This window comes from Phascolarctos cinereus, unplaced genomic scaffold (assembly GCF_003287225.1).
Source record: "Phascolarctos cinereus isolate Bilbo 61053 unplaced genomic scaffold, phaCin_HiC Scaffold_2;HRSCAF=192, whole genome shotgun sequence".
In the NCBI taxonomy this organism is placed as follows: domain Eukaryota; kingdom Metazoa; phylum Chordata; class Mammalia; order Diprotodontia; family Phascolarctidae; genus Phascolarctos; species Phascolarctos cinereus.
The window spans coordinates 83,340,809-83,629,166 of record NW_027555625.1 but is presented as its reverse complement, the minus strand read 5'-3'; the positions used below and the strand labels follow the sequence as shown (position 1 = coordinate 83,629,166).

At 36.9% G+C, this 288,358-nt stretch overlaps 1 protein-coding gene and 1 pseudogene across 5 annotated transcripts; both read left to right on the top strand.

Annotated features, from left to right (window-relative positions):
* The first annotated feature begins 67,210 nt into the window (after positions 1-67,210).
* LOC110201375 (WD repeat-containing protein 5 pseudogene) lies at positions 67,211-90,831 on the top strand (annotated as a pseudogene).
* A 374-nt stretch (positions 90,832-91,205) lies between these two features.
* MAP4K3 (mitogen-activated protein kinase kinase kinase kinase 3) lies at positions 91,206-287,197 on the top strand. 5 transcript variants are annotated; one of them, XM_020976959.2, is made up of 36 exons: positions 91,503-91,584; positions 111,805-111,900; positions 145,081-145,138; positions 175,233-175,323; positions 182,094-182,158; positions 184,830-184,885; positions 185,476-185,523; positions 186,943-186,985; positions 189,121-189,193; positions 192,574-192,705; positions 192,939-193,001; positions 193,083-193,164; positions 193,258-193,368; positions 202,122-202,200; positions 212,792-212,850; positions 214,307-214,369; positions 219,822-219,880; positions 222,269-222,301; positions 226,062-226,100; positions 226,342-226,395; positions 228,081-228,123; positions 232,203-232,362; positions 233,028-233,140; positions 235,758-235,799; positions 238,568-238,652; positions 251,213-251,292; positions 256,188-256,248; positions 256,357-256,474; positions 262,429-262,487; positions 268,605-268,708; positions 270,586-270,757; positions 277,234-277,302; positions 277,409-277,501; positions 281,536-281,606; positions 285,444-285,499; positions 285,780-287,197. In XM_020976959.2, exons 4-36 carry the CDS (start codon positions 175,268-175,270, stop codon positions 285,865-285,867), a joined length of 2,529 nt encoding a protein of 842 aa, XP_020832618.1. In that variant the 5' UTR covers positions 91,503-91,584; positions 111,805-111,900; positions 145,081-145,138; positions 175,233-175,267; the 3' UTR covers positions 285,868-287,197. The 5 variants fall into 5 exon arrangements, with proteins under 5 accessions (XP_020832614.1, XP_020832616.1, XP_020832615.1 ...); XM_020976955.2 differs by lacking the exon at positions 111,805-111,900 and having other exon boundaries at positions 91,206-91,584; XM_020976957.2 differs by lacking the exons at positions 111,805-111,900; positions 214,307-214,369 and having other exon boundaries at positions 91,208-91,584.
* The last annotated feature ends 1,161 nt before the right edge of the window (positions 287,198-288,358 follow it).

The following is a 288,358-nucleotide window of genomic DNA, read 5'->3' as shown; positions in this document are numbered from 1 at the left end:
GTTCATTCATTTCCATGAAAACTATCAATGTAATAAACTGTGTTAATAATATGAGCAACAGAAATTACATAATTTTATCAATAGATGCAGAAAAGTCTTTTGAAAAAAAAGATAACACCTATTTCTGCCTTAAAAAACAACAACACTAGATACAGGAATATATGAGCCTTTCCTTAACATAGTAAGTGGCACATAAATAAAACCCAGAGACAGCTTTATATATGATGAGGATAAACCAGAAGTCTTTCCAGTAAGGTCAGGAGTAAAGTAAAGATGTCCTTTATTACCCCTACTATTTGATATAGTGCTAGAAATCCTAAATATAGAAATGACCAAATAAATAAATTTAAGAAATACACATAAACAAAGAGGAAACAAAATTATCACTTTTTGTAGATTATGTCATGGTTTATTGAGAGAAGCCTAAGAAGTTAGCTAAAAATTTAAGTAAACATTAATTACATCAGCAAAGTAACAAGATATAAAATAAATCCACATAAACCATCAACACTTCTGTATATTACTAACACCTACCAGTAAGAGATAAAAGAAAAATTCCATTTAACATAATTATAGAATGTATAAAATATTTGAAAATTTACCTGCCAACACACTGAGAATCTACATGAATACAACTACAATATGCCATTTATAGAAATATAGATCTAAATAATTGGAGAAATATTCATTGCTTATGGGAAATCCAAGCCAATAAAATAAAAATGACCATGCTACTTAAATTTCTTTATTTATTCATTGTCATACCAATCAAATTACCAAAAGATTTCCTTATAAAGCCAGAAAAAAACAACAACAAAATTCATTTAGAGGGGGGGAAATGTTGAAAATATCAAGAGAAATAATGCAAAAAGTGGGAGAAGAAGGGGGCCTACCAATACCAGATCTCAACTGTACTAAAAAATAATTATCAAAAAAACAATTTGTTATTATTGTTTAGTTGTTTAGTCATGTCTGACTCTTTGTGACCCTGTATGGGGTTTTCTTGGCAAAGATCACATTTCCTTCTCCAGCCATTGTTCATCCTTTATTCTCAGAAAAGACCAATGACATCAGGAGGGTGATGTCTTGACAATGGCTGAATTGGATTTAAGTGAGGCTCAGCTATACAAAGTCAGAAGCCTCAATCTGTCCTCCAGAGTCATGGAGGTCCAGTGGCAAGGCAAAGTCAAGATGACTGGTGATGACCCAGGATGCAGTGGGTGACCTTGACCTTTCTAAATTAAAGTCTTTCTGAGGTTTCAGTTTGTCTAAGACAAGGCTCATTCAATATCTAAGGGGTAGGCAAGAATTGAGGCAAAAGATGGTCTAATTTACCATCACAAAAGTATCAGTTTGGCAGGGGAAGGCAATCAGGGTTTCTGGCCAATATAGAAAACAATTGCTATTTACACTTATAAGCCATCAAAACCTAAGGCTTGGGCTAGACTATTACTGGCCATTCAATGGAAGCCAGAAACTTTCTCCAGTGGATTAAAGCAAACAGGTCAAGTGACTTACCCAAGGTCACATAGCCTGTGTCTGAAGTCAGATTTGAACTCAGGTCATCTTGATCCCAGGCCCAGTACTCTAACACTGAGCCATTTAGCTGCCTCCTATAAAGCAATAATCATAAAAATAATTTGTTACTGGTAAAGAAATAGTATGGTTGATCGGTAGAGCAGATTAGGCACATAACATATAGAATAATAAAAATAACTATCATTTTATAGCCCATTAGAAGTGTTAAAAGTGGTTCACAAATATCTCATTTTATCCTTACAACAATCCTGGGAAATAGGTGTTATTATTCTCTGCATTTTACAGGTGAAGAAAAGGAAGGTAAACAGAGGTTAGGTGACTTGCTCAAAGTTACAGAGCTAGTTAAATGTCTGAGTCAAAACTGGAATCTATGTCTTCCTGATTTTAGATCTAGCTCTCTATCCACTGTACCACCTGGCTGTCAATGAAGAAACAAACACATTAATGTTTGATAAACTCAAAGAGCCCATCTAGTGGGTCAGAACTCACTATTTGACAAGAATTGTTAGAGAAAATGGAAAGCAGTCTGGAAGAAACTAGGTATAGATTAATATCTTATACCATATACAAAAATAAACTCTGGATATATGACTTAGACATAGAGTGACATCATAAGGAAATTAGTACAGCAAGAAATAAATTACCTTTCAGAGATATGAATAGAGGAAAAGTTCATGACCAAACATAAAATAAAAAGGATCACAAGATAAAATGGGCAATTTTGATTGCAAATAATTAAAAAGTTTTTGCACAAATTCAATGTAGCTAAAATTAGAAGGGAAATGGGTAACTGAGAAAAAATTTCTGCACCAAGTTTCTTTGAATAAAGGTCTCCTTTCCAACATATACCAAGAACTGAATAAGAACCATTCCTAATTGATATGAACCAGCAGTTTTCAAAAAAATAAATCAAAGCTATCAATAGTCATGTGGGAAAAAATTCCAAATTACTAGTAGAGAAATATAAAATAAAGCAATTCTGAGGTCCTACCTTATACCGAACAAATTGGCAAGGTTGTCAAAAGTGATAAATGATAAATGTGGGAAGGGCTGTAGGAAAAACAGGTACATTAATGCAGTATTGGTGAAGCTGTAAATTGGTCCACCCATTTTGAAAAGCAATTTGGAATTGTGCTCCCCAAAGTTTCAAAACTCTATAAAACATTTGATCTTCCAGCTATACCACTACTAGGCTTATACCCAAAGAGATTAAGAAAAGAAGGAAATCACTCATAAGTACAAGCGTGTATGTGTATACATCTGACATATGTATTTACATATACATATAAACATAATAAATATGTACATACACTTTCATGTAGCACAATCTCCATTCCCTAATATTTAGTTATATAAAATATTTTTTGCAATGGCAAAGAATTCAGAACTAAGGAGATATCCATCAATTAGGGAATAGAAATTATTCTACATGAATATAATGGAATCATATTATGCTGTGAGAAATAATGAAAGAGATGGTTTCAGAGAAACTTTGGAAGATTTGTTTGAACTGATGCAAAATCCAGGTGAACCATTTATGCTGTAACAATATTATAAAGACATGGAACTTTGAAAGACTTAAGAACTTTGTTAAGCACAATGACCACTTACAACTCCAGAAAAGTAATTATAAAGTATGCTACCTACCCACTGACAGAGAAGTAATGGATTCAGGGTACAAACTAAGACATATTTTGGTGTGGAGGCAAGAGTTGGGGGGAAGCACATGACTAAGGGAAAGGGATTTGTTTTCCTGGACTATGGCTATTTATTGTAAGGATTAGATTTTCCCCCCAGTGGGATGGGGTGGGGAGTTGGAGGGAGAAAAAAATTTTGTTCGTTAAAAAAAAAATACAAGGACATTTTTAAAGACACTGGGAAGCTAGGCATCACTGAAGCTAAAAGCACACTGAACCAGTCATGTTTATTGTGACTCACTGGTCACAAATAGCCCAGCTCTGTCTGAGTTGTCTTTTGTACATCTGGTCCCCACTCCCAGGTGTAATGGTCATGCCCAGTTAGGTTCCTAACTGATTTTTTAATGGATTTGTTTACAGTGTTTCCTGCACTGTCCTGGCACATCAGCAGATAAGGTCACAATGCAGATAATTTTTCATTTGAAGCCAATTCATTCTTCTGGATCCTGCTGAGTCACTGGAAATTTCTGTCTGCAGCTGGACACAATGGCCAGCAATCAACTGCTGTGGTTATTTTTGTTTTCATTCAAGGAGCAACTTGCTCTGTTGTCTCCCTAAATTGTTGGTAAATGATCACTTATCAAGGATGTTAAATTCATTCTTCAGGAAATCTAAGATTTTATAATTCTCAGTAACTAGTTTCAGGTTTTGATATAGAAACATAGAGCATTATTAAATGATAACAGGATCTCTCAATATTTCTTTAATGCCAATATTTAAGCCTCACTCATTCCTGTAACTTTGCAGAATAAAGTGACTGACCTTCCCTGGCCAACAGTTTCATAAGTTTGCTATCTCCCTATTAGAAAGGAAATTCCTTACTATGTCCTAAGGGCTATAATACTGTGCATACCCTTTGATCCAGTAATACCACTGCTAGGTCTGTATCCCAAAGGATATGAAGAAGAAGAAGAAGAAGAAGAAGAAGAAGAAGAAGAAGAAGAAGAAGAAGAAGAAGAAGAAGAAGAAGAAGAAGAAGAAGAAGAACTTATTTGTACAAAAATCTTTATAGTAGCTTTTTTTATGGTGGCCAAGAACTGGAAATTGAAGGGATGTCCATCATTTGGGGAATGGCTAAACAAATTGCGGTGTATGATTGTGATAGAATATTATTGTGCTATAAGAAATGATGAACAGGATGCTTTCAGAAAAACATGGAAAGATTTACATGAATTGATGCAAAGTGAAGTGAGAAGAACCAGGAAACCATTGTACACAGTAACAGCAACATTGTGTAATGATCAATTTTGATAGACTTGGCTATTCTCACCAATACAATGATCCAAGACAATTCCAAAGAATTCATGATGAAAAATGCTATCTGCCTCTAGAAAAAGAATTGATGTTGTCTGAATACAGACAGAAACATACCATTTTTCACATTTTTTCTTTCTTTTTGTGTTTAAGTTTTCTTGCTCAAAATGACTAATAAGGAAATGTTTTACATGATTGCACATGTATAACCTATGTCAGATTGCTTACTGTCTCAGCGAAGGGAGAAGGAAGGGAAGAAGGGATAGAATTTAGAACTCAAAACTTTTTTAAAAAAAGGTATTAAAATTGTTTTACGTATAAATAAGGAAAAGATAAAATATTATTAAAAAAAAAAAGAAAGTAAATTCCTTAAGGGTAAGGACTGTCTTTGCTTTTGTGTTTGTATCTAAAGCAAAATGCTTGGCTTTAAACACTTAATAAGTGCTATTCTTTTCAAGAAAAACTATAACCCTTGTATTTTGCCTGTCCCAACTATCTCTCCCCCCAAAGAATAAGTTGTATTCCTCTCTCCACATGCCCTGGTCCAGAAATTCAGATTTTTCCTTGCATTTTCCTGCAAAGTCCTCATTGTGAAGGAGGGAACAACAAAAGAATATAGTTAGGCAAAGTTATTTTAAAATAAAATTTATTTTATTTATCCAAATAATTTATTAAATAGGATATTTGTGCTTCAGGGATGGGCTGGACTAGATGGTTTGCAAGATAATCTCCCAACTCTAAGAATGCATTTATCTGTGATGTGATTTATGTAGATATAAGTGTAAAGTACATCTCCAGTACATTTAGATCTGGCATAGAAGTGATACTGTCTTCTCAAAACCCTTGCCAAAGGAGTTCATGGCCACGTCAGGGAAGTTCACCTCTGGGAAGCCCAGTCAATGCATGGGTACTCCTTCCAAGCCCTGGAGGCTTACCTAGGTCTTTAGTTTGTTCTGCAGTCTAAACCATCTAAAGGCACACAAGCTGGTTACCCTTGTTAAATCTACAGGGTACTAGTTAACAGCCCTTCATCTTCCTTAAATATTCTGAATAATTCCACTTCCCCACCCCAACACTGCTACAAAGGGTGACAGATTTAGAGCTGAAAGGGATCTCTTAGGTCAGGTACACCAACCTCATTTTTTCAGACACAGAACCTAAGGCTCAGAGGAGTTAAAAGCTTGCCTAAAGTCACATTGGTACTAAGGAGCTGAACCAGGTTTCAGACCCAGATCTTCTGACCCCACATCTATCCTCTTCTCCACTGAACCATACTGCCTGCTATGCCAGCTCTAGTCAGATTGCCCAATGCCCTGGGGCACCAGCTGCTCCCTTGGGCAATCTCCTTCTAAAATGGAAACCAGGAGAGAACTCAGATGGTCACATTTCAGATACAATGGAGTCACATTTTGTCCTATGTAAGGATTAGGTTCTAAAATCAAGATATAGGTTGGAAATTCTGTATAGTCAAAATTAACATGGAAAAATCTCCTAAATCACCCATCAAGCAAAATAGTTTTAGACAATTTTAGCTGGAAAGAGGCTAGGATCTCTCTCTCTCTTTTTTTAAAAGGGTAATTGTTTTAGAGAACAGATGGACCCGATATGGTTGCTATGGAAACAATTGTATATAAATTTCATTTTTCACACCATCTAGCTAAGCTATATAGAGGAGAGACGGGAAGCAGTATTTCTCCTCAAAAAGAAATGGGGAAAGGAATAGGTAAACAATTAGCTATCAGGAAAACCGATGATTGAGAAGAAAATACTCCTGAAAGGGCTTCACACATGGGTGCATATATTTGAGGGTAATCATACCATCACATTACAATTTTTTTTCTTCCTGGTACCTCAGGATTCAAGAGGGCATGGTAAATCAAAGGAAATACAGTAGGTGCTTTCTAACTGTCCAGAATTCTAGGAAACCTAACAAAATAATTTCATTTACCAACCTAAGCAGAGTGGATAGACACTATGGGTATTGTATGATGAAGAAGGGATTCTAAAATCACCCTCATCCCAATAAGATGCTCACACTGAGGGACTTGGGAACCAAGCCCTCTTGGGAGAGCAACAGATTCATGTCTCCCATTTCACACTCACTGCCATTCTGTGGCATGTGCTCACTGAGTTTGTACAATGGCCCTTACTATATACTCACAATTGGCTGCACTTCTCAAATGGTTATTTCATTCTCTCTCTAGTATGGTTGATTCTGCAGAAGTTAACTGTATGTATGACTTGATTCTATTGTACCCTCTACAATCCAGAATCACCATCACTTAGTAATGGTCTATGCTTGAGTGGGAAAAGGAGGAGGAAGAGAAGGGGGAGGGATTGCCCACCAGCCAACAGATCACAGCCCCAGGCACATACAATACACAGTATTTATTCTCATTTCACTCTCTCAGGCATTTCTCCAATGCTGAGGGCTCCAGCCTCCCTCCAACTATCCCAACATTGGCCCTTTCCCAGGACATTCTCAAGTATTCATTCACTCTGAACAACTTTCTTACTAATACATCAAAACAAACTCTTCACAACCACAGAGCTACTAGACCTAAAGAAGACATGTGATCCACTCCATTTACAGAGGAGTAAACTGAAGCCCAAGGAGATGAAGTAATTTGCCCAAAGTCACCTTTGGTCATAAACATTAGAAAAATGGAAATTTAGAAGGGAGATTTGAACCCAAGTCCTCTGACTTCAGTGGTAGTGTTCTTTCCATGGCACTTCTAAGCTTCCATTATCACAACACTCAAATTTCAAATTCATCATTGCCAGGATATACAGGCAGAATAATGATGGAATTTCTTCTGCCTCACCTGCATCCTCCAAATTTCAATACAGATGGGCCCTTGTCTCCTTACTGGGGACCACTTGGGACCACCATTAGGAAATATCCCAGCCATGCTTCATCTCACCCAAACCTGGACTCTCCAAACTGTTGCCTTCAGGAGCAAATATTAATTCTTCTATTTGACTTTTTTAAGCACTCCAAAACCCAGCCCTAATTTCTCTTTCTAATTCCCCTTCCCCACAGTTGGCTATCCAACTAGAGTGGCCTTCTATCCTCATATTATACTCCACTTCCCATGGCCATTCCTTTACTCTGGTTATCATTCATGCCTAAACTTCAATCTTTTCCCACCATTGAATCTCTTGTTTCCTTTGAAATTCAGTTCAAGAACCACCTTTTATGTGAGGCCTTTCCTCTGTCCCTCATCTGGTTGTACCTTCCCCTCCTGTCTCTCCCTTCCCAGTTACTTTGTATTAATTTTATATAAAGAATGCACATTTCTCAAGGACAAAGATTATTTCATTTTCACCTTTGTAACACCAGCACCAATAAAAGGAGATTTTCAATAAGTTCTTATTGATTAATTGTTATCTTAATGGACTGAAAGGCCTAATGTAATTCTAAATGGAACTAATTTTCCATTAGAAAGTAGCATACTTCCTTAAGGACAACCAGGTGATACAGTGGATAGAACACCAGGCTTGGAGTGCAGAAGACTCATCTTCCTGAGTTCAAATACAACCTCAGACACTTACTAGCTGTGTGACCTTGGGCAAGTCACTTAACTCTGTTTGCCTTAGTTCCTCATCTCTAAAATGAACTACAGAAGAAAATGGCAAATCACTACATTATTTTTGTCAAGAAAACCCCAAATGGCATCATGAAGAGTCTGACATGACTGAAATGACAACAACCACAAATAATCCCTTAAAGAATATGACTTCTTAGATTGGCTCAATGAAATTTTGATTCCTTGAATTGGGAATTAGAAAGTTTCAGAATAAGCTTCCACAACTGCCTCAAATCAGCAGCACATCAGTAAACATGCAGATCCCAGTAGGACCTTTCATATGACTTTGACAAACATAGAGAGCAAACATACAATGAAGCCTGAGCAATATTAGTCACATTGTTATGTATAAACCCTGACTGATATCATGACTCAAAATATAAGCATATTTTGTTTATCACATATCTCACTAGTTCACACTTTGCAAACCACAGCCTTCTCAAATTTACAATCAAAAATGCATTTAGTGACAAAGAGCTAAATTCTAGCTTGTGGCATGCTTGTGATTTACAAGCAAACATAAAGAATATGTCATAGAAAGAGAGTTTATTCTTAAGACATTTAAATCAATCTCCTCATCCAGGAAAAATACTATGCCACAAGACTTTTTTAGCCATCATCAGATCTCATAAACTGTTGGAGTTGAAGGGAATTGAAGAGAGCAAGTTCTACCCTTTCACGTCAAGTCAAGTCAACAAGCATTTAATTGTATGCTATGCATCAGGGATTGTTCTAAGCATTGGGAATATAAAGAAAGGCACACCGAAAAAATAGTCCGTCCATGCAAGGAGCTTGCAGCCTAATGAGGGAAACAACATGAAAATGGCTACATACAAACAAGACGTAAACAGGATAAATTAGAGATAATCAACAGAGGGAAGGCACTAGCATTAATGAAAACTGGGAAAGACAGGATACAGAAGGTGAGATTTTAGCTGGCATATGAAGGAAGACAGGAGAACCAGGAGATGGAGATAGGAAGAACATTCCAGGAATGGGAGACAGCCACTGAAAATGCCTAGAGTGGAGAGATGGAATATCTTATACAAGGGTTAGCAAGAAGAGCAGTGCCACTAAAACAGAGAGCATATGGGAGGTGGGAAGGGGTGGTGGTAATAAAACTGGACAAGTACGAAAGGACTAGGCTATAAAGGGCTTTAAAACCAAACCAAGGATTTTGTCCTTGCTCCTGGAAGTATTAGAGAGCCACTGGGGTTGACTAAATGGGAAGAGGGAGTCATAAGGTCAGATTTGCATCTTAGGAATATTAATTTGACAGCTGAGTGGAGGATGGATCAGAGAAGAGAGAGACCTAGAGGCAGAAAGACCAACCAGAAGGCATTCCAATAGTCCAACAACGAGGTGATTGTGTACCAAGTCCTGTACCAGGGTAATGGCAGTGTTGAAAGAGAAAAGAATGCATATACAAGACATGTAAAGAAGGTAGTTATCAATTTTTATTGTTCAGTCATGTCTTACTCTCCCAGAGCCCATTTGGGGTTTTCTTGGCAAAGATACTGAAGTGGTTTGCTATTTCCTTCTCTAGTTCATTTTACAGATGAGGAAACTGAGGCAAACTGGGTTAAATGACTTGTCCGGGTCACACAGCTAGTGAGTGTCTGAGGTTGGATTTGAACTCAGGTCTTCCTGATTCCAGGCTGAGCACTCTATCCACTGTGTCACCTAACTGCCCAGCATCAACAGAACTTGGAAATAAATTGGATGTGGGAGTGGGGGGAAGTGTCAAGAATGACATTTGGGTGTCCGGGAAGATATTGATGCCCTCAAAATTAATTGAGAAATTCTGAAGATGGAAGGGTTTGGTAATATGTGAAGGGGGAGGTAATAAGTTTGGTTTTGGACATGTTGAATTTAAGATTATAGTTAATAAACATTTATTAAGCACCCACAAAGCATCATGCTAATTGCCAGGGATACAAAAAGAAAGGCAAAAGACAGTTCCTGTCCTTGAGGAAATTAGATGTCAGTGAGATATCCAGCTCAACATGTATAATAAATAGGCAGTTGGAGCTAAGAGACTAGAGATCAGGAGAGAGGATAGGGCTGAATAAATAGGTTTGCGAGTCATATGCATAGAGATGATATCTGAATCCAGAGAAACTGAGATGACCAACTGAAATTTAACCAGTTAGTGCTAAGAAAAAAGCAGAACAAAACAAAACAAAAAACAAGTACAGCTCAGGTCTTCTGACATCAAATTCAGGGTGTTTCTTCTCCTATATCACACTTCTTCCAATCAATCAACAAATAAATATTGAGTGCCTACTTTGTTCTTAAGGCCCTAAATGACAGCTTCTTAAATTTTCCAAAAGATGTCTTAATAATGATGATGATAAGTACAGATGTTGCCTACAAATAAATATTGACTAGATGTCTGTTATAATCAGATGCTAAATGATTCCTCCATTACTGTATTGATTAACATTTTCTCTTCTTTTCAATTTGTGTGCCTCTTTGACATCCATCCTTCATTTCATAAGCCAAATAGAAGCAGCTTAGTGGACTTGGCATCAGAAAGATCCAGGTCCATATCTGACATCTGACACTTACTAGCTGCTTCATACTGGACTTGCCTCTTTAGCCATAGTCAGATTGTAAGTTGGTTGTCTTTTTTCTAAACAAAAATGAGTTTTCATCTTCTCTGAGATGAAGGTAGAACCTACTTTTCTACAATTTAAATCAATTTTAATCAAATTATTCCATCATCAGAAAGCATGTTACTCCTATTGTAAAAAAAAATTTGCTGATGAACTTTATATCGTTTGAAAAATAAGCAACCAAAATTTGACCTTTTTGATGTCTAAGGATCTCAAAGAAAACTGCACACGCTCTTTGTTTTAGTCTTAATTTATATTGTATCAGAAAACAAATTAGCTTCCAAAAATGCATATCATGGAGGTCAGAGAAAGAGAACATATATTATTAGTATACACATATTTCCAGTGCCCCTGAAAGATTTCCCTATTCAAATTTGCCCAAAGCAATTCAGTTCTCTACAATGCTATTTCTAATGTAACAGGTTAAGTTGCTTAATTGTCATTTTCCAATTGGTTTGGAAGCCAAGTCAGTCTTTATAATCATTGGTCTACAATGATACTGTCAAGATTTGTTAGTTCAGTGTAGATTTGCAAATTGTTTTGAAAAATCTAGCAGCCCACATACATTTTTTAACCAAATTTAGCCCCAGACAAACTGATTTTGTGTCTAGGAAAAATATTATTTACCATGAAATTTCCCCCATCACCAACCCCCCCCCAAAGTCCCAATATAGCACACACTCAAGAAACATGAATTGATTTACATATTGGTATTTCCATGATACAGGTAGTTGTATTCTAGTAGTGAAAGAGGTGCCCTCAAAATCAGCAAGCTATAAGATCAAGTCCCATCTCTGAAACATATTTAGCCTTATTACCTCGAGCAACTCATGGAACCACTCAGTGTTCTAGACAGCTCTCTCAAACTGTAAGTTGTAGAGAGGATGTTGGCCTGTGTCGGCGAAGGGAGTTTCCTTACCCAAGAGTTTCCTAGGACAATGAAATCACAAGACCAGTCCCTATCCCTTTTCCCACGATATAATCTTATACCTCCTAAATACTCTATGACAGAATCAGTTTGTACCTCCTATAAAGTAGGTTTTAAAAAAAACAAAAGATGAAAGATTGGCTACTGTGAGATTTTAAAGTATAGTTTATGGGTTGTTTTTTTTTTTAAGTGTAGTTAGCTAAAAAGTAAGAAAGTGATAATATAGCTATCCTAGGCACCCAAATTAAGAGGCGAATGTCAATACTAGGATAATAAACAGGAGATTTAACGGCAGGAAAATAACTTAAGAAGAGAAGTAGTAAGGACCGGCCACCATATTTGGTTTCAGACAGTGGCAGGAGTATGATTGTCTATAATGGTGGCAACATATAATAAAATTCTGTGTTCCCCAAACCAAACTATAATGCAGACTGGATAGCTAAATTCTCTACCTGCAAACTACCAGCATATTCTGTTGCCCTGGTAGATGGTGAATCTGAAAGTCAAACCAGGCTAAAGGGGCCTACCTGACATGTCTCTGATTTAGTTCTCAGGCCATTTGTAGGTGATCCAGGTCCCAGTGGTCAGACCTTATAACTGAAAGGGGAAGAGGGAGATTTGTTACCTTCCCCCTACCAGTTCAGTTAAAATAGTCTCAGGACCTAATATAGAATAAATAATGAGGTGATAAACTAACTGTTAATATGCTGACAAGGAGGTGATTCCTTTAGGGAAGAAGTCCCTTGAATAAGTTAGAAATGGAGCGATCTATAAGACACACAATAACTAAACATGTCCAGTTGACGTTTATAGTTCCTTGTTCTGTACAGTTAAAGCCCACTCTCCTATGGGTCTATATGTTCTTATAAGACAGTATACCTCTTACTTTTTGAGGGAGGAGGGGGAAAGTGGTATCATATACAATCCTCTGAAGTATTTTTTAAGTGTCTACCATGTGCCAGTCAATGAACCAAGGACTGAAAATACAGATACTAAAGTGAGACGATCCCTGCCCAAGAGGAGAATCCATTTCTTCCATTCTTTACATTCCATGAGACTATGGAACAAAAAGAGCAACACCCATCACAAGAATATCTGCCAACAGTGGACCAACCCCTAGATGAGACTACAGCAAACATGAATAGTAACCATGAGGCCATTGGTCAATGGTCCTTTTAGTATCAGAAGCAAGATCTGCCCTTCCTCATAGGCGCTCTGACCACACATTTACACTTGTCCCAGTTCATGATCCCGGTGCATTCTCCACACTGATTGCATGTATTGTGAGACTGAACTCTAGGTTTATGGGGAAGAAATGAACGTTCCAAAAACATGACTTTCTTATCAGGCTATTTCATTAAATATCTTTCGTATTAACTAATTGTGCTTTCTAGTCGCTTGGTGGTATAGCAGATAAAGTGCTAGACCTGAATTGAAATCCACTCTCAAACACTTACTAGCTGAGTGACCCTGAACACATCACTTAATCTCTATTGAGCTCAGTTTCCTCATCTATAAAAATAGAGATGATGTTAATAGCACCTGCCTCTCAGATTTCCAAGGGTAGTATTTCCTAGCAACTATCATTAGTGTTACACTACCATTGCTGCTTCATTTGTCCATTCATCCCAGTATGCTTATTGCTGAGCAATTAGGATTAGATTGGTCAGGTAAACTGAAGATGGAAAAAGGGGGAGAGAAAGAGACTAAGGCTACCATGTATGAGCTGTGTCTCAGCCTGCCAAGATGTAATAATTATGGAGAAAACTTGCTATTTATTGATCAGGATACCAGCAGTCCACTTGGAAGAAGAAAGCCAAGGATTTTCTAGGACCAACAAATGAAAGGAAGACAAAATTCTGCCCAGCAAGAGAAGATTGTGTGTATGGCCCCATAGAATTGGGGGTAGGGGAAGAAGGACTTGCTGCTTTCTAATGGCTCGTGGACATAGTTGTTAATAAGAAATACCTGGAGCTGTTGGCATATATGAATGAAATTATAATTTGTGGAAAGATATTGTAAAAGCTTGGAAAAACCTAATGAAAGTAAACAAAGAACTAGTAGAAGTGGGTATGAAGCTGTCGACTGACAAATGCCAGTTCTTCAGAGCCTTCATCATGAAGTATTTCCCCAGTGAGTACTGATTCCATGAAAATAGAGGTGCTTATTAGTCGAATACCTCCAAAGAACCTTTGAGAATGACTTTTCTAACATTCTGGTAGCAACTCTCAGAAATTTTTACAGAATTGTCTCTAAATCTCTCAGTGATCTCACTCATGAGTATGTGGTTGAGAAGAACCACAAACAGAAGAACAAAAAGGAGCAACCCAGAGTGAACCTCCCAACACCCTCGGATGATCTTTGGAACAAGAAAAATAAACAAGCCTTTAAGGACTTAGTGAACTGGTCCACTTGTGAATCATGGCTGACCAATTTACAAAGCCCTTTATGTTAGATACTGACACTGGCCTTTGGAATAGTCTTAAGTGGCACCAAAAATCTATTGCATTTGCCACTAGCGTACTTATTTATAGTGAGTCTTCAATCCCATTCATAAACTGGAGTTCTTGACTTTAAAGTGAGGTTCAGTGAGATAAATTATAATGCTTGTGGGTGTGGAGCTCAGTTTTTTAAAAGTTTATTTTGTTTTAATTTATGGAATAAAACAAACATTTCCATAACACAGTATAAGATAATTGCACATGAAACTGTAAATCTATTATATATAACTCATTAATTCTTTTAAATATGTAATAGTTACCATGTACATTTCTTTTTTTGTTTGTTTCTTTTTTTCCATACCACAACCCATGGCACTAATCAACTAAAAGTTCAGAGCACACTACCAGCCAATGAACACTAATGTAGAGACATGATGTTAGGCCGTGACGATCCAAAACCAAGGTAACATCCAGACGATAGAGGGGTGAAGGTAATCTGTGACATTAAGGGGAACACAACTCTCTTTCACATGAAAGTGCAGCTTCCACTACAACCATGCGAATGTTAGGAATAACAATCACAAAACAACTGAAACTGAATGTTGTGAAATTATAAAGAACATGCTTTCCCCCAAAGAAAAGTTATAAGAAGATTCCCACATGCAAGTTCTCCTTTTTTCAAATGTGGGAGGTCCACAATTGTGGAATACTGCATAAAATGTCATGTTGTTCAATGTATTGATCAAAATTGTTAATTTTTTTCCTTCTTCTTACTGTTCTTATTTTCTTTTAAAAAACATCCTTTCTTATAAGAGACAGTTCTCTGGTAGGGGAGAAAAAGGGGAAATATAGGCAATGTAAAAACAAATTATATTTAAAAAAATACATTTTTAAAAAGAAAGTATAGCCGTGGAGGCTATAATTTCTGCCAGACATTGTGTCATTGGTGAACATTGTACTGAAACCAAGCTTCTTGCTTCATTTGTCCTTGGATGACTCGTAGCAGAAGTCACTGCATGATGAAGCTCTAGGGGAAGTGATACAGACTGAGAATTGATCTTCAGGGTTTTAAGCTTTGTTCTTTGGAGGTCACTCTCCTCATCAAGAGAATGGCAGAAATTGGAGTTATGCAATGATGTACTACTAGACTTAAACTTATCGCATAGAACATACCTGGAAGCAGCCATGCTTCCAAAATCGTTTTGTTCTATGGCCATGAAAACATTATTTGATAAAGTTGTGCAGTTGTGTCAATGGAGAGCCCTAGAGCTAATAAGAAGTAGATGCTACTGTTCCAAATGGTAACCAATATCTGTGTAACAAGAAAACCATTTATAGGCCCAAGGTACTAGAAATGCCTTCAATCGCCAAAGGTCCTCATGTCTGGGCTTACTCTTTAAGTCCTGAGTTTAGTCCCAGTAGACTCCAGTCTCCAAAGCAAGGGGTCAATCTTTCTCTTTGGATCTAGCACTTTATATCCCCTTCCACCTTGGAGCCTCAGGGAAAGTATCACTTAAAGCTCCAATTTGACTCATGGATAAGGTCTACCTCCAGACAAGGAAGTAGGAAAGTGCTCAATGCTCAATATAGATCTGGTATAGGACAGCTATTTATTTCCCCTACACAAATAAAATGAATAAAACAAAAAAGATTAATAAATACACATTGACAATGATTTAAAATATGATTTAGCAACCCATTGCTTTTATTATCATTTCCCAGTATGTTGATGTTAAACCAGTAAAATTAATAGCATAAGTGGGACTGTGGTAATGGGCATTTCACCCTCATCTTAGCTTTGCACTTTCTGAACAATTAGTTCAAGATCAAAGTCTTCTGGCAAGACAGACCAGGAATTGAGCTCATCATGCCTTTGTGTCTGCTTCTCCAAGAAGGGTGTCATTGCAGGAACTTTCTCCTGATGCCAACCAATTCCTGCTGAGGGACTCAGGAACCCCTAACTTCTCTAACTTACAAGATTGTCTTCATGGTTGGAAAGATTCATCTCAGCATCACTATCCAGTCATCTATCCTCAGAAAAGAAAATACAAGCAGAAAGGGAGGAAGGAAGGAAGGAAGGAAGGAAGGAAGGAAGGAAGGAAGGAAGGAAAGGAAAAGAAGGAACGAAGGAAGGAAGGAAGGAAGGAAGGAAGGAAGGAAGGAAGGAAGGAAGAAAAGAAGGAAAGAAGGAAAAAGGAAGAAAAGAAATAAGGAAAGAGGAAGGAAGGAAGGAAGGAAGGAAGGAAGGAAGGAAGGAAGGAAGGAAGGAAGGAAGGAAGAAGAAGGAAAAAGGAAAAAGGAAGAAAAGAAATAAGGAAAGAAGAAGGAAGGAAGGAAGGAAGGAAGGAAGGAAGGAAGGAAGGAAGGAAGGAAGGAAGGAAGGAAGGAAAAGAATGCCTGCTTTTACAGAGCTGAGATTCTCTAGCTTGAGTATTCTTAATCATTTTTATGTCATGGAATCATTTGTCAATCTGGTGAAGCTTATGGACTACTCAGAATAATGTATCTAAATGCACAAAATAAAATGCATAGGATTACAAAGGAAACCAATTATGCTGAAGTAATTATTTTTTTTTTAAAAAGTCAAGTTAACAGTTCTTAGCTCAAGAATCCCTGCTAGATGCTTCAGAGGTGCTTTGGTTGGATACGGTTGTGTAGTGGATAAAGTATTGGACCTGAGTTCAAAACCTGCCTCAGGCATTTACTAGCTGTGTGACCCAGAGGAAACCACTTAACCTCTTTCAGCCTCAGTTTCATCATCTATGAAATGGGGATCATTGTAGCATCCCCTTTGTAGGTCAGTTGTGAGAAACAAATTAGTATAACCAACATAAAGTGTCTTGCAAATTAAAGCACTGAAAAAAATCATAGAACACCACAATCTCCGAAGAATCACATTTGCAAGGGCTGAAACACAGATAGTGGGTGTGAGTAGACTGTAGCATAGTAACAACAATAACTTGAGTTCAAGAATTAGTTCAAAAGGATGTGTAGGAGTAGAAAGGTAAGTGGACTGGTCAGGTAGTAAGGATGAAAAAAGCAGATGGAGAGCCAGAGGGCTATTATTCAAAACCTGACTTCCTCTTAAAGGCACCATATCCTTTCCATTCATTTGTATTCATTTGCGAAAAAGAATGTTGGAGTTGAGAATCTTGGAGAGAGGGTTTAGACCCAGATAGCAGTTGGCAGTTTATTGAAGGGGAAGTCTCCTGAAGCAATTCTGAGGGATTGGCCATGAGAAATTAAGCAAGAATTATAAAGACTTTCTAATCCTGAGCCATATAGAGACATGGGACACAGACCTCCCTCCTAATTACAAAGGATAAATGAGTTAAAATACAAACTTAATCCTTATAGGTGCTACTTAATTAGCTGGCTTTTTGTGCCCCAGAAAAGCTTTGCCCCTGGATGGAAGACTATTCTTCTAAAGAAAAAAATGTCTATTATAATTTAAGTTTTAAGAATGGGTAAACCCTCCCTATTCAGAAAAAAGCAAAAAGTTTTTTTTCTAATTTATTACAAGGTGTGTAATGGGCCTGCCTCCCCTAAAAGTCAGTCAATAGACATTTATTAAGTGTCTACTACAAGCCAGGCAGTGTGCTAAGTGCTGGGGATACAAAAAGGGGTAATCCTGCTGTCAAGGAGCTCACAACCTAATAGGAGAAATAACATGCAATTAACTACATACAAACAAGCTATTTACAGGCTAAATGGGGAATAATTAATAGAGGGAAGGCACTATCATTAAGGGGTATCAGGAAAGGCTTCCTGCAGAAGGTAGGATTTTAGCTGGTCCTTAAAGGAAGCCAGTGAAGTGAGAAGGTAGAGATGAGGAGGAGAGCATTACAGACATTGAGAAAAGCCAGTGAAAACAGCCATAATAGCAAGATGAAGTGTCTTGTTTTAGGAATAGCAAGGGAAGATTACATGAAGGTGTGTAAGGTTTGAGAAGACTGGAAAGGTGGCAGGTGGTGAAGGGCTTTGAATGACAAGGATTCTGTATCTGATCCTGAAGGTGATAGGCAGCTACCAGAGTTTTTTGAGGGGGTGGAGGAGATCCTGTCAGACCTATGCTTAAGGAAGATCACTTCAACAGCTGAGTGGAGGACAGACTTTCTAAGAACAAGACTTGTGGCAGGCAGACCCACTAGTAGGCTACTATTATAATAGTCCAGGCATGAAGTGATAAGAGCCTTCAGAAGACTGGTAGTAGTGTCAAAGGAGAACAGGGGTAGTATTCAAGAAATGTCACGAAAGGTAAAATCCACAGGTCTTGGAGACAGATTGGACATGGAGAATGAGAATGAGAAACAAAGCTTAAGCTTCTGGGTCCTAAGATAAAAGACAAGTGGCAGAGCCCACTCTTATGGGGAAACCAGAGAAAAATCCCACAAATATGAATGTTGAGGGAAAGTAGGAGTGTAATTTGGGTAAAAATTTTATTCTAGAAAATGTAAACATCAAAAAATGGCCTGAGGTAAAGGAAAGAAGAGGAAAAAAGGGCAGTAAAATATTTTGGTGATAAAGCAGGGAAATTTAGGCAGATTAAATATCTAAAAGCTCTGTGTCTTTTTTTTTTTGCAGGCACTAATGTAGACACCTATTTCTCCTCACCTGCTACCTCTGAGTCATTGCTTAGGATCCAGCCTTAGAGAAGGAGGATCAGCCTGATTTGCTGTAATTCTATGGGTGCCACAGAGTTGGACAAGTTTCACAATATTTATTAAAGTCTCTCTGTCTTGAGCAGTGGAGATTTGTTTCATCCAGAACATTCTTGTACAGGGAGGGACCAGAAGTATCCTGAAAATGAACTAAGGTAAGTAATTAGTGAATAAATAAGGTAAGTAATTAGGATATGAATTAGGGAGGAAAAGATCCAGAGGTGAATGACATTAGGAATAGAAGAAGTTTCAACCAGCCCAAGAGAGTTAGGAAGAGGTGAGATACAGGGTCAGGCTGCAGGAGCTAATACAGAAATAGACAACAGGAGTCAGAAGAAAGATGTCTTACTTTGCTGAGCTTGTATCCTACAGGCATATGCATGTTTTTATGCCCAAACACGTGCACCAGGCCAAGACTTCCAATTTCCTCAGAACTCACTTCAGTTAGATACTTGGTGACGGCGTGCCAAAAGATGCCAGGATTTGAAATCAGAAGATATGGGTTTGAGCCTTAAGTTTGCCAAAGTTATCAGCTGTATGTCCTTGAGGAAGTCACTGAAACTCTTAGACCTGCAAAGGGATTAGACTTGGTGATGTCTAAGGTCCTCTGCAGCTTTAACAATCTGTGGTTGTGATTCTGAGTCATCCACTAAGGCCATCACCCTCATTCTCCTTGGCAATTATCATCTCTAAACTTCAATGACAATAGTCTATGTATAGTTCTGGTCTTTGTGCTGGAAAGAGTAGAAGAGACTCCATTTCTTCCAAGTTTCCAATAGCTATACTGAAAGTATCATGTCACTGAAGCAACAAATGACTTGCTTTGGTTGTTAAGGTTTCTGTTACTTATGTTTGTCCAAACTGGGTATGATAGAACAAGAATCTGATAAAAATTTCTGGAAAATGGGAAAATTATCAGAGCTTGATGATGGTGAGTCAGAAAATGAGGTGTTAATGGGCAGCAACTATAGCTGGAGCAATGTCTGGGTTGGGGTTCTTGTGGAAATCTACTGTGTGATATATCTTCAACATTTCTGCGAAATTAAACAGAATAAACAGGGAGTCAGGGAGGGAGGCAGAAACACAAAATCTGGGGAGTAAGTTCAGAACAAGAATTAAACATAAGCCAGATAGAATGAGGAAGGCTATTAAGAGGAGACAAAAAATGTACTAAATAAGTGGATGGTAAAATTGGTGTAGCACATGAAGCAATTTCCTTCTCACACACGGAGCCCCCAAAACACTACCCCTGGATTAAGGTGTTCTGTAGGTTTACAACTACTCAATATCATAGTTCACATTTACCCACTGACATGTACTTTTTTCTAATCATCTAGAGGACACAATTAATTCAAATCAAAGATGTTTAATGAAATTGCATAGCAACAAAAGCAGCAATGAAACACTGTCCTCCCTAAATCTAATGTAACTCTCCCATGGAGACACACACCAATGGGAAGAGTAAAAGTAGATAGATCATATATGGCAGCACACTTGTGGCTAAGGCACATACCGAAAGGACAAATATAGAAAAGATACATGGCCTTCCTTCTTTTAATTTCTTCTTATTTATCCTGGATATAACTTTTTTGTACATATTTGCTTATTGTCTTGCCCATTAGATGAGGAGCTCCTTGGGGACCAGGCCTGTCATTTGCTTCTTTTTGTATCCCCAACATTTAGCATACTGCCTGGCACATAGTAGGTGTTTAATAAATGCTTACTGACTGACTGACTAAAGTACTTAAGGTCGCTTGATGCTTCTGAAGCTTCAGGGCCACTGATGTATTCTGGTGATGTGATTATATTATTCTCCCTGGTCCTGCTCCCCACTAGGCTTTGCTGTCCGCTAGGCCTGCATGTGGGTATCTTATTGTGTGTATGTCTCTCTCTTCCCATTGAATATCACATCTCTGCCTTTCCTATGCCTCTCACTTTTTGGGGGGGAAGGCGTTCTGCTTTTTTTCTGGGTGTGTCACTGGTCTTGTGTTCTCTTCTGGGCAATATTACCTTCTATCAGCTGCTGGGTTTTATGTCTTCAGGGACACCTGCCAGACGTCTCAACTCTAGCCTGATAGGATGTGGTGACTAGGAAGCATCTCCCCGGTAAGGCAAATTGACAGTTCTTAACTCATAGCCAGATCACATCAAGCTAACAATAACCAGGCAGAATGTTCTTTAGCACTCAAAAGGTCTATAATTGCTACTATGGATAATCTACATAATCAAATCAGAGTTCATTTATATTTCAGGTAGGCAGTTAAAGCAAAACATCCTTGGTTCATCATTGAAGTCCTAGATCTTTCAAGTTATTCAAAACCTCAAGATCATACATTGCATATTCATATAGATGTAAAATGTATTCCTCTGCTGACATCTTCCTCCATAGCTTCACCCAGGAGGGTGTGATCCTGAGCTCTCAAAAGGTATGCCAGTGATATATAACCCAGACAGACAGAAAGGCTTCAAGTGACAGGACCAGGTACAGACTATTGTGTGAGAATCAGCTTTGACAAGTCTAGATAGGTCCATTACCAGAAAGTTAGGCATCAGATGATTTGGGTTTTGTTTTTTGTTTTGTTTTGTTTTGTTTTTATCACAACTCATGAAGCCATCTAAGCTATGGACATGTGAACCATGTCTGGAAAGGAAATATCTATACCAAGGAAAGATTACTCCAAAACAAAACAATCAAAGTTTTCCCAACCTTTTGAAAGTTTTTGTTATTATAATCCCAAATTTCCTTACTCTTCAATGCCACTAATATCAATGATAAAATTAGTGAGCTATACCTTATCAACACTTCTATACTTATCCTAATGTTTGTCCATTTAAAGTGATTTTTATTCACTTGTGCTTCTGTTTACTTTTTAAATTCAAAGTTAATTATTCAGTTCTTTAATACTCTACCTTTTAAGATGAAGACAAGAAGTTAGATGAACAAATATTTAGCCCTTTTTAAAAAACTAACTTGGTAATTCCAGTACTGGAAACGTTTTTAACATGGTAGAGCCTGCCAGAACATGCCCTCCACTTCTCTGGCTGTCCCTCATTCCCAGAATGTTCTCCAACCTCATCTCTGCCTAGTGACTTTCCTGGCTTCCTTTAAATCCCAGTTAAAAATCTCATCTTCTACAGGAAGCCTTTCCCCATCCCTCTTAGCTCTAGTGCCTTCCATCTCTGAATCATTTCCTATTTGTTCTTGGCCATAGTTTGTTTGAATATATCTTTTTGCTTGTTATCATCCCCTTAAATTGTGATCTCCTTGAGGGCAGCAGCTATCTTTTGCTTCTTTTTATATCCCCAGCACTTAGTATAGTACCTGGCAAATAGAAACCACTTAGTAAATGCTTACTGACAGACTGACTTTGGCCTATAGGAAAGCAGAATCACCTCCATGACATGATGAGGCATCAAAGTAAAATGTCATGGTGTACAGTCCCAATTACAGACTACCTGCTTTCTAAGTTCAGCCTCAGTAATTACAGAGAAGATCATGACCAGCAGGTTGTCTGGCCACTTAATGATAAATTCTTTGTCCAGAGTGATCTATAAAACCCAGAAAAAAATCCAAGTGGCCTTTCGTCCTATGTGGTCCCCTTCCAAGTCATTTGTGATAATGGCAGAATCGTGGGGAAAGGAGCAGTGGTTACTAAGAGTCATGTGGATTTTAGGTTGTATATGGGCATTAATTAAGCTAGCCTTATTGTAAATGTAAGGTTCTTGTCCAGTGAGTAGCAAGTGGACATATGACTAGAGGAACTGAATCATACTAAATTATATTCTTGTCATAAATGAAACCAGAAGGAAAAAGAAGTAGCAACTCACTTGAAGGATAGTTTGTGGGTTCTGCTTTGGAGAGAATGAAAAGAGGAAGTTACAGCGTTGGTTTTATCACATATCCAAAGAAATTAATAAATGTCATTTCATTGGAAATTTAGTCATCTTATATTGACAAATATTTGTTCATGATATGTATTTGCAAAAAGATTGCCATCAAAATGATTGCAGCTTATAAATCAATGGCAGTTGCAAAGGATAAAGAGGTAAAACATTCTAGAAAGAACCTTCCAAATTATATCAATGTATACTTTGATATAAGGAAGTATGGGATAATTCAGAGTCCCTCTTAGAGTCAGGAAGACCTGGGCACAAGTCCTACTTCTGATATACACTGCCTATTTAACATAAGACAAGTTGGATAACCTCTCAGTGTTCCCAGGCAACACACTAAAACTAAAAATTGAACAAAATTTGCTGATCTGCTTTGGAAAAGGGAGTTTCCTTACCTGAGAATTCCCTATGCTGATAAAATTGCATATCTGGACAATAAAATAAAATACTTGAATATACAATTACTTCAATACAAATGAGAAAATAAGCAAGAATAGTGAAAAAATGTCAATATGATTTAGGAATAAGAAAGGATAGTTCAAGCTTCATATCTATATGTCATGAATCTTTTCCTTGAATAAAGAATCATAAGATCATAGATAGAGGTGGATGGAATCAGAGAGGTCATCAAGTCCAACTCTTATTTTCTAGAGAAGGAATCAGAGACTCTGAATGGCTTGCCAAAGGTCACACATTTTGTAAGCATCTGAGGCAGGATTTTCAGCCAGGGCTTCCTACCTCCTAACCCAAAGATCTATCTATTATACTAAAGCTGCTTTCCAGTGATGAGACTGAGTAACACCACTTAAGAAAAAATTTAATTAGATCTTGAAAAAGAGGAAACACCTCATTAGTGATATAGAGGTCACTCCTGTATCAATCATTTGCATGCAGACCTACAACTCATTTGCTAGTATAAAAATCAAAATAAGTGCAAAATTAGAAGGAATAAAGTTAATAAAAAGACATGGAATACGATTTAAATAACTTCAACCTGATCTATTCTTAAAAAGTTACTGATATCAAAAAATGGGACCTATATGCAGGAAACAATGAGACATCATTTTTAACCATTCATATAGAAGTTTAATAGATCAAAATCAATAACTATAATGAGGAGCATAATAATTGCCTTAGCATACTTGCCAAGAGGAGAGAGGTGGCAGCCAAAGACTACACCATTTCTTTTTTTTTATTTTTTAAAAATTGTTCATTCATTTCAAACTTAAATACAAAATGAAAAAGAAAAAAAACATTTCCATGTAGATAGCAGAACATAAGAAAGGATTCAATATAAAACAATAGATTTCCATTTCTCAAAAACTTACGTAATAAATCCTACCCATTATTTTCAAAGCAACCTAGCTTTTCTATGCTTCTTTCTAGGTTTTCTCTTGTTCTCTGCTGTGCTGTTTTTTTCCCCTCTTTTTCTCTCCCTTCCCCCAACCCAAGACTATACCATTTCAAAATTCAATTCATCATCTCATAGTGAAGGGTGATAAAGATTGTGCATAGTATTGCCTCATAAAATCCATTTGAACAAAGTTTTTTGAGAAAGCCAAGTAAATAAAGTCATCCTGAAGACATTTAACTGAAAGGAATAAAACATAGATGAAAGACAGAGGGGGAAAATCTATAAAGATTTTTTTAATTAAAAAAAAACCTCTTTTCACAAAAAAGAACAGTGAATTCACCACATTTGGACTATAATGTTACATTCCTTGATATGTTGTTAGGAAGTGGATGTGTCACTGAAGAAAACAAAGATGAAGAAAGCAGTTGGATCATCTATCCCAAACACACAAAAGAGGTCCATGGTGGGGATGACACTATTTTGAGGGGATTAAGAGCTAAATCCTCAAGTCAGCCAAAGGAGAGGAAGATATCAAAGACATAAAAGAAAAAGCTCACACTATTCTGTCACAAAACGTGAACAAGAAAATATTAATAACTACTGCTCTATATTCCTACTTTCCCACATACATACAATTTTTGTAAGAATAATCTTAATACATGTTGAGGTCATCCTTCATGTGGGCATTAGAAAGGAATAAGCAGGCTTTTACAAGAGACATTCCATGTTAGATAACATCTTTAGTATCACACAATTTCCTGAAAGAAGTAGAGAACATAAGATTCTACTGTGCCTATTATTCATTGACTGTTAAAATTCATTTGATTTGATACTGCAAAACAATTCCATAAAGGCTCTCTTCCAACAAGATGACTTCCAACAAACCAGATTCCTTGAAAGATGGAATGAACCCTGTTTGCCAGCTCTTCATTCATTAATGTCAGGTGAGTCACAAAAAAGGGAAGCATTTTCACTAAAAGTGTTGACCATTATCATAAAAGAGATCCAAATTGAGGAGGGATTTTCTGTCAAAGGTGAGTTCCTCCACATGCTCCTCTTTGCAGGTGACATTTTGCTGGCTGCCTCAAACCCTAGAACACTGAAGATCCTGCTGCATGAAATCCAACCACTCAAAATCATTTGGCAGAATTATTTACAGAGAAAGAATCAAAAGAATAAAGAACAACTGTTGTCCAAATGAAGTTATGCAGTTGAATGGACAATCTATAGAGCTCATCCATTTGTCTGCAGACAGACTGATAAAAGCAAATGAATTGGATCCAGAATTGAAACGGAGGAGGATAGAGAGCTGGATTGCCTTTGGGAAATTACAAAGTTCTTTTAATGACACCAGTCTTTTCCCTGTAACAAAGACCCATCTTTACAAGAAATATGAACAGAAAAAGAAGTGGTCACATGATTAGAGTAAGGAAGAGACAACCTACCTGTTCTATCTTTATCCTACTGACAAAAAGGGAAGCTGAGGAAGGCCCCCAGAAAAATAGGTGGACACCCGTATCACTGACATTGAAAGACAAAGTCACAGAAGGTGGGTTATAGATAGGTTGTGATTTAAAACATTTCTGTGAAAATACAAATTGAGAGGGAGAAGGAGAGGAGAATATTGAATATTAGGAACTTATCATGCTCTTAAACCTTAGCTTAGTCTGGTGAGAGAAGTGTAGAAGGATTGATCATATAACAGGAATTTTTGCAAATTTGCTAACAAATAAGTATTACACTGAGTTAAACTTGATTTCCCTCAGAACTCCCTTAGTACTTTCCTTTCATTTCTTTTATGCATTTATTAAGTGTTATCTTGTGTCATAATTATTTATGTAATCATCACATCCCTCACTGGACTGTAATAATAACAACAGTGACAACAGGAAATCAACAACAAGCATTTCCCCCCATAGATGTGCCTACTTTATTTTTTTTACATTTAATTTTTATTTTATTTTTTCTCAATTACATGTAAACAAAAATTTTTTAATTCTTTTTTTAAGAATTTGAGTTCCATATTCTCTTTCCCTCTATCTTTCCCTCTCTTCTTGAGAAGGCAAGCGATTTGATACTGATTATATATGTGCAGTCGTGCAAAACATTTCCATATTAACCATGAACAAGAAGTATTTATCAAGCACTCACTATATGCCAGGTACTGTACTAAGCACTGAGAATACAGATACATACAAAAATAAACAGTCCCCATCCTCAAGAATTAATTCTAACACATAAAAGGGAGAGGAAAAGTAGAGGAGCTGGAAGAAGTATCTCTGGAAAGGAGTATAGTGGCAGTATTTGGAGACTCATAAGGGGAGTGAAAGATGTCTGGCCCTCCTCTTTTGAGGAAGGTCCTTTTGAGAAGCACTACCCTGCCCTTAAGAAGCTTATAGTCTAATCCAAACAACTATGTCCATATTATACACACACACACACACACACACACACACACACACATAATTATATAAGACATAACATTATATATTATACATGCATATATTATGTTAATGGCAGATAATCTCAGAGGAGAGGCAGTAGCAGGGGAGAGAGAGAACAGGAAAGACCTCTTGTAGAAGGTAAGATTTGGATTGTGTTCAAGTGAGAAAGTAAGGACTAAGCCTTAGTGGGAAGAGGGTCCTTGGACCTTTGTCTTCCAAACAGGAATACCTAGCCTATGAGTACATGGTCTTGTTGTTGCTTCCAGCCCTATTGTGTCTATTCTTTCTTGCTTTTAGGGGAAGGAGATTAGATGATCTCAATCTTGCATTCATCCAAAGGTCATGAGAGTAAGCCACCAGGAGCCCAGGAACTAGAGTCCGTGTCAGGATGGCTGGAAGCCAGACAATGTGGAACCAAGTTCTGAGTGAGCTGCCTGGCCCACCCTAGCACAGCAGAGATGCAGGCTCATCTATCTACCAACCATGCCACATTTAAAAGTGAATCTAGTGGGGTGAATGCTATATAGAAACTATATTAAGTCTGTATCCACTCTCTTTAGAGATGGTTGGGGGCATAAGGGAGAATATGTCCCCACCCCCAAAGGTCGGGGGTAGGGGAGGATATGTTTATACTTTTGTTCTTGCTATATATTCAAAGAAATATGCCTTTGTAAACATTTTTGTTTTTGTTATTGTTAATTGGTTGAAAGGAAATGGGACAATAATTACCAGAGGTTAACATCGAGGAGAAAACACTGGAATGAGATGTCAAGCTAATGGCATTAAAGGAGGATTACCCCACTCCCTCTGGGGCACCTCAAGAACCAGGAGGGGTAGATGTAGCTGGCCTCACTCTGCGGTAGCAAATCTAGAGTCTTGCTAGAATGCAAAGTTGGCAAAATGTCTCACAATTTGTGAAACTCAGTCTATGACCAGGTCTACCACCTTTTTAAGAGGGGGTCATGGAATTATAAATTTAGAGCCAGAAAGGGATCTTAAATCTACTCCTACTCCAATACTGCCTTTTTTTAGAAGGGAAAACTGAGGCACAAAGTATTAAAATGATTAGTTCGTGGTCACAGAGTAATGATTAGTGTTCCTAGGATCCAAACACATGCTCTCTGATTCCAAATCTGCTCTCTAGTATTAACTATCACTTCCTGTCTTATAGATATGTCTCAGCCATGGATGCTATTTTCATTCATATAATTGTTACAAAGGGACCAGCCAATAAGGGCTGGTACTAAAAAAAATGCTCAGATTTACTCTTACTGGTAGCTTATACAGAGCTTGCACCAATTTTCTCTGCCTGCTATCAATCCAACGCACAGAACTTCAGTGACCAGTTTCAACCATGACAAGCCAGGGTTGTTGTTGTTCAGTCATTTTTGTTGTGTCCAATTCTCCAGGGCCCCATTTGGGGTTTTCTTGGCAAAAATACAGGAGTGGTTTGCCACTTCCTTCTCCAGCTCATTTTACAGATAAGGAAACTGAGGCAAATAGGGTTAAGTGACTTGTCCAGGGTCACATAGCTAGTAAAAGATGAGTCTACCTGACTCCAGTCTGGTGCTCTATCCACCACTTTATAATTGGTTTTAGACCTGGGAGAACAAATGACTGAAGAGAAGCTGAGCTGGAACTGAGTGTGCATTCCAGTGACCAATCTTTCTCTCTTCCTTGGGGCTTTTGAGTGAGATTTGCTTTGAGATGCCAGGTTAAGTAAGAGGGGGGCAGGTTAAGGGGACAGGGCAGAAATCCATGTCCTAGCATCCTGCTGATGGTCCCCATGTCTCTTTGTTAGACAAACAAATGCTCTGAAAGGAGAATGCCCAGGTGACCAGAGTTCAGGAGAGCCTTCTCAGCCATCAAATATCACACCAGCAAGCAGACACAATAACAGAATACAACATTCACTTTTTTCAGTCACTTTTCAGGCATCTCTGACTCTTCATGACCCCATTGGTGTTTTCTTGGCAAAGATACCGGAGTGATTGGCCACTTCCTTCTCCAGCTCATTTTCCAGATGAGGAAACTGAGGCAAATAGGGTTAAGCGACTTGCTCAAGTCTTACTACATAGGTAGTAAATGTCTGAGGCCAGATTTGAACACAGGAAGATGAGTCTTCCTGACTCCAGGACTAGTATTCTATCTACTGCACGGTGAAGCTGCCCACATCAGAGTCATAGTGGCTAGCAATAATGAAATACTTGCATTTTAGGGGCGGGCTTGATGCTGATACCTTGTTCAGGTTTGATATTGGAACAAAATATGACACTTAAAAGTCATGGAAGAGCCCTAATATAGCAAGGATATACAACAGGGACAGGGTGGCACTTAGCGTCTTTAGATGAAGCCCTCTTCATCTCCATACGGAAATGTTCAACAGGATCTTGTTCAACAGGATATAGTGACCTGTGTTGTCTTCAAACAGCCACCAAATCAAAGAAGTATGACTGACTGCACATGGTAGGAAACATTTATGCCCCTAGGTGACCAGGAAGCTATGCCAACACAACCAGAGCCCACCAGGAAGCTGCATCAAACAGTAGGATAATATGAGCCTTGCCTTGTCCCACCCCCAAGCCAATCAAGTCCTGGCTTAATTGCCTTTTCCTAATCCAACTGTCCTGGTAGATATTGATCTTATCACACAGGAGATGGAGGTGAAAAGTTATTCCTCCATGCACGGCAACAGCTTCAAGAATTGTGACCCCCGGAGCAGGTAGGTGGCACAATGGATAGAGCTCCAGCCTTGAAGTCAGGAGGACCTGAGTTCAAATCTGACCTCAGACACTTGACATTTACTAGCTGTGTGACCCTGGGCGAGTTACTTAACCCCAATTGCCTCACCAAAAAACAAAAAAAGAAAGACTTTTGGCAGCTAGGTGGTGCAGTGGATAGAGCACTGGTCCTGAAGTCAGTAGGACCTGAGTCCAAATCTGGCCTCAGACACATAACACTTAACTAGCTGTGTGACCCTAGGCAAGTCACTTAACCCCAATTGCCTAAAAATTTTTTTTAAAAATGAAAAAAAATAATTGTGACCCCCTCATGATGGAGAGAAATGTTGGCTATGAACTTTAGAAAGGCACTAAATCCTTGGAGAGCAACAGAGAGCTATATTGAGTCAGTCAGTCAATAGACACTTATTAAGTACCTACTATATGCCAGGCACTGTGCTAAGTGCTAGAGATACAAATAGAGGCAAAAGATAGTTCTGCAAAAGGAGTTCACAGTCTAATGATGGAGACAGCAAGCAAACAATATTCACCAACAAGCTATGTAGAAGCTAAAAGGGAAATAATAAAGAAGGGAGGCACTAGAATTAAGAGGGATTTGGGGAAGGCTTTCTGTAGAAGCTGGGATTTTAGTTTGGACTTGAAGGAAACAAGGAAACAAAGAGAAGGAGGGATAGCATTCAAGGCATTAGAGACTTCCAGAGAAATTACCTGGACCTGAGAGATGGAGGGTATTGTTCATGGAACAGCAAAGAAGCCAGTTTCACTTGATTGAAGAACACATGGTATGAGAAGATTGGAAGAAAACCTTCTGAGGAATCCACAGTTGGAGAAAAGGACTTTTAGGTCCAGGAGGTGTTCCTTTTACAAGTGTTTCACTCTTATTGTACTTTGAGTTTGACTCACTCCCCCCAGGGACCTTGTGTGTGAGAACAGAGAATATGCCCATGGGAATGGAGGCAATGTTTTGTAACTAATATTCTTTCTATACCTTCTCAGTAAATACATTTTTCTAGAATCTACTGGTTAAACTGGTTGATTGACGTTGGTAGGGAAGGCACAACAGGGGATCCAGGAATCAGTCTATTAAAAACCACAACCTTTCAGGATTATCCCCAAGAAGTTTGAAGTGTGACATAGTCATTACTATGTCAATTACTATACCAGTACCTCCATAGAATTGGGTAGATTATTTAAAAATAGTTTCTTAGGTCAATGATTTTGCTTATGGGGGTAGATGGCGATTATTGTAAGAATGATCAGGGACGGCTAGGTGGCGTAGTGGATAGAGCACCGGCCCTGGACTCAGGAGAACCTGAGTTCAAATACAGCTTCAGACACATAACACTTACTAGCTGTGTGACCCTGGGCAAGTCACTTAACCCCACTGCCTAGCAAAAAAAAAAAAAGAAGGAAAGAATGATTGGCACCTAATGTACCTACATTTATATGTAGTGTGAGGCAGCTAGGGGGCAGAGTGGATAGAATGCTGGGCTTGGAATCAGGAAGACTCATCTGAGTTCAAATCCGGCCTTACACACTTGCTAGCTAGGCAATACTAGGCAAGTCACTTCACCCTGTTTGCCTCAGTTTCCTCATCTATAAAATGAGCTGGAGAAGGAAATGGCAAACCACTCCAAGAAAACCTCAAAATTGGGTAAGGGAGAGTCAGACATTACTGAAATGACTAAACAATAAAGTATGTAGTATGCCTCTTTGGTAAACCAATAATTGTACGTGAATTAAAGCATTCTAAACATGGCATGGCATTGGTCCCATTGAAATATAAATACATTTAAATAACATGGCCTTATGTGGATATCTGATGAAGCTGTTGCCCAGGAATGAATATGGATCTATCCCATATGCTGAAATTGGCCATTATATAGAAAGACATAACAGAGGAGGGGGAGGAGGTTTCTACGTGTGAGCCATAACATATGTACTTCAAAAAATACAACTTGATACATTTTTCAGCTGTTTTTAATGGGTTTTTGGAATACTCTTAAAGAGCATTCTAAGAGAATTATTTAGTATCTGTTGGCAAATTAGAATATGGATCATTAAGCTGTTCTGATGATTAGGATTGTCTCTGAACTTGGCATTTTAATAAGGTAGGAAGGAAGATGATAAGTCTCATTTGTTATACTGGTAACAGAATCTATCACATTGCTTTATAGTGAATCACTACAAGGAAGATGAGAAGTAACAAAAAGTCAAGAAACACTAATTCTTTTTTAATGTAACATTTTCTTTCTATTGAATAAAAGTGAGTAAATTAATAGTGATACTTACATAGCACTTCAAGATTTGGTTGTCACATCAGACGCCTTATCTCATTGGACTCTTAAAACAATCCTATAACTCATAGGAAGGTATTGTAGTTATTATTATCCCTATTTTCTGAAAATCATAGAATAATAAATCTAGAACTTAAAAGGACCTCAGAGGCCATCTAGCAAAACCCTTTGTTTTATAGTTGAAGAAACTGAGGCCAAGTGAAGTTAAGTTTTGCTTCAGGATCAAAGGGAGGATTTGAACTTAGGTCTTCTGCCTTGAGAGCCAATTCTCTCATACCACTACACTACAGTGACTCAAGAGGAAACTGCAGGATAGGTGAAGAATTTATGGCTGAGAGATTTCATGATTTGGCTATCGTCACAGTGTTAACAAGGTATTCCCTGTGCCCTACTTCCTTCTGAAGCCTGGGTGTGACCATAGGCCCTGCCCACAAGGCAGTGTAGCCTGTGGCATGGTGCCCAGTATGGATATGTATCCCTCACCTCCTTATCTCACTGGTGTGACTCACTCTCTCAATCTGCCCTCATATTGTCTAGACTGTGGTTTTTTGGGCCTTTCCTCCCAAATTGAGGGGGAGGGGTCAGCAACAGCCTTAAGTACATAGTTAAGATTCAACCTTTTTCTTTTTCAGAATCCTAGAATCCTAGCATGTTGGGGAAAGTGGCACATTCCTACTATTTATCACTATAGTTCCTGAGCCCACACTGGTGTGTTTCCTATATATAGAATCAATCACTATGACATCATTAACTCAAATATAAAACATTTGCTAAATGAAAAGACAAAAGCAATAGTAATGTTGACATGTACTCAGTAGAAGGTCAGACTAGAAATAGTAATAATCTAAGATTCTATTCATAAACCAGGATCATACTCTCTCATTAATACATGTAGTATCTGTAGCGCAGCTACATGCTGGAGTCAGGAAGACCTGAGTTCAAATCTGGCCTCAGACACTTACTAGCTGTGTGATTCTAGACAAATCACTTAACCCTGTTTATCTGAGTTTCCTCACCTGGGAAATTAGCTGGAAAAAGAAATGGCAAACTATGCCAGTAACTTTGCCAAGATCACAAAGAGTTGAACGCTACTGAAAAGACTAAACAACAACATCTATGGGGCAGAGTGGACATACACGTACAAAAACCTAGAAAGAAATTTTTTTTAATTAAAAAAATACAATTTTTAAAAAAACTAGCAAGGGGCAAATGAATGGGGAAACTTCCATGCCTAGAATACCTCACAACTCTGGTCAACAGGTCAGTCAACGAGCATTTATTAAACACTTACCGTATGCCAGGTACTGAACTAAGGACCGAGAATATACATATAAACAAAAAGAAAGCTCCTATCCTTGATAATTAATAATTGTTATAATAGGTAACATTTACATAGCACTTAACCATGTGACAGGCACTATTCTAAGTGCTTTACAATTATTGTCTTATTTGACCTCACAACAACCCTGGGAGGAAAGTATTATTATTATCCCCATTTTATAGTTGAAGAAACTGAGGCAGACAGAGGTTAAGTGACTTGCCCAGGGTCACATATCTAGTAAGTTTCTGAGGCTGTATTTAAACTCAGGTCTTTCTGACTCCAGGCCTGATGCTCTATCCACTATACCAAGAAGGTTCATCCTAATAGGAGAAGACAACCCAAAAAAGGGAGATGAAAAGCAGGAAGAAGAGGCGAGCAAGGGAATGTATCCACACAGGGGCATGATAGAGAAAGTCTGGGAGGAGAGCCTAAAGAGAAAGAAATACATGGCCAGCCTAGTCATTTTCCTTAAAAGGAGGTTCTGTGAGGAACTTGTCAATCAGAAGGAGGGTCTACAAGGCAGGAAGTTCAGAGATGTGAATTTCCAGGTTAAGGAGGCTTCTGTAGCATGGTAGAAAAAGTCCAGAGAGTCAGGAGTACAGCCTGGAAAAGAATGAAGTGAACTTGTACCCTTCAGGAACAACACTCTCTCATTAATGCATTCGTTGTCTATGGGGAGAGTGGGCACACACTTTAAAAAAAAACTGAGCAGGAAATAGATTTTTGTTCACTGAAAATGAAGCCATTTCTCTGCTCCTTTTGGTTCTCACCATTCTTCTGCTGAACATGCATCTCAAGCAGATGAAGTAGTAACAAGCACTTTTCACTCACAGACCACCTTAACAGGATGCTGAGGCAAAGTGTTACACTTTGAGAGACAAGGAGTTTAGGATGTTGTATTTCAGTACTTGATAAACTTCCTTTATTTAAAAATAACATTTTATTTTTATTTCCAATTACATGCAAAAACTATTTTTAACATTTTTTTAAAATTTTGAGTTCCAAATTCTCATCCTCCTTCCTTCCTTCCCTCCTCTTGCCCCTCCGCAAGTCAGTAAGTAATTTGATGTAGGTCATACATGTGCAATCATGCAAAACATGTTTCCATACTAGTCATGTTCTGAAAGAAAGCACAGGCCAAGAAAAAAAAACATAAAATAATACAGAAAGTGAAAATTGGTATGGTTCAATCTGCATTCAAACTCCATCAGTTCCTTCTCTAGAGATGGATAGAATTTTTCATCATGAGTTCTTTGAAGTTGTCTTGGATCATTGTGTTTTTTTTTTAGAATACTTGCTCAACTTTCTGAGTAAATATCCTTTTGTAAAAGCTTTTTTTAAAAAGAACCACCACGTGGAACTGATCCAACCATTCTGGAGAGCAGTTTGGAAATATGCCCAAAAGGCTATAAAACTATGCATACCCTTTAACCCAGCAATGCCACTACTAGGTCCATATCCCAAAGAAATTTTTTTTAAAAAGGGAAAAAGACCTATATGTACAAAAACATTTATAATAGTTCTTTTTCTGGTGGCAAAGAATTGGAAATTGAGGGGATGTCCATCAATTTGGGAACAAGTTGTAGTATATGATTATAATGGAATACTATTTTGCTATAATGATGAGCGGGATGATTTCAGAAAAAATCTAGAAAGATGTATGTGAACTGATGCAAAGTGAAGTGAGCAGAACCAGGACAACAGTGTACACAGTAACAACAATATTATAAGATGATCAATTGTAAATGACCTAGCTATTCTCAGCAATACAATGATCTAACACAGTTCCAAAGAACTCATGATGAAAATGCTATCTACCTCCAGAGAAAGAACCAATAGAATCTGAATGCAGATTGAAGCAGACTATTTTTCACTTTTTTGTAGGTCTGGGGTTTTTTTGGTTTATGTTTTCTTTTACAACAGGACTAATATGGAAAACTATTTTGCATGACTGGACATGTATAACATATCAAATTGCTTACCATCTCAGGGAGCAGGTAGGAAAGGGAGGAAGGGAAAGAATTTGGAAATTAAAATTTTTAAACAAATGTTAAAAATTGTTTTTACATGTAATTGGAAAAAATAAAATATTACTTTTTAGGAAGAGTCACATGGGGACAGGGAGCTAGGTGGCACAGTGGATAGAGCATGGGCTCTGGAGTCAGGAGGACTTGAGTTCAAATCCGGCATCACCCTTGACACTAACTAGCTTTGTGACCCTGGGCAAGTTACTTAATCCCAATTGCCTTGAAAAAAAAAAAGAAAAAGAAAAAGAATCACATGAAAGTTGGTAGTACCTTATGCTACCACAAGTATGGTAATATCATTGTTCATTATAAGTTATACCTTGTATCTGTGTCCTCAGCTCCTCCACACTTGTAATATAGTTAGTATATGTGATGATTCACAACAATCCACCTCCTGGAAAGAATGTTACAGGGTTGCTCAGCTCCCTATTTGTCTGGGTGTTATCATATTTAACATAGTTATGAAACCTTCTAGCAATTTGAATGAGGATGAGAGCAGTAGAAGAAACCACCCCTCCCCCACATAGCTCCTCCCAATGGAACTGTTGGAATGGGAAGGATGTGGTAAAATAGCATGCCCCTGATCCCCATAGCTCCTGCCATTATAAGAATATCCTCAATGACTCCTGGAAATAAGGGGATAGCTATCTATTAAACGAAGAACAGGAGCCAATCGATTCACTAGACCTTCCTAAGGAGGGAGATGGATCTCTGTTCAATTAATGAGTGTGGGACTCCCTTACTGGCAAACTGACTTTGGTTGACAGAGCTTACAGAGCAGATAGACAGTGAGATCCTCAAGGACGAAGATGAGAAGTCAGTATAACTAGCAACATGTCACGTAGCTTGATCAGAGGTTGTAGGCAAGGCTTTTTTGGTTTAAACCTTGATCATTCCTCACTCTCTACTTTGCCTGCTCCACAGGAAGTGCTAGCTCTGTCTCTCTTTTGGCTATGGTTGAGATTTGCAGCCTCTGGTCTGGGCCTGGGGTTGTTTTTCCCCACCTTCCTTGGCCATGAGGGAATAAAGAATACTAGCCTTGCAAGCTGGATTGTCAGCTCTCTCTCTTCTCTCCTCTCCCCTCTTGAGAAGACCATGTGACCTCATGTCCAGGCAGGCCCCCATTAGTTTGAGGACAAGTAAAGATTGTAATCCACATCAATCCACTTAATAAGAATAACTGTGTGACTTATATTACTGGAATTATTGTTAATGATTTTATTTTTTTACGTATAGATATTATTATTCATAGATATATAATTTGTTGATCCCATAATTACCCCTGTTGGGCCACATGCTTGGTAGTTCAATTTGTACTAATTGTGTTCATTACTGAACTAAAAAAAAAAGTATATAGTAAGTGTTTAATAAATGTTGGTTATTGGCGGTAATCTATATTCTGATGATTTCTTGAAAAGGCTCTCTCGTGATAGAAAAGAAAAATAATATTCTAGAGGGAATGTGGGAAAATAAGTATACTAATGCATTGTTGGTGAAGTTGTGAACTGGCCCAACCATTCTGGGAAAATAATTTGAAACTCTGCCCAAGAGCTATAAAACTGCACGTATTCTTTACCCCCACAATACCACTACTAGGTCTGTATTGCAAACAGATCAAAGGAAAAGGAAAAGAATCTATATGTACAAAAGTATTTAAAGCAGCTCTTTTTTGTGGCAAAGAATTGGAAATGGATGGGGTACCCATCAATTGGAGAATGGCTGAAAAAGTTGTGGTATATGATTGTGATAGGGTACTATTGTGCTATAAGAAAAAGACGAGCTGAATAGTTTCAGAAAAACTTGGGAAGACTTACATGAAGTGATGCAAAGGGAAGTGAACACAACCAGGACAATATTATATACAAGTAATAGCAATAGTGTAATGGTGACCAACTATGAAATATTTAGTGACTGATCAAGACAACAATCTAAGACAATTCCAAAGGACTCATGAAGAAAAAAAGCTATCTACATCTAGAGAAAGAACTCATGAACTCTAAGTGTACATTGAAGCATACTTTTTTCACTTAAATTTTCATGCTTTTTTTTGTAACATGGTTAATATAGAAGTATGTTTTGCATGACTTTACATTATATGATTGATATCATATTGCTTGCCTTCCCAATGACAAGGGGAGGTGTTGAAAGGAGGGAGAGAATTAAGAACTCAAAATTTTTTTAAATCAATGTTAAAATAAAGTATAATCATTAAGTTAAAAAAACTGATTTCTTTCCCTCTGTCTTTCTCTCTCTCTCTCTCTCTCTCTCTCTCTCTCTCTCTCTCTCTCTCTCTCTCTCTCTCTTTCTCTTCACACACACACACACACACACACACACACACACACACACACACACACACCCCTGTGCTGTTATTTTTGCTGGTAGACCTAAAACCAAGAACAAGATTTTTCAAATTTTGGAGTGTATCAGACTGAATTTCTGGTAGGCATTGGAGAGTTCTTGTTCTCTCCCAGTGGTCATGCTAACAATAAGCAAGTGGTAAAGGTAAAAATCAAGCCCAAGTTTCTTCTGACTATAAGTCTAGTGTATGTCTATCACATTAACTCTGAAAAAGTATTTTAAAATAATAATGTTAAAAACATTAACTTTCATAAGATATTTTGCATGCATTTTCATTTGAGAACTGATATATATGCACATTTGTGTACATATTTATACATATAAATATTCATTTGTAATTTACTTCTTTAGAGATAAAACTGCATGTGTGCCCAAATACATTTTGTATGTGTATCTGTACACATAGAAATCTAGATGCAAATTAGAACCTTACCAAGGTGCATTTCAGGACACCAAACTATAATACATTGGGTTACTGTTTCCTGCTTGACCATAGATAAAGATCAGAAGCTAAAAAGCAGACTTGATCACCCAGGATGGAAAGGTTACCTCTCCAAACACCACTACCACCACCCTCCCACCAAGGTAGCTACTTAGTCATTAAGATGGCTGCAGCCTGAAGCATCAGTGAAGAATGCTTGGACCAAACCTGGAGATGAGGAACAATCCCATTGCCCAGCGCTAAAGCAGCAGCAAGGGATGTAGCCACCATCTAGAGAAGCAAATCTGGACTTTGCCCTTCTCTAATAAAGAAAGAAAGGAAAAAGTATTTATTAAGCACTTACTATACTATCTCATTCGATCCTTACAACAACCCTGGGAGACAGGTGCTGATATTATCTCCATTTTACAGTTGAGGAAACTGAGGCAGACAGAGATTAAGTAACTTGCATGGTCACACAGGTTGTAAGTGTCTGAGGCTGGATTTGAATTCATGTCTGCTTCCTGGGCCAGCACTCTATCCACTGCACCACCTAGCAGTCATTATAAATGGCTTTCCAAGGACTTTGATTCGATTTACCATTTAGTAAACAAAAGTATTGGCACAGGCTAGTGTCTTTGCCTGGAATACACTCATTCCCTTTTCACTTCTGTCTAATAGAATCCCTAGCTTCCTTCAAGGCTCAGCTCACAGGTCATCTCCTCCAGGAGGGATAGTAAACTCCAATAGAAATAGAAAATCATGAATTAACATTATCTACATTGGATTGTATTTTTATTTATTTTGCTAAACATTTCCCAATGATATTTTAATCTAATTTAGCCCCATTTGGGAATTTTGGAAGTCTGATACCTCTGTCCTACAAGAGGCCTTTCTTGATCCTTCCTCAATTGTTAGTATTTTCTTCCTCTTGACATTACTTTGCATTTGCTTCTCTGTGTGTATGTTGTATTTATAACCTAATCTTCTCAAAGGTAAATGTAATGAAGGCTCTGGTGCAAGTACACAGTACCTGGAATAGTGTCTTTCCACATGAAGAGGATGGAGAAGCTTGCTTCCAAGATAATCATGATGATCAATCAAGTAATCAATCAATTAACATTTATTAAGCACCTATTATGTGCCAGGCACTGGTGATAAAAATACAGAAAAAAGAAAGTACCTCCCTTTAAGGAGCTTACAACCTAATGGGAAAGACAAGACACAAAAGGACACTGAAAATGGGGGGAGGAAGGAGAAGGTCCCCGACATGGGGTATGGTGGAGAAGTCAGTCAGAGAAGATCCAAAGTAGGGCAGTCAGATGAGAAATGAGATATTCTGAGATGAGCTCTCTCTTTAAATGAAGGTTTGGGGCTCATGGTCCCTCCCTCCAGTCAAAGAGGCAGAGGTTGTAGTGATGAAGTGGAGTCCCAAGAATGATGGGATCTTACGGGACGATGCGGTTATCCCAATAATGAGCTGCCTGGAGCATGGTGGAGAAGTCAGTCAGAGAGGAGTACAGCCTAGCAAGAAATGAGAAATGACATGTACAGGAAGTACATTAGAGAAAAACCATGGAGCTTGTGTAGCAGACATTCTGTAACCAGTTCCAGTCAACTAACTATGTGGTGGATAGGAGAGGCTTTGACTGGCCTGTCAACCTCAGCTACTTCCTCTGTAACTTTTCAGCTAGGCTTCATCCAGTGACTCCTCCCCTCATGGGATCCAGGAGACCAATCTCGCTGTAAGGGGAGCACCTTAGGGCTTTCTCCTCTCTCAAACCATGTAGACCCAAGAAACAGGCCTCATTTTGTTCTTTTTCTTTCTAGGAGAAGGAAGTAGAATCTTTGGTCTTGGGTGGTTAAAAAGATCACGAGAGCGAATATAGGAACAAGGGAATCAAGAGTCTAGGCTGGGTATAGGAATAACACTTGATAGAGACCTTAGGCTGGCAAATCAGTGGAAGCTGAGACAAGGACCTTTTTATCAGTCATGCTTCCTCTGGATGTGAACAGGTAGGGACCAATGCTATGAAGAAATTGTGCTAAGCTGAGCCTACTCCACCATCCCACCCCAAGCCTGGGGTAGTATAGGGCAGAATGTGCTCCCTGAGGTGTGTGTGCCCAAGGGATGGTGCCCAAGCATGAGGGATGATGCTTGTGTGCTCATTCTTGATATATCTTTGGAATAATTATACCTTTGTAAAAAGCTAACTAGGGCAGCTAGGTATCACAGTAGATAGAATGCTAGGCCTGGAGTTAGGAAGATTCATTTTCCTGGGTTTGAATCTGATCTCAGACACTAGCTAAGTGAGCCTGTTTGCCTCAGTTTCCTCATCTGTAAAATAAGCTGGGGAAGGAAATGGTAAACCATTACAAATATCTTTGCCAAGAAAACTCTAAATGGGGGTCACAAAGAGTCAGACATGATGGAAATGACTGGATAACAACAAAAGCTAATTGGTGTTGTCTAAGTAGAACTGAGGAATAGTAGGAGGAAGTCACACAATGGAGATGTGAGCAAATGGCTATAGAGTAGAGACAACTCAACTCCTAACTGTTATCCCTTGAAACCCCAAAAGGAGATGTGGCATGACTAGCGTAGGAAGAGAGCGAGTCAGAGTTTACCATGCTACATAAAGATTTTTTTTTTCATTTCTGTCCTTATCTCCTCAGTGCCTATAATAGTACCTTGCATGTGATAGGTACTAAACTATAGAATGATGGTTTAGGAATGATCATTTAGGTCATCTAGTCCAACCCTACATTTTGCAGATGAAGAACTGAGGCCAAGACAGGTCGCATGACTTGTCCAAGATCACATAGCTAGTAAGTATCTGAGGCTAAATTTGAACCTGGGTCTCCCTGATTCCATCTACCAGACAAGGGATTCTTAAGTAGGAATATGTGAACTTTTAAAACTTAATATTTTAATAACTATATTTCAGTATAATTGGCTTTGTAATCTTTTGTGCTTTTCTTCATTTAAAATATTATTCTGAGGACTTCTACACTACGTAGTGCTACCTCTCATAAATGTTTTTGTTGAAATTATATTGCAGACGACTAACCCAGCTAAATTCTTTACTATGGATCTCTCTATCCTCCAGGGCAGGCATGTGGCACAGTGTATAGAGCCTGGAGTCAAGCCTGAATTTAAATCTGGCCTCAGACACCTGGACAGGTCACCTCACCCTGTTTGCCTCAGTTTCCTCATCTGGAAAATGAGCTAGAGAAGGAAAATGGCAAACCACTATGGTATCTCTGCCAAGAGAACCCCAAATGGGCTAACAAAGAGTCGGATGCAAATGAAAACAACAACAAATTCTACCCTCCAATGTTCAATCACTCTCATAAGATCAAGGGACAGGAACCACAAACCAAGGAAAGGGAGGGAGCTATGAGACAGAAAAAGCAATATGCAAAGAAGAGGGGGAAAAGATTCATGCGAGTTTTTAAGAAATAATGATCTTTGTATACAGTGACAGCAATATTGTAATGATAAACAACTGTGGAAGACTTAGCTGCTTTGATCAACACAATGATCCAAGACAATCCTAAAAGACTCATAATGCAAAATGCCTCCAGATAGAGAACTGATGAATTGAGTGCAGATTGAAATATAGTCTTCTTATTTTTATTTTTCTTGCCTTTTTTGTGAAATAGCATGATTTCACATGTATGATTGATATTATACTGCTTGCCTTCTCAGTGGATGGAGAATGGGTGGGAGGAAGGGAGAAAATTTGAAACTCAAAACTTTTTTAAAAGAATGTTAAGAGGGCAGCCAGGTGGCATAGTGGATAGAGCACTGGCCTTGGATTTAGGAGGACCTGAGTTCAAATCTGGCCTCAGACAAATAAGACTTACTAGCTGTATGACCCTGGACAAGTCACTTAACCCCATTGCCTCGGCCCCCCCCCCAAAAAAGAATGTTAAAAATAAATGTAAACAAATTTTAAAAAGAAGTAATGGTCTTCAGTAACAAACTTCTGAGGCCTGGTGAAAATTTGCAAAAGAATAATGCTAGTTCATGACCAAAGGGCTGTAAAACCGGACATACCCTTTGACCTAGCAATATCACTACTAGGTCTGTATCCCAAAGAGATTTTAAAAAATAAAAGGAAAAGGGAAATAGTTTATATGTACAAAAATATTTATAGCAACTCTTTAAGTGGTGGCAGAGAATTGGAAATTAAAGGCACACCCATCAATTGGGGAACAGCTGAACAAGTTGTGGTATATGATTGTGAAGAAATACTATTATGCTATAAGAAATCATGAGCAGAATAATTTCAGGAAACCCAGAAAGACCTACACAAACTGATGCAAAGTGAAGTGAGCAGAACCAGGAGAACAGTATACATAGTAACAGCAATATTGTAGGATGATCAACTGTGAATGACTTAACTCTTCTTAGCCAAACATTGATCCAAAACAATTCCAAAGCACTTACTATGAAAAATGCTATCTCCAGAGAAAGAACTGATGGAGTCTGAATGTAGATTGAATGTACTTTTTTGGTTTATTTTTCTTAAGTTTTTTTTTTCTTGGTCTATGTTTTCTTTCACAACATGACTAATATGGAAATGCATTTTGCATGACTGCACATGTATAACCTATATCAAATTGCTTGCCTCCTCAATGAGGGAGGAGGATCAGGAAGAAAAGGGATTGTGGGGGGAGAGAGATTTTGAAATTCAAAAAAATTTAATGAATATTAAAAATTGTTTTATGTCCAATTGTAAAAAAATGTTTTAAAAAGAATAATGCTAGTTTAAAATAGCAAGTGTGAAACACTACACTAGATAGTAAATGAGATCTAGTTGATGAGAGAGTTAACATATTAGTCAACAAACATTTATTAAATATTTATTATGTCCAAAGAACTGTACTAGGTGCTGTGGATAAAAAGATAGATATGACAGACCCTGATTCCAAAGAATTTACAGTTTAATGGAAGAGAAAAGCATGTAGATAAGTAACTGTGATATATGGAATAAGATAAGTACAAAGGAAAAGTTTTAGGATAATCTGAGGAAAAATTTGATTGGGAAAGTAATTTTGACCTGAGAGGTGGCACTTGAGTTGGGCTGTAGGAGAAAGATGGGACTTCAACAGGTGAAGATAGTTTAGGTAAGGGAAAGTCCATTTAAGGGAGGGAGGGAGAAAGGTGAAAAGCTGGGTTAAGTTAGGTTGAGAATGGAATAGAAAGTAGTACAAAATTTGTTCCCATGTGGCCTTTTTACCTAAGAGAGTATCCTTTGGCATTGCAACCTATTTGCATGTATGTTTGGGTGGTGGTGAGGGTTGTGGTTCATTAAGGTCGATATTCCTAAGCTGGTTCACTTTTAAATTCACAAATTGATAGCTTCAACCTGCCCAAGAAAACCTTGATTTAGAACTTATAAAAATTAATTTTCAAAAATATTCCTATCAAATTGAAAAATAAGTCAGGCAGTTCAAAAAATAAAAACAATATCACTAGTGTTTAAGATCAGCTAAAGTTTTAGAAATCTATTTCACTTCATCAATTAATCCACAAGCATTTATTAAGTGCTTACTATTGGCCAGGTATTATAGATACAGATCTTTAAAAAGGAAACAATTTCTATGTTCAAGGAGATTAATAGAAAAATGTATACAGAATACATATGAAAGAAATACAAGGGAGTAAAAGAGGGGAGGAAATAAGCACTTATATGGCACCTACTAGATGTCAGGTACTGTGCTAAGTGCTCTTTATAGAGATTGTCTCATTTGACGCTGGGCAGTTAGGGAGGTAGGCAGGGCACTAGCAGTTGGTGGGGAGGGAATCGGAAGAGGCTTCATATAGGTGATGCATCTTAAATGATGAGAGGAATTTTAAAAGGCAAAGGAAGAAGTGCGTTCTAGGCCTGGGTATCTGTGCCAGTGCTAGGCAGAAAGACCGTTTGTGAAGAACAGAGAGAAGACCACTTTGGATGTACAGTAGAATGAGTAATGTAAGCTGCAAAAATAGGGTGGGGTCAGGTGGTAAAGGGTTTCCAAAAGGTATCCTAGAGGCAATAGGGAGCCAATGTGGTTTATTGAGTATATGAGTGGCATGACAAGATTTGCACTTAAGAAATAACAGAGGCAGCTATGTAGCTCTGGGGATAGACTGTTGGGTCTGGAGTCAGGAAGGTCTGAGTTCAAATCTAGCCTCAGACATTTAGCTGTGTGACCCTGGGCAAGTCATTTAACCTCTGTTTGCCTTAATCCACTAGAGAAGGAAATGGAAAACCACTCCAGTATCTTTGCCAAGAAAACCCCATGGGCAGTATTGGCATTCTGTGGTCCACAGGGTCACAAAGAGTTGGACATTACCAAACAGCTAAGCAATATCACTTTGTTCAGGAATCAGGATAGACTGGAGTGGCTTAAGACAGGGAGAGCAATTAAGAGGCCATTAAAATAGTTTGGGAGTGAAGCAAGAGGCCCTTAACTAAGGGAGCAGGTGTATCAATAAAGATTTAGATGTAAGAAATGTTTTGAGGTAGAAACAGAAAGACTGAGCGACTCACTGGGGGTGATGAGGGAGAGAGAAAGGGATCAACTAAGCAAACAAACCTTGGAGCTTGGAAGAATGACAGTGCTTTCAACAGAAAGAGGGAAGTTGGGAAAAGGGATAGGTTTGAGGAAAGGGGGAAAGATAATGAATTCTGTTTTGAACATGCTGTGTTTGCTATTTCCTTGATTTAAGCTCAGCTTTCTTAATTACTCACAATGTTTTCTCTTCTCTTTTGGTCTTTTAAGGTCTAAAGCTTTTCTTTGAATTTGAGCAGGCCTCATATATCAAGTTTTTGATAAACTGGTCCACCTTTAAACTGGCCACTTTCTTCAAACAAGCCTTAACAAATATAAAAGCATAATCTTATAGAAATCTAGTTAATCAAAACCTGCATGACTAAATTCTTACATCACATAAGAAAATAGCAAATGGAAGAGGGTGATCCTTAAGCATTTCATGAGGGTCATAAACTTTGTCTTGCCTGAAGGATTAGGAACTCCCATAACTATATAGAAAGAAAAGGAAGGCTATTTCTCGTGTCCAACTCTTTCTTGAATTTTAATGTCACTATTCCAATTGAGGCCCTGATGATCTCTCACCTGGACAACGGCCTTTTGCCATATCTACTCCTAGTATCTCCTCACTCTCATCCATTCTGCCAGCTGGATTTTATTCATATACAATTTTGAACACATCAAGGCTCTGTGTGGCCAGATCTTTCAATTTCTCTGAGCCACAGTTCCTTCATCGGTAAAATAAAAATAATATCATCTACAGATAACTAACTGAGGGTGATGGGGGCGGGGCCCAAGCCAAGATCTTCGCCCTTTGCCCCAAAAGGGAATCTGACTCACAGGCCCCAGACCCTCATCTCCCTTTGAAAGCCTTAGGCTCCCTTTTGTCTACAGGCTACAGAAAGGCCTTCTCTGGTCTCAAACTGTTCCTTATCGACTTCCTTTATCTCCTTTTGAAAGTCCTAGCCCCACCTTGATTTTGTGCAGATGCCTTTCAAACTTCTGCCTTCCTGTTCCCTCCATAATCTATTCCCATTGTCTATTCAATCTCTCTGACCTCCCCAATTAGAATTCTTACCTAGACCCTTTTCCCAACCCCCTTCTCTGGCCACCCAAAGTTTACTTTAGTATTTAAGATCCACCTCGGCCCTCATTCAGATGCTGAGAATCTCATGCTCAAAAGGCTGAGAACCTCTCATGCCCACTCGTCTTTACGGGCGTCACCTAGCTGAGAATCTCTCGTGCCCCAAAGGCTGAGCCTTTCTCATGCCCGCCTGTCCTTATGGGCGTCACCTGGCCTCTGTGATTTATCACTAATAAACTTTTCCTCTGGCTGAAGAAGATTTGAGTTGAATTCATTCAGCAGGGCCCGGTACCGCGATCTTGGGGTCCCAGCACCCCAAAACCCCTAGACCTCTTCAAGGGTAGATGTTCTTAGATACTCCTAAGGTTCTCTCTCCAGAAATGAATTAGAGCTAGAACAAAAGGCAAGGTTGGGAGGCAGGGTCTCCTCCTCCCTGCCCACATTCCAGTATTTATTATGCATATCTGTCACTTTGGTGCGGTACTTTGGCCAAACAAAAAACAAAAACTCAGTCAGTCATAATGCCTACATTACAAACTTATTTTGAAGATCAGAAGAGACAATAATAATAATAATAATAATAATAATAATAATAATTAGCATTCATACAACACTTACTATGGGCCAGACACCATGCTAAATGCCTTACAATTATTTATTTGATCTTCACGACAACACCTGACAGGTGGGTGCTGTTGTTGCTGTTATTGTTCAGTCATTTCAGTCGTGTCTGAACTTCATGACTCCATTTGAAGTTTTCTCAGCAAAGACACTGAAGTGGTTTGCATTTCCTTCTCCAGTTCATTTTACAGAGGAGGAAACTGAGGCAAAGTTGAGTGACTTGTCCAAGGTCACACAGTCATTACATATCTGATGCTGGATTTGAACTCAGGTCTTCCTGACTCCAGACCTATTGCTCTGTGCTGCTTAATTGCCCTAGTTGCTATTATTACACCCATTTTATAGATAAGGCAACTGAGGCAAATAGCAGTTATGTGACTTGCCCAGGGTCATACAGCTAGTAAGTGATATAAGATGATATAAATTGTGAGATGATACAAGGGATATGAGATGATAAAAGTAAAGCACTTTGTAAAATTTAGAACCTTATGTAAATTTTAGTAACAGCCTTCACATTTTGGCTATAATCTATTTTTACAGCCTTGTCCCACAAACAATCTATTCAAAACAAATGACTACTTGGCATCCCCAGACATGTTTTATAGTTGACCATTTCCATATCTTTGTGCTATTCCTGTTTCTAGAGTGCCTTACCATATCTCTCTCTCTGCTTCTTAGCATCCCTACCATTAAGGCCAAGTTCAAATACCAAGTTCTTCCAAGAAGCCTTTCCTGAGACCCTCAGCTGGAAGTGAGCTCTCTATTGTCCTTATAAACAATGAGATATATGGTATTGTGAATAGAACAATGGATGAAAAGTCCATTCAAATGGGTTCAAATCCTGCCTCAGACACTTAGCTGAGTCACTGTATTTTCCTTATCTGTTAATTAGGGGTTGGATTCAATGACCCCTAAGGTCACTTTCAACTTGATCTATGATCTGATCTCATTGCAATTTGTGTTTCTCTCTTGCACTTACAATACTCAGAACCCTGAAAGCTGCCATGTCTATTTCTAACCAACCCCCATTTGTTGGGTCAGTGCCGAAGGATTCAGGTGCTCTGGAATGATGAAGCAATACTCTTATTGAGCCCTTAGTCGCATGATAGCAGTCAAGGAAGGGCTTCATCGGTTTTAAAAAGAGAGACAGCTTCTGCTTGCAATCTTTGCTTCTACTTCTACAATATGTAGCAAGTAGTTCTTTTTCCTTGGATTTCCTGTGAAACTCAAATATGACACCAAGTTGGCCAATCTAGGTGACTGGAAGGGTGGTAATGCCCTTGATAGAAAAAGGTATATTTGGAAGAGGGGAGAATTTGCGGGGAAAGAGAAATAATTCTGTTTCAATTGCATTGAATGTGAAATGTCACTAGGACAAGCATCTACAAAATATCCAATAGGCAGTTGGTGATTTAGGACTGGAGCTTGGGAGTGAGTCTAGGGCTGGATTTATAGAGTTGACAGTCATCCACATGGAGATGATAAGTAAAGCCATGAGCACTGAAGAGAGCATCAAAATGTGAGAGTATAACCTAGGACAGAGCCTTAGGGTATGAAATGTTTGTTGCAATTGCTGAAGAATGAGTAATATCTTAATTATTACATGGGTCCCAAATTGGAGATTTGTACCTGACATATATTCATGTGAACACTCATCTGGCAATTGGGAAACTTGGATTCTAATCCTGATTCTGCCACAAACTTACTGTGCTATGTTGAGTAAATCAACTCAAGTCAATAAGCATTTATTTGGCACTTATTATATGTCAGACACTGTACTAGAGAGCTAGGGATACAAAGAAAAGCAAAAACCAGCAGCTGATCTCAAGGAGTTCCAGTATAAATCACCTCCCCTCTCTATGCCTCCGTTTTTTCACCTGCAAAAAGATGTGATTGGGCCAGATCACCTCATTCCAGCTTTAACATTCTTTGAATCTGCATGCCAGCTAGACAAAGGTGATATCTTAATTTTTCAGACAGGGCACATACTATTAAATTAGTGACATTCATCTTCTTGATATAAAATTAATAATAAGACTTTATTCTTTAGAGACAAAGGCAACAGAGTATGATCAGCAAGAATTAAATTGGAAGCCAAAGCTACCAGCCAAGAATGATGTCAGATTCCAGAGGGCTGTCGTTCACGAAGAATAGGACTTTGCAGGTGACGTAAATTAAGCCAGTTTTTCAAATAAGAAAACAAGACTAATTCTGTAATTTAAAATGTATATATGCCTTTTTAAAAGTGGCATGCCGTGTCTAAGAAGAATTTCACATAAATTTTTCCAACTAAGAAGTCAAATAATTTGATAAAACATATTTCTAGCATATGACATGAGTACACTACTATTATAGAAAGCATTGAATTCCAAAAGAAATGCCAGGCATTTCACGGCATGATTCAGACTTCCCTGCAAAGAAGACTCCTTTGTAAAAGGCAAAAAAAAAATTGGCATTTTGTCCCCAAATAATACAGCTTTTGAAATTCCAAGTATAATTCTGACATAATTCCTTTAATTTACAATTCAAAGCTTCTCTTTCCAGTCCCACCCCCAAAAAGTATGAGACATATTTTAATGGCCCGAAATGAAGAGCACTGTACTACATTATTAGATTGGGCCTTGTTTTCATCTTTAAATAAAGGCACAAAGAGTGAAATAAGCAAGAACAAGGAGAATGATATATTCAATGATAACAAAAACATAAATAAGAAAGGCATACTCTGATTAAAGTAATGACCAAAAAAAACCCATAGGAAAGATAATGAAACATACCTCCTTCCTTTCAGTTGAGAGGTGGGGGACCATGAGTACAAAATATTGCATATGCTGTCAGATATAGTCACAAAGTTGGTTGGTTTTGCTTCTTTTTTTTTTTTTGGTTATGGGGAAGGTTCAATGTATTTGTGAGGAGAATGATTATCACATAAAAAAGGCATCAATAAAAAATTAAAATGTTGAACATAAAATATATTTTCATGGATCATTTAATCTATTTTTAGAATGAGGAGCAATGTTGAAATGTCTAGATTATTTGACCCCACTGGTTCATGGTCAGTAAATTTTGCAGGATGTATTCTCTATTAAGAGTAGATACCTTCAGATATATCCAGCACCGAGCCTGGAGTCAAGAAGACCTGAGTTCAAATTCAGCTTCAGACACTTAATAGATGTGTGATGCTGGGCAAGTTACTTAATTTCTGTTTGCCTCAGTTTCTTTATCTATAAAATGAGGATAATAATAGTACCTAGCTCCCAGGGGTTTTTTGAGGATCAAATGAGATAATAATTATAAAGTGTTTAGCACAAAATATATTATAAAGTGCTTAGCCCCGTGCCAGGCTCATAGTAAGCACTATACAAATATTAGTTATTATTATTATTATTAGCATTATCTCCCCTTAAAATTAGTTGACAGGGAAAAACAGGACTGACTCAAGGCAAAATTTATATAGGTGGGGCTTAGTATATAGTAACTCTCACCTCTCATGTCTGTGCCCTGTCTCCCCAGATGTGAACGGTTCCCACCTCTGCATTGCTGCAGTCCTGATGATGGATGCTAAACCAAGCCATTGCAAAATGTTAGTGACAATATGTGACCCTTCCTATGGATGTCTGTCCTTTGAAAGAAAAAAAGGAATGAATCTCTACTGATGACATTTCAAGCATTACCACTTGGATGGGGGAAATGTTTTTGAGTAAGAAAGCCTCTCAGACTTTCCAAGCATACTACAGAGATGACTGCCTATTCCGTTCTACATAAATAAGACTGACTGACACTTGGAGGAAGTACAAAAGAACAGATGTGTTTGAGTATCAAAATTGTAAGGGGTGGAGGGGCTGAATGAGCAGTACTATTGTCATTATCGCAGAATCTCAGAATCCATCCAAACTGCACCTGTACAAGAATCTCAATGTACCCGTTGAGTGGCCATCTAATCTGTGCCTGAAAACCTTGAGTGCAAGGGAACCCATTGACACTCAAAGCAGCCAATCATCATTAATTGATCATCATCAATTCTAATCTGCCTCTTTGCAAGTTCAGCCCATTTGCTTCTATTTCTGTCTTCTGGGTCCAAGTAGAACATGTGTTATCCCTTTTCCAAATAAAAGTCTTTCAAGTATTCAAAATCATCTATCATGCTCCACCAACTCTTTCTTTCTCTAAATTAACCATGCCCAGATCCTTCAACAAACCTCATATGGTGCATCCTAGTTGCTCTCCTCTGGCCATTCTCCAATGTGCCAATAACCTTTGCAAAGTGTAGAACCCAGAAATAAACCGAATTCTCTAAATACGATTTAGTGACAATACCATATCATACATCTGAAAGTGACATAAATAGTAAGTATCAGCAGCAGGAATTAAACCAAGATCCTCTGATTCCAGAACTAGATTGCCATTCTACCATGTGACCTCTCACCTCCCTTATTTGTGACACTGTGTCTCTCAATGCTGCCGAGGAAAGCATAGTCCTTTCAGTTGTTATACCACATTGTTAGCTTATTTTAGCCTTGCGGTCCACTAAAATATCACGAGTGTCTCTTTTTGTAGCAGTCATGGAGATATTATAGAAAAGATAGAGTACTATGTTATTAGGTTAGAAGTGGCAAAAAAAAAATGACAGATGGTTTGTGCCTTTGTTTCTTATTTCCAGGCTGAGAATCCAATCCACCCTCCATCATGTTATTCTAATCCATAAATACTATCTTTCTTTCTTCCCTAAGTCCCTTTTTTCTTTCCTTTCTTTCTCCTTTCCTCCTTATTTGCTTCTTCCCCCCTTTTTCCCTTCTGTTTCTCTCTTCCTCCCTCCATTCCCTCCTCATTTTCCTTCCTTCCTTTTCCTTCCTTTCCTCCCTTCTCCCCTTCCCTCTCTCTTTTCATTCTTCCTTACTTTCCTTCCTTCCTTCTTCTAATAAGCATACATCCATGATCCCAGAGGAGTAATGATGAAGAATGCTACTGAACTCCTGAGAAAGAAGTGATGGAATGATATGCAGAACAAGACATAAATTTTTGGACTTGGCCAATGTAGGTAGTTGTTTTGTTTGACTATTCTTATTTGTTATAAGGATCATGGTTTTTTTTTCTTTTTTAGTGATGGGATAGTGGGGAGAGAGAAAAAATAAATAACTTGCAATTGAAAAAAAAATTTAACACATTAACTGACTCTTATGGAAGTTGTTGAAAATCTTCTAGGATAATCTCTCAGGTCAAAGGAACCAAGATTTGATCTAAAAAGATGAAAAGAATCCCATGAAAAATTGTATCAAGAGAGTTATATGTAAGTACATATACAATAAATATACAAAATAAATGCGCAATAATTTTGTGGGGAAGGTACATAGCTGGTGGGGAGGAAGATGGGATAAGGAAAAATTTCATGTAGGAGATGGCATTTGAGTTGAGTTTATCCCCATATGGTTCAATCCCCCATGCCAGACCAGACTGGGAACCTCTGAAGTCAAACTCAGGTCCAGATATCTACCTTCTACTCTATTAACAGGAACCATACAGGAGCTTCCCTACAGGAACCACAAGTTGAACAACAAAGTATTTAATTCAGATAGAATTGTAAAATGAACACAGGGGAAAATCAAGCAATAGAAGTATTCCCTGGATCCAAATACAAATGAGTACAGCCTCCTACAGACTCACAGGGAGTCAGGCATCAGTGGTCCATCTATCTTGTATTACAACTGGAAAACTTCTACTGTCTAGGCACTCACACCTACACCTTTTTTCCCTCTTTTAGAAGCCATTCTTAGGCCTCCTGAATGCTTCCTTATTCAGACATTTATCTTGTTTTGCTCTATGGTATCCTCAGAATGCTTCTGAGATTCTTGAGTTTATAGTAGTATGAGTCTTACTTAGTCACACTGCGCACTGTTCCAGCTCATCTTCCTTTCCCATTCAGACTCCTACCTCTCAGATGAATCTACAATAAATGAGTTCTCACCTTTTGCTGTATTTGCCCTACATCCAGACACTTAGTCTCACAGGAAAAGGAGTTCTGGGAATTTCTCCCAATAAATGATGCTCTTTGGATCTAAGTATCATGGGAAATTAAGATCTGAACACTTCTCCCTTGACCATCACCACTACATCTTTATCCCACTGGTACTTCTGTGAAGCATCTAACTTACAGAATCTGGATCAAAGATTGACAGGGGGAAAAAAGAAGGAACACAAAAATGGCAAAACATAAGTCTAAAGTCTGAAACAGCAGGAGAGGACAGAAGAGGTAGGAACAGGTGTGAAGTGGCTGGTAATTGGATTGAATTTTACTTGAAAATCTCTGGAAAACAACAGCTTCTGTTTGTCTTAAGGCTTTGGCAGAAATCTGCTAATTGCCAGTCAAAAGCAACTCAGTAAGCTAACAAGAAAAAAAAAAAGCTGGGAAGACCTCCACAAATAAATAAAGCCTTACTCAAGAACCATAGCAACTGATTGTCCTTCTCCTCCACCTCCTACAGTTTGATGAATAGGCATAGTAGAGTGGTAATTTGCTATAACAGGTCACCATAGGAGTTAGCCACAAGTCAAGTCAACAAGCATTTATTAAATGCCTACTATGTGCCAGGCACTGTGGCAAGCAGTGGAACTTGGAATAAGAACAATGGGACTGAGTAGCTTGCTTCCAGGAGTAGGCATGAAAGCTACAGGGAATTTTGCAGAAAAATATGAGTGTACTGTATTTGTATTTCAGTTAGCAACAAGTAATAGCTATGTATAGCCACAGTGTAGGTTGGTCTCCCCAGTAAAGGAGAAAATAAAAGTGTTAGAAGAGTGAATTCCTATTCCTCAAGTTATCAGGCAGAAGGACATATTCCCTGGGGGGGAAGTGCTTCAATGAGAAACCAAAAAAGAATCTCAAGAGGAATAAGGGAATCCTAACTAAGTCAAGAGGTTGGAGAATGGAAGAATGTGACACAGAGATGGAGGAAAGAAAGAGCACTAAACATTTGGAGCTATTTAAGATGAGTCTTTTCCCATAGGCACTGGATCTAGATCCTCTTAAAAGGCAAAAACATAATGTTCCAAAAAAAAGTCATGCTATGGACCCACAGGTGCACCAAGAGAGATCATCTAATAAGGGTGTGTGATAAGCCAAAAAAACCTGAAGCCAAGGGGCGTGATATCCCCTATTTCTGCCTATTGCCCTCTTCTCCTTGATATTTTCTAGAAACTTTCATCCCCCATGATGCTTGACCAATACCTAGCATTTACCTGATCTTAATGTCAGACAGGACAATAAAAGGGCTTTTAAAAAAGCTTTGTTGAAGAAAAAAATGGAGGGCAAAGAGGATATCAAACTGCTGATCAGGATGGACAAGACAGTTGTGATGGAAGATGGAAAGAACATAGAATTACTTAATTCTTATGTTGCTCCAGTTTTCTCCTCCATGAAGAATCATCTTTGGATGGTTAGGGATAGAAAAATAATAGGTACCACAGAGCTGAAGCCCCCAAACATAAAGAAACAATAAGAAAATCTCTACTTGTTCTTGATGAGTTCAAATGTCTAGACTCAGGCTGATTTCTTCCTGGGATAATAAAAAAGCTGATAAATGATATTGCTGCACTGCTTTCTTGGCATGAAAAAACCATGGAGAATTAAAGATGATTAGAGATAGGCAAATTTTGTCCAAATTTTCAGAAAAGGGAAGAGAGCAAAGTCTTTAAACTACAGGCTAGGGAACTTGACTTTGATTCCTAGCAAATTTCTACAACATATTATTAAAGGGATGGTTTATGAGCATTTAGAAAATTAAGCGGTGATCACAAAGATCCAGTATGGCTCCATCCAGAACAGGTCAAACCAGACTATCTTCATTCCACTTTTGAAAGTGTTACTAGACTGGTAGATCAAACCAGACTAGTCAATAGAAATAGTATAACTGGATGTCAGCAAGGTGGTTAACAAAGTCTCTCTTTCTTGTGGAATAGATAGAGAGGAATAGACAGAACATTGAGATGGATTCTAACATTGTTCAGTGAATGGACCAAAAGAGTAAGATTGTTGATATCAATGTAAAAAGTGGTTTCTGGTGGAGCACCCTAGGTATCTGTAATGGCCCTGTTATTATTCAACATTTTCAGCCACAGGATAAACTATATGGAGGACTATAGGCGAGTCAAGAAGACCTGAGTTCAAACCTAGCTCAGACAGTTTCTAGCTATATGACCCTGGGGAAGTCACTTAATGTCTCTGGACCCAAGTTTCCTCATCTGTAAAATGGCAAGGTTGGTCTACAGTTTTGGAGTTCCCTTCCCAGGTATAAATCTATGATGTTGTTTCCCCTAACAGAATTTAAGCTTGATGGCAGATACTGTTTCACATTTCTCTTTGTATCTCCAGTGCCTAGCACATAGTAGGCACTTAATAAATGATTGTTGATTGGTTGGTGTCATGCTTATCAGATGTGTAAATAATAAAAAGTGGCAAGAGATAGTTAAAGCTTCGGAAAACAGTCAGGATCTAAAAAAGATCTCAGCTGACAAGAATGATGGACCAAATCTTACAATATGAAATTTAATAGAGATAAATATAAAATTCTACACTTGAATTCAAAGAATAAATATCACAAGCATAAGGAAGTATGACCAGACATTGGTTTGTCTGGAATTAAAAAAAAAAACCTGTGGATTTTAGTGAACTAAAAACTCAACATGAGTTAGTTGTGTTATATAGCGGCCAAAAATTAAAAAAAAAAAAGATCAAAGTTCACTTTAGTTGCACTGAGAGAGGCATAGTGTCCAGATAACTCTGGTATGGCCAGACAACATCTCATAAAATTGTATTTAGTTCTGCAGGTCAGGAGGGCAGAGCCGTAACTAGGAAAATGTGCATTCTGGACAAGTACCATAAATTGTACCAAGGGAAATCCAGATTACTGCCTAGGAGCTTCCTATTTTAACTCATTATTATTGTTATTAGGTGATGAGCTCTATTGTGTTAGACCCTTCTAAACTCAGTGTCCTCTGAATTTGGCACCCTCTAAATTCAACACTGTGGGCAAAGCCCCATTTACCCAAGCCACAGTTATAATTCGAATGAGAGGACCATGGCATATAAAGTATGATTGAAGGAAATGTACATGTTACCTAAAGAAGAGAAAACTGGGCAGCTAGGTGGTGCAAAGAATAGAGTGCCAGGCCTGGAATCAGAAAGATTCATCTTATTGAGTTCAAATCTGACCTCAGACATTTACTACCTGTGTGACCCTGAACAAGTTACCTAACCCTGTCAGCCTCAGTTTCCTCATCTGTAAAATGAGCTGGAGGAAATGGCAAATCACTCCAGTATCTTTGCCAAGAAAACTCTGAATGGGGTCATGAAGAGTTGGACACAGCAAAATGACAAAAACAACAACAAACACAGATGACAGCATGCCATAAAAATAGAATGGTTAATTTTGTTCTGTGTGGACCAAGAGAGCAGTACAGAACCAATGGGTAGAAGTTGCAGAGAGGCAGATTTTGGATCAATGGAAAGGAAAAGCTTCCTAACAATTAGAGCAGACCTGAAGTAGAGCATACTGCCTCAGGTAAGAATGGTTTTTTTCACTAGAAGTTTTCAGTGTAGGTTGAATAACCATTTCTCTGGGCTCAGGTACAGGTTGACTTCTGAGATCCTTTCCAAATCCAAGCTCTATGATTCTGTGATTTTGAGATTTTGGAAAGAGAACTCTTTCCCATGGTGAGTATAAGGGGAGGTCATGCAGGTGGATGGCTGAAGTTGTTATTCATCCTTTGTTCTTGAAGAGGACCAACAGCATAAAGAAGATGATGTCTTAACTTACAAGTGAATTGGATTTAAGTGAGGCAGAGCCCTGCAAAGTCATCAGCCTCACTCTCTCCTCCACAGTCATCGGAGTCCAGTGGCAAGACATAGGTCAAGATGACTGGCAATGGCCCTAAATGCAATTGGGGGGTGGGGGGGCAGGGACCTTGGCCTTTTTAAGCTAAGATCTTTCCCAGGTCTCAGTTTGTCTGAAGCAAAGCCCATTCACTGATTAAAGGCTAGGTAGGAATTGGAGTTAAGATGAAAGCTATTAAAAATTGAATCTGCTGGCAAACTAGGAAGAGAAGGTGTCAGATATGTCATCAGTGTAAAAGTTGAAGTCACTAAGGATCATGACAAGAAAACAGGTTAAAGACAAAAACATTGAGTAGACACTCAGATTATTATTAAGAAAGGTAGAATTATGTTGTGGAAGAAACAGTAGATAAAGTCAAGAATTGATGGTGTGGACTTCAAAAAGAGAAGAAGAATGACATCTTGGCAATTTTAATGACAGCAATGTGACTCAATAAAACCTTTTCTACTCATAGGCTCTGGAATTCCATTTCTTTTATTAGCAAATGTCTCTTCATTTTAGACCTTTTCTTCTTATGCTCCTCCCCTAATGGAGACCTGGCTTCTTCTTGGATATCCCATGCCATCTTTTCTTATGAGACAAAAAATATTTATTTTGATAATTTCATGATTGTAATCTTATTTATATAGGAACTTCTCCACTAGTATACTATGAAACCTCTTTATGCCTTCTCATCCTAGATAATTCTTGTCTTCTAATGTCTATAAACTTTTCAGAGAGGCTTCAGCCATTGTTCACAAGACATTACACTGATTCTTTTATTTTTTATGAGTACATAGTGATATAGCACTCAAGTTTCCATCTGGTATCCTCTATTCTTCCTACAAGACCAGCCAGCATTCTTTCTCAGTCAGACTTGCCTTTGACAACACATTTTATCAATTGATCACCAAGCATTTATTATACACCTGCTGTATTCTCACATACAACTCATTTCTGGTAATATGTAGCAACTTGCATCCACTGTATATCTCTCTGTCCATTCAGATGCCATTTGAACAATGATTAGAGCCATGCCATCTTTTCTAGTACTGAGTACAGCTTATTTTATGACCCCCACACATCAGTATTGCAGGGGGAGGCAGCATACTTTTAACTCCTTATTGCTATTCTCAGCCCCTTTGTCTTCCAAACTAGATCTTGGAGATCAGTATTTACAAGGTCTTATGTGTGTCCCCACCACCACCACCCAATTGCTCTCCCTTCTTTCTCAAAGAGTTTAATACTTGGCTCACAAGGGAGGCTCCATCTTCACTTTCCCTCCTTATACTAAAAAATCTTCAACATTCACATTGATATTACCTTAAAAACCCTGGTTTCCCATTCTTCAGTTTCCTCAGATCTTATGACCTATTCCTTCACTCTTCACTCCATCTCAATCACGCACAGGGAGAGCAACACCCTTCATCACTCCCTAGTCTGATATTTTCATGATAAAGAATTCTGAAATTCACTTATCTGACCTGTAACCTCCTATCATTCCATCCCTCCCTATGATTTACTCCTTCAAGACTTATTTTTCATGCTTACCTTGACCTCCAATACTTCTATTACCCTGACTCCCACTCACACCTCTCCCTTAATCTAACTTCACTTTTCTCCTTTTCCAATTTTTACCCTATGAGAGGAAAAAGGGAAAGGAGCAAGCATTTATGTAGTTCCTGCTACACACTTTGCTAAGTATACTTTTAAAAAAATACATCTCATTTGGGATTCACAACAACTCTGGGAGGTAAATGCTATTATTAACACCATTTTAGAGTTGAGGAGAACAAACATGGGTTAAAAGATTTGCTCTGGGTCATATAGCTAGTAGGTGACTGGAGCTAGATTTGAGCTCAGGTCTTCCTCCAATGCTCTATCCATTACATCAACAGCTAGCTGCCTCTTAATATAGCTAACCCTACAGCTAAGCAGTTCATTACTACACTGTCCTCTACTCTTGAATGCCATGCACTTTTGCCCTTTTCCTACTCATGACCTGATCCTGCCTGAAAGCTGCTGAATAATGGTGGAGAAAGTCATATAACACTGCTGACGATCTGCTTCAAATTTATTTTCTCTACTCTTTACTGGGTCTTTACTGCAGCAAAACAAGCCCTTTAATCCTCCCTAATTGGTCCTTCCTTGCACTTTCCACAGCAGCTATTTCAAAGCTACTTTTCAGTCCTCAAGCCTCCCATACCACCCTTCCTTTACTATCTCTGTAGAGGGCCTTGCCTTGAAGTTGACCATGAAAATAGGGGCCATATCTCAAAGTGTGAATAACGTACACATTCAGTTGGGCATAGAAATCTATCCTACCATACAGGAAAGTAAAAGGGAAAGGGGATAAGAGAAGGGGGAGGGGGGACTGGTAGAAGGGAGGGCAGATTGGAGGACTTAAAAGTCCAAAACAAAACATTTTTGAGAATGTACAGGGTGAAAGGAGAGAGAGAGTAGGATAAACAAGAGGGAAATACAATAGACAAAACAAAACATTTTTGAGAATGTACAGGGTGAAAGGAGAGAGAGAGTAGGATAAACAAGAGGGAAATACAATAGAGGGAAATAAATAGTTGGCAATCATTACTGTGGAAAAAAATGTATAGTAAGTTTCTATCATAAAAACCTCATTTCTCAAAATATAGAAAACTGCATCAAATTCATAAAAATAAAAGTCATTCCTCAATTGATAAATGGTCAAAGGATAAGAACAGGCAGTTTTCAAACAAAGTAATCAAAGCTATCTATAGTCATATGGAAAAATGCTCTAAATCGCTATTGATTAAAGAAATGCAAATTAAAACAACTCTGAGCTACTACCACTATCAAATTGACTCATATGACAGGAAAGAAAAATGACAAATGTTGGAGGGGATGTGGGAAAATTAAAACACTAATGTACTGCTGGTGAAGTTAACCATTCTGGAGAGCAATTTGGAACTATGCCCAAAGGACTATCCTTTGACCAAGCTATACCACTACTGGGTCTGTATCTCAAAGAGATAACAAGCAAAGAGAAAAAAAGATCTATATGTACAAAAACATTTATAGCAGCTCTTTAAGCTGTGGCAAAGAATTGGAATTTGAAGGGATGTCCATCAATTGGGAATGGCTGAATAATGTTGTATATGATTGTGATGGAATATTATTGTGCTATAAGAAATGATGAGCAGGATAATTTCAAGAAACTCTGAAAAGTCTTACATGAACTGATGCAAAGTGAAATGAGCAGAACCAGAAGAATAGTGTACACAGTAAACAGCAATGTTTCATGATGATTTGCTGTTAATGACTTGGTTATTCTTAGCAGTGCAATGATCCAAGACAATTCTGAAGGACTTATTATAAATGGTGCTATGTCCAGAAAGAGAACTGGTAGAGCCTGAATGCAAGTTGAAAATACTTTATCTTTACTTTCTTTATTTTGCTTGGGGTTTTTTTGTCTATGTTTTCTTTCCCAGCATGACTTAGATGGAAATGTGTTTTGCATGACTGCACTGTGTTAACCTATGTTAAACTGCTTGTTTTCTCAATGGGGGTGAAAGAAAATTTGGAACTCAAAATTTGAAAAAAGAATGTTGAAATTGTTTCTTGCATGTAATGGGAAAAAATTAAAAATTAAAAAAGAAAGAAAAAAGAAAGAAAGAAAATAGGGGCCATACACTATGAGCATTTTTGAGCGGTAAATCAGTGACTCAGCAGTGTATCTAAGGGCTAGGTATTAAAGCAACCATTCTGTAGTGTAATCCTGGTTCATCTATTAAATCCATCTGTTTCATCACCTTTAACGATGCAGTTGATTCACTGGCAAGGTCTCATTCCAGTCTTGCCCTGTTGGCCCCCCCAAAAAAAAGCCAAGACAAAATAAGTTGCCTCCTCGTGGCAGGATCATAGATTAAGAGCTAGAAGAAAGCTTAGAGGTCACCAAGTTTGATCCTGTTATTTTATAGAAGGGGAAACTGAGGCACAGAGCCATTAAGTGATTTGCCCAGCGTCAGACAACTGTCCATGACAGAATCTGAAGCCAGGTTTTCTGACTCTGACACTAGCATTCTCTCCACTATTTTGCACTGCCTCTTGGCAGTGGGAAGGAGAAAGAAGACTGATGCTTACTTGGTACATAGCTGGGCAAGCTGGTGAGACATGAGATGGAGAGTTTTAGGGGGAGAAAATTGTTCCCTCCTCACCTTACAGGGATACCAGGGCCTTTGCATGATCCCTGTTGTGGTGCAAAACAACAACAACAACAACAACACTTTACCCTTGGGTCAGATATATATTTCTTGAGAGAGGGCATAGACAGACTACCCAGACAAAGCTCTTAAGCCTGGTTGGGAAGAATGCAAATACTGAGAGAAGTCAACATGTAAATGTCTAATTTAGAGGTCAAAACCAACCTACCCATCCAGGGAATAGAGAAAATTATCTGTAAAACAGTCATTCAAGCTAAAAATATTAAAGAACAGAGCAGACTATATCATTCTTTTTTCAAAACACTAAATTCCGTCTTCCCTTATTTCCTCCCACCCCCAAAAGAATCCCGTATCCTGTAATAATTGCCAATTTGGAGGAAAGGCAAACCACTTTGGAAGGGAAAAAAATAGCAGCAGCGTTCAAAGCCTTTTGAGTATTTGGCTAGGATTGTTAAGTTGTTTTTCATTTCATCTTGGTCTCTGCCAGCCTGCCAGGAGAGAGAAATGTTCATGGTTTCCGCTGGCTCAGCCACAGTTCAATAAAGACCATTCCTCAGTTGTTTTGTATTCCTAAGATTCCTGAAGTTCCTCATTCCTGAAATTGAAAGATTTAATAATAATTGAAAAAAAAGCCCACAGATTGCCTTATTTTCTATCCTTGTGGTCACATGACTTTCTTGCCTAGCAAGATGTGTCGACTTCTTAGAGCCAGAACAGAGAGAAGCAGTTCTGTTTTGGTGGGTAGGTGGTGGATGGACTCTTTGGAGCAGCGATAGAACTGTTTGTCTTTTGAAAAGATCCCAGCAGGCACAGAGGCTGTCTCAATTCTTTTTATAAAGGAGGGAAAATTAGACTATTGTGAACATTAATGCCAGTAACCATGAGCCAAGCAATCTGTGGGCTCTACTCAGATCTTTTAAGAGAGGGCGTTCTTCACCCTTTAGCAGTCATGGACTCCTTTGTCAATCTGGTGAAGCCCATGGACCCCTATCCAGAATAATGTTTTTAAATGCATAAAATAAAATACACAAGATTATAGAGGAAACCAATTATATTGAAATAGTTACACCCCCCCCAAAAAAGTTAATAGACTATAGGTTAAGAGAAAGAGGTTAGGAAAACTCTGGTCATTTAGCTTTTCCTCTATTTGACTATTTGTGTAGTGCACTTCCTTTCCACTCTCCTATAGGATATTTTAAGCTTTTTCTTCCTCATTCTCCTCTTTTTTCTTTCCAGACCTAAGATTTCCTTCACCTTTTCCCCTTTTAATGGGCTGTTCATTTCTCCTTTTGTAAACACCATAGGAAACTGAGCAGGATAAGGGAGCTGGTGAAAATGTGAAGAATGACTCATGGAAAGATTTTTTTTTTCTACTTCATATTTACACAGCTCTCAGACTAATAGAATATAGGTGCTTTATGTTACAAAGCCAGACGTTTCCTCTTTGCTAGTTTTCCCCTCACTGTGACCCAAGTTGTCATATTCAGCCCCTGATGATGCATATGCTGATTTGGAAACATTTAAATCCTGAACTGTTCCTTATTCCCTCTCCAGAATTCTTTCAGGTTGCCAGTTTCAACTGTTCTTCTCAAGGTTTGCCAATTCTTTTTTGTTCCTATGAACCTAGAGCAGAGACCTATAAACTAAGGCCTTCAGACCAAATCCAGCCTGCAGCCTGTTTTTGTATGGCCCTAGAGCTAAGAATGGTTTTTACATTTGTAAAAAAGTTTTATCGTGGGTAAAAATGTAAAAACCATTCTCAGTTTGAGAGCTGTACAAAAACAGGTGACAGGCAGGGTTTGACCCCTGGCCTAAAGTAAAACCAAGTCATCCTAACAACAGGACCTGCATTATGCAGCAGGGATAAAGTATACATGATCCTAATCCACATTTAAATATAAATGATTTTTGGTTCAACTATTGTTTTAAGATTTTATTTATGTGATTGATTCTATTAACACAGATCATGGAATTTCAGAACCAGAAGGGAACTTTAATTCTATAACTATAATTTAATTCATTCTCTTGATTTTACTGTTAAGGAAATTTGGACCCAAGAGGGGTGAAGTAATTTGTCTAAGGGCATATAATGAGTTAGTAGCACAGCAGGGACTAGAATGTATGTTTCATAACTTCCAGTCCTATGATCTTTCCAGGTAACTGACAATTGATTAAGTCACTATTTCCATACATGCCAGGCAGTCAAGTAGCCCCATATCAAAAAGATCCCACAAGAAAGGCTAAAATATACTGTGGAGTGGAAGAATTGCTAAATGAGAGGCGGACAACTATATCTAGAGGAGATGATTTGGAGGCAATGGTTGATTAATGTCTTGATGGATCTGTATTACATAGCTGTTGTTAATTCTTCCAGTGGGGCAGATCACAACTCAAATGGAGCTCTTCTTGGTCTTTTAGTATTTCATGAAGACCCTTGTAGCACTTGAGCAGTCTACCTCTCATTACCATTCCATGACTAGCCCACCCTATTTCTCTTTCGTACTTATCCTTGATTATATCTCTTATGCCACTGGTTGTGTGCAAGTCATGATGGCTAGTAATATGCTACAATCTAATTTTGTCCACCACAAATTCTTCCATTGTCCATTGCATGATTTTCTAGAATGTGGTATTCAGATTTTGTGTCACCTACAATTTTGAGTCTTCCAAGACGGTACAGTCATATAGGTTCACTAATGATAAAGAGATGAACTTTGATGAAAGGGAATATTTAGGATCATTGAACATCCTTTGTAGTTTCCCAAATGCAATCCAGCCCACTCTTCTCCTTCTGCTTGAATCTGAATTCATCATCCATTTACAGTGTTTATTATATATTCTTTTTTTTTTTGCTGATGAACTAACTCATTAGACTACCTATCATGCTTCGTGTCATATTCTCAGAGATATGCATTACATTATAAGCTATGACTAGAAACATAGTCATTTGTTACTTTATAAATTTCAGAAAATCTGTTCCATTTTATGGGGGTTTTTTTGTTGTCTTTCTTCCAATATCTTTTGTGAATGTTCCTGGGATGATCTGGATCATTTGGGTCTCACTGTAGACTTTCTGTAGGCTCATTTTCCCCTCCACCACTTTGGGCCATTTTGTTAAGCAGCACTGCACATAGACTCCTATTATCCCCTCCACATTATTTTTCTATTGAACTTAAACTTTAAACCATTGTTGTCTTTGCCTTCCATGTCTCTCTGCTTGAGTGAATTAAACTTAGGATTCTTCTCTGTTAGTATCCTATGAATTCTAGTTTTTGGTCTCTACCGTGTTTCTAATTCAGCTTCCTCGCATGATTTCTTAAAACATGGCATTCCATCCTCTAGCTCTGTTGCTTCAGTTTAGAGTCATATGAAATCTTTCAGTTTTGCTACTTTTTATTTTGCTTAGTTATTTGATCTGCCAAACCTATATTTTCATTGTTGTTGTTCTTCCTGAGTCATTTGATTCCTTGGAGAATCTACTGCTTTACTGAGATTATTTTTCTGCGTTATTAATTGTTATGATCCTTGTTCTTTTCCTCTCTTTCAAGGATGTTGACTCTCAACTTCACCCCTGTAGGAGGGAACCCAGAAATCCCTGCTCCATTACAACCCTTGGGCCCATTCCTTCCTTCTCAACAGGAGTTAGACATGGTTGCTCATATCACATGAACAAGCAAGGAGTAAGCAACTATAATCCTTTCAACAGGGGAGTTGAATCTTGTCTTTATTACTACTTTCTTACCCAGAAAGCCCTCTAGGCTTTACCATCTGTTCCTTTGTTGTACTCTCTAGATCTCTGAGCATTGTCATCTGACCTACTGATTCACTGTAAAGACTCCTGGGCCTTGTTTCCCACCCTGCCTATGTACCTTGAGATCTACTAGGGTATGCCATACACCTTGCAACTGAACCCTTCCATAAGTCTAATTAAAATGTGAATTTCTTGAAAGCAGGGACTATCTTGCTTTTTTGTTTGCAAACCTAGCATTTAACACAGTGTTTGGCATATAGTAAAAACATAATGCTTTTTAATTTGTTCATTCATGGCCCAGTTTTTGAATTCTTAATGCAAAGATAGCATTCTCCCCAATTTTATAGAGGCCAGACCTTTCTTAATAAAGAATCATAGGTCAAGAGTTGGAAGACACCATCTAGTACAATCCTCTTATGTTATAGATGAATGTTAAAGTTGAATTGGAAACAGAGGGTAGAGGTCAAATGCCTAGAATCCACATGATACTAATAGAAAAGAATCTAAAATAAAATGAAGATTCTTATGATATATTTATTTTCTCTTCCAAATGTATAATAGTAGTAGTTGTTGTTGTCTTGTTCTTTCCTTCTGGAGGTTTTACCTTGATTTTTTTTCAATGCCATAGAATATATTTATCCACTCTTGGCTGAAGCTTGACCTCCCCCACGACATTACCCCCCATTACTGCTTCTTCAAGAGGTAACCATATGCTCCAATCCACTCCACCCCTTGAGTTTACTACTCTCTTTCCCAAAGTTAATGGTCAGGGACCACTTGTACTATTACTACTCTCTGAGTTCCATAGGATCTTACCACTTTCCATGTTGCTTTCTTTGTCTGCCAGACTTGAAATACTACCTGGCCTTTCCATCTGTTATGAAATTGAACCCGCCTTTAGGTACTGTCTCCTACTATAATTAGAGTATGAGTTCCTTGAGAGCAAGTACTGCCTTGATTTTAGCTGTGTGATCCTGTATGAGTCACTTAACCTCTCTCTGACTCAGTTTCCTCATCTGTAAAGTGAGGAATAGCACCTGACTCGCAGGGTTGTTGTGAGGATCAGATGAGATAAAACACCTTGCAAACCTTAAAGCACTCTATAAATTCTAATTATTGTTGTTGTTATTTTCTTTTATATTTATCAGTATCAATTGAGGAACAAAATAGAGATATACATGCTTGCCATTACCAGCATCATGGAGAATATCTTGAGTCAAGTACAAATGGAAGAATGATTCCCTGTAAATGGTGAGGTTCTTCAGCATATCACACAGACCTTGGCCAAATAATAAGTACTTAATCAATATTTTTTCATTCCATTTTATTGGAAACTCTTCTCTTTTTTCCTTACATATTTCTTGATTTCTTCTGTTCATTTTCCTGTGAAGAGAGCTATATACAAGATAAATAGGAAATAATTAAAAGAAGGAAAGCACTCAAATGAAAAGGAGTTAGGGAAGGCTTTCTGCAGAAAGTTTGGGTTTTAATTGGGACTTCAAGGAAGTCAGGGAGCATAATTGTCAGGGCAGAGGAGAGAGAGTGTTCCAGGCATGGGGGACAGCCAGAGAAAATGTCCAGAGCCAAGAAATGGAGTGTCTTGTTCATGAAACAACCAGGAGGTCAGTGCCACTGGATCAAATAGTACATTTTGGGGAGTAATTGGTAAGAAGACTGGAAAAGGGGGCAGAGTTGAGGTTATGAAGGACTTTGAACACCAAGCAGATAATTGTATAATTGATCATGGAGGTAATAGGGAGCTGTTGGAGTTTATTGAATAGGGAAGGTGACATGTTTAGATCTGTACTTCAGGAAGATTAACTTGACAATTGAGTGAAGGATGGACTGGAGTGGAGGAAAACCTGAGGCAGGGAGACCAACTAGCAGGTGATTGCAATACTCCATTAGTGAGATAGTGAGGGCCTGTTCCCAGACTAATGGCAGTGTCAGAGGAGAGAAAGGGATATATATGAGAGGACAGGAACAATATAAACTTATAACAGAGAAGCAGTCAGTAGATAGGGGGAGAGCAAAGACAAGGGAGAAAGTTGAAATATAGAGAGGGTAATCTGCTGGACAATACAGGATAGAAGAGGATCATTTCTGTATCTAGAAGGATTTGTCTTGGCATGCAGAAAGGTCACCTCTCATATGAGATAGGGATGAAGGAGGAGAAAGTAGGAGAATACCATTTAGTGGCCTTAGAGTTGTGAGATGAGGAGGAGGAGGAAAGTAGAGGGAATTCTCAATGAATGACCTTGTTTATTTCAGTAATGTAAGAGGCAAGGTTCCCAGCTGAGAAGATAAGAGAAGAGGAAGCCAAAAGAAGTTTGAAAAGGAATAAAAAGGTTTAGAAAAGCCGCTCCAGTGAATGGGATAGTGAGTTAATTAGGGAGGTAGAGAAAGATTGACTTGCCAGAGTGAGGGCCCAGTTGAGAATATGTGATGTAAATTTGTAGTGAATTCAGTCAGATTGGTTCTGTGATTTTCTCGAGCTTTGTACTTTGTGAGTAGAAGCAAAAGCATCAGATGATGGTAGTAATCCAAGGTTTGGCAAGGCAAGATCAGTGGAGAGGACAGTATCAAGTTAAACTGATTCACCAAGGGTTCAAGATGGGAAAGGGAGGAGAGTGTAGTTACTGCAGGGGTGATAGCATGGGAAAGAACTTACGGACTGAAGGATTGGAGGTCATTGGGAAGAGGTAGAACAGGGAGCCACTGCAGTTTCAAGGAAGAGGGAGAGGTGAGATGACAAGAGACCATGATCAGATAAGAAAATTTCAGAGGTAATGAACATGGATACGGTGTATGTGGGTCATGGCAAGATCAAGGATGTGACTATTTTGTGTATAGCTGAGATATGGTAGAGGAGCAGGTCACGTTGAATGACTATGTGGAGAAAGGTCAGGATTTTAAGAGTTGAGATTTCAAAACCTAGTGTGGAACTTTACATATATTTTTTTAATAAATTTTACTTATTACATTTAGCCCACTGTCTTAGTCTGTTGATAGTTACTTTAAAGGTGAGACATCTTTGTTGATTGTAGTAGAATCAAGATAAAAATGAGAGAAGAGGGCTATAGGATACTCTATACCCAGTAGCAGCAGTGTTGAAGGGCCCCTCTGTTGGGGGGAAAAAAAATGGGTCTGTTGACATCTTTTTGATCAAGATTACCAACTCCACAAGTACAGAATAAAGGAGAAGTGTCTGTCTTCTATTCTTACCCAGGTCCAGCTGCTCTGCACTCACAGTAAGTGATAATGGTGGCAATGGAAGAGGCTTCACCCTGTTGCCTAAAGCAGAGCTATGCAGAGTTGAGCTATGTTTCCTGGTTGTTCCGTAAGGAAATGAGCTTTTCAACCAAAGAAAACATTTTAGAAAACATTGTTGCTTCAGTATAATACGGAAACGGTAGCAGCAAAGAATAGCCATGAGGCTTTTTTTAAATGATCAAACACAGGTTTTGCTTTCTCTATGAAGCATCTTGGTTGAAACTCTGAATTCATTTATCCATTCATCCTTAAACACCTTAAGTTTGACTTACTTGTTTCAGAACCATGGCAACAAAAGAGAAGAAACCAGAGGCAGAAACCCCAAAAATGCAAGCTCCACCTTTTTTCTCATCAACCAATCAGAGCAAGCTTGCACCTGTAAAATTGAACTATGCATTAAAATTCAGACTAGCAGGGCACACCAAAACTGCATCTTCATTAAAATTTAGTCCAATTGGAGATTGGCTAGTAAGTTCTTCTGCAGATAAGATAATTAAAATCTGGGGATCATATGATGGAAATTTTAAGAACAATGTCTGGGTACAAACTCAGAATCTCAAATGTTGCCTGGTCATCGTCAGATTTTAATCATCTTATCTGCCTCAGAATAAAACTCTTAATATATGGGATGTTAACCCTACGAAATGTCTAAAAAAAAATTGATGGCTCACTCATTACATCTTTAGCTGCAATTTCAAGCCCCAATCAGACATCATTGTTTTAGGTTCTTTTGATGAAAGTTTAAAGATATAGGATAGGAAAATAGAAGATGCCTCAAGATTTTACCTGTTCATTCTGACCCAGTTTCATGTGTTCATTTTAATCATGATAGATCCTCGATAATGGCAAGTAGTTATGATGGTATCTGCGGAATCTGAGATACAGCATCAAGTCAATGTTTAAACAAATTATTGATGATAATCCCTCTAGGTCTTTTGTGAAACTCTCCAAATAGTAAATCTATTTGTGCTGCAACTCTGTACAACACTCTTAAGCTATGGAACTACAGTAAAGAGAAGTGCCTAAAGACGTATACTGGCTATAAGAATGAGAAACTCTGCATTTTTGTTAATTTTTCAGTTACTGTTGGAAGTAGATTGTGTCTGAGTCAGAAGATAACCTGGTTTCCATTTGGAACCTTCAGATGAAGGATTGTACAGAAATTACAAGGCCACATCAACGGCATGATTTCAACAACTTATCAAGCCACAGAAAATGTGACTGCCTAAGTTGCATTAGAACAAGATAAAACAAACTTTGGAAGAATGACTTTTTCAATGTCATATTAGAAACTGTATCAAGAAGAAGTAGATCCTGTAAGACAAGAACTAAAACATTTGAGAATGCAGTTCCTCATTACAAGGGAAAATCCCCCTTTTTCTTCCCTGGAATGGGTAGCCTAATGAAAAGAAACAACACCTACTTTATTCTACAAATGGATTATTATCTTTTTTATTTCCTTCCTTCTTTTTTCTTTCTTTGTTCCTTCCTTCCTTCCTTCCTTCCTTCCTTCCTTCCTTCCTTCCTTCCTTCCCTCCCTCCTTCCTTCTTCCTTCCTTCCTTCCTTCCTTCCTTCCTTCCTTCCTTCCTCCCTCCTTCCCTCCTTCCTTCCTTCCTTCCTTCCTTCCTTCGTTCCTTCTTCCTTCCTTCCTTCCTTCCTTCCTTCCTTCCTTCCTTTCCTTCCTTCCCCCTCCTTCCCTCCTTCCTTCCTTCCTTCCTTCCTTCCTTCCTTCCTTCCTTCCTTCCTTCTTCCTTCCTTCCTTCCTTTTCTTTTTTTCTTAAGGGGAAAATTTTGCTTATATTACTAGAAAGTCCCAAAAGACTTTGGTGATGTTCCTTGCCAACTCTCCTGATGCCAAAAGAAGAGTTTTGATTTATATTATGTATAAACTGAGTCAATGAACACCTAAATTTCTATTTTTTATTACAAAAGGGTAGATTTCATCATATCATGAATTTTTCCTCAACTAAATGTTCCATAGCTTTTTAGAAGGTGTCACTTACACACCCAGTTCTACAATCATCTAAGTTTCTGGCTTTCCATCCCCCAATTTCACTGGTCTTGTAGTTAAATATCTTTTAATATTCTGTTTAGTTAATTATTTTTTGTTATGTGTGTTTAATAGATATTGTTATATCACCAATTATCCACTTTTTTCTACATATCATTAATTCCTGCTTCTGGTAGTTTGCAGCACATTTTGAAGTCTTTCTAGGGGTAAGGGGGGGGGAACTTCTCAGAATATTGTAGTTTTTCATATAAATACAACTTTGTATGGAACTGTGAATGGCATAACTGTGTACTTTAGCCTCCATAATTTCCTGTTTGTCACTACTGTTTACAATATGACAGTGCCATATGCTTTTATTTTTTTAAGTGAGATTTTATGTATTTAAAAAAATGAGATGTGTCTGAGCAATATTTTGTGTTGTAAAAAAGACCTGGAACATTTAATGAACCTCAGGCTCAAAGTGAAGTGAGAGAATGACTTGACAGGCAAAGAGGCTAATGTTATCCTAGACTAGATTAAGAACCACAGAATCTCAGAGGCCATCTAACCCAACCCATACTTGAAAAAGGACCTCATCTATAACATAGCTAAGTTGCCATCCAGATTGTTTGAAGTCCCGATGAGAGGGAACTGAGTGTTTTCCCAGGCAGCCCATTAAATTTTTGGAGAGTTCTAATTATTAGGAAGTTTTCCCTAAGATCAAGCCTAAATTTGCCTCTTTGCAAATTCCAGCCATTATTTCTAGGTCTGCTCTCCTTGGCCAAGCAGAACAAACCTATTTTTTCTTAACCATAGCAGTCTTTTAAGTAATTAAATTGTTTCCACCTAAATCTTCTCTTCTGGAGCAATAGTCTCCAAACTATTTTGGTTATACACTCCTATCAATTAAAAAATATAGTCTGCATGCTCAAACATTTTTACTGCCAAGAGAAAGTGACATAGGCTTCCAATACATTGAGTTATCCTTTATGGGGAACTTATGAGAGGACATAGACAATAATCACCCAAAATGGGCAGGTACAAATGGCTTATGCTCTTCATTATTGGTGGGAATTATCAAATTGATGATATCACAGATTCATTTGTGCAAGTATACAAATAATACTGGATTAATATATTATTACATTATAAAACATGATCTTCCACTACATCCAGGACCATCTCTAGTCATCCTGATTTATATCTTGCCACTGAACCCAGATGGCTCCAGAGGAGAAAGTGAGGCTGGTGACTTTGCACAGTTCTCCCTCACTTGAATACAACTCACTTGCAAATCATGGCATCATCTTCTTGATGCCATGGTCCTCTTCAAGAACAAAGGACAAACAACAACATTATAAAACATAGAGGAAATAGATATTTAAAAAAGAAAAAAGATGAAAAGTAATATTTTAAAATTTATTTTATTTGTTAACATTTTTAACTCACTAAAAAGTTATTATTAGTAACATTTTAGCGGGACAAATGTGATTTAATATGCTTCATTATTTTTTAAATCTTAGTTTAACATTTTGTGATATGGTACATTCCAAGTTTATTTTGATAGTTGGTTTGAATGGCTATCAGAACTGAAAAAGATATTTCACGAAGATGCATATATCCAAGTGAAAAAAAAGCATATCCTTTTCTGTTCTTACTAAACTATGATAGTCATTCAACAGTGGATTGCTAATTATACAAGAGTTATTATTGACACTTGGCTAGTAAATTCCCATTTTTCTGATGTCAATTGGTTGTTCTTGCAAACTGCTAGGAAGATGTTGGAATTAATCAGTCAAAAAGCATTAATTAAGTGTCTAATAAATGTTAGGCACTGTATTCGTCACAGTGCTAGGCTTTATAGAGATAAATGCAGCCTATATAAGCTCTGAGGACTTCTGTCCCAAATCCCACTCTCACAGATAAGGTTCAGGTCCCAGGGCAAGGTTGATCTTCCTCTTAGAGCACTAGGAGTACCCTGGAGGAGTCAGGTGTGATTTTTTAACGCCATAAGTTCAAGATTCCATTAGTGTGCTTCTCCCCACCCCACATGTCTACTCAAGATTTTCAGTTGAGAATCATTTTAGTCAGTCCTAGACTTAAGAAGCATTTAGAAAGGGATATTTATGAATACCCCCTTTTTTTACTGGTATTAATTGAATAATAATTATTAAATATTAACAAGAATATAAATACTCACAATTATTAAATATTAAGCATGTGTTAAATAATGTTATATATTGAATAAATATGTATTAATACCCCTTTTGCTGATATTAGCTAATTTAATAATATTAATAGGACTATAAACATTCCTAAGTATTTGATATTAATAATTTAGCAAATGATTTATCTGTTGAATAAATATTTACTAATAATCTCTGTTACGAGTATTAACTAATTTAATGACTAGTGTTAAATATGAATAAAAACCTAATCATTCACAATTATTAAATATTAATTATTTATTAAGTGAATAATGTTGCATATTTAATAAATATTTACTAATATTCCTTTACTAGTAGTGACTATTTAATAATATTCATAATATATAAAATCCAAAATTATTAAATGTTTATAACATCAAATTATTTAATACATTTAGTAAATATTTACTAATATTTCCTTTTTACTGGTATTAACTAATTTAATAAAGGGGTGATTACTAATACTCTTTTTACTGGTACATTAAGAATATTTCACATAAGAAATGCTTCTGAAAGTCTGTGACGTATTCTCTAACAAATATATACAACCTCCAAATGAAAGTAGGCTCTACCCTATTTCTCACCTGGCTGCCATGCATCCATAATACATGGTGCCTCTGATTCATTCCTTATCACAGGTGAACCTGTAACTGGAAAAAACTATTGACAAGATTATGACTTTGTGAACTTTGAATGGTTGGAAGAATTATCTTATCATAGAACTATCATAACTAAAGCAACTGCAGGCAGTAACAGAATCCACCAAAGGTAGTAGCAGTGACTGGAATAGGAAAAACAGCCTGCAGATGGAAGTGTAAAGCCAGTCACCCAAGGATGGTGGTAGTTTCAGGAGTTTTCTGCCAGAGAAAACTGCTCCAGAGCCTCTAGAAGAGTCTATGGACTCTAGAAAGTCACTAAGCCATTAGTTATAACTAAGGGACCACCTTATAAGGACTACACCAAGGTAGAAAAGGACTCCCACAGCTAGGAGTCCCCCTTGGTCCTGTTTTCACTATATATGTGCCTCACTGGCTTTGTGCTTTAAGTCTGAGCCCACTCTCCTCAGGCATCTTCTACACACAAGGGGAGAGAAATGACCCTTGTTTGGGAGGATTGTTTTTGTAACAACTGTTTTTGCTATTACTTCTTAGTAAATGTCTTTTGCTAAAAACTGGTTAACTGGTTAACATACTGGAGCACATTGGATAGGGGCTCATGAATAATAGTCTCTGCAGCCAGAATTCCTCAATGTTGCCTGTAGAACCCCAGGAGGAGAAGTAATATTCTCTCCTCTGAGAACCCAATGTGCCAATGCACTATGAGATGGGCTAGTAGACCTAGTGTGGGTACTATATATTCATCACACTTTTATATTTGATTTCAAGACGAGTCTGAAACAGTGCATTATAGTTGTTGTCCCATCATTTTAGTCATGTCCTTCTCTTCATGACCCCATTTGGGGTTTTCTTGGCAGAGATACTGAAGTGGTTTGCCATTTCCTTCTCCAGTTCATTTCACAGATGAGGAACTGAGGCAAACAGGGTTAAGTGACTTGCCCAGGGTCACACAGCTGGTAAGTGTCTGAGGTGAGATCTGAAATCAGGAAGATGAGCCTTCCTGATTCCAGGCCCACAAATCTATAAACACGATGCCACTTAAGGATAGATGACTCTCTTTGGAGTAATGAAGATCTCCAGAGGTGGTGTTTCAAGCCTGCTGCTGATGTTTCTGAGTGACCATGGGCAAATCATTTAAATACTCATGACTGTCAACAATTCTAAGCAACTGTAAGTTGCCTATGAGTTGCCTACCAGTATCAAAGAGGAGAATTCCCTCTATTGCATACATGAAATCACAGGTCTAGACAACCCCAACTTCAGCCTATCCCAGGACATAATACTACCCTCAGATATTATAAGCAGTAATATTTTTTATTTTAGGCTATTCACAGGATCATTGGATTCAGAGCTAGTTAGTCCTCAGAGATCACCTAGCACAGACTCTTTATTGCAAGATGAAGAATATTTATTTTGGTTTGGTTAAAAGAAAATTAACAGGGGCAGCTAGGTGGTGCAGTAGATAGAACACCAGCCCTGGAGTCAGGAGGACCTGAGTTCAAATCAGACACTTATTAGCTGTGTGGACTGGGCAAGTCCCTTTCTCCCATTGCTTCAAAAAAAAAAAAAAGAAAGAAAAGAAAATTAAAAAAGAAGAGAGAGAGAGAGAGAGAAAAGAAAGAGGGAGAGCGAAAGAGAGAGAGAGAGAGAGAGAGAGAGAGAGAGAGAGAGAGAGAGAAAGGAAGGAAGAAGAAAGAAAGAAAGAAAGAAAGAAAGAAAGAAAGAAAGAAAGAAAGAAAGAAAGAAAGAAAGAAAGAAAAGAAAGAAAGAAAAGAAAATTAACAGTGGGTAGTTTCAAGGAGAATATCTCTATCCAAGACAGACTCTGGAGACAGCCACTTTAGAGATGAAGAGGATGGATGGGTAAATAGGTTTTACTTCTGGAGAAACCAATAAAAGAACAATAGAATATCCAATAAGTCAATACATATTTACTGAGCATTTAGTATTAACGAGGCACTGTGCTAAGGGGTAAGGATAGAAAGAAAGGCAAAAACCCCCCCTCTTCAAGAAGCTCACATTGGGAATGGGGGAAACACCATATAAAGTACTGTGTACATCCCAGTTATATATAGTATACACGGGACCTAATTTTATTAGGAGCATAGGACTGTGAAAGGCTACTTGAAGAATGTAAGATTTGAGCTGATTCTTGAAGAAAGCTAGTGGAATACATGGAGCGGGTAAGATATAAGGAAGACTGAAAAGGTAGAGTTCAGATTGTAGAGGGCTTTAAAAGCCAAAAAGATTTTCTATTTAAATTTGGCGGCAACAGGGAGCTACTGCAGTTTACTGAGGAGGGGAGTGACATGGTCATACCTGTGCTTTAAAATTTTCACTTTGGTATGAGGTAACTAGGTGGCGCAGTGGATAGAGCACCAGCTCTGAAGTCAGGAGGACCTGAGTTCAAATGCAACCTCAGACCAAACACTTGACACTAGCTGTGTGACCCTGGGCAGGTCACTTAACCCCAATTGCCTTAAAAAAAAAAAAGAATATCACTTTGGCAGTTAAAGATGAATGGAGTGGTAAGATACTTAAAGTAAGGAGACCTACCAGAAGATTGAGGTGAAAAGGGCCTGCACTAGTGTGGTGGCTATAAGAGCAAAGAGGGGAGGAGGCTAGTACCCCCCTCCCTTTCCAATCTTCTTATGTCTTCCTTATTTCCATGTACTCTGTAATCCAGTGACTGGCTTCCTTGCTGATCCTTGCATAGACATTCTATTTTCTAACTGAGTGTTTTCACTCATGCCTGAAATTCTCCCCCTCCTTATCTCCTCCTCCTAGCTGGTTTCCTTCAAGTCTTGGCTAAAGTCCCTCTACTTGCAAGAAGCCTTTCCTGATCCCACATAATGCTTCCCTCTAAGATTATCTCCAGTTTATGCTGTATAGATCTTTTTTGTCCATAGTTATCCACCTGTTCTCTCCCCCATTTGACTGTGAGCTCCCCAAGGGCAGGTGCTATTTTGTGGGGTTTTTTTGTTTGCTTTTTCTTTCTATACCCAGCATCTAACACAGCACGTGGCACCCAGTAGGCACAAAAAAAGTGCTAGTTGATTGACTAATTGGATGTGTTGGGTTTAAGATGCTCATCATTACTAGATATTTATTTATGAGTGATTTCCAAAGTAGAGTATGCAAAATTATCCTTGGAGGTACACAAACATATTAAAACATGTGTATTTATCAGTCTTTAAAAAAAGAAAAATTAATGTGATTGATAAATTGATTGATATTGGCACCCTCATTTGGTCCATATATCAAAAGCTTAGTGCTTCCCATGCTCCTGAATGGAAAAACTGGGAGAAATGATATAATAAAATGCAATTCCCAATAAAATGTATTGGGACTGCATATGTTTCAAAGGCAGGGCAGGTTTATTCTATAAGCAGAAAGGCTTTTGTGCTACACAGATAGACTCCTAGTGTGGCAGGGCAAGCAATGAGCACACCGCAGATGGTTCAGGTAAATCAGCCCTATAATCCTGTTCCTTTGGTAAATAGGAGAGGTGATTGTGTCTTGGCCATCCCGGCTGGCCTCAGCCTGACGCTCCACACTCAATACTCTCTTCCCTCTTCTGGATTACCCTTTCTGACCCTAGCACCTCCCCAGTGCAGCACCCTGAGCTGGGCTGGGCTGGCTATGACCGCAATGGACTAGACTAAGCAGCTCCATCCACTTAGTTCCACAAAGCCCCAGTGAGGAAGTCACAGTAAATCTTTTGGCCAAAGAATGATCTCGTTAGAGTGGGAGAGAGACCTGTGAAAATTCTGGATGTAAACCACAATGTTCCACCTTTGTATATCCTGGTCCCATTTTCCACTGATCATAAATCATTTCCCTTCCTTACCCTACTCTGTTATTCCTCCCCACCCATTCCTCCATTCTGTCCACTCTAATGGGCAGTACAGTTATCCCTTCCACATCTCAGGGGTTAGGAACATAGTGCTGCAGCGATCTGGAAAATCCATGTAAAATTTTTTGGCCCTCCCTTCATACCAGAGAAGAAGTGTGAATTTTTTTTCCTTTTATGAAGTATTTACAATACCTTATTGTAAAATTTGGGTTAAGTATTTGGTCATAGGCTATATGTAGGTCAATGTTAAGTAAAAATACTATATGAAAAGGAAATAAAAATACTAAACATATATTTTATGCATTTCTCAGTTTCTAAACTTCTTTTTGTGTTGTCTGCTGGCCTTCATGTCTTGTCTGCAGCTTCCACAAAACTTCTCCAAAAATTCCCATTTAACTTCTTATGCTGACCCCTGACATATGGAAACCGCAATGGGGAAAGTCAAGATGTGGAAGGGATAATGGTACATACTTAGAAAGTTAGGACCAGGGATTTTGTAACAGGAATGGAATCCTAGAATGGCCACAATTTGAAATTGTTTTCTGTACCTAATGGTAACTCAACGAATGTGTTTATGGAGAGGATGGGGAAATGGTAATGGTATAGTCATTAACATTGATAGACTAATAGATGTAAAATTCAGGAAGTAGAAACCAAATGGAACAGAGTTCAGCTTAAGGTGTGTTTTTGCTCATTTGGGCCTGATGGTGTGATCTCTAATGCGACTAAGGTCAGGCTCAGAGAGTACGAAGAAGACAAAAGCAAAGGATTTCCTGCCTTCAGGAGTTTACCTTCTACTGGGGGAAAACAACACACACACACACACACACACACACACACACACACACACAGAAAAACAAATATGAAATGCATAGGAAATAAACCCAAAGTAATTTAGGGGAGAGACTAGAGGTAGAATGTTAACAGCTAGGAGAATCTGTAAAGGCTATTTCTGGGAACTAAGGACTTTTGTTTTTTAAGTTGTGAGTTTTTTTAAGGTTAGGGAGGAAAACTTCTGGACATAATGAGATGGAGAAGAAAATGATACCTCTTCACTAACCAATCACCCTATTACCCTTAAAAATGGTATTTTGTGAGTTCAAGAGATTAAGGTCTACAGATTCTTCCCATTTTAGCTATAACAATGATTAGAACAGAATATTTTAGAATTTAGAACTAGACAATTGAATTATTGTATCACAAAATGTATTTTTTAAAAATAAAATTCTCAAAAATAATTAAAGCACATTGTTATATTGTGTTCACTAAAGTATTGTTATTGATAAAAATTTTAAAGTGAAAGCAAAAAGGATTTTTGTACTGATAATGTAATAAAATGATCTAATATATTGTTTACTTCTTGTCCTTTTTGAAATTTTTATGTTGGGATTGTTTTAAAATTCATGTAATAGATATATTAGTACATATATAACTTGTAAGCCTCTATATACATATGTAGGGGCAGCTAGATGGCACAGTGGATTGAGTGCTGGACCTGGAGTCAGGAAGACACATTTTTCTGAGTTCAAATCTAGACTCAGACACTTATTAGCTATGTGACCCTGGGCAAGTCATTTAACCCTGTTTGCCTCAGTTCCTCATCTGTAAAATGAGCTGGAGAAGGAAATAGCAAACCACTCTAGTAACTTTGCCAAGAAAACCCCAAATAGGGTCATGAAGAGTTGGACACAATTTAAATGACTGAATAACAGCAAAACATATATAAACAATTTGGGTGTGTACCCCCAAAATATGTGTGTATATGTAGGAATAAAAATATATAACTATATACTGATACATTCATGTATATTTATATATACCTATACACACCTATATATAATGTGTAAAATTTTTGAGTATGCACTCCTTCAAAATATGTGCTATATATATAACTCATATTTTGAAGGAGAGCATACTCAAAAATTTTTTATTACTGATAGGTGTATGTGATCAAAATTTTAAAGATCACTACTGTAGGGTTATAACCAAGAGCAAATTACCTTTTTAATAATATAATCCATGCCAAAGTCTGAAGCCAACTGTGGAAATGGCCTGCTATTGGACTATATCAGGAGTTCTTAACCTGGAGTCTAAGAACTTGTTGGGCTTTTTTTTTCAATTTTGTAACTATATTTCAACATAATTATTTTTCTTTGTAATCTTATATATTTCATTTAATGGATTTTAAAACATTCTGAGAAATGGTGCAGGGATTTCCTCAGACTGACAAAAGAGGTCTGTAATGCAAAAATGATCAGAAATCTCTGAACTAAATGACTGAGCTCTAAAGCATATGATTCTATGATCCTATCCCATTAACAGAAATGTTGACGGTCTGAACTAAAGAGTGGTGATTTCAAGCTAGACTACAGTAGTTGCTAATTTTGTTGCAACCAGCACTCTTTTCTTAATTCTGCCTCATCCCGAAGTATGAGGTGCGATAAACCCTAATCCTTTCCATTGGTGCCCTTTTCCAGCTCCCAGAGTGATACTTCAATCTTTCTTGGCTTCATCAGTCTATTGTTTGTTCTCAAAGAAGACCAATGAGATCAAGAAAGCGACTTGACTTGCAAGTGAATTGGATTTAAATAAGGCAAGGCTGTGCAAAGTCATCAGCCTCACTCTGTCCTCCATAGCCATCGGAATCTAGTAGCAAGACACAGGTCAAGACAACTGGTGATGGCCCTGCTGGGCTTCATCACATTTCACACCGAAGTAGGATAAGTCAGCCTTTTACTTACTATTAAGGTGATTCTATATAGGATCCAAACTTATAAGGAATTATTCCGTTTCTTGGCTAGAAGTCAGCAGCATATTAGAGTGGAAAGAGTAGGATCTGCTGCTTACTCCCTATATGACTATGAGCAAGTCACTTTCCCAAATCTGGGCTTCAGTTTTCTCATTTATAAAAGGAACAGATTGGACACAGTCAGAGGTTCTCAAACTTTTTAGTCTTAGAATGCCTTTACATGCATAAAAATTATTGAGAATTCCCCCAAAGAGTTCTTATTTATTTGAGTTGTAGATATCAATATTTTCTGTATTAGATTTGAAAATAGTATTATTATGAAAATAGTTTGACCTTGAAAACCCTCTGAAAGAGTTTCAGGTCCCCAGGAGTTCCCAGATTACACTTTGAGAACCAATGAAAGAAATGATCTGTATATGACCTTACAGACCTTTAACTATAACTGTCTCATTTTCCTAGACTATAAAATCTATGAGGGCAATGAAGATGTCATAAGTATCCTTTTAGTTCCCTCAGCACATAGCACAGAGCTTTGCCATTAATAGTTATCAAGAAAATGAAAGAATCTTACAAATGAGGAAAGTGGGATTCAGAGTAGGTAAATGACTTGCCTAATGTCAAATAGGTAGTTAGGGGCAGAAAGGGAAATTTCATTCAAGGCATTTTACACTCTCAGCAACTGCATCACCATCTACTTCTCTCCTGATCTCCAAGGGGAACAGTTTTCTATACATTCCCCTGAGCCACCATCCCCAATCATAGAAAAGAAACAATTGTTTGTACGTAAGTAAGTAGTGTCCTGAAAAGCCAAACAATTTACTGAAATTATTTGCAATACTCCCTAAGATAATCTTCCAACTGGAAATGATCTATATATGCTTGAAAAACTATTGTGGAAACAATGCATTGGTTATTAAGTATCTCCATCCTACAGGGTCTTTAACACTTAAATCATTCAGAGGCTGATTATCCAGTTTGTGAAATATCCAAACCCTTCATTTCTCTACTTTCCTTCTGCTGCCTGACTTTTGGTCATTTCACAGCTCATTACCATTCTCTCCCCAGGGAAATAAAAGCAAATGTAGCTCAAACCAGTAAATTTTTCAAATGGCTATGGTAGAAGTAGGTAAAGTTATAATTATTAACTAAACTAAAGCTTTAGTTAGACATCTCTTATTTTCTGCAAGGATGCAATGAGCCTGTGCCAGGTGCTCTGGAAATCTGGGGGACACAAATAAATATAAGATATAGTTCCTGCCCTCAAGGGTCCTATCATCTAGTTAGAGAGGCATGTACACATGAAACAATAAAATAACTATGCAAGACAGCACTAAATCAAGTTCTAAAATGTGTTAAGCTGAGGGAGACATCACTGAGTCCTGATTATCTGAAAAGGCTTTGTGGAAAAAGCAAGACAAGCTAGACTGTGAAGGATGGGATAGAAATGAATAGGCAGAGAAAAGGAGGATGGGTAGAAAAGTATGGGCAAAGGCTGGAAGATGGAAAAAAGCAAGGTAAGTTCAGGTGATAGGTGGGCAAGGCTAGTTTGTAGGTGGCTGTGAAAACCAAGTATAATAATAACAAGAACAAGAACAATAATAACAGCTAGCATTTGTGGTTGAAGATTTGCAAAGACATAGATTTTTATGGTTTTTTTATTGATGTCTTCTGTTGTTTTTTTGTTATTGTTGTTGAATCATTTTTTCAGTCATGTTTGACTCTTCATGGCCCCAGTTGTTTTCTTGGCAAGGATACTGAAGTGGTTTGCTATTTCCTTCTCCAGGAGGAAACTGAGGTAAACAGGGTGGAGTGACTTGCTCAGGGTCATATAGCTGGTAAGTGTCTGAGGCCAGATATATAAATATATGTATATGTGTGTGTGTGTTGTATATATATATATGTATTGTATGTATATATATATATATATATGTATTGTATGTATATATGTATCTGTATCTGCAAACCTTAAACCATAAACACTATTATTATTATTAGACCTTAAAATTTGATCCTCATCACAACCATGTGAGGTAATTGTTATTATTATCCCAATTTTACAGATGAGGAAACTGAGGCTGAAAGAAGTTAAGTCACTTGCCCTACATTACACAACTAGTAAATGTCTGAAGCAGGATTAGAAGTCAGGTCTTCCTGACTCCAAGTCCATATTCTCTCTACTGCTTTATTCTGTAGACACTGTGGAAAAGCTTGAATATCTTGTTTGGTCAGGTGCTCTTTCTCAGTTTTATTTTTCCTTCCTAACTGCTAAATGAGCCAAACTAAAAAATTAAGTCCTAAGCCATCTACTTTTCTTGCTCTGTGCTCTCTCACACAGACAAATGTTTTCTCATGGATTCAACCAGCACATCCATGCAAACGACTGCCAGATCTCTAGCTAAAACCTTTCCTTCTCTCTCTGAGCTCTAGCCCTTCATCTCTAGTTACCTACTAGACATTGTCATCTCAACATCCCCCCATCACCTCTGAGCATTATTGGATCAGGCAGCCTGGTTGTGTTGGGACAGGGATTACAGGACCTCAGACACATAATCAATCAGATGTCAAATCTCACTGCTCCTCCCTCCACAGCCTCCTGCACATCCAACCCTACTTCTACGTAGCTGGACCACTTTAGTTCAGTCTCTTACTGCCTCTTGCTAGATTATTGCAACAGCCCTCTAATTGGTTCTCCGGCTTCCAGTCTGTTCTCCAGCCCATTCTCCATACTGCTACCAAAGTAATTTTTCTTAAGCGTGTCACACCCTTACTGTAGTCAGTAGCTATCAATTGCTTCTAGGTTAAAATATAAACTCTCCTTTATCTTTCAAAGCCCTTTACAAACTGGGCCCAACCTATCTTTCTGGCCTCATTGAATATTACTCCTCCTCTAGCACTCTGTGATCTATGAAAACTGGCTTTTTTTCTGTCCTTCACACGTGACACTCTGCCTCTCTCTGTTCCTTTGAAATAGCTAGTCCCCATGCGTAGAATGCACTCCTTTCTCTTTTCACCGGATAGAATTTCTCTCTTCCTTCAAGATACAGCTCAAGCACCATGAAGTCTACATGAACTCTTCCATGATCTTCCCAACTACTCATACCCTTCCCCCAAATTCTCTTGTGCTTGTTTACATTTATATTCTTTATATTTATTCTATATATATAGTTATATATGTACTTGTCTCTGCTGTTAGAATGTAAACTCCATCATTAGAATGTAATTGTTTCATTCCTTATATTTTTATCCTCAATTCATAGCCTGTTGCCTGACACATAGTAGGCACTTAAATGGTTGTTGATTGATTAATTTGTAAAATGGGGGTGGGGGGGTCTAGAGAGAGGCAACATGATATATTGAATGGAACACTGGACTGGAGTCAGGAACACCTTGGTTCAAATTTGGCCTTGGACACTGATAGGCTATATGGCTCTGGACGAGGCACTTTATCTCTCTGGGCCTCAGTTTCCTCCTTTGTAAAATGAGAGGGTTAGACTTAATGGCTCCTAATGGACTTGATAGGCCATTAATGGCTATCTAGGACATAGAAAAAGGCCTAGACACTCATAAGATTTCTTGTAGCTCTAAATCTATGATCCTACCATTTTATGAATAGATGACTTTTGAGGTACCTTCTAGACCACTATGATCTGAATTTAAGAGCTAGAAAGTACCTTTGATACAGGCAGCTAGGTGGCTCAGTGCACATAGAGTGTTGGGCCTGGCTTCAAGAAGACCTGAGTTCAAATCAGACCTTAGACACTTACTAGCTGTGTGACTCTGGGCAAGTCACTTAACCTCTGTTTGCCTTAATCTACTGGAGAAAGAAATGGCAAACTACTCCAGTGAACTGCAATAAAGAGCCAAGAAAACCCCATGGACGGTATTGGCATACTAGGGTCCACAGGGTCACAAAGAGGGGGACATGACTGAACAACAAGAGACTTCAGATATAATTTTTGCCCGAATCAAATTGAACATAGGTAGAGACAGCTCATTTTCTCCTTAATCCTACTGCCTTTCTGTATTTCCATTTCTTGTCAATGTTACTAATGAAATTGGTTTTTTCAGAAAAATAAATTTGGGTACTAAGTATAAAATATAGTAATAAGGAAAGACATTAGGGACACAGATATTATATAAGATGCTAAAGCAATAATCTAGTTCATTAAAAATAATCTAGGTTTGCTCTGAACATGGGAGAGGCTTAATAAATGCCTGTTAAATTGAAATAAGAATTTTTAAAAAAAGACACCAGAATAGTGTGAAGGCACTAGCAGAAACGGAAGAGAACGGATTAGGAAGGAAGATTCCATGGGACTTGATGACTAATTAGACAGAAATTGGGAGAGAATTAGGGTTGAAAGATGGTACTAAAGTTTCCGGTATGGGTGACAGGGAGAATGATGAGGCTTACAGAAATAGCAAATTTAGCTAGGAAGAGTCAGTTTGAGGCTAAAGATGGTAAGGATACTGGTAAAGATATCATTTTAAACAGTCTGAATCTGAGGTGATGTGGGACATCCAAGTATGAATCAACTACATAAAAGTAATACTACCTGAAGCAATGTGGAACAGTGCAATGATCCGTAGATTTCAGAATCCTAGGATACTGGAATTTGAATGGACCTTAAAGACCACCTTGTCTAACTCATATTCAAAGCTAAGAATTTTTGTATGAGGACCAAGAGTCAGGAAAGATGCCTTCTGTAGATTATTTGGTAGTTTCCAATAAAAAAAAATTAGGTATATGAGTAAGATCTTGCACTACATATTTGTAATACAAAGATAAAATGAACAATAGCCCCTGCTTTCAAGGAGCTAACATAGAGAGGATATACCATACAGACAGATAAGTATATACATGATAATTTTAGGAGGAAGAAACCACAAACAACTCATGAGATCAGGAAATGCTTCCCTTATGAGGTACCACGTAAGCTGAACCCTTAAAGGAAGAGGTGGAAGTGAAAAGGGAGTGTATTCTTGGCATGGAGGATACTATATGCAAAGGAACAGAGGCAAGAGATAGAATGCCAAGATCATGAAACAGCAAGGAGGCTGCTTTGGCTGGAGCATAAAATTCATGAAGGTGCATTATGGCAACTAAATGGTACTGCCGGACAGAGACTAAAACTCATTGCCAATGATGACAAAATCTTGGGCAAGACACTGAAGACCACAGGACCATAGGATGTATTTTCCTCATTGGTACCCATTGATGGCAAAGGATACAGATGAGAAAAATCGATCTGAGAAGAAATTGGCTGGCTAAGAAAGTGGTGTTTGAGAATGGGATGTGTCCTTATAGACCACTGTTTAAAATATAGAAATGACAGATTCCTGATCAGAGATTGAGTGCACCTAATGAGGCTGGTTAAGTACGTATTTGTTGGGTGTGCTGCTCACTTCACTCTCAACTCAACTCATTCTCTGGACTGCTCCACCTCCCTACAAGCAATCTTACCTTCCCTATCCATGCACTAACCCACCCCTCCTTCGCCTTTTCAGTTTCCCTTGATGTTTTATATTCTCCTATTAGAAATCTCCTTGAGACTAGGAATTATTTTATTTTCTTATATTTGTAACCATAGCCTCTGGCATTGTGCCTGGTATATAATAAGTGCTTAATAAATGCTTTATCTATCTCCATATATCTGTGTCTATCTAGCAAATCTGGTCAAAAGGGCTTTAAACTAAAAAGGATAGGGGAGGGAGATAATTGCCTATGTATATGTTTAAGGTAGATGCCATATAGAGGAACTACACAGAAATTCACAGGAAACAAAATCCAAGAAGAACCAGTAGCAAAATTCCTGGCCTCTACACACAAATGCCAAAAGTTTAGGTAACAAACAAGAAAAACAGTCTTAGTGCAAGGGAGAAATCTGTCCTCAGTGGTCTTACTAAGACTTGATGGGATGAAACCCATGCCTAGAATAGGGCTCTGGATGGATATATCTTATTCAAAGGAAAGGGAATCAAGAAAATGGTATGAATGATTAAATAAATGAAGAAGCATTTATTGAGTACTACCTATGTGACAAGCACAAGCACCAGGGACTCAAGGACAAATGCAAAGAGCCCTCAAGGAGTTTAGACTCTGATGGGAGAGATAATACATAGATGATTATATAATAAACTGCTTGAAGGCTAAACTCCAGTCTTATCCATTAGCATGACTGTGGACTTGGAATTATGCTGACCATCTGGTGGCAGAGGATCAGCACAAACTCAGCCAGACTCTTCCCATGAAACATATTGTGGAGGAGCAGGATATAACAGAGGGAAAGGCTGGCTGAGAATACCTTAAATGGGATGATGAGAAACAGGCTAAGGGAAGAGAATATAGTTGCGCTGAGGTTCATACGATTTAAAGCTAGAAGAAGTGAAGGGAGTATTAAAATAGTCTGATTTTTGCCTATGGAGAGTTAGGATATAAACTGGAATTTTTATCAGAAACAAGAGGTATCATAGCAAAATTTGAATCCACAGATACTAGAATCAAGGAATAGGGGTCAAGATGCTGGAAACCAGATTATAGAAGTGGGCTGGGCTTCCCAAAAAAATGCTTTGTTCTGCTACTGTTTAGGACTGCCAAGTGAGACTTTAATATGCAAATTGATTCTATCTTCCCAAGATTAGGGAACCAATTGGAACTCAACCCCTTACACTCACTATCTATTAGATTGTAAACTTTTATTTCATTCCTGTATCCCCAGAGACTAACACGGTATTTTGTAATAATAGATATTAAACTTCAGAAGTTGGCTCAATGCTTCATATATAATATGCTCTTAATAAGTTTCTCAACTTGAATTGAGAGGGCATAGAAAGAGAAAAGCAGAGGATTTAGGACTGATTCTTTTTTTTTTTTGGCTAGGCAATGGGGGTTAAGTGACTTGCCCAGGGTCACATAGCTAGTAAGTGTTATATGTCTGAGGCCAGAATCGAACTCAGGTCCTCCTGAATCTAGGGCTGGTGCTCTATCCACTGTACCACCTTGCTGCCCCAATTTAAGACTGATTCTTGAGGAATGCCCACACTTATAGTTTTCTTATTTTCAAAGAAAGTATTTAAAGCAGAGAAATAGTGAAGAAATGATCAGAAAAATAGGAAAACCAGGATAGTATGGAATCAACAAAAGCTAAGGGAGATTTTCATGATTGAAATTTCAAAAAAAATCCCATTAAAAAATTAAATCTATTTTTTTTCCAATTTAAAGAAACAACAACCATGCTGTCTCTGTCCCACCTTCCCTCTTCTCTACTAAGAAAAAAAAAATCCTTGCAATAAATTTGCGTACATAAGCAAAACAAATTCCTACATTGGCCATGTCCAAAAGATATGTGTCTCAATCTACACCCTTAATCCATCACCTTCTATGTCAGAAGATGGCTAGCATGTTTCATCATGAGACCTCTAGAATCCTGTTTAATTATTTTGTTGATCAGAGTTCTTTCAAAGTTGTTTTTTCTTTACAATGTGTGTGTGTGTGTGTGTGTGTGTGTGTTAATATATTGCTCTCTTGGTTCTGCTCACTTCATTCTATCAGTTCATAAAAGTTTTCCCAGGTTTTCCTGAAGTCATCCCCTTCATCATTTCTTATAGTACAATAATATTCCATTATATTAATATACCATAATTTGTTCAACCATTTACCAATTGATGGGCGTTACCTTGGTTTCTAGTTCTTTGCCACCGTTAAAAAAATGCTGTAAATACTTTTGTACATGGGAGTGCTTTTTCACTTTCTTTGACCTCTTTGGAATATAGGCATAGCAGTGGTATTGCTGGGTCAAAGGGTATGAACAGTTTAGGAATTTTTTGACATAGTAACAAATTACTTTCCTGAACCAAATCACAGCTCCACCAAAAGAGTATAATGTGCCTGTCTTTCCCAGGCGCCTCCAGCGTTTGTCATTTTCCTTTTTTGTCAACTTTGACAATCTGATGGATCTACAGAAACTTAGATTTGCTTTAATTCGCATTTCTTGAATTATTAGTGATATAGACTTTTTTTTACATATGGCTTTTGCTACTTGGCATAAAAGCTTTTGATAAAGTTTGTTGTGTTAGCCTTATGAATAAGATGGTAAAAGGTAAGCTAGATTTCATTTCAAAAAGCATTTGTTAGCACTCCAGTACAGCTGGAGATACAAAACCAAAACCAAAATAGACTCTGCCCTCAAGGAACTCACATTCTTCTGGGGAAATCATTAGATGTCGATATAGCCTGAAAGGCTTCTTAGTGGAGTGCCTTAGAACTCAGTTCTTGCCTTGTTGTTTACAACTTTTTTTTAATCAATGTCTTGGATGAAGACATAAAAGGTATGGTTATCAAAACTGCAGAGGAAAGAATGCTGAGAGAAACAGTTATGATAGACAGAAAAATAAAGTGTTTTTAAAAAGTAAAAATTTTGAATGGCTGTTATATACCAGAGAATTTATTTTTGTTCATCATTATTCCAGCAGGAGGGCCAGGACAAATGGATGGAAGTTTTCAGAATATGGAGACAGTTTTCAAAATAATCAATTAGAGTTGCCCCAAAGTGGAAGAGAATGACACTATGACAGTGAGTACCCCATCACTGAAAGTATTCAAGCTGAGGCTATATGACCTTTTGTCAGAGACGCCGCAGAAGAAATTCCTGCATTGGTTTGAGAGATTGTATTAGGGGACCTCTAAAAGTCTCTACCAATTCTGAGATTTATTATTCTAAGGGGAGAAGTGGCATATGTATCCCCAGGACTGCCACTAAACTCCTTTGTGACCTTAGAAAAATTTGTTTACCTCTCTTGACCTCAATTTTCTAATTTGTAAAATGACACAGTGGATTAAAATATAATCTCTTTGTGCATGGAATTGGGCCTGAGAATAGGCTATTTATTAAATATATCTGCTTTCTAAAGGGCTGGATGAAGCTTTCCAAAGTGGAAGACATTTATTTAGAACTATTCAAAACAGAAATGTCAACACCCTTTCAAAGAGGCCTGTTAGTGATGCAAATGTGGACTTATCTGGATTTGTGATAATCTTAATAAACAAAAGAGTGAAACCATTAGAAGTTACTAGTGGCACCACTGTCAGGCTTTGAGACTTTGTCTTTGTGATTTACAAAGGCAGAAAAACATAGTAAAGCTGCTTCTCATTTTGACTATGTTATGTTTGACCTACTAACATTAGAATGCTAATCATGCTAATGATTTTTGAATAGCCTTAACCATTTTACTTTGGGCTAAGCAATGGCAAATTTGTAGTTTTTGCAAATAACCTATATAGTTTATACAGAAATACTTGCAAAATATTCCATTCCAAAACCCAGGCTTAAGACTTTTCTTAATAAAGCAGGAGTCAATATAAATTTATTGAAGTACCAGTAATAACATTATTATGAGGTACCAGTATAAGATATCCCCCAAATAGTATAACAAATTAAGCTGCTATACTATTGATGCTTTAAAGTACATAATTGAAAACTAGCAATAGCAAAGTTTTATTTAACATGACATTTACATACTCCCTTTCCCATCCCACATACTAAAATCTGAAAGGTTAACTCTTTCAAATAGCAGAAGAGGCTTTCATTTGGAGACTAATTTGGAACAGAGACTCTTTGGGATATTCAGTGCAAATAATAATGTGGTGGCATTATGGCTTGGGTATGGAGGGTAATGCATTTTTTCCATTGGAAGGGGCCTTAGGGAATCATTTTATCCAATCTTGTCATTTTACAAATAAGGAAAGTGAGGCTCAGACAGGTGAAGCTATGCTACTTGCCCAGTGGTGGAAAGGACATTTGATTTGTAGTAAGAGAATTTGGGTTCTAACCATCACCCTAGCCTTACAATGAGATGAGATAAAATATCTTAAGCACTTGAAAACCTTAAAGGGATAGCTCTTTATATATGTAATTATATACATTACTTTTTTGTGAATATATAGAGAGACAGAGAGACAGAGACAGAGACAGAGAGACAGAGACAGTATGTGTCAGCTTTTTAAATTTGATTTAGTAACACACACTCTGGGTGTCAGTTTCCTCATATGTAAAGTGAGTAGCATTGGACTAGCACTTAAATGATTTCTACATTTCTTTTCAGATGTAATTCTATGATATGACTTCTTTGGGTTTCACACCAAGCTTTCCGTACCTCAGACAAGGAGGAAGTAGCAAAGCCAGAATGCAAATACGGGTTCTCTGACTGTGCTCTTTTGACTACACCAAGTTATTATGTATAATTTTGGCCAGAACTGAAGGTTTGGAAAATGTAAGGGAAAAGAGGCAGGCTGCTTGACTTATTTTGTTATGCTTCTATTTTAGCCTATTAAAAAAGTTTAAGAGGTTGATTTAGAGATTAAAAAGTCTGATGTTGAAGGATTCTAGAAAGGTGTTCCAAAAGCAAAAGTATTGCTCGGGGGCAATCCATGGCAGGCAGCTTATGGATCAAAGCAGCCAAAAATGACCAATGAGACAGACAGTTCATTGGGAGTTGAAAATTAATATTACATCATCTACTCATTTTCTTAGGATCAGGTTTTTAACTACAGTTGGATAATCTATCACAACAGTTTAGTTTTTGGAATAATTGCCACACAGGAAATTTACACATGGCATGAAGCTAGGCTAAAAAAAAATCTGGGCTTAAATTTTTCCCAGATCATAGATTTAGGGCTGGAGGAGAATTTAGGCACCCTCTAGAACAACTACCCTCATTTTGTGCATGAAGAAACAGAGACCTAGAGAATTTAGTGGTGGCCTTAGAGTTGGGAAGAGCTGGGCTGGAAACCCTCTTCAGACCCTTTACTAGCTGGTAAGTCATTTAGCCTTTCCCATTCACCAGTTCCTCATAAATAAAATGGGGATAATTATAGTGCCTTCTCAGGATTGGTGTCAGGATCAAATGAGATCATATATGTGAATCATTTTAAAAACTTTAGAGTGTTACATTAATATTACTTACTATTAATGATTTGCTCAAGATAGTAAGTAGGAGAGCCAAGATTGAAACCCAACGCTGGATCCAAATTCAGGGTTTTTCCCCTTGCAACTTATCAGCATAATTTCATTATATAGAGTGGAATGGGTCATTTCCACGCCCCAGTAGCTGGATTTCCTCACCATCTCCTCTTCGCATTGTTAAAAGTGCCTTACTTCCTTAGTCCCATCATTTCACATTATCTTAGAGCCAGAATAGGCCTCAGAGGCTATCTATTCCAACCATATTTAACTAGTAATCATTCTACAACTTTCAGAGGTAATCATCATCCTGTCTCAGCAGATGAAGGAGGATTTCTTTCTTTCTTTTTTTTTTTTTGGTCAAATCAAGCCAAAATGTCCCTCCATGCAACATCAACCCGTTCCTCTAGTTCTGTATTCCCTCTTCTCATTTGTGACAGCCCTTAAATAGTACAGAGTTCTATGAGGGCCAGAAAATCAGGGCACCTCTCCAAATTCTCTGCCTCAGTTTTCCCCATCTTCTTTGCGGGGAGAGGTACTCTGGGTGAGCCAGAGTGTACCTACCTGTAATGAGTTTCAGAGTGGTAGACTTCAGTGCCCTCAGTTCGGTGGCAGCCAGACTAGCAGGGCACCCTAAGGCATGTATGGGGGATGGGGCAGCTTAGTTTTACTTTGCTCTGTTGAAGCACATGGTATGAAAACCTTGCAAAAACATGCACAGAGCTGTACTCTGATTCGTCCATCTGTAAATTCCCCTAAATTGTGTTTAATGAGGTGTTGGTGAAGCTAAAAAAATTTTAAACTATTTCAATATAAATTTTACTTTGTAATCCTATATATGTAATTTTATTCATTTACAAATTTATTTTGAGGAGGGCTTCATGGGCTTCACCAGCAAAGGGTCCATGGTGTCTTCCCTCTAAAGAGTTTAAAAATTCTCATAGGTTGAAAAGATTAAGAACCACCGCCCTGAAAGACTATGGTTGTCTTGCAAAGAAGGCTGTCGTAGCTACTGCCTCACTTACATACCAGGATGGCAAGTTACAGTAATATTGTTAAACCAGGTTGGCTGGGCCACCGGAGACAGACGAGTAGAAGATACTGCAGTCCTTGATGGAGCCAGCTTGAGAGGCCATTGTTAAATTCGTATATTTCAGTGTGTGCATTTACACCTCAGAAATCCGCAAACGTTACAACTCAGGGCTCAATTGTTTTGATTGTCTGGCAGATAAAGAAATGTTAAAAATGTAAGTTTAATAACTTAAAAAGCAGGTCTTGCGCACATTGCCCCGCCCCGATTGTTAAACATTCACCAGCACACCCTAGCTAGTCTCAATTCCCCCTCTTGCTCCTCGGATCCAGTTGGTCACAAGCATTTATTAAGCACCATACTATGTCAGCCCATAAGCATTTATCAAGTGTCTACGACGTGCCAGGAGCTAAGCGCTGGAGACATAAAGAAAAGCAAAAGCCAGTCCGTGCTCTAAGGGAGCTCACAGGCCTACTACGTGCTTATCAGCATAACTAGGTTGGTTCACTCTCGCTCCCCATAGGCACGAACCTCGGGCTAGTGCCTAGGGAAGGGTAGATGGTTAGGTTGCCCCTAACCAGGCATGGGAGGAGGAGGGAGAGGGGCGAGGGGGGAGGGAATGAGAGGAGGCCGTTGGAACGCGCAGGCGCGCGCGCTGATCAGGCTCGCGGATCGGGCTCGCTCACCACGGCAGCAGCGGCGGCTGCGCCGTAGCTCCTAGTTGGGAAAAGGGGGAGGAGGGAGGGAGGATGAGTCGGAGCCTTGGGAGGGGGGCCGGGGGAGGCGGAGGAGGAGGAGGAGGAGGGGAAGCGGAAGCCATGTTGGAGTTTCACCCGGGGCTCGGGGCTGCGAGCGTCCTTCTCTCCCTGCGGGGGTACTAGGCTTGAGGCGGGGCGGGGCCGGGCGGGGAGGGGAGGTTGCGGACGGTTGGCCGAGCTAGGCGGTGGGGTGAGAGCGGACAGCGCGGCGGCGGTGGCGGCGGGCCCCGCGTGGAGCCGGGGCGATTGTGACTGCCAGCCCCGGGAGCGGCGACGCGGAGGCAGAGGAGGCGGCGGCGGCGCCGGGCACAGAGCGGCGTCCGCTCTCCCTGTGTCCCCGGAGCGGCCCCCCCCTCCCCCGCCCCGGGAGGGAGGCGGGGGACCCCTCGGACCCGCCATGAATCCCGGCTTCGACCTGTCCCGCCGGAACCCGCAGGAAGACTTTGAGCTGATCCAGCGCATCGGCAGCGGCACCTACGGGGACGTGTACAAGGTAAACGCGGCGGTCGCCCCCTCCTCCCCTTCCTCCTGCAGCCCCTCCCCCGCCCAGCTCGGGGCGCTCCTTCCCTAGCCCCCCAACCTGGGGAGAAGAGGGGAGACGCAGGCCCCCAGAGGCACGTAGGAAACAAAGAACCGCCCCCACCCCCACCCCGACGGACACTCCACAGTCCGGGACGTGGCCCCTGTCCGACCCGGGCTCCTGCAGTTGGGGTTTTAGGGACACCCTTCCCCCGCCCTCCCCAGCCTGGATCCCCGAGGAAGAGCTGAACTTGGGGAGGGGGCGGGCCCTAGGCATATGCCAGCTGGCAGCGGGGTTTCCTGGACATTTGTTGCAGTGGTGGGTGTCTGTTGTTCAAGTCAACACTAGTTCGCCTTATGTCAAACCTGGGCCTTGGACAGACAGACGGACGGACGGACGGACGGACGGACCGACCGACGTGTGGTTATCATCCGTGGGAGGAGGAGGAGGCGGCGGCCTGGGAGCCTGCAGCCGACCGGGCCTGAGATAGTTACACTCTGAGAGCCTTTCATGGACCATAGTAACCACCCCCGCACACGGCACTCACTTGTGCCCCTTTGCTCCTTGGCACTCACGGTTTGTTTTCATTGTTTCTGGGCACGATTCTCTCATAATGCCTTTCTTATATGCATTAAAAGTGGGTTTATTTGGTGGATGGCTGACCTGAGAAAACAATAACTTCAATGTTTTCCGTAGGTGGAATCAGATTAATGGCATTACAAAACTTGCCTTTGTTAATGACCCAGGAATCAGGTTGGTTTTTTTTCCTCTCCCACTTTTTAAAAAAAATTGAACTGAGCACTTATCAAAAATACTGGTTTGACAAGGTTAGAACTCGGAGTCCATTGGTTATATAGCATTCCTGTTCTAGGGACCACTTCTAAGTGTGAGAGGATAAATCACCCTTCAGCCAGCCAGCTTAGCTCTTGGCCGCTACTTAGACTGCCAAGAAGGGAACAGAGAGAGTAGAGCCAAATGTGACAGCAGTTTTGATTTAGTTGTGTATCTCCTTACTGGTAACTAAAGCTGACCTCCTCTTATTTCATGTAACACCTAAGGAAACAATCAACAAAAACTTTAAGCTCAAGTTTCAGTTTGATTTCTTGTTCGTTCTGAGTTTATTAACACCTGATAAATGTTGGTTACATATATGTATTCACGCACATTCACTATCACTTTTATCATAAGTTCATTTGAGAGATTATGATGTCAGTGTGGCCAACACATATCAAGCCTAAAATGCTTTACTGTTTATAAATATCATATATGAAGTGTTTATAAAAGCATATAAATAAATAGGTAAAATTGAGGAAAATTAAAAAAAAAGGTGTGTGATTTTTCATTTGCCCTTGTTCCTTCCCAGTTTTAATTTATTCTTATTACTTTTTTCAGTGTTTAGTTATGTCAATTCTTGGTGAAAATGGAAATGTCTGTAAATATATAGTACTTATACTGGCAATAGTTGCCTTCCTGAAATGTACATAAATCAATCTTTCAAATATATTAGGATTTTTGAAAAAAATTATAAGACCTTTAGAGGTATCCTTTGGAAGTGCAAGTAATCACACCTTAAATTATTTGTTTTTCAAGTTTATATTTCTTAAGAGGGTTGGAAAAGAAAGGGGCTATACCTGTAATTGAAAATGGAAAGATGGTAAAGGAGAATCCTAGTTTGAATAGCAGTTACAGAAGCAAACTTTTATGGAGTGCTTATTGTGCAAAACACTGTACTGAGTCCTTTGAAAGATGTACAAAAACACAAATTAACAGCAGGAATTGTTGGGATTTACTAAAACCTTTTAAAATGATTTGTAATTTTATGTATTAACCATTTTATTTTAAAAACATATCAATACTATACCCAGGTACCAAAAAGTGCTTTAAACTTTAAAGTTGCTTAATGCTAGCATTTCCCTTCAAGATAGAAGTAAATAAAGTATGTTCAGTCTCGCTTTTGTATTGGGGAAACTAAGGCTTGTTTTGAGTATTGTTGACTTTCTTTGGCAACATGCTGAGTTAATGTGGAGCTTTAAATAGAAATGGAGATACCTGACTTCCTGTTGTACAGCTAGATCACACTTTCTGTTTTTGTACAGGCTTACCAAACAACTATCAGCTAATAGATTTTTTATTTGTTCCATCTAAGCTGAGCTTGAACCAGAAATCAAAAGGAAAGAAACCCCTAGCTGTGGACCTGGTGTCAAACCTTTGAATCATTCAGTTTACCTCCTGCCTGCTAAAATAGCCCAGAGGTTATACTATTTACATGTGCTTTTTTCACCTTCAAGTATGTTTTGTCACCTTCAAGCAAATGCCTCCTACTCATTCACAATTCTGTTGGTTAAGTCTCACTCTTTTAAGCCATTGATTAAAACAGTATCTTGCTCTGATTGAGGACAATCTTCTGAGAGGTTTATTTGAAAAAGCAACAACAACAAGAAGCATGTAAGTTAGTTTCTCCACATTTCCTGTCAGCATATGTAGATTAAACACACAAAAAGCCATAAACATAAGACATTTCAGTCAAGTCATAGAACTTTCATGAATAATATCCTGCATTACGGCTGGTTATGCTGAGCATTGTAGTAGCCCTTTTTAGCTTGGTGTTCCATAAAGAGCTCTTATTTTCTCACAAAGAAGCTATCTTTTTTTTCTTTATAAACCTTATGGAATAGTCTTAGATTTATGAAATTTTGGCTTATAACTGAACACCAGTAAATACATATTTAATTTGTAAGCTTCCTGTGATATATGCACACTTTGTAACAACTCTGACGTGTCACACTTAACCCTAGAGAGGAATGAGGAGAAAGCAGCTTTTGAGTTGAATAAAGCTCTGATGACTTCATTTTTGGCAAGTGTAAGGACAGAGAATCAGTGGGTTCATAAGCTATAAGGAACCCTAGAAGTTTAATCCAAACCTTCCCCTTCACTTTTTTTAAACATAGAAGGAAACTGAGATCCAAATAAATTGTGACTTCCCCAAGATTGTACAAGTAGTAGGTTTTAGAGCTGGAATTTGAACTCTGATTTTCTGATTCTCAGATTCACCACTCTTTCCACTGACCCATGCTACATTCTATAAATTGTTAGCATTGAAAGGAGCCCCTTAATCTGTCATTTTACATGTGAAGAAATTGAGACCCATAGAGATGCAGTTTATAGATCCTTGATAAGCAAAATGATAGATCAAGGTGTTGTTTCTTTATAGGAACTCTCTGATCTAGTCCACACTCAAGATTTCCCTGAGTACCATATTTATATGTATAATACAGGAGGGATACAAATGTAACACTATTTGGTTTTCAGTTATTTGTAAACATTTTATATTTATGCAATTAATCTGTTATTCTAAGTTAAAGTGGCATTGTTATACCTAGAGCTGGTTTTTTTTTTTTTTTTGCTTTTTTGGTGAGGCAAGGGGAGTTAAGAGACTTGCCTGCCCAGGGTCACACAGCTATTAAGAGTCAGGTGTCTGAGGCTGGATTTGAACTCAGGTCCTCCTGACTCTTAAGGCTGGAGCTCTATCAGACTGTGTGCCACCTAACTGCCCCTAAAGCTGTCATTCTTGCCTCTTCTATGTTCCTTTCTACTTCTGTACGACAAAAATGAACCAGATTACCCAGGCAGCATAGTGTGGAAAGTGTTTTAGAGTTAGTGTTGGAGAGACCCGAGTCAGAATTCCTCCTCAGACACTTACTAGCTCTACTACCCTGGGCAAGTCATTTAACCTTTGCCGTCTTGTTTCCTGATCTGTAAAATGGGCAATAATAATAGCACCCATGACACAGGTTTGATGTATGGATCAAATGAGATAAGATGACTAAAGTGCTTTGCAGACCTTAAAGTGCTTTATAAATGTCGGCTATTATCATTTTTCCTGAGGGTTGAAATGGAGAAAAATCAAGCATTTGTTTAAATATGTACAAGAGGTATAACATAGGATAAGATGTTGTTTTGTCTCCTCCAATGGCTTCTTCTTATTCGCTACATAACAATAGTAGTCATAGTAATATATTTGTATAGTTCTTCAAAGTTTACAAATCTCATTCCTAACAACCCAAAAGGGTGAAGTGATTGTTGGGGGGGGTCACATAATCTTAGCAAAAGCTAAGATTTGAACCCAGGGCTGTTTATTCAAAGTGTGTGACCATTTTATTTCTGTTCCTTGGTGATTTAATTTACTTTATATGATTTAGGATCATGGACTGAAGGGACCTAAGAGTTTTTAAGCATCCAACCCCCTCATTTTCCAGATGAGAAAATTTTGGTCTAGAGAGGTAAAGTAGCTTTTTCAAGGCTGCAGCAGGTAGCAAATAACCAAACCAGTGTTTGAACATAGATCCCCTGCCTCCAAAGCTTATGCTCTTCTCACTATAATATATTGCACTGTATCTTCAGAAGGGTGTTCTTGCCCTATCCACCAGGTTGACTTGTTCACACCTCAAACTCAGCATATCCAAAATGGAAGTCGTCATTCCAGTTCAAGATGTCACAGTAATTTTCAGAATAATCCAGTTTCCTTGTTTCCCTTGTCCCTGACATAAGTGATTTGGAACATTTTTACTAATACTGGTTAAGAAAAAATGTGGAAAAGTCAAGAAAACTGTAGGGGTAGCAATCATATATTTGTAACTTCAAAGTTGATTAGAGATCTGTAACACAGCTAATGTGCAAATTATATCAGAATCAAATGTTAATGTACTATGTGCTATCTCTCCTACCTTCTTTTTGAATTTCCTACTTTTGTTTATAGTACTGTCATTTTCCTAGTAACCCACACTGGAAACCCTGGGATCGTTTTAACTATCCTATTACACCACAAAATCCTGTTGATTTCCATTATCTTTCAAACTTATTCCTTCCCTTTCTCTTTAATAGTTGAGACCTTCCTACTTTCCTCAAAATATTGTAATAATTTCTGTAATGGTTTCACTGCTTCCAGTCTCTTTGCCCCTCCATTCCATCTGATAAACTACTGCCAGATTAATTTTCCCAAATACTGTGATCATATTGCCTTCCTTTATCTGCCAATTAAAGTCCATACTCCTTAGCTGGCATTCAGAAACATCTACATTCTGGCCCACACCTAGCTTTCTCCAGTACAGTCTACCCCAGTCCATTTCACATGTCCATTGTTGCAGCCAAACAACTATTTGCTGCTTCTAGAACAGCACTTTCCCCTCACTCAATATTTTCTTTACCTGAAATGCTCCGTTACACCTTACCTACCTCCATCTTCAGGGCTGTGCTCAAATGCCACTTATCTTGAAATCTTCTGAAAGTAACTTTGCATCTTCGAAATTCCTGTACACACAATGTTATGTGCAAATTATTGAAATCGAATGTTGATGTACTCATATGTGCCTCTTCCTCCTCCTCTTTATAAATTTATAGTTCTCGTATGGCATTTGCCACTTTTAGTCTCAAAATTATTTGTCTAATCTTTCCCCTACTAGATCATAAATTCCTTGCCTCAGGGATTCGCGTAGTATGAATAAAAAAGGAGACTTTTTCTTCTAGTTAGTGGAGAAGTGACAGTGATGGAAAAGAAAAGGAAGTGGGATCTTTGACAAGTGAAGTGTCAATTTCTTGTGATGTCAAAGCAGTGTATTTTGACTTCTAAGGCCAGAACATTTTACAGTGCCATGTAATCTGCAGAATTCTTGATAAATCTTTTAGAGCCGGTGATTGTCAGATAGTGTCTTTCTCGGACCTCATTATTTAAGAGAGACATGAAGAACATAAAGAAGGTTCAGAAGAGAAGAACAAAGACTAAATAAAATAAAAGGAATTAACTTGTCTGAAGTGGTAGTGGAAAGATCACTCTGCTGGGCGTGAGAAATGTCTTGTTTCTAACCTGTTCTGTGACTTTAGACTTTCTCTGAGTCTCAGTTTTCTTATACCTAAAATGTACCAGGCAGATGATCATCATCCAGCTTTAACACACTGTGATTTCTGTGCAGATGAGGCAAGGAGGCTAGATTATTTAACTTGGAAAAAAAAGTGTTGAAGGATAAATGAACATGTCTTAAGATTCATGAAGAGGATAGAGGCAGCGTGGTGTAGTGCAAAGGTGTTAAACCCACAACCAGAACGCTCCCAAGTGTGGCCTGAACCAGATAAACATGAAATTGGAAAGTGTTTAACAAAATAAATAAAAATAAAATGTAACATGTAGTGTGAATATTCAGTTTTCAAGTCAATATGCATGAGGATCTTTATATCCTTCCTTTTCTATTTGAGTGTGACACCACTGCTGGTAGGAAGAGCACCCAGTCCTGCATCAGACTCTCCTTAGCTGTGTCACCATAGGAAGATCACCTAACCTCTCTGAGCTTCTCTTTACTCAACTGTCAAATAGGGTTATGCTGGTAATAAATTCCTCACACCTCACAGGTTTATTGAGATTCAAGTGAGGTGTTTATAAACCTGAGAATGTTATATAAATGTCAGTAATTATTTTTTTTTAAATATGACAAGGATGAAAGGATGGTGACTAGCTGATCTTATTGAGGGCAGAACTAGAGAAAAAGGATCTAAGCTTCTGCAAGATGGCTTGTAAGACAAAAGATTTCCTGTCATTTGCTAAGTGCACTGGCTATCCAAGCAATTATGGGATATTCTCTGGAAAGCTCCTGAAAAGGTCAGGTTTCGTACCATTTTTTATTTTAATTGTGATTCTGTCATGAGTCAGGGAGATGTTCTTTTTAGTTATTTGGTTATTATTTATCTTCTGTAAAAGCATGTCTAACATTTTAATTTGGAGGATGATTTGTGGTTCTTTTTTGACATTTTTTTTTCTAAATAGTTTATGAAATTATACCACTGTACTTCTATATGTCTAACTATATTTTTCTTCACTTTTTTGTGAGTTGTTTATTAATACATTATACTTATAGCTATATGAGAGGAAGATAGGAGAATAAATGAAAAAGTTGTTGGGGAAAAAAAAGTTGGGTTAAAACAGAAGTCTAAAAGCTGCTCATTAAACGTTCAAGCTGATGTAGCTCAGGCTTCCTTGATTTTTCTCTTTGAGCTGTTAGTAAGGAAAGAAGAAGCAATTTGATCTTCATATTAGTATTTCAGGGTTTCATTTAAAGGTGTGTGCATTTTAAAATATTGATGTCATTAATGGTAACTTTTTGTAAATCATATTAAATGAAACTTGCATAGATGTAATACAAGTAACAGTTTAATGTTGGTCTGTCTGGTAGGATTTGTTCATATATATTTAGGGACTTCAGAGCTATCTCTTCCAGCCTTCTCATTTTACAGATGAGGAAACTAAAGCCCCAAGAGACCAAATGACTTGCCTATCTTAGGTTCCAACAGGTAATTAGGGTCACTTGAGTTCTGATTTTTAAATTTAACAATCTGTTATGTTAAAATATTGTTTACAAAACAGTGTTTCTAAGTGTGTTAGTAAAGTTGTTGTTCATTCTATATCACTTGTGTCCAACTCTTCATGACCCCATTTGGGGTTTTCTTGGAAGGGATATTGGAGTGGTTTGCCACTTCCTTCTCCAGCTTGTTTTACAGATGAGCAAACTGGGACAAAGAAGGTTAAGTGACTTGCCCAGGGTCACACAGTTAGTAAGTATCTGAGGCCCAGTTTGAGCTTGGGTCTTCCTGACTCTAGGCCTTGGTGCTTTATCTACTCAGAAATCTTGCTGTAGGGAGAAAAGCACTGAATTGAGGTGTCAGAAGGTCTGTGTTCAAATTTGGACTTTGATGCTGTTCATACTTGTAGATGGCTTGACTTGGATGGGACCCTTATCTTATATAGGACCCACTGTCCTCTGTAAAATGAGGGAGTTGGACAAGATCTTTAAAATCATTTTTTATACTAAAATATATGCCCCAGCAATTGTGAATTCATTGAGTTCATATATTCAGTAATTAAGTGCCTACCACGTGTAAAATGTTTTCTGGGTACTGGGGATACAAAAATGAAAAGTGAAAGCCTCTTCTCCCACAGAGCTTACTATCCTTGGTAGAGATGTTGAAGGAAGAGGCTCTTTGGCCAGCTAGGACTAGGTTCAAAGACCCCTTTGACACATTGGCTATATGACCAAGATGCTTGATTTCTCGGTGTCCTCAGAGCAGAAGACTGTAAGGTGAAGAGTAGTTGCTGACCTTTGATGACGCAAGTTTCTACTCTCTCCCACCAAATATATTTAAGGCATGCTGCTAGTTGTTAAGAATACTGTGATAAAAAATGACAGTCCTTGTCATCAAGAAACAACCTAAAAAGGCTTTTGATTCCAATGATAGTATTGAAGTTAGTTGTGTCAGGAAAGGTGTTCTGAATACTTAAGCACTTTTGGTTTTGCTTTTTAATCAAAGTCAAAGGTAGTAAACTGCACTCTAAATTCTTTATAATGGGTGGCCAGTGCTACTGAGTCATGTTAAATGTTGGTATTGAAATCAAGGACATTTCAAATCTACAATAAAAATACTCTGTTGCTCATTTAAAATTTCTTTATCAGAGACATGCAAAATAACACCTCAAGCACTGTGTATAGAATATATATGTAGTTCAGTTATTTAGAAGCCACTTTACAGCAACTTCAGTTAGCCTGGAATATTAAAAATACAACCTCATAAGCAAAATGATGCAGCCTAAAATAATGTCAAATTCATTTATCACTAAAACTTATTGTGTCTACTCACAGCAGAGCTGTCAGATTTAACAGCAGCTGGTTAGGCAGCTAGGTGGCTCAATGGATAGAGTGCTGGGCCTAGAATCAGGAAGACCTACATTTAAATGCAGCTTCAGAAAATCACTAGCTATGTGACCCTGGGCAAATCACTTAACCTCTGTGTGCCTTCATCTACTGGAGAAAGAAATGGCAAACCATCCAGTATATTTGCCAAGAAAACCCCACGAACAGCATTGGCATGCTATGGTTCACAGGGTCATGAAGAGTCAGACATGACTAAACAACAAGTTTATTCTGATTTGACATAGAGTTCTATCGAGCAGAAGCCATTTCCCAGTCATATTTTATGCTCCTGACCACTCATTGCTATTTTTCTCCTTTAAAAAAATACTTATTTTTTATAAATCATGTTAACATTTGAAACTTCTTGAAAATTTCCTTATCTATCCATTTCCTTTTCTGTTTTAGTTAGATAAAATATACATACTGTTTCAAACTACTTTAGTATTTAGAATGGCTGTGATTCTTATCAGTATACAACACTGATGTTTGTCCCGCCCCAAAAAAAATTCTCGTGGGCTTCCTGGAATGGCTAGGACAGTGGATTTGTTGTCAGAATGACTTGGGTTCAGATCCAGCTTTAGAACCTTACTCATTATGTGACCCTAAGCAAGTCACTTAAGCTGAGTTTTCTTGTCTGTAAAATGAGAGCGTTGGACTCAAGTGCTTTTAAGGGCCCTTCCAGCTTGGAATATATGATCCTGTGAACCTGGATTTAGAGAGACCGATCATTGATCAGCAGACACAGAGATTATTGCCTGCCTGTACTTAAAGAATTTCTGGCTCGATGTAGGACATGACAGAACTTGTTCTCTCCTGGTAAAGCTTTCTAGAACCAAGGGTTACCTTCACAGTCATGGTAGAGAGAAATTAAAATTGTGAATTAGAGCATTTCTTATTCTTATAATTAAAAAGAAAATTCCTTATTAGCAGTAGTAGCAGTATTTGCTTTTTAAAGTTTTGGAGGTGGTATAATTTAGTTCAAACTTTTTTCACAATTTACTGGTTCTAGCTCTTTCACTAAAAGAAGTCTAAATATAACTATTTCTATAACATTGATTTTAATTGAAAATAAAATGGAAATATCTTAAAAACTAAAAATGATCATTATAACAGTCAAGCATTTATTAACTCTGTAATGATGTATGTAGATGATGTTATATGTATGTAAATAGTAGGCATCCCCCCACACACACACACACACACACACACACACACACACACACACACACACACACACACTTCCTTTTGTGTGTTGTCTTCCCTCATTAAATTATAAGCTTGATGGCAGGAACTGTCTTTATTTGTACCCACCAGTACTTAGCACAGCACTTAGTAGGTTCTTCATAAATGTTTATTGAATTGAATGCAAACCAGATGAACAAATGCCTGAGGGGCTGTGCTGTGAGTAATGACATAATAAGCTATTGTGATGTTTGGCTTTGACATTATTTTAGGCTATATTATTTTATTTCCTACTATGCAAATAATATTAAATGAAACATAGGTCATATAAGATCTTATAATTTAAAAACTCACATGTTCTGGGTTCAAATGATCCAGATTTATGTTTGAACATGTCTCTTTTAGGACATGAATTTCAAATAATAATAGCTAACATTTATATTGTGCTTACTGTGAGCCAGACACTGGGCTAAGTGCTTTACAATTATTTTCTTATTTGATGCTCACAGTAACCCTGGGGAGGTGAGTGCTGTTATTCTTATTTTACAGTTGAGGAAACTGAGGCAAATGGAGGTTAAATGACTCATCCAGAGTCACACAGCTAGTAAGTGTCTGAAGCTGTACATGAACTTAGGTTCTCCTGACTTTAGGCCTGCTATTCTGTCCTCTGCATCACTTTGCAGCCTATCTTAAATACATCTTTTTCTTTGTTACTTAAATACCTAAGATGTGAGAAATGAAAAGTGGTTACTTGATATGCTATGTGTCTTAAAGTTCCTACATAGAAACATTTAAACTTTGAAGCCACAAAATTTAAAAAAAAAAGAATTATTGAGGGGCTTCTAAATGGTATTGTTTCCCTTTTTTAAAAAACAATGAACTTAAGTACCTAGTTCTTAAATACATATATTATTTGCTCTTTGAAACAGCACAGTAACATAGGTAGATGTTATCTCATTTTACAGATAAGAAGACTGAGGCCCAGAAAGATTACCTCTCATTTATAGTGTATATGTCTTGTATGTATTCAATTAAATCAACATTTATGAAGCACTACTCTATGCCAGTCACTGTTCTGAGTGTTGGGGATATAAATAAGAAAAAGAAAGATAAGCCCTGCCCTCGAGTAGCTTACAATCTAATGGAGGAAGATAACACACAAAAAGAAGGTGAAAGAAAGGGAAAGGAGAGCCCCAGAAGGGTACTTGGTGGGGGCATGATGTTCCATGGAGTCAAAACCAAGCAGAGATATGATGGAAAATGAAATTACCTTGAAAGTTCAGATGTGAGCCCCATCTGAGGGAAGGCTTTCAGAGGAATTTATTGCTTCACCTTCCAGCCCTCCTTTCAGAGGGGAGAGGCAACTGAGGGAGTTGAAAAGGTTTTTGAGCATTAAAAACTGAGTCTTTCTGAATGCGATTTCTAGTGATCAGCTTATCCTGAGTGAGACCTGATATTCCCTGGAGTCAAGTGGAGCTGCTGGTGGGACAAAACCAAGGAAGCTAGGAGGCAGAGAAGAGGAGGGAGAAAATGGGAAATAGTGAAAATACTTGGAGCTCTGGGACATGGAGTGGGGCATGTTGAGGAATAGCAAGGGAGTCAGCCATCACTGGATCTCAGAATATGTGGAGGCTGGAGATACAAGAAGACTGAAAATGGGCAGGGCTGGGGAGCAGGATGTTAAAAGGACTTTAAAATCCAGTTATGTAGAAAATTTTATATTTGATCTGGAGGTGAAAGGAAGCTGTTGAAATTTGTTGGATTGGTGGGGAGTGGGGTATGTGTGATATGCAGACCTGAGCTTTAGCAAGAACACTGAGACAAGCCCAGTGGAATGTAGACTAGAGTGGGGGAGACTTGTGGCAGCAGGATAGTGGGTTAGCCTAGGTGTAAAGTGATACAGGTCTGCATCAGAGGAGAGAAGGACTGGGAGGAAGGCAGGAGTCTATGTAAGAGATGTGACAAAGGTCAAATCAACAGGATTTGGCAACAGATTGGATGTGAGAGGTGAGAGTGAGGATTTGAGGATGACATTTGTGAGCCTAGGTGACAGCAGACAGCAAGGGTGGTACTACTCTTGAGAGTAATAAGGAACTATTTTGGGGAAAAGATAGTGACTTCAGTTTTGGGGATATTGAGTTTAAGATGTTTATGGGACAACCAGTTTGAAACGTTGAAAACTGAGTGTTGGAGGAAGGGGGAGAGGTTTCAGTAGGCAAAAATGTGATGTGGGGAGGATATTCTAGGTACATGAGGTAGCATCGTAAAGACATAGTGACAAGAACCAGGGAAAACAGTTGGTTTGGCTCTTTTAGAACCTAAGAATATGTGAAGGGAAGTAGTATGGAAAAGTAGGTTAGAAGCAGATTATTAAGGGCCTTGAATTCATTTAGCTCTCCCTCTCCCCACAAACATTTATTAAAGCATCTGTGAGTGCAAGGCTTTGTACTAGTTTTGGGGGATACAAAGATAGTTATGTTTATGTGTGTATGTATACACATATATACATATGTGGCTGTATAATAGGTCTTGTTTTCAAGGAACTTACACTTCACTGTGGGAGGGAAATGACAAATACTAGTAAATATTACACAGAAGGATTGAGAGAAATGAAAAAGATAGGTCTGGTGCTTTGAGTTGGAGGAAGTTACTTGAAGGGGATTGAGGGTAAGGCTGTCAGAGAAGGTTTCCTGGAAGATTCAACGACTGAGTTTTACTTTGAAGAAGGGAAGGACTTAAACAGAGATAAGGGGAAGAAAGGCAATGGTGTGGAGATGGGAAAGGACTAGAAAAGAACTGGAGATGGTGAGCAGTTCATTTTGGCTAGAATGATCAAAGCCATATTGTGGGAGGTTTTGAATATTAGTAATAATAGTATGATTTTTATTTCTCACAAGAGCTTTTTTGTTGTTGTTTTAATCTGAAGTGGAGAGGCTTGCCAAAAACCTTAACAGAGGTGAAAGTAACTGATTATTCCCCAAATTTTCAAAATAATGAAGCATATTCTATCACATTGCTCTCGCTGAAAATGTTATCACTAATAACTCTAGCACAAAAAGATTTTTGTACTGCTGAGCGTCACACAGCTAGTAAGTGTTTGCACCAAAATTTGAACTCAGGCCTTCTTACCTCCAGGCCCAGTGCTCTATGCACTATATCTAATTTAGTTCTAAAGCGTGTGGTATAGACTAGAAGTACTGTAGAAGTGCAAAGAAAGGAAAAGTCATTGAGGTGAGGAGAGAGGAAAAGCTATTGGAAGTGGAAGAGCTGTGTATTAAGATTCTTGTTTATTCCTGGTTTGGCCTTCAACAACCCCTCTTTCTTTGAAGTTCGTTCTTAATTGTTATTTAGTTCAGATCCTTGTCACAGACATTCATCTACCACCCCTCTAACTCATTCTCCTTCCTTTCTCCCAAAATTCAGCACCTAGTTTACTGTTTTTCCCTCTACCCCAATCCCTCATACTTTCCCTCATATTTGAAGATTTCAGCATACATACTGATTTCCCCTTACAGTTTCTGGCTTTCGGTGTGTCAGCCTACTCAATTCCTATGACCTTTGTCTTCATTATATCTCAACTGCATACATTGATGGTCTGCCTGTGATTTGACCATCATCCTTAAGCATTCCACTTTCATGATTCATAACTCTGAAATTCTTTTCTTCCGTACCCTGGTACCTAGTTTGGAACATGCTTAACCCATTCTGTAAGAACCATGTGAAGTGCTTCAAATACTGTTAAGTTAGACCTTAGGGAAAATTAACTTTACTTATAGTTGCCTGAGGAATAATGCTATTAAAATTAGTGATACCTAAAGTTTGCACAGAGTTATGTTCTCATTTGAGCCTCACAGTAAACTTTTGAGTTAGGTGCTATTATTGTAACTATTCTATGGATGAGGAAACTGAAATTGTCTGGATGAACCCCATGTCCCTTAAACATCTTAATCTTACCATGGCCAAAACATTATCTTTCCTCCAAACCCTTTCCTGTTCCTAACTTCCCTGTGTCAATGGTACAACTGTTCTCCCAATCACCCAGGCCCACCACCTGGGTGTCATCCTTGAGTCCTCACTCTCTGACTCCCCACATCCAATTAGATTTCAAATCATGTTGTTTCTGCTTTAGTAACATCTCATTTGCTAACCTCTCTCTTCTGACGCCACCACCATCTTGATGCAGCTCCTCATCACCTTATGCCTGGACTGCTACAGTAGTCCGCTGATTAGTCTCCCTGCCTTATCTTTCCTTGCCACTGTTCATCCTCCATTTGGCTCTCAAGTTGATTTCCCAGCTCTCCCCCCACAAACACATTTATTAAATTCCAGTGGCTCCCTATGTCTTCCAGGATTAAATATATAATCTTCTGTTTGGATTTTAAAGCCCTTCATTACCTGGACTTCTTTTCTTACATCTTGCTCACCTCAGAATACTCTGGGATGAAGTAACACTGGTATAGTCATATGATCTAGTTTGTAGGTACTTGTTTGCATGCTGTTTCCCCATTAGATCCTGAGCTCCTTAGAAACAGGGTCTCTCTTTTTCATTTCTTGTATTCTCAGTGCCTCACACAGAGCTTGGAACCTAGTAGCAACTTAAATGCTCACTTTACTGACTGAGTTAAGTAATTTACCCAGGGTCATGAGGCTAGCAAGCACCTGAAGGATTCTAATCAAGGCCTTCCACGAAGCTGATTGGTAGTCAGGAAGACCTGAGTTAAAATTTGGCCTTAGATGGTTACTAGATGTGTGACCCTGGGTGAGTCATGTATCTTGTTTGCCTCAGTTTCCACATCTGTAAAATGAGGAGAATAATAATAGCACCTTCCTTTGAAAGTTGTAGGGACCAAATGAGTTAGCCTGTGAAAAGCGCTTTGGAAACCTTAAAGGATTATATAAATACTAACTTGTTGTCAGGTTAGATAATTATAAAGTACCTGGCACTTAGTACACACTATATAAATGCTTATTCCGTTCTCTTCTTCCCCTTCTAGATTTAAAATCTTTCAGAACTCTATCTTGTATGCTTGTAATAGCATTAAGTTTTGCCATTTTGGAAATTAAGAAGGATACTTTAAAAATGTATTTCTGTAAATCTGTTGCTAATAATGTAATATTGAAGGTATGTTGGAAAAATTCAACACTGAGAAAGAGAGAGGAGTAACTAAGGAGAAAACAATTTTATTTAACCAATTCCAAGTACATCATAGCCAAACTTCTTAGTTATGACATTGTTTCAATAGTACTTAGTGCCTCAAGAAACATTGTAGCATGGTGTTCCATGACCTAATTCAAGATGTTGATGTCTGGTGTTGCATGTACAGGAAAAGTGAGTACCCAGATTTGTTGGCTTAAACTAGCTTTCAGAGCTTTCTTTCTGTTTTGTTTGTTAGCAATTGTTATCCTGTAACAATTTTAGGAGCCTTTCCTGTAGAAAAGTAGCCTGATGCAGTAGATAGAGAATTGGCCTCTGAACCAGGGCCACCTGTGTTCAAGTCCTACCTTTTGTCACCTTCTGGTTGTGACCTGAGCAAGTCACTTCACATTTTAGTGTTCTGGCCAACTCAGAAATTGCAGAGAAGACACTTGCCTTGGCAGAGGAAGCTTCTCACTGGGCAGTTCCCACCAAATTCCCATGTTGAGTTCTTCTCCCTCTTCTGTTTCCATACTTCTAAGACTGTAGTTATAAGCTAAGCACATTATAGAGTGCTTACAGCAGAGAGTTAATATGTTTTAGCCATTTTGGAAGAAGTGCAGTAATGGTACAAAGGGCTTATTGGCACAGATCTTAGGTCCGGAACTGGAAAAAATTTTTGCCCACCTCGTCCCTGCTTCGTTTTACAGCTAAGGGAAGTCAGGCTCAGAGGGATGTAAAGAGCACAAATGCGGGCTGGCCCCAGTTTCTCTGACATCAAACCCAGCATTCCCTCTTCACTCACTACAAGTGGGTCTTACATTTCTTTTTATTTAATCTTACTTTTTCCAAGAACTGAATATAGTTCTATTTAAAAATTTTGGGACTGAACAAAAAATAAATTAAGAAATTAAGTTTAAAACTCTTCTTTCAGAAGCCTGCCTTAGCCATATAGTTAAGATCAACCTATTGTGTTTGACCTTATGGTATCAAGAGATTGCACAGTGCAAGATGAGCATACTTTAGTCATTCATTGATGATTTATTAAATACCTGTACTCAGCACTCAGGTAGGAATATAGGGAATATAAAAAGAGAAGAGTATTTTCTGTACCAGGGATGGGGAACCTGCGCCTGTGAGGCCACATGTGGCCTTCTGGGTCTTCATGTGGCGCCTTTTGACTGAGTCCAAGTTTTACAGAACATTTCCTTTTATTAAGAGGATTTCTGTGAAGTTTGGCATTATGGGCCTCAAAGATTCATTAGATTTAGAAGGGAAGAGAAAACATTCAAAGTGAGAAGAGCAATATGAATAAAGATAGGTAGGTTTTTATGAGATATTGAAGGGAGAGACAGACCTAATTAGAGTGGACACTTCATTTTGGAGAATAGTAAAGTATGAGTTAGGAAGATCATGAGTTAGGTTTTGGACCTGTTGATTTTGGGGTGATGATAAATAAGACTTTCAAAATAGAAGTATCAGCTGAAAACTTTTACCAACTAGGTAGATTAGAGCATGTTTCTGAAGTTAGAAGGGAAGGAGTCAGTGAAGAGGGAGAAGTTGAAAAAGAGATTAGAGGCAGTATTCCTCATTAACTGCAAAGGATAGTGTCAAGTCTAGAGGAGGAACAGCTTCCTTAGACTGTATGGGAGAGAGGTGCAGATAGATGTCACTCCTTCAAGGATGGTGATGATAATTGACCTTTATATGGCTCTTTAAGGTTTTTAAAATGCTTTACATATATTATTTCATCTCAGCCCATTCATGCTTTCTCATGTTATGAATCTTCATGTAGTCTCATAAGTCTTCCGTAGGGCTCTACCCCACTTACTGGAGATTTTCTTATAGGTCTCTTGACAATATGGAAATGTGGAGTGAGGTGGGTGGGGGTGTGGTGTTAGCAATGTAACAGGATATCCCTTTTTTTTTTAGGATATCCTTTTGTGATAGTAGTACATCAGTGTCTTTGGTATCTTTTGTGCCACTGATATGTTGTAAACAATGTAGTTATAGATACTGAAGGGAAAAGAAAGAAAGCTATTGGGCATTATGACATTCACATCTTCAGAGAGAAATTCAATAGTGTTTGCTGGACGTGAATAAGGGAGTTAGGAATATGAGGAGGTTTTACAAAGCATTTCTGTTTTGTTGCCCGTATGTCATTTAGACCATATCTTTTTTGGATGCCATTTTCAAGTCAGTGCTGTGGAAGTATAATATTCTTGTGTTGTCTTTTCTTTCTTGTTTTTTTTACCCCTACCTGTCTTACACAAAGGTGTGTAGGTTCCCTCCTTTCCCTCTTTTCAATTTCAGTTCCTTTGAGATAGAAGAATAGATGAAAGAAGAATGAATAGAAGGTGCTGAGGCTGCAAACTTAGGTAGACCCTGAGCTTCTCACTCATCCTGCTTCCTAGGTGTTTACCTTTTCAGCTTTAGCGCTTCTACCTCCTTGAGCAAAGAACATGATGCCTTTCACAGGAACAGACAGGCCACACATTACGTAATATTTACTTTTTGAGTGCCACTCAGATTGAACAGTAATACATTGGTCACTGATATTTTTGTTTCATAGTGTTATTTCTGCTGTATAGTCATTTTCTTGCCATTCTTTTGGGGTTTCACAGTTTGAGCTGGTGCTACTAGTTTGATTTGCTAACACAGCTGGAGCCTGCCATTTAAAACTATATAAAATGTTGTGTGTTTTTTTTTAAACCACAGAATTTGTGTTTTTTCACTACTAACATGTTGTGTGATATTTGGCAAACTTCCCAACCCCCCGAAATCCCCAAATTGAAGCCCTTTGTTAATTACTGGGCATAGTTGCTATTTTTTGCATCAAGATTATATAGTTCTTTGCATTTTCTTTAGCTGTTTCTATCAGATTGTAGTATTTAGGTACTTGAGTGAAAATGAAAAGGTAGCTTTAAAAAACCCCAAATCTACCTATATTATTGCTAAAAAAAATCACATGATAAATACTTGGAACTTAAATTATACCAAGTTTTATAAGCAACTATCCTTTTTAAAATAGTGTAACTTGTTTTGGTCAGCATGAGAAAAAAAATGTCATTTTAATATGGTAAGTAGGTATTTTATATAATCTTCTATAAATATACATTAGAATATCAATATACATGGTCAGCTGATTAAAAAAACAACACTTCAGGTTTTTCTGTCTAGGAGGTAGAGAAAAACACATTTTACCAAGTGCATTGACTTCTTAATAACCTTTGGAGTTTTCCTTTAAATTTATTTTGCTTTTTAAAGACAGTAAAATCAGTTTTGACAGGAAAGTACAGGGGAGGTCTAGGTATTTCTAATGTTGCTTTCTAATGTTTACAGTATGTGCCTTCATTAGTAAGTTAAGGGAAGTTTGAAAATAGTCTGGTTTTAGAAGAAGCAAAAGAAAAATATGCCAAGTATGCTGCTGGAAGTGATGGGGATTCATATACTGGATAAAAGTAACACAGAATATCACATATGGAAGAACCATAGAGGTCATCATTCAACTAGCATAACAATACCTAGACAGGTATTTAATGGTTGCTACATCATACTTGATTAAAGTTGACCCTTGCACTTCCTTGAAACTGCCAGATTATTTTCACATGAACTGTTGAGTACTTCATCATTTTTGTGGGGTTGAATTTTGTAACCCAAGCATAGTTGTTTATCATCATTTAATTTCATATTATTAAATTTAGTCTTTGATTCTGGTCTGTTATGATCAATCACTTTGACTGATTTGACTCTTCCATCTAGCAGGTTAGCTATTCCTCCTAATTTTAGATCATATGCATACTTGATAGTTGTATAGTATATGCCCTTAGCTAGGTTCCTAATAAAAATGTTGATCCACATAAAATCAATGACAGATTCCTGGTGTATACTACCAGAGAGCTCTCTCAATGGTGATATCAACTTCTTAATGATTGTTCTTGGGTCCTACCATTTAACCAGCTCTAAAGCCATCTAACTTTTCTACCTTGTAGCCCATATTTTTCCTTCTTGGTGCCCCAGTAATGGCATGACAGACTTTGCCAGATGCCTTGTTGAAATCCAGTTCTGTAACATTTTCTTGATAATCTACTCTGTCAAAAAAGAAATTGAGTTTAACGTGATGTGAATTGTTCATGATGAAGCCATGCTGTCTCCTAACTGCTCACAATCTATCCCTTTAAGTTATTTATTAAATTTCCTTTTCCTTAAGGGAGCAATACTGAACAGAGTTGTATTTCAAACTTTACTAGGAAAGGAAAAATACTTAGGTCAGTCAACAAACATTTATTAAATGCTTAATATGTGCCAGGCACTGTACTAAGTATACAAAGAAAGGCAAAAACACGGTCCCCCTACTTAAGGAGCTCACGTTCCATTGGAGGAACAACGTGTAAAAAATTGTGCATGCAGAATATATGCAGTTTAAATGGAAGGTAATCTCAAAGTTTGTTGTTTGTCTTTCATTCTCAAAGAGGACCAGTGACATCGCAAGAGTGATTTCAGTGAGGCAGAGCTGTGCAAAGTCAGCATCAGCCTCATTCTCTCTTCTAGAGCCATCGAAGTCCAGTGGTAACACACAGGTCAAGATGATTGGCAATGGCCCAGGATACAGTGGGTGACCTTGGTCTTTCTAAATAAAAGTCTTTCTCAGGCCTCAGTTTGTCTGAGGCAATGCCTTTTCAACAGCTAAGGGTTAGGTAAGAATTGAGATAAAACGTAGCATGATTTACCATCACAAAAAAAAAATCAGTCTGTAAGGGGAAGACCCTCAGAACAGTGGGGTACAGGAGTGCTGGTCATGTTTCTAGGGTGGAGAAAAGTGCTCCAAGTTCCTCACAGGCCAGAAGAGTGGTTGGCCACACCTCTCTTTGGGTCATGCCACTTTGGAAGGGGGACTAAATAGATATATCTGAAGTCTTAATGAAGAAAACCCTTCTCACTGGTCATTGCCTTGATTCCATTGATAGGTCCTTTAAGTCAGCCATTTAGCTCATTGTTTTCTCCACTTGTGTTCCTTAGACTTGACACATAAAAGCATTTACAAGGCTAGTAATGAAAGGAATCCCTTACTTTTTGTATTGTTTTGTACTGGAATTCTACTTATTTAAATTAACCTTTCCTGTTTCTGCTTTCAACTGACTCTGACAGGTAACTGTTATGACCAAACAGCATCATCATCATCATCGCTCGTATTTCCGTGGTTCCTTATAGTTTACTGTATATTACTCACAACAATCCGCCAAGGTAGGTAGCACATCGATGTCATCACAACTTTAAAGATAAGGATTCTGGGAGCTGGAGAGACTGTTTCCCTATAGTAATAAGTGTTAGTGCTGGGATGTGAACTCATGTCATCCAAATCCAGGGCTCTTCCTCATCAGCTAACCAACAAGGAAGGATTGGAGAGAGCTAGAACCCATAGAAGTAATTAGCATGTAGGTTAGTATGCTTTCTTGGGGAAAGATTTAAACATTGTATCATCTTCTCTCATCCCATCTTCCTTTAATACGTCTCACTCTTACCTCTTTCATCTACCTTCCTCCTCTCCTTTCAAGTTTTAACCCAATAGCATAAGAGAAGCAGTGTAGTGTCACGGATAGAGCAGTACTCGAAGAGTCAGGATGACCTGATGCACACTGTCCAGAGGGTCTGTCACCTTGGGCAAGGCACGTAACCTGTCTATGCCTAATTACAGGACTCGTTGCCAATCTGCAATTGGTAGTGAGAGCTTCTTCAACAGGAGTTCCACAGGCCAATGAAATCAGATGCCCAGAACAAAAAACATAAGATCTAATGTTAAATAATTTTTACAAAACCTCATCTACAAGTACATGTCAAGGAAAAACCCCCTGGAGAATTGTAATTGGCTTGCCATGAAATGTTATGGAAGTCAAGGTCTTATGAGATCATGGTGGAGGGGATCAAAATTATTCACTTAGCAAGTCAATTGGCTTTGAAATAAAAATCTGTAGGAATTGAGAGCATGTTATTCTGAAACCTCAGTTTTGCTACAGTTTTAAAAAATGAAGCCTATATTTTAAGTAGTTTGAGAAATGTGACTTTTAAACAGTAGTATTTCCTAGAAAAATCTCAAGGAGTTTGGGCCCCAGTACTGGCTGTCATTCCATAGACAGGAAGACTAACTAGTAAGAATAGGTTCATTGGATCAAATATGTAGAGATAGAAGGGACCTTAGAGGTCATTGAATCTCCCCTTTATTTTACAGATGAAGAAACTGAGGTCCCCAGAGAGGTTAAGTGACTCATCCAGCATCGTAAAGCTGTTAAGTGCCTGTGACTTCTGAAATACCCATGTTTTTGTAAATTTGTTTGGGAACAACTTCTAAAGAAGACCTGATATCTCAGAATTCCCAAGATTCTATTAAGCTAACCTTTTTTGCATCTTTAAGAAAATTTGTTTTTAAAATAATGTTAAGGATGAGAAAACTTTTAAAAAATATTCCTGTCTTTAATATCACATCATTAGAATTTCTACCTCTTGTGGACAAGCAGTACAGCAATTAGAATGTGAGCATAAAGCAATTTTTAATTAGTTCGAGCTCCTTGAAAGCTAGGGCTGTCTTTTTCTTTTTGTATCCCTAGTGCTTACTTACCATAGTACATGGCAAAAAGCAAGAGCTTAATAAATTTTCTATTTGTTCATTCTTTCAAATCAAAGACTGAGTTGTAGTTCTGACTTCGTGGATTCTATTTTCTTTTTTTTCCCCTTTAAAACATTTTTAATGTATTTATTTATTTTTAATTTTCAACATTCACTTCCATAAGCTTCCAAGTTCAATTTTTTCCTTCTCCCTCCTACCCAAGATGACATTCAGTATCTGATACAGGTTCTACATTCATATTACATATATTTTCACATTAGTCATGTTGTAAAGAAGTATTAGAACCAATGGGAGGAGCCATAAGAAAAAAGAAACAAAACAAAACAACAACAACAAAAAAAAAGAGATCAAATAGTGTGCTTTCATCTGCATTCAGGGTCCATAGGTACTTTCCTGGGTGTGGACAGCATTTTCCATCATGAGTCTTTTGTAATTGTCTTAGATCCTTGCATTGCTAAGAAGAAATAAGTTTATCAAAGTTAGTCATCGCACAATGTAACTGTTACTATGTACAATGTTCTCCTGGTTCTACACATTTCACTCAGCATCAGTTCATATAAGTCTTTCTAGGTTTTTCTGAAGTTGGCCTGCTCATCATTTCTTATGGTACCATAGTAGTCCATAACATTCATATACCACAGCTTGTTCAGCCATTGCCCAGTTGATGGTCATCCCCTCAATTTCCAGTTTTTTGGCGCCATCACAAAAAGAGCTGCTGTAAATATTTTTGTTCATGTGGGTCCTTTTCCCATTTTTATGATCTCTTTGGGATACAGACCTAGAAGTAGTATTGCTGGGTCAAAGGGTAGGCATAGTTTTTATAGCCCTTTGGGCAGAGTTCCAAATTGTTCTCCAGAATGGTTGGATCAGTTCACAACTCCACATCTTCTCCAATGTTTAGCATTTTCCTGCTTTGTCATGTTAGCCAATCTGGTAGGTGTGATGTGGTATCTCAGAGTTGTTTTAATTTGCATTTCTCTAATCAGTAGTGATTTAGAGCATTTTTTCATATGGCTATAGATAGATTAAATTTCTCCATCTGAAAACTGTCTATATCCTTTGACCATTTATCAATTGGGGAATGATTTGTGTTCTTATAAATTCGACTCATTTCTCTATATACTTTAGACATGAGGCCTTTATCAGAGACACTGGCTATAAAAATTGTTTCCCAGCTTTCTACTTCCCTTCTAATCTTAGTTGCGTTGACTTTGTGCAAAAACTTTTCTATTTAATGTAATCAGAATCATCCATTTTGCATTTTATAATGTGTTCTGTCTCATTTGGCCAGAAATTCTTCCCTACTCCATAGATCTGACAGGTAAACTATTCCTTGCTCTCCTAGTTTGCCTATAATGTCAACCTTTATATCTAAATTATGTACCCATTTTGACTTTATCTTGGTATAGGGTGTAAGATGGTCTTTGCCTAGTTTCTGCCATACTATTTTCCAGTTTTCCCAGCAATTTTTGTTAAATGGTGAGTTCTTATCCCAGAAGCTGGGGTCTTTGGATTTCTCAAACAGCAGATTACTATAGCCATTGATTATTGTGTCTTGTTTACCTAACCTATTCCATCGATCCACTACTCTAGTTCTTAGCCAGTACTAAGTGGTTTTATGATTGCTGCATTATAATACAATTTAAGATCTGGTATGGCTAAGCCACCTTCCTTAGCATGTCTTTTCATTAGTTCCCTTGATATTCTGGACTTTTTGTTCTTCCAGATGAATCTTGTTATTATTTTTTCTAGCTCTATAAAATAATTTTTTGGCAGTTTAATTGGTATGGCACAGAATAAATTAATTTAGGTCGAAGTGTCATTTGTATTATGGTAGCTCGGCCTATCCATGAGCAGCTACTATTTTTCCAGTTATTTAGATCTGACTTTATTTGTGTGAAAAGTGTCTCGTAATTGTGTTCATATAGTTCCTGGGTTTGTTTTGGCAAGTAGACTCCCAAATATTTTATAATGTCTATAATAACTTTGAACGGAATTTCTCTATCTCTTGCTGTTGGGCTTTGTTAGTAATATATAGAAATACCGATGATTTATGCGGGTTTGTTATATATCCTGCAACTTTGCTAAACTTGTTTATTTTTTCAGGTAATTTTTTACTTGATTCTCTAGGATTCTTTATGTATACCATCATACCTTCTGCAAAGAGTGATAGCTTTGTTTCTTCTTTGACTATTTTATTCTTCAATTTCTTTTTCTTCTCTTATTGTTGAAGCTTAATATTTCTAGTATACCTATTGAGTAACTGTGGTGATAATGGACATCCTTGTTTCACCCCCAATCTTGGAAATGCTTCTAGCTTATTCCCATTACATATAATACTTGCTGGTGGTTTTAGATAGATGCTACCTATCATTTTAACAAAGACTCCATTTATTCCTGCGCTCTCTAGTGTTTTTAATAGGAATGGGTGTTGTATTTTGTCAACAGCTTTTTCTGCATCTGTTGAGATAATCATATGATTTCTGTGAGTTTTGTTGTTGATATGGTCAATTATGCTGATAATTTTCCTGATATTGAGCCAGCCCTGCATTCCTGATATAAATCCTACCTGGTCATAATGTATTGTCCTCAAGATAAATTGCTGTAATCTCTTTGCTAATATTTTATTTAAAATTTTTGTGTCTGTGTTCATCAGGGAAATTGGTCTATAATTTTCATTCTCTGTTTCATCTCTTCCCAGTTTAGGTATCAGCACCATATTTGTATCATAAAAAGAATTTGATAGGATTCCTTCTTCACCTCTTTTCCCAGATAGTATATATAGTATTGGAATTAATTGTTCTTTAAATGTTTGATAGAATTAACTTGTAAATCCATCTGGCCCTGGAGATTTTTTCTTAGGGAGTTCATTGATGGCTTGTTCAATTTCTCTTTCTGAAATGGGGTTATTTAAGTATTCTATTTCCTCTTCTGTTAGTCTGGACAATTTATATTTTAGTAAATATTCATCCATTTCACTACGATTGTCAGATTTATTGGCATACAGTTGGGCAAAATAGCTCCTAATTATTGTTTTAATTTCCTCCTGAATTCACCATCAATGAAGACTCTGCTGTTTTCATAAGAAAAGGAGGATGGGATTCATAACTTTCTTTGCTCACTGGCTTCTTCTTAGGGATTTTTTAAGTTTTTAGAGACCTTAATAGTGGTGATCAGCAGTGTCTTATACATAATCTATACTTAGTAAATGTTTGAATTGAATAGACCAGAATATTTAAGGAGTATATTAAGCTAGCTTGCAGAGACTAAAGGTATGTTAGTATATCTTTCAGAGCCAAATATAATGTGGCAGAAGTTTGGACTGACAGTTCGGAGGCTTTCTGAGATGCTGCTTTTTCCCTGTGGAGTTGGGGAGAGAATAAGTATAGGTTGACTTGGATCCATGAAGCATCTGTAGAGAAGACAGAGAGAAGATGGGAAGTTTCTTTCTTGTTATAGAGTTGTCTTGGCTATTATTTTATGAAGAAACATTACAAACAATTCTGTGAAGATTCTGTGAAGAATTTGAAGTTTACCATGTAATTCTGAAAGGACTGTTATCTGTGATGGCTACAGAAAGGAGCAAGAAAAGAGACAAAAATAACATTTTCTAAGAGACTTTTCTTCTTGTGGAGAAATATGAAGAGGATTCTTGAGAAATTTTTATCAATATTCTAAGTGAACTAAATGGTGGAATATTGCTTCAGAAGTTAAGAAAATTATCTGCTGTTATAGTAAATATTTGAGGTGACTGTGATCTTCCTCATAGCTAAAATATTGCAAATAATTTATGTATGTCTTTTATTATTGTTAATAATTGTATATTCAGTGAGAAAAAATAAAAGGTGTACATTGCCTATGTATGCCTATATACATGCCCTAAAGGTGTAGAAAAAAAGCAAGATCTGCTCTAATACAAGTGGAGAGTTTTCGATTATGAAGACTATGTCATATTACTTTCTCATTTTGAATCATCTCGACAACTCTTGTGGCCACCTTCTCTATTGTGTTTCAGCCACACACCAACATGCTCATGCCTTATGCCTTTCTGTCTCATAAAATTATCTCTTACCACTTTCAGGACTTTGAATAAATGAATAAAAAACATTAGGTATCCACGCTTTGAAAAACACTGCACTAAGCACTTGGCATGCAGACGGAAAAGCAATTCCCGAGGTTCTCATTATGATGGGGAGGGGAGGGTGAACACAACATATACAGGAGGTTTCACGTGCAAGTCAGATGAAAAATCCACTACTGGTCCTTTTAGTGTGGATGTTATTACATATAGCTTCAGTATCATTGGTGTTGATAAAACCACATCTTTTTCTGACATTGAATCATTTGACAGTACCAAGAACTTTGGTGGTGAGATTTTCTTTTCTGGTCTTTAGAAGCTGTGACTGCTGAGGGAGGTGGGTTGCAACACCTGCAGAAGGTAGTTAGTTGCCAGATCACATCTCCAAGGGATTGCTCCCTGGATGATGGCTGATAGGGATGGACTAGAAGCAGTGCAGATAGCTTGGGGGGGAAAGAGAGAGAAAACACCCTGGTGCTTACCTCCTAGATGAGGAAGAATAGCATTCCAGACATGGGAGACAGCCATGAAAATGCCTGGAGTTGAGAGATGGAGTATCTTGTTTAAGGCGCAGCAGCTTGACCAGTGTCACTGAGTTGAAGAGTATATGAGTGTCTATGCGTGGAAGGGGGAAAGATGTGCTACATGTAAGAAATGTAAGAAAAAATATGATGAAGAGCTTTGAACAACAAGCAGGATTTTATATTTGATCCTGGGAGTAATAGGGAACCATTGGAATTTATTGAGGGGGGAGGGTGATATGGTCGGATCTGCATTATAAGAAGACCAATTTGATAGCAGAGTGGAGGATGGCTTGAAGTTGGGAGAGACTTGAGGCAGGGAGACCAATCAGCAGGCTGTTGCAGTAGCCCAGGCATGAGGCAATGAGGGCCAGCACTACGCTGGTCACAGTGTCAGAGGAGAGAAAGGGACATATCTGAGAAATGTTATGGAAGTGAAAATTGCAGGATTCAACAAGGATTGAATATGGAGAATGAGAGAGAGACACTTAGGTTGTGAGCCTGGATAATTAGGAGGATAATGGTATCCTTGGTATCCTCGATAGTAGTAGGGAAGTCAGGAAGGGGGTAGGTTTGAGGAGAAAGATAATGAATTCTCTTTTGGACATAAGTGAGTTTAAGACCTGTGATTTCATCATTGTGAGTACTTTCTCTACCAACACAGATTGCAGCCTCTCTGTGCCTTAATAGATGTGCCTCATGAATTACTGTGACTGGAAAAGCAGTTTTCTTCTGTCTTCCATTTCTGTGTCTTTGCCCTGGTGATCTCCTATGACTGAAATTCACTCTTGTCTTTTCTGCCTTTTAGACTCTCTAGATTTCCTCTAGGGTCAGCTCAAGCACCATTGTCAGGTGGTAACCTTTCCCGGTTCTCTCAGTTACTAGTTTCTCCACCCCTGCCATATTACTGTGTCTTTACTTGGTGAATATTTTGTGTTGACTTATGTTTGTATTGGTCTCCACTGTCAGTACCCAATAGAATGGCTGCTTTTTGAGGGCAGGATTTTTTTGTTTTTGTCTTTGTAGCCTCAGCACCTAGCTGATATAATGTTCTTGTTCTTCAGTTATTTGTCATGTCCAACTCTTTATGACCCCATTTGGGATTTTCTTGGCAAAAGAAATGGTAGTGATTTTCCTTCTCCAGCTCATTTTATTAATGAGGACACTGAGGCAAACAGAGTGAATTGACTTGCCCAGGGTCACACAGCTAGAAAGTTCTGAGGCCGGATTTCAACTCAGGAAGATGAATCTTCCTGATTCCAGGCCTGGCACTCTTATCTACTGCCCAATGTATGTCATAGGTAATAGTAAAGCCCACAAGACCATAGTGCTATGGGGATAATCATTTAGTCATCATTTCTTACATTAAATAATATCATTATATTCATATACTACAGTTTGTTCAATGTTTCCCCCTTTGATAGGCACCTCTTAGATTCTAGGTTCTTTTCCTTCTTTCTTTTTTTTCCTTTTAATCCCTTTCTTCAGGAAGATTGTTGGGTTTTTTTTGGTTTTGTTTTGTTTTTGTTTTTTTGGAGGGAGGGGTTGCTATTCCCACTTGGGTTATTATTTTCCCTTTTAACTGTTCCCCAATCCACTCATTTTCCTGTTGAGTTCAGTGTATTTCTGTGTGTATTCAACCCTATTTTGTGTTTCAGCTAAGAGAAAGGTTTATTAACTTACTGCCTGCTTTCCCCGCCAGTTCCTCCATGTTTTGTATACTCTTCTTCTCATACGCTCCATTTATGAGATATAGAGTGTATGTATTGACTGTATAAGCTTATGAGAATGTCTGCATGAGTTTAATGAAGTTCCTGGGGAAGCATTGGTAGAAATGCTGGAATTTTGTCCACTCGTCCCCCAGGGAAACTGATTGATGTCTGTAGGGGAGAAGGAGAGGGGCAGTGAGGCTCTCTATTCAGTTCTCTCTGAGAAGGGGTACCAGACTGGAATTATATGACACTCCCAGGATTGATTCTCCCTCCCACCAACTATACAAATGAACATTAAATAGTGAATAGAGTAGACTGATGTATCCAAGAAAATAGTGTACAATAATCAGAGAATCTCTACGGATTAAAATATACCAGAAAATTTACAAAATGAGTGAACTCTCCCAGTGGAATGAGATATCTCAGCTCAACCAAGAGAGATCCCCATCTTTACCCAGGGGGAAATTCTCTGAAGTTTTTTGGGAGACAAACTGGAAATCAAGGACTTATTGAAGCACCAGTTCCTCTACATACTTTCTGCTTCCAATGTCTTTTCTTTCTCTCCCTGAAGTTAGTTCTTAGGGGAGTTCAGAAATGTGGGGGTCCTTCTCAAAGCAAGAATAAAGAAACTTTCCTCCAGAGCTGTCCTGCTAACTCTGCTCTTCACAAAGGCAGTCAAGTAATCATTCTCTCCACTAAATTGGAATCATACCTGAACAAGGGCTTCCAGAGAATTAGCAAGTTCTCTATTTTTTTTTCAACTTTTTTACACTAGTATGTTTCTTTTACCATCTCTTCTTTTTTTACCCTCTAAACTACTTTCTCTCTTTCTTATTTAACTGCCTCAATTACCTTTGAAGCCATGAAGATTGAGGGGACAATTATTTTTTTCCCCTATTAAAATGTTAGCACTGTAATCATCAAACCCCAACTAAAATCCCATCTTCTACAGGAAGCCTTTCCCAACCTCTCTTATTTCCAATGTCCTCCCTTCTTTAATTATTTCCTAATTATCCTAAATATAGCTTCTTTGTACATATAAGTTTGCCTGTTGTCTCAATAGATTTTTTTTTTATCCACAGCACTTAGCACAGTGGCTAGCATGTAGTAGACACTTAATACTTAATGACTGACTGGTTTTCTGAAGAGTTAGTTGTCTCAATCTGGCACAGAATCAATAGTAATACCAGTAGTTGACTTTGGAATTAAAACAACAACAATAACAACAAAACCCTCCTTTTTCAGCATGTTTGCTTAAGGTGACCCCCATTAATCATATTTCATTGAACTACTAAATTTTTTCCTTAAGTTTTTAAAATGACCATAGATTACTACAAGAAACCTTGATTTGAGATTTCAGATATTTGTACCACAGCCTGCCGAACACTTTATGGATCCATTTACTTGGTGTAACTCTCTGAGCCATTAAAGATCCCACCTCTATGAAAGTAGTTGATGACCCTGCATTCTCAGACTGCGTCATTAGAGGGAGGGTTCTTTCCCTTTTTTTGTGGCATGGACCCCTTTGGTAGTCGGTGAAGTCTATAGATCCTTTCTCAGAATAGTGTGGGGTTTTGTTTTTTGTTATAATTGAAGGAAATGCTAAATTACTTTTAGATGTTAGTAAAAATCAAGGTGTAATTTTTTCCTGCCCAAGTTCTTGAATCTCCTTGTAAGGATTAAGAACTTCTGTAGGTGAGCATAGATTCTGGCAGGTTCTACCAAGCTGGAAAAGGTAGATAAGAGCTTTTATTATAGGTAGATAATATTACTTGTCTGAGGACCAGTCTACCTAAGTTCAGAGAAGATTATCTTTAGGTTGTCTTCATAATGAATTTTATTTGAGCCTCAGCAACTCTCCAAGGGTATCTACCACCTTATAAAGGAATCATGATCTGTGTTAGTAAAGGGCAGTTAGTGTTATTGGGGCAGTACTCACTCAACTGGAACCCCAAATCTTAAAATATATTAAGTATTGAATTTAGTACTGTCTTTATTGAACACCCTTGGCTTTGGACTTGGGTAAGTCACTTAATCTGGGAATGCTCCAGGAAGCTCCTTCTGCAGTTGAAATCACAAGTCTGGTCCCTGTCACTTATTGAATTACAGCTGTGGTTAAGAAAGCCTCAGATTCATTTATTTTACTTTATTTGGATTTCAGAGTTCAAAATACATCTACTTTCATCTCAGTATTCAAAAATAGTTATAAAAAATGTTTAAAGATAAGCTGGAATGGAGTAGTGTTTAGAACTGCTCAAATTTGTTTTTCCAAAATAAATTTATTTTACATATTTCAGTCAAATAATATAGTTTTAAATTGGGAGAATTTTCCATAATTAATACATGACTTTTTTGGTTGTGCCAGCAAAACAGTCTTTCAAATTAATGTTTGATGAGCATATGTTGACTACATAGTATTCATTCAGGAAATATTTATTGAGCATAATTATGTACTCTGTGATACTTAAAGATGTCTAAAGCATGGTGTTTGTACTGCAAGAGAGATTGATAATCTTTGAGTCATGCACCAACAGTGTTTTTTGTATCTTTTTTTATCATCATTCTGATGGCCATTATTGTTTACCAGTCCCTACTTTTGAAAACTACTATTGGCTGTGATTTCTGCCAGTGTACTTGTCTCTTGGGGCAGCAAGGTGGTACGGAGGATATAGTGCCTGGTCTGAAGTCTGGAAGACTCATTTTCCCGAGTTCGAATCTGTCTTCAGACACTTTACTAGCTGTGTGACCCTGGGCAAGTCACTTTACCCTGTTTGCTTCAGTTTCCTCATCTGTAAAATGAGCTGGAGGGGGAAGCTAGGTGGCGCAGTGGATAGAGCACCAGCCCTGAAGTCAGGAGGACCTGAGTTCAAATTCGGCCTCATACCATACAGTTGACACTTACTAGCTGTGTGACCCTGGGCAAGTCACTTAACCCCAACTGCCAAATAAATAAATAAATGAAAATTTAAAAAAAGAATAAAATGAGCTGGAGAAGGAAGTGGCAAACCCTTCCATTATCTTTGCCAAGAAAACCCCAAATGGGGTCATGACTGAATGACAGCTGCAGTACCCAACACCTTCACTGCTAGAAGGAGAGAGTTCAAAATTCTGAGACATGATTTTTTTTCTTAATTGTTAAAAATTAACATTTTACTAATGCCCTTTATTATGCTGCAATCATTTCTGGTTATGCTAAATCCTCAATTCCACCATCATCCAATGAGCCTTCCCTTGTAAAAATGAAAACCAGTTAAAACCAGGTGACACTGAAACCATTTCTGACAAATTTTTCAGTGATGTATGAGGCAAGGTTCTAAGCTGAGAGGGTAGGGGAATAAGGGGAGTTTGAGGAGGAATGAAAATGTTTGGAAAGCTGCTATGGTCAGTAGAGGTAAAGCAACTTTCCTATTATTGTCGAGGTAACCACCATTGTTCCAGTCACTCAGGCCTAACAATAGTGGTTTTATCCTCAGCTCCTCACTGTTATTCATCCCAGATATCCATTGCATTGCTAGACCTTGTCATTTCTGCCTTTACAAATGTCTTATTTAGCATAGTCACTACCCTACTACAAGCCCTTATCACTTCTCTCTTGGACTATTCCAGCAAGCCTCCATCTTCTCTGTATTACATTACATCCTCCACTTAGCTGCCAAAGTGCTATGATGCATAAGTCTGACAGTGTCACCCCAGCACTTCTTAATAAGCCCTGGTGGTTCCCTGTTGTTACCTCCAGAGGGGAGGGGGAAAGGAGGGGCTAAGAGAAGTCTTCTATTAAATATTTCAGATAGGTGTGATATCTAAGCTATAGAGGAAACTAACAGAAGACCAAAAGCCACACCCCAATAGATAAGTGGTCAAAGATAGGAATGGCCCTAAGAGAGAGAGAGAGAGAGAGATTGAGATTGAGAGAGAGATTTATAATCTATTAACTTAGGAAACTCCAAAAAGAGAAATGCAAATCAGAAAAACTCTGGAGTGTCACCTGGCAAAGCAAATTAGCAGAGGTGAAAAGAGCAGTGGTCACTTTTGGAGAGTTTGTGGGAAAAGATAGACAAACTCAGACAACATTGGCAGAGCTATGAATTGGTTTGTCAGTTGAAGGTCTTTATAACCTCACATCTTCCTACTTTTCTATTCTTCTTACTCTTGTCTCCACCTAGAAACCAGTTTTACTGGCCTTCTTGATCAAACAACTCAAATAACACTATCTCCAATCTCCATATGTCAGTACTGGCTGGAATGCCTCAAAACGGTATGATAGAAAACCAAGTGAAGTTCCCTTTTAAGGCAGAGAAAGAGTGAGATATTTAGAAATGTCCACATTTTATGAGGTCATTGTCCCTTCCTTGCTATCATTGATCTATTTACCTTGTGACTGATTTTAGTAGTCCACTTGTATCATTAAGAGTCATTAGTATTTCAGAATTTCATTCATGAGAGTTTGCCCTCTGTTGGTGGGTTGAGAGTTCCTCAGCATCACTATATGCATAGTTTATGATGCCGTTTTGGTCTTCTAACCATTTATAGAACTAATATTAAAACAGGGTTACAAGCAGACAGTTTCAATGGATCCTTCACTATACATTAAGTTCCACTGTTTAGAATTATTGTTAAACATCAATTTGCTGCATAAATATGATGCATTTGATTAACTATTTCCTTTTCTACATCAGTAATTGGTGGAACAAATTAATACCAGCAAAGAGTAAAACAATAGCTTTGTAGGATGGACCAATATAGACTGTTGCTGAAATGGTACATGTAGCATTTCCAACATGGTAGAACCTATTAGAGCTTGTGCTCCACAGGCATAACCTTCAAGAACCTAGGGTTGCCCTTGTGCCTTAATAGGGCATCAGAAATAAAACTTTGTGGGGGCAGAGAAGACAGAAGTAAAATGAGAATCAAATAGCTGTACTTTGAATTTACTTTGTCCTCTCCATCCTGAGTCAACAGTTCAAAAACCCTTTTGATTATTCTTAGCTTCTTCCTCCGTTCTGGTAACACTTTGTATTTTTTTTTTAAAAAGAAGTCTATCGATATCTTTTGTTTTTATATCACTTACTCCTGATGGATCCCTTTTCACCCTGTGAGAGTTATAATTTATAACAATGAATAAAAAGGGGGAGAGGGGTCAATTTTAAGTAAAGCCATCCAACAAATTAAAAGCCTGACTAACATGCAATATTCCTTACTTTAAAATCTCCCCCCACACACACTTTTTTCTTTTTCTTTTCTTTCTTTTTTTTTTTTGCAGAGAGGTAAGTTGATTTGATTTCTTTCATCTTTTCTGTGGGATGAAACATTCAGCATTATTTCCCAACATTCATTTTCAGTTTTTATGTCCTTGTTTTTTCCATTTGCATTGTTGTATTAGATGTGTCTATTTTTTTCCTGGTTCTTTTCACTTTATTTCGGTTCATATAAATGTTCCTATGCTTCTCTTGATTCATTGTTTCTTTCCTTGCAGTAATTTTCTATTACATTTACATATAGCAACTTGTTCAGCCATGCAACAATCAGTAGGGCATCTATTTTCTTTCTAGTTCTTTACTATTAAAAAAAATGCTGCTCTATTTTGGATTTTATGGGGCTTGGGGGGGGGAGGGGTATTGGATAGATATTGTTATTTTCTTGAATGGTTGAACCAATTCATACTCTGCCAGTGTTGTTTGAGTTTGTCTGTCTTTTCCCACACACTCTCCAAAAGTGACTATTGCTCCTTTCACCTTTGATGATTTGCTTTGCCAGGTGACATTCCAAGTTTTTTTGATTTGCATTTCTCTTAGTAAGTGATTTGGAACAGTGTTTCATAAGTTGCTAATTAAGGTTGTATATAAATCTCTCCCTTTTTTTTTTTAGGATTATTCCTGTCTTTGACCACTTATCTACTGGGGTGTGGCTTTTGGTTTTCTGTTAGTTTGCTTTGTAGCTTAGATATCACACTTATCTGAAATATTTGATAGAAGACTTCTTTTAGCCCCTCCCCCTCACTTCCCCCCCTAACTATTGATTACATCTCTTCTTATCCTAGTTTCATTAATTTCATTTTTGTGAAAGTTTTTCAATTTCATATAATTGGAATTATAGTTATGGTGAATATGAATTCCTTTTCTATTCTTTTACTGAATATTGTCATTGATATGTGCAAATGTTGCTGATATTTGTGTATTTTATATCCTGCATCTTTACTGAAACTATTAATTATCTAAATTAGGGTTTTGGGTCTTTTTTGGCTGATTCTCTAGGATTTTCTGAGGAAACTATCTTTTTATCAGCAAATAGAGAAGGATAGTTATGTATCCTCTTTGCCTGCGTATATTTATGCTTTTAACTTCTCTTACTGTTAGTATTTCTAGAACTATCTCAAAAAATAGTGGGGAAAGAGGACATTCTTTCTTCCTTTATTTATTGGGAAAATTTCTAGCATTTGCCTGTTGCTTTAAATATGCCAGCTTTTGGTTTTAATTAGATATGGCATATCATAAATACAGTGTTTTTGACACAGGCTTATTCATTTATTGATAAAAATCATGTAATTTTTGAATGTATTTAATATGATTAATTGTGTTTTTCTATGTTGAACCATTCTGAATTTTTTCTTAGGATTTTGTCACATTAAAAAAAAATTAACCTTTGTTACATGATCTTACATCTATCTCTGTAATCTTTTTCTAATCTAGGTTGGTAACTTCCTTTCAAAGTTCCTAACATTTCCTCCCACCAGCTGGTTCTTCCTTGTTGGTAATATTCAGATCCAGAATAGAATTTTACCTTGTTGGTTGTTACACCTTTTGAAGAGTGAAATTATCATTAAGGCAAGTTGAAAATGAATAGCTACTCTACTTTTGACACAGAGGCAAGAAAATGGATGAGAATTTAGCACCATACATATGAATACTGTGTGATTAAATGTAAGGAGGAAGTTTGAAGATACTGGTGAGAATGAATGAATGAATAAGCATTTTTTAAGCATTTACTATAGACACTATCCTAAATGATGAAGATACATACAGAAAACTAAGAGTCTTTGCTCTCAAGGAACACATATTTTAATAGAGGGGAGATAATATATAGAGAAACATTCTGCTACCTTTCAGATAGAAAGGTCCAGTGGTCCCTAGACTGCAGCAGCACAGTGGATGACAGTGCATCATCTTTAATGTCATTTCCATGGATAAAATTATCTATTTCTGATGAGATCTATAGAAGTGGAGAAGGTATGAAGAACAGCAAATGTGAGTATAGAGGAGAGAAAACACATTTTCAAATCAGTGTGTTTGTCATTTCTTAGAAATGTCCCCAACTTACAAAGAGATTCCTGTATTGTTCTAGTCTTATATTTCTTCTGTAGAGTTTCTTCTTTAGTTGAGTCTATCTTCTTGTTGTCCTGTAATGTTTAATATTATGGATACCCATTATTAACATATGTCAATGTTAGGTCATTTCATGAGGATTGAAAATAATGGTGAAAACTTTTAAGTATATGTAGAATGACAACAGTTATCAGCAAAGTTGAGATAATAAGGATTGCTAATTTTCCATTTTGTTGTTGTAGTTGTCATTGTATCCAAAATTGGTCTCTTCTGTTTTTTCCTTTGAGGGAAATATTTGTATAGTATTTTGTTTTTCTTTTATCAGAATAGTAGGTTGCTTTTCACATGAAGATTGAAGGAAAATGAACTTTGGAACCTTGCTTGAAAAACATAGGGTATCTCATGGTTATTTTGTAGTGGGACATTTCATTTTTGAATTTAAGATTTGTCCTTTTTGACCAATGTTGCACTAGCAGATAATAATAGCAGCTAGCATTTGTTTAGCGCTTTAAGGTTTACAAAGTGCTTTATATGTTATCCCATTCGATCCTTATAACAGCCCTGTGAAGTAGGTGGTATTAGCACCTATTTTATAGATGAAGAAACTGAAGCTAGGAGATAACTGGGAGGTAACTTGTCCTGGGTCACCCAACTAGTAAATATCTGAAATAGGATTCAAAGTCACGTCTTCCCAGTTCCAAGTGCAATACTCAGCCTGTCACTTGGCTGCCAAAAATTGTTATGGAAAAGGAAGCTAAACTCTTTAAATCTAGCCGTTTTCTTTTTGTAGTTATAAGGTGTTTTTACATGGTAAACTTCTGAAGATTTTACTACAACCAGCAAGTAGCCTCCTCTGTTCTTCCTGTGTGTAATTTCTCTGCAGGGTATTATATACTCTGGTATCTTCTGTCCCTTTCCCCTTTAGCTGTTGAGTTTTGCAGTATTGCTTTAAGCACTCAAAGTGCTTATTAACAGCAAGCAAAGTGATACTGTTATGTCTTAGATAAGGGAAGAATTTGTCAAAGAATTAGAGTGGTAAAAGACAAATAAATTTTTATTTTCTTTTTAAAGTTGAGTTTGGTGTGATGATAGCCACTTTTTTGTTTCTGTTGTTGAAGAATGCTCTTCAGGAATAGAGCAACTGATGGAAGGAATAGAGCAGTTGATGGAAGGAGCTGAGAAAATATCAAATAATTTTAAAGGGCAGAGATCTATTTAAATCTACTGTGTGGTTTTTTGGTCTTTTTTCTTAAGGGCAGCTAGGTGGTACAGTGTATAAGAGTACTGGTACTGGAATCAGGAAGACTCATCTTCAAATCCAGCCTCACACACTTCCTAGCTGTGTGACCCTGGGCAAGTCACTTAACGTTGTTTGCCTCAGTTCCTCATCTGTAAAATGAGCTGGAGAAGGAAATGGCAAACCACTCCAATATCTTTGCTGAGAAAACTCCAAATAGTGTCATGAAGAGTTGGTCATGACTGAAAAACTAGGAAGTTTTTTGGCTGTTTCATGGGAAAAAAGTCAGTCCCTGGGAGGCACTGAGCAGAAAAAACATTCCAAACTGTAAAAATTTAGTTGCAAGTATTAGTACATAATGTAAATACATCATTTTTGTATACTCTGCAGTGTTTCCATAAGCATAATAATTTAATATAGTTTTGTTGTTGTTGTTGTTGTGTTTTTGAGGGGAAGGGCAGAGTTAGAAAATGAAGTTTAATCTTAAGAGAGCTGCCTAGGCCACTGACTTAAAGGATTTGCCCTCGATGACAGAGGTAGTTATGGTGCAGATTTTGAACTTAAACCTGGCTAGGTCCTCTTATTCAGAGATGGCCCTCTAACCACTGTTATCGCCTTACTCCTCTGGGTTTTAGTGCACAGAAAATGAAAAATAAAAATTACTGATTTAAGTAAGGGCTCTGCTTTAAAAATAACTTTTAGAAGAGTTGATTGATCTTGATGTAATGTGGAAGTGGGTAAAGAAGCCAAGTGGCCCTGGAAAAGTGCACTTACTCTCTTTCAGAATAAGCTTTTTGAGCTAGAATTAGCTGATCTCTGAGGTTTCTTTATGAGTTTTTATAACTCATTGGATTTAGGTAGTAAGAATTGTTAGTGGGGGCCCCCCCATTGATTTCAATATATATCATATTTATTCACCTGTGACATATATCTTCCCCCACTTTCCTTCCAGCAGAACGTCATCTCCTTAAGAACAGTATTGCAGTAGTGCCTGCCTTAATATATATATTTATTAATGGATTGCTATCAAAATTCTTGCTTATCTTTTCACTTTGGTCAAAGGTGCTTGTTCAGGAAAAAATTAATCAATGAATTCACAGTTTTTAGGTTTAGACCTTTCTAATTTATTAGAAAATGAGTTTTGTTTTGAAAGATTTTTGATTTGTTTTGAAAGAAATTGGCTATATACTACAAAAGGCTATTCTGTACCTTATAAATTTTATTTGGGGCATTTTGTTTCCCATTTTGAAACAAAAGTGTATAAGGAGTATTAAGGTCTACAAAATAAAGCAAAAGATAGTGAAATGGTTCTTTTCTATTGGTGAGATAAAAGATATTCATAGTCAGGTAAATAATAAGATAATTTGAGAATTAAACACTGATAACTGTGGGATATCAGGAAAGTCTTTGAGTAGAAGATGTCACCTGAGCTGGGCATTGAAGAAAATTAGGGATTATATGAGGTAGAAGAGAGTGTGCAGAACAGGCTATGCAAAGACTTGGGAACAGGAAATGGAATCTTGGTTTGGGAGAACAGCTAGGAAGCTAGTTTAGCCAAAATGTGAAGGACACAAAAGGATGTGTCTCAATATCCTTCACTTCTGTGACATGAGAGCTTAATGAAAGAATAAGACCATTCAGTAATTGCTTGAAAAATAGTGTACCTTTATTTTGGTACCTTTTAAATCACACAGGAAAGCTTTTTAAATCACACCAGAAAAGGACCTATCTGAAGGCAGGGCAAGGACAGAGGCAAAAATAGAAAGTTATGAGGAGGGCAGTTCCATGCCTTCCACACATGGTTAGTGGTTGACACCTCCAGTCTATGGTATCAGGCAGTACCTCCAAACCAAGGGAAGAAAGGGGGAAGCATCAGTGAATGCTAGTTGGATATAAGTATGATGATTTTGGGGTCATTAGTGGGGGGGAAAAGGGTGACAGTCCTAAGGAGAGGCTGCTTTGCCTTTATTATGTCTCTGTCACTTCCGTATTCTTGGTCACCTCTGTACACCAGAGCAGGTCACTGCATCTAGTTTTTGTAAGGAGAAGTGGATTCTTGCTCAGGTGAATATGGTGATTTTCTCATTTCTAATGTCATAGTGGTCAGGGAAACACTAGAGCATTGGCTAGGATACAAGACCAGTATATACAAAGTTAGGGTATGAAAGTTTCCAGATTAGGAAAATTCTGACTCTGGATATGAATGGGGTTGAACCAAAGTAGAGATAGTCTTTGACAGTAATGGTCACTTAAACCAGAGAGGTTTTCTTTGGACTATCGCAATTTTTTTTTCTGATTTAAATTTATTTTTGTTATTCTAAACTTGAACAAACAGAAAACACAAGCATTTCCATGTACACAGAACAGAAAAAGGATTGATTGTACATGAAGCATTGCATCTTTTCTATATGACTTGCATTAAAAAAAAAATTCAGCATGTTGGCTTCAGAGCTGTGTTGCTTGTCTCCTGAACCTCTTCCTGTTCTCTTCTGTGCATAAAAAAAGATTCCTTCCTCTTTTTTTTTTTTATCACTATTGTTAGTTTCTCTCTCATTTCCACATCTCCCCCAATTAAAAAACAACAAAAACAACAAAACATCTTGTAACAAAGAACTCTACTTATGCAAAATTAATCCATACATTGGCCATGCACAAAAATGATGTCTGAATTTGTGCCTTGAGTCCCCCACCTCTGTCAGACAGTGTGTAGAGTGACTCGTCAGTGATTCTCTGGAATTCTGGTTGGTCCTTGCATAAATCAGAGTTAAGCCCTTTGAAGTTATTTTTCTTTGCAGTGTTGGAGCTATTGTATAAATTGTTCTCACCTCACTGCATAAGTTCACCTGGTATTCCTAGATTTCCCTGAATCCCTTCCTGTTGTGATGCACTTATTTTCATACTCCAATACATTCACGCATACTTTTTTGTATATAGGTGTTCTTTCCCTCCTTCTTTGATCTTTTTGGAGTATATGCCTAGCAGTGCTATCTCTGAAAGGCAGCAAGAGTATTATCGAATTAGACATGGAGTCCAAGAGATCTGTGTTCAAGTCCTACCTCACATGTTTCCTAGCTGTATGTGACTGGGCAAATCACTTCTCTGCACCTTAAGTCTCTATAGGTGCCAGAATATTAGAGTTTACTCAGAACAAAACTTTTGTAAACATAATATTTTGTGGTCAAAATAGAATAACTTGTAAACATAATTCTCTTGATTTTTCTGAGAAATTTAGTTCTATAGTTTATAAGAAATTTTATCATCCTTCTGCCTGCCATGTCTGTCTCTGTCCTTGGCCAACCAATGATTTAGCTTTCCTCAAGCCAAACTCCTTAGGATTAGCAAGCTCACCTTTCATTTGGCCAATTGAGTACTTAGGTTTTCCAAAATGAGCTGTGTGTATTGAAACTGCAGACACCTCTGCCTCTCTTCTTTGTGGGGACTAGGATTTAAGCTAAACTAATAGGAAAAGGAAAAGGAAAACTAAAAGGCCCAAAGATGACAGGTTTCCTGCTTTCTTATTGTTTCCAGTGACTTTTTTCCCTACCATCTAATAGGCCATAAACTGAAGTGTAGGTAATATTCCCTTGGGGGTTTTGTTTTGTGCATTTTATCTTTTCTGACTCCCTTCTCTGTGATTTGGGTTTAAGATTTTACATTTACTTTATTACCTCAGGTCTGCAAATTTTAGCTAATCTCATCCTGAACTCCCTTGCTCTGAATTAATTTATGATGCTATGTCTACTAAAGCTTGTAAGATTTGCTGCCTGGAAATGATACTTCTTAGTTATAGAAACAGAGATTCATTTCATCAGAGATTGTTACATCTGGAATGGACTTTAAAAGGTCTTCTAACCTCCAATCTCAAACATGTTACATGGTAGAGGAAAATTAGTCCTAAGGGTATCATGTGATTTTTCCCAAAGTCACATAGTAGCTTGGCTGGGAACTCAGATTCAAGCCTCTTGCTTGTCTGTTGTTTTTCCTTCATAACATACTATGTACGATACACGCACACGCACATATGTCATTAGTAGGTATCTTCTGAGGCAGAGTAGGCTGGGCATTCACTCTCTGAGACCCCTTCTGGTATAAAGAGGATTGTATCCCCACACAGCCCACACTACACATGCATATGTAACATTAGGGCTGAGCACCCACTCTTTTAGCATCCCAATAGAAAAAGGCAGAAGACTCGTGAATCCTTCCAGAATACATATACTTTTCTCTTTCTGCTGAGCTTGCTCAAGGCCATAATCTTCTGTCTCTGCCCCAACCCACCCCCCATTTTGACTGAGGCCCCTGGAAATTTGGCAGTCACACCTGGATACAACAGTTGAGTGTTTTAGCCTTGGTACATGTTGACCATTTTCTCTATCAGGGCAAGAAGTTTTTATATAAGACAAAAATATTAACAAAACCATAACTTAGAGCTCCCAATTATTTAAAAAAGATTTATCATTCAGAGAGTATTTAGATATCTGACCATTTTACATTCTGTGTGTTTGGCTTCCTCCAATTCCCTTTGTTTGCCATGGATATACATATACATATACATATACATATACATATACATATACATATACATATACGTATACATATACATATACACCCACATATGTGTGTGTCTACATGTATACATATGGATATACTACATATGCAGATATGTATAAGCCTTCATGATTGATCATGGATTTTAAGATGAAACAAAAACAGACCATAGAAATGGCTTATATTTATAAAAAATCATATTAAAGTATCTTATTTAAATGAAAATGGGGAGGGAAATTGAGAGGAGAGATAAGTCTTTTTAACCTCTTTTGGGTTCTTTGTTCCATTCTTTGTCCCTCCGAGTTCTCTTATCGGTGGGCTCTTTGTCAGAGTGTTACTGTCTGTCCTGCTGTCCTCTCACACTCTCTCGCGGACAGGCTGTGTGTTGTCATCTCTCTTCCACCTGTCTCATTTGCCTATTGCAGATTGTGTTCCCCTTTTCAAAATTACTGAGCTCAAAGATCTTTAGTCAGGACTGGGGTTGGGGTGGGGGGTTGTCATCTGGTCATTTTGAACTGTGGACTCCAGAATGCCATTCATGTCTTAAACACCTGTCAAGAAAAAGAGCATCTGTTAAGCATCTGTTAATGTACCTAGGCACTATGCTGAATTCTGGGGATATAAAGGAAAGGCAAAAGCAATTCTTAGCCTTAAGGAACTAAAAATCTAATTGGGGGAGAAAATGTGCAAATAACTACATACAAACAAGATATATACAGGATCAATTGGAGATAATATCTCAGATACAAGACATTTACATTAAGGTCTGCCTGCCTCAACTCTCTTCCCCACTCCAGTCTCTTCTCCATTGAACCACCGAAGTGATTCTCCTAAAGCCCAGGTCTAATCATGTCACCCTGCTATAACCATGTCAATAAACTTCAGTGGTTCCCTATCGCCTCCAGGATGAAATATTAAATGTTCTGTTTGGCATTCAAAATCCTTCATAACCTAGGTTCTCTCCTTCCCCCTAACCTTTCTGGTTTTCTTATATCTTACTCTCTGACCTATATATTCTTCCATCCAGTCACACTGGCCTCTTGGCTGTTCTTTTTTTTTTTTTAAGGCAATTGAGGTTAAGTGACTTGCCCAGGATCATACAGCTAGTGAGTGTTAAGTGTTTGGTCTGAGGCCGGATTTGAACTCAGGTCCTCCTGACTTCAAGGCCAGTGCTCTATCCACTGCACCACCTAGCTGCCCCAGATATTACAGTCTTTTAACAGAAAATAATATTTTTTAGAAGCTAAATTCATTTATTTTGTTTGTCCTGTGAAGTAACATTTTTTGAAGTATCAAAATGAGATTAACAGTAAACATACTGTATGCATCATTGGGTTCTTGTAAAGAAAGCACAAACCTTAAATTGCTTTCAGAACTAATGTAATTTTTTTTTTAGTGAAGATGCTTGTATTCTAATTAATGAAAAATGTAGTTATGATGCTCTCATGTGGTTATAGATAACAATGTATAGCTCATAGATTATGATCTTAAATTAGAAGGGACCTTAAAATTCTAATCAGCTAGTTCACCACCACCCCTACCCTTTCCCTGACTTTACATTTAAGAAAACAAGCTTAAAGGGGCAGTTGGATCATAGGATCAAAAATCTCGCACTTTCTCTGCTGTCTCACAGCCAGCGTCTTCAGGTGAGGTCACCATACAATATTTCTTCCATCTCCTGTTGGGCACAGAGTGTCCTGAGGAAAGATTGCTAGGAGCTGGGCTGACCTTCTATCTGCCCCAAAGCAACCACTTCCAGCACAAAGCAACTTTCTCCTCCTGCCACCTGCCCAGTCTCTCAGCTGGGATGTGGAGAACCTCTGGTGCAAAGAAGAGCAACACTCCCTTTTGACTTCAGCCCTCCCATCTTCTGTACCTGTCTTTTGAGGGTTCGAGGTGTGGCACCCTCCACTCAATGATGAACATTCTCACACCTAGTCATTTGCTTCGTATCCTGGTGATTCTGAACTCAAGAAGATAGAGGTCCTCCACCAGCCAGCATCACAGCATCCATCCATCCATAGATGATGAAGTTGATGCACGCATTGCCAGAGCTAGCTCAGCATTTGGGAGGCTCCAAAAGAAAGTGTAGGAGAGAAGAGGTTTTAGGCTAAACTAAAGGTCTACGGAGTCGTTGTGCTGACTTCACTGTTATATGCATTTGAAACCTGAATACTCTATCAGCACCACGGCAGAAAACTGAACCACTTCCGTTTGAATTGTTTTTGAAAGATTCTGAAGATTATTTAGCAAAATGAGATACAGCACACTGAAGTCCTCTCTCAAACTGAACTGCCAAGCATTGAAACTCTGCTGCAGACAGCATAGCCCAAATGCCAAACACATAGTTACCTAAAAGACTGTTTTTGGAGAACTCACACGAAACAAGCACTAACACCATGGTCAGAAGGAGCAACAGAAGGACACTCTGAAGGGCCCTCTAAAGAGCTTTAGTATCGATTGTGAGACATGGGAGATGCTGAGACCTCCCACAGTAGAAAAGATGTTGTACTTCACAAGCAAAGCAAAATTGCAGTAGCACAGGGGAACAACGTGAATTGTGCAAATCCAGAACTATCTCCATCCCAAATGTTTTAATGGACTATTTGTGCCTGACCTGCAGTAGAGCCTTCCAATTTCATATTGAACTGATCAGCCATAGCCAAACACATTGTACCCTCACCTCAACATTGTGATATCATTGGGCCTTTTCAAAAATGAAGATGAGTAACAACATACCTGACTCTGATCGACATCCAGCTGCCATTCCACACCCCCACCACCTTATCCCTCAACCCTCCCACCTCAAAATTTTAACCTAATTCCACTCAACCTTCCAGTGTACCCTCTGGAATGCCTATTTCATAGGCAACAAGCATCCCTTCATCTTAATTCTTTTCCTTTTCTACTATTTCTATCTGCTAGCTCTTACTGAAACCTGACTTGCCTCTAATGACACGGTCTCCCTGGTCTCCCTTTCCAGTACTGCCTGTACCTTCACTCATTCTTAGCTCATTGGGCAAGGAAGGAGAGTTGGAATGCACCTTGCTCCCCATTGCCACTTTCAGATTCTTTGTGGAACCTGCTTTCCTCTATCATTCAGTAACATCTCTTCCTTTGAGGTTCATGCTATTCATATACAACTACCACTTAATCAAAACACGTATAGCTGTTGTGTACAGACCCCCCCAGGTCACTCCCCTTACTTTCTTAATGAGTTTGATAACTGGCTCACATTTTCCTTCTCTTCCCCAACTCCTAGAGTATGTATGTATGCATGCATGCATGCATGCGTGTGTGTATATGTGTATATATACATATATGTGTATGTATACATATACATATGTCTTTGTATATATTCTCCCTCCTCCCTCCTTCCTTTGTGTATGTACTCCCTCAAATACCCTATCTACTCACCTTCATGAGCTACTCCTTCATCCTATCTCACCCACACACCAAGATGGTCATATCTTGCTGTCATCCACAAATGTACCACCCTCCATGTTCAAGAATTCTGAAATCACCTTATTAGACCATAATCTGTTAGGTTTTCACCTTTCCATCTGCCTTCATTTTTGAAACCCAGCCCTTTGTCCAAACTGCGACTCCCACTCACTTGACCTTTTAAATCTTTCCTACGTCATCTTCTCTTCAGTAGCTGCTCTTTTCTCATCTCCCAATCTTGAACCCTTAGTGAACCAGTTCAGCTCCATACTGTCCTCCCCTTGAATTTCTTGTGCCCTTATATCACTGATTATGCCCTTGCCAAACCTCAACTTTTGTTCACTCTCACCATTTGTTGCCTTCTCTTCTACACATGTGCTGCTGAACAAAGATGGAGAAAATCACACAACACTTCTGATTTGGTTTACTATAAATTTATGTTACACAATCTCAAGTGGACCCTCACTTCTTTTAAGAAATCCTACTATACCTCCCTAATCCTACTTTTTCAGTCTTTCTGCAACTCACTCCCCATAAGGTATTCTGTAATCCAGTGTCACTGGCCTCCTGGCTATTCCACAAACAAGACGCTCCATCTCTTGGCTCCAGGCATCTTTTTTTTGTGTGTGTGTGGTTGTTCCCCAAGCCTAGAATGCCCTCACTCCTCTGCTTCTTGACCTCTCTGACTTGTTAGTCTGGCCTCTCATTTACCCCCATCCTCCCTTTTTCCTGCTGGCCTCACTTAGACATATCAATTTAGTGTTGGCTGGAAGCAGCACTGCGAGAGGGAGTCATCATTTCTTTAAGTATTTTAAGTACATGTATACCTTTTGTAGTGAACAATTATAGTCCTTTCTTGCTTTTAGATTCTTGTGGTTTCTAATTTCTTCAGGTTTTGAACAAATCAAATCAGAAATGCTTTTTATTTTTTTGGCTTTGATTTAGTAATCAGGACTTACTCTGATCTTTTCTCATTCTTGGTGGGTGTAGAGCTCAACTGTAATTTCTTCCTGCTGGTCTGCCATCTTTGCTGGTCACCCCAGAGTATGCTTTTAATATTATTGCGACTGTTTAGGAGGAATTTAGAATGTATCTTTTTTTTCTTTCAAAACTGCTTTATAAAATGGAAAGAGGAGGATTTAGGTATTGTTTTATTTTTATTTGTAGTATAATTTACTAGCAACTTTCACAGCAAATCACATTTGGGTTTTAGATTGCTCGTAGAAATAGGAGACAGACAAGGGATTTATTACATTTTGCTATCTTTATTGACCGTAATTTTTAGTAAACAAATATTTTATTTTAGTAATAAAAATGGTAGGGGAGAATTAGTATTATTTGAATAGCTTCACATTTGTGAAATTTCTAGTCATAAAAAGACAAAGGCAATAAGCAATGGGTCAATGCAGTGTTATTCAACTCCTTGTGAATTTTTGTGTCAGGGTCAGCACCACAGATCACACTGGGTAAGAGGCATTGAAGTGAAGCATAAAAGGATAACTAGAAATAAATAAAGAGATTAAATAAAATCAGGAAATTGGCCTGAGTGGGATTTTTCTCTAGTTGGTTGTCTTTGATGTTAACTTATCTAATGGAATATTTTCAAAATGTGACATGAGTATGTGCCTGAAATACAGAGCATACTGCTCCATATTTCCTTTTCCTTTAGAATTAAGAGTCATTATTGAATATCGGTTGTTGCACTGTCTCCTATATAGATGTGGCTATAGATGCAAATGCAGTTTTAGATGAACGTATTCAGCAGTGCTTCTGGAACTTGCCTGTGTGTGTGTGTGTGTGTGTGTGTGTGAAGCAACTGAGGTTAAGTGACTTGGCCTAGGGTCACATAGCTAGTGTCAAGTGTCTGAGGCTGGATTTGAACTCGGGTCCTTCTGACTACAAAGCCAGTGTTCTATCCACTGCACCACCTAGCTGCCCCTGGAACTTGCTTTTTTGATAAAGTCTCTGCTGTAAGCTTTTTGGTCCTTTATTGCTCACGAGACTGAGTAAAAAATATGTAGCTTCAGAACCTTTTGATTGGTATCAAATAGATGTCTCTTGACAAAGCTAATTACAAACTCAAAGATGGAAGCAATCTTTCCCTCCCAGGAAAGTTCCTTCATTGAATTTACATGCTTTTGACTTGTTAGCAGTTTTCACAATATCTGTATTACTAACAGTGAACGAACCACAAACAAGTACATGTCAACATTCAGGCTTCTATTTCAAAATAAGTTTTTAAGAATTTGTTCCAGGGTAGGGATTTTTTTTTCTTTTGTGGTGAGGCCATCAGGGTTATGTGACTTGCCCAGGGTCACACAGCTAGTAAGTATCAAGTGTCCGAGGCCATATTTGAACTCAGGTCCTCCTGAATCCAAGGCCACTGCGCCACCTAGCTGCCTCCCTAGGGTAGGGATTTTTATGAATCCCACAGACCCTATCTCATTTATCTTCGTCAGAAGATAATACAATACCTCTTCTGGGTTGTAATTAATTATTTCTAAGCCTATTCTCAATTTTATACTCGTTATAAGATTCCAGGCACAAGAATCATTTAAAATTATATAAGCACCTTGTAAAGCTTATGAAGAGACTTGGAATCTTTGTTTTGGTTGTCTGACAGACTTAAGAAATCACTTTTATATTAAAATTTTGTTTCCTTGATAGCATAATGAATCTTATCCATGGCTTAAATCAACAAAGCAGCATTGGTAAGCAGGAAGATAGTAAAAATGTCAGATACCCTGCTTCCTCAGGATAGTTAGTCTCCACAGTTGGATAACATCAGAACAGCTTTTCTATTCCTCAGGCAAGCTCATGATTCTGAGTATAAGCATACAAATGGTAGAGAAAAAAATATTTTTATCCATTTACATATTGTCTTTCATTCTGTGAACAACTGAAAAAGGTGTGACAACTTTAGAAATTCTCATAGGTTGTAATTTTCTAGTCACCAAAGCCTCCATTTGGGGGATTCCAACAGCTTCAGCACATGTAGAAGCGGTCTATGTGTCATTATTCTGTTTAAGCCTGCAGACCTTTGATCTGTGATGTTTAGAAAAAAGAATAAGTATTACCAAAACAAATACTTTTTATTACAAGTGTAAAACTTTCAGAGGATAAATTATTTTGAAGTGAATTCCCTGAAATAATGACAAAAGCCTTATGCATGGTATGCTGAAGTTTTTAAAAACCCAACCATCCTTCCAAAATCACCATGTCTGAATTTGCAGTAGCAGAGAAAACCTGCAGAAAAATCACATAACTCACTCAACTATAGTGCATAAAGCACTAGACCTGGAGTCAGATAGACCTCTGTTCAAATCCAGATGCAGAGACTTACTGGCTCTTTGACATTGGGCAAATTACTTAACCATTGTCTACCTCAGTTTCCTCCTCTGTAAAATGGGATAATAATAGCACCTACTTCCCAGGATTGTTTTGAGGATCAAATGAGATGTTTATAAAGCACTTTGCAAACCTTAAAACACTATATAAATGTTAGTGATTAATATTATTATTTTAATTTTGAGTCAGAAATAGAGGTACTATCTCATCATTTCAGTAAACATTCATAATAAGGGGTACTTGAATTTAATTGTGCATGGTGTGTTATAGTATTCAAACAGTTGCTAGATGACTTGATGCATGAAGAATTTGCATAGTTTTGTGCTTTGGTGCCTACACATCATATTGTAGTGATTCATGAACATTTCCTGTATTTCTTCTGTACACAGGTTCCCTTTCCAGGTTTGCAAAACCGTAGTAAAATTTTACCCACTCATTTTCACTAGGGAAAAAAAATGGAGTACACAGAATACAGTGCTCTGCCTCCATTTCCTCATCTGTAAAATGGGATAATAGTAACATGTGATTTTGAAGATCAAATGAGATATTTATAAAGTACTTTGCAAACCTTAAAATGCTATATAAATGGTAGCCACTGGATGATTTATGGGACAATACTTACAAGAGTTTCACAGGGCTGTCTACTAGGTGAGTTCATAGGTCCATAGAGAAACTTTTTGACACCACCTTGTAAGGAGGAGATTAGGAGTTTACTAAATAGGTAATAAATAAATGGCTTTTCTTTTATTTCTTTTTTTTTGTGAGGCCATCAGGGTTAAGTGACTTGCCCAGGGTCATGCAGCTACTAACTAAGTGTTAAGTGTCTGAGGCTGGATTTGAACTCAGGTCCTCCTGACTCCAAGGCCAGAGTTCTATCTACTGCCCACCTACCTGCCCCTTGAATGGCTTTTCTTGTTTACTAGATTAGTACCTAGAATAGTAATTTTTCAAATTAAGTATTGAATAATTGCTTTTTGGGCACCTACTTTGCACCCATTTAAAATTTTTGTTTGTGGCCAGCAGATGATGTTCTGGCAATCTTTTTCTCCAGTATGAAATCACCTCAGAAGATACCTACCTCACTTTATATGGCTCCCAAAGAGCTGACTAGATTAAGAAGCCTGAAGCAGGGCTAGAACTGACTGCCTCTGTGAGATCATTTAAACTAAGGCCATACTTGGATCTCCAGAATCTCTTATCAGGCTCACTCATATGTATCACATCACATAATTTTTGGAAACCTAGTAAGCGCATGACTGGTATAAACTGGTTATGTGCCATTCTGCCAGGTTTCCCTGACACATACTCAAATAGAATTCTCTTGGCTATTGATGACACAACTAAAAATGTTTATTACCATCAAAGTCATTGTAGTTCTCTCTTCCTATCACAGAAGTACATTAATGAAGATGAGGTAATGGGAAGATGGAGCCATCATCCTATGGATTTTCACTTTTGCTAGTTATTTAGGGAAGGGCAGTCAGCCTCAGGTTTTTGTTTGTTTTTTTTTTTTTTCGCCTAGTTATAGTCATTGCTAGGACCCTAGAATTTTTTAGTTCTATACAAAAGAGTATTTTATAGCTGTCTACTTTATTCCTGGTTTGCATTTTTAAGAACAATTACATTTAATCGTGAGCCTCCATGACAGCATAGTGCATCTTCAGAATTTTAAATAATATTAATTAAGCATTATTTCTCTTTGTGAAATCTTGACTACTGAGTCAATTCAGAAACTGTAGAATGTGATTTTTAGACAGAAGGCTGTCTATCAGATCCTGATTAAAAATCAATTTTTATGAGGGTAGAGATTCAAAATTTGAAGTTGACCTACTGGTTTGCTTAAACATCAAAAACGAAGCTGCATGTATGTCAGAGTTTTCTTACAAAGGATATTGAAGAATAGTTTGGAATATTTTCCTTTGTGATTAGCTGCTGTACTGCCAGCTAAGTCATATGCTGGAAAATATTTCAGAGTTGTAAAGGCAAAAAAAAAATAGTATTTTAGTTGAGTGCTTTTCAGTTGACTCTGAAGAATTGATTTAAATTTAAAACTCACTCCTATGTGCATACACTTTGACCCAGCAATAGCACTTCTAGGGCTATATCCCAGAGAGATCATACAAATGGGAAAAGGACCTACATGTACAAAAATATTCATAGCAGCTCTTTTTGTGGTGGCAAAGAATCGGAAATTGAGAGGATGCCCATTAATTGGGAAGTGGCTGAACAAGTTGTGGTATATGAATGTAATGGAATACTGTTGTGCTATGAGAAATGATGAACAGGCTGACTTCAGAAAAACCTGGAAAGACTTATATGGTCTGATGCTGAGTGAAGTGAGCAGAACTAGGAGAATGTTGTACACAGTAACAGCCACATTGTGCATTGACTAGTATTGATTAAGACATCTCCAAAGGCGTCTTGGTGGAAAATGCTATCCATAAAGAAGAAAGAACTATGGCATTTGAATGCAGATTGAAGCATACTATTTGCTTTTTTTTTCTTCTGTTGTGTTTTGTTTCCTTGTTCTGGTGGTTCATCTTATTGGTTCTAATTCTTACTTACAACATCACTAATGTGAAAATATGTTTCATAGGCATGTATATGTATAGCCTATATCAGATTGCGTGCCATCTTGGGGAGGGACGGAGGGAAGGGGAAAAAATTTTAAACTCAAAAACGTATGGAAGTGATTGTTGATAAATCAAAATAAATTGCTTTTAAAAAAGCCTCACTCCTTATGTAAGGAAATTGAGGTTTACTGACAAATTTCAAACTAAAGAGTCTTCTGAATAATTTTATTTACAACTAAAGGTGCATTGTGGTGTGGTAGAAATTACATAACTTTAGAGTTTTGAACTCTAGGTTCAAATCCTATCAGGTTCTTACAATTCATAGATCCACAGCTAGATGGCATCCTAGAAGACCCATCATCCAATATCCCTAAATTTACAAATGAGAAAAATACTGCTCAGGGAGAGCAGTGTGACCTTGGACATTTAACCTCTGTTAGAATAATGGGGTTGAACTGAAGGGTATTTAATGTCTTTTTTTTTTTTGAGGCAGTGGTGGTTAAATGACTCGCCCAGGGTCACACAGCTAGCTAGTAAGTGCCTGAGGCCCGATCTCAGGTCCTCCTGACTCCAGGGCCAGTACTCTATCCATTGCTCCACCTAGCTGCCCCAGTTTAGCTCCTTCTTAACTCTTAATATTTTATAAGTGAGTCTAAAAGAGTCTTTTATAGAAGGCCCCCCGGAGTTTGGAAGATCTGGGCTCAAGTCTCACCTATAATTTATATGGGCTGTGTGGCTTGGGGCAAGTTCTTGAAACTCTCTAGGACTGAGTTGCAGAGCGTATTTAGATCTGCTTTGGTGGAGGAAGTTTCTCATTGAGAATATCTTGCCCATAAAACCAGAGGTGTATTTAAAAAAACAACACCACCCAAACCATATATTAAATATTGATTTATTGTAAAGCTCTTTTTTTTAAACCTTTTGCAGTTATATTTTACCAATGACTGTTAAAGTAAGCTGGTTTTATTATTAGCAAATCAACTATTGTAGTTAATACAATATTGACAACAAAACCCCTTGTGGGACGTGAAATTTTATATGATTTTTGTGACTAGCAAATTGTGCCCTCCTGTGGTCAGTTATGCTTCAGCTCTGTAACCTGGTATGTATAATCTTTCTGTTGGTGAACTATTTAAGTCATGTATATTCTGTTAACACTTGTACTATGAATCATCTTATCACCAAAAACAATTGTGGCAGGATCTCATTGTACTTTAGAAGGGTTGAGGATAAAATCCTGCTTTATTCCACCTGGATTTTAAACATAATATTTTCCTAGGACAGAGGTTCTCAACCAGAGTTCTGTGACCTTTTTTTTTTTTTAAATAATGTGTAGATAACTTTTTCAGCATATATATTCACTTCTTCTCCTGACACCACCACCACCCCAAAGGCAGAGTCTCATCTCCTCACATCTATTCCAGTAGCCTATTTGACCTTTTAGGCCTCTAGTCTCTCCCCACCCCATAGTCCACTCTCCACTCAGCTCTTAAAGTGGTCTACTGTCACTCACATGCTGAATAAATTCCATTGACTCCCTAGTGCCTCCAAGATGAAATATCACATCCTCTGTTTGGCTTTTAAATTCCTTCATAATCTGGCCCCATCTTACCTTTCCCTTTTCTTCATACTCTGTGATCTAGTAACTGTGCCTTCCTTGCTTTTCCTCGCACAAGACACTCCATCTTCTGAGGGAATTTTCACTGGTTGTCCTCAGGGCCTGGAATCCTTTCTTTTCATCCTCATCTCTGCCTTCTGGCTTCTGTGGTTTCCTTCATGTCTCAGCTAAAATCCCACCTTCTGCAGGAAGCCATTTCTGGTTCCCTTCAATACTAGTGTTTTTCTCTGCTGCTTATCTCTAATTTATCCTCTCGGTATCTTGTTTATATATAGTTGTTTACATGTTGTATCTCCCATTAGATTGTAAGCTCTTGAAAACATGGACTGGTTTTTTGCCTTTTGGTGTTCCCAGGGTTTATCACAGTGCCTGGCACCTAATGGGTGTTTAATAAGTCCTTATACTGTCTTCTGAGGATACCTTTCTAGGTAGTTGCCAAATTACATATATTTAAAAACGTGCAAGGCGCCTGTTCTGATTTTACATTCATGCAGCATCTAGCCACTTACATTCTAGGATTCTTTTTCTTTAAAAAAATGATTATTTTTGTTTTTACATCATGCTTATTTTCAGATATAGCTCTTTCACCCTACCCTACCTGTTGAACCTTCCTTTGATAACAAAGATTAAGAGGGGGAAAAAGCAGTTGAACCAGACAAGCTAAAATATTGACCACATGCATATTCCATACCCACAGCCATATACCTGTGTGTTGAAGGGAGTCGTCATAATTACACAGCATTCAGTTTCTTTTTTTTGTAGTTGCACTTTCTCTTCGCCTTGTTATGCTTGTTATCTTCCTGGTTCTGCTTACTTCCGTTTGTATCTGTTCATATCGGTCTTGTCATCTATATAGTTTTCATATTTATCTTCTAGTACAATAATATTAGATCATGTATCACAATTTTTTAAGGCTGATTTTAGCTTTGTTCTTATATATTATGCTTACTGTATGTGTGTCAATTTGTCTTCCTAGGTTTTTCTGAATTCTTCATATTTATTATTTCTCGCAGTAAAGTAATATTTTGTCACATTCATATGCCATAATTTGTTTAGCTATTCCCCCATTAATATAAATTCCTACTTTGTTTTTAATTCTCTTTTGTTGTTGTTGTTATTCCCAAAAGCACTGTACTTTCCTACACATATGGGACCTTTCTCTCTTTGACATAGGATTGTTTTTTAGTGTTTAGTCATTTAGTTGAAATATATCCAAACTGGCCTTGCTATGATTCTAAGGGATCTGATTTAAACCATGAATAAATTAAATTAGCAGCAAATAATTTCACAGTTTTACTATTGCATTTTAAAATGTAAACTATCACACTATGACTTAAAGAATCAAATGTTAAACCAATGTAACCTTTAAATAAAACTTTAAAACTTTTTTTTCTTCTTTCTTAGGCTCGAAATGTTAACACTGGTGAACTGGCAGCAATTAAAGTAATAAAATTGGAACCAGGTAAAGCTTTCTATATTTTGAAATTTTTCTGGAGGTTGTTGACTATAGATTATCTTCATGAAATTTCTGTACCTGCCAACATTTACATTTCCTTCCGCTTCAGCTAGGTTTATATGAAACCATTGTCATACGCTGCCTGATAGAAAGTTGGCGTGTAACATATTTAGGAAATTCTTGGGGTGGGGTTGGGGAGGGACAGATAGTACTCTTTGGGAATGAGTTTTTAATTAAGAGGACATGAAAATGGAAAATGGAGAATTGTGGGTTTTCCAAGGGCCAGGTCGTGGTTACATATCCAGGTACATTCAAGTAGCTTGTGTCCCTAAGAGAGTTTAAAAGCTGAGAAAATTGAAACATGCTAAAGATTAAGAAGCTAGAATATATAGAAATATATATGTAGAGGCTAGATTTTATATATAGAGAGAGAGAAGCTAGAATATATATATATAGAAGCTAGAATATATAGAACTTTTCAGGTTCTCCACCCCTATATCTATATACTACTTGGAGGTTAGGACTTTTTATTCTAGAAGTATATTAATATTGCTGTAGCTTAAGGTCCGTTTCCTTTTAACTGAACTAGCCTTTCCTATAGATAAAGGTCCTAAGATCATCTTCCTAGGTATGGAGGCCACAGCTTGTGGGCTGATGTTGGCTGGAGACTGGTACTAGTTCTGGGCTGTGTACATTGTGTCCTGGCTCCCATGTTCTCTCCTTAGACTTGTATCTCTTCCTGTTTTTAGTTACTTTAATTTTGGTTATTGTGCATATATATTCTCATACACAAGCAACAATGGTGTAGGGTGTGGACATTGTGAAACTGTCATAGCAAAGTTCAGTGGCTCACAGAAGGATAAATACAGAGTGAGGCAAGTAAACATCCGGCTTGAGAGGCGAAAGAGCCGTTGATCGATTGCCCTTTTTCTCAGTTTTTTCAAAGGTCTGTTAGTGTGAATATTGCAAGTAGATACACAGGCTAGCTTATTTCCAAGGGCTTTGCAAGGATTTGATAGCATTCAGCTCCCTGTTTGAATGCCACTGTGGTTACTTGAAAGGTATATGCTATGAATCACCGTGCTAGTTATTAATGACAGTCACTCAGATAAACAGGGGAAAATATCGCGTTGGGCAGGTTACTTAAAATCTCTTGCCCTCACTTTAATCATGTGTAAAATGAAGAAGGTTGGACTAGATCTTCTAACTCTCTGAGGATATGTGAAATAGGTGAATTGAATTATTATAAAGCATTTTGCAGTGGGAAGTAAGGCAGCTCAGTCTCCTCTTGATGCTAGAGGTTATCATGCAGAAGATCCATTTCAGGGTTTATTTCTGGCATCCATTGAATTAGGAGTGATGAGAGGTAAAGGTTGACTCTTTACCTGAAGAGGTGTGAATAGAGCAGTCCAAAATGTGAGATGGAGTGGCCCCCAATCAGAGGTGATGTGTGGTAGGTATGGAGGCCAGCTATTTCAGGAGTAGATGGACATATCAGCTCGGGTAGTTTTGGCACTTAGGAGGGAAGGAGCCATCTTGGTTGGGACGATTACCATTACTTAAATGTCGTTAAACTCTTGGGATGGGGCAAATAAGTGATGAAATATAATTTTGCTACTAACTACGGTTGGGGTTAAGTGGGGGTTTCTAATGGTTACAGAAGAATTTCAGGCTAGCATACTGGGTTTGTGGCCTTGGCACACATTTCATACAACTAGACTTTTCAGCTAATGTTCTCTCAGTCCAAACCACTAGAAATTATGGACAACTTTGTCTAAGGCCTTAAAATAGACCTATCTCTGTCGTGGCAAAGACAGCATTACCTATAGAGCTTTGTTAGAAGTAGTATATCGGAAGGGGCGGCTAGGTGGTGTAGTGAATAGAGCACTGGCCCCAGGAGTCAGGAGGACCTGAAGTCAAATCTTGCCTCAGGCACATAATACTTCCTAGCTGTGGGACTCTGGGCAAGTCACTTAACCCCAAATGCCTCACTTAAAAAAAAAAGCAGTATACAGGAGAGTTATCATCAAGATAGTGCAGTGAAAGGAAGCAGAAAATCCCAGCTCTCTAATAACTGTTCCATGGAAGATAAGAAACAGAACACTAAACTGAGAAATGATTAAGAAATCCAAGAAGAAACTTCAGTAGATACATATTGCCAGCCTAGTTCTCTACAAAGAGATAACCAGAATAACCAGATAGCCTGTGGGCATGAGAATAGGGGTCCAGTCGGAAAACCCTGACCCAGGAGTGCAGCACATGGAAGTGTTCTAGCAAAGACCAGTCAGTCAATAAACATTTATTAAGTGCCTGCTGTGTACCAGGCACTGTACTAAGTGCTGGGAATACAAAAAGAGGCCAAAAAAAATTATGTATTTTTATTGCCATTTAAGTTTATGGACTCTCTGAAGAGTCTATCCATGAGTCTTAGGTTAAGAGCCCCTCTTCTAAGGGGAAAGAATAAGAGAATAAACAAGTGAGAACAGGATGTGCAAAAGTTACCTCAAGTAACAGACTCCTTGAAAATTAGAGTGAACCAGATAGAAATCAATGTAATGAAAATGGCATTTATTGGTGGGAGCTGTGAGAATACAGGCTCACTGTTGGTGGAGCTGTGAATTGGTCAGTCAATTATCAAAAGTAATTTTGAATCATACACAAAATTCACTAAAATTTTTATACCTTTTGACCCAGCAATACTACTACTAGGAAGATTACTACTCCAAAAAAATAAACGAGAGATTAAAGAAAGAAGGAAACAACTCATATGTACAAAAATATAGTAGCACTTTTTGCTGTAGGAGAGAACTAGGGAACAGGTGAAAAAATAAAATGTTACATTATTGTGCCATAAGAAATTATGAAAGGGATGGTTTTAGAAAAACTTGGCTAGCTGTTTATCAATTTGGAAAGACTTAAACATTCCAGTGAAGGCAGTGGCCAACCACAACTTCAGAGAAGTGATGTGGAAGCATGTTACCCACCTGCTGACATAGGGATGAGAGAGTCAAGATGAAAAATGAGACATAACCATTTTTTACATGGCAGGTGGATGGATTTGTTTTGGTTGACTCTGCTTATTTCTTACAAGGATTATGGTTTTTGTTTTGATGGGATTGCCAAAAAAACATAATCAGTGCTATTTTTCCTTAAGTTTTGTTAGTGGATGTGAAGCAAAGCAGATCCTTCTTTAAGATGATATAGTTTTTCATTTTCTTCATTAGCAGCTAGTAGCACAGTGCAGTGTCTGGCACATAGTAGGGGCTATATAAAAGGGTGGTGGTGGTAGTAGTAGTAGTAGTAGTAGTAGTAGTAGTAGGTAGCGGGGGGGGAAGTGTCAGAGCACGGATTCCATTTTTCCCTTGTTTTTCTTTTCTAAAGGTGTGTCAAATGTTAATCCTTTGTATGTTTGGTTGAATGTCTAGTGTAAACATTCTTTTAGATTGAATAGTTCTAATTTTTGGCTTCAGAACTCTCCTACAATCTTTAGATTATCACACAAATTTAAAGATATTCAGGAATCTATTTTTAGTATATCTATAGTAGAGAAGATTCTAAAGGATTGGAAAAAAATGACAGATGGTATTATTATTTTTAAAAGGGGGGGTTACCAAGAAAACATTAATTATCAACCTATATATCTGCTTGACCATCTCATTAAGTATTTGAGAATTGTTTGTGAACATTTGCTGAGGTTTTGTTTTTTTAGTCGTGTCCAAGTCTTTGTGACCCCATTTGGGGTTTTCTTGGCAAAGATACTGGTGTGGTATATCCACTCCAGTAGTAAGTGCCTGAGGCTAGATGATTTTGCACTGATTGCTTTGTGCAACAGTGTACCATAGGGCCACCTCAGTGAGATTCATAATAACACACAATGATTAGCCTAGAACTCATGAAGGAAAAACCAAATGAATAAAGAATTCAGATTGCCCAGATTATGAGGGACACTTGGATGGAGAGGCTGTTGAATTAGTGCATCGGTATATATTTCAGAACAGAATGAACTGGATTGCATTAGGGGAATCACATAGCACTTTCAATGATCCTAATCTCTTTACCTTAAACCCTAACCTTTCACTATCAATATTCTCCTGGCAATGTTGGGTGGCTCTGAATCCTAGAACCCCGCAATTGTTGAATAATCCAAATTGCAGGTTATCCAAAGCACAATGGAAAGACAACACAAAGGGTGTAGCTAGGCTGTGGTATGTTGCTTATTTTAACTTGGGTTTGTAAGAAAACATCAAAAACATTTGTGACCAGAAGAGGAGGTAGGTGAGTCATATACATGAGCAAGGGATGACATATGATGATCTGATTGTTTTAAGGACGGGGCATAGGGACTGGACCAGTGGATTTATTTGCATAGAACACTCCCTCTTCCCAATGCAGGTTGGCACTTTCTCTGCAACTGACCATTTTAGTGGCTTTATAGCATTGAAAGGAGTTGCGTGATCTACCCAGAGTCACACAGTCACTATGTGTTAGCCCCAGATCTGGGCATATTCTATCTCTGCTACGCTACTCTGTCATTCTTGTAATGAAATTAAAAGACTTAGAAAAAACTTCCAATATGTTGAGTAGACCTTCTGAACAGTTGATGGAAGGATGTGAATAAGTCAGTCTCCCCTGTTGATATAACAGATATGTTTGATGACACTTTTTTCATTCCTTATTAGAAACCCCTGATGTTAAAACCACAACCATCCTAGATATTAATAATGTATTTTTAGGTTACACATTCTCACTGATCCTCCTTATGAACTGGTACACATTTATATATTTATGTATTCATATACATTTTATGGTTAGCTCTGGGATTAATAGTAGCTATGAAACAGATTAAACATAACTACCCTATATAAAGACTGAATTCTTAACTTTGCTGCCCTTAACAATTTTCTCTAACAAAGTTAAACCCATCGCAGAAAACGTGGTATATTTAGTATCTCATTTTCCCATAGTTGGTACTCAGGATTTACTTCTTTCCAGTTTATTCATTTTTTGAGCTTTTGGCCATGTAGCTGGTAGGTTGGTCCATTCTTTTCTTTAAATTTTATGTATTATTCCCTAGATTAATAACTCTATTTGACTAAACTTTTCCTAGACTAAACTTCATTCCTCATGGAATTTCTGATTTCCTTTTTTTCTGTAGCTATAGATACAATAAGTTCCACATCTGTGCCAGTGCCCATTCTCTTGGCTTTTACTATCATAATTTGGTCACATAAACAATTTATTGGCTACATAGATTTTAGTTTTGACATTACTGATCAGCAGATACTAATCAACTACTGCTAATCAGCAGATTATTGGTAAACTGAAGAGACTAACAATACCTGTCTCAAGGACTTAGTATTTGTTAAATTGAGTTGAAAGTTGCTTATATGATAAGAATAGTAAAACAAATTAACTCTGACATCAGAAGTCTTCATAAAAATTTTTGGCTTTTGAACATCATGTATTAAAGGGTAGTTTTCAGTTAGCTAGATTCCCACGAGTGATCCAATCATATATTTTTATTAACATTTTAAATGTTAGAATTTTTTTTATCTTGGTATGGAAAAACAAACTGGGTAAAGGTCAGAAAGCCATTCCTTTACTCCCCCACCCCCGCTTTATTTTTATGAAATAGCTGTCATTTTATCATGAGAGTTAGATGGAAGGTAGAAAAAATGAAATTATATATTATGAGAGGGGAAAATTGGGTGATTTTTACTTATTAAGAGGAAATTAGATTGCTCTGTTAAAATTCCTAGGTTTGAATTCTTAGATGCTGCATTGTCCTCTATTCCCTCAGTGTTTTCTGTGAATAATACTGTTGGGAATTCACTTTTTAAGTTGACTAGACCCTTATATTTTTTCATAGTTTTATCACTTAATACAAGACCAATATTATCTCTTCTCAAGTAATAGGATAAACTTGTTATTAGATGATGATTTTTCTATTTAGTATATAAATATTTATTTCATGGTATATCATGGATTATAGAACTAATCATCTAATGGCTAACCTACAAATATATATCTCTTTCTTACATAGGCTTGTCCTTGGAGAGCAGGCATAACCTAAAGCAGGCAGAGACTGTACTTAAAATCCTGTTGATTCCTTGACAGATGCATCACAGAGATAATTTTCTTCAGCACTCTTTTGATTAGCAGCTTCAAGCTAAACAAAAATAGGGTAACTTGCTCACTTAGTGTATTTGCCACAGTCAGATCAAATTGAAAAGAGATTCCTTATATAGATGGTGAGGTCCTCTGCTGATTGAGAAATCATGAGATACCATGAGAAATCTACAGAATCTCCTCAGTGAGAGCCATAGCTCCTTAATAAAGGTTGACCTGACAATCCACACCAGCAAAACTCAATAGATAAGGGAATGCCTCTTGGCAAACTGGCTAGACAATCCCTTGAGTTAATCCCTTATTGATCATATCTTGGATAGGCAGTTAGTGATCTAGTTTCAAAATTGAATAGAAGAATGAGATTGGTTTGAATTTCATTTATGAAATTGTATAGTTCTTTCAACTACCCTAAATTGCTTCCTGACAGAAAAAAGTCTTATTTTTAAGACTAGTTTTTTTTTTTCATTTATGCTATATGGTTACAAGTCACCAAGCAGCACAATCTTCTGTAGCTGGGTCTGTGTTGATTCAGGCCTGCTCTTTCACCATCACCTTTCCTGTTTCTTTACATTTTCCTTTCATCTTCATTTCTTTTTGGACTTTAGAAAGAAATATCTTAAGGAGCCCTCTGTTTGTTTTTTTTTAACCCAGTAGGTGTCTTTTCTTTCTAGTTTTTTAATCCTTTTTTTTTTTTTGGTTAAATAGTCTCCAGAATCTCTAGATATTTTGCTATTTTTTGCTTTGGTAGTTATTTGCCTTCTATTTCTGTTTGTGGTATTTGTAAGTTAAAAAATCTGCTCAGAAATAATTAAAAAACATTTTTTTTTCTTACAAGAATAAGTGCCTCTCTTTTTATTGAAGGCCTATGTTTTTTCATTGATGATTAGACTCAGATTTGCAGGGTGTACATCATTATAGGTTGTATCTTTAGTGCCTTTGTTTTTCAGTATACATTATTCTCTTCCTTTCTGTGATTTCTAGTAGTACAAAATAGTTTTGGAGTTATTCAGATTTGCTTTTCTTTGTATTTTAAGGTCTTTCTCCTGGATGCTTGCAAAATTTGTTGTTTGTAATTGGAATTTTGAAATCTAAATACTTTGTGCCTTGGAGTTTGAAGCAGTTAGGTAGGTTTGTTTTATTTGCTGGAGATGCTTTGTGTATTCTTTTATTGTTGAGGGGAATGAGTATTAATATAGTGCCTACTGTGTGCTAGACAGAGTGTTAAGTGCTTTACAAATATTTAATTTGATATTCAAAACAACCCTGCAAGATAGATGCTGTTATTGTCTCTTTTTTGCAGGTGAAGAAACTGAGGCAGAAGTTCAGTGACTTGCCCAGGAGTCACACAACTATTATTAAGTGTCTGAGTGCAAATTTGAACTCCCCAAATCCACGTTCAGCACTCTAGTCATCATACTGTCTAGCTGTCTGATTGGTGCTTCATTGTCTGTATTCACAAGTTTAGGCAGTTTTCTTGTATTTATTCTTTTCATTGTTGTATTCAAGTTTTTTGACTAATTCTTCTGGGAGGCTTGCAATCCTTAAGTTGACTTTGAGAGCAGTGTGTTTTGCTTATATAGAAATCATGTTCTTTGAACATTTTTGCTTTTCTTTTCTCTTATTGAAGATTGTCCTTCACTTCAGCATATTTGTATTTCCAATCTGCAATCCTCTCTTTTGCTTCTGTTTGCCACTCAGGAGTCAGGTTTTTCTATTCTGCTAATTATTTCTACTGTGCTGGCCATAAATTATGCAATTTGTTCTCATTAAAATTCTTCTCTCAAGGTTGTAATATGTCTCTTTGAACCATTCTGGAACATCCTGCTTTGGTCCCATGCTATCTTGGGAATCCACGGGGTTCTGAGTTTCATAATTTTGGTTTCCTTTGACTTGCAATATTTACTTAAAGATATTTGCAGGCTTTTAAAGTCTTGTTACTCATCTCTCCATGTGATTTTTATACAATTTCTCTTGATTTTATCTACTTGTGCTCTAGATTTTTGACTAAATTTTCTTCTGCCTGAGTTCATGTGTGATTTTTAGATTATTGTTTTTTTTTTAATCAATCAATAAACATTTAGTAAGCACATACCATGTAACAGTCTTATTTTGCTAAGCACTAGGGATACAAAGAACTGTAGAAGACAGTCCCTGCTCTCCTGGATGTCACAGTCTAATGGGAGAGACTACATTCAAACAAACAAACAAACAAAAATACAGACAAGCTATATTCAGGAAAAACAGAAGATAACAGAGGGAGATGAGGAGGGAGAGCATTCCAGGCATGGAGGACAGCCAGAGAAAATGGCTGTAGATGAGAGATGGAACAGCGAGGAGGCCAGTGTCACTGGATCAAAGAGTATGTGCCAGGGAGTCAGGTGTAAGAAGACTGGAAGGGGGGGGGGAGGATAGATTATGAAGGGCTTTGAATACCAAGCAAAAGATTTTGTACTTGATCTTGGGGGTCAGAGGAAGCCACTGGAATTTATTGAGTTATAGGGGTGACATGGTTAGACCTTCACTTTAGGAAAATCCCTGTAGTGGCAGAATGGAGAATGGATTTGAGTGGGAAGATACTTGAGGCAGGCAGACTTACTGGCAGGCTGTTGCAGTAATCCAGTTGAGGGCTTTGTACCAGAGCAGTGGTAGTGTCAGAGGAGAGAAGGGGGTATATTTGAGAGATGTGTTAAAAGTGAAATCAGAAACAGATTGGATATGAGAGTGAGTGATAGTAAGAAGTTGAGGATGATTCCTTGGTTGTAGGCCTAAGAGATTAAGATATTGTGTTACCCGCCACAGCACTAGGGAAGGCAGTAGGGAAAGAGAGTTTAGAAGGAAAGATAAAATGATTTCTGTTTTGGACATGTCTACTAGACATTCATCCAGTTCAAGATGTCTGAAAGGCAGTTGGAGATATGAGATTGGATGTCATCAGAAGAGGTTAGGATAGAATAGGTAGATATGAGAATCATCACGATACAGATGGTAATCAAATACTTGGGAGCTAATGAAATCACCAAGTGAAATAAATGAGGGAGAGGAGAAGAGAAACCTGGACAGAATGCTGAGAGACATCTGCAGTTAGAGGCTGTAATCTGGAAGGTGCTCCAGCAAAAGAGACTGAGGAGAGATCATTTAGGAAGAAAACTAGGAGAGAGTGGTATCCCAATAACTTAGGGAGAAGAGAATATAGAGGAGGCGAGGGTAAGCAGCAGTGTCAGAGGTTGCAGAGAGGTCAAGGAGAATGAAAACTGAGAAAAAGCCATTGGGTTTGACAACTAAGATACCATTGGTCACTTTGGAGAGTATTTTTGGTGGAATGTAAAGGTCAGACACCGAATTGTATGGGATTAGGCGAAGGGAGGAGAAGAGGAGAAGAAAGAAGGGGAGTGGCCAGGATTGGACTGGATAGACAAGATGAGATGGACAGAAGGGATGGGACAGGGAGTAGAGTTCAGGGAAGGGGAAGAGAGTAGAAGAAGAAGGAAGGTAGTGAAGGCACCTGTTGTTGACAGCCTTTTCAAGGAGTTTAATCACAAAGGGCAATCGAATATAAGGTGATAGGGATGAAAGGATCAATTGAGGGTTTTTTCAGGGTGGGGGAATATTATGGGTATGTTTGTAGGCAGTGGGGAATGAACCAGCAGACAGGAAGAGATTGAAATTAGTACTTACTGATTCCTTCCCCTTTGATGGTGTATTTATTTCCAGAGCTGGACCTCAGAATTCTCAACTTCCACCATCACTGGAGAATTCACTTTTCACTGCTCTAACCCTGTCCCAAGTAACTTCTGGGGGACAGAACTGGCTCTAACGAGATTCCTTTTGTTCAGGTCTAGATACATCCTCATCCTCTAACTCTCTGAACAAGTATCTACAGACTTTTTAGTCTAGGAAATGTTCTGGGGAGAATTTTGGAGAATAATAAAATTATAAAATAGATCACAATTTAAAATTTGTTTATACTATCCTTTTTGTAACTTGAAAACTGATTTTTTTTTCCCCTACTTATTAGTGAATATGTAGGGAAACCTACCCTCTAAGTAGGTTTTCTGATACCATGTTCCTCTCAAACTATGTCTTAAAAAAAATGCATTATCTTTCAGTTCCAAAACTTAAGTCCTATGTCATCTGAAAACTTTGCTGCTGCCTAGGATAAAATAGAGCTTTGGAAGACATTTTTTAAAAAAATATGAACAAGTTAATTTTTATTCTCATTAACTTATGGCATTATTAAACCTCTTCTTTACTTTTATAAATGATTTTATTTTCTAAACTTGTAAGGGCAGCTAGGTGCTATAGTGAGTGAATAGATCACCAGGGTTAAGAGTGAGGAAGACCAAAGTTCAAATCCAGCCTCAGATACTTCCTTGCTTGTAACTCCAGACAAGTTGCTTAGCTTCTGTTTGCCTCAATTTCCTCATCTGTAAAATGGGGATAGTAATGGTACCTACTTTGCAGAGTTGTGAGGGTCAAATGAGATGATAGTTGTAAAGTGCTTAACACAGTGCCTGGCATATATATATATGTATGTGTTATATATATGTATGTGTGTGTGTATATGTATATATATACAGTAAATTATATGAATGTTGTTATTGTTATTATTGCACTTGGTTGCCTCATCTTTCCACTTGGCAAGGAAGGTCAAGTATTTTTTGACAGAAGATGTTTCTGGGACCCTTGATCTCTTCATTGTGATAATCAATTTATAACAGTTAAACATCTTTAGGAAAGATTTAAGATTCTTATTTAGTATATTCCTTTTCCTCATTTCCCATTTTTTGGGCGCATCAAGCTAATTACGTAGATCCAATTGGAGTTGCTTTAGTTGAATACTGTCTTCTAATTTGACGTTGATTTAAAGATGATTTCCATATCAGTAAGCAGTTGTTTCTGTTTAAAGAAAAAAGTCAGTAAATTTCATTATTTTTATTAAGTGCTTACTATGCACAATGATTCCTACTTTTCTTAGTGAAAAAAGTCGTATGCATATTTACATACAGCAGGTTTTTGTATAGTCTACAAGTCTTTGATCTTCCTAGTTTCTTGCTGCTGAACAATGCTTTTACCATATTTCCACCTTTCTCTTCTATTGTCTCCTTTGCATTGAATTCACTGAATGTTAAAGTACTTGATTTGATATTTAGGCTCTTTTCATTGCAGCATGTCATAGTAGATACAAAATTTTTCTGAATTAGTAAGACCTGGACTCTTAAATCCTTCTGACCTATCCTGATTGGCTGAACAAAGGAGAGTAACAGGATTTCAGTGCCATGGGCAACTCTCTAATACTATATATTGCATAGCTGTAGGGAGTTAAGTTGCCCAGATTTCCCTAACCAATGAAATCACAGGTCCTGACCAAGAGAGTCATGGTTACTAGCTCTGTATAATTAGTGGTTCCTTCAAAATAGTTGTGTCTTTATCAGTTTTCAAGTAGGTGGTGCAATGAATAAATTGTTGAACTTGATGTCAGGAAGATCTGAGTTTGGATTCTGCTTCAGATTCTTAGTAGCCACAAGTCCCTTTACTTCTCAGCCTCATTTTCCTCATCTCTTTTTTGTTGTTCATTTTTCAGTCACATCTGACACTTTGTGACTCCTTGTGAGTCACAATGAAAATCTCATTTGAGGTTTTCTTGTCAAAGATACTGAAGTGGTTTGCCATTTCCTTCTCCAGCGCATTTTATAGATGAGGAAACTGAGGCAGGTAGAGTTAGATAGACTTGCCAGGGTCACACAACTAGTAAGTGTCTGAGGCTGGATTTGAACTCAGGTCTTTCTGACTCCAAGCCCAACTCTGCATCCACTGTACCACCTAGTTGCCTTCCTCATCTCCAACAGGGAAATAGTAACAGCACCCGTGTCGTGGGTTTGTTGTAAGGGTCAAATGAGATAACGTGGAAAGGGTTGTGCAAACATTAATGTACCATATAAATTGTAGTTATTGTTATGATTATTAAAAACAACCTAGTTACTGTTTTTGGTTAGTTTCAAAGATTTAATAGGATATTGTTATATTTTTTTCCCCATGGACTGTGTTGTTGTTGATAAAATTGTGTTTACTTACAGAAATGTTTTCCTTTTTCCTTATTGCCTTTTTCATTAGTAGTCAGATATTAGGTTCTTCATTTTAGAAGCTATGCAAGGTCAGGTCTAGGTCAAGCTACTTGCTGTTCATAAGTAGGTCATTTGGAATTTTCCACTTGAGATTCTGCCAATTTCTGAATTCTCTGTAACCTGTACTATTGTTAAATGACAACAACAGTTTTGGTGTGAATGTTTTATAGATTTTTTTCTTAGAAATTGACTCCGATTAGTAGTTTGTTCTTTGAGACATTTTCACTGAAAAAGTATACTTATAAGTTGAAACAATTTTTACTACAATAGATTGGTCGTTCCTGTGTGTAGTCTAATTTGTGGCTTTGCTGACAGCCTTCTCTTGCATAAATGGTATATTCATCTGAAAAATGGGACTAATATTTTTACTACTCACAAGGTTATTATGATGAAGCTACTTTGTAAATTGTAAAGGAATTTGCAAATATAAATGACTGGTTCTTGAGCACATTTGGAGTCATTAACAAATATTTATCAAATTATGTCAAATGTTTAATATGTTAAGCCCTTGGAAGTTGCAACGAATACTTTTTTTCATTTTAAAATGGAATTTTTGGATTTCCCAGACTTCAGGTTTGTTACTTTCACTGTAATTTTGGTATGCTGTCACCAAGTGGCAGCAGTGTGCCATGGTCTTATAGTCCTAGGCTGTCCAGTGTGTTTTTCCTGTTGTTTATTCAGAATAGTTCAGAAGAGCACAGATATTTAAGTGAAAATGTAAAAGAAATGAGGACCTAAATTAGAGCTTTGTTATATAAAAAAGAAGAATCAGAAAGCTTTAGTGGAGACTAGGGAATTTAGAACAAAAGATCTACTCTGTGGCAATAGATTCTAAGAAAAGGAGAATTACAGAATGAGAAAGCAAAAATACAATGGAAAAAAAGAGAAACAATGAACTTTTACAAATATACAAATTTATAATACTATATAAATGCAGTATGTAACAGGAATAACTGCTTTGTAAGATAGGATGTAAAGAGATAATTTAAGGATTATATGTCTTCCAGGAAATAATAGTGGGAAAAAAACCCTGAAAGTATCAAGTAATCATATAGAAACATTTCCCAGCAGTATTGGAAGTATGTAATAAAATACAGATCCTAGAGGATTCACAGAGCCACAACATAAAGGAAAACCCAAGTTAACTCACCAAGAAACTTTGGGGTCACATTCCTGAATGAAAACACAGATTTTACAAGCAGCAAGGAAAAGCCTTCATATTCAAAGCAGAATATTATTACTCCATGTTTATAAAAAAAAAACACCAAAGGATAATTTTGAATGATATTCTGAAGACCAGAGACAATTTTCATCCCAAATTAGATTTTGCAAAGCTGAGCTTAAACATAAAAGAAACAATTAGACTTTGAATATAAGTGAAGAATTCAGATTATTCCTTCAAAATAAACTAGAGATAAGTAGCTATTCAACATGCAAACTAACAAATCAATAAAAGGTTAAATACTTTCAGACAGTAATGAAGAAACCAAGAAATAAAACATTGGTTTTCATTTGGCTAGGACACATATCTGGGTTAGGGGTAATCTTTAAGTTTTTTTTCTTTTTTTAGGGGGAGGGGGTGAGGCAATTGGGGTTAAGTGACTTGCCCAGGGTCACGCAGCTAGTAAGTGTCATGTGTCTTAGGCTGGATTGGAACTCAGGTCCTCCTGACTACAAGGCCAAAGCTCTCTCCGCTGCACCACCTAGCTGCTCCGAGTTGTTTTATTTTCTTAATGAAACATAAATCATACACATTGTTTGGGAGATCACAAGAAGGCAAAGCTTCAGTGGGCCAACAGAGGTAATGATCAAAAGGTATAATAGGGAAAATGAAGAGAATGAATGAATGAGCATTTGTTGAGTGTCTGTTATAGTCCAGGCACTCTGCCAAGTTCTGAAGATACAAAGACAAAAGTGTGACACACTCCCCACAAGGAGCTTACATTCTAATATAAGGAAACAACGCATGTAGGGGAATGTTGTCCAGAGTCGCAGGAATGTTGAATGAAGCTGTAGAGCAGACCATTGTCATACTCTTTCTAGATGCAGTGGTAGCATTGATTTGCTTATTGTTTTTAGATTAAGAGTTGTCAGGTAGGCTGGAGACAAAATGTCCTAGGTTGTTTGGGAGAGGACACAAATTAGAGCTTTTTATTATATAAAAAAGAAGAATCAGAAAGCTTAAGCAGAGACTAGGGAATTTAGAAAAAAAGACCTACCCTGTGGCAGTAGATTCTCAGAAACAGAGAATTACAGAATGAGAAAGGAAAAATACAGTGGAAAAAAAGGAGAAACAGGAAAGTTGCATGGATGTAAAACATAGGATGAAGCCTACTATACCAGTCTCTTAGTTGAGTTACTACTTACTCACTGGCCAATCAAATTCTGTCTAGCGATAGAGATTAAAGTAAGTAGATGAAAATAAATAGAGGAGTAACCAGAAGAATTCTCAAGGGAATAAGACCTTATTTCATTGAAAATCAACATTAAGGTTGTAAGATAATACAGAGGAATAGAATGGAATGGGACAAAGGGAATGATTGGTTAGTGGCTGAGAGGAGAGGTAGATTGAACTAGAGCATTAGGAGGAAGATGGCAAAAGGAGGAGTGGGATTTAGGAATAGCCAGCAGAAAGTGAAAAGGCAGCATAGTGAAGAGACCTCACAGAGAGGAGAAGGAATGAGGAAAGATTCTTGCAAAAAACTCTGCCCGAAGTATTGGGTAGTAGATATTTGAGGAGCTCATCTTCAAGAAAGAAGTTTGAGTCACTCTTCTTTGCCAGTAAGGGAAAGAAATTTGTTTTGGATCCTGGAAAGGCAAAGCTCAGAGAATTGAATGAAAGGAAGGAGCAGTCAGGTTGAAAAAGAGGTTGGCAACAGAAAGGGATAGAGAGAAAAGAAAGACAAGTAATAGGTTTGGAGCCCCTGAAGCAGGCTTCCCACTGCAGACTCCAGCCTCTATTGTAAATGAACATTCCTGGGTATATATTCTAGGGAATCCTACAAGAAGTAAGAAAAAGGGGTAGAATGAAAACAACATTGCATGGAGAGAGACTTTACAATTAATATCACTGAGATAGAGGAATGGCTGAGGTACAGGAAGTTTTAGATATTGAACTCTTATCTGAGCTGGGATAGGGAAGGAAAATACAAATAAAAGAGAATGAAAACATAAAAGGAAACTCAAGTATGGGATTGGACAAGGTCAGGAAAAGAAACTGAGTGTTGATTAGTGTAAGCAAAACAAACTGTAGAGACTAAATACTGACTGGGGGGAGGCGGTGTTTAATGGAGGAAAAAAACTGTAACAAGTATAACTCCAAATGTGAATGGATAAAACTACCTCCTATGTGCCAAGCACTGTGCTAAGTGCTGGGTGTGCAAAGGAAGACAAAAGACAGCCCTTGCTCTCAAGGACCTGACTGGGGAGACAACAAGCAAACAACTGTGCAGAAACTATACACAGGAGAAATTGGAGATCATTGATAGTGACAGGGGAGGCATTAGCATTAAGGGGTCAAGAAAGGCTTCTTGTGGAAGGCAGGATTTTAGCAGAGAACTTTTATGCTTCAAAGTTTCTTTCTTTGTTCTTATTATGACTCTCTTATTGGTTGGGGCTTCTGGGAAATAAAAGCTTTGTCCTTTCTTCTTAACAATCACACTTGTTGGCTCTATTAGAGCACTCTCCCTTGCCTTCCTTTATCTTTTTTTTTTCCTGTTGAAGGTTCTTCTGAGAAGCATTGTTCCCAGGTATATTATTTCAGTAAAAGAGATAATGGGGACCTAGTGGGGAGCTTTTGGCAACAGAAGTCCAGTAGCCTCTTCTGTTAATTGCCTTTTCCTTCCTTGTCTTTTCATATTGCTATAATATCATCATTTTGGATCTTTGATGCCTCTTCTCTTCTCTCAGCTCGTTTCCCCCACCTGCTAATGAATTCTATCTTCTTGGGATCCCAATTTCTCCCTTCCCCACAGCATGGTCCTGAAAAGCACAGCGCCTGCTCTCAAGAAGAAGGGCTCTTGTTTTCTCTTTTTTTCTGGTTCAATTAATCAGCAGACACATTTAGTGATTATCATGTGCCAAGCACAATTCAAAGCCCTGGGGATACAAAGGAAAAATAGTAGTTCCTGCCTTCCAAGAACTTTGATTCTAGTGAGTAAAGCTGCGTGGTTGACCATAATTTGTCGCTTTCATGCCAAAAATTGGGAAAGGGACATAAAAAATGATAAAGATGTTCACCTTTCGTTTTGCAGGAGTGATAAGAGTGTTGAAATCCTGGGAGGAGAGGGAAAAATCCTTTTTTAAGCACCTAATATGTGCCAGGTACTGTGCTAATTGCTTTACAAATATGTCATTTGACCCTAACAACTGTCTGTGAGGAAAGTGTTGTTACTATTCTCACGCTGCAGTTTACAGATTGGTTGTCTCTATTATGCTCACGTAGGCTTCAAACTGTCTATGTGCTAGGCAAATCTATCGTCTTTAGTTCTTCTGATTACATTAAGAAGAAAGCCTCCTTAGGTGCTAGTGATCTTTAACATGAAATTAAATGTTCATAATAATTCTTTATGTCCATTCTAACAAAATGGTTTGCTAAGTCCTAAATGGCATCATTATATTTTCTCTGATGTTGGCTTCTAATATTTACTTGTCACAGCTTCTAAGATAAAATTTCAGGCTAAAAGCTCAAATATCCTATTAAATGGCATCGTTAAGATTAAAGGATGACTAGTTGGAAAAACAAAAGCCTGCTAATTTTTAAAATCTAAAATCATTCTCAAAATGGAAAAATATAAATTATAAGAAAAAATTTTACCAACAGACATACATGATTGTCCCAGTAGATAATGAAAAGGCTTTTGACAAAATTTTAGCACCTATTTCTGTTGAAAGACACTGTAAAGCACAGGAATAAATGAGCCTCTCCTTAATAGAATAAATAATGTCTACTTAAAATCAAGAACAAACATTAGCTGTATTAACAAAAACTAGAAACTTTTCTATTAAAATCAGGAGGAAAATATTGATGCCTATTATTACCACTACTGGTTAACATAAAGCCAGAAATATTAACTATAGCAATAAGACAAAAAAATATGAAGGAATAAGCATAGGCAAAGAGGAAGCAATATTATCCCCCTTTGCAGATGATGTGTCTTCTTTAGAAAACCATGAAGTCAGCTGAAACTAATTGAAACAATAAATTCAGAACATTTACAGGATATAAAATAAACATGTAAATCACCAGTATTTCTTCTTATTACCAACAAAACCTAAAGGAGACAGAAAGTGAATTCCATTCAAAATAAATACAGAATGCGCAAAACATCTGGCAGTCTGTCTACCAAGAGACCTAGAAACTGTATGAATAAAACTGTAAAACCTTTCTTGCAGAAATATAGACTTAAACAATTTATGAAATGTTAATTTGCTCATGGGTAGATTGAGTCAGTATAAAAGAAATAACAGCATTATCCTTATTCAGTGCCATACTGGACTACCAAAGGATTATATTATGTACCTAAAAAATAATAATGAAATGTATACGGAGGAAGAAAAGATCAAGAATCTGAAGGAAAATTATGGAAAAAAAAGGGAGGAATCTAACAATACTAGTTCTTAAACTGTGCTGCACTGAAGTAATCATTAAAATGATTTGGTACTGGTTAAGTAATAAGAAAAGTTGAGCAATGGAAAAGCTTAGGCATACAGCAGAAAGGCATAAGCCAGCGTAGTAGCATAATGTTTGATAAACCCAAAGACTCCAATTACTGGAGTCAAAATTCACTATTTGACAAAAACATCAAGAAAACTGGAAAGCTATCTTGAAGAAATTAGGTATAAGTCAACACCTCACATCATATGTACCAAGATTAAATCCATGTGGGTAAATAATTAAAACATAAAAGGTAATAAAAATAAAGTGGACAATTTTGTTTTCATGCAATCAAATTGTTTTCACACAAACAAAACCAGTGCAGCTAAAAGTAGAAGGGAAACAGGTAACTTTTAAAAAAAATCTTTGTAGCAAGTTTTTGTGATGAAAATCTCATATTCAGGATATAAGGAATGAATTCAAATTTATAAGAACTATTCCCCATTGATTTTTTAATCATTGATAAATGGTTGAAGGATACGAACAGGCAGTTCTAAGGCACTATTAGCAGCAATTTTTCATAGAGTCCAAAAGCTAGAAACCAAGAGTGTCCCTAATCTTTTGGGAGATGTCTAAGCAAATTGTGGTATAATGGAATATTAAGACACTATTAGAAATGATGCAGTGGATGGTTTTCAAGGAAATTAGGAAGAAAACCTCTGTGAACTGGTACAGTGTAAAGTTAACAGAACTAGGAGAACAGTTTATATGATGACATCAACTTTGAAAGACTTTGGAACTCTCATCAGTTCAGTGATTAACCATGTTTCCAGAGGAGGGGAGGTGAAGTATGCTACTTGCCTGTTGCCAAAAGAGATAGTGGACTAAAATGTAGAATAAGATGTACATTTTTTTGGATATGGCCAGTGTAGAAATTTGTTTTGCTGGACTATGCATATTTTTATGAGGATTTTATTTTTGTTTTTTGCAGGGTGGTATAAGTATGTGGAAGGAGCATATATATTTAGTATAGAATAAATAAAATGTGTAGTAAACTAATAGTACTGAAGCTTTGTAGTCACAGTGTGTTAAGCTATCTAGTGCTCTACAAGGTGGCATTAAAATGTGGCAATGAGATAATGGGAATGGCAGTAGGTTAATTTTAGAGAGAGCCTTTAAGCTATGCTTTCCTTATCTATAATAGTAAGGTTCTACCTATCATTGAGAATATGGAAACTATTAAATACAGTGTTACAATAGGCACTTGGTTGGCATAAAGTATATCAGAATAGTTTTCTAAACAGGCAATTAATTGATAGAATGTGGAGTTTAGCAAGTTTATAATGATGTTTGTCATACATTATGCAAAGTTTTTTGTGTATAATCTTGTCTTCTTTGTTAAGAATGACATGTCTGTGAAATTATTTTGTAAAGTGTAAAGCATTATACAGATAATGAAGTACTAAGATATCATTTCCTTAAAATGTATCAGGGGCTTAGATTCCTAAAGCAGAAAGAATCTCATTATCACCAGTTGTTTCTGTTAAGTTTTGGACTGCTTCTGCATTGACACATTCATTGTCTAATATCTTAACTATTAGGAAAAACTGGGCATGAAAAGATTTGTTAAAACATGATTCACCTGCTTAGAATCTGCTTTTTATATAAAACACAGCCTTCGTAATATGTGGTCCATATTTCAAAAATCAGAAATTTAAAATCAGAAATCAGCTTGACCTCTAATTTTGGGTACTCTGTTTTATTAAATATGGCAGTGCCAATGATGTATAAAACAAATGGCTTCCATAAGAATGGTTTTTAAGAGTTAATTGTTGTGAATTGTGATAATTTGATTGAACCAAACATAATCTTTAGTCATTGAATGTTCTGATAGGTGACCTGGATCATTGAAGTCTTTTGCTGTGTTAGCCTCAGGAAACAACTTTTCCATAACCTTTAAGATCATATATATTTACTACTGCTACTACTACTACCACCATCACCACCACCACCACCACGCATATAGTTCTTTAAAGTTTGTAAAGCACTTTTTTGTTCAGTTTTTCAGTCATGTCCAACTCTTTGTGACCTCATTTGGGGTTTTCTTGGCAAAGATACTGGAGTGATTTGCCATTTCTTTCTCCAGCTCATTTTTATAGATGAGGAAACTGAAGCAAACAGGATTAAATGATTGCCTAGAATCACACAGCTAGTAAATGTCTGAGGCCATATTTGAACTCAGGAAGACTCATCTTCCTAACTCCAGCCCCAGCTCTCTATCTACTATGCTGACTAGCTGCCCAAAAAACTTTATAAACATTAATCCTTTTATCCTAATAACTGCTCTGAGAGGTAAGAGACATTATCATCCCCAATTTACAGTGACTTACCCAGCGTCACAAAGCTAGTGTCTGAGGCCAGATCTTCAGTTCTAGCACTCTGTTAACTGTACCACCTAGCTGCTTATAATTAGAATTGGAAGTGACTTTAGAGAAAGAAAACAAAAGCCCAGAAAGGCTGACAGTCATCTTGCTCTATTAGATAAGAGTTAAAATTCATCCATAACTCCTGGGTACACTATAGTTAGTTCTCCTAAATGGTATCTCATCTTAATGTCACTAAGGGGAAAACTTATTAAAAAGGAGTTTTCATTTGACTAAGAATTCTTCATTATCTCAGTGGGAATTTTATATATACACCCAGGTTATTATTTGCATAATTAGAATCAATTGATCTTCTTGAAAAGCTACACTCACCTTTTCTCTTCCTGTGAAATAATTTAACAAAGTACAGATGATATTTATTCATTCCTACTATGTACAGAGCAGTATGCTAGGTACCAGTAGGAGATGATGTTTAGGTAGGACAGTTTCCCAACCTCACTGAACTTATACTATAATAGGGTGTTATGACATATAAACAGATAACTGTAATACAAATAATATATAAGAAATGCCAAGGAAAACACTGTGTTAGAATTGAAGGGGAGGCTTCTTACTAGTTGGACATCAGGGAGTTTCTTTGAGTGGGTAGTATTTGAGATTAATTTAAAAGGACATATCATGGTGATAATAGTACAATAATTGTCTAACTTGACAAGTACAAGGTACATAGAAAGGAATATGAAATGAAGCTGGAAGGGTAGGTTTAACTCCTTCTTGTGGAGGGCCTGTAATGCTTTACCCAGGAGAGAAACACAGAAGATTTCTGGGCAGAGGTTAGACCTACTCATTCATAAAGAAGTATAATCTTGTGGTGATGTGATGAATGCATTGAAGGAAGAGACCGTGGAAGCAGACCTGTTGAATTATCACATGGAGGCTTGTAAAAAGGTGGTCGTAGCAGCATTAGAGAGGGATGGAATGGATTCTAGTATTGTAGGATTTGGTGACTAACTGAATAGGAAAAGTGAGGCAGAGTCCAGAGGTGGGGAACCTGCGGCCTTGAGGCCACATGTGGCCTGTTAGGTCCATGGGTGCGGCCTTTTGACTGAGTCCAAGTTTTACAGAACAGATCCTCTTAAGGGTATTTGTTCTATGTAGTTTGATTAAGTCAGATGGCTGCACTTGAGGACCTAGAGGTTCCCCACCCACAGGTTTCCCACCCCTGTCAAATATATGCCAAGGTTTTGATGATGGGAAATTAGGTAAATCTAGTAGATAAAGAGTTAGTCTTATATGTTTTGCACTATCTTAGAAAGCCTATTAGGTGTTTCCATAGATCTGTCATCTCATTAATATGGCTGTGCCCTCCAATGCAATCTAATTTATAACTTCTCATCAGTGTGACTTTTATTTGTGTTCCCCCTAAATCCTTCAAAGAGGGTCAACCCAACATGCTGGGAGTCCTCTTCTTCATTCTCTTGACATTTCCTGGACAGCAATTAGTACGTGGACTTTGCCTTTCTTGTTTTTGTGGCTCCTTCCTGAAATTAATGTTTAATCTTTCCTTATATTAATCCCAGTGTTTTGGTCATTTATATGCTATGTTAGAATTGGAAGATTTTTCTGGAAACACAAAAATAATTGAAGGTTAGTTTGAAGATAGTAGGGATATGATGATAGTTTGAGAAAAAATATTTTTAATTGTTTATTGTAATTACCTAAACCACATTTCTTATTCTTCAAAATTCAACAGTTGGATCTTGTTTATTTCATTGTACTTTAGCACTTTGAAATAATAATTGAGGTTTGTTTGAGAGAATCACAGCTCTGGGAACTCATCCATTTATTACTGAATTACTAGTTAATTCCATTCATTGTTTCTACAGTAATAATAGGGAGCTTAGAAATTATTTTGAGTGATACCAGTGCAGGCATACAAGTTAAAAGATAAATGACATTTACTTAGCTGTTTAATTGAAATAATTTTCTTGCTATTACCTATATGAAATCCCGTATGTGCTAACAATAGAAAAGAGGCATGAAGAAGGGTAGGTATGTGAGTGCAGTTTCCACAAATCTGAGATGAGTGTCCCAACCTGTTTCCACAAAATAAATCCAATTGATTCTTTGATCAGGTAAGCATTTAAAAAGAGAAAAAATGCTTGTAACAAATATGCATAGTCAAACAAAACAAATTCCTGTAGTAGCCATGTCCCAAAGCGTATCTTTTCTGGATATTTTTAGTCTGTCACCTATCTTTCAGGAGGTGCATAACATTCTTCATATTCTTAATTATTGATCCTATGGAATCATGGATGATCATTGTGTTGCACTTAGATTTTTCTGAAGCTATCCCCTTTTACCATTTCTTACAGTACAGTAATATTCAAATACATTCATATACCATAATGTGTTAAGCCATACCTCAGTAGATGGGTACCCCTTTAGTTTTCAGTGCTTTGCTACCACAAAAAGAATTGCTATAAATATCTTTGTACCTTTAGGACTTTTTCTTCCTTCTTTAGAGTCTAGGCCTACTAATGGTTTTACTGAATCAAACACTAAGGATACTTGAAAATCTAGGGGTACAGTTCCAAATTGCTTTCCAGAATGGCTAGACCAATTCATAGCTCCATCAGCATTTCATCAATGTTCTTGTTTTCTTGTAGCCTCTCCAGTGTTTGTCATTGGGCGGGGTGGGGGTGGGGATGAGTAACTTTGGCATTCTGATGTATGTGAAGTGAAAACTCAGAGTTTTTAAATTTACGTTTCTCTAATTGTTAGTAATTTGGAACATTTAAAAAAAATGTTGAGAGCTTTGCTTTCTTCCCTTGGGAAGCTCCTATTTGTATTTTTTGACCATTTATCAGTGGAAGAATAGTTCTTTTCATAAATTTGAATTCATTCCTCATATAAATGACATCTTTATCAAAGAAACTTGCTAATAAGATTTTTTTCAGTTAACTATTTCCCTCTTGGTTGCATTGATTTTAATTTTTGTGATTAAGTATCAATTTTAACCTCTGTGATTCTTCTTAACTCTTATTTACTCATTAATCCTTCCCCTGTCCACAGATTCAAAAGGTAATTTCAGTGTTTATGCTTAAGTATCCTTGTGTGGGACCAAGAGTTGGAGTGGAATGAGCCAGGCACTAAACTCATTGTGTAAGAAGAGAGTATATGAGCAGTCAGTAGATAAAAGTCACCAGCATCTTGGATGATAAATCTGGTTAGAGTGAACTTCAGGTTCACTCAGATTGTTAGTGATGGCATTGAGAAGTGGCAGTAGGGGATGAAGAGCATTACAACTACCTCCAGGACCAGTGAGTGTTGGGGCGGGAGATGGAGAGGGAGTGGAGATATAAGAAAATGCAGCCAATGTCAGAAGACCTTGGGATTTAGTGTCATACCAGAGGACCTAGATCTTAGCTTATTGGGTAGCTCTATGGAGAATGAGTATTGGCTAGGGAAGACCAGTTGGAGGTTATCGTAGTTGTCCATGGCAAGAGGCCGTAAGGTCTTCTGCTAGGTGCTGGCTATGAGAATGGAGAAAAGTGGATGGATATGAGAGGTGTTGTATGAAATGTACAGGACCAGGCTGACTGATTACATTTGGGAGAAGGGAAAAAGTCAAAATGGGCTCTCAGGTCTCTGAATCTGGGTGACTTTAAGGACAGTGGTAAGTTTGGAGGAGGGATGAGCTTGGGTGAGAGTATTCTACTTGGGATATGTCATCATCAGGTAGTATTGCCCATTTTATATTGGCACTAATGACTTAAAACGCTATTTTATTTTTACAACTCTAGTCATAAGAAGATTCTTCATCTCTAAAATGACAATTTTATAGCTGCTACAGGATTGTTTTGATTCTTAACTGAGAATTTTCCTAAAGTGCTTTGCAAGTGTTAAAACATTTTAGAAATATGAGTTAATATGATTTTGTCCAAATGCATCTGTGATCTTTCATTCTTTTCCGTGAAGCAGATTCAAACTCATTTAAAACCATTTCTGTCCATTTTATAGTACTCTTTTCCATATCCTTCCATAAATTCATCACAAGAGATATACTCAACATCCTGGAGGTCTTCCTTGCTTTATTTTCAATTTTGAGAGGGTCACGGGTTCAGTTCTCAAGATATCTCAAAGAAGGAAAGATTAGCAAAGGTGTAGGGGGAAAAATAGACTTTGCTACACAAGAGAACACTGATAACTGCTGACCAGTGCACCCGTTTTCTTACGTAATTTGTAATTTTTTATGTGAGTAATTAATGCTCATATCAAATCTGTTCTTGATATGGGTATTAGATGGGAATAGGCAGGAATAGACAAGTAATAGTCAAACGTGCATAGTTGATGGCAATGCGACTGAGTCTAAGTTTGTTGTGTGTGTGTGTATGTGTGTATTTAAAGACATTAAGGAAAAACCCGGGCCATGGCAAAATAAGATGAAATCTGCTCACTTATCAGACTTAAAGTATCCAGGGAATAGACCATTATGTTTCCGTGAAAGGGAGATGAGGATGTTGGGCTTGGAGGCAGAAAGCATTTTGTGGAGACAGGCACCAAGAGGATTCAAGATTTTTTTCACTATATTTGTTGCCCTTCTCCTTTCTCTTAAGCTATGGAGCTCAGAACTGAACACACTGTTCAGGATGTTATCTGACTAGAGGAAAGTGGTACTATCAGCTAGAAACTAGGCCTCTCTTAAAGCAAACGAAGATTACAGTAGTTTGTTTGGGTTTTGGGGGTGGGGTGGGAAGGGGAACAGCTGGCAGCCGTGTCATACTATTGATTCATTTAGCTCTCAGTCATTGCCATAAGTTCAAGCTTCACGTCCCCCCATCATGCCCTTGTGAAGGTGGTTCTTTTTCTTGGCCAAAGTGAAGTTTCTTCTTAGTAAATTGCATCTTGTTAGATTCAGTCCAGTGTTCTAGCCTGTCCAGGCTTTTTTGGATCTAGATTCATTCAATGTGTTAGCTCTCCCTTCTAGTATGGTGACTTCTATAGATTGAGTAAGCACACCATCTATGCCTTTTATCCAAAATTTTGATAAAAATTTTAAACATAATAGAGCCAAGTACAGACCCCTAGGCCACTACTCTAGAAATATCTTTCAGTGTTGACTTTGAACCTTAATGACTACTTTTTAACTTTGTCATTCAGCCATTTTGAAATCCATTTAGGTGTACTATTGTCTTGCCCACATCTCCATATCTTTTCCCTAAAACGTAAAACTCTGTACTAAAATCTAGCTATGCCATATTTACGTAAAGTCTCCCTTTGATTTTTGCCAGTTTGATATAACCTTTTCAAAAAGAAAATAAGATTAGTCTGTCATAACCTGTTCTAAATAAATCTGACATGGCCTTTTGTGATCGTCATTTCCTTTTCCCATGCTCACTGTCTTTTAATAATGTGCTCAAGACAACAAAAGAAAAAAGCAATTTTGAATACATAAAATTCAAAAGCTTTTGCACAAATACAATCGATGTAGCTAGGATAAAAAGGAAAAAGCATGAACTGAGAAAAACATTGACATCAGATATCTTTAATAAGGACTGACATCCGAGATGTTAGAGAATTAACACAAATATGTAAGACCAGTAGATATTCCCCAACAGATAAGTGGTTAAAAATATGAATAAAAGATTCTCCCAGGAATTGGAAACTATTAACCATAAGAAAAATTGCTCCAAATCACTTATAGTACAAGAAATGCAAATCACAACAATTTTGAAGTTCTACTTCATATTCAACTAATCAGAAACGATTTTAAAGAATAAAAATATGGGGCAACTAGGTGGCGCAGTAGATAGAACACCGGCCCTGAAGTCAGGAGGACCTGAGTTCAAATCCAGCCTCAGACCAAACACTTGACACTAGCTGTGTGGCCCAGGGCAAGTCACTCAACCCCAATTGCCTAAATAAATAAATAAATAAATAAATAAGTGAGTGTGTGTGTGTGTGTGTGTAATTGAAGAGTTTGTAGGGGGAAAAAAGGCATACTAACACATTGTTGGTAGAGTTGTGGATTAGTTTAACCGTTCTGGAAAGCATTTTATAATAATACTTCAAAAGTGACTAACATGTCCATATCCTTTGACTCATAAATACCTCTTCTAAGCATATGCTCCTGAGCAGAAAAAAAAGGAAAAGTTTTATGCCCTAAAATATTCATACTGTCTTTTGGTTTTGGGGGGTTTTTTTGGTAATAAAGAACTAGAAACAAAGTAGATGATTGCTAATTGGAGAATGGCTACAAAAATTATGGTACGATTATAATGTTCCCTTAAAAATTATGAATAATAGGAATTCAGAGAATTATGGGAGAACTTACATGAACTGATGTAAGTTAAATAAACAGAATCAGGAAAGTAATATATCAATAACTGATGTGAATGGGGAAAAAAAAACAACCTGAAACTAAATACTATATAATTATAATGAAGAAAGCTTGGCCCTAGAGAAGAGTTGAAGAAATGTATCTTACTCCCTTTTTCTGCAGAGATTATGGGACCATGTGCAGTATTGTAGATAAGCTTGATGTATTTGGTGAATTTTTTTAGCTCCCCACTTTCTTTTAAGTGGTGACTCTTCTGGTAGGAGGAGGAAGGCAAAGAGTATGTTTAGAAATGAAGACAATGTAAGAACAAGTTATCAGTAAAAATAAGATTTTTTTCTTTTAAATGTTATTTTATTTTGTGTCAAGGCACTTTTAACATTCATTTTTTAAATAAAATGTTGAGTTCTAAATTTTCTCCCTTCCTCCTCCCTAAAATGGTAAACAAATTTGATGTAGGTTATATATGTGTAATCATGTAAAACATAAAATAAGATTTTTTTAAGAGGACATCCATTCTAGATTTGGGGGGGGGGGGAGTTGAGGCAGTTGGGGTTAAGTGACTTGCCCAGGGTCACACAGCTAGTAAATGTCAAGTGTCTGGTCTGAGGTCAAATTTGAACTCAGGTCCTCCTGACTCCAGGCCCGGTGCTTATCTGCTGCACCACCTAGCTGACCCTTCCATTCTAGATTTTTACCAAAAACCCAGGTCAAGTATCCTGGCTTTCGTAAACTCTGTTCTCTTCATTAAAAAAAAAAAAAATCTGATCATTCTTCTCTAGACCTGTAGAAACTTTCATTCTCCAAGATTTTTAGAAAATGGTTGATAATAGTTTAGCATTATCATCCAGTAGTTTATCTGGGCCAGATGACCACATATTTCTCCTGTTTAGTTATTTGTATTCTGTTCTTTCCATTACAGAAGGCGTTCTTTGTTGCATAAAAGAGAAGGAAAGTTTCACTGCTTTCACAGTTGCTCATTGTTACACTATTGCTGTTACTGTATACAGTGTTCTCCTTGTTCTGCTCGTTTCACTTTGCATCAGTTCATTTAAGTCTTTCCAGGTTTTTCCTGCTTGTTCATTTTTTATAACACAGTAATATTGCATCACAATCATTTAGCACAACTTCTTTAGCCATTCCCCAATTGATGGGCATCTCCCCAGTTTCCAATTCTTTGCCACCACAAAAAGAGCAGCCAACACACTGTTGGTGGAGTGGCCCTATAAATATTTTTGTACACATAAGTCCTTCTTCCCCCTCCCTTTTTTTTTTTTATCTCATTGGGATATAGACCTAGAAGTGGTATTTCTGGGTCAAAGGGTATGCACAGTTTTATAGAAGGTATAGTTCCAAATTGTTCTTCAGAATGGTTGAACTAGTTCACAACTCCACCAACAGTGTACATTACTGTCTCAGTTTTTCCGCATCCCCTCCAGTGTTTGTCATTTTCCTTTTTTGTCATTTCGCCAATCTGATAGGTAATGAAGTGGTATCTCAGAGTTGTTTTAATGAGCATTTTTCTAATTATGAGTGATCCAGAGCCTTTTTTCATGTGATTATTGATAGCTTTGATTTCTTTCTTCTGCCTGTTCATATCCTTTGACCATTTATCAAAAATGGTGCCGTTCAAAAAGATATCTTCTTTGCAAACATAAAATTCTACAAGATTCCTTGATAAATATAAGAACAAAGATAATTTCAGTAATCATCTGATTACTATTATCAAGTAAAATATTCTAACATCTAACTTAGTAAGTTTGCCCCACTGTTAAGGATGCAGATTTGGGCTTGATACTTAAAAAAACAAAAGAAAACCTCCTGCCAACAATTAGAGCTCTGTAAAAGTGGAATAGATGTTTCAAGAAAAGTAGGTTCCTCCTCACTTGACATCTTCAGCTAGGTAGCTTCTCTTCGTGTATCTTGAGTCTTATTCAGAAGTGGTTTGAACTAGGTGGTCTTTGAGGTCCCTCCTAATCTGAGAGTCTGTGTTTTGTGGTTTAAAGGGATAATAGTAAAAGATGTGAGGAATAGTGTAAGGTGATTGACTCCAAGAAGACCTGATGCTTCCCACTCTACCTTAGTGTGCAGACATCTGAAAATCCCTTAGAGATGGGAGATAGATATCATAAGAGATATTGACTCAATTACATTTTGGCTCTCTGAAGCAATGAGGAATATTTATCTTCTACTCTTTAACTTTCAAAGAGCTCATTTGGAGTTCTCACATTAGGCAGGGAGTAAGAACTCGATATACTATGCTTACTTTATTCTATTCCCTGTAACAGATATTTATGGCACCTCAAAGGGAAACTTTCCCTACCTTACGCACTCCTTTCCTCCCTCCTTCTTACCGCCCCCCCATTTCCTTAGCATATTAGGTAGATTCAGGTACTGGTTCACAGAACATATGATTGTGTTATTACTTTGAAGTAACATATAACAGGAAGTAGCCAAAGCTAGTGGCGCCAGACCTTTCATCTTACCATAGACGTATTAATGAATAATTTGCATATTTCTTTGGGAAGCTGAAACTTAGGATCTGCCTTTTCCTTTGATACTAATTATTTCTGTACACCCTTAACCAAGCTACTCCTGGTCTTAAAAGAGCTTTTAAAATCAGTAAAGCTACTTCATTTAAGACTAACTGATCCCATGTTTTCCCATTTTTAAAAAATATACTATATAGTTAACCCACATTTACATTCTCATCAGTTCTTTTGTTCCCATTACAAGTATTCATTCAGGAGCTACAGCATGTGATACTACTATAGGATTGCCAGGTTTTACTTTGGAGAATACCAGGGCATATTCTAATTAGGCATGAGGAAGCAGGAAGAAGAGACTGAATACTGACAAAATGAGACTCAAATACTGGACTGTTTTGCATTCCAACCCAATTGAAATGGGGACGAGACACTGAAATACAAGCCAACTCTGTACACTCAGGCCATCTTGCAGCCCTTCTATGCAAGTGTAGGCTTCATGATTGCATATAGACCCCGAAGAGCCATAATTTATACTGCTGTGCTAGCTTAAAATATGTATATCTCATCTTTTAAGAGAACATTCTTTATTCTTTTTTTTCCCCAAATTTTGGAGGCAATAGGAGTTAAGTGACTTGCCCAGGGTCACACAGCTAGCTAGTCGGAAGCCGTATTTGAACTCAGGTCCTCCTGACTCCAGGGCCAGTGCTCTGTCCACTGTGCCACCTAGCTGTGCCAAGAACATTCTTTATTGTCGTAAAATCATCTTTACCCAACCCAATGTTATCTGTAAGGTGGAATATCATCTGTCTGTCTGTTTATCTGTCTATCTGTCTTTTATAATTCAGATTCAGAGCTTCCCTTGGCACATACAAATGGTTTCCTCCCACACTTATGTAGTCATAATTGTGCCATGATGTATCCATAATTATCATGACTGAAGCTGTCATTTAAAAAACAAAATGAACCACATATTCTAGAAGTTAATAGACATTTAAAACTTATTTTGATGAACTGCTAAATATGCATCCTTTCTTTTTCAGGAGAAGACTTTGCAGTTGTACAGCAAGAAATTATTATGATGAAAGACTGTAAACACCCAAATATTGTTGCTTATTTTGGCAGCTATCTCAGGTATAGTATTTGCTTTCCAATTTTTAAAAAATGCAGTATCAGGTGAAGAGTAAAGAATGAATGTATCAGTGTAGGATTGTGACAAAATAAACTATATAATTCATTATTTTTTTTTTTTAGCATATCTGCTTTTTTACTTCTCCTACACAGAAAGCCATTCTTTTTAAAAAAACAAAACTTTATAACAAAGGATGGCTTTGGCAGAGTAAAGGGAAGGAAACAAATTTAGGTAATGTAAAAATAATATATCAATACAAATAATTTTTTAAAAAAAGAAATGCTCAGAAAATTAAAGCAAGACCAGATAACAGAAGATGAAAATAAGTACCTGACAGAGTCCTGCAAAAATAGTCAGGATTGTGAAAGCCCAGAATGAGCTTATACTAACTAAAAGAAACAGAGTTGGGGGTTTTTTGTTTGTTTGTGAAGCTTTTTTGGGGGGGAAAAATAGGATCAGTCTTCCTACTAAAACACACCCAGGAACTAAGTGAATGCAACTAAAAAACATTCTTTACAGAAATAAATACAGACTTAAATAATTGATGAGATATTGTTGGGGGGGCAGGGCAAAGTGAGCCATTATAATGGCAATGACAGTGCCTAAACTGACTTAGTTATTCAGTGAAATATTGGTTGGTCTGCCAAAGAGTTTTTTTTTTTTAAAGTCATATGGAGAAACAAAAGAACAACTATTTCAAGAAAAATAATGATATAAGTGGGAAATCCTTATCAATAACAGTTCTCAAAATTAATCATTGAAATGTGTGGTACTATTTAAGAACTTAATTGATCAGAGGAGTAGATTAGGTACATAGAGTGTACAGTAGCAAACTAACACAGTTGCATAATATTTTTTAAACCCAACGACCCCACTTACTAGGCTCCTAATCCACTATTTGACAAAAATTTCTGTGAAACCTAGAAAGCAATCTGGCAAAAACTAAGTTGAGACCAGCATGTACCCATATATACTCACATCATATACCAAGTTAAGCTCTCAATAAAAACATCCTTTAAACATTAAGATTGAAGTTTTTATACAAATAAAACTAATGCAGCTAAAATTGAAAATAACTAACTGGGAAAAATCTTTCAAGTAAAGTTTTCTGATAAAAGTCTCATTTCCATTAAAATCACTCCGAGGTTTTCTCTCACAATCATCAGATTGATTGACAGGATGTCAAAAGAGGAAAGTCAAAATATTAAAGAGGCTACAGGAAATTAAATGTGCTAATGTACGATTGATGCAGTTGTGAATCAGTCTAACCATCCTGGAAGCAGTTTGAAATATGTCACAAATGTCACTGAACTATCTATACCTTTCACTTAATGATACCACTATTAGACCTATAGCCTAAAGAGATCAAAGAAAGAGGAAAAGGGACTCTCGTGCAAAAATATTTATAGAAGTTCTTTTTGTAGTAGCAGAAAACTAGAGAGTTGCCATGAACTGGGAAATGACTGAACAATATTGTGATACAGGATGTTATGGGATACTAATGTATCATAAATGGTGAAAGGGGGCAGCAATATTAGAAATAACTTGAAAGTCTTGTGTGAATTGATGGAGTGAGCAGAAGAAGTGGAGCATATCCAGTAACAACTGTAAAAATAAATAACTTTGAAAGCTCTGAGAACTTTGATCAACTCAATGACCAGACATAATTCCAGAAGACCAATAATGAAGCTACCCACCTCCTGACAGGAAGTCATGGACTAATATGCAGAATGAGGCTTTTTTTTTCAATATAGCCAAAGTGGGTATGTGTTTTGCTTGACTATGCATATTTACAACAAATGTTTTGTTCTTTTAATTTCTTCCCCGGGGAAGGACATAAATGGGAGGTAGAGAAAACCAATTTTTGTTAACTGAAAAACATTTTAAAAGAAATAAAGTAGGATCAAGGAAGGGATAAGGCCTTTGCCTTTGGATGCTACTATAACAACTGACAACACGATGAAGGCCGAACCACTCAGTTCTGATTTTGTTGCTCCCTTTCTCTGCCAAAATGAATTATACTTTATACTAGAAAGGACAAAGCAAAAATGACTAAGGAAGTAATGAAAAGTAAGGCATTTTGCTGTCCTTCAAGGAGTCAATCCAACTAGCCCAGATAAACTGCATCCTTTAGTTCTCAAAAAGATTGCAGGTGTGATTCATTACTGAGCCAGATCAAATCATAGAAAATGGGAGAGGTACCACAAGATTAGAAAAGGACAAATGTTTGGCCTTTGCTTGGTATTCAGAGCCCTTCATAAGGTAGGAGGATTATGAGGGCCAAATTGACAAGACTTGGGAACAGATTGGATATGGCCAATAAAAATGATGCCTAACTTCAGTGCCTTAGTGTCCATGAGGTTGGTGGTACCTCAGCAGTATTAGAGAAGTTCCAAAGTAAAGAGCCTGTGAGGAGAAAAAATAGTGGGTTCCGTTTTGAAAATGCTGAGTTTGGTCTCTGTGGAACATCCATTGTTATTAAGATGTCTGATAAACAGTTGGAGATTCAGAAGTGGTTAGGGCTAGATAAGTAGATCTGAGAATCATCATTCAGTGAGTACAAGAAAATGGAAGGAGTGACAAAAGAAAAGGGTTAAGATGGAAGAAAGTGTGGTTGTTGCTTGTAATACTATTGCATTTTGCTTTGTTAAATTTCATCTGGAGTTTTGTATTTTGTTCTTTGTGACTTCGCTTAAGAAGGACATCAGTAAGCTGGTGAATGTCTAGAGGAGGGTAACCAGGGTAGTGAAAGGCCTTGGATTCTTTTAAATGAGAATCAATTGGAGCTAGTCCTGTTTAGCCTGAGAAAGTGAAGTCTCTGGAGGAATATAATAGCTGGCTTCAAATATTTGAAGGGTTGTCACATGAAGAGAGATAATTAGACTTGTTTTGCTTGACTTCCAAAAGAAGGAGGAGCACTAGGGGGAAATTGACAATTCAGACTCAGAATGTCAGGAAAAACTTCCCATCATTTAGAGTTACCTGAAAAAGCAATTGCCTGCCTGGAGAGGATATGGGTTTCCCTTCTTTGGAAGCTGGACAGCAGTTGTCAGATATGTTATGGTGGGGTTCCTTTTGTGTTTAAGTTGGACTAGGTGACCTCCAAAGTCCTTTTCAACTCTCAAATGCCATAATCTTTGAAATTGATCTGCAGATTTAGTGCTATATCAGTTAAAGTACCAGGGGGTTATTAATGTATCTGTAGAAGCAAAAGATCAAGAATGAATCTCAAGGGAAATGTTTTAAAAAATAGAAAAGTTAATCATTGGACAACCTAGGTAAAGCCAGAAGCAGTTGATTATAGTATAGTATTCAGAAACTCAAGGACGCCAACTGTTGGGGTAAGAATTCTGTTTAACAAAAACTTCTCAGAAATTTGAAAACAGTATGGCAGAAATTAGGTTTAGTCAAGTTCTTACACCATGTGCCTTGCTAAGGTACAAGTGGATCTACATATAAAAGGTCACATTCTTATTTAATGGAAGAGAGTGTAAGAGATGATGTTTCACTACTGTAGCTCTTTACTAAATAAGAGAGGCACTGATGATTATAATAAGCAAAATGGATAGTGTCAATATCTGTCTAATTGGCAAAGACAACAAAAGAAGAAAATAGCAAATATTAGAGTAGCTTAGGAGGATAAGTCATTAATGCATTGTTGGTGGAGCTTCTAATGATTCCAAGCATGCTACATAATGATTTTAAATTGAACACCCCAAACTCACTAAACAGCATATTCTTTTTGACCTCATCTATACCTGTACTAGGTATATACCCCAAAGAGTTCAAAGACTTCTACAGGGAAAGGACCTATATGTACAAAAAGATTTATATCAGCTCTTTTTGTGGTAGCAAAGAATAGGAAACAAAGTGTGTGGCTATTAGGTGAGAAATGCCTAAAGAAGTTATGATATAGGAATGTAATGTGACGTTTGTTCTCTCTAAGAAGTGGAGGGGGTGTGGAAAAATTGGGACAAATTCATTGTTGGTGAAATTGTGAACTGATCCATCCATTTTGGAGAGCAATCTGGAATTATGCCCAAAGAATTATTAAACTGCCTATACCTTTTGACCTAGCAATGCCATTTCTAGGTCTGTTTCTACAAATGATTAGGGAAAAAGGAAAAGAACCTATATGTTCTTTTTTTTTCTTTTTGGTGAGGCAGTTGGGATTAATTGACTTGCCCAGGGTCACACAGCTAGTAAATGTCAAGTGTCTGAGGCCATATTTGAACTCAAGTCTTCCTGACTCCAAGGCCAGAACTCTATCCATTGTGCCACCTAGCTGCCCCAGAACCTATACATGTATATATGTATGCATGTATACATATATGTGTGTGTGTATATATATATATACACATACATACAAGTATGTAAGTATATATACATATATATTTTAAGAACCTATATATTCTAAATAGTTATAGCAACTCTCTTTGTGGAGAAATTTCAGGGATGCCCATCAATTGGGGGATGGTTGAATAAGTTGTGGTGTATGATTGTGATGGAATACTGCTCTGCTATAAGAAATGATAAGCTCTAGGGGCAGCAAGGTGGCGCAGTAGATAGAGCACCGGCCCTGGAGTCAGGAGGACCTGAGTTCAGATCCGGCCTCAGACACTTAACACTTACTAGCTGTGTGACCTTGGGCAAGTCACTTAACCCCATTACCTAGCCCCACCCCCCCCAAAAATGATAAGCTCAGTGATCTTAGAAAAACATGGAAAGATTTGCATGAAATAATGAAGAGCAAAATGAGCAGAACCAAGAAAATACTGCATACAGGAATAGCAATATCGTTTTAAGAATGACTTTGAACAAATAAGTCATTTTGGCTATTATAAATACCCAAATTAATAATAAAGGACATATGAAAAAAGATACTATCTGCATCCAGAGAAAGAACTGATAAATAGATGTATGTATAGAATACAAACACACACACACACACCCCTATCTGTTTGTGTTTAATGTTTGCCATCCCTAGGGTGGGGTGGGAGAGGTAAGAAAAAAGGGAAAAAAAGAAATTACATGATTATTATATTTAAAAGGAGTAGCAAGTTGTACATAATAAATTTGTAGTTTCATGGGTACTCATCTTTTATTATACTGTGTTACCGAAATGGTTGTTTTATTCCATAAATTGAAAATAAGATAAATTTTTAAGTGGCAAATATGAAGAATTCAGAGAGACTTGGGGAAGATGTGGGAACTAAAATAGAGTAAAATAACTATAAGGACAATTTTTATGATGATCCACAGTGACGTAAAGGAAAACAACATTGTTAGACTTCAGAGGCTCAGATCAACACAGTGACTGCTGATAATGAAATTTACATTCTGTCTGTTTGCTGATGAATGAATCAGAGATATGGAAGGAGGAGGAATATATTTTAGACATGGCCAATGTATTGATTTGTTTTATTTCACTATATTTATTTTTACAAGAGGCCTCTGTTTTGTGTGTATGTAACATGGGGGTGACATATAAGAGAAAATCAATAAAACAAAAACAGGGGAATTTTAGGAAACAGAAATAAATTGCACATAACAAATTCACTCTTTTCATTTGTAGTTCTCATTTTTGTTCTTTGTTTTGAACATTTGTGTTTTTTGTTTGCTACTCGTATTTGTTAATGTTAAAAATGAGGAAAAGTTAATTGATATTACCTAGAGGTGATGGCTACAGAGCAAAGTAATGTGTCATGTATTGGAAAAAGTTGTAGTCTAGAAATCAGCAAACTATCTACTAATAACTTAGTAGGGCATTGGTTTCCTGAAATATAGACTTAGGGATTCTAGCATAGTACTCTATGGAACCTTCTAGACCTTTTTGATGACCTTATTCAAAAAAGGATATGTGTGCTACAATTCTTGAGTAAATCTTTGCTAGTAAATTTCCTATTATACTCTTGCCCTGACTTTAGATAGGAATGGAATTGAGCTTAGAAATTTTGCTTAGAGGCAACCAAATAATAGTAAAAAATTTAAACAGCACTGTTTGAGAGACATTTTGAGAGTTGCTGGATTATAATTATTATTTTAGTTTAAGTGCTACCAGATGAAGCCTTTTTTTTTCCTTTTCTGTCTTCTTACTTGATGGGTTTGCTCCCAGAGATGGCAGACTTTTTCATCACCATTATTTATATCATCCTTACAATGATGGTCACTCCAGTATTTTAAAGATCTGTAATATTGTTGATTAGTATGCTCCTTCCATGGATAAAGATTACAGATTACCTTCTAAAGATGCAGTGGGCCCAAACTACAACCTTAGAGTGATGCTTTTGCAGAAATATTTATTTTAGAATCTTAAAAGACTTGTCATGTTTTGAAAATAATTATTTACTGTCAGATAAATGGGCAAGTAGAGTGTCTGTATTTAAACTTTAAATAATGTAAGGGGGATCTCCATTTTCTTAGAGAAGCTAATGACAGCTTATCATAATTACTCCAAATGTTTCTTACTAAATAAGTATTAAGTCAAAGGTAGCACATTAGGGTGATCATAGAAGGCAAGAAAATATTTTGATTTGGCTTTTTATATCTAAAATATTTCGGCTTTTTTTTCTTTTAAAAATTTGTTTGACCATAGTAAAATTTTTTTCTTGTTTGAGTTGAAGATACATTCTTACGAGTAAGTCCTTAGCTCCTAGAGAGTAAATGAAATTTTAATAGAGATTGCATTTTTATTGTTATGTGATTGACATATGTTACCTTACATATATAAATGTAACTGAGAAAATTATAAATGCATCCTTTATATTGATAGGCGAGATAAACTATGGATTTGCATGGAGTTTTGTGGAGGTGGTTCTTTGCAGGACATATATCATGGTAAGTCAACATTTATATTTTTATAAAAGGTGAATAGACTTTTATTCCTAGTGTCATTGCAGTGAAAGTAATTTGGAATGAGGAAGTTGTATTGTGTTACTCCCATAGGTTAACATTTAAACATATGTGAGCAGTTTGTAGATGAACAATATAGATCCTTTGTGGAGGGCACAGCAGATCCAAAGCACCAGATTGTCACATCACATTGTACTGCAGAGAGTCTGTACAGGTGACGGGACTCTGAGAGTTTATCCTGGTAGTACAGTATAATAGGAAGAGCACCAAGACTCAGAAAACCCAAGTTTCAATCCTAGCGCCATCACTTACTAGATAACCTTTGGCAAACTATTTCACCTCCCTGTATCTGTTTCCTCATCTGTACAATGTGAATAATTATGCTCATATTATTGAACTGTACAGGGCTGTCATAAAGAAATAACTTTGTACTTTGTAAAATATTATATAAATATAATCTCTCATCATCAGTAATTATTCCAAGAAGGGTAAGGTGGCTGTAGATAATGATTTATTTAGGAAACTGCCCAACTAGGCAGAAAACGGGGGTTTTCTTTCCACCTTTTTCTACTGTGATCTGCACCTAGATATCCTACTAGCATCTTCAACAAATCATGTCCAAAATGAAATTTACCATACTTCCCCTGAATATCTTCCCTTATTTCTTTTATTAGTAACTCTGTCCTCCTAGTCATTGGCTCAAAATCTCAGTGTCACCTTTGGTTCTTCTTCTCACGGACTTTCCCCCAAATGCATTATCAAGCTTTGCCCTTTTTATCTCAAAAGTACTTCTCATTTACACTGACATACTAGTCCAGGCCTTACCTTTCACCTTGGCTGTTAGAGTACCTTCGTTACCATTCTAGATCCCCCCCACCCCCAACACATACCTTGTCATTTTGTCTTCTTCCAAATAATCTACACTATTGCTTTGTTAATATTCTTAATGCATAAATATGATTGTCACTCTACTCAAAAATATTAAGGGACTCTTGCCAATAGAATGAAGTTCATTCGTACTCCTTGGCTTAGCATTCAAGGCCTTCCAACCTACTTTTTCAGTTTTATGTTATTATTTCACTTTAAATACTCTAAATTATAGTCAAATTCAAGTTGGCACTGATCTGTAAATGTGTCCCATACTGTCCTGTCCCTTTTGCTCACACTACATCTGTGTTGAACCTATTCTGCATGCATGCACAGACACGCATGCACGCGCACACACATACACACACACACACACACACACACTCACACTCTCTCACTCTCTCTCTCTCTCTCTCTCTCTCCCTCTCCCTCTCCATCATCTCTCCCTCTTGAAACCCTACTTGTCCTTTAAGACCCAACTCAGATATCATATGCTGTGGTTCAGGAAGTCTTCCCCAACTCCCTCAGATTGGAAGTGACTTATTCCTTGAATTTCTCATGCTACTTAGCACCTTTCATATATTTATTGTGTTTTGTTTTATATTACAGTTCTTTGTGTACTTGTCTTATTTTCTCTCCTAGGTTATAGTCTGAATGCATTTCTTATTTGCCTCTGTATCTTCCAAGCGTCTTGCACAATGATTGCACATAGTAGGCAGTACATGGGCATAGTAGCTTTTGAATTTATGCTGAAAATAAATGAAATAAGAAAATGACAAGATGAGTTTAGTACCATGTCACCAGATTATTCTTAGAAGGCTTTGTGGAGTTGTACAACTTAAGCTAGGCTTTGACAGATGGTTAATATTTGGAAAGACAGAGAGAGGAAAGGGCATATTGGGAACAGCATGTACAAAGAAGCAGGTTTGGGTAAATATGGCACATGTGAAAATGCCTGGCTGAGTCAGAGAGCTTATGAGAGGAACAGTGGGAAATAAAGGTGAGAGGAAGACAGGGATACTAGATAATCAAGGGCCTGAAGAACCGAATGAGAAGGTTTGCAAGAATCTGTATTACTGCTTTCTGTAAAATGTGCCCTTCAATAAATCTCTTGGCTTAATCTGCAGTCTTTATTAAAGTGTGTTTTGTAATATTTACCTGAGTATACCAGAATATTTAATTAGTGTCATTGCTGGTCCAAAATGTCAACAAATATTGAGGATTATTAACTCAGCATGAGCAAGTGTTAGACCAACAAAAACTGTCATATTAAAAATCCTGAGCATTTCCCTGTACCTGGTATTGACATTAAAGGGCCCATTTTCAAAGCTTCAAATCTGGGGGGTTCTAAATCCACAGGAATTAATATAAATCCTCTCCTACTCTGAATGGATTAAATGGAGTAGATAGTTTTCTTTCACTGGACTGAAATAATACTACAAGTAACCTTACTCAAAATTTTGTAATGTTTTGCAATGTAGTTGGATGTTGGATGGTTATTTATAGACCAGCTCTATCATTAGAAATTCATTCAGGTCAAGGAGTAATCTTCCTTATAGCTACCTCTCATTTGCTGTAGATGCTAAATTGATTAAAAACTCCAATTCCCCTCTTGTATACAACCCTCTATTCCATATTTAAAGAGGCAAACTGGAAAAAGAAAAAAAAACACCTTATCAGTAAACTGTAAAACTGGGAATCTTGAAAAGATAGGTGGCTGTTATGTATGCTTTCATTGTTTATGCATTGAAACTTGTAAGACTTTGACACTTTTTTCCCCCCATTTCAGTGACTGGACCTCTATCAGAACAGCAGATTGCATATGTTAGCAGAGAAACTCTACAGGTAGTTGAAATATTGATTTTAAAGAACTCTGTCTTTTTGTACAAAAATGAATAGAATCTGATTTATCTGACTATAGGTTGGGGTTTAGCAGCTTAGCAAAATAGTAGTTAAACGTTATACTTTGGTTTTTGACAGTACAGTTGGATGTGTCCTTTGTGAGGGAGAATCTGTTTTTCAAATAAAAATTTAAAAATTCAAATATAACTAGAACTGTGCTCTTTAGGTCCCTTCAGATAGCATTTCTGTTATTATACAATACTGTATTTACCCTACCCTTCTTTTGCATTCAAGTAAGAAATTTGACAGTTACCATAGTGAGAAATGATATATCAGTACAATGTGTTATGTTTCTAAACTACTTTCAGATTTCCTGACTTGGTTATTGTATCTCTGTCTGGAATGTGAATATTTATTAGTACTCTTGAGTTTTGAATTTATCATTTCTTTGGTTCTGCCTTTAAAGTAAATTCAGAGAAGTAAATTGTAGATTTTCCCTAAACTTTTAACATTATAAGTAAAGTATAATACTCTTATATTCTAAGTATATGATTTGCTTGCTGACATACATCTCTTTTTCTTTGAACCTTCAGGGATTATATTATCTACACAGTAAAGGAAAAATGCACAGAGATATAAAGGTATGTATGTTTGATTATAATTTTCTTTCAGTCCTCTGTTAAAATTTTTTTCCTCTTGGTAAAACTCTCGTTATGCAGAGTTGTCTTTAGTTTCCTGTTTTGTCATTGAAAATGAAATATTGTTGCTGCTAAAACTATTTTGTATGAGTGACATCAGGCACTTAAATAAACAATTAATGATGGTGCTGCAGTTGAGTTTACTTTCTTCTGGTTTGTAGTCTCTGAGTTAATTTTGTTTCATAGTCTCAAAGATTCTTATGTCCTTCTTAAAATTAGATCTTCCTAAAATTTTCCTATCTTTATGCTAAAGAAAGCTCTTAATATGCTAGTGAAGTAATGTTGATAAGGCATCAAAATGAGTAATTTGAGGACCCTCCAAATGACTATTTTCTAATGGCTTTCACTTGACCTGAGAAGTGACAAACTGTCCTTTAATCACCATGCCTTTGTGGTCTGCAGTCTGTGGTCTGACTCCTGTTCTGTGACTTCTCAGAGAATTTCTACTGGCATACTACCTCTTGACATGTCTTTTCCCCGTCTTTTCCCGTCTTTTGTGTTTTTTTTTCCTCTTACTATTTTCTTGGTTTCTTTTCCTTTTTCCTAAGCCTGACAGAGTGCCTGGTACATAGTAGGTGCTTAATAAACTATTTTGAGTTGAATGGGATTCTTAGGTCTGCATTGATACTAATGGGCCTTCAATTAGAAAGAATCCTGTTAGAGAACTGTCCTTTTTTGTTGTTTTTATTCTCTCCTCCTATCTCTTAACTCTTTTCTCTCCTCACTACTAACAGGTTTTATGTAAATCCCATAAAATAGCTGCCTATGCCTCATTAGCACTCATTAAAAAAATAAAAAATAGTATTCCTCATCCTCACTGAGCTCAGGACAAGTAGCCAGTGTTATAAAGGTACTAGAGAATCATGTCAACAGGGCTAGCAATGTGCACTTGTTGGTGCCTATGGCTTAATGTGTCTTCTAGCTAAGGCTTTGTCAAGTACACATTTTATTTGGGTTACTTTCCTAAGCAGGAAGGTGAGTTCATCGCAGCAGTGATTCAAGTTATGTTCTGTTAACATATTAGTGGAAGAATTTCATTAATAGAAAAATGACAGTATCCAAAGATTAATAAAGCACTTGAATATTAACATATGCTAATCAGTTTTATAAAGTGCTAAAGAAAGTAGAATCTCTCTAAAAGTAATGACACCACGTGGAAGGCAAATGGTAAATTTGGCTATAAACTTACTGATTAATAGATTAATGAATTCTATGTAATTGAAAATTTAAGAACTCAGATTTTTTTTGAGACTGTTAAATGTCGGCATTTTAAATATTTAAAAAAATTTTAACCATTAGTACATTTGTTAATAAAGTGAGTACAAGTTGCATAATTTTAACTAACATTTTCTCACTTTGAAGGGAGCAAATATTCTGTTAACAGATAATGGCCATGTAAAATTAGGTAAGTATTTTGAAATTTTGTGTATTTATAGATTTTATATCAATATATAATGGTTTTTTGTAAGAGTAGATTTTTTTTTTACAGGTAAGGCAGTATTTAATATTAGTCAAATTAGTAAAATCCCATTTTACCTAATAGTGATGCTATTTCTATGTCTCAGGTGACATTGTTTCGCTAATGCAATTACAATTATTTTCTACTGGGCAAATTCTTTAGTCCATATAACAGTCAGTAAAGAAAATATGTGGGGAGAGAAGGGTATTATTTAGACCTCTCTTGTGCTTTTACCAAGCTTCAAACAACTAATTTCACTTTCTACATCAAATATACTAATGTTTGATAAGAAAAAAAAGATGTTAAACTTCTATTCAAACTTAAGAATTTGAGAAAGGTAGTATAAATAAAAAATATATGTGATGATATAGTGAATGAATACTAAGATGTCTGGATTCTTTGGACAAAGGCAAATCAGCTTGAGCTCTCACTGCTTATTAGTCTTTCATATGTGGGTAGTATCACTCTACCTATCTTTCCAGATTGTTATGAGGATCCATTTAGGTATATGTGAAAATGCTTTGAAAAGTATAGAGTTCTTTATATATTTGTACATAAATACACAAGAAGTGCTAATATTGAGCCATCTTTAGAGCATGATGCCATAAGGCACATTAGTTTCTCAGCAGATAGGGTTTATTTCATAGAATTAGAGCTGAAAAGGACCCTACTAGCAATCCAAGTCCAGCCCTTCATTTTACAGATTAAGAAACTGAGGCACCAAAAGGTTAAGGGATTTGCCCACAGATGCAGTTAGTTACTGTCTGAGGAAGGATTTGTTAGGTCCACCTCTTCCAGGTCTTCCTGATTCACTACACCATGTTGCTGGATTATTAAATTCCCTTGTTTTCTTCCTCAACTCAGTGCACTTCATAACTTGCTCATTTATACCTGGGATCCTGGGATCTGTGATGCCTCATTTCTGACTTTGAGAATGTTGTTTCTAGCAACAAGAACTCCACTTTAGATTCCCCCCCAAAAAAAAAACACACATCAACTCAGCAACAGTGGATATTCCATGTGTTGAATGGGATTAAACCTATATAGGAATATTATTTATACATTGCTTGTGTTGACTTAGTTTAAAAATTCATCTAAGATGGTTATTACATGACTTTCATTTGCTCAGACTATAGTTGTATAAGGGAATTAACCTGAATACCACCATCTGATAAGGAATAATTTCTCAATATAATAACTGCATGATTTTAAAAAATATTAATAGTAAATCAGGTATCTTTATTACAGATAAGATATATATGTACTTACAAGTACAAAAAGGGCAAAGAAAATGATCAGACGATATTTAACTAACCCATCTTAATTGGTCTATAAAGATACTTATTGTGATTACTTAGTAATGAACACATTTTATTATTCTAATTTTTATGAGTAGTATGGTGATGATGGCAAAATGTTATGTGTAATTTTGGTTCAGCTCTAATCTATATAGAAATAATCCAGTAGTAATCTAGAACAAGATTATAATCTGAAAAATAAAATCGCATATAATGCCTGATAATAGTGACGGGTTATAATGTGAGATTTTTCTACTGTCCTTGGACATCTTATTTTATAAAATGGATCAACGTGTGTCCCAGGTGACTTATTTGGTTCTGCCTAAAGCTAGGAAGGAATGGGAAAAAGAGGTCTCTGTGTTTCCAGGATTCTTTGATCCTTTTATTTAGGAAATTTTAATTTCTACTAAAAATTCTCTAAAGAATTTTTTTCCATAACAGTCTAATGGAATAATATACTGCATAATAAATCTCCAACTTTGTTTTTCCTTATGTATGTAGAATTCCCTTTGATTTCAAATTGAAGTCAACCTCCATAGACATTTAATTCATATGAGATTAGATGACAGAATCTTCATTATGTGTAGATTTGATGTTCTGTAATATTTGCTTAAATAGCACAAACCATAAATAAGTTTAGCCTTTCTACTAAGTTTCTGTTTGTTTAATGAAAAAGTATGCTTTAAAATCCTTTTTTCTCTTTTTTTGCACTTAGACTTTAAAATTTTTCATTGTGAAAACAATTCCCTTTATTAACAATCTTCCTCCCCCCTTTTAAAATAGCTGATTTTGGAGTATCTGCACAGATAACAGCTACAATTGCCAAACGGAAGTCTTTCATTGGCACACCATATTGGTAATTTTGTTTTGATTGAATTTGAATATTAAAGTTATATTTGAGTTTGATTTACAGAACATTTTCTTGCTGGATCAGAAAAAAATAGACTGGATATACGGAATTTCTAGGAACAGATCAAAAAGATAGTTAAATCAAGGGAAAAAAGCAAATGTGACTTTTTTAAGCACATGAGACAGAAATACTGTGTTACTGATGTAAAGACAGAAATACTGCCTACAACTGACAAATGCAGGCATTAGAATTTTATTAATTTATAAGAAGGAACTATAGGAAAATGTTTCTGTCACTGGAAATATTCCAACAAAACTCCATAATGATAATTTCTCATCTGGCACTTCCTTTTCAATCCCATGTATATTACTAATTAACTCTGGGCCCCCATCACATCACACCTATGTGATGCAGTAATACAACTCGTCTCTCCAGCTCTACTTTTTCCCCACTATACCCATGATTGTAATCTTTCTTGTGAATGACATTGTCTTTTCATATAAATCCTAACTTCCTTAGCATGGCTTTAAAGAATTTGGTCCGCATTTGCCTTTCCAGCCTTTATCCTCCACTATTCTCATCTAAGAACTATCCTCTTTAACAAAAGTAGCCTGCTCATTATTCCCAGAATGCATTTCTTCCTCTGGGCCTTCCTTTAAAGACCTCTCTCCTTTTCCATTCCCTTTTGCCCTGCCTTATGTGTTCTGCTTAAGCCTCACCCTTTTTATAAGGCCCCTTTTATCAGGTCCCATCTTTGCCAGAAACCATTCCCAGTGTCATTACTCCTTCCTGACATCCTCTCTTCTCTAAGCTCTTGTAGGATTTAAAGTGTCTGTATGCCTCAGAGGGGCTAAGTGGGGCAATTGAAGCAACATTGAACTTGGGATCAAGAGAGACCCAAGGTCAAGTGTCCACTCAGACACTCACTAATTGTAGGATTATAGGCAACTGACTTCATCTGTTAAGCTCCTTTTGTCATCTGTAAGGTGATAACTGTAGTGCTGACTTCACAGGATTCTCGTAAAGGTCAAAGGAGTTATTGTTTGTAAAGGTACCATAGCTGTTGCCATAATCATTTGGCATTTATTACATTATCATTATGGAGGCAGAGAGGTGTGATAAATCCTTGTGTTCTCTCTCTAGTTAAATAATAAATTAAAGGCTTCTTTATTCTTGTGTCCATGTTCCCAAGGATAGTAATCCTGCAAAGACTAGCAGCACAGTAAATTCTGGTTGTGGATGATGCTGATTTCTTAGACTGATTTTATAAGACTGCTTGTCCAAGGTCCTCCTGGTTTCAGGAGTGTGTTAGTCCTAAAACACATAAAATGAATGCACTTGTTAAATTTAATTAATCATAGGATTTAGAATTCGAAGGGAGTTGAGAATTTTTAGTCCAAACTTTTATTCTTATCTGAACCTATTAAATTATAGTAAGATAGTTTGTTGTTTTTAATGTTCCTTCTTAAAACCTTTTTCTGTTGACAAAGGAGATATTTTTCTTTCACTAAACAGGAACATTTTTTAGCTTTTACAGTAATCCAGGTAGGCCAAATTAAAATTACAAAATTAATCTTTACTATAATTTAAATTAGGACAGCTAGGTGCCACAATGGATAGAGCACTGGGCTTGGAATCAGGAAGACTTAGGAAGACTCATCTTCCTGAGTTCAAATCCTGCCTCAGACACTTGCTAGCTTTGTGACCCTGGACAAGTCACTTAACCCTGTTTGCCTCAGTTTCTTCATCTGTAAAATGAGCTGGAGAAGGAAATGGCAAACTACTCCAGTATCTTTGCCTAGAAAACCCCTAGTGGGATCACGAAGAACCAGACACAGCTGAAACAACTGAAAAATAACTACATAGTTTAAATCACAGGCACATTCATACATCTGTATCAATTAATTGGGATAACTTCAGACAAATTTATAGATTAGTAGAAGTTTGTTTTTGTCAATCTTGGAAACTTTCACCTTTAGTTTCCTTCTTCTCCATATCAGGCATTACTGTTCTCTCAACCTTCCTCCCCTCTTGGCTACATTACGTCTGCCTTTTGGACAAGAATTTCTTTTCAAATTGTTAGTTGTTTGAGCTTTAAAATGTTTTCCCTTCCAGAATATTTGTATTTAGAATCTCTTAGTCTTTTAAAATAGTTTCAGGTGTTCTGTTCATATCCAAGTCAATCAATCAACAATCATCTGTTTAGCACCTACTCAGTACTTAAAGATCTTCTGGAAATACTAGAATCACATGCGTAATTAGTGCTTTTGCCAGCAGATTTTATTTGGGAGTTTTGGTCTCTCCAAAGTGAAAAGAGTGAATCTCTGATAGTGGACTTTCTGGCATCATACAAATAGTATGATATGGGATAACATCATACAAATAGGAAAGATGTGTTTAGGGAAGCATGATTTCTTAAGATCCTCAAAATTAAATTATTTAGGTGACTGTTGTAAGGCCACCCTATTTAAAATGCCACTTTGAAATGTAAAAGTTGGAGGAGCAATCTCATTTTTCGTTATAAAATTGGTGACTTTGAGCATTTTTGTTTTACATCTGTAAAGAACAGTACCTAAATATTTTATTTGATTGGATAAATTTTTTTGTATTCCATTTTCTTTTATTTTCAGTTGCAAATTTTCTCCTCCCCAACCTCCCTGTTAAGAAGAGAAGGAAAAAAAAAATTCTATAAACATATATAGTCATGCAAAACAAATTTGATAGAGCTATAATTAGAACAAAGTTGTATCAAATTTTAAAAGAACAAACTTATTCTAATTTAGGCAAGAAACCATGTAAAACTTGATGACAATTTAATTCCTCCAAATAATTTTTTAAAGAAGTTACATTTTTATAATTTTTTTGTAATCTTTTCAAAAATTTCTTATTCAGTACTAAGTAGAATGGTTAAGAAAAAATGAAATTTTTTGGCAGAATATCTTATGCAGGTTATCTTTATCCTGATTGTAAATCAGTGTTTATTTGACTGCCCACATGTTAACAATTCTAACAGTTATAATGAAAAATTTAGTCATTCAGCTGTGGGTCGTCCTGATGCCAAACAGCCAAAATGAGTGAATTTTTCTTTCAGCTGCCTTCGAGAGACCATGAATTGGCATCATTCAGATTGAGTGGTCTTCAGGGCTCAATCCAAGAGCTCCCATTGTCTAAGCCAGCCAGCTTAGACAGAGTCAAAGGAAAATACTAGAGCAGAGAAAAGCAAGTTTTAAAATATTTGGGACACCTCAGGGTATCTTGAATGTATAGAAATTAGATCTATTAAAGTATATCAAACTTAAGGGGGAAAAGATTTCCGAAGTTCTTAAGTGGGTTTTCATCTGTGGAGGAAAACATGAAGTAAACATTTACTGTAATACACTCCTCAGGATGGCTCCTGAAGTAGCTGCAGTTGAAAGGAAAGGTGGATACAACCAGCTGTGTGACCTGTGGGCAGTGGGGATAACTGCGATAGAGCTCGCAGAACTCCAGCCTCCCATGTTTGATTTGCATCCAATGAGGTTAGTCATGTTTCTTTTTTAAAAAAGAGAAGACATACATTTTTATATAAAATCAGGTGCTTAAATGAGAATTTTACAAAAGTATTTATAATCCACAGGTAATTTCTCTAATCTTGTTCTTCCTAAATTGTAAATAATCATAACTGAAAGTTTCATAGCAAATTCATTCAACAATGTGAAATTTATTAAAAATAATTAAAATCATTGGTTAATAATTTATTATTGATTTTTAGAGCATTGTTCTTAATGACAAAAAGCAACTTTCAGCCACCCAAGCTAAAGGACAAAATGAAGTGGTAAGTATTTTCTTGATACTCACTTAAGTGTTTAAGTGACTTAACTATAAATGCTCATAATGTTATTGTTTAATTTTTTAGGTCAAATAGCTTTCATCATTTTGTGAAAATGGCACTTACCAAAAATCCAAAAAAAAGGCCAACAGCTGAAAAGTTATTGCAGGTATTTTGTTTTCTGAATATTTCTGTGTTTAGGTAAAAAGTCACCCAGTTACCTTTTTAATATACTTTATTTCCTGTTTCCTTTATCCCCTAGCACCCTTTTGTCACACAACCTTTAACCCGATCTTTGGCTATTGAACTTTTGGACAAAGTGAATAATCCAGATCATACCACTTACCATGATTTTGATGATGATGATCCTGAGGTAAGACTGCTCTAGTCTACCCACTCAGTAATCATTCTCTCTTTCCACCTCACCTCTCCCTTTTGAGATTAAAAATTGTTGACATTTTAAAATGTTTTTTCATATCTGCAGCTCATAGCTATAATCAATTCTGATATTTGTTTATTGGTAGGTAATATTTTATATGCTTATTCAAAGTTAGGCTGGAATTATCAAAGAAATCTAGAAATAAAACAGCAAATAAAAAGATGGTATCAGTTGTAGGATTTAGTCTAAATAAATTACTCTTACAGAATGCTTGCTAACCCATCAATATTGCTTCCCTAGGAGGAAGCATGTTAAGAGTCAATGCAGAAAAGGTTAAAAAGGACTGTATATAGACTCAGAAGTCCTGGTTTCAAATCTTGGCTTTGCTACCATTACCTACTTTGGACAAGTCTCTTAACCTTAATGAACTTCAATTTCCTCAGCTATAAAATGAGACAATTAGACTTGTTTACTGGTGAGATTCCTTTGTAAGTCCATGATGATCCTGTAGAATAGTCATTTTTTCATAACGTAATGATTTACATGAAGGAAGCAAATTAGAAATCCTCTCTTTAAAAAAAGGGGCCAAATAACATGTGCCCCTGCCAGATTAGAAAATAGATTTTACCCTTTTCCTTTGCAGAGAGTCCCACCCTCTCATTTTCAACCTACTTCTTAGTAAAGCACTTTGGAAGCTTCATTCTTTTGGCTGGGAGGAGCAGTAACTAAAACTCATTGCTCAGGATAGAACTCCAGAAGATCCTTGATGGGTTTGTGCAGAATACGCTTGACCCATTTGGTCCTTTGTTGGAGAACAAATTCAGAAATTAAGGGAAGTTTCACAGCTAACACTGTCAGTTACAGTGACACTGAAAATAAGCCCCTGCTCCCTGTCATGATCCACGTCGAAGTAGTTGTCAGCTGCACTAGTCAGTACAGCCATGCCATAGCTATCTGTTTTAAACGGCAGTAAACTAAAGAAAGTCAGTCGCTTCATTGGCCTTGTTAGAGGAAATTCAGTTTTTGATAATGAAAGGTGCACAGCTAGACCTATCCAGTTCTCCAGAGTGCTTCTTATGGGCAGATGAGCTATTTGCACATATTCCTTGTATGGACTGTCTAGAGTCTAGAGGAAAAAAGTGTTCTGTTTAGAGTTTGAGGACCTGGGATCCAGTGCTGGCTTGGATGCTCACCACCAGAACTGTGTTTTGTATATATAAGGTATATATAGAGACTTCTCCAGAGAAATGTACTAAATAATCTTTCAGTGGGATCTTTCGTTTTTACTATTTTTTCTTCTCTTGACTAATTTTAAGGTCTATTTTTAACATAGAGAAATAAATTGAATTTAGCCAATTTCTATGATGTAAGAAACATACTTAAACTTCCTCAGCTAGGGTAGAAATTGTTTTGTGTTCTTATGAATCTAGAATTTTAATTGTAAACTTCTGCAGATGATAGCTGTGAGATAATGCCTGTAAGAACCAGAATGTGCCTGAAGGAAAATAGCTTTCTTTATCACACCTTGAGAAGCTAGGTGGTGTAGTGCATCTAGTACTGAGCCTCATTCAAGCTATTTATTTTATGGCGTGTTCCTGCTTAAATTTATATTCTGTCTTCTGTAAAATTTTACAAGTAAGTTTCTATTCTAAAACAGAAATTTCCTGGGGCAGCTAGGTGGTGCAGTGGATAGAGCACCAGCCCTGGAGTCAGGAGGACTTGAGTTCAAATGTGGCCTCAGACACGTAACACTCACTAGCTATGTGACCCTAGGCAAGTCACTTAATCCCAACTGCCTCACCAAAAAAATTTTTTTCAAACAAATAATTAATTAATTAAACAGAATTTCCTATGGCTGTCATCTCTTTACACTTAGCCAGGAATTCGTGTTTTCTGACTAAGGGTCCCTTTAGGCTCTTTTGTTCTCCTTGTTTTGGCAGTGTATTTACAGCTAAACTTAGATGTAAAATTATTAGGCTCTATGTCTGTGTGGCATCCATATCCTACTCCTCTTCCAAACTTAACTACTTGGATTGAGGGCATTCATAACCTTGGTTTTATGTTCAACTTCACATATTCTTTCATTTAGCAAGTCCAGTCATTTGCCATATCTCTTCATTTTCACTTCAGTCGATAAGCTAATTAAGCTACTTACCTGTAAGCCTTTAAGTAGCTAGGTGGCCTGGACTCAGAAACACCCAAGATTCAGATTTGGCCACAGATACTTAACTAGCTGGGCTGTACCTGGGCAAGTCATTTAACCTTTGTTTGCCTCAGTTTCCTCAAGTATAAAGTAGGGATAACAGCACTTCTCATTTGATCGTGAAGATCAAATGAGATGTTTGTAAAATGCTTAACTAGCACAGTGCCTAGCACTGAGTATATCCTGTATAAATGCTTATTCCCATCCTTCTTCCCCCCCCCCTCCACCGCCCATTGTGTTTCAGGCACTGTGTTAAGCAGTGGGACACAAAAAGAAGCAAAAGGCAGTCCCTGCCCTCAAGGAGCTCATAATCTAAGACATTAGATTTGTTTAAACAAGCTGTATATAGGATGAATAAGAAATAATTGAAAGAGAGAAGGCACTAGGGAATTAAGAGTGATTGGGAAAGGCTTCCTGCTGAAGATGAGATTTTAGTTGGGATTTCAGTAAGCTGAGATGAAGAGAGAGAGCATTCTAAGCATTGGAGACAGGCAGAGAAAGTGCCTCAAATTGAGAGGTTTGGGGTGCCTTGGTTGTTGAACACAACAACAACAAAAGATGTGAGAAGATTGGAAAGGTGTTAAAGGGTAGGAGGGATTACTAAGTTATGAAAGGCTTTGAACACCAAACAGAATTTTGTAGTTGATTCTGGAAGTGATAGGGCATCTCTGGAATTTGAGTGAAGGGAGGGGGTAATATGATCAGACCCAAACTTTGGGAAAATCACTTTGGTGGCTGAATGGAGAATGGATTATTTTGGCAGATACTTGAGGCAGGCAGATCCGCCAGCAAGCTATTGCAAGAGTCCAAGCATGAAGTGATGAAGGCCTACAGCAGGGTGTTGCCAGTATCAGAGGAGAGAAAGTGGCATATTTGAGAGAAATTACAAAGAGGAAATCATTAGACATTGGCAACAGAATGGATTGGGGGCGGTGAGTGACATATGGAAGTCAAGAATAACATCTAAGTTGCAAACTTGAGGACTTGAAGGATGTGTAGCCCTCTGTAGTAACAGGGAAGTTAGGAGGAGAGGACAGTTTAGAGGGGAAATAATAAGTTCAGTTTTGGACATGTTGAACTTAAAATATCACCTGTACATCCAATTTGATATGTCTGAAAGGCACCTGAAAGTCAGCAGAGAGATTCGGACAGAATAGGTAGATTTGAGAGTCATCAGAATAGAGATGATAATGAAATCCTTAGGAGCTGATGGCCTTACAAAATGAAATAGTATAGAAGAAGAAGAGAAGAAGGCCCAAAAAAGAGACTTATGGGACACCTATGATAAGTGGCCATGACCTGGATAAAAATCTATCATACAAGACTGAGAAGGTGTAGGTTTGATAGGTAGGAGAACCAGGAGAAAGGGATATCCTGAAAACCTAGAGAGAAGAGAGTGTCAATGAGATCAACAGTGTCAAGAACTACAGAGAGGTTGAAGAGGATGAGGATTGAGAAAAGGTCATTGGATTTAGCAATTAGGACATCATTGGTAACTTTGGATAGAGAAGTTTTGGTGAAATGGTAAGGTCAGATGCTATATTGTAGGGACTTCAGAGAATGAGAGGAAAGGAAGTGGAAGCACCTATCGTAGACCACCTTTTCAAGAAATTGGGCCACAAAGGACAGAAGAGATATAGGAAGATAGTTGTCCAGAAGGGAAAGGATCAAATGAGGATTTTTTTGAGGATGGAGGAGACATGAACATGTTTGTAGTCAGCAAGGAAGGGGCTAGTAGACAAGGAGAGGTTAAAGATTCGTGATAGAGATGGAGGTGATAGAGAGGGCAGTCTCTTCTTGAGTTTGGATGATGACCTAGTGTTGTTTAGAATCTTGGATGCATAAAGTATGACCGGGTTGAGCAGAAGGCATTATTTCTTTTTTCCAGAGGAAGCTGGAGATCTGGTAGCACCTAACAGTAGGAGTTAGAAACCTTAGTGCCAAAAGAGAGGCCCCATTTCATTACTTCTCCCTCTGAAACCTGGAGTTTAGGCAGAAAAGGATGCAGCAACAGAAGGAAGTTCCACTCCCCATCAATTTCTCCATTCCTTAAGGGAGATCCACAGTAGCTCTTGCATCTGTCTTCTCTTTGTGCTGTTGGCCACCACCCAAGTTGAAGCTTTCTTCTTACCTCAACATTGAAATAATGAATTAATTGGTCTCAAACCTTTCCGCCCTCCATTCCTTCCTTCACACAGCTGCCAAAGTATTTTTACTCAAGTGCAGGGTTGACCATTTCACCCTCCTGTTTGGTAAATTCTAGGATCAAATATTAACCCCTCTGTTTAGCTTGTAAAAACCTTTCAAGTCCTAAGCTGAAACCTATGTTTCCAACCTTATATGTTATATTATATTATTCCTCCTCTCATGCTCTGTGGTCCAGCCAGACTGGCTTTCTGTCTGTCCCTCAAATAAGACATTCCATTTCCAGTCTTTCCCCTTGTACTTACTGTTCCCCATGACTAGAGTGTGTGTACCCTTTTCATCTCTGACTTGGAATTTTTTTATTTCCTTCCAAATTCATCTTAAGTACTATTTTCTGTAGAAAACTTTCCCTGATCCACTTCCTCCTCCCCCCTGCCACCAAATTACTTTATATTTTGTACATTTTTATATAATCATGTCATCTCCTCCAGTGAAATATAAGCTCCTTGAAGAACTGTTGTGTTTTTATCTTTTTTTGTCTTCAGCACCTGGGATAGCAACTGGCACATACTACCACTGAACCATAGTGGCCATCTAATCTATTCTGTTTACCAAAGTGACTCTCACTATAACATAGCTATCCAGTCTTTGCTTAAAAATCTTCAAATAGAGAGAATTTACTACCTCACCAAAGCATCCTGTACCACTTGGGATAGTTGTAATTGAGTGTTTTGCTTGAAATTGAGCCTGAATTGGATTCTTTGCACCTTGTACTCATTGCTCTTGCTTAAACCCTCTGGAGCCAAATAGTACAAGTCTGATCCCTCCTCCACGTAACAACCCTTCAGATACGTGATGAGAGTTATGATGCTTCCCCCTTTCCCTAAGCTCTTCTCCAGGCTAGTCCCAGTTCTTTCATTTGATCTTCATATGACGTATGAACTCAAGTCACTTCATCATCCTTGTGACCCTTCTGGACGCTCTCCAGTTTATCAAGTCTTTAAATCATGTCACTCAGTTATAAACACAAACCTCCAGATGAAGTCTGACAAGAAAAGGGCAGATTATAATGAGACCTTCACATTCCCATTCCTAAAGGTGTTATACACCTCTTTTAACAGAGTCCTTTTTCACAACAACCACCATCTATCCATGCCTCCCCCATCTTATACTCGGGGAGTTGATTTTTTTGTTCCCCAGTGCACGGCTTTACATTTATCCCTATTAAATATTATCTTAGTGGATTCATCCAGATGCTCTAACCTGTCATGATTCTTTGAGATCCTGATTCTGCTACCTACTGAGTAAGCTATTCCTCCTATTTTGGTGTTATCTGCAAATTTGGTGAACATAACATGTACACCTTTATCCAGGGCATTGATAAAAATGTTAGACATCACAGAACCAAGCTGTCCTATCTCTGAAATATTCCACTGGAGACCTTACGTCATATTGACATTGAACATTAACAGCTTTTCTTTGAGTCTGGCTATCTAACCAGTTCTGAATTTGTATCATTGTCTTTATTGTCTGTTCTCACTATCCTCCACTAGAATTGTATGAGACACATTATCCAAAGCTTTAGTAAAGTGTAGTATAAACTACATCCATATCATTCTGCTCATCTACACTAGTGTTTAGTAATTATGTCAGAAAAGGAAGTCAGTTTAGTTTGCCATGTTGTTTCCAAGTGTCTGCTATTTCAGATCATTCTGTTATAAATATTTTGGACTGATAGGTCTTTTCTTCATTGAATAACTTTCTTGGCAAAGAAAGATTTTTAATGACTGTATATTCTAGGTCCATTGATTTTTGTTTATGCAAAAGTACAAGTATAAGATTCTTTTAAATAATAGACTATATTATAAATTAATTTGCATTGCTTCTTGTCTTATTTTCTATCCTACATCTGATTACAAATTCTTCCTTATCCATAGTCATATACAATAAATATAACCTTCCATCCCCCTTTATCTTCTTTGAGATATAACTTTTTATATTTATTGTGCATTTGGAAATTATAGCATGTATAGTATGAAATACTGTCTAAATCCATCCAGTTTTCTCAAGCTCTGTTTGAATAAAGAATTCTTTCCCTAATAGTTTGCTTAGGTTTATCAAACACACACTAGACTCCTGAATAAACATGCTTCTTTTCTAATCTATTTCACTGATCTACTTTTCTTTCTATTAACCAAAGCCAGATAGTTTTAATAATTACTTCTTTTACAATATAAATTTATTGTAGTCCCATCATTTTCCTCTAATATTCTTGACCCCTTATGTCACCCTTTGAATTTTGTTGTTGTTTTATGTAATTCTGCACAGTCATCCCTTTGGTAATTTAATAATAGTAATATTTATACAGCACTGACTATGTGCTCTGGCACGTATGGCTCTGTGTGAAGCACTTTACAATTATTTTCTCACTTTATCCTTACAACTCTGGCAGGTAGATGCTGTTGTTTTTTTTTTTTTTACAGGTGAGACCACTGCCATTGCCAGTTTTGTTTGGTGATTGTGATGTGCTACTTGACTTATTTAAAATTTCATTTCTTCGATTCCTAAGGAGGTTGAACTTTTTTTCCGCAGTTGATAAGTTGCAAGTTCTGTGTCCTCTTTGATAAATTGTCTGTTTTCCTTTTATTAGGTAGCCATTGGTAGCTAGATGTTGAACTTGAGCAGTTGTCAGTTCCTTGTGAATTTCATGGAATCATAGGATCATAGATTAGAGCTGGAAGGGATGTTATAAATCATGATAAATGTACACAAATATTGTAATTCTGAATTTATGCACAATCTGTTTTCTAGCCAAACTAGCTTACAAGATTCTCCTTGTACATGGCATTCTGTCTCCAGGCTCTACCTGCAGACAAGTTTCCTCCTTTGCCTGAAATGATCTGCTCACTTCCAAATCCTGCTCACCTCTATCTACCTAGGTCCTTTCAAAGCATAGCTTCAAGAGACCTATATTGGTTCCTTTCATTGTTAGCCTCGCCAAAAAAAGTACTATTCATTTTGCATGTATCCTTTATTTATCTGTAAACATCTTGTATCCAACCAGTAGAATGTAAAGTCCTAGAGGATAGAGCCTTGTATTTGTGCCACCACCCTCACTATATTGCCAGACACACAGTAGACCCTTAACACATGCTTCCTTGCTTTTGATTAAAATAGCATAAATACAAAGAAAATTCAATAAGAAATTTGAGCAGGGTGGAGTGATGGAGTTAGCTTTGCGGAAGAGATGGCATTTTGATGAGGGCCTTGGTGGTTGCTTAGGATTTTAACTGGGAAATGTAGGCGGAAAGATGTGGAGTTGAATTCCAGGTATAGGGGATGATGTAAGCAAATGTGCAGAAGTAAGAAGAATGGAATGAGTTCAGTAACAGTAAATGTAAACAGTGCACTTTAGCAGAATCCCAGAGTTTATGGGGAAGAAAAGGTAGATTGGAACAAATTTGGGAAGGAGTTTGCTCTTTAATCCCTTAGACAATGGGGAACCATTGAACATTCTTAAGCAGGGGGTTGTTACGATCATTGAAAACTGATCTGGTAGGAATTATAGGATGGATAATAGAGGAGAGAATGGCTGTCAGTACACCATTTAGAAAATTGTTTAATTACTTCTTGGAGTTGTGATGCTGACTTCAGAAGACCTGGGTTCAAATCCTAGCTCCAGTACTTATCGACTTTGTTGCTTTTGCCTCATTGGACCTTAGTTTCCACATCTTTAAAATGGAAATAATAGCATAGATACTACCAGTCTCACACTGTTGCCTTAAAGATAAAATGAAATAGTGTAGATAAAGTTCCTTGTAAATTCTGTGCTATAAAAATGGAATGAATTATTATTCTCCATTGTATGACATTCCCTTGCAGTTCTTACATTGTAGCCTGTTCTCAGAAAAAAATTTTCTAAATGAGTATCTTCTTGAATTCAACACCAATAGATCCCTAAATGAATATTTAGTTTTTCATATTCTTTACAGGAAGTATTTAATCTCTTAAAGTTTTTATATGTGTGTATATATATGTACATATATATGCATATGTGTGTATACATATGTACGTATATATGCATATATATGTACATATATGCAAAATACATTATGGTATCTATTTTAATATTGATTTTAAAAAACCTTTAAAATATCACCTTCTACTTTAGAGCAAGTGATGATTTAGGCTGTGTAAGTATTATGAATTGTGACTTTTGTGTTTCCAATTACATCAATTGGTGGGCTATTTTTTAAAAATATTTATAAAAGTGTTGTTATTTTATTTGTATTTTCACTTAGAATGAAGAATTTATTCCAAATATAGGAAAATACATGGCCTAGTCTATATCTCTTATTATTGAAAGCTCTGATTTTGTTAATTTTTTTCTTTTTCCTAGCCTCTGGTTGTTGTGCCTCACAGAATTCATTCAACAAGTAGAAATGTGAGAGAAGAAAAGACACGCTCTGAGATAAACTGTAAGCATACATAACATTATTAATATTATAACCACAGAAAAAAATTTCAAGTAATGAGATTTAGACTTGTCTTTATTTTTCTCCAAATTTATTTGCTATGAATTTGAAAGGAAAAAAAATACTACTTTAATATAATTTTTCCCACTAGCATTCAGCATTTTTCAAAATACTGATATTTAAGTTCATTTAATTTATTTCAACAAATATTAAGTAGTAATTATAATCAAGACATCCAGGATACAAAGGTAAAGTCATTGATAGTTATTGCACTCAAGGAGTTTGCATTCTAATCGACTTAAGCAAAAATTTTAAAATGTATTGCTTTGTTACAGCCTTCCTGGGAGTATGTTTTGTTTTGCTTTGTTTTTGGCAGGGGGATTAAGGAGTAAAAAATCGTTTTTACTAGAGTATGTGATAGCATCTACCACTAATATCTATCCATATCACTACTTGAAATCATCCCTTGACAGGGATAGCTTTCAGCTACAGCCATAGTGGTAGTAATTGTTGTTGTTGTACTTTTTATTTGCATAGACTTCCCTCCCCCCTGCCTCTGTGTCTAATCTATTCCCAAGGTCTGTTTCCTTTTGTAACATCTCTCAAATATACCTTTTTTTCTCTGACACCAAGGTGAAACTCCCATCACCTCAGACCTGCACTATTGCAATAGCCCACTAGGGGATCTATCTGCCTCAAGTCTCTCTCTGCACCAATCTCTTTTCCACTCAAAAGTGGCATTCCTAAAGCTCAGATCTGACCGTGTCACCTCTCTCCTCAGGAAAGTGCAGTGACTCTCTATCACTCCCAGGATCAGATATAAAATCCTCTGGTGTTCAAAGCACTTCATCATTTGATTCCCCTCTACCTTTCCAGTCTTCTTAAACTTACACCCCCATTTGCCCTGCGACCCAGTGATGCCAGCTACCTCTTCACTGTTCCTTGCACAAGGCATTCTATCTTTTAACTTCGGGCATTTTCTCTGACTGTCCTCATGTCTGAAATTTTCTCCTGCCTCATTTCTGCTTCCTGGCTTCGCAGCTAAATCTCACCTTCTACAGGAAGTCTTTCCAGGTCCCTTAGAGTGCTAGCACCATCTCCTTGTTGATTATTTGCTATTTATCTAGCATAGAGTTTCTTTGTACAGAGTTGTTTGCATGTTGTCTCTGTCATTATCTCAAATAAAATAATATTTGTGTGAAGTGTTTAGCACAGGGTAGGCACTTAAAAATTGCTTATTCCTGCTGTTCCCCTATTCCCACCCCTAATTAGTCTGAGCTGCTTGAGAGCAGGGATTGTCTTTTGCCTTTGTATCCCCAAAATTTAATCTAGCACATAGTAGGTGTTTCATAAATGTTGATTGACTAGCTGAACTATTAACTTTTCAAAGCATTTCCTCATTCCATTTAGTTCTAATAATCCTATGACTATTATTGTCCCTATTTGTTAGAAAACTGAGACATGAAAAGATTTAGAGATTTCCTGATAAATTAGAGACAGAATTGAATTTTAAAAACAAATATCCTTGTTTCTCAACCTGTACTTTTTAAAAAATTTATTTATCATTAGTTTTCAATATTCACTTCCATAACATTTTGAGTTCTAAATTTTCCCCTCTCCTTCACCTTCCCTGTCCCCAAGACTGCATGTAATCTGATACAGTCTCCACAAATACATTCATATTAAACATTTTCACATTAGTCATGTTGTAAAGAAGAATTAGAACCAATAGGAGGAGCCACAAGAAAGAAGAAACAAAACCAAAAAAAGAGAGCAAATAGTAATCCTTCAATCTGCATTCAGACTCCATAGTTCTTTTTCTGGATATGGATAGCATTTTCCATCACGAATCTTTTGGAGTTGTCTTAGATCCTCGCTTTACTGAGAAGAGCTAAGTCTGTCAAAGTTAGTCATTGTACAATTCAACCTGTACTTTTTTTTTTTGGCTAGGCAGCAGGGTTAAGTGACTTGCCCAGGGCCACATAGCTACTTCTGAGGCTGGATTTGAACTCAGGTCCTCCAGAGTCCAGGGCCAGTGCTGTATCTGCTGCGCCATCTAGCTGCCCCTCAACCTGTATTCTTAACAGTAGAGCTTGCCATACAGGTAGCACTGAGCTGGAAATCACAGGACCTGAATATAAATACTGATTCTGCCACTTAACCTGTGTTGCCTTAAGACCAGTCATTTCACCTTCGTGGGCCTCAACTTTCTCCTCAGTACAATGAGGGATTTAGATCAGATGACTTGAGATCCCTTCAAGTGCTGGATCTGTGGAGCTACCAAGGTAGGAAGGCAGCTTGGTGTCCAAAAGAGTTGTTTAGAGCCCTGAGGGGTTATGGGACCAAGTTCACATTGCCTTTTCAGATCTAACATAGTTCACAGGAGCCCAACACTTAGCACAGCCCTTGGCACATAGTAGTTGTTCAGTAAGTGTTGATTGGTCATAGATTTTGGGCTAGTCTAATCCTTTTAAAAGATGTTGTAGTTATGCCCTTGGTAGAAAACATATTTTTTCCTGGGTCATTGTTTCCTTGCTATACTTTAAATTTTGTGCTTTTTGCTGAAGAGCATTAAGTTAGTATTGCATATATATATACATATATATATATATATACATATATATATATATATAAAACAGATAGTCTTAATGTCCTAATCTATTATCACATCATGGAGTTCTTAAAATCTATTCCAGGAGAATTTAAGATCCAGCAGGCTTTACCATGCTAGAAGGATGACTCACAAATTCTCCTTGGAGAGACAAGGAAAGGAGATGGCAGAATAGGTTTTGTTGTCCAGAAGCAACAAGAACCATTATTTCATGAGATATTTGGTCATTGTGCATTGCAATATGAATGATAAGCATTTGCAAAGAGATCACCGTGAAAATGATTGCAGCCTATACAACATTAGCTACTTAGGATAAAGTGGTAGAGAAATTCTTTGAAATACTTGATAAGAAGCTGAAAATCAAATTACACTATCATTCTTGTTGACTTAAGTGTAGAACTGAGAAAAAGTCATCTCCCTTTCATTCAAGATGTAATGAAAACAACTCTAGTCAATTGCTCTCTGAAAATAAACATTAGGTGAAGCACGGGACAGGGAAATTCATGCCTGCCAAAAGTATTCCATTCTGCACTGGGAGCTATCAGCACAGGACCCAGGTCAAAGAGGGATTTCTTCTAGTTGATGAGTTCCTCTAGGATGCTGGAGATTTCTGGTGGGATTGTATTGATTACATCAAGTCCCAGAATATTGCAAATTCTTTGTTCAAAGGAGTTTGTCTTCAGTCTGCCTTTAGATGGAAATTCTGCAGTGCTTGTCGAGCAATATGTATAAATTTCTTGAGAAAGGAAAAGAGAGGATGCTGAATGATGGTGGCCAGACAGCATAGGTCAGCAATAAGTTAAGCTCATAGTAGTTGAATAGTAAGAAAGGAGTGGGCTTAATTGCTTTTATGAAATTGCAAAGCTCTTTGATCTGATCTCAGGCATATGACAAAAGCAAAGGCCTATCTTTTCAGTACTAATAGTTTGCTGGCATTGCTATATGGTATTGAGACATGGAACACCATTACCTCCAAAAAACTATAAAGAAGTGATCCTGGGTTCTATGAACTTATCTTTTTAATGTTTTGATAACTATTTCAGTAAAATTGATTTCACTTGTAATCCTAAGTATTTTCTTTCATGCATTTATAAGCATTCTGAGAAAGGGTCCCTAACTTTCACCAAATTGCCAAAGGGATTTATGAAACAAAATTGGTTAAGAACCTTTGCTGTAGAAGATGGGGTTCTACAGGTGCTGTTGCTTGTTGGCAACATTGTGCTGCTGATTGCTTCAAACCTTGAAACAATGCAGAGCTGCCTAGTGGGATACATTGTCACTCAAAAGAGTTCAGCCTAACCAGTCGTCCAGGAAAACCCAAAGGAATGAAAATTGCCTCTTGTCCAGACTATAATATAGAGTTAGACCAAAAGCTCATAGATAACTTCTCTGGGTATGGTGAGCTGGAACTAGCTTTGAACCAGAAGCATAGAGTGGGCTGGGTGGCCTTTGAAAAATTCAACAATGCTTTTATGATCCCTTCTTCTTAGACCTCTTGCTCTGACAGTGCTTCCATCCTCTTTCACTCATAGAATGCTGGCTGTCCTCAGAAAATACAGCATTTCTGCCTATCTTCTCAAATGTCGTATGCACCTTTGTGACCTTTATACTTTGGATTAAGACATTCACCTTGGCCACCATCATTAAGCGTCCTCTCTTTTCCTTTCTCAAGAAATTTAGCAACTGACTCACAGTCTTTTTTGCTCCAACTGCTGCCTTTTTGCTTGGACCCATCAACATGCACATTGAAGTTCTCTTGAGCATCCTGGACTCTTAGTTCATTAACCTCCTACATTATCATATCCTGCCTTCAGTTACACAGTTACACTTGATTTCACCATTATCCACAAGCACTCCATGATCTTGAATTGATATTCCAATGTCTGACCATGACCTACCAATCACCTATCTCTCCCCATGCCTTATTCCTACCCTGTTATTTTTCCTCACCCCAGCTTCTAGTCACTTTACCCTTTCATCCCATCCTAATCTATCATTCCTACTCCTGCCTTACTTTTCCTCCTTTCACAATCTTAACAACCTTAACAAATTCAGCTCTACACTATCCTATTGTTCCCTTGTCCTACTAATGGTTTTATCTTGCCAAATCTGTGTTGCCATCATCCTCTGTCTCCCTGCCTTATGCCTCCATACAGCTCTTTGAGTATTGTATGTACCATACAGGTACTCAGTACAGCTAGAGGAAGTCACACAACTATGATAGCGCCATCTACTAAAAATTTATGTTAATCTGATCCGAAATGAACCCAGAAATCCTTTCATTCTTCCCTACTTAACTGTCACTCTGCACATAGCAGCCATTCCATACCTTTTCTTTTCTCAAGCCTCCTGTACCACCTTCTACCTCTTCTCAACAGAGGACCTTACCACCTGTGTCATCAAGAAAATAAATGCAATCCATCATGAACTTCTTCTCCCATACCTTGAAACCACTCGGCATCATTCCCTTATTTCTTCCTTTGGTCCAGTCTTGGAAAAAGAAAAGACCATGCTCACCTAGACCATCTTCTCTTCTTGTGCCCCTGATCCATTCCCTTCCTTTATCTCTTCCCTGGGTAGTTTGCCCCTTCAATTATCCTTTGTCTTTAATCTTTCCATTTCTACAGTCTTTTCCCCCACTTCCTTCAAACAGATCTAGAACTCTCCAATTCTCTAAAAATCTTCACTTGACTCAAGCTATCATCTTATATCTCTATTCCCTTTTAAAGCCAAGCTCTAAGAAAAAAAATTCACTGTTGCCTGTTTTTCCTACTTCTCGATGCCTTGTAGTCTTTCAACTCTGTCATTCGTCTGAAAATGATTCCTTATACTTATCAATAAATCATTTAATTACTAAATCTAAGGACCTCTTAATCCCCATCCTTCTTGAACTTTTTATAGTGTTTGGCACTATAGATGACCTCTTGCTGGACACTTCTTTCTCCTGAATCTCCTACCTATTTGATCATTCTTTCTCAGTATAATTTGCTGGGTTATAATCTAGGTCCTACACCTTAACCTGGTATCCTGTAAGGCATGTCCGTGGCCCTTTCTTTGTACCAATACTTTTGGTGATCTCATCAACTCCCATAGATTCAATTATATTTGCAGATGACTTCCACATCTGTGTAAACAGCTGTTTCTCTTTCTTAAGTTACCATTCCTCATTAACAGTTGGCTATTGGACAACTCTAACTAGGTATTCCTTAGGCATCTCAGTCTGTCTGTCTCCATGCAGACGTGTCTAAAAGTAAATGCCTTGCTATCTTTTCCCCTAAGCCAGACCTTCCTCCAAATACCTATTTCTGTTGAGTAACAATAGTGTTCTTCCAGTCATCCAGGTTTAGTTAATAAGTAAGTATTTATTAAGCCCTTCTATGTGCTAGATACTTTTTTTAGGTCATTATGATACAGAGACTACCTTCAAGGAGCTCTTACATGTGCACATGCACATACCATAAATAGAAGATGATGGGGAAAGGAGTGGAAAGGCACTGACAATTGAGACAATAATGGAAAGCCTCATAGAGAAAATGATATTTGAGTTCAGTTTTGAAAGAAACTGAAAGGAAAACATGAGGAAAATACTCACAAGCTCAGTCATCTACAATCTTTCTCACCTTAGCCTCAAATCCAGTCATTTGCCAAGTCTTGCTAAAATCCGCGTTGGTTAGACCACTCTCTACCTCCCCCCTAATATATAACTTATAAACCTTTTCCTATACTTGCCTTTGATCTCCCCTTTCCAAGATGGCCTCCCTCCCACTCTTCCTGTTGACTTTTTATGCATCACTCAAAGCCTAATTAAAATCTCACATGCCATTTCTTTAATTGAGGCTTCTCAGAGGCTCCCCTCCTATGATGTCTTTTCTGCCTTCTATTAACAATTTTCTGGTCTCTTTATATCTCACTGTAACAATCTGTTTTGTAACCACCTGATTATTGATCTCATAACATGTATTAAAGTTACCATATCTACATTTTTGTTTTATCCCTCTTCTAAATTTCTTAACGGCAGAGACTGTGTAGCTTTTCTAAACTTTCTATCTCTCCTAGTCACTTAGCCTGCTTCTCTCTTACACATACGTATGACCCATCATAATAAATGTTTTCACAATAGTTCCTGTACCAACTGTGGGCAATATTGGAAAGTAAGCAACTGAAGTTATTGGTCTTTCTGGCCATTGTCTTTTCTCCCCCACAGTGCTATCCCTCTCAGCTTAAAAAAGGGAAAGAAATAAAAACTGAACAGCATCAGATCTGGTTGGCTTTCGTGTCATAGCAAAAGGAAAAGCAAAGGCTGGCCACTTCCAAAAAGTGGAAACTTTTTCTCAACAAAGCCTGTTTTCTTTTTCTTACTTAGAAATGAGTTTTATTGTTTTCTTGTTCTTGTCATAAGTTCATTTAACTGTACATTTGCTTCTTCACTTTGAATAACCCTTAATGTTTTCCCCTAACTTTGGCTAGAGATCTTTTGAAAAGAGTTATTTCTTTATTATATAATGTGTCAGTACAGAGTATACATGTTTTATGTTATGTATAATTCCCTGGTGAGTAAACTACTTCTATCAATGTATATTAGCAACTGTTCTGAAACATTAAGTCTTAAATAGTTGCCCAGGATCATACAGCCAGTATGTATCATTGGTGGGACTCACATCAAGGTCTTTCCAACCCTGAAACAGGTTCCACTGTGTCATGGATGCCTTTCTACAGAGTAGAATAGAGAAAGGGAGAAGTCTACCACAAAGTAGGAAAGATACAGGATGAGCTACAGTCAACTAGTCAGTAGACATTTATTAAGCATCTGTGATGTGCCAGGCACTGTGCTATAGGCTGGGGATGGAAAAAAGAGGCAAAAAGATGGTCCCTGCCCTTAAGGAGCTCATGGTCTAATGGGAGGAGGCAACAAGCAAACAGGTATGTACAAACAGGCTATATGTAGTGTAAATAGGAAATAACTGAAAGAGGGAAGGCAATAGAATTAAGAGGGGTTTGGGAAGGTTTCCTGTGGAAGAAAGGATTTTAGGGAAACCCCTAGGCAGATGTGAGGAAGGAGAACATTGCAGGTATGGGAGACAGCCAGAGAAAATGCTTGGGGCCCCAAGATGAAGTGTCTTGCTGGTGATACAGCAGGGAGACCATTGCCCTTGATAGAAGAGTATTTGTTGGAATAAGGTATAAAAGGACTGGAAAAGGAGGAGGGGGCTAGTTTATAAAAGGCTTTTAATGTCAAACAGGATTTTATATTTGATCCTGGAGGTGATAGGGAGCCACTAAAGTTTATTGATTTGGGGCATGACGAGATTGGACCTACACGTTAGGAAAATCATTTTGGTGACTGAATGGAGACTAGATTGAAACGGAGAGACTTGAGGCAGGCAGATCCACTAGCAGGCTATTGCAGTAGTCCAGGCATGAGATGATGAGCATCCGTACCAGAGTGGTGGCAGTGTCAGAGGAGAGAAGGTAACATAGAGATATATTGCAAAGATGAAATCAAAGGATTAGGTATGGAGGGTGAGAGCTTATTAGGAGTTGGGGTTAATACCTAGGTTCCAGGCCAGAGGGCTTAGGAAAATGGTATTGCCCTCTGCAATAATAGGGAAGGTAAGAAGTGGGGAGGGTTTGGGGGAAAGAGAATGAGTTTGGTTTTGGACATGTTTAGTTTAAGATGTCTCCTGGAACTCTGGTTCAAGATGTCTAAAAGGCCATTGGAGATGTGAGATGGAAAATCAGCAGAGAAATTAGGGCAGGATAGGTGGGTTTGAGAGTCATCAACAAAGAAATAATAACTAAATCCATGAGAGGTCATGAAATTACCAAGTGAAATAGTATAGAAGGGGAAGAGAATGTCTGTCTTACGAGAACCAACCTTCCTAGATTCAGACAAGCTCAGTAAACTCATTACCTAGTTGGCTTCATGGTGATAAATTTTTTTGGTAATAGTGTCTCTGAACAAGTACTTAATTACAGAAGGATAGTTTTTTTGTGTCCTTAGCAGGAAAAGATCCTTAGAAAGATCCCTGAACATTGTATCGGAGGAGCATGAAAGAAAGGACTTTGTTTTTCCCCTCCCAGATACCTAGTGTCTTAATTCTGCCTTGCAAACAATGGGGTCTTAATGAAATGTTTTGTTTAATGTTTTTTTTTAATTTTGTCTTGACTCTGAAGTTTTATGCTTCTGTCCCCACTTTTTCCCCAATATCTTAAATGTTTTAAAGGAGTATTACAACATTCAGTTATGTTACTTAATACAAATCTCTCCATCAGATTGTCAAACAAGCAACTCATAGTTAACATGTTCAAAACTAAATTCATTCTCTTTTCCCTAAAATCTACTTTTCTTCCTGACTTCCTGTTCACGTTAGTAGTACCACCATCTTTCAGCACCCTCTTATCTGTAGAACAGTGAAAGTAATATCTATGTTTAAATAGTGTTCTAAGGTTTGCAAAGCACTTAAAATGTGTTACCTCATTTGTTTCTCACAACGTTCTTTCTTCATGAATTCATCAGTTCCCATGAATTTAATTATCATCTCTATGTAGATGACTCATAGATTTGTATATTTAAATATGTATTTCCACTGTTTCTCCACTATTTTTTTCTGGGTTCCATTGCACATCATGAACTTGAAAATTCAACACTTCAAATTTAGTATCCTATCAATCTCTCTTTTTTTTTTTAAAGGCAATTGGGGTTAAGTGACTTGCTTAGGGTCACACAGCTAGTAAGTGTCAAGTGTTTGGTCTGAGGACGGATTTGAGCTCAGGTCCTCCTGACTCCAGGGCTGGTGCTCTATTCACTGCACCGCCTAGCTGCCCCCCTATCAATATCTCTAATTCAGTATATCCAAAACAACTCATTTTTCCCTCCCAACCTGTGTGCCAGATACTGTGCTAAGCACTAGGAATACACAAAAAGGCAAAAGGCAGGGAACTCATGCAAACAAGCATACAAAGCAAGGATAAGTAGGAAATAATTTAAAGACAGAATATACCAGATTTAAGTTGTGGAAGGTTTCTAGTAGAAGGTGAAATTTTAGTTGGGACTTAAAGGAAGCCAAAGGAATCAGTAGGCAGAGATGAGGATGGAGAGCATTCCAGGCACAGGTGACACTAGAGAAAATGCAAAGGATCAAGTGTGTTCGTGTAACATCCAGGAGGCCAGTGTCACTATACGTGTGTCAAGGAGTAAGGTGGAAGAAGAATGGAAGGATTGGAGGGGGCTAACTTATGAAGGGCCTTGAATGTCAAACAGAGCACTTTGTGTTTGCTCCCAGAGGCGATAAGGAGCCACTGGACTTTATTGAGTGGAGGTGACATGGTCAGACATGAACTTTAGTGGCTGAACGGTACTACTCCTGTCATAATAATTGAAAGTGGGATTTGAATCCATGTCCTCAGACTCCAGAGCTGGTTTTCTTTCCAGTATGCACTACTCCCTTTTGAAATTACTCTGTATGTACTGGATGTACTTTCTATATGTGCTGTATCTCATCAATGGAATGTAAACTCCTTAGGGGCCATGATTATTTTGTGATTGTCTTTGGATCCCCAGTGCCTTATATTTCTTAGGCACTTAAATGTTGGTTGAATTGAATTGAATAGTGGAACGCTGTCCGACTGCACTTTGCCCTACCTGAGGTGATTATGTTGACTGGATGGCTAATAGTAAGACTGAACAAAGCAGCAAATGAGGTCCTGGTTTTAAAGAGTCCTTTCATTATCCGTTATTTTAAAAAATTGTCAGTACTGGAAAGGAAATTTGTAAGATCTAAAGAAATGCCAGTTAAGTTTAATATCTCCCACCCCCTTCCTTTCTGTGTCTCTCTTCTCCTCCTTTATAAGAAACTTCTTACTTTTTTACTGTTAGGCCAGTAGCACAGCATTAGAAATTTAGCATTTTTTGTCACTGAGTAACATTTCAATGCAATTACTCTTAAGAATTTTTTTTAACAAACTTTTTTTTCTTTTTGATAGTTGGGCAAGTAAAATTTGATCCGCCCTTAAGAAAGGAGACGGAGCCACATCATGAGCTGGTAAGTAATATAAGCTGTGATTGTTAACTCTGATGATGTATATATTTTGTTTAATCTTTGTGATATACCAATGTTGCCCCCCCCCAAAAAAAAGTGTTGGTAATATTTATTAAAGCATTTGGGAAGTGTAAGGTAAGCAGTTTCAAAAATTGTCAAATTTGTTAATAAGATTGATTATCAATTATTATAGGTCATCTGGACTCACACATCACTAATAAACTAGTGGAATAACTTTAATGGTAATTTTAATATTCTTTGTTTAAACTTTTTTTTAAGTTGACCCTTTTTTTCCGCTGTTTATATGTTTCAGTTTTTGTGGCTGGATTTTCTTGTGTACAGTAAGGTATTAACTTCCCAAGGGTTTAAATTAGAATGTTGTCCCAGTAAAGATTTCATTTTCAAACTAAATAATGTCTTTAAGCACAGAGGTCAATTTACAAAACTTTAGTGTAGTACAGAATATGATCAGAGTGCTAAATTTAACTCAGTTCTTAAAGTAAACTAAACTGAATGACCTGTTTTCTCATCTCTGCCCAGATGCACTGGCTGTGTGACCATGAGCTAGTCACTTAACCTCAGTGCCTCCAAGTCACTGTTTTTAAATGCAACTGTTAATTGCAGGCCAGTTGCTGTTTTTTGAAGAGTTTTTTCAATAGTAGTTCCCTATAGAGATGAAATCACAGGGTCAGAAAAAAAAAAAAGAATCTGCCCTTCGTTCAAGTTTTCCTAAGATATTTAGTAATGTTAGACACATTCTTAAAAGGGAAATTACTTAAAATAATTCAGATCATTTGTGTTATATTAAGGAGGGAGTTGAAACTTACTTTTTAAAATTATACTTCCTTGACAAAATCACTACCTCCAATAAAGCTTTTTATATCCAACTTGTAAATCTATCTTAAATCTAGTTAATTTTTTACCTTGTTATAGAGTAGTGACAGGAATATGAGTATCAAGGAATAAAGACTGAGGAGGCAAATTTCTTATTAATATTTAAACGTACTTGGTCAGTTTTTTTACACCAGCAGAGGGAATCTTTAGCTTTCTTGTGGAAATTGTCCAATTCAGTACATAATCCACAGAAGAGTAAAGGAAAATTCATTTATGATAGCTAGGAAGTATAAGTAGAGGTGGGAAATATCGAGAAAATTGAAATGAAATTGACAAATGCTAATTGTGTTTTGTTAAGGCAGCTTTTGTTCATTTTGCTTCTTCCTACCTCCTTAAGTTGTCATTGTGTGTATTCAAACCCTAAACTAAAATTTTAATATTTTCATGCAAAGTTTATTGTAGATGCTTTTTCTGAAGCTCTTTAATATAATATAACTTTGCATTTGCCTTAACAAAATTATGTTGGCAGGACTTATCCCACTTGTGAAAATTTCCCTTTGTGTATTTGTGGCTTTTGTTCTGAGTGTAAATAACTTGGGTTTCTTGGTCTCTGTCTGCTAAACAGCCCGACAGTGACGATTTTTTGGACAGTTCAGAAGAAATATACTACACTGCAAGATCTAATCTGGTATTTCTCATCTTCTGATTTTCTTTGTCAGCATTGGTTTTGTCTTATATTTATTTTCTTTACAAAGCACTTAACATTTTGTCTGGTTGCATCATGTTAATTATTTTTAGTAGTTTATTTTGTTTAGCATTAGCAAACTACCATATATTAAGGAGTAATAATTTTTACTGATCCAGATATAATTTTTCTCTGGATAAATTGTTATTGTTTTTATGATGACTCAGTATTTACCTTAACATTTATTGTTTGTACTCAAACACAAAAGTTAATTTGGCAACACTCATATATTTTCCTTTTGGATGTCTCTTTACTGTTTTAATGCAGAGTGTTTTCCACATACTAAAAAGAACAATATTTTTTAAAAACTTAATCACTATGGATGATTTTTTTAAAAGAAGAATTATTGGGCCATGCTCAGTTTTCTTACACCAACACTTTATATTATCCTACACTTGTCATCACTGAAGCCATTGGTAGTAAGAACATCTGAACATTTAAAGGAGATTATTAGAAGTTGAATGTGACTGGATAAGGTAACAGATATCAAACTAAATTTAAAGTCTTCTCCCTCTGTCCTTAACCCACCTGTAAAAAAATTATGTGTCTTATTCCAAGGTCCCGTCTTTGGGTGCTTTATACATGTCTCTTGGACCTAAAATATAATTTTCATGAATTCAGTTCAGTTCGACAAGTATTTATTGAGTACTTTATGCATGCTTCAACTGTGCTAGACACTGTAAGGAAATCTATGGCATAGCTCTTTGACCTTTGGAGTCTTGTGGGGGAAACAGAACTGAAACATATTACAGCACAAGATAGAGTCAAGTGCCAAAGTGTGTGATACAGACGACCAGCACTATAGGAGTCAGAAAGAAAGATGAGGGTGGGCCAGAGAAGCTGGGGTGGCATCTTGTCAAATTGTAGTCATTTCATAGAATTTCAGAATGGAAAGGGTAGTAAAGATTATCTAATCCAAACTCATTCTCTTGAGGTTAGGAAACTGTAGAGAGCTAAGATAAAAAATTAGCACAACTAGTCAATACATTGAAAGAGTCCGAAAGCATGTGCAGTGGGTACACCTGTGGACTTTCCACCTCCATGGAGGAGTGGATTGGAGGTGTCTTCTCATATCTTTCCTCATTCACATCCCACTTCATCTCTATGATTTTGTTACATGTACTTTTGATTTATTAATGCATAGCTTTTTTCCATTTACATTGTTGTGGTTACTGTGCATATTATTTATGCACACTTACATGCTAACAGATCTGAGAACGCAAAAATAGGATTATTTCAAAAATATAAAATACTCAAACTCTCAGAAGACCAGATAGAGATCTTAAATAACTCAATCTCAGAAAAGCGAATAGATATCCCTCTAAAGGAACTACTGAAGAAAAAATCAGAATTCTCTCAACCTTTTACAGTTTTTTAGAATTCTGTTAAATTTTTAAAGAACAGTTAGTACTTATACTTCACATTATTTTCAGAAATTAGGAAAGAAAGCAACCTGCCAGAGTCCTTTTATCCATCATGAAATAGAAAAGATATGTTGCATGTCACCCCTACCGGTACTACCTTTTCCTAAGTTTATCTTTTGACGTTTACCTAGTGTTATAATACAGTTAATCAATATTGAATGCCTTCCACATAAAAAACATGGTATATGAAAGTTTATTCTCATAAATCATTGAAGAATGCCAAATTTAAGTATAGTATGATTTAGAATAAGTTGTTATAAAATTAATGTAAGGTAATCAATCTTGTTTGCCTACTTATTAAGACAAAACTAGTTTTGGAATTTCACAGAATGTTCTGAAATTTTACATGTTATGAAACTTTTAGACTGCCAAATTTCCTTTTTAAAAGTGTAAATAAAAAATCCTCACCACACTCTAGTAGTCTAATAATACTTGGTCAATTCGTCTTTTGCTTCACACTATTTTCTGACATTGTTAAAAATCAACGTTTCACTGTGATGTAATTCAATCATTAGGTTCACTTCTGATAGTCTTGTGATTCAAGTTTTTTTTTTACTTAATTAGCCTTCTACAACAAATCTTATGACTTTTTTTCTGTCAAATTCAATGTTTAGCATTTCTTTGACTATCCTGAAGACATCCTTATTCAAACCCTACTTTTCTCAAATATTATAGTAAAACATTTTTAGCCTATTGCTTTCCTTTATTATTGGAGTGTTTTTGCTAAAATATTTGTTTCATATTTTTAGACATTTTATCTTACTATGTGTAGACTTCATTTTGGAAGATTTCTACCATTGTATAGCTACCTTGATAGAACTCATCCTTTCTGTTTCTGTTGTTCCATTTCAAATATCTTTCTTTTCTCTCCCAATTCTTTTTTTATTAACTACCTCACTTTTCTTTAGGTCTTCCAAATTTTGGAAGTTATTTTTCAAATGAACCATTTAAGCTATGACTTTCTGTCCCTTTTAAATGGGTCATCTTGGACTTCGATTCCTAGGGTTAGGTAAATTGTAGGCCAACAACATCTTCCTGTCCCCATGTTTACTAATTTATCTTTACTCTTTATGAAGCCAAAAATAGTCATTGATTAGCAAGTTGTTATCTGATTACCACTACCAGATTATTTTTGTCCATCTGTCCTGGCCCACATGTCATTAGAAGGTACTCTACCAAGTAGTTAGGTTTTTTTTCAGCCACAGAAACTCAGAAAGCCTGTCAACTTAGGCACAAGGTTTGTACTGTGCATTATGGAGGAGATATCTGTACCAATGAGATTACAAATCCTTGAAATATTTTTTAAATGAATTGTTATTATCTTGAAGAACTTCAAGGTAGCAATAAAGGTTATTTTATTTTTTTCATTTTACTCCAAATAAATATTCCACTGTTCTTTTCAAATTCTTTATCTAAAAAATACTTTAAAAAAATCTTAAGATTATGTTGAATATAGTATTATCACCATCATGGGCTTTTGTACCATAGTTTCACATGTCTCTGTCATGTTTATTTTTTCTTTACTGTGTGAAGTGCTGTCTAAATGAAGTGGTAAAGTAAATGATTGTTAATATGTGAACATTTCATATTTAGCTTACTTTTAATGTTTGGCCCATTTTGTAGATCTCTCTTTATCTAAACTTGCCTTTGTAACCACCCATAAAAATCTGTTTGCTTACATATGCTTCTTTCCACTCATTCCAAATTTTGCTGAATTACTTATAAAATTCCACTTACGTGATTTCAAGTCTACTTTTTTCCTCCTTTCCTAGAAGATCTCTAACCTCATTTGGTAATTATTATTTTTTCGCTGCCAACAAATTTTTGTTATTAATGTAATCAGGTGATCCTACCACAGTTCTTAATAAAATTGACTTGCTTGGTGCTTATGCAATCGAAATTATTGCTTTATTCTGTATAGTTTTTGTCCACTTCTGTCATATGTGAAAAGACTACAGTCTTGGAGTTAGCGTAACTAGCTGAGCTAAAGATGAACATCCTTAGGGAATTTTGCCATTTTTGTCATTCACATTATTCTGGTAGATAGGTGTTATCTCTAAGTTTATCTAAGATAGATTATCTCTAAGTTTAGGAAAAAATATCTGGGGTTAGAATTGTATCCATAGTCATTAGGACTTCTCATGGTAATAATACTAATATAAAAATGTGTTTTTTAAAGAAAGTTACAATAACTAAAAATAAATAGTACCAAAAAGGTAAAGAGCTAAGGAAAAGTTAACATGAAGAATTTTGAATACCACATGCAATTTGAATTCTTTTTTTATTGTTTGCAAGCACTGGGATAACATTTTGATTTTATCCTTTTAAGAAATATCATAATAAGTAAAATGGCTTTATTTTTCATTAGAATTTCATATGTATATAGATATATAGATATAGATATATATAGATATATACATATATAACTTTTTAACTATAGAGTATTTTATTTTCTTATTGTCTCTGGTAATAAATTACATTATTATGTATAGTAGATACTCCACTCACCCTGGCTGCAAGAAAAAGAAAAGGAAGCAGATTTAAGCTTTGTCTAAAGCAGTATATGCGTTTTCAGTTTCACTGAAAACTTTTTGACAGATTTCAGAAAGCAGATTTTATAGAGATTTTTCACTTCTGTGAAATGTAAAAATAAATTATCCTAGCTTATATCTCTGAACTTACAGTGTTTGTGGTAGAGAATTGTATTTATGTATCCTGCTAGGCCAAAGATGCAAAATTTATAGAACAGGAAAACTAATATAGACAACAGTTAATGCCACCTTGAAAAAGAACTATAAATTCATTTAAAAAAAACACCATAAATGCAAATTATACTAGGAAAATAAAATGTTAAATATTTAGCTCTATAACACTTTTTGAAATACAGTGTAAATAAGGGCTATAGGCTCATCGGTGGGAGAAGGCATCTTTTGACATGCCCTCCATGGTCATAAAAACCATTTTAGTTCCTAACCAAATGCTTGGGTTTGAATTGTTTGATTTTCACTCTTCCACAGCTCTGATACCTATAATCCGCAAAGGTGTAGCCAAGGTGGCTTGTACTGATATTTTCAGTATCACTAATGCCAGGCATAAATCTTTTGAGCACTAATAGGATGTCTGTACTATATATTTAGCTTAATAATAGATGTCAGTATACTTCTGATTTTAAATTATGGAATGTTTTAAATTGAAAAGCAAGTTTTAGTATTCAGTTGTAATTTCTAATGATTTGCCCATTAAAATATTAGTTTACTCCTATAAAACATTGAAAAACTAAGCCTTTTACAGGCTTTGGTCTTGTATAATCTTACAGATTTGTTTCAAAGATGCAGCTTATTTCTTCTCTTTTCTTTTATTTATTTTTTGTTTGTTTGTTTGTTTTTGGGCAATTGGGGTTAGTGACTTGCCCAGGGTCACACAGCGAGTAAGTGTCAAGTGTTCAGTCTGAGGCCAGATTTGAATTCAGGTCCTCCTGATTTCAGGGCCATGCTCCATCCGCTGCGCCACCTGGCTGCCCCTTCTTTTCTTTTTTTTAACCCAGGGAAAATAAAGCAGAAGGTGATAGAAAAACACATCTATGTTTTGTTTTATCTACCAAACCAAACCAAAGCGGTCCATCATTATTGTGCTTTGTCATAATACCTAGTTAATTGTAACTTGGTCTTAAATGCAATTTTTAAAATAATTTCATTTGTAGTTGTTTTAATGATCAGGTTTAGACATGAATTATATTAAAATGGCAATTGTTTATGTAGTCTAAGCACTTTTAGAAATAAGTTTAAAATATTTATAACTACAAATTCTTAGTTCTTTTATTATAGGTCTTTAAATATATTGCAACTTTCAAAACATAAGCAATATAGATTTCTTTTTATCTATAATTTTATTCTTTCGGTATAATGTATAACTGAGTTCTGGTTTTAACATGGCTTTTTCATCTTACCAAGTATTTTACTTTGTAAAATTAGGATCTTCAACTAGAATATGGACAAGGACACCAGAGCAGTTATTTTTTAGGTGGAAATAAGTAAGTAAAGTTTTTATTAATGCAAAATTGAGAATTATTTAAATTATCTTTACTATTATAATCGGACCAAAGTTGTAATTATTCTGTAATAGAGTGTTTTTAAGTGTTAAGATTTATATTATTAATAATAATAATGACAATTTTTTGTACATAGGTGGATCAGTTCAATATTTTTAGAAAAGGGTACTTCACAAAATGACCAGCCCCTCACTATTATAAAGTGAAATACAAAACTCCATTTTAAACTAAATATAAGTGACAATTCTTATTTCCATTAGTCTTCAGGCTATAATATGTTTTTATTCCATGAGTAACTGAACCATATAACTTGACTTAACCTAAAGACTAGAATTTTATTGGGACATTGTAATTTGAAGACAGGTCAGAGATAAAAAATGTGATGGTAAAATTCCATTTCATCTAATAATAACCGCCTTGGACAGATTCTACAGTATTCCAAATTTCAAACCACAAAGGAGCATGAGTATCAAATTGTTGTTTATATCTCTTTTGTGTCAATCAAAAAATATTGTTATACTAAACTCTAGAAAATGAGGACCCAAAATCTGTATGAATACTAAAGATCATCAGTAATACAGCTTTGAAAATATTTTTTAAACCTAATTGACTTCATTCTTTTAATGGATTCCATTAATTCTTGATGTTTTCATTATGTTCTTTACTTAGTGCCCTTTTTAGAGATAGTGTGCATATTTTAATTCATACTTATATTTGATTTACCCCCTCAAAGAATTAGTAAAATGGTTTCTGTATGTTTAGTCTATTTCAGAATCTTTAACAAAAATCCCATTTAAGTTACCCTCTAAAAGTTTTTTTATGAGTCAAATCTGTGTTGTTTGTATGTGTACGTTTTTCCATTTCTGTCCTAGAACATTTTCTCTTTTAAAATGTCTTCTTATAAGTGGTATCTTGAAACAACTTGAAGAGCATTTTGTAATCATTGCGTTACTTTTGTTCCTTTAATTTCCAGAAGCCAACATCATTTTAAGGTTTTTTGTGCAGCATACAGTAGTAGAGAGGGAAACCATGGAATTAGAAATAAAAGACCAAGGTTTGATTCCCAATTCTGAAACTTAATACCTTTGTGATGCCAAGACAAGCGCCTCTCTGAACTTCTGTTTCCTCCTCAGTAAAATAGGGATTATAATACTTGGACTGTCTACCCCACAGGGCCAGCCTAAGAAAGTGCTTTTCAAACCTTAAACTTCTATATAAATTTTTTTATTCTTATACTTATTCACAAACATATCAGGTATGTACTTTGATTCATTGTTTTCTAACTTGTATTAGCTGCTGGAAAGCAACAAAAAATACTCCCATCTAGCCTTTTAAAAGATCTTCTCTAAAAGAAATAGTTAATATATTCAAGTATATTATGTTTTTCAAATATAAATGTGTTTTTAGCTCATTTGATTTTGTTCTTCAATAACTGTTAAAACTTCTGACTCAAATTGTATGCCACAAACTATATTTCTCTAGTTGTATAATTCATAAATTACAAATATTCATCTTTCATGAAAGTGAATCACATTTAAATAGTTAAGATCTCAGTTGTCAACATGTTCAAGCAATCTTTAGTTTATATTAATACTCAAAATAATTTAAAATTTAAAAAAATCTAGGGCTTAGATTTAATATTATGCATCATTTCCCCATTTCTGTGTTTGAAAACAGACAGTTGGAAAATAGCTTCTGAATACTAATAGTTTTATTGGCCTCTATAAATATTAAAAATCATGCCTTGATTGAAGATCACTTAATTATGTCAGACTTGTCATCTCTCCCAATATAGACATCAGTTTTCTGGAACACTAACTTTAATCCTTTTAATCTAGCTGGTTACTTAATTAACTTTAATTTAAACATAATTTGTATTAAATATGCAAAATTATTCTATAAATATATTTCTTATATTACCAAATATGTAAAAAATCCGCTATATGAAAATTAGATGCAGTTATTATTTCTAGTTGTTTTTATCTTGTTGGCAGCTAGAACAGTCATATCTAGTATTATATATAAAACCCAAAAATTTCTGGGTATCATATGGCTTGGTCTAAACTTGAGATTGCCCTTTTGAGCAAATCGTAACATAAACATCAATTGAGGGCAAATAGTTTTACAAAATTGTTTAATTCACTTTTTCTGTTTTAATAAATAATTTACAAAGTATAATAAAACCTTACAGAAGAATAGAAAAATGCAGGATCAACAAATGACCTGTTGCCTTTAATTAAGAAAGGTGACTTTCCACTTTTTGATTGTGATAATTAAAATTATTTATAGTGTAATTTATTTTGACTAGGCAAAAAATTGTTAATAATTTTCACAACCTTCATTTTTTGATTAATTGGATCACTGCTTAAGGAATTGTACTCTATATAACGATTCACTGGCAAGGTAGGTTGGCCAAAAGTTGTGCCTTTTGGCTATGTTTTGTGTACAGGTATATTCCATACATGTGACATGAGCATGGATGTAGCACTCCTCTTTATTGTATTTACTTGTGTCTGCTTTGTTCTTGTGACTGGGCAGTGTTTTAAAACTCAGAAGTATTTCCTGTTCTTTCCATAGGTATTCAGGCAGACAGATTTCCACTTGTGGGTTTCTGCCTATTCTGAAACAGGCAGGAAGTACCTAATTAGAACTACAGTGTAGTTATTTTTGTTTCTGTTTTTCCCAAAGAAAGCAGAAGTGCTCTTAACTTCTTAGAAGTGATGATACTGTTCTCTCCATGCATATCATATTTGGTATTTTATCTCGTAGTGGATAGAATTAACTTCCTTTGGCCACTTAACTTAAGTTTTGCTAAAGTATTGCTTTTAAGAGCCAAGCCCCACATAAAATGTGTGTGTGTGTATAAGAAAAGGAAAAAAGATAAATTATTAAATCTGATGATTAATCATTTAAAGTCTTTTCTGTTATTGAAAACAAAATTAACCTGAAGTCCTCTTTGGTGATTGCAGGGAGTGAGGTTATTTTGACACTGAGTTAGGGTTAAGGTACATTTACCTAGTTTCAAAGAACTGGTACTCTTGGGTGCCAATTTCCAGTCATCAGGACCAGGTTCTCTCCTTACTTGCTTAATTTTACTTCTTTTAAATTTGTGAGCCTTGTTTCTCAGGTTCCTGAGTTTTGAATTAAATGGACTACCCAATTAAGTCTAGATAAAATAAGTGCTTTAATGTACTTTGATGCTTTAAGGGATTATAAGTATTTAATTACTTTCATGTTTTACTTTTTTCCAAAATTCCAGAATCAGAGCTTTCCAAATAAAATCTTGGTAGGCAAAATATGTCTAAAATAAGTGAAAATTAATAATGTTTGGAAAGAATCAAATATTGCCTGCTTAGTTCTACTATCCTGTTATTTCTCATGCTCACAGAATATGGAATATGCCGGCAAATAGTTTATTAATCTTGACAATGGGTCACTCTCTCACATCATACACTTTTTTTTAATTAGTCATTCAGTCAACAAGCAGTTATTAAGCACTTGCCGTGTGCCAGGCATTGTGTTAAGTGCTAAGGTTACAAAGAAAGATAAAAGACAACCCTTGCTTTCAAGGAGTTAATGGAATCAGGAATTCATGACTTCCACAGCCTGGTGAAGAAAAGGTGTCCAAGCCTTAACTTTTTAAAAATGACATTTATGGGATTTCTAGTAACTTTATTAATCCCTTTTTTCCTATTCTCAGAGGTCTAGCAATAGGAGAGAAGATTATAGTACTCATAACACCTCTCTCTCTCTCTCTCTCTCTCTCTCTCTCTCTCTCTCTCTCTCTCTCTCTCTCTCTCTCTTTCTTTCCCCCCCTCCCCCCCTCAGTCTTGAAACATTGGCAACAATTCTAACTATTTACTGAAAAAATTTAAACCTGTATTTTTTATTTCCCTTGTTAATATTTTAAGATTCTAGGATAAAAATCCTCCTCTATCCACTACTAATTAGCTCTTGCCTGAAATTCTGTTATATACATAAGTAAGAAAATATTAACGTCCCTAAAGCAAGTTTTTGTTCTATTTATAGATGTCAGGTCCTTGACTTTAAATCAGGAAGACAGGTTCAAATACCACTTTCTATGCTTCAATAACAGTAAACCTGCACACATCACTTAACTTTATGTGTATTGGTCAACTCCCTGTGTCTTAGCTGAGTTGCTTTGTACTTGAAGGGGGGAATTTCCAGACTGGAGATGACCCATACTGACACTATCATAGCTTCTTTGCATTTTCAGTGACCTAATATTTAATCTAGAAAAGTACTTTAAATGCTCCCTCATGGATACTAAGCTAATCAGAAACACCTTGTACTAGCTATAGTATTGAAGAGCTTTGTGAATTAGGAAAATCAGCTTACTTTCAGGGCTTCGATGTGTTCTCTTACAAAGTAGAAATAACTAGGGCTTGAAACTCAGAAGTTTATCTATCTCACCTGATATTTGAAGGTGATTACACATTACCTATTGAAAATGTTAGTTAACTGCTACTTTGGTTTACTCATCTGTAAAAGAAAATTGGAATATATGATCTTACAGGTTCCTTCTACCTGAGATCCTGTCCTTAAACATCCCATCCTGTCCTTTTTATACTTCTTGAACTCTGTCATTAAACATCTTATTTTTAACAGTTCTGAGGGAGTTGACTAAACATATGAAGCATAAGGTCACTAAAGTATGTCTCGCAACCTTGGTCGCCAGCCTCTCTTTGCAGCTCTATTTTACATTTAGGCTCCACACACTCAAAGTTACAGCAGTATCGCCCTTTCTTATTCTTCCTCTCATAGGACACTGCATTCTCCCATTTCCACACGTTCACAGATGCTTGGAATGCACTCCTTCTTCACCTTCACTTCCTTGACTTCTCCCTAGTTCCTTTCAAAGCTCAGCTAAAGCTCCATCTTGACGTCAAAAGCCTTTTCTGATTGGCCTTTTTCTTTCCACCAAAAAAAAAAATGCCTTGTATCTGTTTTCAGTATATATTTTTTTGCTTTTATGTGAACATGTTGTTTCTTGATAAAATGTGAATTCCATAAGGGCTGAGACTGCTTCCTTTCTGTCCCCGGTGCTCAGCATCTAGTAGGAGCTTATTTAACCTTAGAGAAAACACATTGTGTTAACCATAACTTTTATTTTATGGTAAATCAGGAAATAAATTCTTATTAATCTCTATCCCTTCAATTTTAGGAAGCATATTTGAGTTATTATAGAAGACATGGTTATTTACTCATTTCACTGTCGCATGAGTACTTTACTTTTTGTATCCTGGACCCCTTTGGCAGTCAGGTGAATCCAATGGAGTCTTCTCAGAATAATGTTTTTAAATGCATAAAATAAAATATATAGGATTACAAAGTAAAACTATAATGAAATAAAGTTATAAAAAAGTTTTTTTTAATAAGTTCAAGGACTCTAGGTTAAGAATCCTTGCAGTAGAGGATTTTGCGATAAGAATTAAGTGGTCTTTGGAAGGCTTTAGTATTCCTGTTCCTCTCCTGGCAATAAAAAATCTTTGAAATGGGCCTAAATGTAGTATCCTTCCATTTGGTCTAATTCAGGCTCAAACTCCCCAAAGTGTAAATTTGTTTGCCAGTACACCCCTGGAGAACAGTTTCTACAGGTAAGTAACTTTGTCTTCTGTGAAAGCAAAGTGCTGCTACATTCATGTATTCACATCACATGCATGCATGCTTTTGCAGAGAGGTCCGACATGTTTCATTTTGTAGGATTGTCTGGGAGCATGATTTTTGAAAAATGTTATATTCTTTATTTTGAGAAAGAGAAAATATTAGGTGAACTCTTGTTTTCTCAGTTATCAATCTTAAAAATCCCTGAAGATAAGCCTGAATTTTTTTTTGTCATTCTTAAATGTGACTTTCTATAGTCTTCTCTTTAAACTGGTATTTTTTTCACTGTGTATTAAGATCCCTTTATCTATTTATCATATTTTAAGTTGGTAGGCAAAATTAATGGTAATCCATCACTAAATGTTGTTTTAGTGCTTAAAGAGGAGAAAGAAATGCATCTAGCTTTTTTCATATATTCTTGAAACTGTTTAAAGATATAAATGGTGCTGTTTTTGTATATCTCAAATGATAAAAGTCTAAGTTGTTTTATCTTCTGCTTGTATATGTTTACTGAATGTTTTTGTTTTGATTTTCAAAGGAGTCTTTTGAAGTCTGTTGAAGAAGAATTACATCAGAGGTAATTTTCATCTGTACTATTTTTAAAAATTTTATACACTTATCTTTGTCCGTAATAATTTCAATTTGCCTCTTTGTAAAAAACAAAACCAACAAAATCAAGTTTTTTCTAAGCTAAGTATTTACTAAGTATTCAAACTGGTATTTTTTTCACTGTGTATTAAGATCCCTTTATCTGTTTATCATATTTTAAGTTGGTAAGTAAAGTCCTTTCAGCCATTTTATTTTTCTAATCTCTTTAGGGGACATGTGGCACATTTAGAAGATGAGGAAGGAGATGACGATGAATCTAAACAGTAAGTCCTTAAAATTTATCTTATATGCCATTCATGGTGAGAGTAAAAGATTTCATATTGATTAAACATTATATATAATAGTATAATTTTCAAAGCAATCAGTAGTCTCAGACTGTACCACTGTTTCTTTCTTTGCTTTTCTCCATAATTGTTGATTGCCCACATTTTTTAAAAAAGTTTTTCATTAAAACTTTCCCATGAATCTCAGTTGCTGATTTAGTAGCCTTATTCTCTTCAGTAAAGCTATTATTAGTTTAAGTTTTGTTATTAAACATGATTGAGTTGAACAAACATCTATTAAGGACCTACTTTATGGGAAGAGAGAGAGAGAGAGACAGAAAGGGAAAGAGAAAGAGAAGACAGAATAAACACCTGAAAAGGGCAGCTTGGCATTACTGATCCTGTGTATCTGCCGGCTGGATACACAGGATTACCAGTAGGTAATCTTAACTGTCCCCTTAGCTCTCTTAGAACTATAGGTTATGGACAAGTTGACAATCTGGTATTATTAGAAGGAGTTTCCACTATGGGAGTTATGACATCACAGATTCAGATGACACATGAAGTATTTAAAATAAAATCTACGTGTGTGTGTGTGCGCGCGTGCATATGCGTTCATATTTATATAGCTTTAATGCCTTAAAACTACACTGAGACTTTTAGGAAACTCTGTACTATACATATATGTGAGGAAATGGGGAAGGTTTCATTTTAAATACTTCATTTTTTCAAGAATCTCTAATTTCATTGGTTTAACCATTCCTTCCACTGACAGATGATATCATAAACTATAACTTAGTAGATGCTTTTTAAGAATCTGTTATGGTCAAAACATTCATCATCCTCCATGGTGGTGGTGGTGATAAGCCTCTCCAAACTACTAATCTATGCTTGATTCATGAACATCAGACATAATTCATAGCTAGTCTCACATTCACAGCCTGTCCACTTTGATACATCCCTTGAGAACCCTTGAAGAACCTAGGGCAGGCTTCATGCCATGAGAAGACATTAAAGCAGGGCTCTAGTGGAGATCATTATTGAATTAGATGGATGATCTACAAGGTCCCTTCTCACTTTAAAATTCCATAGAATTCAATGTTTTTTTAAAAAGTTAAGTGCCTATTATGTTTATGGCACAATTTCAGATGATGTTATTAAATGAATATTTTTAATAAAATAAATTCTGTCGTGTAAAAATATATATTCCATATCTCTCAAGTACTTCAGTTGAAACTAGATAAAGTTTTTATAAGTTCTTCAGCATTGTTATTTCATGCCTAATGGTAATAGGAATTAATTTTATAGTGTGAATATTCTCTCAAACGTCATCTTGCCACGCTTACCTAAATCTTTTTCAAATTTTGCTTACATTTTCATGTTAACTAATTATCCTGCAAACAGTTAAAAATTGGAAGTAATTTTCTTTTCCAATTTTAATTACAGTATAATATCTAAAAATTTTGAAAGCATATCTGCTCCATAGATTTCAAACTGACATTTCATTCAGTAGATTTATAAAAATCTTCAGGATCTGACAAAGTATCCATCACTTATTTGTACTGTGATTTTAAAATGAAAAACTTAGACTATTCCTTTGAGCTTAAAGAAAAATTACATCTGGTGATATTGTATTTCTAAAACTTCATATGAAGGTTCTAATTTTACAGTTTACTGTTTTTTAGTTCAACTATGAAAGCAAAGGTTCCACCTCCTTTACCACCAAAGGTAAGTAAGTTTATTTTCTTTATCAGATTTTGGAGATATTTAAAATAGTTCTGTTCTATTACTTTCATTTTTTAAATTTAATATTTTATTTTTCACCAGTAACATGTAAGAACAATATTTAATTTTCTTTAAAAAATTTTTTTGAGTTCCATATTTTCTCCCTGTCTCTCTCTCCTCCCCGCTTCATTGAGAAGGCAAGTAATTTGATATGGGTTATGCCTTTGCCATCATGTAAAACATATTTCCATGTCAGTCATGTTATGAAAGAAAACAGATTTTTAAGAAAGGTAAAAAAAAAATTATGCTTTGATCTGCATTCAGATTGCATCATTTCTGTCTGAAGATGGATAACGTTTTTCACATAAATCCTTCAAAATTGTCTTGGAACATTGTATTGCTAAGAATAGTTAAGTCATTCACAACTGATCATAATACTATATTGCTGTTCTCTTGGTTCTGCTCATTTCACTTTGTATCAGTTCATGTAAGTCTTTCCAGGTTTTTCAGAGAACATTCTGCTCATCATTTCTTATAGCATAATAGTATTCCATCACAATCTTATACAACTTGTTCAGTCATTTCCCAGCTGATAGATATCCCCTCAATTTCCAATTCTTTGCCACTATTAAAAGAGCTGGTATAAATATTTTTGTACATATAGATTCTTTTCCTTTTTATTTTTTTATATCTTTGGGATACAGACCTAATAGTGGCATTGCTTGGTCAAATGGCATGCATGGTTTTGTAGCCCTTTGTATGTAGTTCCAAATTGTTTTACATGATGTTTGAATCCGCATACAACTTCACCAACAGTGCTTCAGTGTCTCAATTTTCCTACATCCCCTTCAACATTTGTCGTTTTCCTTTTCTGTTATATTAGCCAATCTGATAGGTGGTAGCTGAGAGTTGTTTTAATTTGCATTTCAATAATTTAATAATTTATATTATAATATATAATAATAATTCAGTAATTTAATTTGCAGTCAATAGTGATTTAAAGCATTTTTTAATATAACAATAGGTAGCTTTAAATACTTTATCTGAAAACTGCCTGTTCGTATCCATTGACAATTTATCAATTGAGGGATGGCTCTTATTTCCATAAATTTGAACTCCCTTCCTCTGTATATATGAGAAATGAAGTCTTTATCAGAGAAACTTGCTGTAAAATTTTTTCACAAAGTACTATATACTTTCCTCCATACTGTTTTCCCCATTTATCCTACTCTCGCTCTCCTTTCACCCTGTCCATTCTCAAGTGTTTTGTTTCTGACTTACCTCCCCCAGTCTGCCCTCCCTTCTATCACTGCCCACCACACACACACACACACACACACACCTTCTTCCCCTCTTACTTTCCTGTATGGCAGGATAGATTTCTATATATCCAATTAAGTGTGTATATTTTTCCCTCTTTGAGCCAATTCTGATAAGAGTAAGGTTCAAGCATTCCCTGCTACTTTCTCCATCTTTCCCTCCACTATAAAAGCTCTTTTATGTCCATTAACGTTCTACCTCTTCCCTTTCCCCTTCTCCCAGTGCATTTCTCTTTCTCACCCCTTAATTTTATTTTTTTTAAGTCATCATCCCGTCATACTCAACTCATACCTGTGCCCTCTGTAGATGTATACTCCTGACTGCCCTAAATAAGAGAAAGATTTTAGAAGTTTCAAGTATCATTCTCTTATGTAAAAATGTAAGCAGTTTAACTTTATTAAGACTCTTATGATTTCTCTTTCCTGTTTACCTTTTTATTCTTCTCTTGAGTCTTATATTTGAAAGTCAGATTTCCTATTCAGCTCTGTTCTTTTCATCAGCAATGTTCAAAAGTCTTTTATTTCATTGAATATTCATTTTTTTTCCCCTGAAGGATTATACTCAGTTTTGTTGGGTGGATGATTCTTGTAATCTTAGCTCTTTTTCCCTCCAGAGCCCTCTGGTCCTTTAATGTAGGAACTGCTAAATCTCATGTTGTCCTGACTATGGCTCTATGATATTTGAATTGTTTCTTTTTGGCTGCTTGTAGTCTTTTCTCATTTCACTTGGAAGGAATTTGGCTATAATATTCCTGGGAGTCTTCATTTTGAGATGTCTTTCAGGAGGTGATGCAGTAGATTTTTTCAGTTTCTATTTTATCTTCTGACTCTAGAATATCAGGGCAGTTTTCCTTGATAATTTCTTGAAAGATGATGTCTAGATGTTCTATTACTTTCAAAGCCATTTTGTTAGAAGCCTGCAGCCTAATAACTTTCTTTGATATATCTCTAGCATGTATAGACAACTTTTCTGTGAAGATCTAGTAGTAAAGAAAAATTGACTAAATTGCTAAGACTACTACATGATGTTTTGGGTTTCATTTTTGTTGATCTGTTTGCAATTTAATCCTTCAAGGTTGTATTTTATGTAGTGAATAAATATTTTTTTTTAAGTCAGTGATAACTAGTAATGGACATACAGAAGTTGTGGATAATTTAAAGCTTTTTATAGATTATAATTCAAACTTATTTTTAATTAGCTTTAGAATGTGTGTGAGTGTATGCAGACACCTAGATTTGAATATGATATATTCAGGGACTGTAAATATAAATTTACATAGTAAAAATAAATAATAAAAACCTAACTCTTGGAGGAGTGAAAAAGCTCTCTATTTCACTCCTCTGCCTTCTTTCCAACTTTCCTTGTAATCTTTAGATTGGAAATAAATCTCTTTCATCTCTCTTCTTAGCATGAAGCTTAGTCCATGAGCTTCTTGAAGATAGAAACTATCCAATTTAGGATATTGTAGATTTATAGAAAGTACTCAGGGAATGGGGAGAAAAGGTATGGAAAAAGAAGGAAAGCAACTCAGATATTCCAACCAGGGACAGCTCTAATGCAAAATAAAAGACATTGGAGCTGTGTAATGGACATTTGGAGATGCCAGACTAGAGGTGAGGGCTAGATAAGTAGATTTGAGAATCATCAGCATAAGAGGTTCAAATGATGTGGAAGTACAATTGACGAGATAAGGCAACTTCTTGGTTACGGTGGAGGAGGGGTGAAGAGAAAGAAGGAAGGGTTGGGAATGAGGTTGTAAACAGGTAAGTGACTATAAGGATGATGATCCTCTGAACAGAAATAAAGTTAGAAAGAGGGACAGGTTTAGGGGCAAGGATGATCAATGTCATTTAGACATTTTGGATTTGAGATACATATGAGGAATAGGTGAAATAGAAATAGAAAATGGTACAAGACTAGTAACTGGGAAGGATGTAAGTGAGATATATTGATTTGGAAATCATCTGCATAGACTAGAATTTTTTAACTTGGTATCCATGAATTTGGAATTTTTTTTTAAGATAGATTTTGTGAATGTGTCAATGTAATTGGTTTCCTTTGTGACTATGTATTTTCTTTTATGCATTTAAATATTTGATTTGAGGGGCAGCTAGGTGGCACAGTGGATAGAGCACCAGCCCTGAAGTGGATAGAGCACCAGCCCTGAAGTCAGGAGGACCTGAGTTCAAATCCAACCTCAGACCAAATACTTGACACTACCCTGTGTGACCCTGGGCAAGTCACTTAACCCCAATTGCCTTAAAAAAAATCACATTAAATATTTGATTTGAGAAGTCATGCCTGGGCCTCATCAGACTGCCAAAGAGGTCTATGATGCAAAAAAGGTTAAGAATCCCAGTACAGACATTAATTCACAATTATAAATTTTAAAAGATATGTTCTACCATTTATATGTAAAAATGATACTATTGACTCCAGACTGAATGGCACATCTCAAGCATAACACTCTAAAGTTATCAAAAATACATTTACTCTTTGCTTAAGATATCACTCTTTCATTGCTTTCATTTATTTGATATTTCCAAGGACTTGAATAGGAAAATTTAAACTTGTGTTTGCAGTTTTTTTAATTGTTTCAACAGATTGAGTTTCTGATATCAGATAAAGAATGACGATTTGTCCTCACAGATGTTTAAGCTTTCAAAGGACATGTTTTATTAGATCCATTATATAACCCTTTTCCTTCAGGAAAATAATTGTATTTAACTGTATATCCTTATAACATTTATGTATCATTTCAGCCTAAATCCATCTACATACCACAGGAAACTCCTGCCATTGAGGATGATAATCAAGGAACAATCAAGAGGTGTCCTGTGCCTGAGAGTCCAGCAAAGCCATCACAAGTTCCCCCCAGACCACCACCTCCCCGGTTACCCCCACAGAAGCCTGCTGTTTTAGGTATTAAGAGGAAAAGCCAAGTAAAATCCACCAACACTAGGGGCAGCTAGGTAGCGCAGTGGATAGAGCACTGGCCCTGAAGTCAGGAGGACTTGAGTTCAAATCTGACCTCAGACCAAACACTTGACACTTACTTGCTGTGTGACCCTAGGAAAGTCACTTCACCCCAACTGCCTTAAAAAAAATTAATTAAAAGAAAACTCCACTGACACTGGACATATCATATGGCCTGGGGAAGAAAGAAATAGGGGATCTTAACTCTTGAGAAATTGAATCTCAATGCCATTTGGGGGCAGGAACTAGGGAATGATGTATCCATCTTTTCTGCTTTTTCTCACAGTAAAGATGATAAAATTTTATTGAAAATATTGTCTACAATTGAAATTCTGGTTTGGAGGAGTTTTTTTAAATTTCTGATCTTAAAAATATCTTGTGATATTTTTAAGTTAGTGAATAATTTTCATTTATCTAGTTTAAATGTTGTTCTGTAAGAAAATATTAGAGATATAAGATAAGGAAAAAATTGTGTATAAGACTTCTTGTTTCAAAAAGCCTATTTCTTTTCAATTTGAGGAAGTACCCTTAGACAGAAATGAGAAATTCCTTAATGTAGTATCAGTACTCATAAACATGCAATGTGTTGTAACTAAACATATCTTGTTAAGGTAATGGACTGAACTCCTTCCAGCTGAATGGTGAACGAAGTGGCTCATTATACCAGCAGCAGAATGAAAATAGGGGCACAAACCTTTCAAGGAAAGAAAAGAAGGATGTACCCGTATGTATTTATTTGTAAATTGCATTTGTACTTTTGTACCCTCTTTCACTATTACAGTAATGCTGTAATTCTACAAATGCAATGATAAAACCAAAATGTAAAGTAATTTAAACATAAGTACTACTCATTTCTATTTAACTAATTGTGATTGAATGAATTACTGAAATAGAGTACCTCAGAAAAAAATCACAGGTTTTGTTACTTTAAACATAAGTGATACATTTTCAATAATATATATACACACATATATATATATATATGTATATGTGTATGTATATATGTACATACATATATATGTGCATGTGTGTGTATATATATACATATATATGTATATATATGTATATATATGTGTATATATATATGTATACACACACATATACACACACACACACACACACACACACACACACACACACACATTTTAGAATACTTGGTTGTACCAGAATACATTACAGAATTTGTGCTTCTGAGGATGTAGAAGCACTCCTTTTTTTATTGGGGTAAAACTTGTTTTATCTTTAGCCATCAGCGTCAGTAAAAAGTGAGTACAAAAATCTCTCCCTACTCTCTTTGTGGAAAGAAGGCTCCATCTCCCCACTAAGGATAAGGAAAGCTGTAGCATCTCCCCCTGCACTAATTGACTCTGACCTGAACTGCCCAGTACAAAGTTAGTGGTATCATTGTTAATCTTCAGAGAAAATAATCTGAGTGAAGGAGGAAAAATCAAGATGAATTTTTTGTAACTATCGTAGGTCGCTTGAGAAAAAGCTGAAAGCAGACTCATAGCTATTTATAGTTTTGTCATGTCCGATAAAAATATAAAACATTTTTTATTATTTAGAAAGGAAACTCCAGCTACATATAGATGTCCATCTGTTGCTGGGGAAAAAAAATTCTTATTCCTTCTCAAAGAGAAGATCCCTATGAGATTGAGTCAAGAAAAGATTTCATTAAATTCTGTATATACTAGCTAAATTAAAGTGATATTTTTATCATGTTAGAAACATTCTCATCAGTAAGCAGCACATGTGCACTTGTACTAAGTCCCTCTTTTTTAAAAAAGAGATATTATGAAATCATTTTTTCTCTTTACTGTTTGATCTGATCTGAATAAGAAACCTTATCAGTCTTTCTTTAACTGTCAGCTCAGAAACTGTATACTGCTATGAAATCTTTTTACATCATTTTAAGTTTTAACCACTTCCTAAAGGTTGGAGGCCTAGTCAACCCAGGCAGGACTCCTCGCTGAAGTGACTTAGGTCAGAATTAAATGGTTAGACATAAAGAAAGTAAGAAGTCTTTAATTATTAGAATTTCCTCTTGAGGTTGCTTTTGTTTGACCAGAAAGATTGAATGGTCATAGGAAAAATGACTCTTCATAGTGTGTGCTTACATTTTCAGATACTTTATCCCTATTAGACAAGTTAGAGACTATTACCTAACCTCAGAGTCTTCATCTTTGCTTAATTTTGACTGGATTTTTTTTCTTGAATACTATAAAATATATATTTCATCCTGAGGAGAGAGAGTTTAGTTAACTCTGCCTTTAAATTTCCCCTTAAGCAATGAGTGTGTGTGTGTCTCTGTTTGTGTCTCTGTCTGTCTAGCAAAATGTCTTTAACAGACTTGTGATCTAAAATGTAGAGCACTTAAGTTTTTCTTCCATAATATGTATGGTAACATACTCCATATAGGCAGCTAAAGGCTTTGTACTGTATCGCTGTGGATTATAAAGCACTGTAACATCTTAGAGAGGTTTTAGATTTTTTTTTGAGAAAAATATAATGTTGGATATTTTTTGAATGAGTTACATATAGTCCCATATAGGTAAAGGCATGCAAATTTACAGGGAAGAATTTAAAATATAGTAGATTACTTCCACCATTAACAGAAAACTCATCTTTTTATTTTCAAAAATTTATGCATTCTTAGTTATTTGTGCTGGGTTTTTTTCCAAACTTGCCTTACAAGTCCAATCTAATTAGAAAAGAGAATTAATAACAACAGCAAAAAAAAAAAACCCTTTTCAGTTGTAATTTTCTTTATTAGGTTATACTCAAAACTATATAATTGTTTGGAATCTTTAAAAAAAAACAGCCAGGTTTATACATTATTGACATTGGTTGTAACTGCTGTACATTTTGGGAGACATGTAATTTAAAATTTTAGTTAAGTAAAACTGATGATATAACACAATAATCCTAGGAACCTCAATTTAAGGAAAAAAAGTAAACTGAATTCATTAGAGAGTTCTCTTTAGGAGTTGACAGTAATACCAATTGAGATCATAGTAAATTTAACATGAAGAAATTTATCTTTAAAATACTTTATCTAAAAAGTAAAAAAAAAATTGGGTAGAGGCTAGAATTTGGAAGTCATTACTTTCTGTAAGTTAGTACTTAGCCTAAAGTTTATTCTTTTCAAGAGGCTTGAATCTAATTGTATCTTTTGGGTTTTATTTATTAGGATTCCCCCCTCCTCCAGTATTTCCTAGTTACAGTAGTTTTTAATTCTGTTTTTTGTTGTTAATTCATAATCTTTAACATTAACCTTGAAATTAAGTCAACCTTTTATAAAGTCTATACTTACAATTTGCCCAATGTATTTCTTTTTCTAGAAACCCATTAGCAACGGTCTTCCTCCAACACCTAAAGTGCATGTAAGTACTAAATAATAAAAAAAGTAAGTTATTCAACAAAATATAGAAAAATAGATTGTTTATTGGTATTCATTTGAATCATTGGGTAAATTATTTGCCTGTTTGAAAATATTTCTGTTGCCGTTCCCACAGTACAAAATATTAGAAATTCAAAATTAGCAAAATTTTTATTATCACATCAGGACCTTTCTTCATTTCCCTTATTGTTAGCACCCTCTCTCTTTTGAAATTCCTCGTTCGGTCTGTGTATTTAATTTGTGCCTTTTGTAGTTCCACAGTAGAATCTTCACTGCTCCTGCAGGGCCAGGCCTTTTTCCTTTTTGTTTTAGTACCCAGAACTTGCCTCACAGCCTTAAACATATATTAATTTAATTAATAAATGTTTATTCTTCAATTGAATCACTTGAACTTGAATTTTAATATTAGCATTTCAAATTTGATTCTTACAGAAGGAAACTGCTTTAATGTTAAAAATTATTATCTTAATTTCAAAGAATATGAAAATGTCACAATGAAGAAATGAGAATATATTATACATTCAAAGAACAGTTTTTAAGCACCTGTGATATAAATGCTGTATGATTAAAAATACACATTTTAAAACATTAGCTTGTATATGGCTTGATTTTTCAAAATATTACAAACACCATACCCGTGATCTTTTTTCTGTACCTATCATTCACTATTCTATCTGCGGCCTAAATTCCTACTCAAGCAGTAGATTCAGAATCAGAGGACCAGCATTCAAATCCCAGCATTATTATTTGTCACTAACAATGTGACCTTAATCTAATTACTTATCCTTTCTAGCCCTCATTTTCCCCATTTACAAAACTAAGGTTAGTAGATCATTTTCAAAGTCCATTCTAGCTGGAAATTCTATAAACTGCAGACATTTCTAGTGTTCCAAAGAGAGTATCCATAGTTCAGTGTTTTGCCTCCCATTCTCATATAGTTTGAATGCATGGAAATCCAAAAAATTCAGCAATTTCTTAGCAAAATACCATGCATGAATACATGCACATGCACGCACATGCACACACATTGAGGATGTGAATAATGTGCAACAATAGTGCACTCTTAGGAAGACCAGAAATTCAGCTAGTATAGACAAAACTGCTAAGTACCTCATATTTAATCCTGATACAATTAACCAAGTAAGATAAATGCTAACCTTAATATTATTTTAAGACTTCAAAGATGTGATATCGGTTTACTGAGAGTCATTGTTGTATGACATGATACTGATTATTTTAATTCAGAGCTAGCATTGACTTTTTTAGCTGTTGGTTTTTATTTTTATATTCACTTTTAGATTATGGCTCTTTTTTTTTCAATTTCCAAGGGCAAATGTTGCCTTAATTAATTTCTAATTATTTTTTCAGATATTTTAGCAAGAGGCAACATTGTGAAATAAATAGAAAACTAGCCTAATGGTTAGGAAGACCTGGGTTCAGTTTTTGCCTCTGACACACACTGGCTGTGTGGCCCTGGTCAAGTTATTTAATCTCTTAAACTGTGAATTGCAAAGAAGGTGCTGCCCTGCATTGGTAAAAGAAGCTTCTTCAATCTTAGAATTCCCTTTACCAGTGAAGTCACAGATCTATCCTTTCACTATCTTAGAGTATCTTATTAAAATTGTGTGATTTCTATAGTACAGCATGAGTTTTACCTTATCTTTTTAAAATTGATCTCCTTCTACCACTTAATACTAATTCCAGACAGAATTGTACCCCTTTTAAAAAATACTTGGAAATACTGATTATTAGTTATATGTGAGTAAAGTGAAATATTAGTTAAACTATTTGAAGTATGTGGCTTGAGCAAAACTTCATTTTAATTACTAGTGTTGAACACAAGTATTTGTCCTGCCTCTCTGATGTTGCTCAACTTACTACTTCCCTTGATGTTGCAGTGTGATGCCTAGTATGTCAAAGATTAACTTAGTATAACTTTGGAAAAAAGACTTTATCTGATCAAACATAAACAGTTTCACAGCTCTACCCATATTCTCTACACTTATTCTGAGTAGTTTAATAAGTTAAATTGGCAAATGGTCTAAAACAAGTGTTGATTGTGACCAAAGTGAGAACTTTTCAGTTGATGTTTTATTGGACCTCTTAAGCAACATAAAGCAAAATTCAATTGTGAAGCATTGTCTTAGCAAGATACTTATCAGAAATCTCAAAGTTTGAAGAACTTTAACATCATCTAAATTCTTATGAAATTCTGTGAAGCTTTCTAGAAAGAAAAAATGTAGGTTATATACAACAAAACCACTAGGCACATTTCTCATGAGACTCAGGGAAAAAGAGTAGTTACTTTCAGTTATATTGCTTTTCATTTCCCAGATGTTAAATTCAGCCATCAGAATCATTTTATAAGCAAAACAGAGGGAAAAATCTTTGGCTTTGTGACTCTTCTGAATTTATTGTTATCCTAGAATATTATAATACTTTTCATATTAATTATTAAGCTAGTATCAGACATAAATTGTTAGGGGGGGAAATATTCTTTTGTCATATTTACTCAGAAAGTCAGAAGGAATAAAAAATATTTGATTATTTTTTTTTCCTTTCCTCATTCTCTAACATATTCAAAATCTTGAGCCATTAAAACTTCTTTACATATTGGCCTTACAGTTAGGAAAATTGTCTTATTTGGGAAATTACCAACAATTCTGGATGCCTCTTTTTAAAAATATAAATTATCCACGTTAACCTTTTGGTCAGTTACTTATGCACATTGGCTCTGTTTTGTTTTTTCAGATGGGTGCTTGCTTTTCAAAGGTTTTTAATGGGTGCCCTTTGAAAATTCACTGTGCAACATCATGGATAAACCCAGATACAAGAGGTAAGTACTATATGTATTTGTCATGTGCTGATAACATTTTAGCTGATGCAGTGAAGCCATTCAGTTTTATTCATTTTCTAGATGTACAACCAAAAATAAAATAGTCCTTTAAATTTTGTCTTCATATCATCTTAAGATAAATATGATTTGTTTATGTATATGTCAGTTTTTATAGGTTGAAACAATGGATAATGATGGTACAGTGTTGTTATGACAGTTGCCCACGGTTTATCCCTAAACATGGTCTTTTTTGCTACTACACAGAATTTAGCCCCTTCTTTCTGCTTCTTGGTACTAATAGTAAAATCTATCTGTTGTTGTTATACTAACTTGTAAATCTGAATTAAGACATTTACTGTGTACTGTACTTAGTCTCTATTCATCTGCTTAGGGAAGCCCTGTAATGAAGTTTAGTGGTAAATCTGGGACTTAAACCTGATTCTCCAAGCTCCAGATCTGTTCTTCATTCTGGAAGCAGTCTGTTCTAGTGGGAGGAGTTGTGGCCTTGAGATCAGGGGAGACCTGGCTCAGAGCTTTGCTTTGACACATCATAGCTCCATGACATAGACTAATTCCTCAACCTCTCAGAGCCTGATGCTACTGGTGTGAAAATGAGAATAATAGTACCTCTCTTACTTCCAGGTGGTTGTGAAGATCAGTGTATGTTGAAATTATAAACTGTATAAACATTAGTTATTGCTATTACTTTTTCCCATACTATGTAACCATCTCAGTAGACCCTATAACCAAACTCTTCATGCCTTTTATTAAGGTTTGTGTCCTGGCAGGCATCTACTTTTATGTGGTGGTCAAACACATTTCTTATTGTTTTTCTTGGCAGCCTAAAGTAACCCACGTTTTATTTTGAATCACCGTCCACGTTTTGTATCTCGTATTCTTTATAATAATTCCATGAAATAATCCACACTAAATGAGGACAGAGAGGGTATAAGGACCCAGATCTGTCATTTCATTGCTTTAGGCAGTCTGTGCTGAGGAAACCCTGTTCTACCAAAGCAACTGTTGTACAACGTATACTTTTAGTTGGGGTTAAATGACTTGATCATGTTCACCTAGCAAGAAAACTTGAACCCAGGTCTTCTTGGGTCATGGCTGGCTCTTTCAACTATTCGTCACTGCTTCTCCCACTCTAATGGGCTGTATTAAAGTAGACTGACAAGTATCTAGTGATTATTTGCAAAGTGTCACCCATCTTCAAGCTGACTGGGGTCAGCATATTTTCCCCTTTACTTTTTTATGTTTTTTAAATCAAAAATTTACTTACATAAGTCAGATTGAAGTTGTTCTAAATTGTGCCCTTTATATTTTTCTCCTTTTTATTTTTCAAGTTTGTATTAACTTTTATCTTTGCTTTATAAGAAGTCCATAGTCTGAGCACACAGAGGCAGTTGTTTCACATATTTCACTAACAAGTCATTTCCTCTCTGTTAAAATAGAACCAGTTTCACTTTTTTGTGTAATATTATTTTATGCTCACCATATCCAGCACTTCCTAATCCTTTTCTCAAAGAAAATACTCTTAATGAATAGAGATGAGGCTTTTATATAGTCTGTAAGCCTTCGCTTACATTCCCTACTGCTTAACTATATTTTCTAACATTATTTCTGGTCTCTTTTCTCAATCCTATCATTATATTGAAGTCACCTAATATTAAAAGTATGTGTTGATTTCATTTTAAGAATCTTATTAATTCTTTATGGAATTTATCTGCTTAATCAAATGAAAAAGATATTTGTACATAAGCTGTGGTTATTTATGTAGTAGTCTGTAAGAGCTTTTTATGAGCTCTGTAATATGGGGTTACCAATGTCCCAGAAAATGTTGACTCTTTATTGTGTTATGTGCTGATTAGTGCAAAAAAATGAATCCTTTGAGGTGGTTGAATTATTCTAATTCATACTATTTGAAATTACAATTATAAGTAAAATATGGTCATTGGTTCCAGCCCACTGGAAATATGTAATGAAAATATTGTTTTAAAGTTTTATCTGTTTAATAACATAATAAAACATCAAAGGATAGAATAAATGTATTTTTTAAATATTTTTTGAATTTATTATTTATTTTTAATATTCTTTTATTTTTAATTTTCAGTGCCAAATTCTCTCCCTCCAACCCCCTCAGTCCACTCACAGAAAAGGCAAACAATATCATAACTATATATGTGAAATCATGCAAAACTTATTTCCATATTAGCCATGTTTTCGGGGGGGGGAAAGCAAGAAAAATAAAGGAAGTGAGAAGATTGTATTTCAGTTGCACCCAGAGTTTATCAGTTCTATCTCTGGTGGTGGACAGCATTTTTTCATCAAAGTCCTTTGGAATTGTCTTGGTTCATTCAGTTGATCAGAGTAGCCAAGTCTTTCACAGTTGATCATCATTACAACATTGCTGTTACTGTCGGTGAACAATGATCTCTTAGTTCTTCTCACTTCACTTTGCATCAGTTCATATAAGTCTTACTGTGTTTTTCTGAAACCACCCCACCTTGTTATTTATTTCCCATAACATGACAGTACTCTATAACGATCGTATACCACAACTTGTTCGACCATTCCCCAATTAATGAGATCCCTTCAATTTCTAATTCTTTGCCACTACAAAAAGAGCTGCTATAAATAAAGTATCAGTGTTTTTCCTTTTTTTTTAAATCTCTTTGGGATACATACCTAGTAGTGTTATTGCTAGGTCAAAGGTTATACAGTTTTATAGCCCTTTGACCTAGTTCCAAATTGTTTTCCAGAATTATTGGACCAGTTCACTATTCCTCCCTTATCCCCTCTAGCATTTGTCATTTCTGATAGGTGTAAGGTGGTACCTCGGAGTCTTTTAATTTTCCTTTCTCTAATCAATGGTGATTTAGAGCTTTTTTTTTTATATGACTTTAGATAGCTTTGATTTCTTCTTTTGAAAACTAGTCCTTTGACATTTTTATCAATTGGAGAATGGCATTTATTTTCATAAACTTGACTCAGTTCTATAGTCAATATATATTTGAGAAGTGAGGGCTTTATTAGACAAACTTGCTGTAAAAATTCCTTATATTACTTCATTGTCTATAGTACCTTTTAACAAAGTGTAGCTTGCCTGATTATCCCTCTTAATTAGGTCTATTTTTGCTTTTACTTTGTGTGAGATCATGATTACTACCCCAGCCTTTTTTTAGTTCAGCTGAAGCATATTAAATTCTGTTCTAGCCCCTTATTTTAACTCTGTGTGTCTTTCTCTTTCAAGGGTATCTCTTGTAAACAATGTTTTGTTGGATTCTGGTTTCCACTTCGATTTTATGGGTGAGCTCAACCCATTCACATTTGCAGTTTCTTTCCATCCCATTTTCTTATGTTTCTTTTTCTTTCTCTCTTTTTATCCTGTCCCTCCTAAAAAGTCTATTTTCCTACTGTCACCCCCCTTAATCTGTCCTTTCTTTTTATCACAACACACTTTTCCTTCTCCCCCCATCCTCTTCTCCTGTTTTCCTATTAGGTAAGTTAAATCCTATACACAACTGAGTGTTGATGTATATTCTTCCCTCCTTGAATCAGTTTCAATGAAAATGAGGTTCAAACATTGCCTACTTCCTCATCCTCCCCTCCCACATAAAAGTTCTTCCCTGTGTGTCTCTTTTATGTGAGAAAATTTTCCATATTCTACTTCTCCCAATGCATCCCTCTTTCTCACCCCTTCATTTTTTTTTGAGATTCCAACATAATCAACTCAGATCCATGCCCTCTGTCTATGTAAACTCCTTTAAACTGCCCTAATAATGATAAAAATTCTTAAGAGTTACATGTCTCATCTTCCCATATAAGAACATAAACATTTTAACTTTATGAGACTCTTATGATTATTCTTTCATGTTTACCTTTTTATGCTTCTCTTGAGTCTTGTGTTTGAATGTCAGATTTTCTACTCAGCTCTGATTTTTTCATCACGAAAACTGGAAGTCTCCTATTTTATTAAATGTTCATTTTCCTTCTGAAGAATTTATACTCAGTTTTGCTAGATAGGTTCTTGGTTGTAATCCTAGTTTTTTTGCCTTCTGGAATATCATATTCCAAGACGTTTATTCCTTTGATATGGAAGCTGCTAAATCTTGTGTGATCCTGATTGTGCCTTCATGATATTTGAAATGTTTCTGGATGCTTGCAGTATTTTCTCCTTGACCTGGAGGCTTGGAACTTGGGTTTAATATTTCTGGGAGTTTTTGTTTAGTGGTCTATTTCAGGAGGATATCAGTGGATTCTTTCCATTTCTGTTTTGCTCTCTGGATTTAAGATACTGGGCAGTTTACCTTGATAATTTCTTGAAATATGATGTCTAGCTTTTTCTTTGATCATGGCTTTCAGGTATTCCAATAATTCTTCAATTATCTCTCCTCAATATATTTTTCAGCTCAATTGTTTTTTCAGTAAGATAGTTCACATTTTCTTGTATTTTTTTCATTTTTTTAAGTGTCTCATGGAGTCATTAGCTGCCTTCTTTAATGAGATTTTTTTGGTCTTTTTTTCCATTTGGCCAGTTTTGTTTTTAAAGAGTTCTTTTCTTCAGTGAATTATTGTGTCTCTTTTACCATTCAGCCAATTCTGTTTTTTAAGGTGTTATTTTTCTTAAGTATTTTTTGTTCCTGTTTTACCAAGCTGTTAATTTTCTTTTCATACTTTTCTTGCATCACTCTCATTTCTTTTTCCAATTTTTGCTCTACCACTTTTAATCTCTTACTTCTAACTCTTAATCTCTAACTTTAATCTCTAACTCTTCCAGGAATTCTTATTGGGCTTGGGTCCAATGAGCATTTTTCTTTGAGGCTTTGTTTGTAGCTGTTTTTACATTGTTGTCTTCTGAGTTTGTCTTGGTCTTCTCTACCACCATAGTAGCTTTCTTTGGTCAATTCTTTTTGTTGTTGTTGTTTGCTCATTTTTCCAGTCTATTTCTTTGATTTGAACTTTATGTTTAAGTCAGACTCTGCTTACCTGGGGATGGGGAAGCAGTGTTCTTAAGGCTTTTCTGTGTTGCTGTTTTCAGAGTTAATTCTGGGAGTCTGTAAGTTTCTGGTGCTTCCAGGACGGTATGATCCTGGAAGAGCTATACTCATTGCTCTACTAGTCTACACTCTGGTCTTTATCTAGGAAGGGCCACTCTTCCCTTGTGACCAACTCCCAGAACTCCTCTCCACCCTGGAACCACGACCCAGAACTGCATGTGGGCAAAAGAGTTGCTGTAACCTGTGCCAGCAAAGGGTACCCAGCAAACTCATTCTAATCAGTTATCATACTCTCTTCCCATGCCTTAGCAAAGAGCTCCCAAAGCTGCTATAGCCATTGTTACTGCCATCACATGTAAGCTCTGAATGGGTTTCCACCCCAGTGTCACAAACTTCTTCGACTAACCTCCTACATTTTCTTAGGCTGGAACAATGTCTCACCCTAACCTTTTGTTGGCTCTGCTAATCCAAAATTTGATTTGAGGCATTATTTTACAGTTTTTTAGACAGGAATGTGGATAGAGTTCAACCAGACTGCTTCTAATCAGTAATCTTGGTTCCACAAAAATGTATTTTTTATTCAAGCTTATTACAAAGTAATAAAATAGTTACAGAAAACAAAATTTTAAAAACTAAAAGATAACAAATTACTGAATATCATGTGTAAAGATAGGCCTATCCTGATAATATGATGAAAACATTGTTGTTTAAAATATTTTAGCATCAGAGACCAAATTATCTTCCCTTTCTTTAAATCTTCCTACATGTGCTGGTAGATACAGAGAGTTTCTTCTTTGTCTTGGTGAATTTGTATGTTCATGATTTTCACACAGTGCACCAAGTGTAGTTGGATAACCTGGGGCTTTTAAATAGATCTTGTTGTCCTTGCAAAGTTTTTCAACCACCAGGTCTAAAATAACTTGAAAATTGGTCTTCAACAACAAATTTAGTCACTAATGCTTTCTTATGTGACTGCTAAAGAACTCGAAGCAGTAAGTGGCCTCTCAGCACACAGGGAGTTTGGAAAGCTATCAATAATCCTTGGTTTTAATTTACAATACCCTCCTGTGTTACCTTCCAGTAAAAGTATTCGACAATCCTTAGACCCTTTAAATCCATGCTGAGTTTTTTCTTTCTTGAAAATAGTTCTGAAAGGCATCCTTTTCCAGAATAAGCTTTTTTCATCCACATTAAAAATTTATTGATCAGTGTATCCACTTTCTTTGGATTATTTTCTTCCAAACATCAGAATATTTAGCTGTTGCAACCTCATCTACTATGGTTACTTCTGTGATAAGTTTAATATTGTGCAATTAAACTTGATTTTTAAAGCTATCAAACCAACTCTTGCAGCAAATGTATCTTCAGTGTCCACTTCATTCCTGTTTTCTTTCACTGCCTTAAATAAACTTAAGGCTTTTGTTTGAATGGCTAGTCTGCTAAGAGGAAGGCATTTTTTACAGCAGCCTTCAATCCATATGGCTAAAGACATTTAATTTCTATCGTTCTAACACTTCTGTTCTATGTAGTTGTTTGAAAACCGCAAAAAGCTGATGCAACCTCACCTTTATTTTTATTTTGCTTATATGTTTAATAATATTTCATACTAATGATTCAGACATCCAGTATTTCATCCTATTTCAAAATTACTATGACCGTGTTAATACTATTCAGGTAGATCACATTTTCGTCCTCATGCAATAATAAGCATCTTTTTTGTGCAGGCAGTGTTTCCATGTGAGGCATTCTTCCTTTTTTCCATTTTGTTAAAAATAAATAACACAGCTGTTGGTAATATGGTATGCAGCAACATGTCACATCTACTTGTGATGATAGGCAAGAATGGACCGGTGACATAACAATGTGTTAAAATCCTCAACTAGCTCTTAATACATCACATTAATTGAATTTTGGCTTGTGTTAAATGTGGCCTGGTATCATTTCATAGATCTCATTAAATTGATTGCATAGTATTTGAAACTGAATTAATCATGACCTAGCCATACAATAAAATCTGCTGTCCCCTATCCCCCATTTATTTTTCTCTCCAGTAAGAGTCTGTGAGCCACCCTTTAATTTATCTGCAGTTTTGCCTTTCACTTTAATTTATGGGATCAATGCCAGGATTGACAAAATTCAGTTCATCCATATCAACTACTGGAGCTAACATTTAGAATACTAACAACTGCGTTAATATTTATAGACAGTCTAAAAACGCTTTATTTTTAGCATCTTCTATCTACTTATCTACTACCCTGCCACTGAATTACAGAAGTATAAAGAAGGGTAGCAGAAGATTAAAGGCCAGTTTGTATTTTGCATTGCTTCATGGATTGCCATGGCCAGAGAACTTAATCACAGTTGACCAGCCTAATGGTGATGAGCCTTCATGTAATTAGCCAGCCTGATCCTCAGAACATAGACATCACCTATTGTCAAGACCGTAGGTAAAACCTTTTCAGCATAGTAGAACGTTTTAGAATTGATTGAAATCACTTTTGTATACCAAGTTCACAGGGATGGAGCCAAGATAGTGGAGTAGCCAGGAGTACAGTGAGATCCTCCCTCCCCACCCCACAATCCCTCAGCTCTTCCAGATAGATCTAGAAAACACACCAGACCAAATCCTGAGAACTACAAGAAGAAAATCACAGTGAGTCATGTTTCTATATTGGGTCTACTTACAGAAAGAGAGAGAGTTGTGCAGATTCTGGGCATGGGATCTGGTCAGGAATGTGCCATTTAAAGCATTCCAGTATAGAGAAGGGCTGTGCACCAGAGTAAGAAGAGATTCTAGGTTCTAGAAGGACCTAAAATTGCATAGAAAGCAGGAACAGTTGTCTTTCACAGATCCAGGGTTGACTGAGACTGCAGCTTCTGCCTAGGCGTGTTATTTGCCAGGGGTAAAGACCACTTGTGGTTCCTAGACAGTAGCATAACAAGGAGCAAGTTAAGGAGCAAGCAGCCACTGTATGGCTCGGACCCCAAGAGTGGATCAGGATCTCATTTCCAACTTCCATCACAGTTAGAAGCTTCAGGAGGAATAACCAGACTGAAGAGAGCCTATAGTTCCCTCACCCTGAATCAGCAGAGGTTTCCAGCTGGCTAATAGTGACTGCATCTAGTAGCAGTAGAACTTGTAGAATTCAGACCAGAGGACCAGCCATCAAACTTTTCTCTGGATCAGACTACTTTGGGAGAACTGAAAGCTTCTAGTTCCTGGAGATCCTGGACATGACACTGAATGTCCCATGAAAGCAGCAATAGGACTACTCCACACATTTCTTCCAGAAGGGCACAGAACTTAGCCCTAACAAAGTACAAAGTCAGGAAATAAGCTGAAAGAATGAGAGAGCAAACAAAAAAAGGATCCCATCATAAAAACTGTTTTGTGAAAGAGACACTCAAGACACAAACTCAGAAGAAGAGGATGACTCCAAATAAGCACAAATGCAAAGCCTCCAAGAAAAACACAGCTTAAGCACAAATTCAACTCGAATCTCTAGAAAAGATGAACAAAAAATTTTTACATGTTTTTATCAGCGAAATGAAAGTGCTAGAGGGAAAAGAAATAGCCATGAAAGAAAGAGTTGATGAGAGAATAGCTTGGTATAAGAGGTGTAAAACCTTAACTAAGCCAACAGACTAGCTGAAAATTTTAATTGAAAAAAATAAAACCTAATGACTCCATGAGACAATAAGAAATAATAAGAACAAAGTTAAAAGACTTTTTTTTTCAAAAAATAGAAGAAATTGTAAGATATAAATAATATCAATAAATCAATAATTGACTGAGAAACAGAGCAAAGAGAGAGTTTAAAGTAGATTAAGTAATTGGACTACCTAGAAGCCATGATCAGAAAAAGAGCCAAGACATCATATTTCTGGAAATGATCAGAGAAAAATGGCCAGAATTCTTAGAATCAGAGGGCAAAGTGGAAATAGAAAGAATCTACTGGTCTCCTCCTTGAAGAAACCTCAAAATGAAAGCTTGCAAGAACATTATAGCTAAAATCAGAGCTTCCAAATCAAAGAGAAAATGCTGCAGGCAGCCAGAAAGCAAGCTCCCAAGTACTGAGGAACCACATGCATGATTTAGCAGGGACCACTGTAAACAGGCAGAGAGCTTGGAATATGATCTTCCTGAAGGCAAAGGCAAGAATAACTTACCCAAAACAAATGATTATAATCTTACAGAGAGGAAAACTAGACTGAATGAAATAGACTTCCAAATCATTCTTCATGAAAAGACCAGAGCTGCATAGAAACTTTGAAATGTAAACACAAGAGTTAAGAAACGTAAAAAGGTAATGATGAGGAAACAATAATAAAATGTGGAGATGATACATTTGTCCCCTTTGAACCCTTCATCAGGGTCGCTAATTAGCCAGAGGGCCTGGAACTGTTCTATTATGTCTTGATCTTAAAAGAAGAATGGGAAGGGAGGAGAAAGGGAATACAGTGAGAGAATGTTGGTGGGGGGAGGAAGGGAGAAGGTTAGGAACAATTACCTTACATAATTGGCATGTTCAGATAGATACGTACAAACAGGGAGGAAGGAGGTTGGGGGAACTGACTTGAACCTCATTGTGATCTGAACTGGTCAAAAGAGGAACAAATACATAACATTTGGGTATGGAAATACATTCTACTAAACGGAAACGAGAGAAGGGAAAGTTAGAGGTAGAGTAGATTAAGGAAGAAAGCAGTCCTAAATAAGACAAACTAAGGATATTCAAAAATATTTACATCAGTTCTTTTTGTGGTGGCAAATAATTAGAAATTAGGAGGGATATTATAGTAGCTGTGAACTCTTCCCTTTAGGGTCCACTTACCTTCTCCTCTTCCTGCAGAGGTGTCCCCTGCCATCCCCTGTCTCCAGGTGCAAAATCACCTCTCCTCTCTCTTATCCTCATTGTTGGCTTTGCAGAAAATGAAGCCCCTCGGTCTGTCTTCCCTTCTGTTGTTGGGTGCCTCATTCATGAGTGTGATAGGGCCAGAAGGACAGCTTTGGGGGATAAAGTCCAGAGCAAGAGAGGTCTTCTGACCCTGAAGTATTTGACTGAATACGTAGTGTCACCAACTGAGATGACATGGAAAAGGTAGGCCATCATACTTTCTATATGAGCTCTGTGTGGCCCCTGAAGAGTACCTTGTACTGCTCACAGAAGCCATCCCCACCCCAAACCCCAAAGCCAACAAAGAAAAGATGGCATAGGTTATTTTTGAGATCTTCAACACCCTTGCCATGTACATTGCCATCCATCCAGGCTGTGCTGTCCCTTTATATCTCTGGTTGTACCAGTGGTATTGTGATGGATTCTGATCATGGTGTGACTTACACTGTGCCTATCTATGAAGGTTATGCCCTTCCTCATGCCACTCTCCATCTGGATATGGTTGGCCATGATCTGACAGACTACCTCATGAAGAACCTGACCAAGAGAGGGTATAGTTTCACCATTACAGCTGAGAGGGAAATCGTGCATGACATTAAGGAGAAACTGTGTTACATAGCCCTAGACTTCAGAGTAGGAAATGGCCTTGGCTATTCTCTGGAAAAAGAGCTGTAAGCTCACTGATGGTCAGGTTGACAACAACCATTGACAACAAGAAGTTCAGGTGCTCAGAAGCTCTCTTCCAACCATCTTTCTTATGTGTGGAATCCTGTGGAATCCATGAAACTACCTCCACTTCAATCATGAAGTGTGATGTTGACATCCATAAGGAGTTATGTGCCAATACCATATTGTGTGGTGGAACCACCACGTACCCAGGCATTGATGACAGTAATCCGAAGGAGATTACAGCCCTAACCCCCAAACACAGTGGAAATCATCATCACTGTTCCAACTGAGTGCAAATACTCTGTCTGGGTTGAAGGCTGCACCCTGACCTCTCTGTCCACCTTTCAACAGATGTAGATCAGCATGCAGGAATATAATGATTGGCATGGCTGTATTTGGTGGGTATTTTGCTTGTTTTTTGCCACTTGATTCAGGATTTAAGAACTGAAATAGTAAAGATGATGAGCAGTCTGAGTTGGAGGCAAACGTCCCCAAAATTCTACAGTGCATTTTCAGGACTTTGATTACACATTTTTTTTCATTGTCATTCCAAACATATTGTTACAGAGAGTTACTTGCCTGTATGAAGGCTGTCTTATTTTACACAAAGGAACTACTTAACATAAATCCAGTCATGGGAGGGGGAGGAAGGGAGACAGTAGTGTTGCTTACAAGTTAATTATATAATCCTTCCAAAAAAATTTTTTTAGTATCTTCTGTCTTATGTCCTTTTTTTTTAAATTGTCAGAGCCATAGAACACCTCTAATTTCCCTCCCTGCCCCCAACATAGATATGAATGAAGGTTTTTTACAGTCCCCCCCATGAGTTCCATGAGATTGGTACCAGTATTTCGGGAGATACTGCTCCTATACACTGACTTAAAACCAGTTCAAACATAAGTACATGTTTTAAAAAAAAGAAAAATTCATGGGGATTGCTAACAGTTGTATTGGAGGAATTACTGAACAAGTTATGCGCTATAAATGTGATAGAATACTGTTGTGGTATAAGAAATGATGAAGGGCACAGTTTCAGAGAAACCTGAAAAGATTTGTATGAACTGATTATGAAATGAGGTGGTGCAGTGGATAGAGCACTGGCCCTGAAGTCAGGAGGACCTGAGTTCAAATCTGGCCTCAGACCAAACACTTAACACTAGCTGTGTGACCCTGGGCAAGTCACTTAACTCCAGTTGCTTGAAAAAAGAAAGAAAAAGAAATGAAGTGAGCAGAACCAGAACAATTCATGCAATGACAACAGTATTGTAAAGAAAAACAACTTTGAAATACTTAGGAACGCTCATCAATATAATGATCAAACATGATTCCAGAGGTCTTCTAATTGAAACATGCCACCCACCTCCTGATAAGAGAGGAGAAGGACCGAGAGTACAGAATAAAGTTGGTTTGTTTTGCTTAAGTAAACAGATTTGTAACAAGTGTTTTGTTTTTCTTTCTGAATTTGGTGGGGTTGGAATGGTAGGAGGGAGAGAAGGTAGATTTTTGCTGATTGGAAAAAAAATTAAATTTTTAAAGAAACAAGAGTACCTCCACATTATTTTGAGGTATCATAGTGGAACTCAGTGGACAATTTTTGTTTACTCATTTTATCCAGGATTTTTTTTTAACCTGTCATAAATACAATTGTGTAGGAATAGCATTGATGCTTAGAAAATGAAGCTATTTGATTCAGGCAGTTTTAAAATACAGGTTTTCTTCTAAACATTGCATTTGGAGCATTACTATCAGTGTTCTTACCAAATTGGAGTTTTGTAAACATCCAGTGTGGGTTAAAACAATGGATTTCTGAATGTAAATCACTACTGGTTAATAATACTTCTGATACTTTCAACAAAAAATAAAAGAAACAAATTGGTAGTATTGGCTTGTTTCTGTTTTGATTTTACCATGTAGATGTCTTTAAAAAGAGTTTTGTATTTATATAAATTGATCTGTAGCAGATTATTTTTGTTTTTCTGTCTTGTTGCAGATCAGTATTTGATATTTGGTGCTGAGGAAGGGATATATACCTTGAACCTTAATGAGCTACATGAGACATCAATGGAACAGGTTAGTCATTTTGTTTTACGTCACTTGCAAAAGCATTTATTTAGCGCCTACGATGTGTCAAGCTTTGCATTAGGTGCTAGAGACCCAGAGAGGAAAACGAAACAGTCTTTGCCATCAAGGAGTTTTCATTTTACCTATAGCTTGGTGGTAACATGTGTCAGCATTTCAGCTCTGTTGGTGTATCCTTCAAGGACCACAGAGTCACCTCCCTACTTTAAGGAGGCATCAGAGTAAGACTGGAGTGGTGAAGAGGGTTTTCTGAGAAAGGGAGGAGAAGGGACAAGGTAAGGAGGACACAGGTAAATTGGTAGACTGAGGAAACATCATGAATACTTCTCTACTATTTCCCTACTCATTTGATAGAATTGTCTTGTTTATCATGTCATTGGTTTTCTTCCATTATTAAAGTTACTAATTTATGGTTCAAGGAGTTGATAAGAGCAGCTACTACTTGATGTTTTAGCTAGCTAGTTAAGTTGTTATACTCTGAAAACTAGTTTTTGTGATTATTGTTTCCTTTGTACAGTTTTTTTTGATCTTATTGATATCTTTTGTTGTTGCATCACTTTCATTTCTCAGTCTGTCTCTCTCTTCTGCTATATACAGAACCACTATTTAGACAAAGAATTAAAAAAGTGGGGGGAAACAGTTTAGCAAAACTAACGCATTTGCTGAGGCTTGCAGTATATTCAGTGTTTCGCACCCATAGTCCTCCACTTCTGCAAAGAAGGGAAGTGAGGTCAATTTTCTCACCTCTTCTCTGGGTCGAAACATGGTCATTATAATTACATACCATTCAATAACTTTGTTGTTATTGTTCTTTTGATATACATTACTGTTGCCCTTGTATTTGTCATTTTCATGGTTCTCATTGTTTTACTTGTATCAGTGTGTGTAAGTCTAACCATACTTCCTTGTTTATTCATCATGTTTAATGTTTCTTATTGCACAGAAATAGCCCACTGGATTCACGTACCACAATCTGTTCAGCTCTTCCCTAATCAGTGTTTCTAATTCTTTACCGCTACAAAATGTGATGCTTAAGCTATTGTTTTATTTGTGACTTTTCTTAGACCTCCTCATTACACTTAGCAGTGGGCCACAGGCCATGCACTGAGTTACTTTTTTCAGTATAATTTGAGTTGCTTTCCAGGATGGTTGGGGGCAGTTCTTATTTGCATCAACTGCATTTTAATGTGTTTCTTTCTACAACCCTTCCATTGTTGACTGTTCCTATCTTTTGTCATTTTACCTTTGATTGGTATATCTCTTATTATTAGTGTTTTGCAGCAGGCTTTCATATGGTAGTTAAGAGTTTGCAGTTCTTTTGAGAATGGCTTTGACTCTACGTGTCTGCCGGGAATGGATAGTGGTCCTATATATTTTTATCAGTACCTGCTGTGTCTTGGAAATTAGATCTTTATCAGTGCTATTTAATGTCATTTTCTCAACTTCCCTTATCCTAAATTGATTTTGTTCGTGCAGAAGCTTTTCAGTTTCATAATCAAAGTGATCTATTTTATGTTTTATCATCTCTTTGTTTAGAATTCTTCTCTTAGTCATTGCTCAAAGGTACCTGATCTGGTCCCTTTCTCTCTCCCTATTGCTTCCTCCTTCAACTCCTCTTTCCCTCCAATTCTGTGGCCCAGAGGATAGAGGGCTGGGCCTAGAATCAGCAAGACCCGAGTTCACATCTGGCCTCAGACACTTCCTAGCTCTGTGACCCTGGGCAAGTCACTTAACCTGTCTGCCTCAGTTTCCTCAAATGTAAAATGGAGATCATAATGGCACCTCTTTCCCAGGATTGTTATAAGGATTAAATGAGATAATATTTGTAAAGTTCTTAGCTCAGTGCCTGGCACCTACTAAGTGCTTATTCCTTTTCTGTTCCATTCTTTCTTTCCCTCTCTTTTAATATCTAGGTTACGTATTCGTTTTCAATTTACCATGCTATATAGCATAAGATATTGATCTAAACCTAATTTCTGCCGGTCTGCTCAAGTTTTACCACCAGTTCTTGTCAAACAAGAGGTTCTTCCACAATTTACTTCTGTTCTCGTGTTTATTGAGTAGTTCAGTCATTTCTAATTCTTTCTAATTCTTCTTTATCTAGTCTATTCCATTGATCTACTTTTTGGACATAATGAATTTAAGGTGCCTATTGGACATCCAATTTGAGATGTCTGAAAGGCAGTTGGATATGTGAGATTCCCAGTCAGCAGAGAGATTGGGGCAGGATGGGTAGATTTGAGAATCGTCACCATAGATATGGTAATTAAATATATGAGAGCTGATGAGATACCAGGTGAAATAGTATAGAGGGAGAAGAGAAGAGGGCCCAGGACAGAACCCTGAGGGACACTTGGTGTTAGAAGACATGTTCTGGAGGGGAAGATCCAGCAAAGGAGACAGAGAAGGAGCCATCAGATAGGTAGGAAGAAAACCAGCAGAGTAGTGTTCAAAAAAAAGCTAAAGAGAAGAGGGTAATTGGATGTCCTATAGACAGTTTAAACTCAAGTCCAAAACAGACCTTATTATCATTCCAATTTTTCCAGTCATATACTAATTTACTTCAGATCCTCATTTATCACTTGCCTAGATTTTTTTTTCTTTTCTTTTCTTTTTTTTGCTTTTTGGTGAGGTAATCAGGATTAAGCAACTTGCCTAGGGTCTGAGGCCGGATTTGAACTCAGGTCTTCCTGACACCGAGGCCAGAGCTCTATCTACTGTGCCACCTAGCTGCCCCCTACTTGCCTAGATTATTGCAACAGTTTCCTAATTGTTTCTGGACCCTTAAATCTCCTACCACTCCAGTCCATCCTGTACACCACTGCCAGAGTAATTTTCCTTAAGTGCGTATCTGATCACGTGACACCTCTGTTCGGCAAACTCCAGTGGCTTCCTTTTGCCTCTGGAAGAAAATACAAACTCCTCTGTTTAGTAGTTAAAGCTCTACACAAAATTATTGGGTGTTTTTACTTTTTCTCTTGTACTCTGTGACCCAGCCAAACTGGCCCTCCCATTTCAATGCCTTTGCACTGGCTGGCTATCCCCCATGCCTGGAATATGCCCCCTCTACCCCACCTTAGAGCCTCCCTCTTCCTTTAAGATGCCACTCAGGAGCCATCTTTGGCAGAAAGCCTTTCCTGTTTCCCCTAAGTGCTAATGCCTCCCCCTCAATTACCTTGTATGTATTTCTGTATATATTTGTATTCATTAGCTTGATATTTATATCATACTTGTGGTCTCCCACATCATAGTGTAAGTTCCCCACAAGTAGAGGTTTTTTCAATTCTTTGTACTTATGTCTGTGGTGCCCAGCATAGTGTCTGGCACACAGCTGTTATTTCACATCAGTGGATTGATTGTCCCCAGCACACCTGCCCCTCTTCCAAACTTCTGTTTCCATAGAGGGTCCCACCATCCTTATAAACACCCATAAAGACATAGGAATTGAGGCAGCATCACTAAGCAAAACCAGGAAAACAACAGGGATGACTGCCATAGTGTAAATGGGGAAAACAACAACATACTGTTCAACCCTGGGTGCTCCAAAACCGTTCCAGAAAAGACAGGGAAGGCCCTGCCCTTTTTTTCTTTTCAGAGTGAGGAGAAAATATGAATATAGTGATTTTTGAAAGCAAAAGTTATCGATAATTTTTTCTAAAAATGGGAACTAAGAATGAGCTTGAGTATAATAAGATCATATGCCAGTATTGGCATACAGTATTATATTATATACTGTAGTATTTAAGTGAATATGATGTGCTCTGTGAGGGTGTATATAGGTGCTGTTCTGTTGTCCACTAAGGGATATCAGTTTCGCTGCTTACATCATATATCTCATGCTCACCACAGCATTTTTAGATCTTGATAATGAATTACTACTAGAAATTGATTATGATTCCATGTGTACTTAATAACCAATGATAAAATCAAAGTTTTTACAGAAGACAAATATAATTTTTGGATGTGATTTATCAGTATGCATTAAAGTTTAATTTTTTAGTTATCGCACATTAATTTTATATTCTTCTGTTCAGTTTGTAAAGTCCTGTATAACTTGTCCTTTACCTATCTTTCTTTCATTTTGTTTTGTTTTTTGTTTTGTTTTTTGGTGAGGACACTTGAAGTTAAGTGACTTGCCCAGAGTCACACAGCTAGTGAGTGTTATGTGTCTGAGGCCAGATTTGAACTCAGGTCCTCCTGACTCCAGTGCTGTATCCACTGTGCCCTCTGGCTGCACCCCCAACCTATCTTTCTAACCTCAATAGATATTACTCCCCTTCTTGCATTCTGTCATACAGCCTAACTAGCCCTTTGTCATCCTCCCTTGTGACGCTGTCTCCCATCTCCATACCTTTTCCCTGGCTGTCCCACATGCTTGCAATGGGTTCTTTTCTTACCTCCCTCTTAGAGAGCCTCTCTCTTCCCCTAAGTTCACGGGCCATCTCCTGCAGGAAACCTTTCCTAATTCCCCTGAAATTGTAATGCTCTACTCCCATACTACCATGTATTCAGCTATTTTGTATGTAGTTGTACTTAAAAAATTGTTGTTCATGCTTTATATATATTTTATGTGTACTAGTCTCCCTATTAGAATATGAATAGGCATTGTTTCCTTCTTTGCCCTTGTATCCCCACTGCCTTGCACGTAGTAGGTATTTATTTGTTGATTGAGCACTATTTATTTCCTGGTTCTGTACTAATTAATCCAAATAGTTCAAAAATTAATTGGTCATAGATGTGAGGTGCCTAAAAGTCATAAGTTGTATCTTTTGTTTTCAATTTGAAGTTGTCTTATTGATTTGAAAATCTACATTCTCAATATAAAATGTATTTTTAAGATGTTATATATACAGCACTTTTAAAAATCCATTCATTTTTCTTACCAGCTATTTCCCCGAAGATGTACATGGTTATATGTAATGAATAATTGCTTACTATCAATATCTGGTAAGTCTTTTATGTTTTAAAGTGTTACTTTATTAAAATATTAGAGAAATGGTATTATATTCCTTGTATGTAAAGCTTTATTTTATATATATATCTTTTTTTCTTCAGGTAAAGCATCTCAGCTTTATTCCCATAATTTACCAGGACTTTTTGATTATGCAAGACAAATGCAAAAGTTACCTGTTGCTATTCCAGCACACAAACTCCCTGACCGAATATTGCCCAGGTGAGTGTATACAAAGAGGTCATATTTTTTTTAGCCAGAGACATAATATGTTATTAATCCTCTGACAGACATCTCTGCTCAAGGTGCCCCATCACTAAAGCATCAGAGTTGTGCTCAAAAATTCCATGATTTTAATCAGTAGAAACTTTTGTATTCTGTTTTGCCTTTACCTATTTCTCCTTACGCCAACCGTTTTTATTTTCTTTTTTGACTTTATTTTTCCTTTTGTACAAGTCATTTTTTTCTGTTGTTTTTTTTCCCACTAAGTCTTAAAAGTTTTACGTCCTGTTAGTTTAAGTTGTTTTTTAATCAAAGGAAAATAAAGTACTTTATTGACCAATAATTTATAGAAATTTATCATTTTAACATTTAAAGTTGATATTGTGTACTATAATAATTTCATTAATATGCATAGTCTTTTTGTCAGCACAAAATACAATTCTATTGTACCACAGTCCTCAGGATTTCCTGTGGTCAAAAAATGTTTTACCCTCTGGCCAGCTTGGTCATGAGTCTTTCCAAATTCAGTTCAGTTTAATAGGCATTTATTAGCCAAAATGAAGGTGTGGGTTCAAGTGCTAGGGATGCAAAGAAAAAAGAAAAAGACGGAATCTTGCCTCAAGAAGCTTCCATTCTTTTGGGGATGGGGTAGAGGTAGGAGAAAACAACCATGTGCATAGATAAGCAAATAAAAGATATACAAAGTAATTTTCTAGCAGGGATGAGAGAAGCACCAACTACTGCATTTTGGGGAAGATCAGGGATTCAACTCCAAGAGGTGGAGTTGAAAAGAGAAAATGTACCAGTAACGAGAGACACCTTTGCAAAGATACGAATGCAGATGAAATGTCATGCATAGGGGAACCATAACTGGGTAGCATGACTTGATTGAAAGAAGAAATACTGTAGTAGGAAAGGAATCTAAAAATGTTGACTTGATCCTGATTGTATAGGGTTTAGAAAGCCAAATGGCGTCCTTTGTTCCTAGAGGTAGAGGGAGCCCCTAAAGTTTGTTGAGCAAGGGATTGATGTGGTAAAAATTCTGCTTTTAGAAATCTCAGTCTAGCAGCCATGTGAAGTTTGGACTGGCGAGGGGAGAGATGAGAGGCAGGCAGACCAAGTTAGAGGCCAGGTGATCGTCATGTTAGTGGAGAAGGAGAGAAAGGCTAGAGATGCTGTGGAGATTAAATCAGCAATCTTAGTAATTGCTTGGAAATAGGGGTGAGGAAAAGAATGCCATAAGGAATGGTTCTGAGAATGCAAGCTTAGGTGACTGAAAATACAGTAATATGTCTTTGGGAGAAATCAGAACGTTGGGTTCAGGAGGAAGTAACATTACAAAATGCAAAGAAACTAAAACTACAACCCAAAATTTATACATTCTATAAACCTAAGCCTAATCATCAAAGAAATAAAATCACTGTTCAATTAAAGAGAGGCATTTTACGCATTCCTGGAAAAAAATAGAAATGAACAGATTATTCAACTTACGAATATCCCCAACCACAGAATTTAAGAAAGGTAACTATGTGCAATTATTACTAAAAAAAAATATCAAAATCATTTCCCTGATATTATTGTTTTTTGTTTTGTTTTTGTTTTTCCTTTTCTTTTTAGACAGTTGGGGTTAAGTGAGCCTAGGCTCACACAGCTAATAAGCGTCAAGTATCTGAGGTCAGATTTGAACTCAGGTCTTCCTGACTTCAGGGCCGGGTGCTCTGTCCACTGCGCCACCTAGCTGCCCCTATGTTACTGTTTTTTGACAGGGAGACAGAATAATGAGAGATCATTAAAGGATGAAAAGAGGAATTTTAAAAAGTAGGAGAAGGCAACATAGAAGAGTTGAATCAGTGTTCCATGGACAAAATCTACCCTTATTCCCTACAATTGAATCAATATATTTTGTGTAAAAAAAAAACAGAATGGAAAATTGGATAAATGGGGGGAGGGAGGTAAGAAACAGAGAAGCAGATGATATGAAAATGGTGAGATAGTAATTTCTTTGGTCTAGCAACAACAACAAAAAGCAACATAACTTAGTGGAGATAGAAAGCTGACCTGGAAAGCACAAAGACCTTGGTTCAAATTCCACCCCTAACAAATGCTTGACTTTGTTACCCTGGGCAAGTCACTTAAACTTATCAATAAGGAGAATTTGTGTAGGAGGATAGAATAAAATCGATAAAGAGAAGTGACTAGAAAATCGGTAGAAGTAGAAGGGTCATTCTTTCCCCTCAAAGGGAAAGAAAAGCTGCTCTTAAAGAAACATTGCCATCTAAGAGGTAAGTGTCTAAGGATTTTTTTTCGGGTTAGCCTCCCAATCCAAGAGGTAAAATGGATTACTTCTCAGTGGCAGCTAGCACCTAGAGTGACAGAAAGACTATGAAGAACCAAATGGAAGATAATAATCTTTGTAAGGGCAAAGAACCGGACTGGGCATTTTTCATGGGCAACACTGAACAAATCCTATCATACAGCACTGCATCCATTTTACATCACTGTTCTCATCTATTGATATTTTTGAAATTGAGGAATTTTTGAAAACATTGAGGGAAATGCAACAGCTTATCATCATTCCTGGGGTGGAACTAAAGCAGTCTTCAGAGAGAAAATTATACGTCTGAGAAAAAAAAACTGATTTTAAATGAGCCCATTAGATGCACACTATTTATCTTTAGTTCCTTAAAGCAATTCCAGAGCATAAATATGATCATCTAAACCCTAGGGATCAATGAGTTCTCCAGTGGAGAATGTGGGAAGGGAGGGATTAAAAGAGGAACCTGGATTGAGGCCTGATAGTAGAATATCCACAGTAAAAAGGTTGGGCATGATGACACCTCTGAAGAAGACTGAAACAGTGAAAGACGAGACAGAAGAAATGCCGTGAAAGCCGAGAGTAAAATGAATTTCCAAGAGAGAAAGGATGGTCTGTAGGGCCAAAGCCGTCCCATCAGTCAATAAATATAAAGTGCCTACTATGGGCCAAAGATGATATTTATCAATAGGGATACAAAGAAAAGCAAAAGATAGTTCCTGCTCTCAAGGAGTTCACAGGCTAATGGAGAAGACAAGATACAATTACATATAAACAAGATGTATAACAGGATAGATTGGAACTAACAGAGGGAAGGCAGTAGCATTTATGGGAATAGGAAGTGTTGTTACAGAAGGTGGCAGATTTTGGCTGGAACTTGAAGGAATACAGGAAAGCCAAGAAATAGAGGTGAGGAAGGAGAGCATTTCTGGCATGGTGGAAAGACAGTGAAAATGCTCACAACCAAGAGATATGGAGTGTCTTATTCATGGGACAGCCAGGAGGCCAATGTCACTGAATTGAAGAGTATGTGCCAAGGGAGTAAGGCGTAAGAAGACTGGAAAAGTAGGAGGGAGCTAGGTTATAAAGTACTCAGATCCTGGAGGCAATGAAGAGCCTCTGGAGTCTTAAACAATAGGTAATTGACATGTGCAACCTACCTATGCTTTAGGAAGAGTACTTTGACAGTTGAGTGGAGGGTGGACTGGAGTGGGGAAAGACTTGGGGAAAGAAGACCAACCAGTATCTTGCTACAGTATCTTAAATGTGAGGGATTAAAGACCAGAGTGGTGGCAGTGTCAGAGGAGAGAATGGGGCAAATACAAGAGATGTTATGGAAGTAAAAACAACTTGTTGATATGGGAAGTGAGAAGTCAAGGATGACACTTGTCAGCCAGTGGGCTAAGCATTGAGGATACAGAAAGATGCAAAAAACAGTCCCTGCCCTCAGGAAGCTCACAATCTAATGGATGGTGGTGTCCTTAATGATATTAGGGATGATAGGAAGAGGAGACATTGTGGGGTATGGGGAAAAGATGAGTTCAGTTTTAGACATGTTGAGTTTAAAATGTCTCAGAGACATCCTGTTTGAAAGCTGTTGGTAACGCTAGACTAGAAGTCAGCAGAGAAGTTAGTGCTAGATAAGTAGCTTTGAGAATCATCAGCATAAAGATGATAATTGAAACCATGGGAGCCAATAACTTCACCAAGTAAAATAAGATATAGATAGAAAAGAGATGGCTCAGAGCAGAGCCCTGTGGGACACCTGTGGTTGGCAGGCATGACCCAGACAGAGATCCAATGAAGCAGTCTGAGAAGGCACAATCAAACAGAGAGGTAGGAGAAACCCTAGAGAAGAGGGTAACAGTGTCAGAGACTGCAGAGAGGTCAGGAAGAAGGAGGATTGAGAAAAAGTACTGTTAGAAACTTTGGAGAGAGCAGTTTGGTTGATTTGGGAGATTGGAAACCAGACTGTAGAGTTAAGAGAGTGAGAAGAAAGGAAGCAGAGTTACCTGTTACGAATGGTGTTCTTGAGAACTAGCAGGAAGGGGCCAAAAAATCAACATAGAGGAGAACTAAGAAAATCCGTTGGGTTTCTTAATAAAGAGGCATTGGTAGCCTTAAGAAGAATAGTTCCAGTGGGGTCAGAAGCCCTTCAACAATAAATAGTCCATTGGGCCAATGGCACGTAACAAACAGACGAAATTAAACAATGATTTTGTGTTAGTCTCTTAGTTGCCCACTAGGTATCTTTAGTTCCTTAAAGCATTCCATTATTACTAGCCTTTAACATTATTTACCAAGATTTCATGCCAATTTAGCTTCTTTTCTTAAAGCTTATTTCCAGAACCATAGCATACGCAGTTAGCCCACATAGGTATACAGAGTCATATTCACTAAGCACTGGATTAGACATAAAGTTCAGATAAAACTGTGTCCATTACTCCATTAAATTTACTATTCACTTGAGAGATATGTTGCATACCCAGTTAGGCATAATTCCAAGTATTAGATATGTGTGAGAGAGCTGCAAGCAAGCTACAGTATGTGAAATGGGAAGAGAACGGAGGTAAATTTAATTTACCTCCTGAAATTACTACCTGAAATTTAATGTGGCTTCAAGGCTATGGTGTCCACTTCTGCGTGCCATGCGTGTGGGATCTGCTGCCATAGGCAGAACATAGAGAATCCTCAGGGGCCGGGAAAAAATTCCATGCAATCTTTTAAAAACCACTTATTACACATACCCTATGTCCATCCCACCTTGGGCAGGTGGGGGAGGGGAGGGGAAACAAGAATAAACAAGCTAAAGTCATGTCATCCAAATGAAATTATTTCCTTAGCATCCTATCAATAAGCATTTCTCAAATGCCATGTGGCAGGCATTGTTGTATTAGGTTTTGGGGATACCCAGATAAAAGCAAAATTGTCCCTTCCCTAAAAGCTTTCATCCTAACATGGGAAACTACGTGTATGCATATATGTGTGCATACATAATGCATACAAAAGTGAAAGAGGAAAAGGGAAGGAAACAAGCATTTATTAAGTGCCTACTATGTGCCAGGCACTGTGCTGATGTTTATTCCCCATTTTGTCCTTGCAGAAACTAAGACAAATGGGTTAAGTAATAGAAGGTGACCTGGTCAGGGGCACCAAGAGAGCCCTCGTAGCTAAAGGACACCAGGAAACGCCTCACTTAGCTAGTGAGTCTAAAAGGAAAATCGGAGATTTTGAAGGGCAGAAATGAGAAGGGGGTGCACTGGGCCTTCCAGGCAGAGGTAGGAAAGAAGGAGGGAAGGGATGGCATGCAGTAGGGAAGAGAGAAGCAACATTATGAGTGAAGAACAGCAAGAAAAGCAGTTTAGCTGGGTCCTAGAGGATCTAGAAGGGAATAGTAACATGAAATAAGCCCAGAAAGGTAGGTTGATGCCAAGTTATAAAGTTCTTTAAGTGCTGCCATCGTCCTCTTTGGCCCCTTTCCCCCCAAAAAGAGTTTGTATTTGTCTGTCCTAGAAGTTAATAGGAGCCATTGGAGTTAATAGAATAGCAGGATGACATGATCAAACCTGCAGCTTTGAATAATCACTTAGAAGGCTATGTGGAGAATGGATTGTATTAGCCATTTCTGTTTATCTTTTAGGAAATTTGCTGTATCTGCAAAAATTCCTGAAACCAAGTGGTGTCAAAAATGTTGTGTTGGTAAGTACTAAAACCACCAAAGTAGGGCCATTCTGTTTTGTTAGGCTGACTGGGGAATTGAATGAGGTTTGTTTTTTATCCTATGCCAAAGGAATTTTTTTAAAAAAAGTTGATAGAGGCCATCCTTGCCACTGGACAGCTCACTGTCTGCAAGAGTTTGGTTGTCCCTGTCAGAACAAAAATGGTTTCTTCACCACCTATCCTACCTTTTGGGCAATTCAATTCAATAAATATTTATTAAATACCTACTCTGTGTAAGGTACTGAGCCAGGTACTGAATATGCAAAGAGAAAATGAAATGGCCCTCAGGAAGCTTACATTTTATTGGTGGGAAATTGAATATACATAGGTCAGTATATACAAAGTAAATATGCAGAGTAATTTCTGAGGCAATAGGAAAAGGGACTTTTTGGTTAAGGATGGTAGTTGATCCATACTTTATAGGAAGAGTGGAAATGGAATGCTTGGTGCAGGCAACAGCAAGCAGTCCAGCTGATGTTATGAATAGAATACATAAAAAGGAATGACTTGAAATCATTCTGGGAAGATATATAGGAACCACAATGTGAAACCTTTTAAGGGATATGCAAAGGAATTTTTTAATTTATCATAGTAAGAAGTCACTGAAAGTCCCTGAGCAAAAATGTGACATAATCAGACCTGAGCTACCATTTGACAGGAGCAAGAATTGGAGATGGGAGGTGTGAAAAGTTAGAGAGCTAAATTCCCCTCTTGTGATAGTCCAGGAGAGAGATGAGGAGGGCCTTAACTAGGATTGTGGCAATATGAGGAAAGAGAAGAGGACAGACATTAGATTTTTTTGGAGATAGAATCAAAACTTGGCAATGGATTTGATATAAGGGGTAAGGGAGAATGAAGAGTCAGGGGTGGCTATGAGGTTGCAGACCTAGGTAAGTGGAAGGATAGGCACAGCTCTCCACAGAAATCAGGAAATTAGGAAGCAGGGTGGCTCTGGAGGCAAATAGAACCACAACCAATTTGGACATACTGAGTTTAACATTGCTTTGGGACATTGAGGGTGGAGATGTCCAGTAGGCTTTCGACAGGTGGTATAGGATTAGAACTTAGGAGGGAGATGCAAGATAAGGTAGATTTCAGCACCATCTGCATAGATAGGATAAACAAACCTGTGAAAGCTCACCAAGACAGAAGGTGTAGAGAGAGAAAAAAAGAAGAGTCCAGTCCTGAGGCCAAAGGCATACCCACTGTTACTGTGGGATGATGATCCCACACAGGAGAAGGAGTGGTAAGACAGATGGAAGGAAAACCAGGAGAAAGCAGTGTCATGAAAACATAGGGAGGGGACAAGTATATCATGAGGAAGAAGTTGTCACCAGTGCAAAATCAACAGAAAGTTCAAAAAGGATGAAGGCTAAGAAATTTCTGTTGGTTTTAACAATTTTAAATGAACCAAAAAGAATAGTTTGTATTGTATCCCAGAGGCACTGGGGAGCCATTGAAGCTTCTTGAGAAGGGGAGAGACATGGTCAGACCTGTGCTTTCGGAATATGAGCAGCTGTGTGGATAATGGAAAGACTGAGGACAGGAAGGCCAACGAAGAGTTGCAGTAGTCTAGGGAAAAGATGATGAGGCTTGAAATAGTATGTTAGTTTTCTGGATGGAAAGAAGGGGATGCATGCAAAAGGTGTTGTGGTATTAGAACTGACAACATCTGATAACTGATTGGATATGGAAAGCAAAGAGGACTCTCAGGATTGTCAGAAATAGGTAAGTTAGGAATAGGCTTGGTAGGACTTGGGCAAAGATAATTCCATTTTGGACTATTACAGTTTGAGATGACTGGGGAACATCTAGTTAGACATATAGATATAGACAACAAGCAGCTGTCTTATGAACCTGGAGCTCAGGAGGTTGAGAACTGAATCAGTAGATTTGGCATCTCAGTGGAGATAACTGAACCCAGTGCAGCTGTTGATCACTGAGAAGGGATGTGGGAAGAAAAGAGAAAAGCACTCAGGACTGAGACCTGGAGTATATCAGTTATTAGGAGGCTGGATACAGATGATGAGTCAGAAAAGGAGCAGTCAGGAAAAGAATCAAGAGAGAGCAGTGTCATGAAGGTTTGGGGATGAGAGTGGCCAACAGTGTTACATGCAGAAAGGTCAGAAAGGGCTAGGACTAAGAAAAGGCCATTAAATTTAGCAATTGGCATTATTGGTAACCTAGGAGATAATTTTCTTTTTCATGTAAGTTATAGGGTCAAAAGCCAAGCTACAGGAGATTGTGAAGTGAGTTGGATGGGAAGAAGTGGCAGTGGTGAGTGTAGACAGTGTCTTTTGGGAGGATGAATTGCTGTGAATGGGAGGAGAGATATAAGATTATAGCATGGGGAGAGGGGTGTCAGATGAAGGCTTTTAAGGATGGAGGAGGTCTGTGCCTATTTATACACATCAGGGAAGGAGCCAGTGGGTAAATAGAAATTGAACATTGGAAAGAAAGAAGGACTAATTGAAGAAACCAGTCTTCAAGAAGACTAAATCAAGGGTACAAGTTAGAGGGTTTGTCTGTGTGGCAAGAAGAAGGGCTACCTTATTCTCCAAGAGAAGAGCAAAAAGGAAAGTATGGGGGTTACTGGTAAGGGAATTTTTATCTGCCTGTGATAAATGGCTTCAATTTTCTTAGTAAAGGAATTTGTAACACATTATTTTCCATAATTTGAAGAAGGTATTTGTGTATGGAATGTAAGGTTGAACTAGATAACTTCTAAGTGCCCTTCTAACTAACATGAGAGGATGATGGGAAGGAATATCCATCGTTGTTGTTCAGTCGGGTCCGACTCTTCCTTACCCCATGGACTGTAGATGTGAGGCCTTTCTAACCTCTCCTGTGTCTCGAAATCTGTCCAAGTTCATGTTCATTGTTTCCATGATAGTATCTGTCCATCTCATCCTCTGCTGTCCCTTTTTTCTTTTGCCTTGAATTTTTCCCTACACCAGGGTCTTTTCCGATAAGTCCCAAATTCTCATGTGGCCAAAATATTTAAACTTCAGCTTCAGTATTTGATCTTCAGTGAATAGTCTGAATTAATTTCTGTAAGTATTGACTGATTTGACCTTCTTGCTGTCCAAGGGACTCTCAAAAAATCTTCTCCAGCACCACCATTCAAAAGCATCAATTCTGCGGCGCTCAGCTTTCCTTGTAGTCCAGCTCTCGCAGCCATATGTTGGTACTGGAAAAACCATAGCTTTGACTATATGGACCTTAGTTGGCAAGGTTACGTCTCTGCTTTTTAGTATGCTGTCTAGATTTGCCAAAGCTTTCCTTCCACGGAGCAGGTGTCTTAATTTCATGGCTGTAGTTGCCGCCTTCAGTGATCTTTGAGCCCCAAAATATAAAATCTGACACTGCTTCCATTTCTTCTAACTCTATTTGCCAGGAAGTGATGGGATCAGTTGCCAAGATCTTAGTATCTTTGATGTTGAGCTTCAAGCCAGCTTTCATACTTTCTTCTTTCACCCTCATCAACAGGCTTCTGAATTCCTCTTTCCTTTCTGCCATTAGCGTGGTATCACCTGCATATCTGAGATTGTTGATATTTCTCCCAGCAACTTTAATTCTGGCTTTTGATTCATCCATCTGGGAATTCCACATGATGTACTCTACATACGTTAAATAAATAAGGTGACAAAATACAGCCTTGTCATACTCCTTTCCTAATCTTAAACCAATCAGTTCTGTTTTCGGTTCTAACTGTTGCTTCTTCACCTACATACAAGTTCCTCAGGAGGCAAGTAAGATGATCTGGCAGTACTCCCATCTCTTCAAGGACTTGCCACATTTTGTTGTGATCCACACAAAGGCTTTAATGTAGTAATGAATCAGAAGTAGATGTTTTTCTAGAACTTCTTTGCTTTCTCCATAATCTAGCAAATGTTGGCAGTTTGGTCTCTAATTCCTCTGCCTCTTCAAAAACCAGCCTGCTCTTCTGGTAATTCTCGGTTTACATTTTCCTGAAGCCTTACTTGCAGAATATTGCACATAACCTTGCTGGCATGTGAAATGAGCACAGTTGTTTGGCAATTTGAACATTCTTTGGCATTGCCTTTCTTTAGGATTGGGATGTAAATTGATTTTTTTTTCAATCTAGTGGATACTGCTTTGTTTTCCAAATTTGCTGGCATATTGAGTGCATCACTTTAACAGCATCATATTTTAGGGTTTTAAATATCTCAGCTGGAATTCTATCACCCTCCATTAGCCTTATTGTTAGCAATGCTTCCTTAAAGCCCATTTGACTTTATCCTCTAGTATATCTGGCTCTAGATCAATAACTACACCATTGTGGTTATCACCGATGTTAAGATCTTTCTTATATAATTCTTTTGTGTTTGCTGTCTTTTATTATGTTCATTTTTGCACAAAACATTCCCTTGTTTTTTTAATTTTCATGAAGAGATCTGTCTTTCCCATTCTATTGTTTTCTTCCATTTCTTTGCATTGTTCACTTAAGGAAACCTTCCTATCTCTTCCTTTATCCTTCACCTTTTGCTTTCTTGCTCTTCATTTTCTTTGAAATGTTTTTTGTTGCTTCTCCTATACAGTATTGCAAACCTCTGTCCATAGTTCTTCTCACACTGTAGCTATGATATATAATTCCTTCAATCTGTTCATCACCTCCACTTCATATTCATCAGGGATGCTATTTAGGTCATACCTATATGGTCTGATGGTTTCCCTACTTGCTTCAATTTAAATCTGAATTTTACAATAAGAAGCTCATGATCTGAGCCACAGTCAGCTCCAGGTCTCATTTTAACTGACTGTTATAGAGCTTCTCCACCTTTGACTACAAAGTATATAATCAATCTGATTTCTGTATTGACCATCTAATGATGTCCATGTGTAGAGTCGCCTTTGGGGTTATTAAAAAAGAGTATTTGTTATGACCAGTGAGATATCTTGACAAAACTCTATTAGTCTCTACCCCACTTCATTTTGCACTCCTAGGCCAAATTGCCTATTATTCCATTTTTTTCCTGATTTCCTACTTTAGCATTCCAATCCCCTATCATGAATGTGACATCTTTTTTTGTTCTTATTTCTAGAAGATGTTGTAGGTCTTTATAGAACTGATCAACTTTGGCCTCTTCATCATCAGTGGATGAAGCATAGACTTATATTACTTTGATGATGAATGGTTTGCCTTGAATTCAAACAGATATCATTCAGTCATTTTTGAGCTTATATCCAAGTACTGTTTTTCTCACCATTTTATTGACTATGAGGGCTCCTCCATTTCTTTTAAGGGCTTCTTATCTACGGTAGTAAATGTAGTGATCATTTGAATTAAATTCACCTATTCCCATCCATTTAAGTTCACTGACACCCAGGATGTTGATATTTAAGCAGATGCTTCTACAGCTGAGCTTCCTTTCAGCTTTGGCAAGCCGCTTTGTTAGTCCTAGAGCTAATTGTAGCTGTCCTCCACTCTTCTCCAGTAGCATATTGGACACCTTCTGACCTAAGGGGCTCATCTTCATTGTCGTTTCTTCTATCATTTTAGTACTGTCCATGGGGTTTTCTTAGCAAAGATACTGGAGTGGTTTGTCATTTCCTTCTCTTTTGGATCACCTTTTGTGAGAACTCTCCATCATGACCTGTCTGTCTTGGGGAACCCTGCACAGCATAGCTTTAGTTTCCTTGAGCTACACAAATCCCTCCACCTTGACAAGGTAGTGATCTGGGGGAAAAATAATCATCAGTCAGCTGAAAACATGAAACTTAATCTTGGGAAAGAAGTTAGAGTTAGAACTTGATTTGGAAGTCTTTTAGGTAATGACTCCATTTTTGAAAGTATAAAAGATCTCAGAGGAGGAATATGTAACAAGATTGAGCAAGAAAAGACAAAGTTCTGGGGAAAGTCAACAGATTATCCCCTTATAGCTGAATTCTCATTCTGTTTGCTTATGGATACTTGAAGTTCTTGCCCAATTTCTATTAAGAAATTTGGTTGGCAAGTAACTTAATTTTACTTCTAAGCCTTGGGTTGAGGTGATTTGTAATGAACTTTTAAAATTATTTAGTTTCATGTATAAATGTAATAACAAAAATTATGTATAATTTTTGTCTTAACAGTGAGAAATCCTTACACAGGCCATAAGTACCTTTGTGGGGCACTTCAGTCTAGCATTGTTCTGTTAGAATGGGTTGAACCAATGCAGAAGTTTATGTTAATTAAGGTAAGCATAAAAGGCTAGCCTTTATAATTCTTAATACAAAAAGGCTAATGGTCTGATTTTTACTAAATTTCATATCATAAAATCCACAAAATATCTCTTCCTAGTTGTCATATGTTATTTGATTATTTAAAATTGTATGGCAGATTGGTGAAAACCTTTCCATTTTCAGAAATTCAGTTGTCCCAATGAAGAGTACTCTTGGGCTGGAGAAATTTTATGTGAAAGTTTAAAAAGTAGATGGAAAAATTAAAAATTAGTTATATTCGCAGCTATTGATGAAGTATGGGAACAAAGCTAGGAAACTGAGCCTGGTTTATATGTGACTAAAGCTATCATAATAAAGAGTCCCTTGCAGATTTGTCCTTTGGCCAAGAAACAGAAGATGGCTCAGGGTAAAATATTCAGATCATTTTGTCAAAGAATGTTCATTTGCCATGGGGCAATCCACAAATTATCCTAAAAAATTAGGTTCAGAGATTCCCAAGTCTTTTAATTAATGAATATTAATACATTTTATGCTATCCTAACATGCTTATTTAAAACTTGGATGACAAGTATTCAGAATGTTGAAGTTATAAATTGTTCATGTGATGCCAAATGAAATAGTAATTGAAATTTCTGAAACATACTATCATAATTTAATAATTATTTCCTTGTTGCTTGATATCTTGATAGAAATTACTTCAGATAGATTTAGAATGGATTCTTTATAACAGATTCAGATGGTCTTATGTTTAAAGTATTATTGTTGTTCGGTTGTGTCTAACTCTTGATCCCATGGACCATAGCACACCAATACTCTCCATGGGATTTTCTTAGCAAAGAGACTGGAGTGGTTTGCCATTTCCTCCTCCAGTGGATTAAGGCAAACAGGGAAAAGTGACTTGCCCAGGGTCACACAGCTAGTAAGTGTAAGGCTAGATTTAAACTCGGGTCTTCCTGACTCCAGGCCCAGCACTCCATTGAGCCATCTAGCTGCCTCTATTTAAAATGTTACCTTCCCTCTTATTTTCAAGCTTGTAAATGCTTGAGATTTTTATTTCTAGTTTTCATGAAAGTTTATTAGCCTTGAGATGAACTGTGGAATTAGAGGAAAAGCAATTTCAGTAATATTAAATCCATTATTGTGATACAACAGTTAATATCTTCTCCAGGACTGGAATTTCTTTATAACAAAATCTGAGTTAAAAAAAAAATTTAATATATTATACAAAACTCTTTACTTTCATAATCACATATGAGAAAAATATTTCATAGGACAGCTTCTGTTTCTCCCATCCCAACTGAAAGTAAACAGGCTCTCCCCTAGGCCATATTATAAATCCTAGCAATACCTTATATTTGTACAGTACTTTATAATTTTCAAGGCACTTGAACATGCATTAGCTCTTTTTTTCTCACAACAACCACTTTATATAGGCTGGGTGGATATTATTGCCTCCATTTTACAGACAAAGAAACTGAGACCTGGAAAGAATAAGTAACTTGCCTGAGGTCACACAGTGAATAAACTAATGCCAGAACCCAGATATTCTCACTCCCTAGTCCAGTGTTCCTTCCAGCATACTGTGGTGTCTTTCTTCCTTTGCTCTGCTGGCATCATGTTCATTTCAGTTATGTTTGAATATGGCACTGCTGGGAAAGTGACATGGTGGGTGTGGGTAATGGCACATGAGGGGCTGAACCTCCAGTGCAGAACCTCCTGTCTTCAAAAACATTTGAGCAGATAACTCTGGGAATGCCATTTTACCTTAATTTTATTTCAGTAACAAAATTTCTTATTTGTGACTAGTAAGAATATTTACTTTCTGGTATATAAAATTATGATGACTCTTTTATTTTATTTTGCTTAACAGTATTTTTGTTTATTTCCCTAGCACATAGATTTTCCTATACCATGTCCACTTAGAATGTTTGAAATGCTGGTAGTACCCGAACAGGAATACCCTTTAGTTTGTGTTGGTGTTAGTAGAGGGAGAGATTTCAACCAGGTGGTTCGGTTTGAGACTGTCAACCCAAATTCTACCTCTTCATGGTTTACAGAATCAGGTTTGTGCATTTGTTTTTTATTGACTTCCTTCTTTCTGATAGACTTGCAAAATAAGTATCTGTTACACATTATTTTAGGCAAATTTGGCATAAGAAAATGTATATTTAAAGCTAAATTGTAGAGTTAGAAACTATTCAAGAGTTTTTGTTTTTCATTTGCACAAGAGATTCACAGTACAATACCTTTAAGTGCTTCTGATGAATTCAAAATGATTAAATTTAGTGAAATTTTACCATTTTTATGAACACCTCTTACATAAAATGAAGAATACCTGTACTATTCTAGTATAATCAGTAAGAAAAATGATGGTTTAAAAGAGTCCAGCAGTTAAATGTAACATATCTTAATTTTATCGTCTTCCAAGTATATACACAATATTTTACTGCCATGTTCATTCTTTTCTGTTTTTCCTTTTAAGATATTCATACTCTTAAAATTCTATTTTGAATGGTTTTTGTTTATGTTGATGAAAGATGACTGGTGTCTGAACGAATTCCTGTAATAATACCAAATTTTATCAGCACGTCAGATTTTTAAGATAGTCAATATAATGAACCATGTACATGTGTCTTTACCTAGAGAGCCCCAGTTGACTTGGCCATCCTCATCATCTTTCCATCAGAACTTGAGTTTTTTTACTGCTTACTTTATATTCTAAGATCTCTAAGTGTATTAGACAAAAGGATTGTTAAATTTTTTTATGTATCTAAGTCTCCAACTAATTAACAGGCTAGTCTGAATTAGCAAAAAAAAAATTTTAAGTGCAATTTATTATTTGAAGTATATATTGTAATTGAAACTAGACTATAAAGATATTATAGTGTAGGATTCCTTAGAGAAATTGCTTTATGGAATGGAAGTTTTTATTTGTAATAAATCTGTAAATTATGAGCAAATGATTTCTTAGGAAGCACTTTGAACTGTTTTAAGTCAGGATGTCCTTTTATCTAGTTTTAACATTTCCCCAAAATATCCTTGATGTGATCAATTTCTTAGAATCCTTTCTTTAAAGATTAAAGATAGTAAAGATGATGAACTTTATCTCAGCTCATGCCCAAATGTTTGCCAGTTTGGAATTAATGAGGTTTTAATTAATTAAACTTTACTTTTACTTCCTAAAGTAATAGAAGCTTCATGTTGATGCTGAACTTAGTAATAGTTACTTTGTACATTGTGGGTAACAAGAATTTGATGATAAATCAGTCATTTGGACTAAAATCTCTTTTAAAAAATATTTCCCTATGATATTTTAAAGCATAATGTTTCATTGCAAATAAATAGCTTGTTTAATTTTTGCATGTAACTATCTTGTTTCCCTTAGTTCAGTTTTTTTACTTTTCTGAGTTGGTTCCTTTGTGAAATAAGGGGATAGAACCTTAAAGGTCATCTAGCCCAGCCCCCTCATTTTACAAATGAAAAAAGAAAAAAAAAACCAAGGCCCTGAAAGGGTAAGTGTCTTTCCTCAGGTCATACAGGTAGTAAAAGGCCCAAATGGAATTTAAACCTAGGTCTTCTTATCCTTCACTCTTCCCACTTTGCCACACTATCTCTATTCTGTGATTGTGAATTTCGATTGTATTCTGCAATTGGGATAATTGTGCTCTAGAGGATTCAAAGAAACTTTTCCCTACCTGTAAGAAGACAAGCACTCAAATTAACTATGATAAGGCATAATATAGTAAGGGCCATATGAGAAATTTAGATTTGGAAAGAAATCGCTTCCAATTAGAAGAAACAGTAAAAACTTCAGGAAAAAGATGTCGTTGAGATGAACCTTAAGGTGGACAAGTTGAGGTAGCAAAGAGTTGTTCAGTTTCCTCAGTTATAGTCTGTAAAAGAGAATAATGAGAAATAGGGCTGTACCCTCAGGGGGAACCATCATCAACAAAGGAGTCAGAAAGTGACTAATAGAGGAGTATAAGGGGGGGATTGAAACTACCTAAGATCTCAGGAGTAAGAAAGCTCCGTTAAAAACCTTGAGCACACATTAAAAACCAACATGTAATATACTAATGACAAAAGGATCCTTTTAGACCATCTAAAACAATGTAGGCCACTCTAAATATCAAAAGGCAAAGGAAAATGTATCCACACCTGATGAGGTGGGGGGACCCTGTGGATTCCCCAAGAACATGGAACCACAGCCAGGCTTTCCCAATGGTTCAAATGAGATGTAGGACTGGAAAGATATGTTGGCTTTGAATTCTAGACTGAAGAGTCTGGGTTTCATGCGGTAGACAGCAGGAACCACTGAAAGCTTTTGAGCAAGGCGGTGATATTTTTTCCTTTCACTAAAAATGCCATTTCTGCCTCTCCTTAAATATAAGCAGAAAGAAACATTTTGAATCTTTTTCACCACGCACTCATTAAGTGCCTACAGTGTGCCAGGAGCTGTGTTAAACATTAGAGGTATAAAAACCAAGTGACTCCCTGCCCTAAGAGAGCCCACATTCTGCTCAAATTTAAATATGAGGTACTTTGAGGAGGAAACAGAGTACTACCGACTCAGGAGTTTACAGATGCCTTCAGTGATATTATGGGCACCTGAAATGAACTTTGATGAAAGCTAATGATTTTAGAGCACTTGTTTTAAAATAAGAAGTGGAGGTGAGGAGAGCTCAAGAGATACCGAAAATAAATTGAAAGTTCACAGAGGCACAGAAATGCCTCAGAAATGTACAAAGGAGACAAAATGCCAGTGACCCTTAACCTGTCTAGTCACAGGTTCCTATCATTCCCACTCCTTAGAAACCTAGTCTTCATCTTCATGGAGATCTCTGAAACCTCTGCTCCTCAGAATTCTTCCAAGATATCTATCACAACTGCTAGAGCTTCATCTTCCTCCTTTCCTAATATTGACCCTATAGTTAGTTAACTGTAGTTTCAGTATTCCTTTGTCTTCTACTCTTGAATTCCCTGCCCATTCATCCTGGTGCCCTTCCTGTTTCACCAAACCCCAGTCTAGGCTACTTTATCCACCTCCCCTGCTTCTACTCACATGCTGATAAGTAGTGCTAATGGAAGAACTACACTATTCACTGTCTGTGCTAGATTCACCACAAATTTATTTGATTTCAACTATGCCCTCACTGCAGCAAGGCAACCTTTTTAACAGCCAGCAGACAGAGCACTGGACTTGGACTCAGAAAGACCTGAGTTCAAATCCTATCTCAGACATAGATGAGAAAACTGAGGCAGAGAGAAAGGTGTTGTGACTTGCCAGGATCACCCAGCTAGTAAGTAGCTAAGACCAGATTTGAACTTGAGTCTTCCTAATTCTTAATCCAGCAGTCTATCTGCTGTACCACCTAGCTGCCTATATAGAATATTTCTGTTCAGTTTTTTGAATGATTAGTTAGACTCAGTACATGTCATTATGTTTAAAAGATTCAGTATATTCATATAACTCTTACCCAGGTCTCAAAAAGCATGGTTTTAAACTGTTATGTGTCCCAACCAGTGACTGGCAACTATACATAAAAGATCTGGGCACTCCCTCCCTCACTAATCATAGATAGGAATGGTGTCCTGGTAAATCTGGGGCACAAAGAGTTTATGTAACTTAGGCAGGGTCATTTAGGGAATGTCTGAGACTGAATTTGAATCCAGTTTTCCTGACTCACGGCCCAGTACTTTACCCACTATGCCATGCTGTCTCTACAGGTTGAAAGAAAACAAAAATGCCTATGAAATTTGTCACCAGCTTCCCCAATTTCCTTTCTTAATGCCTTAACCAATCTTTTCCGTGCACCTAGTTCTCTTTTCTGAACTGAAAATGATCTTACATCAATCATTTTGTACTTACTGAAGTAATTTACCTTTCTCAACCATTTGGATTTTTAATCCTTTGCCATAATGATATGAATTTCACAAGAGATAATCTCTCCAGCTAAGGAAATTTCACTTCCATGAAATCTAAAGTATTCCTAGTAATTTCTTGGGTGTAAATGGGTATGTATTCTGTCATCCTTTGTTCTTCTGGGACCTTTACCCTATCCCATATTTGGGTGTGTCAGGTAAGCCTCCAGAATTTCTGCTGCCTTGCGCTTTATGGTCACAGGGATATCTGGATGTTCTGTTGCAGAAGCTCTCTAGATAATGTCTTAAAAGAGGTCAACCAAGGCATCCGCGAAGGAAAATTCAAATGGATAAATAATCATGCCAAAAAATTGAATAAAAAGAGAGTATGATGAGAGTGTTGTTCATATCCACTACCTCAGTCATAGTCAAATATTAGATGAAGTTTATCCACCCCAAGAATAGCAAAATGTAAAAGAAAAAGTACATATACATTATGTACATTCAGACTTTATTGTGCAAATTTTTCTAATTCAATTCAGCATTCATCTCTAGCATTCACTGTGTGCGAGGCACTCTGCTAGTTGCTCCATTTTATTTAAATTGCTTTTTTTCCTTCTCTGAAGCCGTGTGTTGACCTTATAAGACTTGTTACATAGGTTTTACAAGCCAACAACAGCTTGTAATGAACTACAGAGAGCATGGTTACTATAGACAGTAGGGAAAGAATACCTTGATTGGCATCATATGAAAACTCTAACTGTTTGGAGCACATCAACAGTCTCCATTGCCAGTTTCTCTGATGAAAGGTAGAATAGGAATTCTTTTTAATGAGCCAAGTATTTTAGAACCAGATAAATAAGTAATTCCTGAAAAATACCTAAACATTTATCTGAAAAACTATAATAGTATGCATACTTTTTGAGTGCAGAGTACTGTGAGAAATTTGAGAGGGAGTAGGGCAGAATCAAGGAAATCCTTATCCGATAAGCAAGATAGGCTGTGAATTAAGAAAATTAAGGAAAGAAGGGATTTTCAAAAGATGAAGATGATGGTGAAGATTTCTGTTACAGCAATGGAAATAAGAGAAAGCAGGATGAGAACATGAAACAGTGGGTACTCCACTTAAACTAGAACAGGGAATGTGTTGAAGAGCAGTGGGAGATAAAACTGGAAGGATAGAATGAAGTATCTTAGATTGTTGAGACCTTGAATGACAATCTAACAAGGTTGTATTTTATTTAGTTTGCATTAGAGAACCACTGAAGGGTTTTGAGTAAAGGAATGCCACGATCAGAGCAGTACATTAAGACTATGCCTCCATGTACTGCATCCATACCTCATGCCTCCAAAATATTTGTAGCAGCACTTTTTGTTACAGCAAATAACCTGAAGTAACTCATAAATTGAGAAGTGGTTAGACATATTGTGACGCACAGATGTAATATTGCTATGCTGTAAGAAAAGATGGATGTGATGAGTACCGAGAAGTATGGGAGGACCTCCGTGGACTGATACGAAGTAAAATAAACAGACCCAAGAAAACTGAACACAATGGCTACTAAAATCTAAACATGACAGCTCCTACAAAATTAATATTACAAACTAAGATAAGAAATAAATGCTTCAAAATGATGAAGCTACAAAAAAAGCTATGAGAACACACCTCCCCCCACTTCTTTGCAAAGGTGAAAGGATCCATGAGTATGGAGTACTGCATATGATGTCAGATTTTTTCATTGTATCAGTCAGTTTTGCTGATCATTTTTCTTTTTTCCCTTTTAAAAAAAATCTCTGGAAGGAAAGGAGGTGTAGAAACAGAGGAGCAAATTTTATAGCAAGAAAAAAATATCAATGCATATTTATTTTTAGAAAGATTACTCAGGCAGTAATGTAAAGAAATGATTAGATGTTAGACTAGAAGCAAGAAGATCAATTAAGCTATCATAATAGCCTGAGTCAGAAGGAATGAGGACGTGAATTAGGATATTGGAATAGAAAGAAGATGGTTATGAGATATACTGTGGAGACAGAATTGAGGGGACCTGGAAAGTTTATTAGATATAGATAGTGGGGGAAAGAGAAGAATCAAAATTTGGGTAACTGGGAAGATGGTGATGTCATCAACAGAAATAGAAATTAAAAGTAAAGACAGGTTGTGTGGGGATAGTTGATAAGTTTAGTTTTAGAATAAATGGAATATCAAACCGAAAATATCAGTTACTTGGAAATACAGAACTGGAGTTCTAGGAAGAGAGTAGGAGAGATGACATATAGACATCCTCATAGGAATGATCATTGAAACCATGGAGATAGATGAAGTTGCCAACAAGAGAGATGATAGAAATGAAAGCAAAAGGCTGCCTTCTGAAACCAGTGTTTAGGGAGTGAAAAGAGGGCAGTAGTTCTCAGAGATAGCGGGAAACTCCTAATAGATCTGTAATAATGTCACACAAGCCAGGGAAGGAAGAAAACATCCATAGCACAGAAGGGGACACAGTAAAGCAGGGCAGTGTGGATATTGTATTAAGTTGTAGAAATACTTTTTTTTTTCTTTTAAGACCTTTATGTAATGGAGAGTGACAGTTTCATAGGCAGTCCTTTTTTTCTGTCATCTATTGTGTGTGTAGTAAATTATAAAAGTTAATTGTATGTTAATCTAAATCTTTTATTGTAGACACACCACAGACAAGCGTTATACATGTAACCCAACTCGAGAGAGATACCATTCTTGTATGCTTGGATTGTAAGTGATTTTTTTTGTTTCATTTTTAAGTGGTTGGTTTTAAACTTTGTATTTTAATATACTGCTTATTTATCTTAATATGTAAGTCAATTTCTTTTTTCTCTAGGTTGTATTAAAATAGTAAATCTACAAGGCAGATTAAAATCTAGCAGAAAATTGTCATCAGAACTTACATTTGATTTCCAGATTGAATCAATAGGTAAGCAAAAGTTTTGTTTTTCATGCTTTTAATTATAATAGGAAATATTTCAAATATGTTTGAGTAACCACTGCCGAAGCAGCCAAGCAAAATGGATAGGGGACTTACCCTTGCGTCAGGAAGATGTGGGGTTAAGTCCTGCCCCGGGCCCATACTGGCCATGTGACCTTGAGCAAGTGACTTTAAGAGAGTTTCAGACCAATCTGCATCAATGGAGGAAGTTTCCATAACTGGAGTTCCCCATGCTGCTAAAAGCATAGCTCTGTGTTCCCTCTTCCTTCTATAGCTTAAAAAAATCTCATTATTAATATTTCACAGTAATTGTTAGATGTAGCTAAGGGCTTAGTGAACAAACTATTACAACAAGATATAGAAGAGAGGTCAACACAGAACTCTTTATATATGTAATATAGCTCAATTTGTTTACATCACTTTTCATAGAATTATAACTAGCCAAATTAATAGATTCTATAGAATTTGATTATGTCATATGTTAAAATATATCCTGAAATTTTTTCCTAGTAATTACATAGAAATAGAATTTTTGCATGGTAGAGTGTGGACTGTATGCACACTGGCTGAGGAATGAGAGGACCTGGGAGGTTCTGTTCCTACATCTGAGGCTATCCGATCCTCAGTCTCCTCATCTGTAAAAATGGAGAGTATGAACTAGTTAGCCTAGTTCAATGATCTTTCGGTGAATGATCCTAAATTTGCGGTTTCTTAATGTGTTTTTGTGACTTACAGTTCACTAGACTTTGATATCTGCTTTTATGTAATATTTTATCACCAAAATGACTACAGCTTAAATATCTAATCACTTTTTCATGCAGACTTGACCTTTAAAGAAGGAATATTTATTTACTTAAAAATCTCTTATTATAACACAAACATTAAAATATTGCTCTACCTCTCCTCTAAACTGTAGCTCTTCTAACTGGCCTCAGCCCAAACCAGATTAAAATGTAATTGGGAAATGTTTAACAAAAATAAATAAAAATACAGTGCAACGTAAAGAATGTTAATTTGAGGTTTCCTTAGTCAATATGAGCCTGCAGAGCTCCATTTCTATTTGAGTTTGACACCACTGGTCTACATCACTCTATGGCATGGACTCAGTCCATAGCTTATGAACTGCAGACCCCTGAAGAGCCACACACGTACATCAACATTTCTCACTTTTTTCAGCATGGATTTTCTCAATTAATGAACACTTAATAGCGTGGGAGTCTACAAAATCTTTTGACCTTAAAAAGGGATCCTTATAATAAAAAAAGACTGAGAATCACCAGTCCACACCATCCTATTCTCATTCATTTAACAAGTATTTATTAAGTTCCTACTATGTGCAAACAACATGTTAGGTGCTGAGGATACAAATTTAAAAACCAAGTAGCTCCTGCCTTCAAGTGGTTGACTGTGTGCTGCAGGAGCCTGATATGTGAGAGTGTCCCTCACAGAGAGGATGCCTGAACTGAACACCACAGTGTGAATGAAAAGACAAGTATGAAGCTACAGCCTGTGCGATTATAACGATCGGTCTTGTCCCTGAAGGACAGTCATGAGAATAGGACGTTGCATAGTTTTGCTGACATTTTTGGTTACAAGGGATGACTCTTGGGGGAGAAGAATATTTTAAAACAAAATGCTAGAAAGATATTTAAAACAAAAGGTGGAAAACAGTTTTGTCAAAGAAAGAAACTAGCCTTAGAATCTGATGGCTCTGGTGTAGTCTCAGCTTTGCTTCTCACTGTGTGTGACCGTGGCCTAATCACTTCGTCTCTCCAGTCCTCAGTTTCTTCATTTGTTTAAAAAACAAACACAGTTTGGAGAGGGAGGGAGGAGAAGAGTCATACTGGATCAGGGGTAGGATACTAATCCCTGCATAATAATCCCTTTGGGCTACATATTGATTCTGTTTTTAAACATGATGTTTTATTGTATTTTTATTTATTTTGTTAAATATTTCCCAATTACATTTTAATCTGTTCTGGCCCATGTGCTGCCCAGAGTTTGCCACCTCTGGACTTTCTAAGGTATCTTTCAGTTTGAGAATCTGCGTCTTTTTAGCTAGTAAAACATCATTGATGTCTGGGGCTGCATTGTGCACACTGCTATAGCTCTGTACAAATAGAATTGATTGTGAATGTGTCACAGCTGAAAGCTCTGAATTAAGCACATATCTTTTAATAATTAGCAAATTATCAGTATTTCTGATTTTAGCATAATAGTTTAATTTATTTCAGATTGTTAGCAAAATTATAAAGCAAGCTACCTTTCATTCTTTTCCCCAAAATTAATGGTTTTAGCTTTTCTTTGTTTGTGGTAGGTTTAAAAAAAAAACTACTGTATGTGCTAACAGCCTTATGAAAGAAATGATTGGAATAAAGACAGGAAAGATTCAATTAATTTGCAATTTAATTTAGTGATCACATATTTACTGCGTTCTATGTGCCTCACACTTTGGAGAATACAAAATCTATATATTGATTCTAACTGGTTGTTTTATAAATCTTATCTTCTCCCAAAAGTCTACAAAACTCAAAGGTATGGATGATACAGACACACACTCACATACACACACACATACACACACACACACCCTACACCCCTGAATTATTAAAGATGTCTACATCTTTAGTATAATATTTTGACATTCTTTTTTTCTTACACTCCAGATGTTGATTTGAAGTTATTGAAAACTTATTTTGAATATAGCTCTTAGTACTATGTATACATTTAGTTTTCACTTGATGTTATGCTTACAATGAGGAACCAGAAGTCTCCCGTTATCTTCGGAAAATGTCAGATTCTTCATCTTAATGTTCAGTGCTCCCAATAGCCTAGCCTCACCTTACTTTATAATGTTCCCTAACTCTTTCCTAAGTTTTGTATTATGAGGCAGCAGATGACCATGGTACATCAACAACAAGCTCTTTAGAACTGAGTTTGGCCCAGAGGCCGCCTTCATTCTTTCCTTCCACACAGACCACATGAGAAGAGACTTCTTATTCCTACATCTCTTATGCTAAGGGATAACCTTTGTGTGTTGGTTCCCAGTGATCTCTCCCCCTCCTGACATCCCATTGCTCACATACAGATGTGTCTGTGTCATGTGCTGCGGCAAGTGATTCTGTTCTTTCTGTATCATCCTTTGATTGTAGCATAAATCTTCTCATCTCCCAAGAACTACAGTTTTTAACAACTATGTCTGCCATTATTCAGAAAGAATTACAAATAAGGAACTTATAATTCTGATGGTCATCTTATGAAAAATTCTTCCCTCAAATAGAAACATTCCATTTTGTTTTGTGGGATGGGAATGTAGCTTGTTAGATTTATTAGAGAATCAGAGAATCTCATATTTGAGTGGACCTAATCACCTGATCTAACTCATATCTGATTAGAAATCGCCTTCCAAAATCCATGTTTAATATACAAAATGTATTTTATTATTTATCCTTTCAAAATACCATCTCTCATTTTTATCCTGCTTATATTTTAAATGAAGCAAATTAATGATAAAAATTATTGTAACTGCTGCATCCAACAAACTTATTTCAGATTTTTTTTTTACCACTGCTGATTTCTAAGTCTTCATTTTGTTTCTAGAAACATCTATAGGTCTTTTTAATGTTAAGAGACAATTAAAGGGCAAAAATCTCATATATAGGGTGATACTGGGAAGTAGTACTAAAAATTAGTTTGTGTTTACACATGCTTTCCTTTGGCTATTTTATATCAGAAAAAACAAAGGTAACTTTTAGAAAGCTGCCTGTGAATTTCATTCTTTGCATATTCTATGCTCTTCTTTCATCTCTCTTCCCCATGAATAGATATGAGAAAGAGATTTAAGGGTATACAACCTTTTTTTACATATGTAAGTGATTTTTTTCCCCTCGTATTACAAAAGCAGTTATACTAGTTAGTGGTAGATCAAAATACTACCAATAAAGACAGGTAAGAAGATAGAAATATGCTTATCAATTGAACATTTGTATGATTAACAGTAATTGAGCTTTCTTGCCTGCTAGTTTGCCTACAAGACAGTGTGCTAGCTTTCTGGAAACATGGAATGCAAGGAAGAAGTTTTAGATCAAATGAGGTAAGTGATGTTTCATTTTGGGGCTATGAGGTTATCAAATTTAAAATAATCCTATCTAGTTGTTTTGAGGAAGGAAGGCCCAATTCGTGAAAGTTAACAGTTGATATGCTGGTTTTATAAACATTTCATATATTTAAGGAAGCATATATGATTTCATATACAAAGGTAGAAAAGAGATAACATTCAATTAAGCAAATATTTATTAAGATCTTATGTTCATGACAGTTTGTCAAGAATTAGAGATATAAAGACAGAAAGTGAATAGTACCTACCTTCAAGAAATTTACATGGATTGCACTGGAGAGAGGGGATACAAACATACAAAAAGTATATGTAATGTGATTTCTAACAGGAGACAATGGCACCTGAACCATACTTTGTATGAAAGAAGTGGGGTATTCTCAGAGCCTGAGATGAGGAAAGAAGACATTGAAGGTTTCAGTGCCAGAACAAGGTCTTAATTAATGGACAAAAGGAACTTTTCTACTTATAAGGAAGTTACTACCTGGGCTTTGGGCATACCCATATACACACATACATACACACACACACACACACACACACACACACACACACACACACACACACACGTACGCATACATACATACATACATACATAATATCTAGAAAAGTAGAATCAGATTGTGGACAACCTTAAATGCTCACGTTTTTGTTTTAAATAAAATTTTATTTTTGTTTTATTTAAGCAAAAGAAATTAACAAAAGTACTTACTGTCTTCTTTTCTTGATTGAAGCCTTTTAATATGACCTCACTGGCATACTTTGTGATAACTAGTTGTTAATCCTATTAAAAGATCCACATCTTGAGTCTGACCTCCATATGGACCAGATAGAGTTAAGTAGCTATGTTAATAAATCAGGTCTTCAACCAGTACCCCAAAACAATTGAAGTACATGACCTACCAATTATGAGGCAGTAGTACCATCTTTATAGAAGATTTATTTTTAACATTTCTGGAAAAAAAGACCCCCAGAATGTGCCTTCACCTTTCCCATTCTTCAGTGGCTAGAACAAAAACGCTGTTTGTTGATTCTATCTATCCTGTTGCCTGTTTTTAACTTACGTTTTAAGAGTCTTGGCCTATTCTTCATTTCTAAAATATATAGAGAATTAAGACAAATTTATAAGAACACAAACCATTCCCCAATTGATAAGTGGTCAAAGGATATGAACAGACAGTTCTCAGAGGAAGAAATTAAAGCCATCTATAGTCATATGAAAAAGTGCTCTAAATCATTATTGATTAGAGAAACACAAATCAAAACAACTCTGAGGTACCACATCACACCTATCAGATTGGCCAACGTGACAAAACAGGAAAATGATAAATGTTGGAGAAGATGTGGGAAAATTGGAACACTAATACATTGTTGGTGGAGTTGTGAAATGATCCAACCGTTTTGGAGAACAATTTGGAACTATGCCCAAAGGGCTACAAAAATGTGCATACCCTTTGATCCAACAATAGCACTTCTAGGGCTATATCCCAAAGAGATCAAACAAATGGGAAAAGGACCCACATGTACAAAAATATTCATAGCAGCTCTTTTTGTGGTGGCAAAGAATTGGAAATTGAGAGGATGCCCATCAAGTGGGGAATGGCTGAGCAAGTTGTGGTATGTGAATGTAATGGAATACTATTGTGCTATAAGAAATGATGAACAGGCTGACTTCAGAAAAACCTGGGAAGACTTATATGGTCTGATGCTGAGTGAAGTGAGCAGAACCAAGAGGACTTTGTACACAATAACAGCCACATTATGCAATGACTAAGAATGTTAAACTGAACCCTTCTCAGCGTTACGAGGATCTAAGACATCTCCAGAGGCCTCGGGTTGGAAAATGCTGTCCACATCCAAAGAAAGAACTATGGAAGTCAAATCGCTATCACTTATTTTTACCTTCTGTTGAGTTTTGTTTCATCTTTCTGATGGTTCCTCCTATTGGTTTTAATTTTTACTTACAACTTCACTAATGTGAAAATACGTTTAATGGGTATGTAAAAAAAAAAGAGTCTTGGCCTGTTGGGACTTTAAAAGGATGGAAGGTACCTGTCTTTCTTCAACTCTTCCTAATTCAATCACCTGCTCAGTTCTTACTCAGACCCACCATAAGATTTTTTAAAAATCTCTTCCTCCCATCTTCCACCTCAACTTACAGCTATTTCTCCAGTTTTCCTCCACATCCACAACATGGCATTCAGCCTTCCACCACGATCATCCCACTTACTCATCACTTGTTATCATTTTTATCTACTCCCATGTGGAGTGATAGATTTATTTGAATTTGTTTTCTAGCCCCAAAAGTCTTCCTCTCCCTTTTCCCCTGTAAGCTTCAACCATTTCCTAAGTTCCAACCAGTGGAATTGATCATTTAGAGTGAGTCATTAGAGTGAGAACCTAGGATTCTACAGGAGAGGAAAGTAGCTGAGTAGTTACCCATCTAATCCGTAATTCTTTTAGCTCACTATATTCTTTCTGATGAATTATGTCAACATATTTGTGTTTGCAAGCAGGATAAACTTTAGTATCACGCAGTTTTTATCAGCCCAGCAAATTTAAGAGACAGCCTGTTTCAGTGCCCAAGTTATCATGTTGTTGTTGGGGTTGGTTTCTTTTTTTTTTATTCTTTAGCATCCATTTTGTTAGCTTATTGACCATAGTAGGCCACCCATCCTGACTGTCTAGTAGAGCACTGATCTTAAGGACTTTGGTAGAAAGCATATGTCATTTTAAATTGTTTTAAGAAGACAATGTTTAGGGAACTATAAATTTTTCAAGAAACATTTCCTTCTTTAGCCTTTTCTGTAACTAAGTTGAGGTATTATACCAAATAGCTTTTTTTTAATCAGTATATTTTCCTTCCTGTTATCTACAAAAGTATTCAATGTTGGGCATTTTAAAAGAGACTCTCTTAAGATCTACTACTGTTCAATAAATAGCTTTTCATATTCCATTATTATAAAACTAGTTCAAATATTGCCTTTGGGAATACAGAGCTCTTTTAATGATCTCAGACTTTTCCTTGAAATAAAGACTCAATACCAAGATTTAATAACAGTTTAATACCAAGATTCTATTCAGTGTTATTGTCTCTAAAGAATTAAAATTGAGTATTACTAAAAATTATAGTGGAAAGTGGATGGTAAGTATGAACACGTTGAAACTCATAATAAGAAAATATGAAAAAGAACCAGAGAAAAGAATAATATTGAAGAAATATATGATTGAAAAAGTTGAGTTGATCATATAGTGAGAGCAAGGGATGACCAATTAAGAGCCCAAAGGCTACCCTGGCATCCTTGTTATGTCAGGGGAAAAGCAAACAAAACCCCAGCATGCTAGGGTAAGCCCCTTGGCAAACTGATCTAGACAAGCAAGGGTTGCACAGGTGAGTTTTGGCCACAGCATTTGGGGAGCATACACATCAGTAAAATCACAAATCCATTTGTGTAGGAAGAACTCAGGTCTTCAAGTCAGAAGCCTTAAGGTCAATGTTAACCCAGGATGAGTTCAGTTCAGTAATCATTCAGCAATTTCAGCTTACTCATCGGTAAAATGAGAATAATGTGCTCAGTTCACAGAGCTGTAACATAAGCTCTTTGTTAACCTTAAAAGTAGTAATAAAAACAAATGTGGCCTATTCTTCCCAGCTTAACACTTACCTATGCTGACTTAGTAATCTGACAGTCAACCAGGGATACAGCTAATCCTTAGGAATAATATGTTCTTTATCCTTATGTGTTATAAATGAACCGATTACTTTGAATTTTATAACTTTAATTTTAAAAGCCATTCTCTATTTTAATTGTACAGATAACACAAGAAATTTCAGATAGTACAAGGATTTTCAGGCTTCTTGGATCTGACAGGTATGAAAAATTCACGTGTGATATGTTTTCTTTCCCTCTGAAATAAAAATCTTTAAATGATATGCTAATCAAGACCTTGCTAAGCCTTGTATCTCTTACACTGTAAAAGTTAACAATCAGCTCTTTGGAAATGAGATGGAACTGTCTCTGTAGTAAGTGGTTTCAGAGTAACCTCTGCTCACAGAGTCAGTAAATGATAGCTACGTAGTAAAAGAAAGCACCTTCTCACTAACATTAGCTTTCAAAAATAACTTTCTGTTTTGTTTTCATTACTTTATAGGGTCGTGGTTTTGGAAAGTAGGCCAACTGATAATCCTACAGCCAATAGCAACTTGTACATCCTGGCGGGTCATGAAAACAGTTACTGAGAAATGTTGTGCATGACACTTATGTATCATAGAAAGAGAACACTACTGCTGCAACATGAATGGATGCTTGAAGCTATACACAAGCTACAGTCCCCTAGCTTCAGTGACTTTGTAATTTATTGTGGCATGAGACAAAGAGGAGGAGAAATGTTGTTTGTGTGGTATGGATGTGTCGAGCATGTGTACCACACCAGTGCTTCATTCACTAGTATGTAATCTTTGTACATAGAGGCAGTATTTTTCAGTGAAACTTGATAGTACTGATGACATACACTAAGAATTGATGTAGATAATGGTCCTTTTATGATGTACAAGTGTCTTATCTGTACAGATGTAAAGGTTGATGCAAAAAGGCCGTTGGGGGTACTACTTTAAGAACTCCTCTTTGGGTGTGGTTATATTATAAAATAGGATCCTGGCAATGAACACATCTAACAACACTATTGTGTTTTTATTATGTAATTTAGTAATACAACTATAAATCTTGTAACTTTTAAAATTGTAACCGAGGCTGAAATCATTTTATAATCTTGGTTTTTTTTTATTTTAATGCAAGTACACTGGTGTTTATATTTGCACAAAGTATTGATATGTGATGTATTGAGTCACAAAAGTAAGCTGTGACATTGTCAATATGCATTGGGCTTCAAAATACCTTTTAAAAACTTATTTGGTGGTTTTCTTTGTGAAACAAACCAATTAACCACCTGTCGTAGTAACTGGTCTTTTTTATATTTAAGCAAAATTCTTTAAGATTGCTTCTCTGCTTAAAAAAACAATACCTTCCAGAATAGGTTTGGATCACAGAATAGCGGTACCATGATATAACACTGCAATCATTGTTTGAATTATAGCATACACAATGATAAAATTAGCATTATTGAAAAGAGTCCACACTAAACATTTCATATAATCACATTGAAGAACTATAACATTCCATAGAGTGAAGTGGTTCAAATTTCCTGTTGTATTTTTACTTCTTTTGGCCTTTTGATCATTTTCATATTTGTTTTGATTTAGTGTTAACACATGGCCAAAATAATTTAGTTACTACCTCATACAGACAAATAATGGTTACTACACATCACAGGAATTTAGTTTTGGTCAAAGTTATCTTTGATTGCTATTTTCCAATGGAATATGTATATACCAAGTTTTAGTAAAATGCACACTTTGACTCTTTTTTTGTATATGTTCTTTATATTTTAATGTGAGTATATACACTAAGATCAAACTAAATTGTGATTTATGGTCTTCATTAATGTGATTGGTAATGCTTTTGAATATGTTCCTTATTGTACATATTGTAAAATAAAAATGTTTTTTAACATGCTGTTGTATAGTAACTTGTCATCAGCATTAATTTTTATAAAATGCCATCAGCAAATGTTCATTAAATGCCTGCTATGTGTTAGCCACTATTCTAGGCATTGAGATGATAAAAACAAAAGTGAACCCAATCCCTGTCCCCAAGGAGGAGGCACATACCATATAGAGGTATATGGAAGGTACAGGGTACCTTCTGTAAAAGATATAGGGTGATCTCAGGGGATGCACTGACAGATGGGAAGATCAGGAAAGGTTACATGTAAGAGATGGTGCTTGAACTAAGTTTGAAGAAAAGTAGGAATTTGGCCTCTATCAACTTAAGTAGTAGATGGAATGTCATGTAGTAGGGTGATGATTAAGATGACTGGTTTGGGTGGACCAGAGACTGTGTGAAAGTGCAGTAATGTACAATGAGACTGGAAAAGGGCCAGCTTGTAAAGGACTTTGAATGCCAGAATTAATTATATTTGATCTTTAAAGGAATAAGAAGCCATGAGTTTGAGTAGAGAGTGACATGGATGGTCAAGGCTGAGCTTTAGGAAAAACCATTTTGGCAGCTGTGTGGCGAATGTATTGGGTTAGGGAGAGAGCTAAGGTGGGGATATCAGTTAGGAGGCTGTTGCAAAAGTTCAGGTAAGATGATAGGAGCTTAAACTATGGTGGTGACCCTGGGAGTAGGAAGAAGACCTGTGAAAGATGGAGAGAGAAACAAGATTAGCAGCTAACATGGGGGATGAGTGAGGAGCCGGGGTTGTGAACCTCAGTATCTATAAAGATCATGCTGCCCAAAATAGAAATAGGAAAGTTTGGAAGAGGGGAGGATTGGGGAAAGATAATGTGTACTATTTGGGATATGTTAAATTTGAGATATGTTAAATTTGGATATGTCTATAGGAAATCTGGTTTGAAATGTGGTGATACAGAACTGGAGCCCAGGAGAGAAAGTAGAGCTAGCTGATATTGTAGCAGCAGCCTAGAAATGATGATTAAACCCTTATGAGCTGACCGAGTCACCAAGAGAGTGTGGAGAGAAGAATACGGGAGCCTGAAAAGAATAGTCACACGCACAAACAGAAGGAGAACCAGGAAAGGGCAACATTAAAACAAAGCCAAAGCTTTGAGGTTTAGTTTTGTTTTGTTTCTTTCTCAAATGGTGGGGAGG

Excerpts from the sequence above, each read along its gene's own strand:
- MAP4K3 (XM_020976955.2), top strand. The coding sequence starts at position 91,489 with ATGAATCCCGGCTTCGACCTGTCCCGCCGGAACCCGCAGGAAGACTTT. Across the intron at positions 91,585-145,080 it reads CCTACGGGGACGTGTACAAG|GCTCGAAATGTTAACACTGG; the intron begins GTAAACGCGGCG and ends CTTCTTTCTTAG. Across the intron at positions 226,396-228,080 it reads GATGACGATGAATCTAAACA|TTCAACTATGAAAGCAAAGG; the intron begins GTAAGTCCTTAA and ends ACTGTTTTTTAG.